The sequence below is a fragment of the Leguminivora glycinivorella genome, chromosome Z (genome assembly GCF_023078275.1).
Source record: "Leguminivora glycinivorella isolate SPB_JAAS2020 chromosome Z, LegGlyc_1.1, whole genome shotgun sequence".
NCBI lineage: Eukaryota > Metazoa > Arthropoda > Insecta > Lepidoptera > Tortricidae > Leguminivora > Leguminivora glycinivorella.
In genome coordinates, this window is record NC_062998.1 from 10,607,918 (window position 1) to 10,896,275 (window position 288,358).

General features: G+C 37.5%; 4 protein-coding genes across 18 annotated transcripts; 2 read left to right on the top strand and 2 right to left on the bottom strand.

Annotated features, from left to right (window-relative positions):
- Positions 1–14,300: 14,300 nt before the first annotated feature.
- LOC125241687 (protein PRRC2A-like) lies at positions 14,301–60,353 on the bottom strand. 6 transcript variants are annotated; one of them, XM_048150270.1, is made up of 15 exons: positions 60,205–60,353; positions 59,552–59,714; positions 57,848–57,993; positions 57,500–57,560; positions 40,384–40,555; positions 39,834–39,961; positions 37,483–37,745; positions 36,407–37,357; positions 24,038–27,320; positions 23,808–23,949; positions 21,873–22,162; positions 20,710–20,880; positions 18,926–19,120; positions 17,698–17,920; positions 14,301–16,859 (listed from the first exon to the last, which is right to left on the bottom strand). In XM_048150270.1, the coding sequence occupies exons 2-15, from the start codon at positions 59,663–59,665 to the stop codon at positions 16,747–16,749; spliced, it is 6,252 nt and encodes a 2,083-aa protein (XP_048006227.1). In that variant the 5' UTR covers positions 59,666–59,714; positions 60,205–60,353; the 3' UTR covers positions 14,301–16,746. The 6 variants fall into 6 exon arrangements, with proteins under 6 accessions (XP_048006227.1, XP_048006228.1, XP_048006225.1 ...); XM_048150271.1 differs by having other exon boundaries at positions 17,731–17,920; positions 20,710–20,883; XM_048150268.1 differs by having other exon boundaries at positions 20,710–20,883.
- A 3,927-nt stretch (positions 60,354–64,280) lies between these two features.
- LOC125240600 (dynamin) lies at positions 64,281–112,380 on the top strand. 9 transcript variants are annotated; one of them, XR_007178645.1, is made up of 18 exons: positions 65,159–65,644; positions 69,844–69,917; positions 76,817–76,966; positions 83,982–84,185; positions 85,366–85,558; positions 90,199–90,408; positions 90,712–90,919; positions 91,590–91,727; positions 92,175–92,332; positions 94,527–94,633; positions 95,249–95,436; positions 96,071–96,190; positions 98,062–98,097; positions 100,265–100,474; positions 100,778–101,012; positions 101,479–101,632; positions 105,299–105,368; positions 111,966–112,380. XR_007178645.1 is itself a non-coding variant. In XM_048148554.1 (17 exons), exons 1-17 carry the CDS (start codon positions 64,340–64,342, stop codon positions 107,227–107,229), a joined length of 2,721 nt encoding a protein of 906 aa, XP_048004511.1. In that variant the 5' UTR covers positions 64,281–64,339; the 3' UTR covers positions 107,230–108,594. The 9 variants fall into 9 exon arrangements, 8 of the variants coding, with proteins under 8 accessions (XP_048004511.1, XP_048004513.1, XP_048004516.1 ...); XM_048148554.1 differs by lacking the exons at positions 65,159–65,644; positions 105,299–105,368; positions 111,966–112,380 and adding exons at positions 64,281–64,503; positions 107,058–108,594; XM_048148556.1 differs by lacking the exons at positions 65,159–65,644; positions 98,062–98,097; positions 105,299–105,368; positions 111,966–112,380 and adding exons at positions 64,282–64,503; positions 96,430–96,444; positions 107,058–108,594.
- Positions 112,381–131,251: 18,871 nt separating this feature from the next.
- LOC125241392 lies at positions 131,252–140,849 on the bottom strand. 2 transcript variants are annotated; one of them, XM_048149855.1, is made up of 5 exons: positions 140,774–140,849; positions 136,052–136,245; positions 134,452–134,632; positions 132,336–132,510; positions 131,258–131,828 (listed from the first exon to the last, which is right to left on the bottom strand). In XM_048149855.1, exons 1-5 carry the CDS (start codon positions 140,796–140,798, stop codon positions 131,810–131,812), a joined length of 594 nt encoding a protein of 197 aa, XP_048005812.1. In that variant the 5' UTR covers positions 140,799–140,849; the 3' UTR covers positions 131,258–131,809. The 2 variants fall into 2 exon arrangements, with proteins under 2 accessions (XP_048005813.1, XP_048005812.1); XM_048149856.1 differs by lacking the exons at positions 136,052–136,245; positions 140,774–140,849 and adding an exon at positions 135,692–135,896 and having other exon boundaries at positions 131,252–131,828.
- A 62,941-nt stretch (positions 140,850–203,790) lies between these two features.
- LOC125241156 (homeobox protein B-H1-like) lies at positions 203,791–235,068 on the top strand. Its single transcript, XM_048149497.1, has 4 exons — positions 203,791–204,284; positions 220,726–220,954; positions 232,847–233,062; positions 233,964–235,068. The coding sequence occupies exons 1-4, from the start codon at positions 204,146–204,148 to the stop codon at positions 234,208–234,210; spliced, it is 831 nt and encodes a 276-aa protein (XP_048005454.1). The 5' UTR covers positions 203,791–204,145; the 3' UTR covers positions 234,211–235,068.
- The last annotated feature ends 53,290 nt before the right edge of the window (positions 235,069–288,358 follow it).

Here is a 288,358-nt window from a genome sequence, read left to right on the forward strand (position 1 = left end):
ACAAGGCAAAATAAAAGAAAGACTTACAATTATATTGATTTTCTTTTGTTTTCAAATGTTATAGACGAAATTAACAAAAATCTCAAGTGACCTAAAGTGAGTAAACAATTCTAAATTTCATTAGGCGCTCGGTTCTCCCGGGCCGCATTAATATAGTTATTTGTTATACAAGGGGGCAAAGTTGTATTTTAACGCCGAGTGTGGAATTGAAAAACGAGCAAGTGAAAGGATTCTATAGTTGAACCACGAGCAAAGCGAGTGGTTCGAGAATAGAATCCTGAACTTGCGAGTTTTTTAACACACGAGAAGTAAAATACATTTGCACCCGAGTGTAACACAAAACTTTTCCCCTCACTACAGCGAGGAAACTACAACGCAAAAAATGCGTTTATTACTGCTTCCAGTAGTTCCACAGGTGGATAAATCATCTTTATTACTAGATTCACCTACTTTTATCAATTTTAAAGCAGTTAATTTTACTTTATTCAAGGTCAAATTACTTTACCCACTAGTGGATAAAATGCGTTTTTACCCGCTGGTATTAAAGGACAAAACACGTGTTTCCGAGCTAGTGAGGGGAAAACATATTTATTAACTGCATGGTTGACTCGGTCACACAAGCCGTTTTCAAAAAATTTACACACTTAAATACTCAACAACACATTTCGTGTGACTTCAATCAACATGGTGTCAACATCGATCTAAACTACGGAAGGGAAGTTTAAATCGATGGGTGTCAATCATTGCCACTAAGTAATAACGATAGCACCCCCCCCACACTCCAGCTCCCAGGGTTTGACCTTCCCCGAAAACTATGGTGCCGTCTTAACAGAATCAGAACGGGCCATGGTCGTTGCAATTATACCTTGCACAAGTGGGGTTGGAAGGATTCAGCCTTGTGCGAATGCGGCGCGATCCAAACCATGGACCACATCATCGAACGCTGCCCTCTGCACTCATACACCGGGGCTAGAGAAGACCTACTGCAACTCACACCAGACGCTGCCGAGTGGCTCAATTGTCTAAATGTTGACCTATAGCTTTTATATTTGTATTCTTTTTGACTGGTTTTATTGTATAAAACTTGTTATTTGCCTATTTTCATGCCATACGATTAAATAAATAACTAAGTAATGATCTAACTTCAATTGGGTTACCTACGCCATTTCGAAAGATGTTTTGCCGATTATTGTTTCGCCGAAAACGTTTTGTCGAATCTACTTTTAAACGAAAGCTTGATCAATCGAAGTTACAATTCATCGAAACATTATTTCATCGAAATAACGTTTTGTCGAAAGCTTATAACATCGAATATTCATTTTTTCGAAACATTTGACTGATCGTACATATGATGACATGTTAATAATACCAGCCATCGAGTAGTAACCATAGCCGTATTTGTTTAATCGAATATGGTCAAGTCTTATAACAAAAGGCCGCACAGCACCGCGACCTTGGATTTTTTCACGAAAGTGAGAGCGAGAAACAAAAAACACTGATTTGCAGTGTGCAAATAGCTACTTTGCTCACTGATTTTAAGCAGCAAAGTAGGCTCTTAGCAGCTGCTGAGGTGAAATAGTTTTTTTCACGCGTGTCACATTTTGAACTTTTACTAAATGTTTTGAATCCTGCTGAGGTGAAAAGTTGTATGTGCGACATAAGACCAAAGTTATTTACATTTTGTGACTTTTGAATCCCTCACTAAATTAGAATTATGAGCGCCCCGCCAGGTGTATTTATGTGCACTGAGCAAATAGCTACATTGCTCACTTAATTTACTTATAAGCAGCAAAGTAGGCTCTCTCTAGCTGCTGAGGTAATACGAGTTTATTATTAGACTTGACCAAATCAGTGAGCAAAGTAGTTTTTTGCTCACTGTACATAACCAAATAGTGACATCCCCCCGCCCGCACTGCAACTATGGTTTTTTTTCACAAAAGTGAGAGCGAGAAACAAAAAAAAAACTCTTATTACCTCAGCAGCTAGAGAGAGCCAACTTTGCTGCTTAAATTAAGTGAGCAAAGTAGCTATTTGCTCACTGCACATAAATACACCCGGCGGGGCTCTCATGATTCTAATTTAGTGAGGGATTCAAAAGTCACGAAATGTAAATAACTTTGGTCTCATGTCGCACATACAACTTTTCACCTCAGCAGGATTCAAAAACATTTAGTAAAAGTCCAAAATGTGACACGCATAAAAATAACTATTTCACCTCAGCAGCTGCTAAGAGCCTACTTTGCTGCTTAAAATCAGTGAGCAAAGTAGCTATTTGCACACTGCAAATCAGTGAGCAAAGTAGCATTTTTTCACTGTACATAACTAAATAGTGGCATTATCCCGTCTGGCGCCTCGGACGCCTCTATATAATTATGTGCAGTGAGCAAATAGCTACTTTGCTCACTGATTTTAAGCAGCAAATAGGCTCTTTCCACCTGCTGAGGTGAAGAGTTTTTTTTCTCTCTCTCACTTTCGTGAAAAAATCCAAGGTTGCGGTGCTGTGCGGCCTTTTGTTATTAGACTTGACCATATTCGATTAAACAAATACGGCTATGGTTACTACTCGATGTCTGGTATTATTAATATGTCATAATGTACAGTCGAGGTCAAAAATACCTTTACAGTTGAGTGTTACAAAAATACCTTTACATTTAAATAATTTTACACACTACATGACATAAATATGCTTCCAACACACATGACAGATTCATCTTTTCACTTATCGCACCAAAGTTCAGTTTACAATCTGTCTTCCATAGAAACATTGTCACAAATTGTGCCATAATAGGTTTACATTGCATATTACAGAATAAGATTTCCTGTGCATGTGCCGTAAATATGTTTACATTTGCAGTAACATTATAAACTTTACGTTCAAGTTTACTTTTCGTTTACTTACACCTATTGCTACATAAACATCTTTACAGATTTGATTGGTCTGTTCATAATTTGAATAATGACATATCGTCATAAATATCAATATCGGCTTTATAATCGACTCCAAAAAGGTCTTATTCTTATAGGTTTGACGTGTCTGTGGTATTAATTGTCCCTTCGGCCGCTTTCTAATCGAGAAAAAATATTCTGTTTTGTAAACTGGTTTCCAATGCAGAAAAGTGTTTTTTTTTTTAACTCATTCATATGGATATAAACATAGCTGGGCATTAACTCGTTAATCCGTTAATCGTTAATTAACGAAGTTAACATTTCGATTAACGGATTAACTTTTAAGTTAACTTTAAAAAATGTTAACGGATTCGTTAACTTCCGTTAAATTTCATAGAGTCCGTTAATCGTTAATCCAGCACCCCAAGCAGCTCGCCGCGCCGCAAAAACCACGTTCTTACTGCTACTGTAAAAGCCCGTAGTACGGCAAAACCTAGGTTTTATCGGTAAAAGCAGATCCGTCGGTTATAAACAGTCTAAAGACCAATTGGCGACTTTGGATCACTTATTCGAAATCTTCTAAATCTTATTAGGCGTGCTAGATCGATCACTAACCTGGGAATAGAGTGCAATCATCAGGCATGACAGACAAATCGCGCAACCGACGCATCGAGTCCGGCGCGAGCCTTAGATTACTCTACCAAGTTATCGTGGCCCACAGCATCGAGTTCATCGAGCCATCTCAAATCTCAATCTGAAGAACCGACCGCATGAATGACCCAATAATTACCAATCCGAAGTAAAATCTAGGATGTAGCAAACCAACGGCGGTAAAAGCCCGAAGAGACCGTAATTATTACATTTCGGTTTTTTACCGATTGGCGTCACAGGTTTTAATGGTTTTTGGTGGATACTTAGTAAATAGAAATACATAATACCTACAGTGGAGTCCTATTTTTATGACGTGTTAACGGATTATCGATTAACTTTAACTTCCGTTAAATCTACCGAAATGTATCGCTTTAACGATTAACGAAGTTAACTTTTTAAGTAACGGATTAACGATTATCGAAGTTAACTATTTGATTAACGGTGCCCAGCTATGGATATAAAAGACATGAATTAAAAACTATTTGTTATAGTTTTCACATTCAAGGTCACAAGAAATAAGAACCTCACATACGTCAGATAGCTAACAACTGTGCGTGGCATTATTAAATCCTGGATCTTAGAAATTTCTCCGACCTTACAGTGCGATTAAAATCAGTTAACTATCCGGCTTTTCCCCCTTTCTCGCACGCTCTTATCGAGATAACATAAGTGCGAGCTAGATAGATGTACAATCCGAATCGTATAGGTATGGAAAACGTAAATCCATTGAAGAGAGCAATAGTGGAAGAAAATAAATGTCCCTTTAACGGGTGCTATGAAGTGAATCTCTATCGGCCGTCAGATTTCCATAAGGCGATGTTGCTGTGCAAATTTAATTTGTATTTACCCCCTCACACGAAATTGTGCCTCCGTCACATGGACACCGAAGAATGGAGTGATGTTATTACAACCGCTGTTTTTGACGACGAACGTACCCACGATATAGTTAATACATTCAAAAGTGTATTACAACACGTTCAACTTACTGTTTCTTCTGCATTACTGTAGCTATAAAATAAAAACTCAGATATTAATAATTACTTATTTTATTTAAAATTTGCCTACCTATGTTATTCACATATTTACAAAAAAATATATGTAGTAACTTACTAGTAGTTTCTTTTTCATTTATGTAAATTACAATTTCTACGTGTCAATCAATATCAAAAATATGACTACATAAAAGCTAATGCCAAAGACAGATTAATCCATCACAGACCAGTGACAGTCAGCAATGTCAAATTCCAGATTGGTCATTAATTTTGGAATCAGCACCCAAAAAACTTATCTGACGACACCCATGACGACTTTTGCGTCAAAGTGACAGTCAGCAATGTCAGATTCCAGATTGGTAATTAATTTTGGAATCAGCACCCCCGAGAACCTATTTGACGAGACCCATGACGACTTTTGTGTTAAAGTGACAGTCAGCAATCTCACATTTCTGATTAGTCGTTAATTTTGGAATCAGCACCCCCGAGAACCTATTTGACGACACCCATGACGACTTTTGCTTTAAAGTGACAGTCAGCAATGTCAGATTCCAGATTGGTCATTAATTTTGGAATCAGCACCTCAAAAACCTATTTGACGACACCCATGACGACTTTTGCGTCAAAGTGACAGGCAACAATGTCAGATTATTGATTGGTCATTAATTTTGGAATCAGCACCCCTGAAAACCTATTTGACGACACCCCTGACGACTTTTGAGTCAAAGTGACAGTCAGCAACGTCAGATTGCAGTTTGGTCATTAATTTTGAAATCAGCTCACTCAAAAACCTATTTGACGACACCCATGACGACTTTTGCTTTTAAGTGACAGTCAGCAATGTCAGATTCCAGATTGGTCATTAATTTTGGAATCAGCACCTCAAAAACCTATTTGACGACACCCATGACGACTTTTGCGTCAAAGTGACAGGCAACAATGTCAGATTATTGATTGGTCATTAATTTTGGAATCAGCCCCCCGAAAACCTATTTGACGACACCGCTGACGACTTTTGAGTCAAAGTGACAGTCGGCAACGTCAGATTGCAGTTTGGTCATTAATTTTGAAATCAGCACACTCAAAAACCTGTTTGACGACACCCATGACGACTTTTGTGTCAAAGTGACAGTCAGCAATATCAGGTTCCAAATTGGTCATTAATTTTGAAATCAGCACCCCCGAAAACCTATACTCGTGGTATGTGCACTTCGCGCATACAGTAAAGAGTGACAGAGATAACACTATCGTTATTGAAATTCGTGGTAGTAAGAGTGAGGAGACACCTCACTATGTATCGCTACCGCGCGGTCGCCGCCGTCTACGCAAGACACCTCGTGTTAATAACCGTTCAGGTCCGTAGCTACTTGAAACGGTCAACATAAGCGGTTTGTTTAATCGCCCGTATTAGATTTACATCCTGTAAGTATATGAAATATTAAAGGCCATGCCTGGATCAGAGATAGGTATTAATCGATTTACTTTTTATTCGACTAGTTAGTCGATTAAAAAAATCGATGGTCAAAATTAGTCGACGATTAATTTATACGCGATTAACGTTAATCGAAGATCTTCGATTACAACTAATTAATCGTCCTTTCCAATCGATTAAAACTAATTAATCGTCTTATTTTAATCGTTCATCGTTAGTCGATTACTTTTTGCCCAACTCTGCTACTTCCAATGGTACCAAGGTTATGACGCTGACTGTACAGGCTTTTATTGCAAACTGTACTTTTTTGCACAATTATCAATAACTCATCGAGAGGATAATAACTAGGCCAAACACGACGAATGAAAGAGATAGGTTATTTGACAGTATGGTACTGTTTTCGGTGATTGTCATTATTCAAATTAAGAATCAAATCCTAATGAAATCTATAAAGATATTTATGTAGCAATAGGTGTAAGTAAACGAAAAGTAAGCAAAAACGTAAAGTTAATAATGTTACTGCAAATGTAAACATATTTACGGCACATTCACAGGAAATCTTATTCTGTAACATGCAATGTAAACCTATTATGTCACAATTTGTGACAATGTTTCTATGGAAGACAGATTGTAAACTGAACTTTGGTGCGATAAGTGAAAAGATGAATCTGTCATGTGTGTTGGAAGCATATTTTTGTCATGCAGTGTGTAAAATTATATAAATGTAAAGGTATTTTTGTAACATTCAACTGTAAAGGTATTTTTGACCTCGACTGTACGATCAGTCAAATGTTTCGAAAAAATGAATATTCGATGTTATAAGCTTTCGACAAAACGTTATTTCGATGAATTGTAACTTCGATTGATCAAGCTTTCGTTTAAAAGAAGATTCGACAAAACGTTTTCGGCGAAACAATAATCGGCAAAACATCTTTCGAAATGGCGTAGGTAACCCCAGGTATTTAGCTAATTAAAAAAAACTATAAGGGGCTTTATAGACGTGCCGACTGCAAGTGGTACGGGCCCTAGACAATATTTGATTATGGGTGCGTTTTCATACAAAAAAAAATCGTTTTTTTTTAACTTTTTGTTTTTTTATAAGCGTATACAGGGTGTCAAAGGGGAACGAAAATTCGATTATTTTTGCGCTACGACGCACCGTTTAGGAGATACAGCCATCCAAAGTTACTATTTTCAGTAGACTTTATTTATTTCATACCATGTTTGAGAAAAGCACTATACATACCTCGGCGGGAAATGAGGTTGCCCGCCTCAGACCTATCCGTCTGAGGCGGGCAACCTCATTGTAATCAAAAAACCTCATTATAAATCAAATTGATATGAGTAGGTGAATCTAGTAATAAAGATGATTTACCACCTGTGGAACTACTGGAAGCAGTGATAAGTGCGCTTTTTGCGTTGTACTTTCCTCGCTATAGTGAGGGGAAAAGTTTTGTGTTACACTCGGGTGCAAATGTATTTTACTTCTCGTGTGTTAAAAAACAACTTTTCACCCTTGTATAACAAATAACTATTATTTTAAGTATAGGAAACTAGCCTATTGTACACAAAAAATAGGTACTTCCCGGCTGGCTTACACTTACCAAAATTTTGCAAGGTGCCTACTATCAATTCTATCTAATCTAGACTTGTTTTGTATGCGGCGTAGTGCTGTTATTAAATACTAATAAGTACTTGATTTAATAATATTCCATTCCCCCAAAAAGTATTTACCTCGAACAGGAAATACATCACATTAAATATGTAAATTTTATAGGCTATAGTTATCCCTGTTAGGTCTAGATAGTTAATATCCCGTCCGGGTTTAAAGGTCAATCCAGGGGCGGCTCACTCCGCGATTCTATCGCCGCGCTACAAGTAATGCCGATGGCCGCGAGTTCGCGGCCCATTCACTGGTGACGACTTTTGCACGGCACAATATAATTCAAAGTCGGCTACTCGCGTGCGGAACCTTTGTTAATGTAGGTAAGAATTTAGAATGGCGGCATTTTGTGAACATCAAAGGAGTGAGCCTTCTGTAGGTACTTGTACTAAACATTATATATTATGTGGTGTGGTCAAACCGCATTTTGATATAGTGTCTACGAACTTTTTCACGATGGGGTTCCCACATGGCAGCTACAACAGGAGAAATGGGGAGCAGGAAAACCCTTCGGCTTAATTATGTGATTGGTGTTTTTCAGGATAGGCATTTGACTGAGTAGGTACTTAGGTAGACATATTAAAATATGTAAAATACGGTAGGTTAAAAAGTAGGAAATTGTTAAAATTTTATTGACATAGTCTGAGGCGCCGTCTCGACGGGAGGCTACCCCTGACCACGGGAACTCTGGGGTGTCGAAAAATGGCTCGGCGCCAAACACAGCGCTCTACATGCTTGTTTTCGCTTTGGCTTGCGAAAGTAAATAATACGTATATGATATGCGTAAGCATTGTTTAAAGAGGAACTAAAAGCGATAATAATGTTTAGTGAGCCAACTATTCTAATCGTTGGCTTAACTACCAAGGGAAACATTAAGGTGGTAGTTTATTAGTTTTTAGATAAAGTAGAGATAAGTACAAAGGCGACAGACGAAGTTAAAATAATAAATAAATATTACACGTTAGGTATACTTATTAAATTTTTATCCCCTACTAGGTACATTTTCCATTTCCTGCACGTTGTTTGGTCACCTCCCGCCTCCATAATTAGATCAGTTCGATGGTACCTAATCCTACCTTTAATAGTGCATTGTCAATGTGACTTAAGTATTTAGGTAATTTTTATGTAGGTACCTACATATATTCATAACATAATAATTAAATCTACGTGCAAATATCCGAAAGGAGACTAATGAGGATAACGGGTGGGCATTTTCGCGAGAACAATCACCAATTTTTAAGGTTCCGTAGTCAACTAGGAACCCTTATAGTTTCGCCATGTCTGTCTGTCCGTCCGTCCGTCCGCGGATAATCTCAGTAACCGTTAGCACTAGAAAGCTGAAATTTGGTACCAATATGTATATATTGTATATTGAAAATTTGAAAATCTCGGCAAAATTGTTAGTGTGTTTGCCTTGATTTTTTATTAAGGCGCTGCGATAATTATTTGTTATAAAAGATTTGTGACATCGTATTTTCCTACAAGCAAAATAAAAGTAGGGATTTTGTAAGCTAGGCCAATATAGAATTGTTATAGAATTATTTGAAGCCATATACGTGCCTGTACCATATGCAGTAATTGATATTTTATGGTGGCGCTGCTGTGGAGTATGGAGTATGCTCTACAGCAGCGCCACAATGTATAAGAGCTCACGACGAAACTAGAAACATAGATATTTTTTTAACTAGTCTAGAATTTTATAGACTTTATATAGATATTTTCCCATATGTTTATGTTCATCAAAGCTAAGGTGGCGCTGCCGTGGAGCATGACGTCTATGCAGGGCTCATCATCGCGACCGAAAGGTCGTAAGCGCCGAGTAAAATCGAAGCGCTTGCGACGTTACGGAAGCAGGCCATTGGTTCACACCCCGCCCCCTCGCCCCGCCTTCAGCTTACAGGCTGTGACACGTTCGTTGTTTGCTATAGCTCCTCTATACGAAGTAATAATTACTCAATGACGTGAATGCGTAGGAAAAACACAGACTGTTCTAGAAACAGACTGTGAGATGGGTAAATAGTAATGTAAAATACCCTATAATAGACGGTGATGCCATTATGGGCAAAGTAAACACAAATCCTTAAAAATAAGTATCTAAAATTAGTTTCTAAAAACTGACGGCATTATACCATAAACAAGAGTCATAGAGCTGATTAATTTTGAAGTTTCATTTAAGTCGGTTATTTTTGAAGGATTTGGCGGCAAGATAAAAGTCATCAACTGATCAGTTTACTGAAAAAAATATCGCGACGAATTCTTAGTAATGTTGCTAAGGGCCACTTGCACCAATGAAAATGGAGAGTTAACCCGAGGGTTAACCCACCATTTTATATGGATTTTGACAGTTGACAGCCCACTAACCCTGAGTTAAGTGGTTGGTGCAAGTGGGCCTAAGAGAGTTGAGTTCATGTATAAAATAATAAAAAAATATTACTCGGTGTAAACTTGAATGAGTTTTACTTACTGCATTAACCATGAGGTAAGGTGTAAAACATACTAGTTTGTTACTCCAAAGATATAAAGAAATAGTGTTATTTTGAGTGTCCATAACTGGAACCGGAAAACTGCCTACCTCATATGGTGGACAAGGAACAATTTACGAAACCAAAATTTACAAGAAACAATCCTATGTTAAAATAACCAAAACCTTTTTTTATTTAGGGTATATAAAATTGACTAATTAAGTATCAGTTGGTTTTAAAAGTAAAATTTTAAACTTATTTCACTGTCCATAATGGGGGATCCATTACTGGAGAACTGCCGTCCATGATAGTAGAAAAAGCACCTCATTTTAATTTGTTAACTATGAAGAACCCAATAGGAGTATCTATTCTGCAATATGCTTAAAATGTAAAAGAAGGATAAGACAATTAGCGGTAAAATTTATACATGTATCAGTAAAATATCAAAAAAAGGCAACATTTTATCTTTAACTGTCCATGATTGGGTCCGTTACCTTATAGGATTGATAAATAAAAACTGTAAATCGATCATAATATTTTTATTCGCATACAATAATTGATTATGATACATTGAGCGCAAAACGCGCGTCGCTAGCGGCCGTCGGGCGAGCAAAGGCTCGCTCGTCTTTCGCTTCAAATTACATTACAATATTCATTTATATCGCAGCTTTCATGTTGCAATAACCGTCGCTACATATTCACTAGTGAGAAGTCTAGAGGCAGCATCTGTCAGTACGTGTCGGCGCGGGCGCCTTCGCACGGGGCCGCTAACCGTTCGCGTATATACTTAAATATAGCAGTCCAATAGACTATCCCTTGTCTCTTCATCAAATATATTTACATACAGACAAACGGCGCGGGGGCGCGCCGGCGCTGAGCCCGGCCGCGCGACTCCGGGCGGCAGGCGGGCTCGCCACACACTTCCAAAGTACTCTAACAGATCGTTTTCTTGCAAGCCTCAATGCCCTTACACGGCTCAAATATAAATATACTTAGTTATTTGCAAGAAAGAAGGTACATAACGGTGTTTGTTTATAATAAGAACCTTCGGTATCCTACAACTGGATTGATGTAATATTAGTGTAATATTCGTATTAACTATCATGCGATACATTCAACATTATATTACACATGCAACAGGTAAGCGTAAACTAAGTCACTGACAGTTTATAAAAGGAGATCAGGAGTAAATGGGAGTCCCGAGCGCAACGTCTCGCTCCTCACATTAATTAGAATTAGCACAGAGATTGATTCGTCTCATTAGTCCGTAACACAATCGCAGACAACCTCTGGATTTAATCTAAGGCAGTATCATAACGTGTAGTAAGATGTACACAACAATGGAAGAAAACGGCTGTAATTATTACACGACTATCTAAATTCTAAACAACACCGTTGCCCGGACCGGACGCATATTGTAAGCTCGGTTGGCTTAGTAATCGTGTCCATACCACACAGCTTTCTACAAGTCTTGATATATTTTATCAAGCCGCCACGCATGCAGATATGTTACACTAGAATAAACATGCCAAATAATTGTGATCATGATCGATTTCTCCAAGTATAATAATTATTAACATTAATAGTTCATAGTTCCGCCACCCATGCAAAAGTGAGAGGTCTTATAAATTTACCCTATATGTAAGCCCTCGCCCTTCTACGGTAGTGGTAGCGCTAATTGATTAAATATATATACCTCACGTCAGTCTTTTCTAGTGTCCACATAATACACAATAATGGCATAAATTATTTTCAACTGTGTAACCAAAAATGTGTCAAAACTTGTAAAAAACGTACCGACAACCACTTATTAGAACCAAGACCATCTCCCACCTCCTGCAATGCTAGCCGCTTGCACAGTCTCGGCCGCGGCGCGCAGGCCGCAGCTCAAATATACGGCATTCAGCGCCCAGAATCACGCACGCGAACGTCTCTAATTCTAATCACCACTTTTACTCAGAATTCGCTGCTTTATACGATGGAGGTTTATATTAGTAGCATCCAGTTGCAGTAAGTATGCATTAAACCAATATTATTTATCTAAGTCTTATTCGATTCTAACTCCTCTACTCTATTATATCAAAAGGACTGTATTAGTTATATGTAAGGAAGTTGAAACTAAACAACTAAGGGTATGTAAATAACACAGGTGTCTTAAACAGATTCAAATAGCTCTGAGTGTCGAATAGTTGTTATTAATTATTATAGAGTTGACGTCGTTTTGGAGTCGTGCCTGTCACTCAGAGATGGGCAAAATGTAATCGACTAACGATTAACGATTAAAATTACAAGATTTAATTGCGACTGACGATTGAAAACCACGAATGATCAATCTTAGTTGTATAGAGCGCGACTAATTTAGTTGCAACTAAATTAGTTGCCGATTGATTTCGGACAACTAAATTTTGTAATCGACTAATTAGTTAGACTTATTTCTCGCAACTAATGTTGACAGACTGATTAGGACATCTTAACGAATGTTTAAACATATCATCATGTATTACCTACTTAAGATATTTTAACCATTTCTAAGGAGTTAGATCGGTGTTCTAACTATTATTTTGCTACTACAATCACTTTGAAATTGGATTAAATTTCTCTATCTAAGGGTAAATAAAAAATGGGTACTTTGTTTGTGCATTAGTAAAATAACATTAAAAAAACACAATAAAAGTACCCGGTTGACTGGTATACATTTCCAAAAAAAAAATTGTTTGATTTATTTTTTGAATAATTCTACAACCGTAAGAGTTAAGTCGCTAGTTTTTTAGAGCAATTCATTGTATTTGACCTAAGGAACCTTCCCTTAAAATTAACGGAATTCAATAAAAACATCGTGAAATTCGTTGTTGCCATTATATAAATTTTAATGTAGAATGCTGCAAGGAAGATGAACAATAATTAACGCTGAGAGTTCTTTATATTACAAAGAGGTTTAAATATTTTAATGACAACAAAATAGTGCGCGTAGATAATAGATAAACAATATGCAGATGTTTGATTCAATAGAACGTCTTATTTTTAGAAGATGCGTCGGCCCTTGCACCAAAATGAAATTATTTCCAGGTAAGTAGGATTAGTCATTTAGCCCAATGTTTTGTCACCACGTGCCACTAAAAAGAGTTTTACTATCGACAGAGACAGCAAAATACTGGTAATTTCTATGTCTAAGATTTACTCAGTATCGTATAATTCAAAGTATTAACATTGCAATAACATACTTAATTGTTTTGTTTGCTACTTGTGAACACTGCAGTTTTTCGCTATTTTTCGTTACCGATATATCGTTATAATATTGCATTGTCATTCAAGCATTACAAATTAAACGTGTATACGTAATTTTAGCTCAATCGGTCGAATGTATCTACTTCAAAATAATCCACAAAATTCCACCCAAACGTCCCAAACCCAAACCAACATAGTTACAACATACGAGTACCTCCAATGTTATATACATACCTACTTCATCATCCTCCATACGTTATCCCGGCATTTGCCACGGCTCATGGGAGCCTGGGGTCCGCTTTGACAACTAATCCCAAGATTTGGCGTAGGCACTAGTTTTTACGAAAGCGACTGCCATCTGACCTTCCAACCCGAAGGGTAAACTAGGCCTTATTGGAATTAGTCCGGTTTCCTCACGATGTTTTCCTTCACCGAAAAGCGATATATACATATATACATACCTACTTGTAGTTACAAATAAGATATAAATGCAAAAACGGTCGACTGTGTAGTTTTAACCATTTATTCGTGGAATTTAGTCGATTGAAACTAAAACTAATTTAGTTGTTAGTCGAACATTCCCACAACTAATTTAATCGCAACTAAATCAATCGCGATTGAATAATGACGATTGATATTTTTAGTCGATTGATTAGTTAACTAAAAAATCAATCGATTGATGCCCATCTCTGCTGTCACTGTGCAGGGTGAAGTGGGGCCGTGTAAGTAATTATGTAGACATAAAACAATAACATAGGATACCGTTATTCCGTTTAATTATTTCTAAAGTCGTAGTCGTAAACATTAAGTGACTGTGTACAGAGACAATCCACACACAACGCATTTTCTTTTCAAAAATAGAAATATTACTAAAAGCTGTAAGTAATCAAAAACCTAACGTTTTTGACCCCACTACGCCACCACTCAGCAACTATGAGAACCAAAATATATGACAAGCTTTTAAACATTATAATAAAAACGCAAACGAGCCGTTTTTAATTTCGTATAATAAGCTAAATTCATAAAATGTAGTGCCAAGTTTTTACCACATACAATGAAATTAAGGGCCTCTACTATTTACATTATTTAGGTATTTGCCAAGATACTGCTAATACATGCTGGATAAAAGTGTATTTAGAAATTAACCTAGTTTATGCACAGGCACTTTGAGGATTGCTTTCTGATGTTTGTAAAAATCATTGTAGTGTATTGCTTTTTAGTACAAAATAAAATTGGCAAACAGTCGACCGCATTAGTACGGATTCCCGGAACTACCATCTGTTGTTTTTATCTTAACGGTATCGGTGTACGCCTGATATGCCATAAGCTACCAACTAAATAGTTACATAAAGTGTGCGATGTAGGTGTAAACTGAGGGGGCAGCACTAAAGGTGAGGTGCGTAATGTGCGTATTCGACAAGTCTATTTATGTGCCGTTTTCAATCAATAGGGTACTTACTGTCGTGACTTAATTGATACTAACCTTAATAATAATGATTAACGTTTACATCCCTTGTTTGAAAACGCCAGCAATATTTTGAGCTTGTGATAAACTGAGAGGATATTCAAATTACGCGATGGATATTCATTTTAATGGATGCGTTTTGCTCAATTATAGGCAAAAGGCATCCATTAGCCCCCCGTTGGCCCCCTACAGATACACCACACTTTGATATATCAAAAAATAAAAAATACGTAACTCGCACGATGTTTTCTTGGCGTCTTTTAGAAATGCCTCTGTCTTATATCAAAGATTGCAGCGAACTGATGATTTTACCTAATGATGTAAAGAAGTAAAAGAGTTGAGAATGATAAAGAGAGAATGAGTCCGCATAAAAATAATTGGCTACTTAGTACAATTTCGTTTTATGGAGCGACCCCATTGAGGTATTTTTAACAAGTCATGGCTGTCTAGTAGTAACTACACCTTCATGGCAACCATTTGACTTGAGGTAAATTTTAGAAACTATTCAAATCATAATTATCAGAAGTAAATTTAGTGTCATATAATAATCATTACATAATTTAATAAATAAATTACTATTAAGCATTATTGCTATTTCATAATTCAATTTAGAGTTAATATAAATTTTAAACATACAATTCGAATTTTAAGCAGTCTGTATCAAATACAATGAAAGCCGCCAAAATGTTCAGAGCCGTCGGGCATAGCAACTGGCCTCAACGCACAGCACAGCATCGACGATCCGAAGTATTTCAACAGTTTGACTGCCTCCTACTTTGCGGCAGGCGCCCACTAGCGCCAGATGATACTTTTTGGAGACAAACAGTAATGAAAATTAATATTATTAAGACATTCGTGGCCGCTATGCCATACACAATAGAATGACGTCTATAAGACGCCTTGTCACCAAACGTTGTAAAATAGCAATTCTAATGACTATAAAATATTTAAAGCGACAAGCGATATTCGCATTAAAAATACGATACAGCTATACTACACTAAGTTTCGTTACTGTTTGTATCATGAGCCCCAGCCGTTACTGTTCAACAGTCTATAAATTGTTCATTTAAGACATCATACAATAATATTTACGTACATTTTGTATGGAGATCAGTGCTTGCTACGTTACCTACGTAAGACCTAACGAAAACTCTAAAAATAATAATAATAGGTATTGCACAGATATAGATATCATAAAATGAGCGAGTATTTGTATGGTTTACGAAATGACAAGATCATAATAATGGATTAGATGTTATGGAATTTAGCGCGAATATACGTAAGTTATCGTGTAAATAAATAGATCATGATTGTTGAATGTTATGCTGTAACCGCTAGTCATCTTTGACATCAGACAGAGCGTGCGGTTGGTTGAGTTATAAATATATAGACACAGTTTGATGATAAATTGAATAGCTGCATTTTGGGGATTTTGATACAGATAGTTTAAGTAACTAATATTACACGTTAAAAGCACTTTGAAGTTCATGCTTGTAATTAAAACCATAGCATCTAGTTTTGCTATAAATCATAATAACACTATATTTAATATATATTTTGAAATAAATCAATTAAAGGTAGTAATTCTAGAAACTAGTTTGCGATCAATCATTACAATTATTAATCATAATATCCAGTTCACAGGAAACTCATTATAAAGTGTGAACAATCTACGAGCAGCGAACTCAGTATTATGTCGTAAAGTAATACTTGTCGTCTCGGCCTTTTTCAGCCGGACTGAACAATGCAATAAATTCAATAAATTCAATAAAATACAATAATGTCAATAATTCAAATAATAACATTGTATGCATAAGTGCATTGAGATTTGTATGAAAAAAAAAATCGTCTGCCAGTGTTTGCACCTCACATAATCTTAATCTTCGATAATTTACGTTTAACTTATAATACCGAAAGTCGTCGGTCGGCGTGTTGGTTGCGGGAGGCTCGGCGGGCGGGGCGCCGCGGGCTCACTCGGCCTTCACCTCGGCGGGCGGCGCCTCCGCCGGTGGCGCGTCCGCCTCCTCGGGCGCCGCGGCCGGCGACCCGGCCTCCGCGGGCCGCTCCATCACGCCGCCGCCATCTGTACCCACATTATACTATGTATAATACACATAAGCTGCCTACTTTCACCTTCATTCAAGTTTCGCACAACCTATGTTTTTACAGGTCAATGTGAAGTATGTTTTAAGTGAGCAAAGATTTTTTTAGTAAACAAATATTTGGAAAGTTAACGCAAAGGAATCAAGAATTCTTCCCCTGTCCCAGAATGCGTGAAAACTTTGTACATTAATTTATAATATTTCAAGTTTCTGGCTAAAAAAGAGTTTCAGGCTTTAAAAATGTTAACATACAATATGAACCGAAACCGAAACATTGCAATAGTCCACACAGAGCGTGGCATGTCGCGAGACAACGTGCTCACATGGCAAACGTCCAATCTCAGATATCTCGGAAGGGCAGGCCGCACAGCTGCGTTCGTGGCCCACAAACTAGTCTCGCCGGAATATCAGCGCTGACCCCTAGAGGTCAGCATTTACGCTGAGGCGGGACCATTTCGTGGTAAACCTGACATATTTTAGTTTCTTATCTTATTTTTTTTTTTGTAATTATGAATTACGTATGTAAATAATTTATGTGTTTACCATGAATTAACTGAATCTGAATCTGAATCAATGTAGACGTGCCTCGCTCTGTGTCGGATCGGAAAGATTTTTTGTAAATTGGAAAAATATAAATCGTATTTCTGGAAATATAGTTGCCGAACGTGTTAAGATTCCATCCTATATACAAACAGTTTCCTCTATCGGCGAATTATCAAAACCAACGCAATTTAGTTTAACCACTTGTAATGATAAGTAGTAGGAAGGAATATTGACACGTTTAGAGGGCACCGAAGTTGTGAGCACTATTCAGCGTACATATGTATGCGTGTTGTTGCAGTGGATACTGACTGCGCTGGTGGTGGTGGTAGTAGAGGTTGTGGCGGGGCGGCGCGTGGTGCGGGCGCGCGGGCGCGGGCGGCGCGCGGTACAGCGGCATGGCGGGCGCGTGGGGCCGCTGGATGGGCGCGGGGTAGCGCGGCGCCGACAGCCCGCCGCGCGGCATGCCGCCGCCGCACCGCCCGTTGTTGCCACCGCCCATCTGGAACAAAACCAACGTGGGAATCAGCTACAACTTACTGTAACCGACACTACCATATTATAGAGTCTACACAATATCTTTTCCCCTCACTAGCTCGGAAACACGTGTTTTGTCCTTTAATACCAGCGGGTAAAAACGCATTTTATCCACTAGTAGGTAAAGTAATTTGACCTTGAATAAAGTCAAATTAACTGCTTTAAAATTGATAAAAGTAGGTGAATCTAGTAATAAAGATGATTTACCACCTGCGGAAGTACTGAAAGCAGTGATAAACGCATTTTTTTCGTTGTAGTTTCCTCGCTATAGTGAGGGGAAAAGTTTTGTGTTACACTCGGGTGCAAATGTATTTTACTTCTCGTGTGTTAAAAAACTCGCAAGTTCAGGATTCTATTCTCGAACCACTCGCTTCGCTCGTGGTTCAACTATAGAGTCCTTTCACTTGCTCATTTTTCAATTCCACACTCGGCGTTAAAATACAACTTTGCCCCCTTGTATAACAAATAACTATTGTCACTCACCATAACGAAGATTGCTTATATTTTTATCCAAAAGAGCATTTTAAGCATCACTATTATAGTGATAGTAACTATAAAAGGATGCTCGAAACGAGTGACGATAAAAAACGATTGAAGAGAGTTTCAAGATAGCATCATAAAATACCACTTCTCGCACTAGTGCGATAAAGTAGCACAATACACACACTGAATCATATACACATACATACATACATATAATCACGCCTGTATCCCATAAAGGGGTAGACAGAGCACATGAAACTACTAAAGCTTCAGGGCCACTCTTGGCAAATAAGTGGTTAAAAGAAAACCAAACTGTGGCATTGCAGTGACAGGTTGCCAGCCTCTCGCCTACACCACAATTTAACCCATATCCCATAGTCGCCTTCTACGACACCCACGGGAAGAAAGGGGGTGGTGAAATTCTTAACCCGTTACCACACAGGCTCATCATATCATCATCAAATCATATAATAACATAGAATCCAACCTGCTGCTGATGTTGCTGATGCTGTTGGTGCTGCGGGTGCTGCTGGTGCTGCGGGTGCTGCTGGTGCTGCGGATGCTGCGGGTGCTGCGGGTGCTGCGCGTGCGGGTGGTGCTGGTGCGGCGTGTGCGCGGGCGGCGGGTGCGGCGGCGGCGCGTGGTACTTGTGCTGCGGCGGGGAATGCGGCGGCTTTTGCACCTGCACAACCAGAACAACATGATAAGCTACTTTCCTCCTAGTCAAATCAGCTTCTTTTTAAGAACTGTCATAACGATTTTGAACGACTTGCTAATATGGAATTAATATGAAATCGAATTGAGTGACGTCACGGTCAACTGATTTACTTTATATATTTCTAAGATCTGATTTATCCATACTAATATTTTAAATGGGAAAGTGTGTGTGTCTGTTTGTTTGTCCGTCTTTCACGGCAAAATGGAGCGATGCATTGACGCGATTTTTTAAGTGGAGATAGTTGAAGGGATGGAGAGTGACATAGTCTACTTTTTGTCTCTTTCTAACGCGAGCGAAGCTGCGGGCAAAAGCTAGTAAGATATAAATTGAAGTTAAAAATAATTTCTCTCCTTGGTTTTCTTATAATTATCTGATGCTTTATTTCGTGCATGTTATAAAATATTTTATTTTAAGTACAGTCAAGTTGTCTATACTTGGGCAGTAGGGGCAATTATGGTGTGGATAGTGCTTGATACATTATAAATAAATCATAGGTTATTAGTAGAATTTAAAACTACACTGCTTGCGATTCTCAAGGGGTTCCTAAATGTCTGACATGTCAAAACATGTTGCAATGCCTGAGAGCGGTCGAGGGAGGCATTTTCAAGCACACATTTTTTGTATGGTCTCATTTTACGAGTTAGCATGCGTGACACAATTCGGGCCAAAGAACCTAGAAATTTATTTTTTACCGTGCGGCTGCGAAGTTAAACGTAAGCCATTTTTTTGTATATTTGGCACTATTACAACAGCCATCCTAGTCTATTTCCTGTTCATTAGACAACTACAGTGGTTTTTGCTTAAAGCTTAAATGCAGCTAGCTTCAAAACATCCTGTATAATTGTGACACATTAAGTTTACACACTATTGAACACAAAAGTCGCAAGTGCACGTACGTCATTTTAAAACAAAGAGTAGGTACAATAGACGCCCCACTTAAACACACAGTTAGGTAGTGGCACAGATACCAATAATACGACACCTGTTTGCTGGCTTTCGTTCTGTTACTATCGAAGGCAAATAATATTATGTTATCAACATTGTTTCCCTAAAAAACGTAATTGTAAATAAATAATTACCAAGACAATTTATCAACACTGAAGTTACGGGGCACCTTGTTACTGGTCTATAACTTGAGACTTCAGTAGAGTTAAGATAGAACAGTTTTTCCGTAAATAGGCGCGCCCTGAGGTGTGCATATATTAACACTTTCGCTACCAAGAACCCGACTGTCGGGCACACCGCTCGTAGAAGCGTAGCCGATTACATGGGTTTCCCCGTATGTAGCGAAAATGTCGTAGCGCCGCGTAGAGCCCGGTTTCGAAAGTGTTAAGGAACGAACAGAAAAAATCGTACGCTTGTGGTAGACTTCCGTAGCTCAAGAATCACAAAATGGATAAGAGCGACAACTGGACCGGTGTACCAAGAGGTTTTTTCATTTGTCAGGTCATTTCATAATAAGCTTTGCTTAGTTTGTGTAAGGTGTCCCGTCCGACAATATTTATTTATTTATCTTTTATATAAAAATGTCTAGTGTAGGGTTGTTGACTTACGTTGGGCTTGGCCTGCTTGCCCTGCGGCGTGGGCGAGGCGGGCTCGCAGAGCGGCGCGAAGCCGTTGGCGTGCTCGTGCAGCGGGCTCTTGAGCTGCTGCGGCGGCGGGCGCGGCTGCGTAGGCGCCGGCGGCGGCGCGAATTGCTGCTGCAGCGGCGCTCGGAACTGTTGCTGCTGTTCATATATTTGTTTTTTTATCATTTCGTTCAGTCAATAGCCCGGTCCACACAGAGTGAGGCATGATGTAAGGCATTTTCTTCGCGCGGTAAACGTACTATGTAGTGGGCCGAGGCAGATTCTCGCGTTTTGCGCGGCCGAGCTCGGCACGACCTTGCGTGCCTCGCTCTGTGCGGACCCGGCTAATGCTATTCACAAGTTCGAGCTTCGCCAGACACAAGAGAAGAAACAGTAGAATAGTACATTACGATACAAGTGCGTAAAAAAGGAAGTTCGAAACGAGTGGCGATAAATTAAAACACGACCGAAGGGAGTGTTTTAAATCGACACGAGTTACGAATTTCCTTTTCGCACGTGTATCGTACGACGTTTTTCAGTACAGATGAGCCTCCGAAGTTTCGACCTGGCATATAAGGCACTGGTCCCACCGCGAGCTAGTAAGCTATGAGCTATCGGCTATAAAAACGAACAAAAGATAATCACTTCCGTGCAAATAAAAGAGACACGGCGATATTGATAGCTCACCGCTGGGCGAGTAACTATAAACATCGCCGTGTCTCTTTTATTTGCACGGGAGTGATTATCTTTTGTTCGTTTTTATAGCCGATAGTTCGTAGTTTACTAGCTCGCGGTGGGACCAGTGCCTAATGAACCACTTCTCGCACTAGTGCGTAAAAAAAACGCCATCTGTACTGAAAAGAATTTTATAGACTTTTTACGCGCCCCAATGTATTACTTTTGTTTGACTTTTCAAAAACATACAAGACGCATTGTTGTGTTTTGCGATATATTTGGCGACTCTAGCTAGCACCCAAAGGGATAATTATAATTTTATATGAGAAACCTATAGTACAGGTTTTTTCATTTGTTTGGTAAAGCAAATTTTTTAAAATCGTAAATGAGAACAAGATGAAAATGACAAAAAGGCAGTCCTATAACAAAATGCTAGAGCATGTATTTTATTGTATGCTAGTTGCAGACGTTACCTGCATCTGCTGGACGGCCGCTGCGACCTGCAGCTGGTTGGAGAGGAACTGCGAGCTGAACGCGCCCGACTGCGCGGGTTGCGTGAACTGAAGCGGGTAGGTGGGCGCGGGCGCGGCGGGCGGCTGGTACGGCGAGTAGTACGAGCTGGCGGGCGGCGCGGGCCGCGGCATCAGCCCCTGCAGCGAGTACGGCGCGTCGCCGACCGGCCCCGAGTACCCCAGGTATTGCTGCTGGTAGGTGTTCACGCCGCCAACGCCGCCGACGCCACCGACGCCGCCACCTTTGCTGCCTGCAAAGGTGCGTCTATGTAATGCGGTGCCAAACTGAACACATCCACTGCAACGAACCCGCTTCGTAGGCGCTCTTGAACTTTACTCAGACAACCCGCTAGGTGGTCGCTATACTCGATAACGGTTACAGGTATTTATCGGTTTCTGGAGTAGTGTGCCATTTTTAGATTGGCAGTCAAGTGAATGTGTTATATTGTTGCAGATTGAAAATAAAAATTGAATCAACATCTAATTCTCAAAGTAATTTATTGTTTTTCATCACATTTGCTGTTTAAAGGTCTCATTGCGTCTACGTGTACTGAATAATAATAATAATATACTATTTTATTCCCAAGGGAATAATGGATTTAGTTTTAAAAATTAATACAATCCGTACACGGTACAATACTTCAGGCAAAGGATGTTTCAATCAGCCAAGGATTTTTTTTGCACAACTAAAATTAGACTATTATTATTAAGCTATAAGCAGGGAGCGTACTTTTCATGCCGATGACATTAATCTGACGTCACGCTCCGTATAGGGTGATCCCAAATAGTTTTATTGTAAATTATTAATCATTAGTCGTCAATCATTTTAATCGTGTACAAATTACTTCAAATACAGTAGTCCATTTACATGTGGCATAAATAATACCTACCTACTTGAAATGTGAAACGTGAATATATATTTTTATACACAAATTTAATTAAATAGTATTGTTAACACATTACAATAAATACGTAGAAAAGAGAATTCATCTCTAACGTAAAGCACACCATCCTTCTTGCATTCATTACCATGCAAATAAATTCATAACTTAAAATGATTAATGACTAATGATTAACAATTTACAATAAAACAATTTGTGATCAGTGATCACCCTATATGGAGCATGACGTCAAATTGATGTCATCGGCACGAAAAGTACGCTCCCTGGCTATAAGAAATATTACACGGTGTGAAAAATGCATTTTATTTATGTTTTACAATTATTTCAGTGTGTTTTACATTTATTTTGTAAATTTCACCTAAACGTTATAATTTGCAATCTGGCAGGAAATTGTGATGGGCATCTCGATTTCAGCTTGACCGCGTTGCCATAGCAACGAGCAGTACAACACCGCCATTCATTGAAGATTTTGCCTTATGATTTTTTTTCTCTGTGTTTTCCTCTCAATTGTGATAAAAATTTTGTGTGTAACTCAGGAGGTAAGGATTTTGGAAACACGAGTATTTTAACTCTCTCCAGCCTGCGGCTGTCGAGAGTTAAAATACTCGTTGACAAAATCCCCCTTGCCTCCCTTGTTGCACAATATACTATTATAATAAGTCAAAGCAATTTATTGTTTTATATGTAAAACATAACCGGTGCTGATTCTAGTGTTCCACTTCCGCACCAAAAATGTAAAAAGGAAGCCGACGGTTTACATTACGTTCAGTCAAGTGCAAAAATACGTATCGATTTTATCCGCTCAAAAATATGTACCGAGACCTTATTCCGCCGACATAGTGCTATGGGACATATTTTTGATAAGTTGTACGCACCCATATTTTTACACTTGACTGTTTAGATGTTTTTATTTTAAATCAATAATTAATGTTAAAAACCATTTTAAATTAAAAATAACTAGTTTATACAAATGGCTTAATCATACCGAACATACCTATGGCGCCGATCTGCTGCGTGGAGGGTTTGACGGAGGCGGACATGAGCGAGTTGGAAGTGCTGGAGATGAGCACCGTGCTGGGGCTGTTGCCGAGTTGGCCCGATTGCCCGAACGCCGCGCCGCCGCCTGCTGCTGCCGCCTAAACACAAACATTGTCTTAAATATCATATTCACACGTATTAAAGCAAGCTAAGTTTTAGCAACTGAACTCAACATTTTCAACTTACCATGCGGTATTGATTAGGAAGGCTCTGGAACATATCAGGCGGAGGCTGATAGTTGTAGGGTGCCGCAGAGCCGGCGCCGTACGGCGCGCCAGGGAAGCCTCCGAACTGGCCCCGACTCTGGTCGAGGAAGGCGCCGTAGAGGCCGCCTTGCTGCTGCAGCTGCTGTGACGAGCCCAGCAGCTGCTGCGACGAGTTGAACAGCACCGCGGGCGGTGACGGCACCGACAGCCCGCCGTAGCCGCCTTGGTATCCCATGTGGTTGTAGTGCTGCGGCGGCGGTGACTGCAGCTGCTGCGTCGGTTTAACCTTGCACACGTTCGGAGGAGCACCCGTCTCCGTGTTGCCCTCCTCGAAACCGGCAAACTGCAATTCTTCGCTCCCTTCGGCAACCGCAGACATCTCCCATACTTTTTTGACGCTGGCGATTTTTAAATTGAGATCCGCAGCCAACGGTGAAATGGTGTTTGAAGTGCTCATGTGTGTTCCGCGCGGCAAGCCTAACGCAGATTTAGCCGACTTATCCTCAGTTAATTGACCGAGATCCGAATCGAACGCGAAATCTAATTTCATATCGGACGAATCCTCGGCCTTCTGAGTCGTGTCGAACGACATAGGTAAGCCCAATGTGGTCTCCCCATCTGTTACCGGTCTATCTGATATTAATTCTTGAATAGAACGCGGCGGCGGTCTCACGTCTCCATTGAATGAGAGCGCTCGGGCGTCAACTTCCGTAGGAATTTCTTCACCTTGAGGTTGCGGCTTGGCAGTGTTTGCACTAGGCTGATATTTCTGTTTTAGAGCCTCGGCGGGTGGAGCAGTCTTGTAGTTAGTATTTTCAAATATAATAGTTTCCACAGGCGGCGTGGTCCCGTCTAGAACCCCAGTCTTATCAGTGGCGAGGGACGGAGTGACAGCAGGCCCCACGGCCGCGGGCTTGCTCTCGGCGGGAGCATCGCCTGGGGTGCTACGCTGACTCGGCGGGCCAGACTTATTTTCAATCGGTTCGGAGGGCTCTTCAACATTACCCCGCAGAGTTTGCGAAATAGGTTTATCCCAAGCGTTAACTGCGGGCGGTGGAGGGGCCGCACCCGTGTCCGGGCCGAATGCAGTCACCAAGCCCATTTGCTGCTTCTGTCTTTGCTTCACAAAACGCGGTGCCAAGTTAGCTTGTCGCGTGCGATCATACTGTGGCCCCGCCTTACCAGACACGGGAGCGGAACCTCTTGTGTTAGACTTGTCATTATTATTTCTAGTAGTCGATCCATTTCGACCACCGCCTTGGTTTGAGTGAGATCTAGGCTGTTTGGCAATGTTCTGAGTTTCTTCTTTTACAGGGCCTCTGGTGTCCTTTGAATTTTTCTTATTACGCACCTCTTGGAAACCGTCGTCCGCGACATCATCTTCTTTCTTAGCAACAGTTATCTTAAGATCAGTCATAGCCTCCGTAATATCACCAGTTTTATTATCTACTAGAGCATCTTTTTTGCTCGGTTGTGAGTTGCGGCCGTTGTTTTGGCGGTTTCCGGAGGCCTGGTTGCGGCCTTGCCCTTTGAGGGACTGGCTCGACATTCGACCGCCGACGGACCTTCGACGGCCACTGGATCCTCCACCTTCGGAATGTTCAGACGTCGTTTCCCAATTTTCATCTTCTCCGCTAAGCGGACCGGGACCGGTTCCCTTCGGACGGCGGTCCCGGCCTCTGCCCAGAGACGACCCGGTGCGAGGCTTGTTGCCAGGTTTACCCTTATCGTCCAGCGGCGCATTGTCTTTTAGTTCATCCATATCTTTAACGGCCCGATTCGCCTGACTAAACGGACTCTTTGTGTTCGGCGGCCCATAGCCGGTAACCCGTTTAGCGGGCGCCGGCGGCCGCGTCGTACCCTGGAAGCCGCCCCGCCCTCGCCGAGAAGGCTGGCCTCGAGGCGCAAAAGGCTCACGGTTTTCCATATTATCCATGGGAGGAGGTTGGTCAGCATGTAGAGGGCGATTAGGATCGTCGATTCTGTCAGGTTTCTTCATGCCTCGCGGGCTGCGCGGGGCGCGGCGCCGCTCCTTGCGGTCGGCGTTGGGCGCGCCATCAGTGGAGCCGTCCGACTCGCTGGCTCGGTTGTTGGAGTGCGAGCTGCGGTGCGAGCGTCTGCCGCGTGACTCTCGCTGCCCCCAGCCTCGGTAGACGCCGCACCCGACGCCACCGAAACCTCTTCCTTTCTTTTCCGAACCGGAACCGCTAGATTTTCTTTCAATAGGTTCTTTATTAGGAATTTTGTTAAACGCCTCAGTAAACCTTTCGTGTCTTTTGTCATCAACATTGCGTTTTTGGGAGTCGCTGTGAAGAGATTCTACGGAGTGCGCTTCGTTAGACTTGGGCACCGTGGGAGCCGCAGGATCCGTACTGGACTTGGAACAGATCGATTCAGATTCCGAGAGTTCCTTCTCCGACTTTTGAGCCGTAAATATTGGTTTCACGTTCGTCGCCATTTGATCAGATGTGGGAGGATTTTGTAAATGCGGGTTGCTTATAGGTTCTAGAAGAGCTTTACTTACCGATACATTCGAACTTTTAGAATCCGTAAAAGACTGAGAATGACTTAGAGAGGTGGCAGGTTGGTTTTGGGGTTGGGCATTTGTAAAAGAATTCGCTTGGGACGGCTGATTATGAGAGAAGTTTTGTCCCGCAATGCCGTGGTTCTTGTTTTGACCTTGAGCGGAGAATGGAGCCATGTTTGTTTGAGCTGTTGTCTGTTGTGGAGGTCCTGCGCTCGGCGGTAGAGATTGGCGCTTGAGTTCCTCCTCTTTAAGAGCAGGATCCTTAAGTTTTTGTTCGTTCTCACTCGACTGCCCAATTTTTTCCGCGGAAGATTTTGATGAAAAGCTGGCATGATCGTCTTGCGAGACTTCGGCCCAGGACGTTTTACCAAAATCCCTTTCGGATGATTCGCGTTGAGAATTGGACGCAGGCGAATTACGTACATCATTCGCAGGCACGTGGGAAGACGAGTCAGATGAAAATGTTTCCGTTATTCCGATGCTCTTTCGCTCAAACACTTCTGACAGTTTGTCAGCGGCGGAAGGCTTGCTGATTTGTTCCGTCGATCGTTCTAGCGATTTCCGATCGGAATCGCTTCTCCTGTCTTTATGATCGTAGTCCTTATAGGACTCCTTGGAGTTAGATCTGTCCAGTTCGCGTCCCACTTTCTCATAATCCTGCATTTCAGATCGCCAGTGCTGTCCAGATCCATCTTTACTGTCCCTTCGGAACTCATCTTCACGGTCCGAGTAATCCCTGTAATACAAGACAAACATAATTATGATTAACTTTCAACAGCGTTTGTTAATTTACCTAGATGTCTAAAGAGCTCTCAAAAATTACCCCACGAATATTGTGCCACGGTAGGTGGGGTCTCAATATTGTGCCACGGAGCAATTCAGTGCGCTAATGGCGGCCAGTCGGAACAGTTGTAGTCCGGCGTATTTAGGATATATGTTTACCAAAAGAATATGCCATACTGTTCTGTAATAACATGTGCGAGTTGTTCCAACAAATACGGAGAAAAATATGGGATTAAGTTTCATGTGTAATTTGGCTAGGATCATAATTATTTCGTTTTATTATATACGAGTTATTTTTGAACGGGGATGATGTTATGCAATGCAATCAACGAACTCAAATAAGCATGGATGTCGCCTTTAAGAACATTACCGTTCAAATTCTCGGCACCGTTTAGCACACATACACAATTACGCCTACATTTACACAAGACAATACGTTTACAGGCCCTGTAATCAAAACTGGTAAACAAAACAATAGTCGTCTCTTTTATACTAATGCATACAGATAAGTGTAGCTGAAAGGCATATAATGGCACTAACTACCAATAAGCGATTTTATTCGGCTAATAACCTTCTTGCTGTACGTACTGGCAGCTAAGAATTCGTGGTCCATATTTGACTAAAATTTGACATGAAAAGGGATGGGTTTATGTCAGACATTAAAGAACCAAGCAAATAATAATTTTAATTATATGCATATTAAAAAATAACTACATAATTAAATTTGTTATGATATAACAACCTACACATGAAAATATTAATTATGGCAATTTATATATGTATATCAATGCATAGTCACGTTCAGATTGTTGTCAGTTTCCATCTATTGTTAACAAATATTTAAAATTGCAAACGGGACTTAATCGCGTATTTACTATGTTTTAAACACTAACCTCCGACGTTTCAAGGACGGCATTGTCGGCAAGGACCGGGTGCGGGTAGTTCGAAAAACTCGTACAGCTAGGAGATGTTGATGTCAACTTCAGCCAGTCTGCTCCGAGACCACGGGGACAATGCCGTCCTTGAAACGTCGGAGGTTAGTGTTTAAAACATAGTGTTTAAAACATAGTAAATACGCGATTAAGTCCCGTTTGCAATTTTAAATATGTGTAAAAATCGTGAAAGTTTGAATCAGTGTATTGTTAACAAGTGTTAAACGCAGGGTTCCCCCTGTTTACGCATAATTTTTTTTTGAATAATTCTAAATTGCATACCCAGTATTGTCATAATTGCAGATATGCAGAAACTGTTCTTGCATAATTTTATTTCCCAGAATTTAATCACGCATATCTTAACTAAGCCGAATAGTTAGTACGCATAATTTTGAAAGACCGAATGGTGTTAAGGCAGAAAATTATTTATGCATAAACTGTTTAAGCATAAAGTTACTATCGCATAACATAAAATCGCAGAATTTAATGATTGAAAAAAAAATTCAATGATTGAAATTCAGAAGCTCAGTATAGGCGCCCCACCACCATCAAAAAAGAAACGCGTTCTAGACAGAGCCCACAAGTCTGATTACACTAAAGTTGGATTTTTAAAGGCAATTGCGGCTAATTTAAAATTAGTGTAGCATTTCACATGAAACTGCAACAAAATCAATGTAATAAATAAATAAAGCATGATTATAAAATTCCCGTCTTTTTTTATTGTACCACCTATACAATTATACAACGTGTTTTTTTGTTTTCCGTAAAATTTAAAGGAAAGGGGACTTCTATTAATGAGCCCAACGATGTGTCGAATTTCACGGAAATCAATAAAAACACCACCCTCACAATATTTAGTTAAATTTTTATCTACATTGCAGTGTACATACAGTGTAAAATGCAAAATGATTAACTACGTTATCTTATTTTTTATTTCATTAACACGTTAAACGCCATGGTGGACACCATGTGTCCGGCACTTCGTGTATCAGTTAGGCCATATGAAATTTTATATTTTTACCATTTTTTACATGATGATTTTTTGTCAAATTCTCAAAATAAACTTCACATTATTAACGCAACACATGAAATAAACTATTAATTTACAAAATTAGTCGTAAATATCAGTGCCGGTCACCGGTGGCCTTCATGGCCTGCGGGGAAACAAATCTGTGATTCCTTCGCGTAGGGCCGTGGGGGGCCACAGTGCCGCCCACAGCGGCACATCTGTTTGTATTGTATGTATTGCAACACTACGCCTTTCCCCAATTAAACTTTATAAATGAATTTTATTTGCTTCTTTTGTTTCTTTTCTAACACCTGTGTATTTGTGTAAATACATTTTTTTATTGCCACGCGGTGTACCTTTGATTATGCCGACGCTTTTGTGCTATTTTTGCAACGACATATGTTTGGAATTACATTTTTGGGAAGTACATCAGCGTTTATCTTTTATTACTGCTCTTATTTTTTACACTCGTAAACGTTTTTCAATTGAATATTTTGTATTTATATTCCCTACAAAACTGTGTAAGTCAGTTAGTCTTGGACTTTCTTGTAGAAAAGATGACACCTCAATCATCTGACCATATCATTTTGTGACTGTGTTTAGTACATATGATTTAGATATAATAGTGTTATGGTGATAATATGAATAATAAAATGGACTTTGAAGAATTTGAATTGACTAACGAGGACCTTTCACAAATTGCGAACATTGAAATTTCTTTTCTGGACAACAGTGTTAATATTCCATCGGAATCTGAAGATGAGTGTAATTTTCAAACAACGGGTAGGAAACGACGACGTATTTTAATCGAATCTGATAGTGAATCTAGTGATTTCTATAATGGGGAAAACTCACCAAGTGCTTCAGGGTGCGTCCCATCATCGTCCAACTGGTTCGAGCCTCGAGGTAACCAACGTACCATTATTCCGTTTACTGAGTTCCCTGGGCTACCCACACATCTAATGGTAACTATGGTAAACAAATCTCCGGCTGATTTTTACGCTCTATTGGTACCTGACGAAATTTTTGAACAAATTACGGATGATACAAATATTTTTGCTATAAATAAAATAACTAGCAACGAAAATGCTTCACATTCAGCACGCATTCGCAACTGGATTCCGACATCAACGGAAGAAATAAAAAAGTTTTTCGGTTTAATAATTTTCTTGGGATTAGTAAAACTACCCAAAATAGCCGACTATTGGTCTAAAGATGACATTATGGGACAGAATTTTCCAAAACAGATTATGAGTCGCAACCGATTTGAACTGTTGCTACAGATGCTGCATTTCTCACAACAGGATAAAGAGAATAGATCGAATAGATTACATAGAGTCCAAAAATTACTCGATACGATAAATGAGAACTTTCAGAAGAATTATACACCTGCAAGAGATCTGTGCATAGATGAAAGTGTTGTCCCTTTCCGTGGGCGAATAATTTTTCGTCAATATAACAAACAAAAAAGGCACAAGTACGGTATTAAGGAATTCAAACTCTGCACAATTCCAGGATATACGTACAAAATCAATGTATATGCAGGAAAAAATAACGACCAAGTAAATACCACACCTGTTAATGTCGTCATGTCTCTCTGTAACGGCCTGCTGAATAAAGGACATACACTTTATACTGATAACTGGTATACAAGTGTGGATCTTGCGAGACAACTTCTAAATGCCGAAACCCACCTTGTGGGTACAATTCGCAAGAATAGAAAGCATCTTCCCAAGGAAGTCATTACTGCGAAGCTGAAACGAGGCGAGTATGCAGCTAAGGAAAGCTCAGATGGAATAACGGTCATGAAATGGAAGGACAAAAGAGAAGTTTTCCTGCTATCTACAAAACATTCTCACCAATTTCAGGGTGTCAGAAAACGCAGCAGGGTCATCATGAAGCCTAAAATAGTTATTGACTATAACAAAGCAAAAGGCGCAGTAGATCTTTCAGATCAGATGGCAGCATATTCCTCACCCCTACGTAAATCAGTGAAATGGTACAAGAAATTAGCTATTAACCTGCTACTAAATACAGCCATGGTGAATGCTTTGATCTTGTACCAAACTGCTAAAAGCCAAAAAATACCAATCACACAATTCAGGAAAGAGATTTTGAAATATTTGTGTGGACGGCATACAACAATACAGCCTCCTCATGCTAGTCCTGCTCCAAGAGCTAGAAGAGTAGCTCATAGATTGGCTAAAAAAGAAGGTCCGGCTAGGGCAAGCAGACGCATATGTGTCCAGTGCTACCGGGTAAATGTTGCTGCCCTTGGGAGATCCTATGCTAAGAATAAGACCAAAAAAGTGAGCACTTATTGTGAGGACTGTCCAGAAAAGCCTATTTTATGTATTCCGTGTTTTAACATAGTTCATCGTTAATTGTGTATTTTGACTTCGTTTTAAATTTATTTAAATAAATCGTTTTCCCATATAATAGTGTCCAGGAAGGCAGGCGGATTTGCCTCTATTCTTTTGACAGGCGCTACATACTTCAACGCCACGGCTGGGCTCACAACTTTAAATTCCATCATAACTTTTTTCTGGTACGCCAAAAAAATTTGAAAAAAATATATTGACAGGTACCAAATAGGTAGTAAATATTGACTAAGATATCAATTAGTAGTGTTGTCTAGAACTATGTAAACCAAAAATGGTCCAGACATCCTGACGTCAGAATGTCTGGCCACTTTATTCGCTCGATTTTTCGATATCAGTGGAGGTACCAAATATATGTACTCAGGTACCAAATAGTATCAAATAGGTACTAAATTTTAGTATGTACTAAACATCAAATATCTGTAGTGGTCCAGGGGTCCTGACGCTCACTATTATTTCATTAGATTTATGCCTTTCCATTGATAACTAAAAAATAATAAAAAAAAACGTAAATTGTTGTTTCGGACATACATTCGGACATGATTTCGGCCTTTTAAAAGTCTGCTAAAGTAGGAATATGCTACACAACAGTATGCATGTTAAAATTCGGCCATGTCAACATTATGCTAATACTATTTTCGGGTAAGGAACTATTCGGCTAAATACTAATTATGCTGAAAGAAAATTCGGCAAGATCAACATTCGTCGTAAAAAAAATATGCGAAACCTGGTATGCGTAATACGTTTCGGACAAAACAAAGTATGCCAGATAGATGGCACCCAACGTAGAACACTATGTATGAAAAGTGGTGCCAAACGTCTATTTCTACTCTACAACCTTCTAAATTAACACGTTCAGGCAGGCAATTATGCTCGCGCGATAAATGATAAAACAGCAGGCCGTCCCTATCGCACTATTTGTAAGTGCGATAGGGACGGCCCGATGTTTTATCATCTATCGCGCGACCATGATTGCACTACACTGTAGGGCCTACAGGGATGCTTAGTGACGTCATCTATCATAGACCAAAGAAAACAAATGACTACGCGTATACTATAGCATACGTGTCCACGAATGTGTTCATATTGGCCATTTAAACCACTATGCCGGTGACACAAGGTCTGTGATCAAAATAATCGAACTCCTATGCCACTGACACGTATGTGTGTTTAAACAAGTTTACCGGCCTATGTCGGCCACACAGCAGGTAGGCAAGAATGGTCGCGCGATAAATGATAAAACATCTGGCCTACATATTCAGGGCGAACGGTCAGATGTTTTATCATTTATCGCCGGACCACACTTGCTTGGCAGATGTGTTTAAAAACTTCATAACCCTTAAACCGGCGCATAGGAATAAAAAATTGACTTATGCCAGTGGCATAGGAATGAGAATTTAGTAATTTATACCGGCATAGTGTAGGCATTTAAGTAGTAAAACAGTGCCGGGGACGAACGCTTCGAATAAAATTATACAAAAATGAAAGTTTTTAAATATCAATGGCTATTAAAAATATTGCATAACATCATCCCCATACAAAAATAGCTCGTACAAAATAAAACGAAATAATTATGATCCTAGCCAAATTACACATGAAACTTAATCCCATATTTTTCTCCGTATTTGTTGGAACGACTAGCACATGATATTACAAAACAGTATGGCATATTCTTTTTGTAAACATATATTCTAAATATGCCGTACTACAACTGTTCCGACTGGCCGCCATTAGCGCACTGACAAGCTCCGTGGCACAATATTGAGGCCCCGCCTAACGTGGCACAATATTCGTGGGGTCATTTTTGAGAGCTCTTTAGACATCTAGGTATATTAACAATCGCTGAATGCAATATTTTTAACAGCCATTGATATTTCAAAACTTTCATTTTTGTATAATTTTTTTCGAAGCGTTTGTCCCCGACACTGTTTTACTAAATGCCTACACTATGCCGGTAAAAATTACTAAATTGTCATTCCTATGCCACTGGCATAAGCCATTTTTTTATTCCTATGCCAGCGGTATAGAGATATGAACTTTTTAAATACATCTGCTGTTTGGCTGACATATCGGCGGTAAATTTGTTTAAACACACATACGTGTCAGTGGCATAGGAGTTTGATTGTTTTGATCACAAACCTTGTGTCACCAGCATAGTGGTTTAAATGACCAATCTTAATTTGGAAAAAGGTTGTAGAATAGAACTAGACGTAAACTGTAGTTGGTCCGGTGTCAGTACGGCGTATTTTATGATTTTGGAACCACTTTTAGGCTGACATTTTGATTGAAAGTAGTGTTCTAGGTTATTATCATTCGGTGGCGACATACAATAAATACAATACAAATATTCTTTATTGCTCACCAAAATAACAAGATGACATCAAAAAAATTAAGCACAAAACTTTAACTATGGTAAACAACAGGCGCTCTTATCATCGCTAAAGAGCGATCTCTTCCAGAAACCTTTGACATCGCATTATTTAAAAAGATAAAATTAGTGCCTGTGTTTAACACTTCTTAACAATAGATGGTATACTCGATCTGTACCTGAACGTGACTATACATTGATATACATATTGATAAATTGAATTTATACTGCTGCTGAATACGTTTACGCCATAATTAATATTTCGTTATGTGGGGTTAGTTTGTTATTTCTTAACAAATTAACTATGTAGTTATTTTTTAATATGCATAAAATTCAAATTATTATTTGCTTGGTACTTTAATGTATAACACTGGTATAACATAAACCCATCCCTTTTCATGTCAAATTTTAGTCAAATATGAACCGCGAATTCTTAGCTGCCAGTACATACGCTGAATTTGTAAAAAGATAAATCAAAAGATACAGCCATTAACATGTGCTCACTCAGTTCTCACAAACTACCAACGAAAACAGTGAATATATTCATTTAACATATAATATTTATATACTAACATTTAGTAAAAAATAGGCCAACCTACCTCTATAAATATTAGATCACCTAGTGACGTATTTAATTTTTTACAAATAGTTTCTTATGCTCACTCAATCCACACACTTTTGAAAAGCCAAATTTTGATGAAAAACATAAGATTTAGACCGCTATTATATGTGTATAGTTTAGTAAAAGTGAAATGGGAATTTGTAAAATACAAAACGAACCACTAACGTGTCAGGTTTTTTTATAATAAATTTTTGTAAGTGCTCACTCAGTCCACACGTTTTGAGAAAGTTAAAAATGTAAATATCTTACGATTTGTAGCACCTAAGACACTCGAAAGTACTTCAACATTTAGTAAAAATTTTTACTAAATATCCACCATCTAATATTTTATATTCGTTGTCTGGTTTTAAAGATATTCAGACATAACTTTTCTCATACAAATGTATCAAGTAGGGTGACCACACTATGTCGGCTCCTGATTTTCCCCACCTTCCCATTGTCATATTGAGATTGGGGAGTTTCGTTCAATTTTGATAATAGTTTACCGGATTTGGAAGTGGGAGCGAGAAAAGAATAACTATTTCTCGCTCCCACTTACAAATCCGGTACGCTCATCTGTTAGCGCGATTAGATTACCAGGTTCTGGTTTCTTACTAGTGAAGTATTATATTCTTTGTTTCTTACCAATTATTATTCATGTCCTTTTTAATGCATGCATGTCGATATGGTTATTATCCTGACGTCGATAAAAATTACACAATACACATCATCACTAGGCCAATAACATAACCTAAAAACAGTTTGCAGATGGAGAATTAATATGGTATTAGTTTAATATTATCAAAATTGAACGAACGAAACTCCCCAATCTCAATATGACAATGGGAAGGTGGGGAAAATCAGGAGCCGACATAGTGTGGTCACCCTACTTGATACATTTGTATGAGAAAAGTTATGTCTGAATATCTTTAAAACCAGACAACGAATATAAAATATTAGATGGTGGATATTTAGTAAAAATTTTTACTAAATGTTGAAGTACTTTCGAGTGTCTTAGGTGCTACAAATCGTAAGATATTTACATTTTTAACTTTCTCAAAACGTGTGGACTGAGTGAGCACTTACAAAAATTTATTATAAAAAACCTGACACGTTAGTGGTTCGTTTTGTATTTTACAAATTCCCATTTCACTTTTACTAAACTATACACATATAATAGCGGTCTAAATCTTATGTTTTTCATCAAAATTTGGCTTTTCAAAAGTGTGTGGATTGAGTGAGCATAAGAAACTATTTGTAAAAAATTAAATACGTCACTAGGTGATCTAATATTTATAGAGGTAGGTTGGCCTATTTTTTACTAAATGTTAGTATATAAATATTATATGTTAAATGAATATATTCAACGTACATACGTACATCAAGAAGGTTATTAGCCGAATAAAATCGCTGATTGGTAGTTACTGACATTATATGCATTTCAGCTACACTTATCTGTGCACATTAGTCTAAAAGAGATGACTATTATTTTGTTTACCAGTTTTGATTACAAGGTCTATAAACGTATTGTCTTGTGTAAATGTAGGCGTAATTGTGTATGTGTGTAAAACGGTGCCGAGAATTTGAACGGTAATGTTCTTAAAAGCGACTTCCATGCTTATATGAGTTCGTTGTCTTTCAAACTTAAATATTGCTTATCTAATTAGTACGAAATTACTGCAGGTATAGTATCATAGAAAATCATCTTAATTGACTCCATTATGCTATGGTGTATTTATTTTGCGTACCTGGAATAGGAGCGGCGGCCGTTGTGCGGCGCGTGGCGGGGAGCGTTGTAGGGAGGCGGTTCCTGGCGGCGCGGCGCCTGCTTGCCGGAGAACGCCCAGCCCTTGTGCTGCTCGTCTTGCTGCCTGTTTTGTTGTTGTTTCAAGAATCGAGGCGGAATATTTTGTTGAAAAGTCTTAGAAAACGCGGGATTGTTTTGGTCATGTTGGCGGCCGTAGTCCCTGTCGCGGAAGTCCCGGTCGCGATCTCTTTCCCGGTCTCCTCGGTCGCGGTCGCCGCGCTCGCGGTCCCTGTTGTCTGTGCGCTCCCGCTCCCGGTCAAACCGGTCGCGATCTGAGCGCTCTCTGTTATCGTTTCGGTCCCTCTCACGGTTGTCCGTTCTCTCCTTCTCGCCATCTTGGCGCTCTCTGTTATCCATGCGACCTCTATTGTCTCGGTTCTCTCCGCGCTCCCGAGTGTCCATACGCTCGCGATCGCGGTCCCGGTCCCTGTTGTCGAACCGTTCTCTGTTATCCATGCGATCTCTGTCTCGGTTGTCGACACGCTCCTTGTCGCGGGTGTCGCGAACTTCATTATTAACTTTATCTCTATTATCTACGCGGTCCCTGTTGTCGGCCCGCTCCCTGTCCCGGTTATCAGTCCTTTCTTTGTCCCTAGTGTCGGGTTCGCGGTCCCTGCCATCCTTGGTGGGCGGGGGCGGCGCGCCCGAGTCGGACATCTGCCGCCGCTGCTCCTCGGCCTTGCGCTGCCGCGCCCGCGCCACCGCCTGAGCGATCTCGTTGCTTTGCTTCTGTCGCCGCTCGGCCCACAATTGCTCCTCGTCGCCCACTTCCTGTATTTTCGAATCTCCTACCCGATCCATGTCAATAGCCGCTCTGTTGTGATTGTTTTTGTGACTCCCCTTACCCGCGGAAGGCATCGAGGATTCTCCGTCAGAAAAGTCCAATTTTTGACTGAAAGAAAACATAATAATAAAAAAATATGGAATTCGATTACTAATAGAAATGACATGACAAGTAGTGTAAGGATGAACAAAGTGTCCAGGTCGCATTCCGTTAGCGCCAGGTTAAAAACGTACTCATAATCAATGTCATCATGTTGCGCCCATCCGGCGTCGCGCGAGATGTCGTCGAGCGAGGATATCTGCTCCTCGCGCAGGATGGGGCGCGCAGTGAGCACCTCGACGGCGCGGGGCGTGGCGGGCGGGCGAGGGGCGGGCCGCGGCGCGCCGCCGCCGCCGCCGCGGCTGTCGCGGAGCGCGCCCAGTGACCCCAACCCTAGCCCGCTGCCGCTGCTACCTTTTATCAGCTGCGGCGATAATGGAGAATTGGTACAATCCAACTATCAGACAATAGAAAAATACATACTGTAGTTTGACCATTAGTAATTAGGACGTCACAAACATATAACATGGAGATACCCACTTAGAACTTGAAATGTACTGTAAGTGGATGTAGATGTGGTGACAAAGATTGAGATGGGTATGTTAAGGTGGTTCGGGCATGTAGAGAGGATGGATGAGAGGAGAGTAACGAAGAAAGTATATGCAAAAAGAGTGGAAGGGTCAGTTGGAAGTGGAAGACCTAGGCGAACTTTTCTTGTTCAAATCGGGGAAATATTGCAAAAAGGCCAGGTCAGAAGTACTCGAAACCGACGAGCGTGTATGAGAAACGTTATGAAAGTGTGTGAAGCGAAAGTGATTTGTCAGGATCGTAGTAAATGGAAATCCGTGATCTCTGCCTATCCCTCTGGGAAACAGGCGTGATTGTATGCAGCGCCGGCCCGTGCACTCGATCAGGGTAGAGCGAGTTTGAATTTCGGCGCCCTTGGGGAGAAGTTTTACGACGTAGATAAAAAACTGGCCAAGAGCGTGTCGGGCCACGCTCAGTGTAGGGTTCCGTAGTTTTCCGTATTTTTCTCAAAAACTACTGAGCCTATCAAGTTCGAAACAATTTTCCTAGAAAGTGTTTATAAAGTTCCAATTTTCCTAGAAAGTGTTTATAAAGTTCCACTTTTTGTGATTTTTTTCATATAGAATTTTTAAACATATGTTGCCCATATTATTACCTAACCTAGGCAAATAAAATTATCAAATGAAAGTGGGGGTAGTTCAAAAGTTAGAGGGGGACACACTTTTTTTTCCTTTAGGAGCGATTATTTCCGAAAATATTAATATTATCAAAAAACGATTTTAGGAAACCCTTATTCATTTTTAAAGACCTATCCAACAATATATCACACGTTGGGGTTGGAATGGAAAAAAAAATCAGTCCCCACTTTACGTGTAGGGGGGGTACCCTAAAAAAACATTTTTTTCCACTTTTTATTTTGCCACTTTGTCGGGTTGTGATTGATATACATATTGGTACCAAATTTCAGCTATCTAGTGCTAACGGTCACTGAGATTATCCGCGGACGGACAGACAGACATGGCGAAACTATAAGGGTTCCTAGTTGACTACGGAACCCTAAAAATCGCGAGCGTAGCGAGCGCGAAATTTTTTTCATAGTAATGCCGTAATGCTGCGGTCTTTGGCATATTTTGGGGTATTTTAACTTCACAGGGCGCCTATGTTCCCGACTTTTAGGCCTTATATTTCGCCATCACTATTATTTTTATAAAACTACGAGTTATAATTAAGACATTACTGCGAATTCGGTCGTCACCGTCAGGATGCCTATTTCGGTATTTTGCCACTAAGTGCCCTTCGGGATCTTAGTCCTTTGAAGTTCGCTCATCTCCTGTGACTCACAAAATTGCGCCTCTCTGAGACTTTTCCCGCCTTTGGCTTTATGAGGCACTCCGCTTTGGACTATCGGATAGACTCATATTTTTGCATTTGGATAACGACGTAGCTTTGTCTTTGGGCCGCAAAACAATGTGGTTCGTCAAGGGCTAGAATCCTCCTTTTACGGCGCCCTTATGAATGTTGGTATATGTTGGCTATGTGGTACAACTTTCCACTTAATCCGAATTACAAATCTAGATTTTCAATAGTTGTATTAATTCCCGACTCCTCTCGCCATTTTGTGATATATGCGCGCCCACGCAATGTATAATTTTTTTATATGGATTTTTCCACATTCTCGATTTTGGCGCCCCCTTACCATGTGGCGCCTAGAGCGGCCGCTCCACTCGCTCTACCCTTAATCCGGCCCTGATTGTATGTATGTAAGTATGTATGTACTGTAAGTGTGTGTTTAATTCAGCTATGATTTTGTAAATACCTAAAATTTTACGATTTCAAAAACACGTATAAAAAAAACTTTGTTAAAAGAAAATAAGTTTTTTTTTAAAAGAAGAAGCAACTGAGCAGAGTAATTATGTGAACGCTGTCTGTTATCTGTATAATGCATTCATCATATCAAATATAACTAAGGGAAAACCATAAAAGCGTGGGCACTCCAACAAGATAGGGAGATACGTACGAATGACGGCAGAATGGCACGGTAGTGGGGCGGCTGCGCGGCCGCGTTGGGCGCGGGGGCGGCGGGCGCGGGCGACGCGCCCTCGGGCCTCACGCCGGCGGTGCCACCGCACGTCCAGCTGCCTTCCGCTGCAACAAAGACAATAGGATCGCGTTAAACACACCCGCGGACCACGGGCCCATCCAACGCTAACGCCGACCCTGTCATACATTTGTTTAACCAAGGACGTATAATACCGCGACAGACAACAAAGCCCCTACAAATCATGATATCACGTCAATACACATTTTGAAACAAAGAAATTTCATCAGTGTAGTTATGATATGATAGTATTTAATAGGTGGCGCTAAAAAATTGAGGCACGATTCTTAGTATGAAGATTGTCAATCCTATACAAATCATCCTTGTCACTAATGACTCCGTCACTAATGATAGGTGAAGATAATTCAATTTAAACAATTATCTTAAGACTCATACAGGAATTCTGTTATTCTACTATTGTAAATACGTGTAATTATTATGTATGCTGCAAGCTGCAAATAGTTCTTACTTTGTGGTCTGAGTTGCGGCTGCGGTGCCGCGTGTTCTGCGGAGCGGTGCGAGGGCTGGGCAGCGGCCTCGAGCGAGGGGAACTCTGTGCGCGAGTACGGCGCCGAGGGCGGCGGCAGCGGCACCCAGCCGCCGGGGGCGCCCGCAGCCGCACCGCTGGGAGGAGCGACAGTCTGCGGTACAACGAAAACGGTCTGTCGATAATGCCTACAGGATACAGTTTTATCGCTGACTGTACTTTCATAAGGTATCAAACGCCGAATGATGGCGCGTCCGACAGTTACTTCAACTCGTTATTGAATAGGGTTAAATTAAAACAATTGACCGGTCTGGCGTAGTAGTCTGCAGTGAACCTGCCTGCTACGCCGCGGTCCTGGGTTCGAATCCCGGTAAGGGCATTTATACAATACAATACAATACAAATATTCTTTATTGTTCACCAATATAACAAGATTACATCACATAACTTTAATTAACTATGGTAGACAACAGGCGGTCTTATCGCTAAAGAGCGATCTCTTCCAGACAACCTTTGGGTAGTGGAGACAAGACACAAAAAACAACTGATTTGAGTAGGTGATGCAAAACGAGTGATAGAAAACGTCAAATAATCATAATACTAATAAACATACATAAATAGGAATTAAAATAAACCTAAATATACCGTACATATATAAATACTATAACAACACAGCTACGAATGTACATAGATCAAAAACAATGCGGCCAATAGCGATAAAGGAAAATGAAACAGGACCATCAATAAATATTGTATTATGGAATAGATAAATAATGCTCTTTTACTTGACTTTTAAAAATGTGAAGAGACTTAGCATGCCTTATGTCAATAGGTAATGAGTTCCACAACCGAACTGCCTGGAAAGTAAAGGAATCGTTGAAGAATTTAGAAGAAGATGACGGGACTTTAAGAAGATAATTTCGGGAAGATCTGATAGATTGAACAAAACTAAAGCGGTCTTTGAGATAGCGAGGAGTTGAAGGGTTAAACAGTATATTATAAAGGAGAGAAAGTATATGAAGGTTACGTCTGCGACGAATGGGGAGCCACTTCAGCTGCGATCGAAAGCTAGACATATGATCGAATTTGCGCAAACCAAAAATGAAACGTATACAGACGTTCTGAATACGATCCAGCTTATTGAGTTGCTCTTCGGATAGATCAAGATAGGAAACATCAGCGTAATCCAAGATTGGAAGGAGCAACGCCTGAGTAAGCGCAATTTTTGTGGGGATAGGAAGAAAGTTGCGAAGTCGCCTCAGAGAAGCCACTGATCCAAACACCTTCCTGCTAATTTCACTAAGCTGGGGTACCCAGGAAAATGTACTGTCCATAATAATGCCTAGATTTTTCACGTGACCAGAGAAAGGAATTAAAACTCCGTTGAAGATTAGTGGTGGCAAAGTACCAAGGTCCAGTCGCGATATCAGCTTAGAGCTCCCAATAACGATGGCTTGAGTTTTACTAGGATTAACATTCAGTCCGTAACTGTTACTCCATTCACAAATTCGTTCTAAATCCTTATTTGTCGATGAAATAACTGTTGGTAGATCGTTTAGTGAACCCTGAGAATATATTTATTTGTGTTAGAGATGGGCCGAATATTCGGTATTCGGCATATTCGGCAAGTTTTTCAATGTTCGTATTCGGCCGAATAGTTCGGTTATATTGCCGAATATTTACCGAATAAACAAAGTAAATGAATAGCGTAAGTTGTTTCGTTTTTCATCGCATAATGACATCCTATTTCAGCATTCTACTCTACCAACCACCAAAGGGAGATAAAATGCGTTAAAATATAAGTAAGTACCTACAATAACTATGTAAAAAAATAAAAATAACGTAGCTTAAGAAACAAAAACCAAAATTTTCTTATGCACCAAATTACAGGAACATTAAGAGCCTTTAACAATTCATTGAAAAGTTTTGAACTCTAAGCCAGGATCTAAAATATGGCGGAACCGAATATTCGGCCGAATGTTCGGTTCGGTAACAGCTGAACCGAATGTTCGGCCGAATATTCGTATTCGGCCCATCTCTAATTTGTGTGATGAACACAGATATTTGTTCCTGAGTCATAGATGTGGTCTATGTACATATAAGTATGTATTTATCTATAGGTATATAAGTATGTATATCGTCGCCTAGCATCCATAGCACAAGCTTTGATTAGTTTGGGGTTAGGTTGATATGTGTAAGGTGTCCTCCAATATTTATTTAATTGAATAAATATCTTTTTACAGTATTTATTTTACTCAAACGTTACATAATTGCTAAGTGCTTCCAAAACATGTCTGCCACTACCACTACTACCACGCCATCATTGATCGTGACGGGTATAATTTTCTCAAACGCAAGCACGATGACGTCGCATTGGGATGTTCATAATTCCTATAACCACGTCCAGTATCCATCATCCGATCAGCATGGTTACGTCATGATATGCCTTAGAGCCCATTTAGACGGTACGAGTACTCGCATACGGGTTTTATTACATTGCGGTATAAATCAATCCTTACAATGGAGGTGTGTGAAGTAGGAACACAATGAGCAAGAAATTGGTAGAATTGATCTCGCAAGATTTGATTAGGACCACACAGACAGACGAAGGTAAAATAAAATCTTGTAAAATACCTTGAAGTTAAATTATAACCCGCATCAAAAGCGGTTTCGATATCGTAATCGATACAGCAAAACCGACGACCGGACTGGCTCAGTCGGTAGTGACCCTGCCTGCTAAGTCGCAGTCCTGAGTTCGAATCGGCATTTATTTGTGTGATGAGCACAGATATTTGTTCCTGAGTCATGGATTTTTTCTATGTATATAAGTATGTATTTATCTATTTGAGTATGTACTAGCCCCGATGCATATGTTTTCGTCTAGTCAGACCATTTTTTGAGGTTCTCCTTCTGTGTCTTAGTTCTAAAACCATTCATGTTTAATACTAATACTAATCTAGTTTATTTTTTATGGCAGTGTTGTACAATAACTAAATCTAAATACAAGAAATATCATTGATACTGAAAGGAAGAAAATGACGATTTTTATTTTATCTTTTATCGATGGGTATTATAATACATGACATGACTGATGTAAGGCGGCCCAAGGAAAGTAACAAGTTCTGCTAATAAACAAAAACAAATCTTAAAGCCTATGCATGCAGAACTGCTATAGGAGAGGAGAACGTGATTAAGACAACATTTTTTTAAGAGGGCTTTCGTGTTAAAAATAGTGAAATCGCAACCGAGCGCTTGATCATACCATGTGTGGTATCAAATTAAAGGGCTTTGCGAGTAGTTTATAAATATATATCACATTATAGGACTTTTTCTACTTGATCTAACAAAATATGAGAAAATGTCCAAAAGTGGTAATAATTGTACCGGTGAAGGCTCGTTTTCAAAAAATTAGCAAAAATCAATAATAGCAATTTATAATCACTAAGGCATAACAGCAATTTAAGTAAACGTTGCAGATTAATTTAGTACAAAACTTACTTCGATGTGATGTAGATTTTCAAAGAAATTGTCACTTAATTTTAGGTAATTTCTGAAAAAAATTGAATTCGCCTTAGGCTAGTTTACTCTTTTTCAAAAACTTAAAATAAAAATCTAGTCTGAAATGATTGTGGTACAGGATATACGAATTATAAATTTACCCGTTTTAATATTCAAAATTGTCCAAATTTTACAAATAAGATCGACTGATTCAGCTCTATACGTGCGTTTTTCTAAACGTGCATTAGAGAAAAATTCATAATTAATTTAGTGAGTTAGTTTTCAAAAATCCAGTCTTATAAAAATCAAGATAATAAGATGCTCTAACTGGAACTTGAATTAAATAAATCTATTGGATAACGGAAAGTGTAGTATTTCACCGACTAAAACTATCAATTTTACATTCTTTTGACGTTTTTTTTTTGAAAGCAGCCTTAAAGGTCTTTTTTTTAATAATATAAGTCACATGCAACTTTATTTTACAATCAAAATAAACTATATTAGAGTACTTTTTACAATTCTCACTACTGGGTCGTGATATACTCACTCAAATACTCATACTCATTTATTTGTAAAGCCGTTTTACACGTCAAGATTTGGTTTAAAAAATAATGTTCATATAACAATAATACTTAAGAAAATAAATAGACAGAAGATTGAGATTACAAAAAGTTAGACAATATTCACATTAGAATATACCTACATGTGTAAACGTTATTAGAATAAACAAAATATTTCTGTATTACTAGACGAACTTTTCTGCATCGGGGCTAGTATATCGTCGCTTAGCACCCACAGTACAAGCTTTGCTTAGTTTGGGGCTAAGTTGATCTGTGTAAGGTGTCCCCAATATTTATTATTATTTATTAAAATCGGAAACCTTCGCAAGCATGTTTGCCTAATAGATACTGGCTAGCCAAAGATTATTAGGGCATCAACTTCTGCGCAAAAAAATATTAGCTTTATCTTTGCTTCATTATTAATAGGTTAAGACGGTCAAGCACGAAAAAGGTGGTCAATTTGAAAAATGTAGGGCTCACCGGCCAATTGTCTTCATAAAGTGCGTGCCCTACAAAAATATTTAAAATCGAAGGTTAGATTGAAAGTGAAATTTGAATTTTCGTGCCCTTTTTAGTGACAAGGTTAGCTTGACCGTCTATATATCCCAGTCAGAAATTTCCCCGTACAGCAGCGCAGTCTGTGACAATGTGACCCGCCTAATAATCATTGATATTTTACTGGAACTCAATTGTATGCATTATAAATTGCTACTGGAGTTCGTTTTATTCATATCCAAGCTGAATTCATATAACAGAAAGACAACAATTGTATGACTCATACTTATAAAACTGTTGTTAAACATTCGCGCCGGTTTATTCAATACTCATCATCAGCTACATCATATGCAATACAATAATGGTATGGCAAATTTCGATGCACGTAAATATTTTTCCTTCTTCAAGTTTTTTATTTTTATAAATGGGCTTACCCTTGGCCACTGACTAGCCGAAGGCAAAGACGTGGCCTACGATGGAGTGAGCTCGCCCAGAAGATGCCTGTTCACCCTTGATTTGAAGGTTGCCGGGTTATATGAGCACGGAAATATAGCCGCCGGCAAGGAATTCCACTCCTTGGCAGTGTCATCACTCATCAAAATATGATGTACCTAACTGTGAAATACTTACGTTTTGGCCTCGAACGTAACGGAACGGCTGTGCGCCGTAATTAGTAGATCATGCTCGACGTGGCTAAAGCGTACATTTTCCTGGGCGCAAGTATTCATGGCCAAGTGATATTATGAAATTGTTTACTGTAATACTTTATTCTACTAAGACTGCGGGTTGGTTTCTTTAACACGTTCGACGCCGGCAGCGTTTCACTAAGCCCTTTAGCTATGCCGGGCGTAATTATCGTAGTCACATATTTGTGTTACTGGCATAGGAATAACATGGTCACAAGGTATGTGTCAACTGGCATAGTTCAGAGGTAAATTACTAAAATGCGATTATTTTGATTTCGCGGCGTCAGTCATCTCTCTGACGTGCTGTGGGATGGTGCTAATGCTCGAAAAAGACGGAAAAATAGTTTAAAACTCACAAAATGGAAGAAAACCGTAAGTAATTACTTTATCACTCAGTGTTTCTCAAACTTTAGCACTAATGAACTCAACATAAATTATTATACACATAGATACTTAGGAGGCGGCCGAAAATGTCCATTTCTATAATAGGGAATAATACTGCTATTATAATTTAAGTTATTAACATTTGTCAAAATTTCTCATATTTACTGCCTTTTAGACAAGTTCAGTACCCCAAGTATAGGGTTTGCAATATCCGCCGATTTTTCGGATCTTAAAATTTGCCGGATCCGGATATTCGGATATTTAGGATAAAACGGATCCGTGTTGAAATGGTCACTTTTTATAGGGGTTTCGTCAAATCTAAGCTGCTGTTACTGAAATAAAATGATTTAAACTCACAAAACGATATAATAAATATACGGACTTTTAACACAATTGTGTCGCTTAACTTCAACTCGGATAAATCGATTCGGTTTTAAGGATGATTACAAAAAAAAGCAGAATGGATTTACTAGTTTGAAGTTACAAATTCACAATGAATGTCACTCCCATTCTACATCATATAACATTAAACAGTGGGCCAATATTTTTTGTTTAACATACATAAGCTAATGCAGGGTAATTTAGTGTTGTTCTAGTGAACCTGTTCTAGTACCTCCGTTTTCCTGGGGCGTCAAATATCCGTAACCACAGCCTATAATGATATCCATGCAAAATTGCAGATGTAGGAAAAAAAGTTAAAATAATATAATTTTATTGCGTTGGACCCGGGAGTGTCAATATGTATGTATCTAATTATCTACACAAAAAGTATTATGGAGGTGCACTCCAATCCTTCTGGTGTAGGGTTGTAAACAGAAAAAAAACCAAATGTTTTTTTTCAGAATTATGAAAAAAAAACATGAAAAAAAAACCGAGCACCATGGTTTTTTTTCTAAATGTGTTTTTTTTTTCAGATGAACAAATAATACGACAATAACGGTTTTTCGTGAGTTGTAACGTGTTTCAATAACAATAACGTACATTTTAATTCAATTAACATTCAGTATACAAACGTTTATTGGGGAATCTCCGATGTTGCGTGTAGCGTGGAGAGGCGGTGGTGTTGCCAACAGTAAATGGTGATAACTATCAACTACAGATTTCGTAAATGTAACTTTTATAAGACCAGAAATTAAAGGATTTGATTAAATTCGTTTAATAGTTAACATTAAGTCTAAAAAACCGTATAAAAGAATTAACTATTTTGCAAATATTGAGATATCGTACTTTAGAAAAAAAAAACATACTCCAGAAAAAAAACTGTTTTTTTTTCACGGTTTTTTTAATGTTTTTTTCAAGCCAGAAAAAAAAACCGTTTTTTTGCAACCCTATTCTGGTGGTTTGGGTGTGCTAGTTTGCCTCCCATCTCATTAAATACAAAAAAAATTGGATCTGAAATGAGCTAATAAAATGATTACGTATGTAATTACATAATTACCTCCATGATCTTTAATTAATCACTAAGCTAAAGAACATCCATGGCAACCGTTTCTGCTTTATAGAAAATTAATAATTTATCGTTATTCCTGCGGGATACATCCAGTTAGTAACGAAAACAGTTTTAAAAACTATGGTTTACAGGGTTTACTGTTCATTTTATTTAGTTTGTTAACATTAATACATATAGTTTTATGGATTAATTGCATGGCGTAATGTACCGAACCTAACCTAGCTTGATATTCTATAGTATTTGAATTAAACAAATGTGAATAAACATTTTACGCGACAAAATACAGGGAATAATTCATAAATTTCATTCGAAAATTCTTTCTGGCGTGGATCGATGCCCATGTTTAACGGATCCGTATTATCCGTTTTATCCGGATCCGATGAGACCTCGGATCCTGATCTCAAATTCAACGGATATCCGGATAATTCGGATATCCGGATCTCAAACCCTATCCAAGTACTAAGAAAATTTATTACCTAAATTGGAAATTAATTGTGATAAAAAAGTTCCATAAGTTTAGTCAGTAAAACTGGCCTAAACACGGTTTATTAAAATCTTAATTATGTTACAATCGTACGAAATACTATTAATATCGTACGAAATACTATTAATACAAAATTAGTACTAAATTGTTAACTTATTTCATATTGGCTGTGCAATCTATAGTAAGTTCCAATAAAAATTTTGAGAACCGCTGAAATCTGTCTTAAAAATGACACATATTTGTGCCACCCGGCACTGTATAAAGGTAATCTTGTGCAATATCAAAAACTTACAAATTTTGAAACCAAAGCGTATTTAGATTTAATTTTGAATAACATAACTGTATGTTCAATCATTTTTTATTTAATTTGAGGCAACAAAAAGGCTCATAAATTAAAACACACTTATGTGTCACTGGCATAGGAGTAAGGATTTTTTGATCACAGACGCTGTGTCACCGGCCTCGAACGTGTTAAATATTTTTTATCTTTGTCATGTTTGGCTATTTATAGTCTTATACATATGTATCAGTTGCCTAACTACCTAAGTTCTTGACCTCCAGTTCCTAGGAGTTATTATTGCTAACCAGAAAAGGATCTGCAGGAGGTATTAATGGTAGTTCCTGAGCCAAATCCGTCAATCTGCTTTAAATAACAGGCGGAATGTATTCTATGATGTCAATATGTAATCAGTTTTGTCCAGTAAAAGCTGTGTTATGAAATTTTCATTGAGAGCTCTCATCAACCACGATTGAAGGCCCTGACATTATTTCGGTATGATATGCCTACGATTTCCGACATACACCTATGTCACCTATAAGGGATATCGGAAACAGCTCAAACGTATTTCGACGAAATTAGCTCGCATTTTTTTAGTTTTTATATATATTCTGAGCAAACTAGTCAAAATATCTTCAAACAAAAATAATACTAAATCCAATTTCATGGTTGTTAATGTTGTTATTAGATCCTCGGTGGTCATAAGGCCTGATTCGTAACGGATTTGTCAAATTCAGAGTGCTTTTTCTTGTATAATTTCTAGCTTACTTTATATATACATTACACCATTCAAATTGCCAGATTCACAAAATTATTATGTTAGAATCATGTTTAAAAGCAATTCTCAACTAACTAGATAGATAAAATTAAAGTGATCGCTGAAAATAATTCGGCGACAAATTGCTGTCAAAAACTTGATTCCTGTTGACGAAACTTGCATTTAAATCATTTTCAACACTACCAGGCAACCAACATTATACCTTATCTGAAAGGCAATTTCTTTACGATTCCTATGAAACAATGATAATGTAGATGAGTCTCCAAATATCCACTTTACTAGGAATTCAGTCGATGCAGTGTCCGTTACTAAGCATTTAAAGCAAAGTAACCACTTTTCGATAAAAAATCTACAACAAAAACTGCTGAACGAAGCTGTTCGCAGATTTTATTTAATAATATGATCTTTCAACTTTATTCTGACAATAGCTGGATATCATCCACCACAGTTATGAAGCCAGCAGCTTGCTAAAGCCAACGCTCTTCAAATCGGGTAAAAAACTTAATTTAACGAAGTCTCATAGTATTCACCTATTAATCGGAATAGGATGGAGTGTCTAAGAAATTCATTCATTTAAATGACACCAACCATAAGCCACCAAAATATTTAAAAAAAGATAGTCCTTGATAGGACTAAAACTAAGAATGTGTCGAAAAACACTGTCGGATGTACGATGGAGGGCATACAACAAAACTTACAACATGAGCGAGGAGAAATGGAGAATGATGAATTTACTAATAAATAATAAATTTTAAATACATTTTAAACACATTATAGAAAAACATACTTTGATTCGGCCGGCTCTGGTACCGTTAAAACAGTTTTGAATTTGACAAATCCGTTACGAGTCAGGCCTTAATAGCACAGTTTGTTAGAAGAAATGTAATACTACTTTCTACTATGTATTGCTATTGGTTGCCCAGAAATAGATATTGGCTGTCTGTCGTAAAAGGAAAAGTTTTGTCATTATAAAGGCCATACATACACAAACGCTATCTCAGGCGACTGATCATAACCATGCCAACAAGTGAAAATAAAAATTGATTACTTCGTTTCCTTATTACCATGTTTAAAGTAAAGTAGAAGTTTTACGGTCGTTCTCGATCGATAACAACTCTGTCGATAAAAATTGCAAATACATACGAGTACATAATTCACGGAGATGAGGTGAACAATAGATGGACTATACACTGTGAATATACATAAAATCTTTTTGGTTTAAAATATTTTTTAGACATAACATTGACATTCAACATAAAAAAAACTATAAGTAGTCATGCTTTCACAAACAAGTAACGCAGTGGCAGTAAAATTATCTTGTTCCTTTATTAGCTGGATAACCAAATGAATACTATGATAAACGTGACTTCTAGTACATCGATAATAAGATAGGTCAGTCAACTTTTTGTTGTTACTCGTAGCACTTGTTTCCTGCGTCAGTCTTAGAAAGCAACGATTTTATAAATACTTTATACTTGCCTTGTTTTAGTAAATATTGATTACTTGATTAAGTGTTTCTAAGCTAAGTTGAGAGCGATATTGAATTATTTCAATATTACGGCAATGGGAAATCGTTGTATTTCTTTTCAGTAAAATAGGTCAGGACAACATTCAAAATCCATGTCATCTCAATTGGTATCGAATTTAAAGGTAAATTGTTGGCAAAAAATAGGCGAGTTTCCTACTAGTCAAAGCAGCTTCTTTTTAAGAACTGTCAAAACGATTTGCTAATATTTACTATACTCAGTTCAACCATACTTGTCCAATCATGTATACAAACACTGCTGGAAAACATTATCTCACTTTTCTCTGGAATTGCACATTAACCATCACTAAAAATGTTATTATACACTTAAAGAAACTCACAAAGTATTGAAATCAATCAAAAAAACCACTGAAAAATATCATTTCTATAACGATTTTCATCAATAATTGTAATAACGAACGGATGACATCAAAAACTCCTGACATTACGAAGTCTAGATTGTCTATGACTCGTAATGTTGAGATGACAACTTATCGTTATGAACGATCGATATTAACGTTTGAGTTTGTATAGCTTGGAAAAAATGTGTTGATATTAATTACAATAATTTATCAGATTTATTAACCGACTTTTTTTAAGTTTTTATTACCTCTTTACAATAAATATTATATCAGTATATTTTTTGTTGTATTAGTGTTAATGTTAGGTACTAGCCTTTACTGGTACTGTATTAGCCTTTTCCATAGGATTGTTGCAAAGGCGACGAAACCTAATTAAATTTTGGTTTTTACATAGATATTGTGTGACGTAAAATTGAAAATCCTCTGATGACGTTAGCAGCGTTTATTTACAAATTATCGTTAATACATCATTTTATCGACATTTCCAATCACTAGTAATTGTCTTTGATCATATTTGACGTTTCGTTTGTTTACATGATAGGACAAGTAAAGATGAACCGACTGTATGAAATACTGAGTGACGTCACGGTCAATTCATTTACTTTTATATCTTTCTCTTTGACTTATTAAATAGAAATTATGTTTAAACATAACTACTGTCCATATTTTTCTTCTAATTATGTGGTGATTTATTTCGTGCACTGCATAAAATATTTTGTTTTAAGGATAGGAAACTAGCCTATTGACAATGAAAATTGATTGTTGAAACAACTGTTAGGGGTACTCTATCATCTCTTGTCTTTTAAACGCTTCAAAAACCTAAGGAAAGTACGTAATAATATTAAAAAGATATTAAATAGTAAATATCTACTAGCTGTAGGTATTTAAAAAAACTTTAGAAACATAAAATTACATTGTAGTATTTACGGTCAAAAGTGAACGACCTGGGGCCCGTTTCTGGACCTTGTACCTTTCGAGAAACGGGCCCCTGACAATGACTTGTGGACGATTTGTGACATACAAAGACAAAGTAAATATGTATTTTTTACTGTATATTTATTCATATGATCATTATTTAAAATGCCATAACTGGATAGTATCCAGTTAATAGATTTTTTAGGCCGGAACATAGCGTTGTACAAATAGCAGCCGGTGTCACATATGGAACATTCAAAACAGACAAATCGGGTATTTTTCGATAAATAACGTTTGAGTAAAAGGCTTGTTGCAGTTTTCGTGTGTGATGTAGAGTATCCGTCAAAGTCCAGCGAAGCGCATGCAGCAACCGGCGCGGCACTGCACCGCGCCTGCACTAACTGCGCACCTCGCAATAACATTCCAATACATGTCGGCATTGCCGACCAACATCGCACATAGATAGCGAAGTCAAGTGAAAGTAATAGTAATAGTCAACAACCATGCGCTCTAATATAACACCAAAAAACATCAAGTACAGCAGAGACTGATTAATTAGGTTAGGTCAGTTATTCAACGCAGCTCACACGGCGAGACATTCAGAAACGAATTCAAATCTACCTAGTCACGATGACCACTCCTGTAGGTCGAGGGCGGGCATCGAAAAACGTGGGGAAAGCTGACAGTAGCTACCAAGATACTTTGTTAGAAAATAAGATAGAATACTCAAAGAGAAAAAAGATAGTCACGATCGATAACTTTGTGCATGCGCATAGCGGCGTCGCTGGAGAGCGTGCGCGCCGCTCCGGCCGCCCATTGGACCACTCAAATTATATCAACATTCGCGCGCTAAAGCAATAATAAAAACATTCGCAAAGCTGGAAACTTCATGAAATTCAAAACGACTCAAGTAGTCTGCCACGTGTTCTCTTAAATAGATCGTGTGCAACATGATTCTAAATATCTTATGCTTGAATATGTTTCACTGTTCTGAAATATGAGGGTTTTAATGCATTCAATTATATATCATGTAGGTAGTACCTATTTAGAAACTGAAATGAATCATATTTATAATTCAAATGTAATAGAGTTGACAGCAGATTGTAAGTTGTGATTTGGCGGCCATTGGGCGCAGGCGGGCAAGGATGCCGAGTAATCGGCTGCAATTATCCAACCGCCTGTAATCAACCAGTTCCCGTTAACTACGGTAGAAGCCAACTCGATGGAGTTTACTCTTCCATTTTATATGATTTTGTACTAACGCCATTTATCAAATAGTGTGCCTTTGCCTTTCCATTACAGTGTGTCTTTGTTTCAAATCAGTATATTGTGTAGATGTCGTAATTTAATAAAATCACAATGTTCAATATCTCGGTTAAGGCTATAATAATGAAGTTTTATATGTATAACGAGTAAAAAGTCGCATTGCATGACTTTATTCAAATAATATTAGCAATATTTTCTATTTCTAGTTAATGAAAAATTGAAAATATGTACCTACAAATAAAAATTATACTAGGAAATATTGTTTTAGGCTTTAGATTTTCTAATGTTAGACTGTAACTCAACTGAAACTTGTATGGAAACTGTACGCCCACGTTTCAATTGAGATGCAGACGGCGCGCAGTTAGCATACAAGGTGCAGTATGCCATTATCAGACTGGTGTATATTAAAAAAGGTACAGTCGAGTTCAGAAATATGTGTACATTTTTTCACCTTATTGCAACAAATTAAAGTGAAGAAATGTACACATATTTATGAACTCGATTGTAGTTACATTCATCTATCAAAATATATGCAGACTAGAGATGGGCCGAATACGGACTTTGCCGAATACGAATATTCGGCCGAACCACAGAACTTTATTTATATAGAAGAAACAAGTTCATCTATTTGTATAGGGGCCGAGCGTGTCAAATTTTGTACTGAAGTTGTGTCTTGCCTGTAATTTTAAATATGTCTCAGGCTCTTGATTGTTCATAATTTTTGTGTTGTTGCAATTGAATATCACGTAACGAGGCATTTTTTATGTTTTGATTGACTTCAACTTACAAAAATTGACGCCCGAAAGCTGCAAGCTGCGATTAAAGACGGACAACTCAGTGGATTTCACTGAGTTCATTTGACACGCTAAGTAGATACGTTTGCTTGATCTATGGTATATTATGACATCTGTGGGCCGAACATTCGGTTCAGCTGTTACCAAACCAAACATTCGGCCGAATATTCGGTTCCGCCATATTTTAAATCCTGGATTAGATTTAAAAACTTCTCAATGATTGGTAAGTAAAGGGTACTAAGGCTCTTAATATTCCTATAATTTAGTGCATAAGAAAATTTTGGTTTTGTATCTTAAGCTACGTTATTTTAATTTCTAGCATAATTAATTAATTATTGTAGGTAGTTATATTTTAACGCATTTTTAACTCCCTTTGGTGATTTCTTAGAATGCTGAAATAGGATGTCATTATCCGATGAATTACAAAAAAACTTACGCTATTTATTTACTTTGTTTATTCTGTAAATATTCGGCAATATAACCGAACTATTCGGCCGAATACGAACATTGAAAAACTTGCCGAATATACCGAATACCAAATATTTACCGAATATTCGGCCCATCTCTGCAGACTTAGCAAAAAAGATATGATTCCACGACTTTCACTGAACATTGCATCATAGCTTTGTACCTACTAACGTGGCAGCCTATACATTACTTTAATCTAACAAAGTTTAAATAAGGCAACGATATCAGCTTTCTCCGCGCTACCAAGTTAACAAGCGATCAGTTCATACCTAAGTAGTAAATATTATAGACACAACGATACATCAAAAAATGTCTAGGTGTCTCCTCTTCTGTCAGTTGGTAACATGACTTTGTTGTTTTCCCATTCGTTGCCTACGTTTGCATCCCCTATAGTCGAGTACCATATAGTGGGGCTGTAAGCACTGAATGTTATACTGGTGCTGTGTGTGCAGTGTGCAAGCGTCAGCGTCCCACGGTCGCCGGCGTTAAATTTGTCCCCGCAAGTGCAATATGACACAGCACTTCATGTATTTGGACTTAGTAGCCACATATTACACACTTTATGATACGTTTACAAAGAGAGTGAGGTTACAACATACAATTGCAATTTTACATGTGGAATTCCACACAGCGTGCTGTATTTCAAAGTTGGATACTACGCCCTGTTTTGGCATTACAGCCCATGTCGATTCTTATATCTATACGTATATACGTAGTTATTGTTAATTTACTTGAGTAACTCCTGCAGTCATGTACAGGCTGTAAAAGTAGACAAAATTAAGCAGACGAGTTCCCATACGTAAATATTATGCATGCTGTGGTTGATCGCGAATAATTATTAAGCCCCGTTCAATGTTTGAGGAGATTTTACTGTGAAATAGAATACAATTTAATAGGCAAGGGATTAATTTGATGTTGTAGGCTTTTTTGTATATACATTGCTTAATTGTTGCTTTATACATTGATTTTCAAGTTGGTATGGTCAATTTCAAGAAGTTGGATACCAATGTCACTTGATAGGATAACTGTAGTCATAAAAACTGTACTAATGTAATTTAGGATGGATTTCTTATAGCAGCTTACAGTACTTTACGAGAATGACGTAAGGTTTCTATACATAACAGTAGAATTTATAAACTAACCCGCTAGAAGTTATAAATGCTGTTATGATTCCATGCTGCAAAAGGGATTTAGGAAACAAGCTATTTTGAGAATATGGGATCATCATCCTCTTGCGTTTTCCCGGTATTTACCACGGCTCATGGGAGCCTGAGGTCGGTTTAGACAAAAGTAATATAAACAATTTAAATATAGTTTCATTAAGTTTCTAAGAAAAGCTGGTAAAATACTGATACAAAGGAATGCTAAAGGAACCTGAAACTTGTTCCTCTTAATTTATGGAAGTTAATGAACTTTAAAGTTCAAGGTTCATACTTAAAAGTTCATTTCTGGGGGTCAATGAACTTTAAGTGTAAGGTCAAACCCAGTGTAGCTATCTTCGACAGTGTCAGTGTTCAAATAACTGCAACACCCATGTGAATGGCACACACATTGGAAATTGGAACCAATCAGGAAGAATTGTCACATCTGATCTTTCAAAAGCCTTTGATTGTGTGGATCATGGAACGCTCATTTTGAAATTAGAACACTATGGTTTGTCTATAAATGCCCTAAACTTTATGTCTTCTTACCTTAGCAATAGAACACAAACAGTAGTTGTTAACAAAACTCGCTCTAGCGGGACTGTAGTCCAATTAGGAGTGCCACAAGGCTCAATTTTAGGTCCATTCCTGTTTTTGGTTTATATAAATGATTTGCCATGTATAGTGAAAAACTTTTGTGAAATAGTACTTTTTGCTGATGATACATCACTGCTTTTTAATGTTGACCGAAAATCTACGGATTACAATGTAATTAATAGCACGTTAGCTGATGTACTGCAGTGGTTTACTGTCAACAATTTACTTCTTAATTCTAAGAAAACCAAATGTATTCGATTTTCTCTGCCGAATGTTAAACCAATCGATACAAAAATACTTTTGAATGATGAATGCTTAGAGATGGTAGATACAACACTGTTTCTTGGTTTAACATTGGACAAAAATCTACAATGGAGTCCTCATATAAAGAAACTAGCAAGCAAATTAAGTTCAGCCGCATACGCCGTTAGGAGAATCAGGCAACTGACTAATGTTGAGACAGCTCGCCTAGTGTATCATAGTTATTTTCACAGTGTAATGTCATACGGTATTCTGGTTTGGGGCAAAGCAGCTGACATACAGACTATCTTTGTATTACAAAAGAGAGCCATTCGTTCTATTTACAACTTAGGAACACGTGAATCAGTAAGAGAACTCTTCAAAGAAATTAATATCTTAACTGTAGCTTCCCAATACATTTATGATAGTATAATTTATGTTGTTAAGAATTTAGACTGTTTCACTAAGAATTCTGATATCCATAATTATAACACTAGAAACAAAAATAAGCTTGCCATAAAGAAGTTTCGTGTCCGTAAAGTACAGAAGTCATTTGTTGGGCAATGCATTCATTTTTATAATAAGTTACCTGACACTGCTTTGAGATTACCCCTCCCAGCTCTTAAGAACTACTTAAAAAAATCATTGATGTTAAAGGCTTATTACAGAGTCGAGGACTATTTGACAGACAAACATGCATGGCCCGAACCAGAAACTACAAAAAAACGAATAGCAATTAAAATAATTGTATTATGTATAGAGGACACAGTTCAGATAAGAAAGCACATCAAATATTTTATATTTTATGTTGTGTAGGTAAATTACATATTTAATGATATTGAGATTCATATTATCTTTTTCTTCTATGACAATTTGATATGTTTTCTCTGAAGAAGAACGACGTATTATTAAGCAATAATATAATTTATTATTGAAATTGATATAGAGTACCTAGTCTGTTCATATTCTTTGATGAATACTTTTGCATGTTAAACTGTATGTTGTTATTTAATGCATGTTAATTATAAGATGTAATGTTTTGAAAAGAAGTTGCCCGCCGAGTTTCTTGCCGGTCCCATAGTGGATACCCCCTCCCAACTGAGGGGGACTGAAATCTTCTCGAGGCTCGTAGGGTTCCTCCTGCCAAGTCATTGATGAAATAATCAAATTTTCTTACCGTAGTCTGAGTAGTGCATGTTGCTGGTGCAGGGGCAGTTGTGGCAGCAGTAGAGACAGCGCTGAAAAAAATGCTCATATTAAAATAGTAGAATACCTGAGAGTTGAGAGTTTATTATATACATATATTCAATAATATTTTTTTACCAAGATTTCAAAGTCATTGCACAAGCTTAAGATATCAAATTAGAATGCAGAAATTGTAAAGAACTATGGCTAAAATGTACAAAAATTACCCGGACATTGGAAGGTAAGTATGTGCAGAGAATGTAATTGCATTAATCAGTCAGCTAATGGTGGATGTTTTATGTAACGGGACGGGATCTAATAAAATAGTAGTTATGCTTACTTAGTGTTAGGATCTTGTCCAGTTTCAGTTTTCAAAGAAGGCAAGTTGGCAGGTGGACGTCGGGCTGAGGGTACTTTTCCAAGACTTTGCATTCCATGTTTACGGCTTAGTTGAGATTTCACAGACGATGGTTCAGAGCTCTCGTTCTGGAAGAGATGGAAAATATTCATGTATTTTATACAAATATCTGGGCAACCGAGCTTCGCTCGGTTCTGTTCGTATCCTTGACATGTGTCGCCATCTAGTTCAAAAATGAATAGTACCTACATCGAGCGAAAGAATTCTCAGCCTTAACAACACAACTACTCCACACGAGATGGCGCGCATTTCGCCACAAAAACTCAAATAGTGTATTTTTCTATTCGTTTTAGCCTTGACCTGTGTCGCCATCTAGTGTTTGCAATAAATAGTACTTACATCGACCGAAAGAATTCTGTCTTAACAGTACAACTACTGCACACGAGATGGCACGCGAAGAAAACGCATGAAAACTCGAAGATTCGCGTTTTCCGGGACCTAAGGATAAGTTAGACCGATTTTTCACCCCCAAAAACCCCCATATAACAAATTTCTGCGAAATCGTTAGAGCGGTTTCCGAGATCGTCAGTGTAAATAAATATATAAATAAATAAATATACAAGAATTGCTCGTTTAAAAGTATAAGATATAGGAACCATAATTATTGAATCATGTGAACTTTTGTTGCTGAAAAATATTTGCCACATTGATTAATTTTTTTTAGAAATATGAAATTCGTCTTTTACTAATCTACTTAAATATAAGATATAGATTTACAATTAAAAATTAAAATGGACTGAAAACAGTGACACTTGAGATTTCTTTGACTGCCACTAAGTTCCAATAAAAAATAACTGCAGTAACTACTTGTTACTTAGCTGAAGGTTATTTTTTACAGTTTAGAAAGATTCTGTTCCTCTCTATTGCACAATTTGTATTGAAAGTAGGAAATGGCCTCTAAACTGAGACCTCAATTAGACATGAATGGCAGCTGGACTGTCATCTCTTGATAAGTATAAAATTATACTTTAAAATTCAATTGACTTCTTATCTGAATTTGTATGTTAAAAGTGCCATTTGGGAGGAGCATCTATACTATTTCAAGTGGTACTTCAGGTGTCATAAACAGACTACATCCTATAATCTCTTGGCTAAAGACTTAATTCTATAATATGTACTGTTGAGTAACAAATATTAAACATAATAATTGCAATGAGTAACAAGTTTACATTTTGTTGAGCAACATACTGTATCAATTCTATGTGGAACAATGAGAACAGTGCTTCTTGCTTACACAGGTAAAATTAACAACCAAAAGAAATCTGCATCTTGTAAACTGAATACAGCATCAAGATGAAACTTACTAACTAGAACCTCAGACCAGATATTATATTTAATTCAAAGAAAAGATAGGAATAAAAATCCCTGGTCTAACTTTTAACTGTTTGTCAGGTGATTTTTTAGTATGTGACTATGTATTTTAAGCATTTCATTGTTACTTCCAAACAGTAACATCAATCACACAGCTGTCTGGTTTAGCTGTGTGATTATTGATGTTACTGTTTGGAAGTAACAATGAAATGCTTAAAATACATAGTCACATATATCAAAACATAATTACTCATTACAAAATAGCAGAGTTAAGTATGTATGAAAAAGCTGATGCACAAAAGTAGTATCACTTACTTTGTTGGTACAGTACAAGCTATTGATGTCCAACTTCTGATACTTTTGCTTGCCGGACGTCGGCTTGCTCTGCGCCGAAGTGCCTCCGCCGCCCGGCGTCGAGAGTGCAGACATGCTGCGATATACACACCATCAGGAGGTCACCCTCGCAACTGACCACCAACTGCAACCAACGCAACTCAACACTTTACACCAAATTAGTTAATCACTCGCATAACAGTAAACCAAATTCCGCTAAGCTAAGGTCGTGATACAATTCTAACTACAAGTTACAATAGTCGGGGTTTTGTAGTTGTAATACGCTGTAACGAATAACTGTTAACTAAGTAGACACCGTATAATAGACGCCACAGATCACAGGAACAGAAATCACTTTCACAGCACTGATAGGACAATAAATTGGAGCCCTGCCCTTCGAGGTCTTTATTGACGTGTTACATCCGTACAACGAATGCTGGATCGATCACTTTTAGTTTTTATAGCATTAAATTTTAAACACAATCTTGCCAATAAGTTTAGAAATAATTTCTATTGCGGATATGAAGAATCTAGCTCGTAATAACGGTACTAGACAGGACTGAAGCAGAAGAACGGTAAATAACAAACTAATTTCAAAAAATTCATGTAATAACAAAAGCAAAATAGAAATGTACCTTGGTCCGTTATACCTGATATCACAATATTAATAATATCTAAGCTCGATTACTAATGTCTTATAGGAGATTACTTTGGATTTTTAATATAATCTATCCTACCGAAACTTATATCACTTTATTTTTAAGATGGCGTCTCTAAAAGACGATCTCCTTTCAATCAATAGAGTGACGTCACAAAGACGCAGCGAAGCGAACTCTGGTGGAAAGATTGACAACTAAGTTATTTTTTAATTCATTTGGATACTAGGCTGGCTGAATCATGGAAGCGGGATGAAACAGCAGTTTTATAATTAACTTAATAAAAAGCATGGAAATAAAAATTGTTACATCGTATGAAACAATGTAACTGTGATTTTTTGAATGCTAAGTGGCTTTTATAAACTGTCTTCAGAAGATATTGATAAAGAATTAATAAAGCTACTTGGCTAAAATGTTTGAATCCAGTGTTCCTCCTGAATTGCCAGCACCAAAAATTTGATTTCCCCAAAATGTACGAGAAAATTATACGCTACCTTTAAACCTAGTTCACACATTCGAACCGTGTGCGGTTGAATCAAGGTTGAATGCTCACCAGGCGGCACTACTCATGCGCGATTGTAACTTTACGCAATAATATTAATGTTGTAGGGAGCGAAACCAAAATAGTTATTTGTTTTACAAGGAGCAAAGTTTTTGACGTGATAACGTCTAATAACTCGTTACTACGGGCAGCATGCACGAAAAAGATGACGTCATTGTCTCGTTTCCCAATATAGCTTAAGCGCCATCTATTGGCGCGCGTTGGAACTAAGCGGCTGATCGATGCGCTCGGTATGGTTGTAGCGTGTGGCCTGAGTGCACCACAGCTGCGACAGATGGCGCGCCCGTGTTTATTATTTTTAAGTGTTTGTAATTTAAAAACATGAAAGATTGCATTAAAATAAGCATCTTTTATAGAATGAAGTTGTTTGAAAAACCTACTTATTTAGGAGTTAGAGCAGTACGAAGTTGCGAATTTTCCCATAGTATTTACTAAGGCGCCAGAGACTTAATAAATTTACGATGATTTTTTTATCAATATAACCTATGTTAATATTGATAAATCATATAGAACACGTTTAAATAAGGATGTTTTGTTATATAAACTTTTTCTTTTCCATTAATATTTAATGAGATATTAGGGTTCTAAGATTAGTAAATGGCACTAGCACTTTAATAAAATTAACGCGTGTCTCGTAAAACGGTTTAGGATACAAAATGACGACTTTTATATAGGTATAGGTTAGGTTCGTTAGGTATCTTCAAACGGCCGAAGGCTCCTATTCTGTGCAGTTTCTGTAATAAGCGGGGCTCCGTCGATATCGCTTTCTGTCTCTGGCGCCTTAGTAATGCTACGGGAAAATTTTGCAACTTTGCACCACTCTAACTCCTAAACTAGTAGGTTTTAAAAAAACTTTAATTTATAAAAGATGCTTATTTTAATGCATTCTTTCTAATAAGAACAAAACACTATGCTAGAAAGAGTGCAGAGGAAGTTCTGTAGGCACATTTACAAACGACTGTACGGATATTACCCATATATGTATCCATCTCTATTCGTAACAGGAATGGTTGCCTGGTTGGTCTTCAAACTCTAGAAACCAGACGGAAACTGCTGCATATTATGCATTACCGCCAACTGTTTCACCATAGAGTAGATGACGCATCCGTACTTGAGAGAATGGGGCTGCAAGTGCCAAGAGCGAATGTGGTGGTTGGCATGCCGGGCGCGGTGCCGGCGCGGAGGCGGCGGCGCCTGTTCGCGGCGGCCGGCGCACCGCTCGAGCCCGAGCTGCTCTTAACCGCATCATGTTGGAGACAGACGATATTGACATATTTGCTGATAGTGTTGGTGTGTTTTACAGAAAACTCTTAAGGTTCATAGACTCTACACTCCTTAGGTGATTAATTTAATAACCATAGTTTAACTTTTAAGTGTGTTTGCTTTTATTTATGTCAATTTAACATGTACATAATTATATTACCACATAAGTGCTTTGGTGAAATACTGTTAACTTTTGTGTATTTTTAATAAATAAATAAATAAAAAAAAAAACGTGAAAAAAGTCCCAGAATCGAGCCCCTTTTGCTATACTCTGACCGCCCCTGTCTATACTACTGTAATGTTTGACGTTATCACGTTAAACTACCGTCCGTAAACCGACTTTACAGACAACCAATTTTTTAGGGTTCCGTAGTCAACTAGGAACCCTTATAGTTTCGCCATGTCTGTCTGTCCGTCCGTCCGTCCGTCCGTCCGTCCGTCCGTCCGCGGATAATCTCAGTAACCGTTAGCACTAGAAAGCTGAAATTTGGTACCAATATGTATATCAATCACGCCAACAAAGTGTAAAAATAAAAAATGGAAAAAAAAAAAATGTTTAATTAGGGTACCCCCCCTACATGTAAAGTGGGGGCTGATTTTTTTTTTCATTCCAACCCCAACATGTGATATATTGTTGGATAGGTATTTAAAAATGAATAAGGGTTTACTAAGATCGTTTTTTGAAAATAATCGCTCCTAAAGGAAAAAAAAGTGCGTCCCCCCCCCTCTAACTTTTGAACCATATGTTTAAAAAATATGAAAAAAATTACAAAAGTAGAACTTTATAAAGACTTTCTAGGAAAATTGTTTTGAACTTGATAGGTTCAGTAGTTTTTGAGAAAAATACGGAAAACTACGGAACCCTACACTGAGCGTGGCCCGACACGCTCTTGGCCGGTTTTTGTTTAATAGTGTGCCAATTTTGATACTCGAGAAAGCGAAAGATTTAATGTACAACCACGAGCGTAGCTAGTGGTTCGAGAAGCGGAATCTTGAGCATTGAGAATGTTTGAAGGAATTCAAATTTGTCCTCCGAGTGATACATTTCTTCATCATATTTATATATAGCTTCGCTTATAAAATTGATGAATTTGACTTAATGAGGGTTTATAGTTCGTATGTTCCTGTTTCAAAATCGTCACTAATTATTAATTACACGTCAATTCTTCCAATGCAACCAGACTAGGATATCAAGTTAAAATTTGTATGAAATTTACTTTGCACTCTTCTAGATAAAATGCACTTTTCTGGACCGCTTTCGAATAATCAATACACCAGTCGTTGGGGTAAAAACATACCTAATTGATTTATATGCTCTATTTAAACAACATTCATGCATTGCAATAATTTGTAAGGATAGATTTATTGTGGTGTAATTATAGGTATATTAGGCATCAATCTTATGTTATTGCTAGAAGACACATGCTTAAAATTAAAAAATAATATCAGCGACAGAAAAGTAATGAATTTTATTCATATGGAAAGGCCCTAAGTTAATGGTATTGCTAATTAACTGGCCAAATAAAATTTAAATCTACATATTTGGTCAAACGTCCGGAATAGAACGAGTTAAATCGGTAATTCTTGAGGTCTCTTACGATTGGCCTTAGCTTAGTTGTAATTATTTAGAGGGATCAAGCCATGAGGGGTTAAGGGGTTACTCTGTTTATACCTGCTGTTTCATAATGAAATTGAGGTATTTTTCGTATTTAATAGAATTGTACCACAAAAACCTATGAATTTTTAGAAGGTACTGATTACAGCATTTACATGAATTATACAAAAATCTAACAAAGAGCAGAAATTATAACAAAATGAAAGTATTATTATGCATTAGAATAGACGTATTGTTACTAAGTACCTACTATCTATAGTAGGCTAGACGACAGCAGCCAGAAAACTTAAAGGTCAACCTATATAAGCAGTATCTTCTTATAATTTGTCTTGCGCATTAAGGAGTGTCTAATATACTCCTACTCTGATATATTTTGATGGCATCCTATTTAAGCGTAATTGCTTGTATATGAGAGAAAAATTGCAACAGGTAATTTGAAGGCCTAAAGTTGTTAAATTAATAACTCTACAGTAGTATTCTACATATGTCTAAGTTTGTTCTAGTTCCTGTAATGTTCAGTTCTTTTTTTAACGCAGAGACAGCAATATCTGTTTCTCTTCTCTCATACGCTTGCGCATTAGAAGCCTGGCACTATATTGATGAACGAAAAATCAGTAAGCGAAGATCTGCGGAGTAGCTCATAAAACAAGGAGTGTTTGGTAAAACCGGCAGCCATGTCGGGGAATATGGGAATGGAGCAGTTGATCCCCATCGTCAACAAGCTACAAGATGCCTTCACCCAGCTCGGTGTGCATATGCAACTTGATCTACCACAAATTGCGGTGGTAGGAGGACAATCTGCTGGAAAGAGTTCAGTTTTGGAAAACTTCGTTGGAAGGTAAGACTATATTACGAATTTTACTTGATTACTAGGACTTTATGTACAAACATTAATAATCAGTTAAAACAGAAGTAGTTTTATCGAACAAAAATAAAACCCTATCCTATGTTGAACTTGCATTCTGAGTGCAAAACGATCTATTTTAATTTCAATAAGTCACGTAAAATAGAAACGGTATCTAAAATTTTTATTAAGTCGTACTTAATCATATTTTTCTGACTAAGTTATGGAAATAGCGACTAGAAAAATGTTTTGGATGTTTCAGTTACATTTATTAAAGCATTCAATTTGTTCAACAAATAAGTAAGTTTTGAATATCATGTCAAATTACATTCAATCTTATTGCACAGAAATAATCATAATTGATAGTGTAATATAGGCCTTATATGCTTTGAAGGTTGGCCTAGATTTGATGCGCATGACAAGTATTATTGATTTTACGCAACTCTTCTGCCATTGGTTTTTCATATTTTAAGATTATTAATATTCATTTATGTCATTCGATCATATGATATTGACTTTATACAATTTTATTGACAATGGAAATGTTTTTGAAAAAACACCTCCACGAAATATAATTAATGATCTCATATGGCAACCTTTATTTTTGTGAGAACGAGACAGATCGAAATGTTTTGAAGTTTGAGTTGGGATGCCGCTACGCAGCGCATTGTTCGTGCACCGACACCGATGTCTGTCGAAACATCAGTTTGTGTTCCAGCTATTGTATACTGAACACTGTGCCACTTTATGACAGCTCAATCACCAATGACGTACTTTGATACAAACATAGGCTACGCGTTCATTGGTAACACATCTGTCATTTGAGCACTGTGCTCCATTCACAGTCGAGGTTAAAATACTTCTAACAACGTAACCACCCACCATATTGAAAAAGTAGTTTATCGGTGAATGATGATCAAGACGTTAAAGTAGTGAATTCGGATCTTAAAGTTTAATGTATTTACAACAAAATGTCGGGGAATTTCGGAATGCAGCAGTTAATCCCCATTGTAAACAAACTACAAGATGCATTTGTGCAAATGGGCGTGCACATGTCTTTAGATCTCCCACAAATTGCAGTTGTGGGTGGCCAGTCCGCTGGAAAGAGTTCAGTGTTAGAAAACTTCGTCGGCAGGTGAGTCTCCGAATATCCTAGACTTATGCGATATCCATTATTCAATAGTAAATAAGGAAATATTACCTGACTTCACAACTATGAATCAGCTGTCTTTATTTGTTAGTTTAGGTAACTGAACGTACTGTCTTTGTACTGTATCATGCATTAGTAGGTAATGTAATTAAACCTTATTTAGATTGGTGTAAGAAGTTTTAGTAGACTTTTGATATCTTAAAGTCTGACTCATAAAAGTGATAAAAGTCTATAGAATATGGCTATTTGTGCCATAGTAATCTGAGTTTTTAAATCAAGTAGCAATTGTCTCTAATGTCACTGAAACTAGTAAGTTCTATACACTTTTTAAAGGTTTAATTTCTTAATACAACAATAAAATGGAGAAGATAAGTGCCATTGTATGATACTTTATCACCAGCAAATGCATGGCCTGAATTGCTATCACACAATTGTTATCAGTTGCTGGGATTGGTTCTGCTAAATTTATTGTTTTCAGTAAACTTCATATAAACTATCTCCTTTTATAAAAGCTGTAATTATTTCCCACATTGTTTTTCCTTATTTACAAATCCAATTGATTATTACATATTCATTAGGTACTTGAAAATACTGAAACTAGAGTAGTGCAGTGGTGCCCCATTGCTTACAGCATAGTCATGTCTACATTTGCTTACATTTTTCTTTCTGTGGGATATGCTTTTACAACAATGAGACTTCATACCTCAATTATCAGTAGCTTATGGTTCAGAGGACTTATAATTTCATAATAATTATGATAATAATGGAATCATAAAAGATTAGTATTCATTTGATACCTGTCTTAAGTAGGACATCAAAATTGGTTCTAGTTTTTCATTATCTTTCTTATGTCATTATATTCTGCTATCTTAGATTCACATTGTTATTCTTCATGCATATCTTGCTAAAGCTTATCATGAACAATAGTGCCCTGGCATTATAACACCACCGTCTTGTGTTGTTGTTAGCAAATAATTAAATAATTGTGTTTATTCTAAAAGGGGCTGTTTCTTCTACCATTGTTCCTAAAGCCTTGCCTCAATTATGAATATGTGATAGTTATTTGTTTTCTAAACTAAGCAAAGGCAAACCAAAGTTTCATAAATATATTGAGATCCATGCAAAATTTATAAGTACATTCCTAAGGCTTGCTTTCATGGCATAAGATTTTATATAATACTGCAGAGTTGGCTAAAATTCATGCTCTTGAGGATAAAATAAATTAGTGCTTATACAACAGAGCCTTTTACTTATGTGATCCTGAGTTTGTACCATAATAGGTTTAGTATAATTTCTAGTTACATTCATTCACTAGTAAGTCTAGTAACTGTCTAAAACAAAAGTTGTTGTCTATTGCATTTAGGTTCTCAATATCATTCTTTTTCAATACATAGATAATCAACAATCAACAACTAACGACGACCGGTCTGGCCTAGCACGTAGTGACCCTGCCTGCTAAGCTGCGGTCCCGGGTTTGAATCCCAGTAAGGGCATTTATTAGTGTGATGAGCACAGATATTTGTTCCTGAGTCATGGATGTTTTCTATGTATTGGGTTGGTAAGAAAGTAATGAGCAATCGATTGAATTCCACATAAAATTTTTGAGAGAGTTCTAGAATCTTCTATGGTCGAAGTATATAAAGGGCGAGTCGCACAGTTTCTCGTCAGTCATTCACTAGCTGTCGCCGAGCTAATATAAGGAAGAAAATGGACGAATTAAAAGTGCATGTAAGGCATTGCTTACTATATGAATTTCAGTCTGGCCATTCAGCCGCCGAAGCAGTGCGTAATATATGTCAGCGTGTTGCTCCTGAAGTTGTGTCTGAGGCCACGGCGAAACGATGGTTCCAGCGGTTTCGTAGTGGCGACTTTTCATTATCAGATCAACCTAAGTCTGGTCGACCGGTGAAGATTGATGTAGCCAAATTAAAAACCTTAATTGAAGGAGATCCGAGGCTAACGAGTCGTACTCTTGCTACCGAGTTAGGCTGCTCTCATGTCACCATAGAAACACATTTACACGAGTTGGGAAAAAACTACAAATACAGTGTTTGGATACCGCACGAACTTGATAGAGATTAACTAAACCGCCGTGCCGATATCTGCATACAACTTCTGTCTTTTCGCCGCACATTCAACTGGTTGGACCATCTTATCACTGGAGATGAAAAATGGGTCTTATATATAAATCACACACGCAAACGTCAGTGGCTAGCTCCAAACGAAAAAGGAATAGAGGCACCAAAAACAGAGCCTCACCCGAAAAAAGTTATGCTGTCCGTTTGGTGGGATATTCATGGTATTATTCACTGGGAACTCCTACCAAGTGGAATGACTGTTACCGCATCAGTATACTGTAATCAGCTTGAAAATTTAAACCAAAAAATCTGTCAGAATCGTCCACAGCATGCTAAAGTTTTTTCTTACACGACAATGCTCGCCCACACATTGCAAAAGTGACTCGGCTAAAGCTATTGGAGCTAGGTTGGAAAGTGATACCTCATCCACCGTACTCTCCAGACTTGGCACCTACGGATTACGCATTGTTCAAATCGCTAAGCAATGCCTTGAATGAAAAAAAGTTCGATGATCAAGCCCATCTACGACAGTACATAGCTGAGTTTTTTGAATCTAAACCTAAGAACTTCTTCGCCGATGCTATTCATTCTTTACCAGAACGATGGAGACAAGTAGTAGATAACGAAGGCCGTTATATTTTTGATAAATGATTAAAATAATAAATTAAATAAAAATTACAATATTGGTTATGATTCGCTCATTACTTTCTTACCAACCCAATATATAAGTATGTATTTATAATGTAAGTATATCGTCGCCTAGCACCCATAGTACAAGCTTTGCTTAGTTTGGGGCTAGGTTGATCTGTGTAAGGTGTCCCACAATATTTATTTTATTTTATTTTATAATTAAATTTTTTTTGAGAAGGTTAATCTTTAAATAATCAAGTTCTGCACCTTTAATACTAGTTATTCAGGTTTATCCACACCACATTGACAGTATGACTTACACTACATCCCTTTTCCTATTCTTATTTAGATTTAAAAAGCTGAAGTCTACCTTAAGAGTTTTGAATGATTCACGGTTATTTTCATTAGATATATCTCGGTCAATATAAGTCTAAAGTCTACCTTAAGTCAATATTAGAGTCAAGTTTAGGCGAAGTAGCAGACCAAGCTGATATTTATTCCTATTAGTGACCGGCCACACCAGATCGTCGCGTGTCTCGGGGCGCGCAACGGGCGTCCGCGCCACGCCGCTTCAGTGTAATTCAAAAAACGTCTCCTCAGTACATTTTGTATAGGAAAGACGTAAGACGCGCCCCAGGTGGCGTGGCGGCGGCGGGGCGCGCGCCGCGCCGCTTGGCGGCGCGCCTTACGTCCTTCCTATACAAAATGTACTGAGGAGACGCTTTTTGAATTACACTCAGGTGGCGTGGCGCGGACGCCCTTTGCGCGCCCCGAGACACGCGACGCATAAGTGGGAACGCTGCCTTAGTCCTATAGAAATCAATAAGTTTTATAAATGGCTTTCTAGTGCACAGTTCTCGACTATAGCATTATAATTATAACTATTATAAGTGCTAAAGACAGTGGTAAGACCACTAAGAACGGAACATAGTTCTCTTCTTTTTTAAATTACAGTATATCTCTTAGTTCTGTTGCTTGGCAAAGCCCTACTCTAGCTCTTTCCATTGGAGTCTGTCACTCTTCTCCAGTTTGTAACATCAAAAGCTAAATTCTGAAAAATAAACTTAATTTCAATATTTATTTAGCAGATAAGCCACAAGGGCACTTTTACCCATCACGGTGCTATTTACATATAATAAAACTGAAACATCAACAATTTTACAAAGTACAAATAGTAATTATTAATTTCATAAAATATGAATTACTGTAAATCATTTGCAGTGCATCATAAACTTGTAGAAATTATAAAGGGCCAATATTTTAGTGTCATCTTTTTTTCCAAAAATATGAATTTGACAGTCGATACTGCAGCTACAGTGTTGCAACATGTTATTTTCACAATTTCTTGTTGGACTTTAAAAATATTATAGTTAAAAAAAAAGCATGAACAAAGAAGTATTAAAAAAGAAACAAAAAATGAGTTATTTATGTATTTCGTTAAGTCAATCAGGCTGTAATATTTTTTTATTGTTACAGGGATTTTCTGCCCCGTGGCTCCGGTATTGTGACTCGTCGCCCTTTGATTCTACAGCTCATACATGGAAACGCAGGTACGTTTTAGTCGTAGCATATACATCCTGAATAAGGTATTTTTATACATTCATGGTTGAGAACCTTACAGTCGTGTTCATTATGTGTCGAAAGTGGGGCGCTTGGTGCTGAATATGTTAAAGGGCGGATATTTACTGACGCCTTTCGTTACTTATCTATCTATACAGAAAGTCTCTCTAAAAAGCCTGTCTTTGTAAAATAACCGTGTTTTCTTAAATACAAAAATACTCCTATATACACTTATATGCATAAAAATGTGTAACAAATACAACAAACTACTTAAAATGTTACATGTATGGAACTACTCTTTATGGCATAAATATAAATTGTATATTCGCTTCCACATTCCAACAAACGTAGGTACCATAATTGGTTACCTCTTGTGTTTGATCAGAATCAGAATCAGAAATGTTTTTATTGCAAGATTATGGTATTTACAATAATAGTAAAGGTGTAAGGTACATTTCTTGAGTAACACATAATCTATCCATCAAGAGCATGCAATATTTTCATTATAATTTTCTCACAATTTTTAGGCTTATTATATAATTATTACTAACATACTATGGATTAATTGACATATATTTGGAATTTATTTGTTATACAATACTTCATCGAAATTAAAATCAAAATATTCTGTTAGATTATAGAAACTTGTTTTAATTAGAATTTTCTTTAGCGTTTCTTTAAACTTTTGATGTTGTTTGGCAAATGGTTGTATATCTTAATACTAGAATAATACATCCCCTTACGTAACATTGCCAATTTTATGGCCGGTACTTGTAAGTTAAGTATATACTTATTTCTAACAGGTCTGTTTGTTTGCATGACATGAAATTCCGAGGGATTGTTTTTGATGAAAGTACAACATTGCAAGATGTAAATTCCTGTAAGTGTCAGCAAACCTTGGGACATGAATATATTCCGACATGACTCATCATCTCTCAATCCAAACATAATTTTTAGTGTGTGTGTGGATTGAGTGAGCACCTTCCGAAAATAAAAAAAAATATGCTGATCATTTAGTAAAAGTTCTAAAACAATTGTAAAACGAATCTCTGAATTTGTAAAAAGATAAATCAAAAGATACAGCCATTAACATGTGCTCACTCAGTTCTCACAAACCACCAATGAAAACAGTGAATATATTCATTTAACATATAATATTTATATACTAACATTTAGTAAAAAATAGGCCAACCTACCTCTATAAATATTAGATCACCTAGTGACGTATTAAATTTTTTACAAATAGTTTCTTATGCTCACTCAATCCACACACTTTTGAAAAGCCGAATTTTGATGAAAAACATAAGATTTAGACCGCTATTATATGTGTATAGTTTAGTAAAAGTGAAATGGGAATTTGTAAAATACAAAACGAACCACTAACGTGTCAAGTTTTTTTATAATAAATTTTTGTAAGTGCTCACTCAGTCCACACGTTTTGAGAAAGTTAAAAATGTAAATATCTTACGATTTGTAGCACCTAAGACACTCGAAAGTACTTCAACATTTAGTAAAAATTTTTACTAAATATCCACCATCTAATATTTTATATTCGTTGTCTGGTTTTAAAGATATTCAGACATAACTTTTCTCATACAAATGTATCAAGTAGGGTGACCACACTATGTCGGCTCCTGATTTTCCCCACCTTCCCATTGTCATATTGAGATTGGGGAGTTTCGTTCAATTTTGATAATAGTTTACCGGATTTGTAAGTGGGAGCGAGAAAAGAATAACTATTTCTCGCTCCCACTTACAAATCCGGTACGCTCATCTGTTAGCGCGATTAGATTACCAGGTTCTGGTTTCTTACTAGTGAAGTATTATATTCTTTGTTTCTTACCAATTATCATTCATGTCCTTTTTAATGCATGCATGTCGATATGGTTATTATCTTGACGTCGATAAAAATTACACAATACACATCATCACTAGGCCAAGAACATAACCTAAAAACAGTTTGCAGATGGAGAATTAATATGGTATTAGTTTAATATTATCAAAATTGAACGAAGGAAACTCCCCAATCTCAATATGACAATGGGAAGGTGGGGAAAATCAGGAGCCGACATAGTGTGGTTACCCTACTTGATACATTTGTATGAGAAAAGTTATGTCTGAATATCTTTAAAACCAGACAACGAATATAAAATATTAGATGGTGGATATTTAGTAAAAATTTTTACTAAATGTTGAAGTACTTTCGAGTGTCTTAGGTGCTACAAATCGTAAGATATTTACATTTTTAACTTTCTCAAAACGTGTGGACTGAGTGAGCACTTACAAAAATTTATTATAAAAAAACCTGACACGTTAGTGGTTCGTTTTGTATTTTACAAATTCCCATTTCACTTTTACTAAACTATACACATATAATAGCGGTCTAAATCTTATGTTTTTCATCAAAATTCGGCTTTTCAAAAGTGTGTGGATTGAGTGAGCATAAGAAACTATTTGTAAAAAATTTAATACGTCACTAGGTGATCTAATATTTATAGAGGTAGGTTGGCCTATTTTTTACTAAATGTTAGTATATAAATATTATATGTTAAATGAATATATTCACTGTTTTCATTGGTGGTTTGTGAGAACTGAGTGAGCACATGTTAATGGCTGTATCTTTTGATTTATCTTTTTACAAATTCAGAGATTCGTTTTACAATTGTTTTAGAACTTTTACTAAATGATCAGCATATTTTTTTTTATTTTCGGAAGGTGCTCACTCAATCCACACACACACAATTTTTATACATCTCTTTTGTAGGATGAATGTTGATGGGGCATTTACAGAGTTTCCCCAGTAAATAATACCATAACTTAAAATAGAATAAATATAACCATAGTATGCCAATATTGCAGTTTTTGTGGAGGCTACATTTACAAGTACTTGCAATCCGTAACAGAATTTCCTAATTTTACTATTGACAGTCTCAATGTGTTGTTTCCAATTCAGATGACTATCAATTACGACTCCAAGGAATTTACATGCTGGAACTTCTTCAATTTTGGTGCCTTCGTAATTGATATTCAGCTGGATTGGTTTAGCTTGTTGAGGTCTAAATTGTATATATTTCGTTTTATTTAGATTTATTTTAAGATTAAGAGTTGATAGCCAATGTATAATTATTTCTAGGGTCTTGTTTATCGTCGCCTCATATTCAGATCTACTCTGTCCCCTCCCTAAGATGAGTATAGAAGCATCATCTGCATAAAGTGTGCTGAGATGGGGGTTTATTCTAGAGAATTGGTAATTATAAATGAGGAACAACAATGGTCCCAGGATGCTACCCTGAGGCACTCCAATTTTATTTTCCATAAACGTGGATAATTTTGGCTGGTAGCAGTTTTCTTTTTTATCGTAATATGTTATTTTGGTTGCTTGTTGACGGTTCAGTAAGTATGACTTTATAAGCTTGTGTGCAACTCCTCTTATACCCACCTTTTCAAGTATATTAAGTAATATTGATATGTTACATACTTACATAACTTTAATATATGACTTTCCATGATTTAAGGGTTCAAGTGTAATAAGGTCCTTACTATCTGAAATTCTAATAGGAAATCTATTGAAATGCTCCTTATTCCATTTGAATGAAGCACGACATAGAGGGATCCTATAGGTTATCATTATTTAACGTGACAAATCTCATTTTGGATATTGAATGTTGGTATCAATATAGATAATCTGTGTTTGAGTTGAGTCTCGGGAGAGGAGGTTAGCTTGTCCATGAGTTGGAGTTACGATTTTGAAATTCTCCAGAAAAACAAAACCGATCGCCAACGACTCCAGTTTTTTCTAGGTGGAGTTATTTAAGTTAAATTTGTGTACGTCTTCTCTCCATCCATGTATGAATAATGCAGAGGTGTAGTTTTCGCGTTATGTGCACAAATCGTTGCTCATTAACCTTCGGCGCTCCGACGAATGTTAAAACCAACTAATTGGCTTATTGCGTCTGCGAATTGCGAGCATGCATGGATGGAACTTAAGTATCTTACTCTTTTATGTAACAAGACCGTTTTTCTTTTGATTGACTGATCTGTTACTATGTATACTACTTGTATACTACTAACTAATCATTAACTATCTAGGTTAATTGTTCGTTCATGTCATTTTTTTACATATCCTAGTGCAAAGGTATTCCCTTTCTTCCGCCATTCATCACGGTTTGTCGTTCATATTTTGTGACTTCGTTCGATTTGAACAAAAGAAAGTGACAAGATTGACGAAATTGATGAATGGTATAAAAAAGGAAACACTTTGAAATAACGTCAGCAAACGACCTCACGGATTTTATATCGTTAAAGGTTGCAACGATACCTGACGTAACCCTGTAACTACCTATAGGCTTCCTCAAACGATACTTCATTCGATTCGCGTTGGATGATTGTTTATGGGGCTGACTTTTCCTCATTATCATTATCGCATATCAATGTACAATGTACATACGTTGGTACATTCATGCCTACGAATGCATAAGACTTACTCGTTTTAAATATTTCGGTCCTACTAATAAAAATTGCCGTCCAGCTAATTAATTTTTGTTTAATCATTTGCTCCCGTTGCGTTACAAGCCACATCCTGTGCATATGTGAATGACAGACTGCATGAGGAAGCGGCTATTTAACTATATCGTTAATAGTTATTATAGAGCAGTGCAGTAGTTATGCGTAAAGCTACGAACGTACCATCGTCCACCAATCTTATTGCAATAATTTGAACCTTACTGCAAATATTTAAAGCCCAGCGATACTACAGACCTTTTAAAAACCTTATGACGGAAAGATAAGGTCTACAACTGGTGTATTGGTGTTAGTATCTCTGTAGGCAGGATGCAGCTTCCGTATCCGATTTTTACCCAGTTCGGTGCCGAGACTTGCACGCGATAAAATATACGACGACCGGTTTTACGAACTACGGACGAACAACCATTGTAAAAAAGTCTAAGATAGAGAACGTGGTGTAGTGTAAATAGTCTTAACACACCGATCGGACTTAAAATAAGTAAAGTATCCTTAAAGACTAGTATATATATAATCTCGCATGTATCTTTGGTTGATGAAAACCGCGTCCATTAGGTGTTTTCTCTATTTATTTGTTATTTCTAGAAATATAATATAAAACAAAACCTTTGTTCACGCTATCCAAACTAGAAACGCGTGAAATGACACAGCAGATGGAAAAAATATTATATTTGTGTTATAGTGTTACAAACTAACTCTACTAGCAAAGTCGGTTCGACGGTGTACTTACCTGCAACAGGTGGGCGATGTTGTAAACTAAGAGCGTTTTTTTTGGGTACTTTTTTCTCACAAAGTTACGATGTGACGACAAATTGAATTTCAAGAATCATAAACACGAGAGTGCCTAACATATCCATATTTCTAATGCAAATACGTCGAATATTCTTCGAGTTTTGGCAGCACACAACGTATTGTTACAAGACTATCGCTCTTGACCTTGGCGTTTTTTAGTAACCTACGTAAAACTACTTCCAGAATTCTATGTGGGTTTTACTGGCATTATCTATTGTGTTCAAAAGTAGAAATACTTTTTGTGACTACCCCGTCTCTTTACCACCTAGTGTAGACAGCCTTGGTGATAGTTGGGAGTTGCCGTACGTGTACCTATGACTGACATAACGCCCGTGATTGTAAATGAGTTCCACGATTTTTGTTGTGTATATAATATCGTTTGTTATTTCGTACTATCCATATAAATATTTTATTGAATCTATCATACAATTTAATCTTATAATGACGCATATTTATAGACATAGCGTAGCATTACGTCTTGAGGCCTGGAAAAATATTGTTACGTGGCATGGTGGTACGGTTAAACTCAATCTATTATAGTTTGCCGCGTACCATCACAGAGGCATTCTTCATATTATTATGGAACTTGCCTATTACTGAGTTCTAGTTAGTTTTCTTATATACCGAGCCATCTAATTATAATGAGTTATACTTATTATTATTTAAATAATCGAATAAGAAATATATTTAATAGCTTTTTTGAAACCTTGTGCAGAATAGTCTAGATATAAAGGAAAAAAAAAATAATGTCTTAGCCCTTGTACGTATGGAAATTGTGATAGTACAATATACAAGTCAAATCATATTTTTTTCTGAAGGGCTAGGTTTAAAATTGGTATGAAACACTAAATGACGTCACGGTCTAGTTATACTTGTATTAGGTAACTGTACAGTACATTCAGTGATATCATTATGATGACATATAGTCTTTTAAGTGACTAAAACCCTCAAGATCGGTTCTGTGCATCGCTGCAAATATGACTGGGAAATTTGGACCCATACTCGTTATGTCTGGATTTTTCTGGGAAAGTCTTTGAAATATGCCCAGGAAGGTTCAATTTGAACTCATTCAGTTTAATTGGACTTTTTAGTCAATGACCCCCGGGTGGCGAGGCATTAGCACGTTGACTGCATCGTTCAATTTGTTCCAATCAACTGTTACAAATTAGATAGACACTAGTTTTGATTGTAGGTCTGATCAAAAAGGAACTAAAGTTTATTGTTTAACATTTTTCCGGGTTGTAAACTGCGTACAGCTCGTTAAATATTATTGTAATTCTAAGTCGAATATGCCACCGATTGTTCTGTACAGTACAGTGTTACAACTACGGGTCATGTACATCAATAATATACAAAAGTCACATGCAATAATATACAAACTACGAAGCCCCCTAAAATATCTGACACATATTTTTACGGTAGCCGAATAGCACATTATTGCAGGTGACGTGACAAAATAATGAACGCATTTAAAATAATTATTTTTTTCTCGTCAGTTTTCTACGTGTCCATACAAGGTTGTTGTTATGTCGTTGTAAAAGGCTGAAGTGAAGGTTAAACCCGTTTCCTCCAACAGAATATGCGGAGTTCCTCCACTGCAAGGGCAGAAAGTTCGTGGACTTCAATGAGGTGCGAGGGGAGATCGAGGCGGAGACGGACCGCATCACGGGCTCCAACAAGGGCATTTCGCCCGTGCCTATCAACCTCCGCGTCTACTCGCCCAACGGTAAGTCTACTTGCCTTTATGTTGAAACTAGCGACCCGCCCCGGCTTCGCACGGGTACTATACCTACATGTAAACCTTCATCTAGAATCACTCTATCTATTAAAAAAAACCGCATCAAAATCCGTTGCGTAGTTTTAAAGATTTAAGCATACCTACATAGGGACATAGGGACAGAGAAAGCGACTTTGTTTTATACTATGTAGTGAATGTAGTGATGTTCAAATGTTCTCTCTGACTGCTAGGAGAGCTGGTCGTAATGACGCAACAGGGTAAGATAAAATGTGAGTTTCAGCTTTCTTCAAGTACCTAGACTGAACGACTAGTCGAAAGTTGCCTTTTGCAGAAGGCTCGACGCAACGCATGAATTAATAATATCTGTGAAATCACAACAAAAAGTATTTTAGTAACGTGTCTTAAAGATATCCTTAGAGTCGTTTATTATAAATACTTAACTAAGTACTTATACTTAAGTAAATATGCGAAAACTAGAACTCATTAACCATGTTCACTCTTAAAGGTGACATTTACTTATGTGGTATTGTTGGTCAAAAGTCAATAGCCTTAATTATGTAAATATTTGGAGAATTCTATATGCACTGAAGTATTAAAATTGTATTTCGACAGTTGTCTAATGTAAATTTCAGCTTGGAAAAACAATAATGAAACTGCCACGGTGACCGTTAGGACGGCCACGGTCGAGTAAAAAAGCAATTCATTAGGTCCGATTCTGTACCGATTTACTTGACAAAGTAAAGAATCCAACTAAGCCGGTAGTCGCGTAGACGTCTTGATCCGACCATAAACGTAACTGGATGCAAGTAAACAGTCAACAAAGAACATCGCGCACATAATGATCCTGGACTACAATTCCTGACGCTTGCATAACACCTCACTTGTGTAAACATGATCTTAAACGACGTGTTTGTTATGGGTTTAGTTAGGCTGGTTTGGTTGAGGCGCGCGTCGGACGAGTACAATGATGGGTTAGAAGTATGCGTGACGCGTTTTTGCGCCGTCTAACCAGGCGGGCCCTCGCTTGCCGGCCTCCGGGCCGTGACGTCACAGCCCAATCGTTCACCTCTGACAAGCTGCTTCGATCTACCTAATCAATGCCGCTCCTCGCTCGTCCTCCTTTCTTGACCTAATTCTGTCTCAATTATTTTATTTACGGCTCTTTTTGAGCTTAAATATGCTCAAATGTATGAGTATCATCATCTGTAATTATGTTAACAACAAAGGCCGCAAAAATATCAGACATGACCTTATTGTAAACTCATAAGAGTGTCACATATTTTTGCGATCTTTGACGTATAATACTATTGTTGAGATAACATACATTGCTTGGGAATAACACAAAAAAACGTGCAAAATAACGATGAATAATTATGGCCTTCCGCAGTAAATTTTCGTGAGTCAATCGTCGATTGTCATTGAAGTGTCTTGAATTGCTGCAGTGGAGCTGTGGAGGCAACCAAGCATTATGATGACTCACATTTAATCTAAGTACTTAAGATAGAGCCACTGCAAGTTAATTGGATACTGAGGTAACAAGATTGATTCACGTCCATATATGTATTTATAATATACATGCACGAATATGCAAAAGAGTGGTTGGTGCTCACGGCGGTTATAAAATCGTCAACAACAAAATATAGAATTTCTTGATATAATGTAAAGGCGATACTCTTATTTGATGGTAGTACTTAAAATTCAATGTAAATTTCTATTATAGCCTGGGGTTGTTCAATGCAATTAACAGAACACGTAGGTAATCTAAATTATCATCATCTGATAGTATGTTGCTTGTAGTCTTATCGGTCATCTGCATTCGCAGGGCTGCGATATACAAATTTATACTAAGATCGTAAAAGCGAATACATTACCTACAATTGTATGATATGTTACATTATAACAATTGAGATGTAAAAACTATTACACTCAGATTTGAGTCAGATTACCATTTCACCTGAGGATATCGACCTGTCAGTTGTTCCGCGTTGTTACCTTTTGCTTTTACTAATCTCCAATTACGTTATCACAATAAGTGGTGAGTGGTGAGTTTGTTTCATTTACTTAATTCAGTAATATCTCATAACAGCCACTATAATGTAACATATAGGAATGATCTTATAGGAACGCTGCAAATGCCGGTCAAATACGATGCTTTATCTAATCGGCCTTATCTGCGTGTGATTCAGAGTTGTGTACATTAGATTTTCTCAGACTTTATAAATCTATCATCCGTGTTAGGAGTTGGCACTACAGGAGATGAAAATGATTTCATTGTGTGGCTTGAGGATTAGAATTTAAATGCACTGAAGGTTATGGAAGCTTACCGCGATTGTTTTTGTGAAGATCTCATGTCTCGTGTCCTTTAAGGCTGCAAAAAAGTTACAATTACATCATGAAAACATGTGGACTTTAAAATCGATATTGCTCGATTAAGTCGATCCATCCAAACATTGTGGTTATTACGAATCACCTACGAAGCATGCGTAGGATGTCACTGACACCTCTGTCTATATTCGCTACATAAGTATATTGATTACTCCGGGGTGACGGTCGAGTTTTTATCGCCCGACAATCGACTTGCTCCAGACAAGAGCCACTGCCATGGTCGTCACAGTAAATTAAGTATTCGTATGCATTGTTGCAACGATACAAGGTTCATAATGGAGAGTATTAAAGTACGTCGCTGTTGGTACCGTGGCTTCAAACTACTTCATAAAGTGGCGAAATAAATAATAAGCGCCTGGGCGCCTAAAAGCGTTGTTACATTGCTCGAATGTTAGGATGTGTATTTATTTATTTATTCATTTGGTAAATCGTTGTTAACAGTTCTAAAAAAATATAAATATCTCATGAATATAAATCGATATCGGAAAGGCGTTAAGAATCATTTTAGGTTATGTTGGAGTGCCCCGTCATCAGCTGTCGAACCGATAATATTTGTTTGTGTGCCTAGTAGGCGTAACGTTTGTTGAACAGTACGTGGCCACGAAAAGGCGGCCATCTTATTTGGCAGTAGGATCCTACAACCGATATCGGATCGGACTATGTGAAAACGCTCTAAGGCCCCGATCAATAACCTTCCAGCAGATTTATTTGACACGGGCGGCATGACGCAGCGTCTGTTCATGTTCATTTTGGACATCGTTATGGGGAAGAATGCATTTAATTAAGACATTACGCTTTCTTAATAAATATGTAGTACGTGCGGCCATGATGCATAATAGGGTGGAGCGAAAAAACACTTTTCTGGAATTAGCAAACCTAATAGTTATCAATCAATGCCCCTTAGTCTATGAAGCCTTAGTGCAAATTTTCAGCTTTTTAAATCAACATCTTCTGCCTCCGCATTAGGTTTGAAATTTTGAAAATCTCATACAAACCTGAAAATTCAACTTTTAGATAAAAAATGTTTTTCGGCAGTATTATGTCCAGTATACATAATTGATACATATTATTACAAGAAACTACCAAAAATTTCGAAAATAGCGTTAAAAATCGCCAATTTTCAGTATTTTAGCGGCTATTTTGGTGAATGTACTGAAACTAGACAAACTTTGGCGATTCTTGACGCTATTTTCGCAACTTTTTGTAGTTTCTCATAATGATATGTATCAATAACATATACTAAACATAATACTGCCGAAATTTTTTTTTTATGTGAAAGTTGATTTTCAAAATTTCAACCCCAATGCGGAGGCAGAAGATGTTGATTTAAAAAGCTGAAAATTTGCACAAAGGCTTCATAGACTAAGGGGCATTGATTGATAACTATTGGGTTTGCTAATTCCAGAAAAGTGTTTTTTCGCTCCACCCTAATGCATAATTCATAACTTTTTCTTATGACCGGACCCATGCCCTTTCCCTATTACTTGCCGCATTGCCAAGGACACTTTAGCTTTAATGAATGTAAATATATTGTTAAATCCTATCTATGTAATTGTTTATTTTTAGTATTTTAGGTACTGATGTTTAAAATAAGTAGAAATAAATTAAGAAATTCCGTAGGTAAAGGGTTACTTATGCTCATTTTATGCATCAGATCTTTTAGGTATGGAACACCAGATATTGGTCTGGTAACTTACACACACGAATTAGTTTGTGTAAAGTGAATTTTAACGAATACCTACGATGTCGATGATCGATCTTGTATAGTATTGGGACCGTGCGCGACGACAACGCCACGTGACAGTGACAATATTGTAGCCGCTGCCAAGCGAGAAGTAAGTAAACATTGTGAAAAAAATAATGAAATCTTGTGTTATTTTACTACATTAGACAATTTTGGACGATGGTGGTTACAACATTATCGCCAATAACATTAAAATCGTTGTTTTCAGTGAGAAATTAACAAACTGGTGACTAAAACGGGGTTTCGTGCCATCGCTCACGAAATCATTTTCCAACCTGAGACGATGAATAAAGGCAATAAATTGGTGCTAGCTGGGCATTTTCTACAGATTAAAGACATTATTCAACCATTTATACCTATGTGCAATAAAGTATAAATAAATCATTGGCTTTTGAAATAGTTGATCAGTTCACTGCTATCCTGTCATTTTCATAGGCTAACTATCGATGTATTATAAGTATCATTGCAGGGTACAGGGTTTATTGTAAAAAATAACAAACTAGCTAAAATAACGTTTAATTATAATATACATTACAAAAACTTGTTTCATTTACTTGAAAATATTAGAGGTTTACCAGATATCACATCAAATACAATCATGAATGCGATGAAATAAGTTCTCAGGAATTTTATTTAAAATGTGATAAGCCTTCAGTGGATGGACTGCTTCTGCTTCTATTGTTCTCGTGCTCCTTCTTCCCATTGAAACCTCGATATTTACGCATTTTCGTCAATCCGTTTCGATTTGTAAACAGGAGCACAGATGAGGAAACAAATGATTTTCGAACATAACTGGGATTGGCTTCCACGTCTTCTTTTCTACCTCCAATAAAATTTGCACTATAAATTCACCGTAAATTCAATTCAATACTTGTGTCAAATGATTACGCACTTTAAGTAAAACTTCAGAGATTGGACGACACTTTTCTTCTTACGGCAACTATTCACTTAAACGGTGGTTTCGTTTCCACCAGTCTTGGAAATAGCTAGAATTTAGTCGCTACTTTTCTTGGAGTTATTACAATCGCCATAACAAATTTTACTGGGCCCGTATTAAATTTATCTCAAAGACGACAGGAAAATGTTTACTGCAATATGGATTTGACAGCGCAAGTCAGCGACTAAGATGTCAATTTTGGCCGTAGTGAGCGCTGTGATCGTTTTAGCTACCCCCTCCACCCACTTTGCACTCTGCCAGTACGCAAACTGTCAAAGTATAAAATGTGTAATCATGGTGCATAGACTGCCATCTCTCGACACAAGCTTAAAAGTCTTGACAATTTGGCCCATATTGTTAGCTTGATATGTGTTAAAATGTCAAATATTAATATTAGCGCCATCTAGCCGAGCGTTCCCCAAAAGTGTAACGCCATCTAGGCCACCGTACCTTTTTCTCTAGGGCGGCTTTGAGGTACGTTTTTTTCTTAGACTTTATCCGTCTATACGGAGTTACATATGTCTTTGGTATACGGCAGGCCACTTGAGGCGCCACTTCTAGTTAGTGTAGTGCCTTTTGTTTTTAAACATTTTATTATTTTGTTTGTGTACGTTACGGGCCTCGCAGCTCCCTATATCAAGTTCCTGAGCACTGGCATGAATCACTGCTTATTCACTAATTTCACTATGTATAAAACAATGAATAAATAAAAAGCACTTACAACTGACTAACGCTGAAATTGTCCTTTCCCTTTCTAGTTTCTTTTTGCTGAAACAGGCTACGTTCATTGTCAGACACACTATAAAGTATTCAACTTGTATTAACTTTACAACAGTATCTTGGTATTAAAGCTCTCTTCCTGGAAGATAATTTTGAAATATGACTATTAATTAATGCTTTTTTCTCTATACATTGACGCATCGTTTCAGTACCTTATTTAATGATTTCGAACGAAGAATATTGCAATAGTAATTTTTAATACTATTTGAATGACAGTCATTTTCACTATATGACATGACTTATGACTTTAAAACTACGCAACGGATTTAGATCGAGAGAAGGGTTATATGCATAATATCTACGCGTGCGTATATATATATATATATACATGCTTTGAGTAATGAACCTTTCTTCCTTTGGGCATTATCAAAAAAAAAACTTTCATCGTTACTGAAATTAGCCAAATTTAAATCAATTTCAGTTAAGATTATATAATAATATTTTGAAATAGTAGGGAATATAATACACTGTAGTTATTGTTAGTCATGGGCTTTACCTAACCAATGATTTTATATGCCGAGCCATCTCTTATCTTATCTCTGATGACGGAGTCGTGACGATCAGCGGTTATTATTGTAATGACAACATGTATCGTAAACTCGGATAAATCAAACTGTTAGGTTTTTGATTTTAGCATTAGGTATAATAGTATGTATGTATTCCAATGTATGAGAAGGTCAAACCGATCCACCGGGGAGTCTGTAGATAAGCGATACATATTGGGATGAATCAGAATTTCAAGGCTAGTAATACCATGCTCTAATTAGAATGACTTTTATATTAGAGTTAAGTCTTCCAAGAACTTCAATAGACGATGTCTAATAGAAATGAGTCTGACATTCTTATCAGATCAGAAATAATGATAAGAATGTTCCTATAAGTTCTAAACTTTAAATTTCAGCTTCCTGCGTGCGGTATACTAGTATTCCGAGTAGCTACATAACTTTGCAATGCAACATATTTAGTACCAGTTACACCAACCATACTTGACGCTCTGATCAACGGTAATCAACAGTGAACTATGAAATTTCTCATATTATAAAATGTATCAAACGTATTGACGATTGATGACTGACTGTCAGATATCCGACCCATAGATATTCATCAGTTGTAGATTAATAATGTGACTCTATTTAACCCATACTTCCACTTTCCAGTACTTAACCTGACGCTGATCGACTTGCCCGGCCTGACGAAGGTTCCCATTGGCGACCAGCCGGTCGACATCGAAGCCCAGATCAAGGGCATGATCTTCCAGTTCATCCGGCGGGAGTCGTGCTTGATCCTCGCCGTCACTCCGGCCAACACCGATCTGGCGAACAGCGATGCTCTCAAACTTGCCAAAGAAGTTGACCCGCAAGGCATGGCTTTCTTCTTTTGTTTATCAGTTTACATTTAAGGCTACCGTGTGTACAGGTGCCATCAGATATATCGAAGCTGACAAAGCTGTCACAAATATCGAAACACGCACTCTAACGTCTTGACAACAGAGGCGTACATATTCCGATATCTGTGAGAGCTTTGACAGCTCCGGTATATTTGATGGCGACTGTACAGTATAGAATTGTATGGAATTATTAGGGTGCACTGATTTGCATTGTATTACGTTTGCTTTGAAAGGAATCCTTAATCAACGCAGAAAAAAAATGAACAATTAAATATGTCTGTATTGGACACGGTCTTATATTTCTTTTATGCTGTATTTAACATTGCCTCATAATTGTAGTTTCCATAATTGAATTAGATATTACGACCATGATGTCTAATATATGTATGTAACCTGGCCATAACATGCATAAGTAGTATTAGTACAGCGCGGCTTTTACCTTTGAAGGGAACTGAAGCGTAGCCGCGGAACCGCCACGCCTCGCGACCTGCGGCACCGGTTCTATGCAGTCAATGAAGATGGTAGCCCTCAGCGGCATATATTACATAAGATAGACCATTGTGGGTCACCCACTTCAAAGTCCTTCCGACTGACCTACATAGAATGTGTTTGAAATGTCTTAGCGGCTCCACACGCTTGGTGTTTGTCAATGAAGGTGTTAATCCTCAGCGGCATATATTATAAGTACATAAGACAGACCAAAATGCGAGTCACCTACTTGAAAGCCCCTCCGACTGACCTAAATAGAATGCGTGCAGGGTGCCACAAACAACAAACTTAGTCATGAAGATGGCAGCTGAGTGACATAATATCATGTTTTAATGTTTATTTGGGCACAAACGGTACATGTTTCTTATAGCTAAGTTAAATACATAATTTATGAACCAATACAGTTGCCACCACTTAATATATCATTAAAGACTAACTAATACGGAATAACTAAATCATGTACAATACCAATATTTAGGGCTTCTCACTGGAAAGAGTCCAACTGTTCAGGAACAGGGAATGAGCTCGAACTGTAAAGGCGAGCGCTGATTATCAGTTCGCCGGATGTTGCCTTCCGATTAACTGAATCATAGGTCTCAATTTTTAACTTATAGAACCCTTTCAACGCCCAAGTAAGCTTAACTAAACTGTCCACCATCCTACAGGTCTGCGCACGATCGGCGTGATCACCAAGCTGGATCTGATGGACGAAGGCACCGACGCGCGTGACGTACTCGAGAACAAGCTGCTGCCGCTACGTCGCGGCTACATCGGCGTCGTCAACCGCTCGCAGAAAGACATCGACGGCCGCAAGGACATCGCCGCCGCGCTCGCTGCTGAGAGGAAGTTCTTCCTCAGGTATGTGGGGAAATCCTGGGCCACTATGGTGGTAAGGCCTCGGTCGTTCTGTGGGCTATTACACCAGAGTGATATTGACACTTGACACTGACAATTCTGTGCCTATTTCTGGGTGGTGTCTGTATGCAGATAGATGTGCAAGAGTGGTCGTCCTTGCTAGCCGTGTACCCGATGCTGATGAAAACGACCACTCCCAAACATTTTCAAACATAGCATACAGATCGGAACGACCGAGACTTAGTTACAATTAGATAGCCAGTCTTTATTAGCAGCCTTTTTCTAGAGATCTTCATGGATCTAAGAACTTTTGGACAAGCGTACTTCGACTTCTTTGTGTGTACTATTCATTCACTGTAATGAAGTTCACCAGAGTAGTTCAAAGGGAAAACTTAACTACAACGACATCATTTACCTGTCAAAATCAGTACTTTAGTATATACATATATATACACTACCGTCAAAAAGTTTAAGACCAAACACGATATATGCAAATAATCAACATTTCATGAAGTTCCTATGATAATATTACTTTTCAGTACCTACAACCGACAAAATAAAGCGTATAACAATTTTTAAAAAGGGATCATAATAAGAAATAAAAGCTAAACGTTTTTCTCATCGAAAAATCCTCCTCGACGCTTTTTCACTTCCGAGCAGATTCTTGGCATTCTTGCTATAAGTTTGTGTAGCGTTTCTTGGCTAATGGATTTCCACTCGTATTGCAGTATCTCCCGTAGAGCTGTTGCAGATGTCGGACATTGTCTTCGGACTCTACGGTGTAGTTCATCCCATAAAAGTTCGATCGGGTTAAGGTCTGGGGATTGCGGTGGCCAAATCATATTTTTTAACACACCTTGGCGTTCTTTATTGACTGTGTAGCTTCTACAGATCTTTGCTGAGTGTTTGGGATCGTTGTCTTCTTGCAGAACAAATGAGTTGCCGATCAATATAATAAGATTACGTTGTTTTCTATTGATTACAAATTTAGTTTGATGATTTTTAGAAGGGTTTATAACAATGACACTGAACATTGTGTTTGGTCTTAAACTTTTTGACGGTAGTGTATATATATGTAAGAAGAAGTTTTTATTTATTTATTTTGTGCTAAGCGAATTGATATGTACCGTTAATGCAATAAGTGCTTTGCGAATATATCTGGTTTAAACCTGGTGAGCTGGAGAGTGAGCTTTGGTACTAAATGTATAGGTATAAAATCTTCTACGTATATTATAACCCCCTTATTCTTAAAACTTACAGGCCTTAATTAGTAAAATAATATTCCTTTGCCACAAATATATAAGTCAATGTTATAAATAAATGAATACAAACGATTATTAGCTATTTCTGGCTTGTAAAGAATTTAAGAACCAATTCTTTTTCTAATTTTATTTTGTACACATATGAGTTATTCGAGACTTTTTAATTTTTTACCGCTATTTTATGTTTATGTTGATATTATTTAGGTATGTGTAGTCGTTAAATTTCCGTGAGTCATATTTTAAATATTGAAAAACACGGTTTTACGTTTATTATATCGCTATTGGCGACATTTAAAATATAAAAAACACGGTTTCGAAAAATCCATGTTTTTTATATTTAAATAGCTGCGCTTTCTATGTTTTTATTTGTAATTTGTTGTTGGCATGCCGCTGAGATTTAATCCAGTGAACAGTGTACATAATATATGTTTTAACGGAAACCTAAGGTATGATATAAAATCGTAATGATCCATAGCAGTTTTATTGTATGAGAACTTTTTTCTGAACTAAAGCCTGACAAGATTTTATTTGACCCTAAAAGAGCGTCGCTACAAACCGCTTTCATATGGCAATAATGCCGACGTCATATGTAATGGAGACAGCGTGTACTACTGGTTACCCGTTATATTTGTAGAAAATTAAAACAGATTTAGATAATCAAAATTTAATAAGCAAGGTTTTAATGAACTCGCTACTTCTTTCCGCACAGCCTAAAATCCACGAATGTTGTGCCTTAATCGAAGCCATCGATGTTTATTTTATTTTTGCGTGGGACCTTTTTTGTACTGGTGGCAACTATGGAACGGCCTCCTAATTTCTAGCTACAGACACCCTAAATAAGGATTAAAAAAATATTAGGCTAAATCAAAACCAACTAATCAGTACAAGAGAACCGCACTATAAACTGTCAGTACCGGACATGTCAACAACCGATTTCAGAATATTGTTATCGAAATGCTGTGAAATCCTTCATCATTTTGTGTTGTAAGTAATTTATCACGTTCAGTGTAATTATTTTCACTTTTATTTAATATTATTTTGGGCAAAATTGCCATGAAACCGTTAAAAATTTTAACATATTTACTTTTTGTTTACATCACTGACATTCGATGACTTTCGACGACGGGTGTCAAATAGTAATCCTTGCCAGTAAAAGAAATTAGTTCAGCTCTTAATCCGCAACGTGGCGAGAGTCAAATAAAAACTTGTCAGGCTAAAAATACTATCAATGGGGAATATTATTCAAAAATCTTCACAAAGGGCGCTTCTTGCACAAACTCATGGCTTCCTGCAAAACACGTATAAAATAAATCCGAAATTCGTTACCTACCTCATTATCTACTTTTGCATATTCAAGTCATAGTCAAGTCAAGTCATAGAAAGGCATATATCGAAATTTTGATATTTGCGTTTTGAGGGAGACTATCTATGTATAAATAAAAAAGTCGCCATGAACGATCTTAGTGAAAACTTGTTTCAAGCATAGTGTTCACCTATATGGTTCACAATGTTATTGTATTAATACTCCCATTTAGTATATTTGTAACAAATTAAGTAATTCACATCGTAATTAGTAATTTTCGTGACGAAACATCAAACATACCCTCTGTCATTGTCTGTTAGTATTGTGACGTGCACTAACCATCAGTTAAAATACTCGTTCATAGCTTGTCAAGTAAACCATTTTCCACTTAAACCATAACTGCTCTGAAATTAAGTTGAAACTTGTCGCGGCCATAGATACAACATGTGACACATTTCTCCCGTCTTGTTTTATTGACGTCATACTGCCAAGCTACATGCATAATACAGGAAATACTAATGACTGTCTTGGTATCGATTTTTGGCACGACTTATCAAGTTGTATGTGGGTTTAACGGTACCTGAACAATACTTCGACAATTTGAGAAAAAAAGCAAAGATGAGCAAACGAGAAAACTATGTTACCTACTAGCCCTTTTGCGTTTGCTTGATATTGTGTACACTTAGTACTGGTACCTGCATCGGAGACTAGTTACTGTTCTTTGACTTTAATCGCTTTATTTTTTTGACCCCCGACGCAAAAACGACGGAGTGTTATAAGATTGACGTGTCTGTTTGTCTGTCTGTCTGTCTGTGTGTGTGTCTGTCTGTGTCATCGTAGCTCCCGAATGGATGAACCGATTTAGGTTTAGTTTTTTTGTTTGAAAGCTGAGTTAACCAATTAAGAGGCAACGAGTTTTTCTACAGCTTACTTTTAAAATGAGATTTCCTAAGCGACAGTCACGTGCACCTGTACGTAGACACATTTGTATGGCCTGAGAACGATAAATAATTTTAGAACAGAAATATGACAGGACAGAACTATGACTCTAGTTAAACCAGCAAAGCGTGTGACCTTGGCTACCACTTGATTGATTTCTAGTGGATCAAGGCACAACGCGATGTATCTTGAATATATCAATTACACGCTTCTAGGAAATTGGCGTTGATTTACGGTTCACTTTACATCGGTCAGCTCTTTGCTTAGGGATGTAGGTTTAAATAAAATTACAAGACTTACATTCTTAGATTGTACATAGTCACACGTCTATACTTATTATGAGTAGAATTACTCGTTATTTATTAAATACTCCAATAAATGCCACGCAATGCTGTCTATATCACGCTTCTCGCGATTTTTTAAAACACTGTATTTAAAACATATATTATCCCTTCTAATCAGATAAATATTATAGTTTCCGTTGAATTACGCTTGTCTTTGAATGATATACTTAATAAGGTACATACGGTTTGTTGAGAAAACCAAAAATTACTAAAGTTGTATTCAGTTTTTGAAAAATAGTCACTTCTTATAAAAAGCTTGATCCGCTAGAGGACAGTTTACCCTATTCTGCAGTCATTAATATATAATGCGGTAATCAATAATAAAAGGTTGTTATGCTAGTTATCGATAAGCTGAGCAAAGCTACACTTTCTTCCTGCTTATCGTTGGAATTGTGTAAGAAAAAGTGCATCTAAAACAGTCACAACTGTATGTGAAAATAGCGCTTTGTACATTTTGTGACGAAGGTCGTCGATTAAATTCCGTCTTTTAATGACTATTTTAAATTTTGACAAAGAAATTTACTAAATTAATATCTTTCTTAAAAATTTCGTTTGGTTCGGCCAGTAAAAAGTAATCATCGAAATACAGAAAATAGCCGCGTCCAAACAGACCGACTCACGACGCGACGCAATTTCCTCGACGTGTGCCGCTCGAGCTCATTGCCTCGCGACGTGCCTATGCTCTATGTAGACCCGGCTAATCACCACCTACAAGTACATCGTTTACTGAAGCGCACTATTGAATTGCTGTATTGAATATCAGGCTTTGTAATTCGAACCCCTTATTTTCTCCAGCCACCCTTCATACCGGCACATCGCGGACCGGCTCGGGACCCCGTACCTGCAGCGCGTGCTCAACCAGCAGCTCACCAACCACATCCGCGACACCCTTCCCGGCCTGCGCGACAAGCTGCAGAAGCAGCTGCTCACGCTGGAGAAGGATGTCGACCAGTACAAGCACTTCCGCCCCGACGACCCCTCCATCAAGACCAAGGCCATGCTGCAGTGAGTATACTCTACGGTGGAACCAATTTTGCTGTCATTTTTTTGTGTCCATATTATAAACACTTCGACAAATATTATTAGTACTTATTAAACGTCATGTGCTACTGATAAAGTCGCGGTAAGTGTAATAATATACTTTAGAATGTTTATTCAACCTTGTTAAATATTCCTCCTTCTCAAGATTATTACCTTGCATATGAGTTCGATTATCTCCTTCTTTCTCTTACGCGTTACAACTCAAGAATGAACTTAATAGTATACAGTGTTCTCGAATACTGATATATTCGTCTTATTTCTCTCTAGAATGATTCAAACACTGCAAACCGACTTCGAGCGCACCATCGAAGGTTCTGGCTCCGCGCAGATCAACACCAATGAGCTGTCGGGCGGTGCCAAGATCAACCGGCTCTTCCACGAGCGGTTCCCCTTCGAGATCGTCAAGATGGAGTTCGATGAAAAGGAGCTTCGACGCGAGATCGCCTTCGCTATCAGGAATATCCACGGTATTAGGGTACGTACCCATTGAATCATTGAAAGCCACGCCCAAGCTCACTGGCGTGCACAATAGTTGATATTTGGAGTACCATCGAGGGCTACTGGCTCTGCGGAAGTCAACACCAATGAGCTGTTAGTCGGTGCCAAGATCAACCGGCTCTTCTACGAGCGGTTCCCCTTCGAGATTGTCAAGATGGAATTCGATGAGTGAGAAGGAGCTTCGACGCGATATCACCTTCGCTATCAGGAATATTCACGGTATCAGGGTACGTTCACATTAAACCTATCGTGCGAGATTCTATCTGTTGTCTGTTGACGCCTTTGGCAGTCAACGAGTAGTGTGCGACGCCAACAAACCTTTATAAACCATTGCATGACCCTTGTTGTCATTTCAACAGTGTAAAGCTAGGAACATACTACGCGGACGTCCGTCGTAAATCGACCGCGACCGCGACCGATCAGTGTGCACGGAACAAAACATCCAGCGAGCCAGATTTCGATCGGACGTCCATGCGCTCAAGGCTACGTCCACGTCCGTCGACCGATAGTTTGCACGGTCATGTGTATTTCCATTGTCCAGATTCCCGTCCGCGGTCGATTCACGACGGACGTCCGCGTAGTGTGTTCCTAGCTTTAATAGTGTCCAATCTGTGTTCTAGTAAGCTTACATAACATTTGTGTTACAGGTTGGTTTGTTCACGCCCGACATGGCGTTTGAGGCCATCGTGAAGAAACAGATCGGGCGGCTGAAGGAGCCGTGCCTCAAATGTGTGGACCTCGTCGTGCAGGAGCTCTCCAACGTCGTTCGCATTTGTACTGAAAGGGTAAACTTATAATATAATTTTTCGCGCTAAACTTCATTTACACTCCAAGTCATCTACTTCGTTCATGCAGGATAACATAAATTGACTTTGACTTAGTGTAAAGTCTGAGTGCACGCTTATATTGGGCGGGCAGTGGGGCGGGGCGTGTGACGTGCATGTCAAACAATTGAAGCTCATAAAAGTGTTCTGAGCCGACGCTGCATAGTATGTACGCGGGGGAGCTCGCCCCGCTGCTCGCGTTGCCGAACCGAACGCTCCGAGCGCCAACTCAGTACACTAAAAACCATAATTTCTTTCCGGACTAATGAATGTCTTGATACGTTAATCAGGAAATACCCCAGTTTTATCGAAAGTTATCATCCACGTGCGCGCGCAATTTCACTCGCTTTAGATAATTTCCCGCATACTAGAAAAGTGTACAGAATACAATACTTACTCCGTCTGCAGATGTCTCGTTACCCGCGCCTGCGCGAGGAGACGGAGCGCATCATCATGTCGCACGTGCGCTCGCGCGAGAACCAGTGCAAGGACCAGCTCGTGCTGCTCATCGACTGCGAGCTCGCCTACATGAACACCAACCACGAGGACTTCATCGGATTCGCCAAGTATGACCGCTGGACCAACTATCCCCAATATACTTGTTACTAAGGCTGGTTTTAGTGTCACGTGGACCGACCGCGCGGAGCGATTCGCACCGGACTAATATGTGTTAAGTTCAGGGAGCGTTTTGAGTGGCGCGGACAAGTCTGCGCGGACGACAGTATCAACTTCATACAAACTGGTCGCGCGGATCGCTTTGCGTGGTCCGTCCACGTGACACTAAAACCAGCCTTAAAGCTCTAAGATCTGTTTCAAAGCAACATTGACACTTGACATTGACTGTTCCTATTTCTGGGTTGTGTAACATTGGCATTTAACCTTTCGAATTATGCCAAAATTAATTAATGTGTCATTTCATTTTTTAAGTTGGCTCCCTGGGGAGCCTGCGGGGCTTGAAAGGTTAACCTCAATATTTTATGTAGACCTGGATTTAATGGCGAAGTGTCACTGTTGGCGACGTGTCGCTATTGCCACTGTCGTGGTGAAACAGGCTACTGAGCTCTATAAGTAGGGCACACTTAAATTAAATTGAAAACTTGGACCACTTGTAACGTAATCCTTCTTTATATTTTTTAGGACTCTAAGGGAGCAATAAGACTGGAATTGTTGTAGTTTCTGTTTGAATGTGATGGCCAGTATTTCATATGAATAATTTCTATGAACTGTGATTTTAATAATATTATAGCATTAGCGAATTCTAGATGACGCAGAGTTGGAAATAGGTATTATTTAAAATACTTAATGATTATTTTATTCAAATAGCGTGGTTATAGGCTCCAAGTACGCTATACAATTTCGATTTTAAAGGAAAATAACCATAAAAAACAACGTATGTATGTACTCATAATATTCACTTTCTGAAATTTATGCGACAATCACATCATCCACCTTTTATCTAATTCGTAATCAGGTAAAAGAGAGCCAGTCAAAAACAATATTGGAAACTCTCGTATAAGTTTCACACAAACCCAAATAAACACTAACAAAATCACTTTTTATTGAAACTTATGGGACTGACTTTCTTTCCACGTTTTTTGACATAAGGCTTCTTTTTGACTTTTTCCAACGTTCACTTTTACAATCATGCGTATGTAGCCTTTCCACAAAGCTATCTACGTTCGTTTCACATCAAACGCATCATCATATTCTATCACGCAAAACCTTCGAGCAACATCGACTTCCGACACATCAGAAGGGAAGGCGAAACGTGAACACAATCGCATTTCTCACTCGCTACATACAAAACGCTATCTCTTATAGCGACACACATAAAAAAAAAACACACGTTTAAGACAATTCTTGCATGCCTCTCTATGATTTTTGTGTATGGCCAAGTCAAACAAGCATTTCCAATTGGGCATAGTACTTTAGCAGAGTAGTATGCAATGCAAGTGCCCTCGCTTCCCGATGTTGCTCGAATGGTAGAACAAGCCTAAAACAAGCCTTAAACAAGCAGAAATACAAAAGTACAATTTTAAACGGTTTCTATGTTATATGACTCATTTGTAGACAGCACCCGCTAGACTGACCAACGTTTCAGTGTGACTTTTACCTTTTCTGTAATAAGGTTCAAAGATAATCGAATTCACAGGTCTCACGCTAGATCTGGTCTGAACGCTGAACAAGTCTCCTCTAGGTTAGTAATGGAGACCAATCAAATGGAGTCCGTGGTACATTGACTAGTCTAAAGTTTTGATTCATATTTCGTGGGATGCGTTCAGTTGTTTATGAACTCATTGGCCATTAAATCGCGTGGTAATAGGTTTATGAATTCCCAACACATTGTGATACAGGTGATACTTGGATGTATCAAGGCACACGAATATACGCAACTAGCTATTTACAGTGCGTGAGCTTTCAAAAAAGGCTTTCGAAACGATAATACGGTAATTTCACCCGATTACCTCCCGATTACCCGAAAACCGAAGGCCCTTTTAAATTCTCATGGACTGTACTAGGATTTAACGATCGCAGGTTCAAAATTTGATATTTTCATTTATGTTTTTCTTGGGTTATTTGTTCGTCTAAACATATTATTTTACTGATTTTAAAATTTCTGAACACATCCCAATTTCTCTTTTTCACTTTATTAATATTTGACCTGAATACCGCCAGGGACGTATATTTACTTGGGCTCCGTATAATGCCAACTATTTATGGAATAGCATCAATATTAACATGTGTTCGTCTCCCTTCCAGTGCTCAGAACCAATCGGAGAACTCGGCCAAGTCGGGGCACCGCGCGCTCGGTAACCAGGTTATCAGGAAAGGTTACATGTGCATACACAACCTGGGCATCATGAAAGGTATATCACACGACCAGTTGGCTGGAATGTGCGCGCTATAGCTACGGATTGGCGCTTTTTACTAACTTTCTTTTGAATGGTGTTATTAATTTGGAGCGTTTTATAAAATACTGGGGTTGATTTGGAAGTTTTACCCGAATGTGCACTGTTTTTTTTAATGTGGGGGCATGTAAATATAGAAGCTTTTATGAATTAAGTGCGTGTGGAAAAGTCTCAAGTAGAAGGAGTGATTTCGTTGACTCCAGTTCAACTTAGGCCCACTTGCACCAATCACTTAACTCAGGGTTAGTGGGCTGTCATCTGTCAAATTCCATATAAAATGGTGGGTCAACCCTCGGGTTAACCCTCCATTTTCGTTGGTGCAAGTGGCTCTTATTGGGTCAAATTAATTCTGTGCTTGACAATTATTCTCTCTTTTCCGTCTAGTTATTAAAAAACTCGATACGTTTTATTCATTTAATCGATAAGACTACTACCATAAAGATTTAACGCTATCTACAATTCAACTTTTTGGCCTAAAACTGCATCACAGCCACAGTTTTCCTTTGCACAGCCGGGCGCTTTACTCAGCTAGCCATATTGCTATGGACGAATGTTAGTTGTTTTCTGCCCTAGGAGGTTCCCGCGATTACTGGTTCGTGCTCACATCGGAGAGCATCTCGTGGTACAAGGACGAGGAGGAGCGCGAGAAGAAGTACATGCTGCCGCTGGACGGGCTGAAGCTGCGCGACCTGGAGCAAGGGTTCATGTCGCGTCGGCACATGTTCGCGCTCTTCAACCCTGAGGGCAGGAATGTCTACAAGGTATGAGACCAAGCTCATTTTGATAGGACCACACTACGTCTTGATGTGTTAAATGACCCTTGCACAATCCTTCCTCCTACCTCACAGACCAGCTAAACTACTAGACAGATCATTCAAGTCAAATCAAAGTCGGTACAACAGTGTCTTCCTTTTTCATTCTCCTCTATATTTTCTCATTTCAACTCTCACTCTTTTTTCTCTTATCCTCTATCACACAGTCCATCCATTGATGCACTATTTGTGGTATCAAAATCTTTGTCAACGTAGTGTATAAACTGTTTTGGCTAATGTGTTAACATATCTTTGTAGACTATAAGAAATTAAGTATGCTGTCTGTTTTAAAAAAAATAACGTTATTTAGTTTAATCAAAAATGTATCCAGTTTTAACACTCCGTTAATTTTAAGGGTGCATCTCTGACCTTAAATTAAGATGCTGGTAGTCTAATTAACTCCATTTTGTGGATTATCAGTGGTTATTGAAAAATTCTTAAAGCTTTACTTAGTCATATCCCGAAGTTGGATCATATCCCGGAGTAAAAAACACATTGCATGTTTTTGACTGTAGATATAATGGTGTCTATTATATTAACCTGCAAATCTCGATCAGTATCTGAACCTGTTGTACTTGTGCAGGATTACAAGCAGCTGGAGTTGTCGTGCGAGACCCAGGACGACGTGGACTCGTGGAAGGCGTCCTTCCTGCGTGCCGGAGTCTACCCTGAGAAGACCTCCGAGGCAGCCAACGGTGAAGAGGTCAGTCCCACCACCATAGCACATAGCTCTACCTGTCTTACTCTTACTAATATTTTATTTTATCAGCCCTCAAGTGTACCCTGATCCTAACTTTTTAAGTACCTTATCTGAGTGTATTGTTGCTTTATAACCATTTATAATAACATATTTTGAACGTATTGTCATGTATTTACTTGATATTACAGCATATATGTCCGTTTTATTTTTAACTTTGATGTATGTTTTGCCATGCTATTCAGGGTGAAGGAACAGAGGTTTGTTTACACGAATACGCTCCATGTACCTCATGCTAAACCGACACGTTATTTTAAATGTTAAAGTAGTGGAAAAAACCGATTAACCATATTATTTATTTGGTTTTTTAGAATACTAGTGATGTCTTGTGCTTTCCTGAATGCACTTTGTTGGGGTCTAGGTGACTTCTCGAAATATTTACATAGTAAAAGCATGGTCTTATGAGTGTTCACTTTTTGTATTACTTCTTTTGAAATTCCTATATTTCCATCACATCATTTGGGGTCGTTGTATTAACTACTGGGATGAAATCATTAAATTCAAAAATTAATAGTCCGAAAAGGGAAATACTCTATAGGTCCAAAAACTTGACTTGAAGTAGGGTTATCTTCAAAAATATATGATATTCGGCAATATTTATGATGGGTACCTATATTTATTTATTAATAGTATATTATTTTCTTATCTAATGAGTGAGTATAACTAACAACAGCCCTTTATTTTAAAATTTTAGCTAATATTATAGTTTGTACTTTTGGCTGTTGGAAAAGTGTAAACAAACCGGAGTTGTCAAATTTGACAGATCCAGGGGTAGTGAACCTTTAAAGGCCAGATTGAAGAACAAAATTATAGGTGGCTACTTACTTGGTACTCTTCATTTATGGTGAGCCAATTTTAATGATTATAAATGCACAAATGGTAAGTAAGGTGAAAGTAACAATGCGGTACCTTGTGTTTTTAGGTATTTAAAAAACTGTGAACAAGCCGTGAAAGGAGTTGTCTATAAGGTAACGTTTGGTTACTGTTCAATTTTTCGTATTTAAAAATAATTGAGCTTTCTACTATAGACCGTCCCATTCCAAAAACATATACTTTCGCCTAATTTTACCAAATACACAACAAAAGGAGTGTAGGTACAAGTCTCTAATGGGTTGGTACCTATTAAATATTTTGGTGTGGTACCTATTAAATATTACTGCTTCAACTAAACTAGCATTAAATATAAAAATACATAAATATAACAATCACCATCTCATACGGAGAAACGGAAGCTCGGAAACACACATATCGAACTCGTAACAGATGATGATGATGATTGATACCAAGCATCAAACAGATAAAATTAAAATTCGCTTAAGGGATTTTAGTAGTGTTACACCCAGATTAAAATGCAACCATGAGTTTTAAACCTCTGCAACATTGGGTTCTTTTTGGTAGATGATTCCCTGAAGAAAAGAATAATATTGATTAAATGTAATGAAGATATTTTCGTAATCGTGAGGGTGTATTGTATATGTTTCTTCAAATTAAACGAAATTACATATTAGTGGAATGAAATGGAAAATAGTAATGAGCTCAATTATTTTTAAATAAGGAAAAAAAAATCAGAAACCAAATGTGATCTAATAAACAACCCTCAAATTTGACAGCTTGGGTTTGTTTACACTTTTTTCAACAGCCAAAAGTACAACGTATAGATTCGGCTTCAAAAGATCGTATTGCTCGGGACTGCTATTGCGATCTATTTGCGTTTTCATTCAGTGTTTCTAGTTTGTATAAATATTGGTTTGCATTTTTATTTACTTACATGATTTTCTGTTTGTTTCGTTTGATTTATGTTTCTGTTTTATTTTTAGTTATTTCCTTTCTCTGGTTTGTCGGGGGGTCGGAAAGTGAGTATATTTTGATGACATTGAGTCTGGTGTGTGAGTTCGCCAAAGTGCTGGAATGAGATACGATTTCAGTTTTTTATGACTTGAAAAAACCATTTCATTGTATATACTAATTTCTATTCATAAGTACGTGATACACTATGTGTACCGAAAAGTACGTAGCTGTTTCGTACGAGGATAGAATGATTTTCAGTTCGATTATGCTTATTTGGCGCCCTGGGTTAGATATTTATTATATTATAATATATGCCATGATATGGCTAGGACACTCATGATCTGGCAAATATTAAGGTTGGCCGACGATATATCCACTATCCGCTGCTATTGACGGGTTCTCTATATTATCTATATGTATAATGCTTGCTGCCTAGCTTTTTCGTATTAACATGTTTATCTTCGATACTGTTCGAAAAAGGGGTGATTTGAATAACAACGATGGAAATAAGTTACATTTTTAAAGCATGAGGCGTATACAATCGTTGCTTTTAGGAAATGGCATGAATTTGGTGAGGAACAATTGGAGTGTCGAACAAAATTTTACTTAGTATATATTTAACCTTATTTCCCATAATTACATTTCTTTATGATTTATAAAATTAGGCAGTTTATCAATACGGGTACAAAATTTTTGAGCGTGGTACCATTTATAGAGGAATAAAAACCATGGCCATAAAATTCATACATTAGTTTGAACTATTATATCCAGTCGACGGTTATAAAGAAACATTCTTGATCATGGATCACCAATATCATCATAACAATTCTTTTGATTTTGTCTTCATTTTACTTCGCTGCACTATTCAAAGTGTTTAAAAGTTGTTTTTTATTATGGTCTTGGTATAACTTGTGTGACTTAAAGCTGTAACAGATGAGCGTACCGTACCGCGACCTACCGACCGAGGTACCGAGACCAGTTTCATCGATAATAGGGTACTTGAGGATACAGCTATGACTGAGAGCTAGAAAGCGTCACGGTGCCTGCTCCAAGGTAGCCGCCCGGTACGACTGTTTGTTACAGTTTTTAGATTCGGATATGCTGAGTGGTAAGTAAGAGTATGATGCATCCCTGCCAGTGAGTGTGTAGTCATTGTACCTTTAAGCTTACTGATTCTACCTACATGCTTACTCACTGCCATGGCCAGCATACTTTAAACAGGAGAAATTGGAGTTTATGCTTGACTGCAAATAAGGGGGTTGCATACTATTTCACGGAAAAGAATCACAAATGATTATTCGGATTGTTTTCATCGTGGTTTTGTTGGTTAAAGGAACACACTCACAATTTGCTTGTAGTGCTCTGCTTTCGACTCTTATTTACTCAATAGCATTTTTAACCGACTTCAAAAAAAGGAGGAGGTTCTCAATTCGACTGAATGTTTTTTTTTTACAACTTACGTCCCTAAATGTTCGAATTAGATCAAAATACACCATTAGAACTGGCATCATATAATATATATAGATCATAATTACATAACTATCTTTAGGTTTGATTTATCAGATAGTTGAAATGAAATTGCATTGAAACTTGTCAACTTGAAACTATAGGCACAGTTATACAATTTAGCATTTTGGTGCAACAGATTTCCAATCTATAAATGCTTATAAGAAAATTAAACATAGGCAGCACTATCACGCAATCTACACTGGAATGACCAATACCAAATGTTGGGAAATGTCGTTTAAACGATTCTGTTCCATTGCTTATCTCCAATTTCATAGAAAGCAAACACAAACTTCAACACACTTAACAAACCGATGCGTTAAAAAGTTTACGCATAGTGCTATAATAATGTAATTTAAAGGTCTTTTAAAATTCAGAAATGTTAAGATGAGATGTGGCCTTCAGGGCCCGAGTCAGTGATTATTGTCGTGAAATTTTAATGATATATACATAGTTAGTACCTAGTGTCGTTTTTCAAAACTCAGCTAACAAGCGAAGCTGGCCATTTATTCAGGGTCAAGCCCCAGATGCTTAGCCCATCCTTGCTTCTCCTCAACCTTGCAGTATTTTATATGAGTATTATCGATCCAACGATATTTTCGTGTGACCCTTATCCTTTTCATGAGTTGATTGCACTATGCGTAAGCTTCATTATTCTTAACTGTAAATACGCACTACTCCACCCAAGTCAGAACCTTATCTCACTTGTCACATCATCCTTTCCAGAGCTCAGATACCGGCGGCTCGAGCAGCATGGACCCGCAGCTGGAGCGGCAGGTGGAGACCATTCGCAACCTGGTAGACTCGTACATGCGCATCGTGACCAAGACCACGCGCGACCTGGTGCCCAAGACGATCATGATGATGATCATCAACAACGCCAAAGATTTCATCAACGGGGAGCTGCTGGCGCATCTGTACGCGTCCGGTGATCAGGTATGAGTTCATTACGTGTTCCTTGAGCGGCAGGTGGAGAGAATGAATGTTTTGGTCCCCAAATATCCGAAAATGTTTTCGCAACATTTAAATGTAAGGCTGAAATTAGGTCAGCAGTTAAATGTTGCTATTCAGACTTATCAAAACAGCATCAGACTGTATCTTAACCTTCTCAAGGTCAAGAATACCTAAAGTCTCATTATCTACTTAATATACGCTGTAACCTTGAGATTTACATTCAAATAAGGTTTATATTATCTCGCTTTAAAACTTTCAAAGGGTTAATGATCCTGTGTTTTACAGTCGCAAATGATGGAAGAATCCCCGGAGGAAGCGCTGAAGCGCGAGGAGATGCTCCGCATGTACCACGCGTGCAAGGAAGCGTTGCACATCATCGGCGACGTTTCCATGGCGACCGTCAGCACGCCCGTGCCGCCGCCCGTTAAGAACGACTGGCTCGAGAGCCGGCTCGACTCCAACCCGCGCCTGTCGCCGCCCTCGCCTGGAGGACCGAGGCGCGCTGCGCCCGCTCAGCAAGGTAAGAGGGTGGACTACAAGCTGCACATTATTGGCGATGTTTCCATGGTTACCGTGAGCACGCCCGTCAAGAATGACGGGCTACAAATACCGACTAACCCGCGTCTGTCGCCGCCCTTGCCTGGGGGACCGAGGCGCGCTGCGCCCGCTGAGCAAGGTAAGAGGGTGTACCACAAGGAGGCGCTGCACATCATCGGCGATGTTTCCATGGCTACCGTGAGCACAGCGATGGGATTTCATTCGCACGTATACCTGCCTAACTCGCGCCTGTCGCTCGCCTGGAGGACCGAAACGCGCTGCGCCCGCTCAGCAATGTAAGAGGGTGTACCGTACCACAAGGAGGTCCTAGGTGAACATGCCCTCTATATATAAAGTACCTAAGAAGATTTGTAGGATATAATGAATTAATGATGTATCAGTTTGCACTTTGAGAGTATGAGAAATGAAAAATGCATCTCCATTTCCAGGTTCAATGGGACAACGTGGTGCTCCGCCCCCACCCGGCGCAGGCACCGGCCGGCCGGCGCCCCCGCTGCCGTCGCGGCCCGGCGGCGCGGCGCCCCCGCCCCCCGGCGGCCGCCCGCAGCCCGGTGGAGGCCTGCCTGCCCCGCTCATACCGACGTGAGTACACTAGCTTTACTATTGACGCTCCTTTCTCATCTCGGAAGAATTAGGATACACAGTTCTAATTTCACATACCCAATAATATATCACGTGATTTTTTGTATGGATACGTATAAAATTTAAGCGACGTTTTTTGTAGATTACATTTTTTTTTTCATTTTATTGCTGAATAGGCTACTGGCTCATATTAAATCTGGCACAATAAATGATTGTTTTCTATAGAATTTGAATTTAGAAACCAATATTTATAGGTTTAAAGCCGTACCCCGTTGGCAGCCGTAAATCTATGTCACTAGATGTCACTAAGAGTGTCATTTAAATAAAAATGTCGTTTTTTTTTTAAATACGCACGCGGTAGTTCAACGGCATTACAAGTGATACAGTGAAAAGTATATAGATGACGCTAGGGGCCCGTGTCATGTTTCAGTCCCTGTTTACAACGCAAGCCATCGTTCTTATTTTGAATTATGACAATCATGCAAAAGAGTACCATACTGTCAAATTTTCTATCTCTTTCATTTTGAGCGTGACGTCAATGATTAGTAATATTACTTTCAATATATTTAAAATTTAGATTTTAATGAGGCCATTTCGAACGGTGTTTATGATAGATATCATGTTGACAATCAATCTCCTGGCCGTCTCGCTCACACCAATCCTATCCTATATGTGAACGAGTGCGACCGAAACAGTTGAGTATTATTGAAGATTTTTGAATGTCTAAAATCTTATTGGTAGTTGTCGAAAACCCGCTTTTTCCATAAAGTGTTGGCGCGACGTCAAGTGGGTGATAGGCGTACGAGCAAGTACGCGTTGGATGGTCGACTACTATGCGCTACTGCGTTTCGATCGGCGTTTAGCGACAATGATTATCAGCTTGGCTTCATGGCTTTACGAACCTTAGCTCGGACCATCGAATATGAAACTTATAAACTTCTTTATACACAAGGGTATAAAGAAGTTTATAACCAGGTGCTCCATGACACCATTGCACCAATCTGTCGCCAGCACCGCTACACTTCAACGGCCAAGTCACACAACATCTATCCATACTAATATTATAAATGAGAAAGTGTGTGTGTCTGTTTGTTTGTCCATCTTTCACGGCAAAACGGAGCGACGTATTGATTGATGTGATTTTTTAAGTGGAGATAGTTGAAGGGATGGAAAGTGACATAGGCTACTTTTTGTCTCTTTTTATATCCCCCCACTTCCTTAGAATGGAGGATGGAAGTTTGTGGAGAGATTTTCGAATTTAACGCGAGCGAAGCCGCGGGCAAAGGCTAGTTAACTATAATAATAAAGAAATCGCAGTAAGGAACTTTATGTAGATTTCATTACTTTTTAGAGATAAACAAGCAGCTCCATCGAGACGGCTATTTTTTACAGAATGTTTTTGGTGGGATATACATAGGCATAGATATATAACACTAACAAGGTATCTATTGTCTTAGTCCGTTTTCACATTATCCGATCCGATATCGGATGTCGGAAGGATTTAAATGGAAAAAATCCAAGATAGCGCCTGTAATGTATGGGGTATCAGTCCTACTTACATCCGATATCGGATCGGATAATGTGAAAACGCATTTAGTCTCATTAATTATTACTTATGTCAGAGTTTCACTAATTATTTCCTTTTATTCATTTATTATCTCAGTTTAGGTTTATACGAGTACCAAACGAGTAGTATACGAGTAGAAAATATATTACCAAAACAATACAAACTATCATTAATTTATTATAAAAACGTAATCCAAAGTGCCACACCTGGCGGCCTAACTATCCGCGTTGTGTCCAAGACGAAGCCTGACCGACGAAGCTAGCAAGTCTCTCTACATGTTAGCTGAAATACTGTCAAACCATTCACTGTGATTACTCAGATTATTATAAGCAAAATGATCTTCGAATGAACTTTCTGGACAATTGAGATGCATGGGCGCAGTCGAAACCAGCTCGCCCCTTCAGCCGTGTCCCGTTGAAAATCGGAAAGATTCTTTTCCTTAGCACATTTAATGTTTACAAATTGGATTCGCCTTCTGTCACCTAAACTGGTAATTTTATGTATGAGGTCATTGGTCATACAATTATTAATTTATACAGTTATTAATTCTGTATCTCTACTCGCATTGCTGCTGCGATTCTAAAATGTTTAATATCCATATATTATGAATATTCAATAAATCATACAATGAGATTTGTGATGTGACATGGATGTCAGATGTCACATCTGTTGGCACAATGATTGCGTTTTGTTGGGTTTAAAGTTTAAAGTCAATAAAGGTGCATGATTTTACTACGTTTTTTTGACTAAAAATGATTACATACTTTTTTTATTTTGGATGTACTGACGTGTCCTATGACGCCGACATAGGATTTCAACCTAACTCTATGTTGAATTATAAATAACATTTGTGCCTTATATTTAAATATCAAAAAATGTTGTTTTTTTAATAATCTATAGACTAACATGGCTGATGTTGTTTTTGCCTTATTAAATAAAAGTATACTGGCAATTTTTTTTCGGTTAATAATATAAGAGAGATTTAAAAAAAGGGTCAAGTAGCCTATTGTTAAAATTATTTTCACAGGTTAATAGCTTAGCCTCAGTCTCATGATATTAAATACATACTTATGAATGAAAAACATAAATAAAAGTGTAGTAATTAAATCATTTTACCAGCGCGTTTTTCTTGACCTCTTTCCGTCCATTATCAGCGTAATACGAAAAAAAAACATGTGATATATTATTGATCGGTACTGTAGGCCAAACAAATTCATTTTTTCGAAAAAATCACTCATGGCAAGACATACAGTTGTGATATACGCCAGTGTCCTTGGGCACGGTATGGCTTCTTCGTTTGTAATTACAATACCTGAGGCTACTGCCGACTTCATCGCGTCACCTAGTATGACGTCGAACTGTGCGATGCTTTCAAAATATACATTTTATTGGTCAGTGTGGCTCTCCCACATTATTGTCTTGTGAAATAGAGGTGTCATTATTACCGAGAATGTTATTTTTTAAACATAACTGAACTTATTGGTGAAGGTGCATTTGCATTTGAGATTTGCCTGGGATTTAGAACTTATACGATCTTAATTAATAAGCTACCAAGAATGAGTAGTTAACTGATTTGAATAATCTAAAATTTGATTTTATTTACGTAAAAGAAATTTGCTTGATTGTATGGTAGTAGGTAAACTCCCTTAATATGGGTTTAACATATATTCGTATAAGTAAAAGTCACGCAAAGTTAGTTTGGCGAGAGTATTTCTCGCACAAATTTTATGAGCTTCGCTTTTTTGAGGCATTTGGATGGGTGATGTAACAGCCATAATATGCATAAATAGGTGTATCTAGTATATTTTGTATACCAATATCAGCTTGTCGTGTCCGTATATGTAATTTTATAATGTATTATGTTTAAATTTATATCAAAGCTTCATTTGTGCAATGTAATTGGTTTTGAAAATAGTTTGTGCTTTGGTGCATATTTGATTAAGACTACCCATCATAGTAAAATTAAATAATAAAAATAGATATAACATTTTAAAATCAAATAAAAACGAATATCTTACTAAATTCGAAGGTCGATCAAGTATGTTCTTCAAATAGAGCGCAAACATTTTAAGAAGTTGAGTGTGTGGTTGTTTTCGCAGGCGGCGCTAAGCGAGCCAGCCCGTCGTCTGCCCACTAACTAACTAACTTAAGTTACGTACGAACCTAAAGGTACTAACTCTGACGCGATTGTTAACTTAGTACACTTCTATTACTTTCTAAAACGAATCACTCACATCTTTACGAACCAAGAGGACGCTAGCGCACTTCGCTATGTAACTTATACGGTTGATCTCGACGGAATGTATAAACAGTATTAAAGCCCAAGTATTTAAGCGACGAAACGCACAAGCTAAGGTTTTGTTTATTAAAACGGATTTTAAAACACTGACCCCCTTCTTCATAAACGTTCACTAAAGTTAAGCCGATAAAAATCGTTTGTCCCTTTCCATCACACCAATAGGTCGAAAAGAGACAAACTATTTTTATCGGCTTGATAACTTTAGTGGACGTTTATGAATTAGGGGGTGGGCCTGCCTATATCTGCGCAAACGCTAGCGTCCTGCTGGCTCTGGCCATGCACTAATAATTTAATTATTAATATTTAAATAACCTTACCATTTTATGTTAAAATAGTCATGAGTTAAGACTTAACATTGTTAAACAATTTATCTATTGTGAGTTGTCATAGCAAGCAGTAAAGTTATACATCGCAATAAATGTAGTAAGTTAACAACTGCCAGGAAACCTAGAAAATAAATATACATATGTTATATACATTATTTATTAGTTATAATACGATCTATACTTATGATACGTCTGAAAAATATTGCTTCCAAAGATTATTAAATGAATAGTGAATTTATCATGTACTCAAATATATATATATACATATATAAAAATACTTACATATATATGTTTGCTTTCAAGTTCTCCTTCGGGCAGCCACATTACTCTTGGCTCCGTTTTTATTCCACCGAATAGTAGTGACAAGACAATATTAATAAATGAATACGACTGTATTGTTCGGTCACCGAGAGGTTGTGTGCACAACGATGGTTCACGTTCAAACGGGCTGCCTTCAGAGAGATTACTAGATTATAACCTATTGTGACATGTTCGGAGTCATGAAAACTTTATCTATACACTGTTCTCTTATATTTCGCGGAGAACACAAGGAAACAAGGAGAGATTGCATTATGTTTTTTTTTAGCATTTTATGATACTTTATTTTGATCATGTTACAAAAGTATTGTTAGAAAAGTATTTTTCTTGAAGTCGCTTTTGGATTATTATCATATATTATGTGATATCACTGCATGTATTTTTTGCACATTGATTTGTGTGTGGTCTTCAAAACTTCTTCTGTCTTTCATTAAGTTTAAGGTCATTTCAAATAATATAATTTCCCCGCCGAATTGGCGGACGCGACGCCAGTTCAAAGTAGAACCCTATTAAAGTACTCGTAGAGGTAGCACTAAAAATCCGCTTTAGCAGTAGTTTATATTCCTGAATGTTGTAGAACGTCTCGCGTATAGTGAAAATATTATTACTGTATTCACAGTTGCCCTGTAAGAATAATACTTACTTTGAACTTTCGTATCATTAATAAATGTTGTTCAAATTATGGCGGTTACATTACTCTGAAAATGTCTTACAGAGAAGCTGTGAGAATCATTGTTTACATTTATAAATCAGGGGCCAACAAGTTTTGAATGTTTAGTATATGTCGTGAGTATGGAAAACGTCCGATTTTTTGTGCGATTCGTCGAGGTCTATTTAGGCGCGTGAGGGAAAAGTCAGTATGTAAATAGATTAGGTTTTGAGGTATATGTGGGTATTGATGTGGGTTGGGTGCAGGCGGCCGGGCGCGGGCGGCGCGGCGGGCGCGATGCAGGCGGCGGGCGCGGCCAACGCGGCCATGAACCAGCTGCCGCCGCACATGCGCCAGCAGATCAACCAGGCCGTGGGCCAGGCCGTCACTAACGCCGCCATGAACGAGCTCAGCTCCGCCTTCGCCAGATTCAAGTAAAGCGGGCCGCGACCGCGCTCACGGGCGCCCCGGCGCCTCTGGGCGCGGCGCCGACTTTCACTAACCCAACGCACAACTCGTACCCGCACGCGTTGTCGTCTCACCGCATTGTGCGACGTGTCGTGCCGATCCCGCTCCGACATCGCCAACTCTATTTGTATAGATTTGTCGGTCCGTTTCTCATGTATATCGAAATATTAATTTCTATACAAATATTTGATACAGTAATAACATCACAGTGTTATATATGACACGAAGTAGCATAAGCATTGTTGACGAAAATTACCAATCTGTCCACCCATTTGTTACGCTTACTGGTGTTGTCCGAGATCGAGATTTTATGTAGTGTGTGCGCGACACTAACAGTCAAGCTTTTGTTGTTCGTGAACAGTTGCTTCTGGACGGTACCCGAGTGTAGCAATGTATTGTACAGTGCCTGACTAACACGACTGTTGTGCACATATTAACAGTTAGATCACTAGTGCCACGTTATCAATGTTACCATTTTATGATAACGTCGCTAAGATTATGCCTTTGCCCTGACCTACTAAACTCAAATTAAATATAATTCACAGTATGCCTAAGAAAACTTGCTCAATCAGAAGTGACCAGACGATGAGGTTTTCTGAAGATCGCACACGATTTCAGTTATTTAAGAATTCGTTGTACCGGTATACATTCGTAAAAGCAATAAGATCTTTTAAAATTTAGTACTTAACGTGTATAAAATCGAACCAAATTCGTGTTAAGTAAAAAATTCTCAATATGGCAATGGATGAATTCAGTATTAAATTTGATGAAATTATTGTTGAAGAGTGCTATTTATGATTAGCTGTACGGATAAATATTCCACGATACGGATGGCGTATGTAATCTTTATTATTATAAATATGAATGAATATGTAATTACCTTTATTTAATGTAATTAATTGTAAATGTTACATTGAAGGCTTATGATAAGTGTATAATGAATTATGTAGATGAGCCGTACGAAGGGCCGTTTGCTGCGACAGCGTGTTCCGAGCCGCTCGGGCCCGCCGGGCACGCCTGGGTATCGGTGGGCCGCCTGCCGCGAGTGTACAGGCTGCGCGCCGATACCCGGGCGACCCGAGGGCCCGCGCCGCCGGCCCGCCCGTCCTCGCAAGCCGCTCTGTGCCGCGCTAGGGGACTATCGAGCATATCATATTGTTTTGTATATGTGCTAGAAATGTATGAACGCATTATATTAAGACGAGTGTTTATTTATCGTTGGTGCACTCGACACTATGTTCGCGTAGAGCTAGCTGCATAGATGCAGTTGTTGCAACTCGTTCTCACCTCAGCGTCTAGGTGTTTCGTAGCATTGAACTTGACCAGACGAGTCTCACGTTAAGCCGCGTATCGACTGCGCGCGGCAAATCATCGAACATTGGCTCGCGCGGCGGCCGCGCAATATGGGGACGGGTCTGCCGCGCGCGGCAGCTTGAACATTGGCGCGCTCGAACGTGCCGCGCGGCGAACCAGTTCGTGTCGGTTTTTGGTGGCGCGGCAAAGGAGCGTCAGTGTGTTGTGCGTGCGCAATTGGGACGGACCTAAATGAATGTTTGGTCACGGATCGCCTGCCGCGCGCCGCTGCCGCGCTATATGAAAATGTTGAGCTTTAAATTGGCTCGCGCACCAAAACGCAGGTTTGGCGCGGTCGAACATGGCTCGCGCGGCAGCCGCCCGCAGTCGATACGCGGCTTTACTCTTCCGTCTCTAGTAGTGACGCAACGTGTCTATTTATGCATTTAATATACGACGTGTACCCCAGCTTGGTTAATAATATCTAATCATGTTCGATTCACAATATTTGTAGTACTTAGGAAAATCTGTGGCGCTTACCGTGACACTATAACTCGATGAAGATTATGATCATACATCGGTAACAAAAATAGGCCTGCGGGCACGGCGTAGAGTACGGAAGTCATAACTATCTTACGAGTAGTCGTCACAAGTACGTGGTATTGTATACGGTTATGTGACACATGCATTATACACTCATCAAATACCATCTGGGGCCCATTTCCCAAAACTGAAAGTTACAAATGGAAGTCTCTTTCCAACTTGTCATATTAGACTTTGACTATCACTTGAAAATTGTGACTTGTAGCTTCGAGAAACGGGCCCCTGGTACTGGAATTATTACTTGTAACAAGTGCTCATAAGATATGTGTACTCTTTACCCAATGACGAACCCACAACATTAGTGTATATTGCTATGTATTGATGGTAGCGATATGTACCCGCGATGGCACCTACCGACACCACGTATCTATCTTCTATTATTGCTGATAGCAATATCTTTGGTCAATTATTAGAATGTTTTATCACGTGATACAATATGAATTCGTTATCAAATGTAACATTTAAAGTTTATGGGCATTTGAATTTAAATATTAACATGCATCATATTTAAGTAAGCGTTGCATCGTCCGCTTGCGCCCACGTTCATCATGAAGGCGGCCGCGCGCCGCGCGCCGTGCGCAGCGCGAGCCGCGCCACAGAACCGAGTTCCTACATCACAAGTGTTTAGCGCTGTAGCCATGCCATTGCTCTATCGATATTAAATAGACGAATATGATACAATAGTTGTAATAAATCATCTAACGTTTTGCTCTCTCTCTATTGTTAATAGCGTTAGCGTACCATCGAATAAAGGTATAGGCAGTGATTGTTGGATTTGATATAGTTTATGAATATTGTTAATCTTATGCTGTATAAATAGAGTAATTAAACGCTATATGTGTACCAGAGATGTTTGATTTATTCCAGTAGTTCGCATACAAAGTAATATCAATTGGCTTTATATTTATAAGTTTTTGGATGCAATATTCTACCGGAAGTTTAGGTAAGCTTACTTTTAATTACGATAAAATAAGATATAGAGTAGTGCAACGAAATAGGCATGTATTGTTTTTCCAAGCTATGTTAAGAGGTGTTTAAAGAGTTATTTTATGTAATAGTTGAAAGAATTATAATAACTATGCTTGGTTAAATATACATTACATTAGTCGGCAAGTGAAGGTGCATGTCTAGTAAAAAAACTTTCCCGTAGGTTAGTCGACAATAAAATCGGAAATACCTTATAATGGGAAAGTTTTTTCTCACTATATCTGGTTATAGTAAATGAGCTTCTCTGAGATGTGATTTAAGATTTACTGAAATACACTATTAAACAGTATAAAATGTACGCAAAGTTTTTGGTGAAGGAGTTAAAGCCATTTGTTACATAATATATGTAGAAGAGTAGCTCATTTACTTCAAAATATAGATAGGCATAGGCACGTAATTGGGTTCAGACGTCTGGGCTGTCACTGCTTCCCTAGAATGTACGGGCGAGAACGACGCATGCGATAGGCGTATTATTGCTACAATACAAACCATATGCACGCGGGTATAGGTCACGGCGTAGAACTTTACTTGCATGAGACTAGTATATGTGCAATTCCCGTTAAGTTTGTACATTTGGATCACGTCTCCGATTTTGATAATAATTGGTAGGCTGATAGAGTCCATGATGCTGAGCAAGATCCACTAGGTTTCCCAAAATGTCCTGTGTAGTTTGTATGAAATCTTCCTTTTTTGTTACCAGATTTCTATACATTTTCGGTATACGTGATTCAAATGTACAAACTTAACGAGAATTGCTCATATTACGATGTACTAAATAAGGAGCATGTTAGGAACTATATTCTATATTTATTTAAATAGCTCTGAAGTTATTACTGAATGTGAGCACGTAGTTTGTATTTACCAAGTGTTTTGCATTCTAACTATACCTAGATATTTTTCTGCCACGAACGAAGTTATACTAGTGACTTCCTTTCGATATTTAGTTCATTGATAACTTACATTATAATATGTCATTAATTATTGCCGTGGTACTGAATCTTGAGTAGTTTTATGTGATCTGCCTACCCCGTTTAGGTAATATGTGTATATAACATTTATGTTTTATACAAATGTCACATGTTTGAAAATAAATGGACAATAATAATAAAACGAACCATATTGTAATAGTTTTATATAATTTCTTACACGATTGATTATTAAAGATTTTAGAGATTATTATTAGGGTAAATTAATAACCTTATGTAAGGCTATTTACCGATAAAAGGATTGTCGATGTTTTTATTTTGTCAAGCACTAACAACTTGACGTTCGTGCCCGAATATCTAGGTATTACATCTGCTTGCTTAGCTTACAGCTGTGTGTTAGGTTGTACACAAATGTTCTATAAATTGTTTCTGTCGAATGGTACAGAGGTTGACATCCTTTGATGTCAGAAACATATATTATGTTGTTTTTAATCATAATCTGAAACTGAAAAGATGCCCACCACTGTACTGATCTGTCCCGTTTACTAGTGATATTATCCATGTGTCCCAAAAATAATGGCCTGGGTGGCTAATCATTACTAATATTTCTTACTTGCACGACTTTAACTTTTGAAGTAAAACTTGCTGTATTGAAAATGTTTGCCTTTAGCTTTGTTAAAGTTATCGACAAAAAGACAATAAAAAGTTTGTCCACGTATTTTTGGGGCATTCTGTACAAATTCATTGTATATATTAAGTATGTATTACATGTAACAAAGATGTTTTATCTTACAAAAGTCTGTGAAGAAGTAGTGATATCCAGCTTTTATGAGATAAAACAAACCTGTTATTGTAAAACGTCGAAGAATATTGTATTAATGTTGTTTTTTTGTGTAGCCGACCTGTCCCGAACGTGCCGCCGAAGTTGCCCGAGCGACCACAGAACGGGCGACCATTTTGAACTCTTTCGCCGCCATCTTGTGATACGCAGCATTGTAAATATATAATATCCTATTTCTCTGTATATTGCTTTAATTCTATTTATTTAAGCGTTATTACGTTGCGGTCTGTAAGTTATAAATAAATGTAGCATAGTTTAGGATCGTTGAATTGAAATTAGTATTACCTATATGAAAGTCAGAAGGTGTGATTGTGTCTTATAAATTTGCGAGTATGTGATAAGATGTTACTGAATCCTTTATTATATATTATGAATTTAACGTGGTGTAATCAACGGAGAATACTTAAACGTTGCAAGCAAGACTAATTGAAGAGCGATGTCTTATGAATATAATCAATATTTTATATGTGACAATAATGATAGGTCTATCTACCCGCTATACTTCAAGTAATCCAGAATGATTATTTTTATATTGAAGGAAAAAATTGAAAAATTTACGCTTACGGCGGGACTTGAACCCGCATCCTTTTTGCAATCCGTGCAATGCTCTCCAATTGAGCTACGGAAGCCACGCCGGACTTCGCAAATCTTTCATGCCTTTCCTATTTGTACACACGTCTTGGGGTGACGTCGATTTTTTCCATTTTTTCCTTCAATATAAAAATGTTTAGAATCGTTAGCAGACGTATCTGCTTAATCTTATACTTTTAAACGAGCAATTCTTGTATATTTATTTATTTATTTATTTATATATTTATTTACACTGACGATCTCGCAAACCGCTCTAACGATTTCGCTGAAATTTGTTATGTGGGGGTTTTTGGGGGTGAAAAATCGGTCTAACTTATCCTTAAATCCCGGAAAACGCGAATTTTCGAGTTTTCATGCGTTTTTCTTCGCGCGCCATCTCGTGTGCAGTAGTTGTACTGTTAAGACAGAATTCTTTCGGTTGGTGTAAGTACTATTTATTGCAAACACTAGATGGCGACACAGGTCAAGGCTGAAACGAATAGAAAAATACACTATTTGAGTTTTTGTGGCGAAATGCGCGCCATCTCGTGTGGAGTAGTTGTGTTGTTAAGGCTGAGAATTCTTTCGCTCGATGTAGGTACTATTCATTTTTGAACTAGATGGCGACACATGTCAAGGATACGAAACAGAACCGAGCGAAGCTCGGTCGCCCAGATATTAAAAATTAATTTATGATTATTTTTGTCTAGCGAAGCGCTTTTTTAACTTATCACTGTGGATTCCTAAGTGTTGTACTACTCTTATATGAAGATATTTATCACATTCACTGCCAGCGTCCCGCGCGGCGAGTTTTCGGTTCGTAAGCAGTCATTCTGTGTCGGAGCGTTTTCACATTATTTTATTCGATATCGGATGTAGGAAGGACGTTAAGGGCAAATGTCAAAGAAGGCACCTTTAATATATAGGATATCGTTCCTATCCTACATCCGATATCGGGTCGGATAATGTGAAAACGGACTTAGCAGCACTATTTAGCGCTTAGGTATCGCAGGCTATGAATGGGACAACAAATACGATATAGAAAATTTTTAGACTTGTTCCTAGTGTCTTACAATTATATAAACTCAATGAACTCGTGCGATATTATTTTATGTCAGAAATGTGTATTTAAAATTCATATCGTACTAGGACATTTTGATTTAAGTATTTCCTAGAATATATATTGAAGTCGTTTTGAAAAGTATTGGCTGTTTGTGATTATTGACTGTTGTGTCGAAAATAATGCACTCGTTATTGACTATGTATCGTTTAAAAATTCATCGAAGCATGGCTTTGTTAAAATTATACTATTGAAATTATAATGTATTAAAAATTACACATTTATAATAATTATAATATTACATTCATCTCGTTGACATTGTAATTTATCAATACTTTGTTATTAGAGCCACATTAAATTTGCATGGACGCTTGGTGCGTTTATAATTTTAATTTCTATCTTCCTTTAATCTCCAATGGTCTAAAATATCATTCGTACACAAATATATTTATTACTTAAAAGTAATGCATATTAATTTTGAACGCCATAAACAAAAACACTAATGATACGCCACTAAGGTCCTGGGACCAAACGAGCTAAATGAAATCTTTTCGTAAAAGCGTAAACGTGAATTCTTGTAAATTGCGGCAGCAATTACAAAAATGGTACATATACAACGTAACTACTTTTTTTTTAAACTAGATAGGCCCTGAAGAAATAGTATCTAGCAATTACGAAAATAATGAATTAAACCAATGATTACGACGTTATTACCCGTATAAATTTAGTTAATTTGAAGTTCTTGAAAAACCTGAACATCAAAACAGTTCTATTGTGTAGTTGTGAAAGATTTTTTCTAAGTAAATACCTATTAACAATGTTTTGTATAAATTAACCTCCTAAGAATCACCGTCATAATTATCCAAGTATGTAGTCGCCAGTTGGCGTCATCTGAAGTCACGTTGAAATTATGAATTGAATTCTTATGTAAAGTTGAAAAAAAAATGTTCATGTATAATATTTTTATAATCAGCTTAAAATTTGGCGTTTAAAGCAATAATTAAACTTTAGATATTTGCGTGGTATATAAAAGGATCAATTTATAACTGTTAAATATGTGGACTTAGAAGTTACACTAAGGTACAGCGGGGCAAATCTCGACTGGGGGACAATTGTAACTGATCCATTTTTTTTTCCATTATTACACTATGACGTTGAGTTCTACACGTATCCACTGAACACGCCTACCATATATAACCGGTGGACACTCTATTTATTAATGCAGACATAGTAAAACATGGAAAAATGGACCAGTTACATTACACAGCTACATTTACATTTGCCCCCCGGTCGAGATTTGCAAATGTTGATTCTGTGAATGGTATGAGTTGTGAAACTTTATTCTTTAATTTCATGCCTTGCGTCAGACAGTAGACAGTGCTAAGGAAAAATAGTAGATGGCTACTCTGCAGCAGCTCTATAGCAGCTGCATTAAATAACTATAATGGTGGTCCTACACTGGCAGTTTCATAAAGGTTATGTAACATTGTGTGACAGAGTCAACAAAATAAGTCATACCTCTCACACGATGATAATGTTCTATAGGAGCCAGTATGTACTATACAAAAAAAAAATGTGACTTATAATATATCCACATCTAGGCAATCTGCATTTTTTGTACTGTTACTTTTTTTATGTAATATGTATTTAACTTTAAGAGACTGAGAACTGGTTCCGAAAAACGAAACGCAAACATCGGAAACGAAAACATAATGAAACGGTTGGATGTACAATAAATTAGCTTTTGATAATATACCAACAACTGAACTTTACAACCTTCGTCATATTAGTGATACTGGAAGCTCTACCGATGATCGGCCTCCAGACGCCAGGATCAAATTGCGGTCATTGTAATATATCCGTTTTAGGCGCTAGTTCTCCGTCTGTATATTCTATCGCGGGTTTTATAGAAAATCGAAGATTTTCAGTCAATGAAAAACAAATTAACCTTCTAATTGGCCGCGCACTAGAGCAATACGACCGGCACCCGCCGCCGCCATCGTCATCCGAAACAGATTTATTCAAGTCTATACATTTTAATCGATTCCCACGCACTTACGCTCGCGTTGACTCGCGAGCGATTACTGAAGAATTCAATGAATCTGTTCTAGCGGACAGCGGTGGCGGATACAAGCGCTGAATACGCTCAGTGTGTGGCCTGAAACATGTAAGGTTTCTAGGCTTCTACAATTAAACGAAGAAGCATCGGCTTCCCGAGGCACTTAAGGATGTTCGAAGGTAGGCGGCATTTAGTGGCATTGCTTTCCAGGCCCGTGAACAATGCTTGTACATCACACGAAAAGAGATTTGAAGGCTAGTCAACTTTTATACACCTTATCTTGCTTTAATTTTATACGTTTAATTTATTACTGCCACTAAGGAAACGAGTATGAACCCTTTGAAGTCAGCTCGCCTATTTAAGATCGTACAATAGTATTTTCATTTAACATCTATCTATTTAAATACATTTTATACATAAATATTTCATTGAACTTTTTGAATTTTGTTGTATGACAACCCAATTTTGATTATGTACAAACTAATGGTTCAGTATTATATAATTAATACTTACAAAGACACCACACAAATAGCAAATTGTGACCTACCAAACAAACATTTATATGTGTAGTTTTAACTTGTCTCTTAATATTCTTATCTTTTGTAGAATATATTTTTACTGTTGACAGATAGATGGAGTTGTATATAAATAAGCCTCGTGTTCGTCCTGCAGTTTATCTTAAATACATTCCCCAAATGTGTATTGTTCACGCGCCAGGAAATATTTTGTATATAATTATTATATAAATTAATGTAAAATGGACTTGTTTATATGTCGCGTACTGTTGTACGCATTTGTAATAAATGTGTATAATAAAAATAAAAATCAAAAATAAGCTTTTGTTTGTATGATCAAACCTTAACTGTTATGTGGGTGAATCAACTCTATTCGAACACGATTCTGACGTTCCAGAATACGGTCTCGGAAAATGACATTCATTGTGTTGAGAAAGTGAACAGTGTGCGTAGCCGAATGTCTAGAATTGTTAAGAGAAACGTAACAATATAATAAAATTAAAGCATCAAGAAACAAAAAATTGATTCACCCATGTAACCCTTTCCATTATAAAATTTGGCTACGAAAGATAAAACACAGTAGGTATGTCAACTATATAATATATATTGGAGGTTGATACCTAGTCTACGTATATTATACACCGTGTTGTTTTTGTTTTCCGTTAAATTCGACATGTAGCTAGGTTAATTATCAGGAACCACCCTGTATATCACTTTTAGTAAAATTCGCAAAAAAATTTTTTTATCATTTTCATACATAAAAAAGGAATCTATTAGTGTGAGAGGCCCTTAAGAATAACATTCAAGTTAGTGTCAAGTGATTGACGGCACATGTCAAAACAAATAACATTAGGAATTGGTAAAGGTTGTCACACACATGTTCAGTAATTATCTTTATTTTTTTAATAACTCGATAACCGTAAGAGTTAAGACGCTAGTTTCTTAGAGAAATTAATTGTATTTGATATAAAGAACCTTCCCTTAAAGTTAACGGAATTAAATAAAAACGGGTTGTATATGCAGAGATCTTACCTTTTTATTGGAATGATACGAAATAACGAGACTTCAGCAAGATTGAGGAAAAATTATCAGTAACGAATGTCTATATTATAACGCACCTTTAGCACGAGACCGACTTGATCGTGATATTATAGTTACAGCGTTAGGGGAAGGTTGCTATCATTAGACCACTTAACTTCGCTGCTATTCATAGAGTTGTCAAAAAATAAAACTAGTTTGAGAAGTTTTAATTCTTGACATATATTTATGAATTAACTTATTCACAATAATAAACTTTTTAACAAAAAATAAAACCGCCTTCAAAAATAAGCGCGTTACAAAACAGGGAGAAACTAAAAAGCCAAAAATAATAAACCTTTCAATTCAGATTTCTTATCGTATTGCAATAAGCTAAACATCCAAATTATAAACAAATCAATTATTTTTGTAGTCGGTACCAGACCTGTTCGTCGCCTTGCTATTGCCTGTTTGCCCCACCCAACCATACACAGGCTGGTACCGACTCCAAAAATAATTGATTTGTTTATAATTTGGATGTTTAGCTTATTGCAATACGATAAGAAATCTGAATTGAAAGGTTTATTATTTTTGGCTTTTTAGTTTCTCCCTGTTTTGTAACGCGCTTATTTTTGAAGGCGGTTTTATTTTTTGTTAAAAAGTTTATTTATTTGTTGATTTTTAGTGGTTCCTAGTGATATTATATGTATCAGTCCGAATACATGTACAGTAGTGAAAGAATTATCCTTTAACTCCTAACCATTGAGGAGTTGACCTTCCATCATCAGCTCAGTTGATTTTTAGTGGTTCCTAGTGATATTATATGTGTCAGTCCGAATACATGTACAGTAGTGAAAGAATTATCCTTTAACTCCTAACCATTGAGGAGTTGACCTTCCATCATCAGCTCAGCCACATAAAATTATTACCATCAGACGTAAATACTGGTGTACCTTTGAAAAATAGACTAAAAACATTACATGTGCCTATAACATTTGAAGAGTTCCCTCGATTTCTCCAGGATCCCATCATCAGACCCTGACTTGGTGCCAATGGGACCATCTCGGGGTTATACCGGTTCGATCAAAAAAAAAAATTTTGAAAATCGGTCCACGATTCTCGGAGATATCGAGTAACATACATACTAAAAAAAAAAGAGTTAATTCGTGAAAAGGTTTTCATAAGCTGTTGCCTTCTTTGGACCAGAGTCGTCTTCATTAAGACCACAAAGTCGCCACCAATGGACTTAGGAAATTTAGACCAATGGTCCAATCAAGGAAACTTATGGAAATCGACAATTTTTTTTTAATTAAATATTTTGTATACAAATTTATATATATATTCTTTTCATATGTACTAGTTTTTCTTACATATTGTCTATTTGCGCACGGGTGAATAATATGTACTAAAAAAAGTTGCCATGATTGGACCGGTCCGATGATAGAACCCACAGGTGGTCCATTGATAGCAACTAGGTGTCACATCACAAATAAAAATATTAAAAAATAGAGAAAACAAATGCCTGGAAACTGTTGTTTTAAATTTGCTAATTGTTTTAAATATTTATTAATTTAAGCATTATACGTCAACACACAAATTCACTTGTCAATGTATTTATACTTTCGTGATTTTATTCCTTCGCGTAATTTAACTTCAACAGCGCTCGAAACACACTTGGACGCGTCATTCTTTTCCGGGAAGCGAGTGAGGTTACGGGGTGGCCCAAGGTGAGGCCTAAGGTCACCTTGTACCTTACTGGATTCCATCTAGCACGATTAGATTTTGAAATATTGAAGTGGTCCAATCAAAGCGCTGGTCCAATGATCGCAACCTTCCCCTAAATAGGTTCCAAGGGTACGACTGACTATTGATGCGACACAAAATAAAATTTTAATTAATAAATTTTGCCCCATCACAAATTGCATAACAAGCCCACGCCCACAAAGATTCGCGAGGAACCTGAAATATTTTATGTTTAGGTAAGTAGGTAAGTAGAAAAAAACTTATGCCCAGTTCAAAGGTTGGCAACAAAATTAGATTTCTTCAGGCATCCATGGGTGATGGATACGCCAACCATCAGGCTATTGATCTGCCCGTTTGCCTTCTATAACACACCAGTCTAAAAGGTAAACAAACCTACGTTTAATTTCTCCTTTCCCCTCCTAATCATTGCTAATTGCCAAATCGCATGATGCGGAGCGCGGTTTAACTATGTGAAAACGTTTCCGAAAACAAGCACGCGCACTTATGGCGTATTACTCGCTTTGAATATTAATATATCTTACTATTAACGTGCCATTTAGTGAGTTCTTCAAGCTCGGCCACACATGTGCGTTTTGAGAGCGTAGGCAGAGCGTTAGCGGAGCGTCAGCGGAGCGCAATGATAGCGGTGCGCCGGACGAACGCTGGCGTTGTGCCCAGGGGACGCCGGCGGGAACTAACGAGCGCGGATTGCGAGCGGAATGCGCGCGGATTGCGAGCGGAATGCGCGTGGATTGCGAGCGGAATGCGCGTGGATTGCGAGCGGAACGCCAGCGTTCGTCCGGCGCACCGCTATCATTACGCTCCGCTAAGGCCGTTTTCACATTATCCGATCCGATATCGGATGTAGGAAGGATGTAAAATGTAAGATTTATGCGCTTCCAGGTCTTCATTTATGTATTTATAATACATCATTATTACTAAAAATCGATATAAAACGCAAAAATTGCGGATTTAATGCCGATGGCACTCTCCTACAACAGTTTTTGTCCGAGGCACCATGGAACTGCCGATATCGGCAGGACGCTTCCGACATTTTTTGGCATGCCGGACCCCCCGCCAGTTGTCGGCCGATAATATTTGTTTGTGTGCATATATAATGTATATATACGTTTGTAGTAGTGTGCGTGACAAAAATGGCGTCTATTAAACAGCTGCTAATGATCGAAATTCAAATTAGTTGAAAATTCCCATTGAAAAAAAAAGGTTGTAATGCATCGGTCCGAATTGCGGATACTAGTTTTTTCATCTTTTAGTAGATATAGTTAAATGTAAAATTATTTATTTTGCCTGACACTCTGAGTATTTTTTATGCTCGTTATCTTAATTTTATTTACAATATAATATTTAGGATATAGTGCTTATAATTATTAAATATAAACCATTTTTTAAATATTTTTTGATACAAATCATACTTCATTGATTTGGAACAATGCGTTTTATCGGACCGACATCCGACACTATCGGAAGCGTTTATCGGATGTAGGATGTCGGTCCGACATCCGATATCGGATCGGATAATGTGAAAACGGCCTAACGCTACGCTATCAAAACGCTTTGTGTGGCGGAGGCTTTAGGCAAAATGGGATTATGACTAATTTTCATATTTCATAAAAATCAGTATAGTTTACAGTAGGACGTTTAAATATTGTCTAACTCTCTACCCTCATATTGTTGACTCGTTTCAACATACCTAGGTGCGTCTAGGGACTCTTTACTTTACAAAACTATGGAGGCAATTATAAATCCTAATAGTCATTACATGAGGGCTTTTATTACTAAAACTTGTAAGTTGCTTGAAGGTATGGCTAGTTTGTCTCTAATTATATCTTAAATCTATGGAACATGTGTGACGGTCTTTGGCTTTTGTATACAAACTAGGATTCTTGCGGACAAATTTACTGGCTTCTAGAATATATAAACTGGTCAAAGTTAAAACTTTAAGGCTTTGAAAGAGAGGTCTACATGTTTCTGTATTTTTACTATTCGTAAGGATTCTAATGCATTTTTTCTGTGCTATGAATAATTGCAATATGTCTGTGCTATTGAGAGAATGGAGAGATGACGCCCCATTGAGAGAAAACGAGATATGGAAGATAGCCATGCTGCGATATTTCCTAAAATGGTTCTTTTTGTCAGTTCCGTTTAATGCAGGTACAGTGGCATTTGTGTATCGAATAGTAGGTATTCTACCCACAATTGCATTAAATAAGATTAATGTAGTTAATGAAATTCGACATAATACATAATCTCTGACAAGTTATGCCGCGGTAATCTACAGTAGGTTCTTACGCCCTGTACACCGCGCCATGACAAAAACACCTTCCATCATTACGATTTAATGAAGAGAGAAAACCATTAGGAACTTGCCTTGATTAAATCGTCGGCGAGCAATTGTCGACTCAGATGGCGCCCTGCCTCGCTACTCACAAAATACTGGGTCATTTCACACGATCGTTCCCTTTACTGTCCCTGTCTGACCTTTACAAATATTGATATGTTGGACAAGGATATGTATACAAAGCCGACCGGCGTCTGTCGCGGCAAGGCCCTCGAATAATAGCCACAGTATGGTCTCTAATCGCACCGACACGATTCTGATTACGTGTGATTGTCATATCAATCATTTCCCCTATCAAATTATTCAGTGGCCAGTAATTCTATCGCCTTCGCCTGTCCGTGGTAATGGCCGAAGAGATGGCCCAAAACTGGCGGAGTGGTGATATTGTGATAGGTATAGATGCGTTGCGTGAAACAAGTGACTCTAAATGAAATAAATATTCGTACTTAATGTGTGGTTTGTTGACGCGTAGATATTAACACAACCTGTCTGAAATCGGGAGAGATTAAACAATTTATTCATTTACAGAAATATTAGTTTTCACCATTTCTTCTTTTAAAACACTAGGGGAACATTTTCATTGGTTTATTATTTGGGCCCGCAATGTTCAAAAGTCCACGTACCTCAGCCCTGAGTTTTCCTTTTAATACAAGAAACAGAAGGTCTACATACACCTAGATTTTCGCATCGTCCGATTCAAATTCGTACACAGTATTCCAATTTATAGAATACAGTCATATACTTTAAATCATTTTCGTTTGCTTGTATTTGAAGCCAAACTTTATATCGGCATGGTGTGTGCCGACTGCCGAGTCTACCCTTACACGGCATCGCGCGCCCAACGGAAACATTCGGTCGCACTTAGTCTCGCTTTGTTACTCGATGGATTGTAATTCATATGCTATAAGTGTGTGTAGGCACACAGTTAAAATGAAAATTAGTGAGAAAATTGCCTCCGCTGTGTGCTACATAAACCTAACTGTACCCTTTTGGTATTAAATTAGGTACCACGCTTATTTACCTGTTGGATAATTTAGAATTGATGAATGACGGTATTTTTATAATACTTAGATCGTATTATAAAAATATACAGTCAGTATATAGAAAAGCATGTCTAGTAAGCTATATTTTAGCGTCGCACCCTTTATTTCTTTTTTAAAAATTATTGGTACCTAATTAAGTTACGCATCTTTTAATTGTAATTAAAAACTTGTTTCTTATAAACCACGTAATAAGCATTGTAGCAAATAGGTGTAGGGTGTAACCTATCAAAAGATTATCTCTATGTACATACCTGAACTAATAATACCTCTGGTCGACGATAATTATAAGTATTGATATTGAAATCAATAAAAAAATATCCAGCTGCATTTAACGCTTTTCAATTGCCTCGCTTAGTGTAGGGGATGAGCAATTGAGCATACTGTTGGTGGATGATATGATTGATGAATTAAAATTAATCAGTAGGTATAATATGTGTATGTAACTAAGAAAGACACCTGCATTCAGTCTAGGTTATATTCAAAAAATCTGACATTATGGGGTCATCTACTAGGCTTTATACATACATATAAGTGATAGAAGCATCTCGAGTAGGTACCTACTTAGTTTTGAAGGTTACGCCATACCTAAGTATGAAAATTACCTTTCATAATAAATGTAACCTGCTTCGACGTTATCAGAAAAACAGCGACTTAAAGTAAAGCCCACTTGTGAATAAATAATTTATGAACAATATCAAAGTTAAGTACCTCATAACCAATTTTGCCTACGGAACGCCGGTACGAAAACACATGTACTTAATAATCTTAACAGGGCCTGTTAATCGGTTCGTTTATGGGTAATCAGTCATAGTGTTAGCCTTAGTGGGCTAAGTCACGATAGCCCTCGTGCGACCCGCGATTAGCTATGTAAATCGAACCAAATTACGTTGCCGGTTACTGAAACATGGTTGCGAAGCGCCCGATGCCGGCAGTTTAGAGGAATGCTATGTAAATGTGCCCATGTGTTAGTTGAGGGAAAAATGAAAAATGCGACGTTTATATTAACAATAACGTTTTTACGTTAGTAAGCTTGTGCAGGGTTTATTATTGGAATGAATATTCCCTTAAAACGTACCTTTCGTGTGAACGTATATCTTCGGGAGGCGAGCAACTCGAACTCTCAGTCAAGGGAAAATACCTAAGTAATTCAGTAAAACTAAGTGACAATAATTATATTCTTATGGCCGTGTTTAGTCAAAACTGGGCTCGTCATTATTAAGATTTATTCGTTGGTCAGTATTTAAACGTGGTTACAGACTCCCATTAAATTATTCACTAAATATAAGCTTAGGAAGGTGCTTATCGCTTTAGACAGGTAACCTGATTGGCCTATTATTTGCTGTTTATATTATGTACGTATGTACGTATTACTTAATTTTTATTATATTCTTCTTTCCTAATTATAGAAAATTAGTGAGATCCTTAAGAAAAAAGAATTTAAGTATAGGTGCCTAAGTAAAATCATTCCCCCAATTATTCTACTTGTAAAAAAAGCGTCAAAATGATTCAAATTAATTGCCCTAATTAAAGCAGTGCCGGTGACAGGTATCTGTTTTGTACGGTCTACGAATACTTTTGTTTTTATACGGTTACAACATTTGTTTACCCTTAAGTCGTAGCAGTAGATATAAATTTAGCTTGTAGCGATGCTATCTGTTGCGACTCACGCGTGGCCGGCGGTACAAAGCCCTCTGATAAACGGTGGTTATGTAATTAAACAGTTGTCTAATTTAATTGGCAATAGGCGAGTTTCCCACAAGTCAGAAAGTCACCCTCGCTCATTACACCGAAATATGGCGGTGTTATTATATGGCAGTAATTACAGGTGAGGCCGCGGCGCACGGTGGCGGTGCGCCGCCGGGACAGCTGCCCACAACATTGATTTATTAAACTGCAACATTCCAACATACTATGTACAGTTAATAATCTTACAATGTATCTGTATACCCCTTGCGAGACAAACGCCTTTCATAGTCGTTTATCGAATAGAATTTACCTAACTATAGGAAAAATTTTCTTTTTAGTGTTACAGGTATAATCAAGGGGTATCACATTCCTCAGTCTAAGATTTATGAAACCTTAACGCGCTCGACATCTAATCCGTATTTCATTTCGAATATAAATTTGTAATATCGATCCTATTTTTATTATGACTAGACATGAAAATGGCATAAACCGCTTTCAGATTTCAGAGAGCAACATGCAGTTTTGAACAGAAAGCTTTACTAAATCTCTTTTAGGAGATACCGGTTCGTGATGAATATCATGATAATAAGGAATCATGATACCTACCAACCCTAACCTAAAACGAGCACGGTTAACAACTTACACGCCAACGAAGAAAGATTCGGAAAAGTAAAACTGGCATTAATTTCTCATTTGGGCGCTTGAAATACGAAGTGACCCTGCGCTGCCTACTTTTAAGTAATTACAATTATTACTTTTATAAGTCGCGGTGTAATTACGTAGATTCCTCGTGTAATTGAAAAAGTTTTCCACCGGCGCGGGGAAACAGCCGAAAATTACGTTTGCTTTCATATTTCATCAGTGGCGAGATCATATCGGGTTGTTTAGCAGTTGTTATTGAACTTTAAATAATGCCCGTCGATGTGGGAATGCCGTGTTGATTCGGTGCCTAATAACTCCGATGTAACTACTTACAAAGTAATTACAGTAGGCGCTTAGTTTGATTCAGGTATGTAGGTAATGTAGGTAGGTATAGCATAACTTGTAAGCAGTGCAATAACCGCGTGTCTTTTATTCAATTAACTAACTAATAACTAATATGAATCTGCGATCCAAAGAGAATCTTGACCTCCAAAACGAGAGTACGCCAATAATCCCAAATATTTTATTCAATTAAGTTTAAGTTTATTTTTTCGTAACTTATGTAGAAGATACTAGACCAAATCTTCTAAAATGATATCACCAAATACTTAAAGCATATTAGGCATATTATAAATTATATTAAATAAATTAAATACCGACTCTTGAACTTTCTAACAAACTATCTCATCTCATGAATAAAAATACTTACTTACCAAAGTAATGAATATGTAGAAAATAATTTACTGAAAATAGGAAGAGTCACAAAGTCAGATCGGAATAGCGATTGTTCCTATAGATCAGTGTTAAGATTAGGTAACTACTGGTAGTAGGACTAGTAGGTGGATAAGTCTAGTCCAGTCAGATAAGTGTCACAGGTCTACTGGTAGGTATAATAGCGTAGATTAAGTATTGTAACCAGACATCGTAACTTTTCCAGCAATTTTGGTGCAGCATTGTCACCATAAAGGAATATATATAATTATATAGTTAATTAGAATAATTAGGATTAATAACTTAATAAATCATCTACCTACCTAGAAAACACATGTATTATGAATTCCTTTATTTCTACCATGCTGCATCGAAATTGCTGGAAAAGATGCGATGTCTGGTCCTATGTAATATATTTATTTATTTTCCTACGTTTAATATAAGTAATTATCTATAGCGCATGTCCTGCATTTGCTAGAAAGAATAATCTATGTATGTCATCAATGTCATCATCCTCCTTGCGCTATTCCGGCATTTGCCACGGCTCATGGGAGCCTGGGGTCCGCTCTGACAACTAATTCCAAGATTTGGCGTAGGCACTAGTTTTACGAAAGCGACTGCCATCTGACCTTCCAACCCGAAGGGTAACTAATAGGCCTTATTGGAATTAGTCCGGTTTCCTCACGATATTTTCCTTCACCGAAAAGCGACTGGCAAATAATCTATTCATTACAACTATTGCAGCATTCATTCAAAACAAGTAATAGCGTATTAAACAAAGAGCCCCGTCGATTAATAAGAGTCGGCACTCCAGTCGAGAGCGTTTTAACTTTTTGTAAAGTGCAACACTTTCCCAGCCCTCGCGAGTGCCCTTCAAAACGTTACTGCGATTAGAAATGAACAGCGGTGTTGCACCCTCCGCGGCACACGCCACCCGACAACGCTATACGTTCGCGTTCTGGAAGAGACTTCTTTGATGTCATTTTTATTTGGTAGTATCAAGAACGATTTAATACTGGACTGACAAAGCCCATACAAAAAAGCGTACCCCTGAAATGTATGGGCCCTTTAGGCTTAAGACTAGATGGCGCTGTTTCGCAGCCTGAAAGTGGCCAAAATCATATTTTCCCCAAATATTTTTGCGTGTTTTTATTTTTTATAAGACACAAATGACATATTTCTTTGTTGTATAATAATAAGCAATATAGTTTTAAGTATTTAGTTCATAAGTTCTCTCTTTTTCTCTCTTTTTTTAAAATGTATGTGATGCTGTATGATGGTTTCTGCAATAAACGTTTTTCTATTCTATTCTTTTCTATTTTAAAATCATGATATCACGTCAATAAACATTTTGAAAAATATAATTTTGTAGGCATCATCAGTGTAGTTATGATAATATATAATAGGTGGCGCTAAAAATCGAGGTACGATTCTTAGTATGTAGTATGTAAATCCAATATAAATAATCCTTGGTAGTATCAAAGATGATGAGGATCGTCAGTTTAGAGTTATTGTCAAAGTAAAATGTGTAATCACAGTGCATAGACTGCCACCTCTCGACACAAGCTTAAGACTTTTGAACCTCAGTTTTGACAATTTGGCCCATTTTCTTAGCTTGATATGTGTTAAAATGTCAAATATTAATATTAGCGCCATCTAGCCGAGCGTCCCCCAAAGGTGTATCACCATCTAGGTCATCATACCTTTTTCTGTATGGTTTTGAGGTACGTTTTTTTCTTAGACTTTATCTGTCTAATTATACGGAGTTATCTATGTCTTTGGTAGTATTAAATAAGTTTAAATTTCTTTAGATAGATGTCACTAGGGTTCCATTGATCCATATGGTGGTATGATTGGATGGCTAGGCGGAAATATTGACTTCAGAAATGGAATTTTTCTATTTACCATAATTTTATTTAAGAATTTGTGAGTAGATGAATTTCTGTTTCAGTCAGTACGTAGTTACGTACCTTACAATTATTTGTCCTATCCCATATGACCTTAACCCTTAAATGCATATTGTTGCCATTTGGCTACAATGTATGTATATTTTGTATATTTTGTATGTATGTATGTATATTTTGGCTAGTTTATAGCCAAAATATAAGCTGGACTTTTTTATTTATTTTTCTTAGATCCTACATCTCAATTACTAAATAAAAACATTATTTCCAACCATTTAAGAAAAAATGGCGGAAAAGTGTGAAAAAACTGGATGATGGTGATTTTTAGTACATGATTCAGGCAGATTTTTTCAGAGTTAGTAACTATTTTATGTTTAATCATTTTATCATAGGGGTTTCTCAAATAGTGTACCTTTTTAATAGTAGTAAAAGTTTTCTTATAAATTTTACTAGTAATTATATATTTATATAAGTAAGATTTAGCCTATTTTACTTGTAACACTGATTTAGTATTAAAATCGATGTTAAATATTTTTTTATTATTTTTCCTAGAGTCAGAAAACCATTGTCTATCACATTATTAATTTCTAGTTAAAAGAAAAAAATCATGCATTTAAGGGTTAATCTTTGTATCCTAAGTTCACGTTCTTATTTAACTACATAAATACTTATTTGATTCACTGGTATTGTAGCCGTTGTAGATGCTTGTCGATTCCAGAAATTCTTGGTGCGGGTGACACAATACGAACCACGCCACAAAATGGCGGATCCGTGGAATACAATAAATCAATTGGAGTGGGTGGTTGACTTTTCACTCAAATGTGTGGTTAATTGTAACCGAAAATGACTGTTGATCGAGCCACACTTAATTTGAGTGGTGCTTTAGTGTTATTTGTTGGGGTTGTGTTTTGTAGCTGGGGTGGAAAGTAATGGTTCGGCCGGTCTGATTATTTGATATTTGTATTAATTTTGTTAACCGGAACTGTGCGGCAATTAAGCATCTATTTAGATCGTTAAATGCTTTTCAATTAGAGAAACCGTTATTCTAGTTTATAGTTTGCAGATTTTTGTTTGTTTGGTGTCCCAAAAAATATTGCCTGTTATAAATTCAATCTATTCTCATATTTAAGTGTAAATACCTAAGTAAAATAAATTTTACATGTACACATTCTTACGAGACCAAATAATAAATCTTAACACGCTTTTATGCTCATTACAATATAGTCTTGTTCAGATTTTTGAGTAAAAGCTCGGCCACACATGCGCGTTTTGAGAGCGTAGGCGGAGCGCAATGATAGCGGTGCGCCGAACGAACGCTGGCGTTGCGCCCAGCAGGCGCCGCCGGCGGGAACTACCGAGTGCGGATTGCGGCGAGTGTGGCGAGGCCAAGAGCGTGTCGGGCCACGCTCAGTGTAGGGTTCCGTAGTTTTCCGTATTTTTCTCAAAAACTACTGAACCTATCAAGTTCAAAATAATTTTCCTAGAAAGTATTTATAAAGTTCTACTTTTGTGATTTTTTTCATATTTTTTAAACGTATAGTTCAAAAGTTAGAGGGGGGGGGGCGCACTTTTTTTCCTTTAGGAGCGATTATTTCCAAAAATATTAATATTATCAAAAAACGATCTTAGTAAACCCTTATTCATTTTTAAATACCTATCCAACAATATATCACACATTGGGGTTAGAATGAAAAAAAATTTCAGCCCCCACTTTACATGTAGGGGGGGGGGGGGGGGGGGGTACCCTAATAAAACATTTTTTCCATTTTTTATTTTTGCACTTTGTTGGCGTGATTCATATACATATTGGTACCAAATTTCAGCTTTCTAGTGCTAACGGTTACTGAGATTATCCGCGGACGGACGGACGGACGGACGGACGGACAGACAGACATGGCGAAACTATAAGGGTTCCTAGTTGACTACGGAACCCTAAAAATGGACATGAGCAGAGCGCGTCAACCAGTAGGTAACACATTGCTTATGTAAGCAATTCCCGAAAAGTTTGTACACTTGGATCACGATTTTGATAAAAATTGGTAGGCTGATAGAGTCCATGATGCTGAGCAAGATCCACTAGGTTTCCCAAAATGTCCTATGTAGTTTGTATGTATGAAACCTTCCTTTTTTGTTACCAGATTTCTATAGGTACATTTTCGGTAACAAAAAAGGAAAGTTTCATACAATCAACCTAGGACATTTTGGGAAACCTAGTGGATCTGCTCAGCATCATGGACTCTATCAGCCTACCAATTTTTATCCAAATCGGAGACGTGATCCAAATGTACAAACTTTTCGGGAAATGCTGACGTTATGACTTAATTGAAAACATGAGTAGCTTCGTTCTCTTCAGACATCTTTTGCCTGCGTTGTGCAATTGTTAGGTATTTGGCTAGGCTAGACCAATGCTAGTCAACGAAACCTAGGTTATCAAGTTGCTAATAGAGCACCTTTAGAGCACTGTCGATGGTAATTAGAATTATAACCTACTCGCCCATGCCTGTATTTACATCCACCGCACCCTTTCACGATAGCAAATGCAATGGGTAATTATATTACGTTTTATTTGAACGTCATCTGACTCTTAGAATATTTAATGTTAGCATTGCATTGTTTTACGAACTAAGAGCGCAGCGAGTAACTTTCAATTAGACTGCCGCTGGCCGCTGCCTAGTTAATTTATTGTTAATTGCATGTATATTCCATGTCCTTTACTCCTCGCTGATATATAGGCATTTCCGCAGTTTAAGCTTGCATTTAGCGACCAATAATTTTATGGCAATATGTGGGTTTCTATCACAGACGGGTCATTAATGGTACAAGTACAATAAGGTCTAATTCATCTACAATCCCAACAGAAATTCTTGCACATGAAGCACAAAGGCTATTATCTGGAAATAATATATCTTAAGCAAATGAAGAGTCTAACCGTTTATTTAAATATGGGCACGACCATTTAATAGATCCCATGAAAATGGTTTAACAACCTAAGTACATACAGTAGCGTTTACAATATGTATCGACATCAATAAGTCGAAAATTCTTAAAATTAGATTTATATCAAGTAAACAACTATTGGATCATCATTGCAAATATGTATTCAAATACTTACGAGTCTTAGGACCCACAGCACGTGGCCCTTGGGCAGCCACGAGAGCCTGATGCGGATTAGAAACTTAATTTACACACACCGATCGTGCATGTTACTAATATTGAACATCTTATTATTAAAACACCAAATAGCGAATCCTACTAACAATATAATACCGATGGATGGAATTATTAATCTTAGAAGTCGTTGGAATAAAAATTACACCACATCATTATTTTACTATATAAGGCCCGCAGCCGGCGTATCATGCTTCTAATTTTATCACTTATCCACGTGGATAAGACTTCTGTCACGCTTTGGCAAGTATGTCAGTGTGAGAGTGACAGATGTCTTATCCACATGGATAAGTGATAAAATTGGAAGCATGGTACGCCGCCAGCCGGCGTATCATGCTGCCAATTTTATCACTTATCCACGTGGATAAAGCATCCGTCACGCTTTAGCAAGTATGTCAGTGTGAAAGTGACAGATGTCTTATCCAAGTGGATAAGACGTCTGTCACGCTTTAGCAAGTATGTCAGTGTAAGAGTGACAGATGTCTTATCCACGTGGATAAGTGATAAAATTGGAAGCATGATACGCCGGCAGGGCTACCCTGCATAACTCGGGCACACGAATTGTTTTAAAAATGAACCTTAAGTTGCCTAAATAGTCTTTTTCATATGCACCTATATTGTAAATTTCATCGACATTGCAATAGCCGTTCTTTAAAAAAGAATGAAATAAGTATGCAAATGTGTCCGAAAAAATATGATTTGTACAGTCGCCATCAGATATATAAGAGCGCCTGAGGTACTCAAAAATATCTGAACACGCCTCTATTGCCTAGGCGTTAGAGGCGTGTTCAGATATTTTTGGGTACCTCGGGCGCTCTTATATATCTGATGGCGGCTGTACTTAGATTATTTTCCGCTACTGTACGATACGTTGTATTATTAAAACTATCTATAAAAATAACTATTTATTTCGATTTACATACATAAACATAATTCATCAGCCAGATAAGAAGGATCCCTGAAACAAAAAATCTTCTATTGGTGATTCTCGGATAAGGATTCAAGTACCTACTTAACATATAAAATGTATCCCACCAATACATTTCCATGTAAAATGTTGCCAAGATGAGACCGAGTGCGTTTTCACATGATCCGATCCGATATCGGATGTCGGAAGGATTTCAAAGATAAAAATCAAAGATTGCCGCTTAAATGTATGGGATATTGGCCCTACATCCGATATCGGATCAGGTAATGTAAATACGCACTGCGGGTCGCCTGTCAAAAAGCTATTAGATCTCATGTAGCGGCAAGCTTCTAACACAAGCCCTAACTTCACAAACTCTACCTTACTAAAAACCATTTCGTCGTATGTCGTAACTTAACATATTTCACGTAATGTCCAAGGTGCGGCGTTAGTCCACGCGGTGTGTCCTGCCAATGAGGAAGGCCACGTGGTCCAGACATATGCAACAGTAGGTACCTAGAGTTGGTTGATGGTGCACTCGCGATGTTCCCGACTTTTAGACCTTATATTTCGCCATCACCATTATTTTTATAATACTAAGAGTAAGTATTAAGACATTAACTGCGAACTCGATCGTCACCGTCGGGATGCCCATCTCGGTATTTTGCCACTATTAAGTGCCCTTCGGTATCTTAGTCCTTTGAAGTTCGCTCATCATCTCCTGTGACTCACAAAATTGCGCCTCACTGAGACGTTTTGCGCCTTTGGCTTTATGAGGAACTCCGCTTTGGACTATCGGATATACTCATATTTTTGCATTTGGATAGCGACGTAACTTTGTCGTTGGGCCGCACAACAATGTGGTTCGTCAAGGGCTAGAATCCTCCTTTTACGGCGCCCTTATGAATGTTAGTAACTTGGTATATGTTGGCAATGGAGATGGGCCGGACATTTGGCAAGGTACAAAGATAATAGGTGGACTGTTCTGGCAACCAAATGGAAAGGTCCTCTTGGAAAAAGAAACAGAGGGAAACAAAGAAAGGAGGCATCATCAGGCCAGAAGGCGTCGAGCAGCGCGCGCAGGCGATCGTCCACGCTGTGCGTGCGGCCCATCAGGAATGCCACGTGGTCCATACAGTCCAGCATGTGCAGGTAGCGGCCCTCCAGGAGCTTCAGACGCATCGGGTAACGGTGGAACTCGGCCAGGTCGAATTTGGCTGTGTATGCAAACAACCAAATTAGGTTTAGATTGTTATCTTAGAAATCCAAACTTTTATGAGATGAATGCATTTTATGTTGACCGTTTAAAACTCAGCCCTAATACCATCAGTAATATTTGCTTATTTAGATTCTTTGTTTCGGTTCCAAACTTAGAGGCTCGTTTTTAGGGTTCCGTAGTCAACTAGGAACCCTTATAGTTTCGCCATGTCTGTCCGTCCGTCCGTCCGCGGATAATCTCAGTAACCGTTAGCACTAGAAAGCTGAAATTTGGTACCAATATGTATATCAATCACGCCAACAAAGTGCAAAAATAAAAAATGGAAATTTTTTTTTATTAGGGTACCCCCCCTACATGTAAAGTGGGGGCTGATATTTTTTTTCATTCCAACCCCAACGTGTGATATATTGTTGGAAAGGTATTTAAAAAACCGGTCAAGTGCGAGTCGGACTCGCTCACCGAGGGTTCCGTACAAACTTTCAATAGTTGAATCATCAAAATGTTATTCATAGAACTCTACAGATTTGACTAAATCCCTCAAGACTCAATTTCCCACATAATAAGTAATATTTTAATATATGTACAATTTTATTGTTAGACAACGTCCAAATAAAATCAAGACTATTCGACTTCAATAGTTTACGACTTACGACATGTCGCAAGGACGCTCCTGAACCGACCTCATTATATCAGGAAAAACGCGATGTAGGAAATGAGCGTTCAACGTACAGCGACATTTATCGGCAAATTGAGTAAACTAATGCGCGCGAGCTAGTATGGAAGATGATTTTTATGGAATAATTGTTTATTGCGTGAACCGATTTTAACCATTTTGCCTCAATTTGAAAACAGGTAATTTCATTGTTATTTTGTTAAAAAATACAGGTACAATAAACACCCGCAAGGATGTTGAAATTGAAAATGTAAATCTGAAAGGTTTTTTATAAATAAAAAAAAAAGTTTTCAAGATACGTGTACGATTTTATTTTTCCTGTAAAATTCATTATAACAGCCATGTTTGGTGAAAATTTCATAAATTTAAGTTGGTAAACTTCGGAGATAAGGGGGGAGAACGGTATTTTTTTTTACATTTTCCTTCAAAAAAAATTTTTTTTCCATAACCAAAAAATTATAAAAAATAGTTTAATTATGTACAATTTGAATTCTTTCTAACGATACCCCACTTGACCTAGTTACTTGAAATTTTCAGTTTGCCCCCTTTTCATTTTGGCCATTTTCTATCATTTATATTAATTAATTAAAAAAATAATACTTTCAACTTGTAGAGGTTCACAATGTTTATAACTATTCCAAATTTCATATCGATAGCATAAGTAGTTCTCGAGATATTTAACAATGTGACAGACGGACAGACAGACGGACAGAGTCGCACCATAAGGGTTCCTGTTGTACCTTTTTGGTACGGAACCCTAAAAATGAATAAGGGTTTACTAAGATCGTTTTTTGATAATATTAATATTTTTGGAAATAATCGCTCCTAAAGGAAAAAAAAGTGCGTCCCCCCCTCTAACTTTTGAACTATATGTTTAAAAAATATGAAAAAATCACAAAAGTAGAACTTTAGTAGGAAAATGTTTTGAAATTGATAGGTTTAGTAGTTTTTGAGAAAAATACGGAAAACTACGGAACCCTACACTGAGCGTGGCCCGACACGCTCTTGGCCGGTTTTTTTTTCTTAAGACCGATTATTTGTGATTTTTAGTAGTTAATTCTAGTGGGTAGTTCCATAATATCGAAGAGTAAGGATATACCTACCGTTATTGGACGGCATCTGGAGAATCCGGTACGAGCCGTGGTCCTCCAGCCGCTCGAGGAAGTAGGTGGCCCGGCGGGTGGTGTTGGGGTTCGAGGTATTTGCATTTTGAGGGTTATGTTATGTTCCTTAAGGTCGAACAGTAGCTACCTATTAGCTACTTACCGTTATTGGCCGGCATCTGAAGAGTGCGGTACGAGCCGTGGTCCTCCAGCCGCTCGAGGAAGTAAGTGGCCCGGCGAGTGGCGTTGGACTGCGCGCAGGGTATCTGCATCTTGAGGGTTATGTTCTTCCACTCCAGGTTCTCCACGTATTGGGCGATCAGCTCTTTGAGGCCATTGCGTTCCTGGACATTTGGTACTATTTATCAAAAGATTTTAAAGATTGTTGCAAATCTTGGTGTTTTGAGTTAGTAGCTACATATTTATACTATAAATAGTTAGCATTATACTTATACATTCTATAACTAATACAAATATTTTATTATTTTCCATAGCATACACACCAAACCTACACGTGAATTCGTTATAGGTAATAAGGTCGATAAGTAGTCAATGTTCCAGGTAAACGACATTTCTATATTGCGAGTTCCGCGATAAAGAGGAAATACTTCATTTGGGAAACGTGTAAAACTGCCGTGAGACCAATGAAAAGGCAAGATTGTCCGTAATACACGTTTTCCTGCGCCGGTAGCGCGTGTGTAGATATTTATGTAATCCCTATCACACAAACATCACATTCAGTTACACACTTACACAAACAAAAATATTTGAACACACCTCTAGTACTAGTGTGTGTACAACTGAACGCGATTACTCATACGAAAATGATAGTAATGGACATAACTATACACGAAATTACGATTATTAATTTATTAGTCGGGTGATCTGGTTACGACTTAGAAATTAGTGTAATTAATTGAACGCTAGCAAAGTTACTTTACTTGTAGGTACCTAGTAGTCTAAGTGCCGACCGCGGTGTTTAACATTTATTGAGCACCCCGCGCTCATTCACTTCCCTTGTCCTTGCGAGGGCAAGGCTATCCACTAACCTCCTCTTTGACCAGTGAGAAGTTCACGCAGAGCGTGTTGTCCATGGCGTTTGTGGCCTCGGTCTTCATACGTAGCAGTTATCCAGGTGCCCAAGGCGGTCTTCAAAGCGCGCCCCTCGCCTTGGGTTGTGGCAGCTCCTGTGGTTCTTGTGAGACTTGTACAGAGAAACTAACCTCCTCATTGACGCGTGAAAAATCGACGCAGTGCGTGTTGTCCATGACGTTGGTGGCCTCGGTCTTCATACACGCAGCAGTATCCAGGTGCCCAAGGCGTATTGTTCTTCAAAGCGCGCCCCTCGCCTTGTGTCGTGGCAGCTCCTGTGGTTCTTGTGAGACTTGTACAGAGAAACTAACCTCCTCATTGACGCGTGAAAAGTCGACGCAGTGCGTGTTGTCCATGGCGTTGGTGGCCTCGGTCTTCATACACGCAGCAGTATCCAGGTGCCCAAGGCGTGTTGTTCTTCAAAGCGCGCCCCTCGCCTTGTGTCGTGGCAGCTCCTGTGGTTCTTGTGAGACTTGTACAGAGAAACTAACCTCCTCATTGACGCGTGTAAAGTCGACGCAGTGCGTGTTGTCCATGGCGTTGGTGGCCTCGGTCTTCATACACGCAGCAGTATCCAGGTGCCCAAGGCGTGTTGTTCTTCAAAGGGCGCCCCTCGCCTTGTATCGTGGCAGCTCCTGTGGTTCTTGTGAGACTTGTACAGAGAAACTAACCTCCTCATTGACGCGTGAGAAGTCGACGCAGTGCGTGTTGTCCATGGCGTTGGTGGCCTCGGTCTTCATACGCAGCAGTATCCAGGTGCCCAAGGCGTGTTGTTCTTCAAAACGCGCCCCGCGCCCTGTGTCGTGGCAGCTCCAGTGATTCTTGTGACCCTTGGGCGCGGCTACAGCCACACCTAGGGCCAACACTGAAAGAGAAAGAGAATCGAGTACATTGAGAATAATTATCAAAGTAAAAATTTGTGTCACAGTGTAGGTATAGAATGCCATCTCTCGATACAGGCTTAATAATATGGCCATTTAAAATTATCTAACAAGTGCGGTAATGTAGCGCCACATGTACCTACTGTATTTCCTTATGGTTCCTGAACCTGAACCCATCATAGAGCCCTTATATTATTTGGGTAGATAAAGTAGTGTATGCAACTATAACTACATAATTAGGCATTACAACACTCGTGTGATGCTATTACTTATGGCCGCTGCAGGACACCATCGCAAGCGCAGACTTCTGGCCGAAAGGTGTGGTTTTTCGGCGGTTCCGGGCCTGCCAAATCCCAAACGACGTAACGGAGCCACGCTGTGACGTCATCGCGCAAATCAATTGTTTAATTTTATTTTTATTAATTATATATATATTATATTTTATTAATTGTTCTGGTTTTTTTTTCTCTTTTTTGTAGATAACAAAGTTTCGTGAGCTATTGGTTATACTGTAATGTCATGTAAACATGATTTACTACGATACAGGAGGGGTCAATTCTCCATACAAGCGCTCTCGACTATATCCTCCCTGGTTTTTGAAGATAGAGCACTGATTTTTTTCATCTGTGTCGGACCGTTTTGATATTTTTGATATTCTTATTTTTAAAGACGCTAGAGATCCCATTTAAATTTTCCAAAAACGGCCTTCTTGATTATGGCGTAAAAAAGGTGTAGTACCTATTCAAAATTGGTAACAATTAGCCAAAAAACGAAACGGTCCGACACAGATAATTTCATAGTTCAGATTCTCAAATTTCGTTACGATTTATTAAGTTTTGAAGGAGGAAACAGTCGAGAGCGGAACCTCTATTTTAAATATTTTTTCGCAATATATTTTAACTGAGTTGTTCTGATCTGATTATTTTCGATAAATCTAGTTAATAACTAGTATATTTAACTAAAATTCCCAAATTGAAAGGGGGCTCATTTCCATTTTAGCTCCTGTAGCATCTTAAATGTAATCGGGACCCGATTCAGGAGTATCAGGACGCTGTTAAAATTATTCGGTTTCGCGCGCATCATGCAAGCGAAAAAGATACAAAGACACGAGCTGCAAATATATCTGCGATGCAATGGAAGAGGAAGAATTGAGATTTTAATAAAGCAATAAATGGATTTAGCTTGCGCATAAAGGTGATTTTCAAAACTCCGCTATTTTTACACTAAGTATTTCAGTGGAGTAAAATAATACGCCAATCCTATTATAATGAAAATGAAGTACAGAAAGTCAGAAATAACAAAAAGATATGGAGTTATTCATACATAGGTATAGTAGTTGAGTAAGTTCGTTTTCATATTATCCGATCCGATATCGGATGTCGGAAGGATTTCAATGGAAATGTATGGGATATCGGTCCGACATCCGATATAAATAGGATCGGATAATGTGAAAACGTTTTTTTATTAGTATTTAATTGCCTTTAGTTAGGAGCTAAATAACATAACGATAAGTAGGTAACATATCTACACATAAGTATGTTATTGTAAAATCCTGAAGTACGGTAAAACCTAGGATTTACTTACCGGTAGCATCAAAGTTTATCCATGTGGTTCAACATCGATAAACTGTACCTAAAAACCTAAAATGTTATGTAATTATTCTTCACTTCGGACTTTTACCAATATTGATTCGCTTTTTTAAATCGTTTTGCCATGCCACCGGTAAATTTTGGGTGCTATGCCCGTAGTACCTAAACGTACAATTAGAGTTTGCATTATCCGACGGGTTTTTAATATTCGAATAATTCGGATAATACAATTTTTATTATTCGAATATTCGAATAATTCGGATAATTTCGGATAATTTATTAAATGGAACAAAATTAATGTTCCAGGTGTGTATAAGCGTGGAATTAATAACGGCTGAGATAGATGAGCGCCATAATGCGAAATTTACCTACATATTTTATTTATTTTTAGTGTAAATCAGCAAACTGTAGAAATTAAAACACACCTAGCTCTCTATGACTAGAATCTTGCAATCAGATAGTGAGCTGTTGATATAAGACAGTAGTAGTGATTAGTTAGGTGTTATAGGTATAAGAAGTTTTTCTGACAACACCTTTACCTTGGAAATGGATGGTAGAGAGGATGGCTTGTGTAGAGTGGAACGTGAGACAACATCATTGGATATGATGATGGTTATAGGGCTATACAGCGTTGTCATATTATCCGATCCGATATCGGATGTAAGAAAGAGGTCAAAGGCAAAAATCAAAGATGGCGCCTCGAATGATTTCGAGAATGTATAGGAGTCGGTCCTTCGCTCGATCGGATCGGATACTCATCTTAAATCTGCGGGGGCCGCTTCCGGATACACTTCGACCCATCGGGATCTTTTGTGCAATTACCCCCTTCGATCCTAAGATCCTTCAGCTATTCAGAAGCTTCTCGACCATCTCCACGTAACGGATGATGGGGCTCATGGGTAGCTTTCTGATGTCCTTTGGTACTAGGTAGCATGCTCCAGAGTTCTTAATTCTTTGTCTGGCGATGGCGTGACATTCACACATTAGATGTCTGATGGTCTCTTTCTCTTCGCTGCACATGCGACAATCAGTGTAGTCAGCGTGTCCCATCTTGGCCAAAATTCCTTTGATCCCGTAATGGCCTGTGAACACCCCTGTTATAATTTGGAGTTGTCTTTTGCCTGGCTTTCCTAGCTTTTTGCTCCATCCAGAGTCTACCCTCCGCATAAAGAGCTTTGAATGCTTCAGACCTACCAGGGCATCCCACTCTTTTTGGTGATTAGCCTTTGTTTGGTCTTTCATAGCCGTTTTAATGGTTCCTTGTAAAAGGCCCACAAAAGGTTCCGGACCTAAGCAGTTGTCTTTAGATCTGGCCTTGGCAAGTTCATCAGCATTTTCATTGCCAATGAAGCCTTCGTGCCCCGGTACCCATACCTGTTGCACCTTGTTTTGCCTTCCAAGCTTATTAAGAGCTTGGATGCCGTTTAATATCAGTCTAGAGTAAACTCTGGGCGATGTGAAGGCTTTGAGTGCCGTCTGACTGTCGCTGAGTATATAGATATTCTTTCCTTGGGTTTGTCTAACTATATTCTTATGTACACAGGTAATTATTGCGCATTTCTCGGGCTCTCGCCTTGGAAGACAGTGGCATAATTGCCCATGCTGATACTACCACTGTAGTCACTAGTCATTTGCATTAAATGCCTACGCCCGTGCCAGATGCCATCTTGGACCGGATCAGATATTTAGTATAAAAAGTTGAAAACTCTTTTCGTAGGCTCTAAAGAAAAACGTCCTGGTTAGGGTCTTCGAACAGGAATGAGCAAAGATATAGGTACTCGTTCAAAACAGAATAACCAAAAAAAGAGAAGACCAATTAGTCGAAGACACTTCCTATCCAGGTGTGGATCATTTTAGACCTTAGTTTCAGAGTGGCTGGTACCAAAGTACCAATGGAAGGGGAGAGGTGATAAATAAGTAAGTAAGTAAATTTTTGATTGTACCACCAACATAAAATATACAAGACATCAAATTTAAAAGAATGAAGAAAGGAGGTACAAAGGCGAACTTATTTAAATATTCAAATCCAAAACGCCGCAAATTGCTCGGCAGCGATTTGATGGGTTTTACTTTCCAAGGTAATCAGTAGATCGACTAAGATTTCAAAGTATAAGTAGTAATTAGACCGATTTTTGTGTATGCGTGTAACTAAGGACTTAAAAGAAAAATACCTTATATTTCTTAGTGAAGTGGAGGGAATTCTGGCGTAAATTGCTATGGAACTGATAGCAGCTAAATTCGGAATGAGGCGCTTTTCAATTTCAAAAAAACAAGGGACCAGGAAATCTAGGTATAAATCTCCCTTATTAAGTTCGGTTTTACAGATAACTTCACTTTATCTATTAGCAGTAATAGTAGGTTGGGGTAACGTTTTCATATTAAAAAATAATAATTGAACCTTTTTCTGTTTTTAAATCATCCAATTAATAGAATATTCGATAATAACGGAGTGCGTGGAGTGAGGCATTCTGCTTACTTCTTGTCCACGCATGCTTTCTTTGTTTTGTAAATATTAGTTTGATTTTGAAGATAAATAGGTATTAACTTGTTAGCAATAAACATTATCCGTATTAAGAATTGATCGAAATTGGTTTCAGTGACGTCTATCTATTAAATATATTACTTATAAATAAAAAAATATCATTTATAGAAATTATCCGTTTATCCGGATAATTTCACTTGGATTATTCGAATATTTTCGGATAAAAATATTGGCGGATATTCGAATAATTCGGATACGTACAATATAAAACATTTTTTTTTATTTATTTAGGTAATTACAAACAAAAATCTCTAATTAATTACACAGTATCGTTAAACCAATAAGGTATGTCTCGATACCTAATACACAAACCGGTGATATCTTCTTGTTACACAAAATCAAACTATATTTAGAGAAGTTGTATAAAAAACCCATATCTACCCAAAACGGTGAGATGCGGAAACATGATGCTCACTGCTTCAGCCCAGACGAAGCAATGATGTTGACAGGACCGATCCGTGAGGAGTCACGGTATGAGCTTTCAAACATGGAGAAGGCAATTAACATTTGGAGGTATTTGATCAATATCACACTAGTCATCTTAACCGATTGGATACAGATACACTTTTTAAGATTACGATAATAATGTGATCACTTATTTTTTGGTGTCTGCTAAATTTGAAGTTAACACCTTCTTGCTGATGCACACAAAATTTCGTTGGAGTTTTTTTAAGTCCCATCATAATGATTCTACCACATAATAATTATTGGGTCTTGGGTCAATTTCTAGATCGGTCACCTAAAGCAATATTTAAGTTGCCAGATATTTATAAAGATTCAGATATATTGAAATATTTTTTTGCTAATGATCATAGAGCCCTTACCGGGAATACGAGTAGCTATCTATATCATTGCTAACCTTATTTTTGCGCGTAGTAAAAAAACCGGTCAAGTGCGAGTCGGACTCGCTCACCGTGGGTTCCGTACAAAATTTCAATGGTTGAATCATCAAAATGTTATTCATAGAAATCTACAGATTTGACTAAATCCCTCAAGACTCAATTTCCCACATAACAAGTAATATTTTAATATACAATTTTATTGTTAGACAACGTCCAAATAAAATCAAGACTATTCAACTTCAATAGTTTACGACTTACGACATGTCGCAAGGACGCTCCTGAACTGAACCGACCTCATTGTATCAGGAAAAACGCGATGTAGGAAATGAGCGTTCAACGTACAGCGACATCTATCGGCAAATTGAGTAAACTAATGCGCTCGAGCTAGTATGGAAGATGATTTTTATGGAATAATTGTTTATTGCGTGAACCGATTTTAACCATTTTGCCTCTATTTGAAAGCAGGTAATTTCATTGTTATTTTGTTAAAAAATACACGTACAATAAACACCGGCAAGGGTGTTGATATTGAAAATGTAAATCTGAAACGTTTTTTATAAATAAAAAAAAGTTTTCAAGATACGTGTACGATTTTATTTTTCCTGTAATATTCATTATAATAGCCATGTTTAATGAAAATTTCATAAATTTATGTTGGTAAACTTCGGAGATAAGGGGGGGGGGGGGGGGATATTTTTTTTTACATTTTCCTTCAAAAAACATTTTTTTCCACAACCAAAAAAAATGTTTTGATATGTACAATTTGAGCTCTTTCTTACGATAACCCACTAGACCTAGTTACTTGAAGTTTTCAGTTTGGCCATTTTCTATTATTTATATTAATTAATTAAAAAAAATACTTTCAACTTGTAGAGGTTTACAATGTTTATAACTATTCCAAATTTCATATCGATAGCATAAGTAGTTCTCGAGATATTTAACAATGTGACAGACAGACAGACAGACGGACAGAGTCGCACCATAAGGGTTCCTGTTGTAACTTTTTGGTGCGGATCCCTAAAAATGACTGATAAGTGATTCCTGAACTTGGACTTGTACACATCACCCGTTCTCTAATTACGTTTGTATCCGTGCTAGTACGTATCGGTATCTAAACCGGCGTTTACTTCAAAGAAACAAACCTAGTCGCGATAAGTTATTAAATGTTTAGGCTGCGTAGCGAGTAGCGATTAACAGGTTTGGTTAATTGCAAACATAAAGTTAATGTAGCGAAATAATACAAGACTAACTACTTATGCGCATTTATCTTCCTTAATCTGACACTTAAAATTTCATAACTTTAAGATCTGAGATGATAGAAATATCCTTGTACAAAGGAGTTTATTTATAAATAATATTTTTTTAGGCCTTTTTTACACAGAATGCCAAAGTCCTACAGTAAACTGAAGAAAGCTTGTGTTGTGAGTATTACTCAGACAACGATATCATTTATCGTTTGCTATAGACATTTTGTGTAATTTTCTTCCCAAAGGCTTTTTAAGTTCACCATCTGTGGTATCAGATGGACCTTTTAAATTTTAGGTAGGTAATTAAACCTTATCATAATTTTTATTTTTAATATTTTTTAATTTTTATTGACGATTTTTTAATGTTTAAATTCTGTGCTTTTATTGTAGTGTATGGGTCATTTGCCTGAAATAAAATTTTTGAATTGAATTTGAATTAAATAATACATTCGTCTATTTTTTTTCAGTTGCCAGCTCTGCAAAGAGTAGCTCGTTGTACCGCGTTGGCGAAGATGTCGAGCAAACTGGATAAACTGCCACATCCCGTCCTCAGCACAGACGGTTTAATTCCTGATGACTACTCATCTCACTGCAGGAATAATCTTACATGACAAAACAACTGATTGATCCGCGGTTGAGGCTGTACAGTCAGACCAAGGTAAGTTGGCAACAATTTTGTTAGCCGTCATAATTTACTTCAACGTCATAATTTCGTAGAAGTATGATGTAAATAAAAAATAAATAAATATTGGGGACACCTTACATAGATCAACTTAGTCCCAAACTAAGCATAGCTTGTACTATGGGTGCTAAGCGACGATATACATACTTAAATAGATAAATACATACTTATATACATAGAAAACATCCATGACTCAGGATCAAATATCTGTGCTCATCACACAAATAAATGCCCTTACCGGGATACCGGGAACCCAGGACCGCGGCTTAGCAGGCAGGGTCACTACCGACTGAGCCAGACCGGTCGTCAAACAAACAACAACAAAGAATAACATAACAAGAAAACACTAAGAATAACATTAAGAATAACATTTCCACCTGCGGGGCGGTCAAAATGCTGTCAATTTAGGTTGGTACTAGCTTTTGTCCGCGGCTTCACTCGCGTTAGAAAGAGACAAAAAGTAGCCTATGTCACTCTCCATCCCTTCAACTATCTCCACTTAAAAAATCACGTCAATCCGTCCATCCATTTTGCCGTGAAAGACGGACAAACAAACAGACACACACATTCCCATTTATAATATTAGTATTAGTATGGATTAGGTACATTGACACAGTGTACTTAGCATAGATGCATCAGATGGTTTAATTAATTCCTGGTGACTGCTCACTGCAACAAGTACTTTTACATGACATAAGTATTAACAACTGATTGATCCGCGGTTAAGAATGTATCTTAGTCAGCCAAGCTTAGTAAGCCTATTAAAAGGCAATTTTACTTGCAGTCTTAAATCTAAGCCTAAAATGATGATAGCAGATCTACGAAACAGTAGGTTGGTAGGTAATTATCCTAGTAAAAGCAAAATTAATTAATAATGATCCTCACCGTCTAAATTTAATTATTTGAAGTAAAACCAAGGACCCTATAATACGGGACAAACACAGCTCACACATCCCATACAAAAAAGCGTATACCTGAAACGTATGGGCCTTTTAGGCTTATTTTATTATCTTAAAACTAGATGGCGCTGTTCGCAGCCTGAAAGTGGCCAAAATCATATTGTGCCGAAATATTTTTGCGGGTATTTATTTTTTATAAGAACAATAATATCACGTAACTACACATTTTGAAAAATATGTACAATGTAGGCGTCATCAGTGTAGTTATGAAAGTATGCAATAGGTGGCGCTAAATAAAATGAGGTACGATTGTTAGTATGAAGACTGTAAATCCTATATAAATAATCCTTGGTAAAACTATTTGTTTCTTTTCGACAAATAAGCGTTCGAATAATAAACAATAGGTACAACTATTAATGTTATAACAATTAACGTTATCAAACTCTATTAAAGGGCTTTTAATTGAAAAATATCCGAACTTGATTTAAACTTCATACTTGAAGGTTAAATAATGAATAATATTTTATCTAATGTTTGTAACTGTTTCCTAGCTGTAAACAAGTACATATTTATATCAGAGACCATCAGACCAACAATACTTATGTTATAAATACTTAAGTTACGAAGTATTCGTACTATCCTAGGTAACCAGAATACTCGTACCTACCTATCCAACGTAAAGTGGGCTAGTTTCCTATACTTAAAATAGATATATTTTTAACATAATTTCTATTTAACCCGTGGAGCGTCCTATAGACATCGTGTGTCCATAACTTTTTTTGGCGGGTAGCGCCCTATAGACACACCGTGTCTATAAGGGTAGTGTTGCTCTTCTTTGACAGATTCGGTTGTGTTGTCGCTCCCGATTAGAAAGAAAGGTAGTCTGGCTCTTTCGCGCCGTGGTCGCGCCAATACGCAAGAGCGATAGAGATAGATATCTACTAGCGTTTCGTTTCGTGAGCGTTTGTGCCGTTCGGCTACGTACCCTGTTCAGAATCAGAACACTAAGTGAAAAGTAAGTATTGTTACAAGACCATAAGATGCTATCCTAGAAAACCAGAGCATAAGACGCGTAACATGACCGTTGGACCGCAGCTCTCGTCCTGTGCGGTTCGAACATGGGGCGCGTGTCCTTTGTTTTGCATTAAGCTTTTGCGACCGCGCAATTGTGGACGTCGCTTATGTATATAAAGCCTTAAGAGACAGACCATTCCTAAATCGTGCAAACTGTCATACCTAGGTAAATACCAATGAGTTTTCGGAACTTAGGTAGGTATGTGCGAAGTCTCATTTGTTATTTGCCAGTCGCTTTTCGGTGATGAAAACACCACCAAGAAACTTCGTCTTGGCAGGTCAAATGGCAGTCGCTTTCGTAACACTGGAGCCTACGTCAAATCTTAACATTCGTTGTCAAAGCGAACCTCAGGCTCCCATGAGCCGTGGCGAATACCGGGATAGCGCAAGGAGAACGATAATATCAATTCGATTGTAACATCAATTCGAGTTTATAGAGAGCTGTCAGCCTATTAAATGACATGAGTCATTGTTCTTCTGAAGCACAGCAGTTCCTAGGGTGCGGTGAAGTGGGCCTTTTAAAGCGCTGTTGTGCAGTTTCGGTTTCGGCCGGGACTTGCGGTCTGTGCGCACGCGCTTACTCCGATCCTTTGTTGCAAAACAAAGTGAACGCACCTGTCGCTCTTAAGAGCTTTTGGTCTTAAGCTTTGTCCAGTGAACAACCTATAGTTTTTAGGGTTCCGTACCAAAAAGGTACAAAAGGAGGGTTTATGGTGCCGCTCTGTCCGTCTGTCTGTCTGTCACATTCCTTAATATCTCAAGAACTACTTATGCTATCGATATGAAATTTGGAATAGCTATGAACATTGTTAACCTTTACAAATTGAAAGTATTATTTTTTTAAATTTATTATTTATTATAGAAAATGGCCAAAATAAAAGGGGGGCAAACTGTAAATGTCAAGTGACTAAGTCAAGTGAGAGCTCAAATTGTACATATCAAATATATTTTTTATATTTTTTTGTTGAGGAAAAAATTTGATTTTTTAAGGAAAATGTAAAAAAATACCGTTCCCCCCTTATCTCCCAAGTTTACCAACCAAAATTTATGATTTTTTTTAACATGGCTATTATGGTAAATATTAGAGGAAAAATAAAAACGTACAAGTATCTTGAAAACTTTTTTATTTATTTATAAAAAACCTATCAAATTTACATTTTCAATTTAACCACCGTTAGGTATTTATGGTACCTGTAATTTCTACAGAATAACAATGAAAATCCGCTTTCAAAAAAATAAAAATTGTTACAATCGGTTCACGAAATAAATAATTATCCCATAAAAATCATCTCACTTACTTAACATACTTAAAGCTCGCGCACATTAGTTTACTTAATTTTCCGATAGATGTCGCTGTACGTTGAACGCTCATTTCCTACATCGCATCTTTCCTGATATAATGGCGACGGGTCAGTAGCGTCCTTAATGTCGTAAACTATTGAATTTCTTTGGACGTTGTCTAATAATCCCCTCGGTGGGCGAGTCCGAATCGCACTTGGCCTGTTTTTAGGGTTCCGTACCAAAAAGGTACTACAGGAACCCTTATGGTGCGACTCTGTCCGTCTCTCACATTCCTAAATATCTCGAGAACTAATACTAATGCTATCAACTTGAAATTTGGAATAGTTGTAAACATTGTAAACCTCTACAAATAGAAAGTAGAGTTTTTTTTTTAATTTATTAATTTTAATTGCATAATAGTAAATGGCCAAAATGAAAGGGGGGCAAACTGTAAATTTCAATTTACTAGGTCAAGTGGGGTATCGTTAGAAAGAGCGCAAATTGAACGTAAATAAACTACTTATTGTTTGTATTTTTTTGTTGTGAAAAAAAATGTTGAAGGAAAATGTAAAGAAAAATACCGACCCCCCCTTATCTCCGAAGTTTATCAACGAAAAATTATGAAAATTTTAGGAAACATTTGTTTTATACTAAATATCACAGGAAATATATAATCGTGTTTGTATCTTGAAACTTTTTTTTAATTCACAAAACCCTTGCGGATATATACCGTACTTCAAATTAATACGAGATATTACGTAAACTATATTTTTTCAAATAAAGTAAAAACTGTTAAAATCGGTTAACGTTATAAATAATTATCCATGAAAAACTAACATACTATACAGGCAGGTAATTAGTTAGCGAATTCACCGAGAGATGGCGCAATACACAATAATGCTCTTTAGTACCTATACTTTTGTCTTCTAGTCAAGTCATTAGAGTTATATGAGAACCATGAGATTATTTTAACCAGGTAGTTTGAAAGAAAGTTTGTACGGAACCCTCGGTGGGCGAGTCCGACTCGCACTTGGCCGGTTTTTTTTTATTGTACGAACACAACACCTTATGCCACCAATGCATGAGTACCAACGGAACAAGCATGTTTGAAATAAACGGTTAAAATTCGAGTAGGAACGAGAAATAGATTTTAACTTAGGTAATATTAACTTCAAACATCTGTATTACGAATAGGTATAACAATCAACTGGTGACATCTCGCCTTTTTAGTTTAGTAGGTTTTTCTCTCTCTTTACTAAAAAAAAACAATATGTAAGCATTATTAGAATAAGAACATTTGCATTTCCCTTGAGATTGTAAATACCTACTCTGAGGCTGAGGTCCTAAAGGCATTAAGAAATTAAATATGAGTCTTGGCCGAGGAAAGCATTGCGTTGTTTATGGCATGTGTATAACGTGTCGAGGATATCGCAAGATTAGATTAGAGCGCGCCGTATCTCTGCACGATTTACGCCTACGGGTGACCCTCCGCGGGCCGTATGCTCCAGGCTGAGCACCATTATAATATGGAATAATCGTCGATACCTTATCGCGCCGACACCGATGCAGGTGTCAGTGTCACCTCTCGCGCAGAAGACTCTCCGCACCTGGAATTCGAATTAGCGAATTCATATATCATCGCGCGTCATTAGCGGCTGTTCTAATTGTTGTAGGTTCGCTTCGTCTTTTGTTCCGTCGGACTTCCCGGCGTGCTTTTAATTACCGCCGGCCGAATGCGTTAATGTAATCAAAGCTCGATACATCATACTCGCGCTATCTCCCCGCCTCGGCTTGATTAATAATTCTAATGAGCAGCGGTGCCTAAACGAGTTAATAAAACGTTCGTTTTTTACACCGCGGTGCCACTGGGAGCCGTAAACGGGCGCATCAATCACCGCTTTGTGCCTGCCGCCGAACTCCTAATGATTGAGACTGCATCAGGCTACCCGCTGCCGCTGCCGCGCCCGCTGCCCGCTGCCCGCTGCCGCTGACCAAGACACCGACACTTCAAATGGACGCACCTATATACCTCTACTGCTACGACCAAATTAATTATAATCTATCTCCTCTACCAAAGGAGGAAAATGTCATGTAGTACCAAAAACATCGTACGGTTAAAAACCATTAAACCGAACTGCTTAAAATAAACCAGTAGCTTAGCCCGCGGCAGATAACTGAATTTAATTATAGCTACAAATACCTTCTCAATGGATGGTTTAAGTATTAAATTGATGTTGAAATTCAAATCAAACTGGCATTATATTGCTGTAATACATTAGCGTAGCGAATATTTTTTTTAACAGTGGCTAAATATAAATAAAATGTCCAATATTACGTTTATTGAGAATGCTTTTGTAACTAAAGTATACAAACAAAATGAATTCCCTTAGACAAATCTCAAAGTTATGATCGGGACAACGGGCATCGTGACAAATGGCAAAGATTAGTGTGAATCACAACAGTTTATTCTGTAAAACTAGTGGGAACGGCTTCGTCAAACACTATCAATCACGCAGCACCCGCCGCGGGCAGAATTGCTTTAATTTGATAAAACGCAATTAGCTACCAAAAAGAAATCTAATCTGTAGACGGCTTACAGTTTTTTGGCCGGTGTAATTTTTGGGATGTGTTCCACTTGTAGCTTATAAACGTATTATATTAGAGGTATCATCGAGTGAGGCTATTATAAAACTATATATAGGCTTATTAGGGTTAATAGTAGCTAAATCTCTACATACATACATACATACATACATACAATCACGCCTGTATCCCATAAAGGGGTAGGCAGAACACATGAAACTACTAAAGCTTCAGTGCCACTCTTGGCAAATAAGGGGTTGAAAGAAAACGAAACTGTACATCTCTACATAAATTGATTTAATTGTTATACCTATTCGTAATACATAAGTAGTAGTAAATTATATCTAACGGTAATTGTAAAATAATTGTTTTAGCAATAACAACGACATTATATTATGTAATTTAGTATTGTAATGTGGAGTAGGTAATAATATTTACATATATGCATATTTTCGACGTCTTTATTCATGACAGGAAAAGATCCAAATAGTTTCACGAGCCGTCACCCTCGCCTCACGTATATCGCATGCAAGGTAGCGAGATTGGCAGCCCGAGCCAAGTGGAACGCCGCGGGGCTTAATGTGTAATTCTCCGCGCTACCAACAGGTGGCAGCAGTGCAGCCGCGGCGTTTCAAATCTGACAGACGCCATTGCCTTTACGTCAAAAAGCCGCGAATAAAATTAATGATGTTCGCGCCTTAATGACGTCTCACGACGCCGCTCCATTGTATCCGTAATACAACAATTATTAAGATCATTTATTAAGTTTATTGATCTTTTAACTTAATCTTTTATTTCGTAATTTAGTTCCATGTGAGCTGCGAAGTCTGAAAAAAATATCTCATATGCAGAGGCATTTTTTGGACTATTTTTGTCATTATACGGCGTGATGTGAGCGGGTCTTTGAATGTGGAAGCAATTACTGCCCCGCATGTGGTTTGATTATGTACGATGGTTCATTCCATCTAGCGGTGAGGCTATAAAACGCCGGTAAAAACATTACTAAAACCTTTGCCGTTGGTAGTTTTTAAGCTTCCGTTGCTAAATTGAAGTTGATATTAAGAGCTATTCTTACAATTTAGGTAGGTAGGTCGTTTCTTTTTTACTTTTCTTATGAACATTAAGAGAACAAAACGCTAAGTGTGCGGTTGGACCAAAACCAAATACTTCGATGTAAGGAGAGGTAGTTAAGGAACGGGCCGGGAAGGTTGATAAGTATCTAGTATAGTGCCTATACCTAAGCACTACTAGTCTGGCGCTGCTAATTACGAGTTAGTTGACAGTTAGCGTCCTTTGGCACCGAAACTTTGGCGTCTTATCTCTAATAGCGGCGCTTGTGATGTACCTAGGCAATATGTGATGTTTCCACATGTTTAAGGAGACACGTTATTTAGGTATCTACTGGCGGTTTCATATGTATAAGACTAGCTGGGATTATTGGTTATCAAAGTTGGTAGCTAATTGGATAGGTTTATACTGTGAACTACTTCTTTAAGATCACTGGAAAAGTCTGTACAAATTAAGAGCCTTAGCAATTAAAACTATACAAAGTGGTTCCAATAGATAAATTGTTCGTTAAACTACATTGGAATGTATCAAGCTAATACGTCTGCGATCAAACCTACACATTTTAACACAAAAGGTAAAAATCAGTTAAACATTTTTAGTATCGCTCGAATACGTTTCTTCAAATGTCTCTAACCTCCCAGCATGAACAGCAGCACTAACAGCTGAGACCATTCCAACATAACTAAGTGATTTCAGTACGTTTCTATTCTCACAGTTCAGATTGATAGCGATGCCGATGTTTCAAATGCCTATCAATAATAGTTTACGGTATGTAATGAAATGACAAAGAGGTATGAAACAGATGGACGACTAAATTGATTTAATGGCTGTTAAGCTTGTCGTCTTAAGCTTTTGTCGGTGATTGTATCTGGAAAAATATCCACTAAATAATTTTATAATACTTATAAATAGTTACATTGTTTGTGATAATTTAGCAATATTTGCTGCTTATACCTAACCCATTACAGAATAATGTTCATCGATCATAGACGAGCAAATCACGAACCGCACGCTCGTTGCAAACAAATTAAGACACGGAAAACACGTCCCGCAAAATTATATCTAACAACGGAAAATTAATACCGCAAAATAATTTTCACAACAAGGAATCGATTTCACAATAATTGTGAAGTTGTAATCTCAGGATCATAGACATATTCACCGGTAATTCCTCTCGGCTGGAAACCGGCGCAATTAGATGCAATCGTGTCGGAATTATTGTAATAACCGAAAAGGATCGATGGTCTAACGATCGCTGATGGCCGATCGGCTCTGGGATTGGCCGGCCGCACGCCAATGCGCGCGCGGCCCACTATCACGTAATTATACAACGCTCGCTCTGGCTATTCGCCTCTAGTTTCAGATTGATCTCAGGCTGAAGACGGAGCCTTCGGCTACACGACAGGGTGTGCTTAAGTGCCTCCGCTATTTCGCTTATTTATAAGTAATACGATAAATATTTATTATATTGAAACAGCAGCGTGTATTTTAATCAGGAAGAACAAGAAGTCAATGAGTGTTTTATGCATTAAATGTGCGTCCATAAGCTATTAAACCGTACCCAATTACAGCGTCAGCCAGTGCATGGTATAACATTCGTAATATTTTATTATTTACTATATATTTTAAACTAATAATTTTACACAGTATAGATCTTAGCCTATTACATACTGCATCTATGTGTATTTTCCAGTTAATGTTTTTATCTATAGTTAGACCTAGGTATTTAAACTTATCAACTACTTCTATAAATCTACATTTACAGTCACGTTTTTCGGTGTGCAAACAATCGTACGTATGACCAATAATTTGGATTGGCGCCTGACATTGTTTCGTAAATGGTGATTTTATAAGCAAAAATTTAGTTTTTTCGGTATTTAATATTAAACCATTATCGTGAGACCATTTTAATATGTTTTCAAAATCCTTTTGTATATAATTTTGTACTTTACTAAGGTCTTTATCAGCATATAGCAAGCAGGTGTCATCCGCATACATGTATGTTGAACAGTTCCGCACAACATTAGTTAGACTGTTTACGTGCATTATGTACCCAAGTGGGCCATACACCGAGCCGGTCGGCACCCCGGTCTGCACATCTGCCTCGTCGCCGCGCACACCGGCCACGGAGACGCGCAGAGTGCGTCTCGACAAGTATGTACGGAACCAGTCCAACACCGGACCACGAACCCCACACTCTTCCATGGCCTGCAGTAGTTGTTCGTGGTCCAGCGTATCGAAAGCTTTTTTAAAATCAATAAAAAGCACCCCTATGTACTTTTTATGATTTAAATGACTGTACACTTCATCCGTAAAACGCGCCAGGGCCGTAGAAGTACTTCTAGACTGCCTAAAACCATGCTGAGCATCCGTGATGATATTATATTTCTCAAGGAAAGTACTTATCTGGTTTACAATTACTTTTTCCATGATTTTATTAATTACAGGCAAAATGGCTATAGGCCTATAGTTTGAGTATTCTGAATGACTTCCCTGTTTATATATTGGCCTTATAATTGATTTTTTTATTTTGCTATTTAAAATAGGCATTTGACCAAGAGAATATTATTATTTGTGGTATGACGTGTGGAGCTGATATTGAAATATGTATTATGATATGAAATTAAATGACCAAAGGCAGAGTTTAAGCATAATATTGGGCTATAACAAGCATAAAGCGACATTTAGGTAAACTATAAAAGTCTGTCATATTCATACATTGCTTTCTATGTATAGCGCACAAAATAAAAACTACCTAATAACTATATAAGGTATTATTTCAATTAGGATGAGTTCTGTTACACTTAAAAAAAAATACGACTATAGAACTAACAGTTAGTCTTATTAGCAATACATATGTATGCAAGTATTTAAATAGATATAATTCGCGTCTAGCAATTACCCAGCCATCGGCGTTCGCCCACATGTTAGCCAAAAGCTGACACAACGATACCTAGAGTGTGTAATTGGCACAATTATCCGTAGAACGCAATGAAGGCATCGTGGTCACGTAGGATACGTCTATTACAGGTATTACAGCTACGTGCTTTTAAACTTCAGGCCTCGTGTTTCCATTGGACACCTAGCGTTCACCTAACATACCCAGCATACTGGGATCTCATCTATAATTGCTTTTACATAGGTATTATTATAATAGAAGCCAATTCCGAAAAACCTAAAATATCACTGTGACACATGTTATGGTCGTTAATCGTTGTCGATAAACCGATAATTTATACCTATCTTCATAAGTCCTGCAACTCCTGCAAGCATTTGTTTTGTTTTTGTATTTGGGACCTTTTGTTACTCAATAAAGTTCAAAATAAATTTTAGAATATGTACCAAGTATCATTACTCTCCTAAAAATAATTTTTCTACAGCAAATGAATTTAAGTGAATCACTTCATGTAATTGTGTACCTATCCTACACTACATACACTAAAAGTTAAAATCCGTCAACATATCGGTAACTTTTTTTGGAATATAGTTCAAAGAATAGACTACCGGTTCGTAGGTGTCGCCTGCGGTTGGAATAGCGTTTGAGCAAAACCTAGCATATTATAAATTGCGTGTGCATTGTGTATTGAATGAGGAGTTTTGTATAATGATATTGATGATGTTTGTAGCTAATAAGTATTCTAAGTAAGAACAGTAATAAATGACACGCCACATATTCCTTCTGGCTTTCCTTGTTGGTTATTCTTTATACTTGTAAAAATCCTTCTTATTGTTACATTTTGTATTTCGTTGGATTTAAAAATGTACGATTGAATTAAAATTCTCAAAAACTTACGCGTAAAATATAATAAATAATAATCATCTCCCTACGCGATGCTCTGTAGAGCTTAGTACGTTTTCACATTATCCGATCCGATATCGGATGTAGGACCGATATCCCATACATTACAGGCGCCATCTTGGATTTTTTCCATTGAAATCCTTCCGAACGCACTAACACACCGTACGTCTAATTATGGTACCTACTTAATTGTACACAAGAAATTATACTTGAAAATCGTAAAGCGTAGCTCAAGCCAACACAACAGTCGTAAATGCGTAGGCTGCCCGATTCAGCCGCAATGCCATTTCGTCTCTTTTCGCAATACCTATTATAATAATTGCTTGCGGTTTCCACCCCTAAATGCTTAACGATACCTACGTGCATTTTGTCACTGAGCGTTGCGAACTAACAAGGCCTATAATAATGTATAATTTATTTTATAATACTTGTCATTTAATTTTGAACTTCCTTGAATTAATGCGGTTTCCGTGACCCAAGGCATCAGGCGCGCGGGTAAAGGAAGCGACTGGCGCGGCGCGAGCGCCGGACCTGATACCACGTTCTCTGTCTATCGACCGCAAAAAAAGCTTCGCCAATTCCGTAGTGGCGAAGTTAGATCTTGGGTGACATTTAATTACTACGGATGTTAAGATCAGATTATTCTGGTTTACTTGAGGCGAACGATCGCTTGGTAAAAGGCTATGTGCAAGTCTGGCACAGCACAGCCGCGTGGGCGGCTACATGTACAAACCATTTGTTCCGATGACGACCGGCGCGGTTTATAATAAAATTCATTTATTGTATGCAACAACAAACTAAGACTGAGTCATGCGTCCATATCATCGTATCCTCAATGAAAAGGTGTCACGGAATAGCTTTTTTTATGTCTCCGTCGATTTCGAACATTTGTTATGATTTTTAAGAACCATATCCCATGCCACATGATCTTTCTTGCGTTATCCCGGCATTTCTCACGGCTCATGGGAGCCTGGGGTCCGGTTTGACAACTAATCCCAAGATTTGGCGTAGGCATTAGTTTTACGAAAGTGACTGCCACCTGACTGAAGGGTAAACTAGGCCTTATTGGAATTAGTCCGGTTTCCTCACCATGTTTTCCTTCACAGAAAAGCGACTGGCAAATATCAAAAGACATTTCACACATAAGTTCCGAAAACTCATTGGTACGAGCCGGGGTTCGAACCCGCGACCTTCCGGATCGAAAAAGTCGCACGCTCTTACCGCTAGGCCACCAGCGCTTCCCATATATGGGATATATCCTATGCCACAGTTAAAAAATAAAAACTGCACCACTTTACGTATTAGGCAAGGCTAACATTTCTTGGCAATTAAAGAAACGAGCCTCACTAAGTTTAAGGAAACTGTTGGAAGTCACCCTGAAAATAATATCAGATGTTATTTAAGACAGTGCATGAAGTAAAGCATGCTGAATATGTTCATACATGCACCTATTGTACGCATTGGACTGTCACCAGTATACAATGAGTAAATTCTTTGTTAAATCGCACTTTTTAAATAAAAAAGGATTACACAATTGAACGAGCACAAATTATAATTTTATCACAAGTACAGTCGAGTTCATAAATATGTGTACATTTTTTCACCTTATTTCAAAGAATTAAGGTGACGAAATGTACACATATTAATGAAGTCGACTGTACCTAACCTAACACATTTCTCAAAAAAATATTTGATTAATCAGTAAATGAGTTTCAGTATTTAGTTTTCTTCACTTTAAATACTCTTCAGTAGGTAGGTGACAACATTCCTGCGCAAGCACTACCTACAGTTTTAAGGGTTTTCAGAAGGATGGGATTTTACGTGTCTATTACTTATTTTTCGTGTTTCAGGGTCAATATGCGGTGAGATTCCAAGTCATGTTTTGGTTAAACAAAACCTTAGATCAGATTTAGCAAAATATTTATTTACTGGTATTGAATCTATTGGTAAATAGGTACAGAAATACAGGTGTTGCGAGTTAAATCGTTTTCTTGACCGTGCTCACCCACGGGAAATGAAATAGGCATTTGAAAAAATACAGGAAGTCATTAGTGGCAAAACGGGCGGCATCTATTTCACGAGCTCTTTGGACTGATTCCATGCCGGCCTCCGCTCACACCGCTCCGCGCCGCGGCGCGGTACCGCTCATTATTTCAGGGGGCTCATGTATTTATTCATTTACCCCTTTATTCATAAAAAAGTTACTAAACTAATTAGTTAATAGGACATTATGATACAAGTGCTGAAAAGAGGACGTACGAAACGAGTGGTGATAAATTAAAATATGACCGAAGTAATCGATCGACACGAGTTACGAATTTCCTTTTCGCACTTGTATCTGGTGTGTAAAAAACCACAATCTGTACTGAAATAGTTATTTGTTATACAAGGGGGCAAAGTTGTATTTTAACGCCGAGTGTGGAATTGAAAAACGAGCAAGTGAAAGGATTCTATAGTTGAACCACAAGCGAAGCGAGTCAAGCGAGTGGTTCGAGAATAGAATCCTGAACTTGCGAGTATTTTAAAACACGAGAAGTAAAATACATTTGCACCCGAGTGTAACACAAAACTTTTCCCCTCACTAAAGCGAGGAAACTACAACGCAAAAAATGCGTTTATCACTGCTTCCAGTAGTTCCACAGGTGGTAAATCATCTTTATTACTAGATTCACCTACATTTATCAATTTTAAAGCAGTTAATTTGACTTTATTCAAGGTCAAATTACTTTACCCACTAGTGGATAAAATGCTGGTATTAAAGGACAAAACACGTGTTTCCGAGCTAGTGAGGGGAAAAACATGTTTTGTCAACATGACACAAAATGACAAACGATTAGTATTAGCTAATTCAGGTATACATCGCAGAAAAGGCGAACTTAATACCATAACGCATTCTCTACCGGTCAAACTTTGGGCAAAGCAGAAATGTTGTGGGCTGTGCAAAGTTATAAACACAAAACAAATATAATTAATTGAATTAGGTTATTCGAAATGCTTAAAATGACGTTTCGTTTCGTGTTGAGTCTCCGTTGAAATGGGAAATATCCCAACTCCCCGAATAAGAATATTTGTAATCCATAGTTAGATAACAACCGAACCAGTCTTAGATTTCGTTGGTGCAGTGTTAGTTTAGACAAAATCTAGTTAGCACCCATTCAAAGGAACCCGACCCGATATGTGAGTACGGTGTGAGAGGTCGCCGGGACTATAGATAGTCGACGCTAATAAGCAATGCGTCCTCGCAATTTGACATTTCAGACATTTTAATTTACTTTTAATTCGCCTTATGAATAGCGCTTTTACGCGGTTTGTACATCATTTTGTGTTCATTAATATAAATTTAATGTCCCTCGTTATATGTGGGCAGTCAGTGAGAAGGCCGTTAGCGATCTATGACATCTATTGTTGGCTGTTTTTTGTTGTGCTTAGAGTGGATGTCGATAGACGCTAGCTGAATGAAGAGCATTTAGATATATCATTGTATAAATAATACAGTCATTTGTAGCGGTCACGGTGCCAAGCACGGAGGAACATTAACTTATTTAGTTCAGCGCTTATATTATCATAACGTTCTAAAAGCAATCAAATTCGTTTTACTTGTAAAATACCAAAACCAGTTGAGCGACTCAGGCGCGTGTAGACATTTGATAGTGGTCGCATTAAACATTGTTTATGCAACGGGTCCGTTACGTAGGAAGAGGTGCACAAACTGCGTCATAAATCGGGTATTTCTGAACGACACCCATAAAACCTTTATGATTAGTCAAACTGCTAGCGTGGACGATTCATTATAGGCCATTATACGTCGTGTTTATCGACTTACTCTCTACAAGCCAATAAAATAACGAACGACCGAGATAAGAGCCGGACAGTCCTCTAATCTCCGGAACAAGGGTCACTAATTCGATTGTGGTTTTGGTCGAGGCTTTTTTGGGGTTTACGACACAAATTGAAGTGTTAAAAAAACTACAAATTGGCTTTTTCGAGGACCATTCATTAGTCGAACGCTGAATGGCGATGGTTGTCTCGTTTTCGCTCAATTAGTTAAACGGGAACTCGGGCGGTCGCACACGGCGCGACGCGACGGCTCGTCACGATAATGCCGTGTCCTTATGTATTACCATCAATGTTAGATAGCGCCTTCAATCCTCGCCACTATCTCGACTCCGGACGTGCGTACAATAGGACAGCGCATTTGCTAAGTGGTTTATATTTTATGCGCCGGACCGTTCCGGGTGGTGTCGGCTGGGAACCAGCTGTTGTACCTAATGTAAGCCTCTATGGTCCTAGAAATTTTGCCATATTTAATTAGGTATAAAATATTGCGTAAGGTAACTGTACCATATTACGGGAACTTAAGACGTTTCCTACTTTGAGTGAGGATTGAAAAAAAAAATGCGAAGTTTCTAGTCGTGTTACCTAACTATTTTATTTTGAGGATAGGTCTTCTACGATCGATTTGAGACACTATTTTGCATCGTAAATTCTAATTTATAGAAATTACCGTTGTTTTACTAAACCCTTAGTTTGCCCATTATTCCGGGATACAATTTTGGTATGGCTTTAATTCCGGGAGTCGTTGTACATTAATACAGGATATCCTTAAAGTCCACTTTGTTGAAGCATAATGTAAAAAAACGAATTAAAAATATTGTTTACATAAATATATAATGCATATATCGTTTTGATAAATGCTTATACAGAGTGTATTTTTTATAATTGACAATGTTTTGGTGGGCTGGAATGGGATGGGGAAATATGATGTTGTACGGTATAACGACGCTATAACGATTGTATGATATAACGACAGGGTGTTATAAGTTTCACTGTCTGTCTGTTTAAGGCATCGCTTTTGAATGGATGAACCGATTTTGATTTTTTTCGTTTGAAAGAGCTGAATTAATCGAGAGTGTTCTTCTTAGCCATGTTTGATGAAATCGGTTTAAATAGGTACTATTTTATATTTATATATTCTATCCTATTATGTATTGTCCTCATGTAAATTTTAGCTTTCTAGTACTAATGATGATTGAGCTAAATCGTAGACGGACAGACTGACTGACGGACAGACCAATATGCGGTATAAAGATTTTTAGCTAACTAAGGAAGTTTGAAAACATAATGGCCGGGTCTCTGTACCTTACTTTATGAGTTTATATATTTTAATATACTTATATAAGTATACCGGAATAAGATACACTCATATAAAGTCGTGTACTTAATTACGGCAGTCAAAAAAAGCCTATATTAAAAGACAAACAAGATTTTTTTTTAAGTATATTGGAAGATTATACAGAGTGGGGCCTGTAACAAAGGCGAAGAATTGAACTGTAGGCTATTCTCCTTATACTGATCAACATTTGTTCAGTGACTTTTAAAAATTATGAAGTCTTTAAATTTTTAACTATTCATACAAAATAAATATTAGCTTCAATGTACGCCATTATTGTTGTCATTGACGTTATCTGTCACACTTTAGACTTAACAGAATTCGCAATACATTACCTCTTAGAAAAAACTTTCAAGGGTGATAAAAATCAAAATACAAGTTATTTTTAAAAGTCGCCGAACAAATGTTGATCAGTATAAGGAGAATAGCCTAGAGTTCAATTCTTCGCCTTTGTTACAGGCCCCACTCTGTATAACAATTATACTAAAAACATTGAAATAAATAAACTTGTGCTTTAATTTTATGAAGTAAAACAAATTTAATGTCGATGCCACAGTCCAATATTTTGCACGTATTACTCAATGAGTATACATTTCGTATTCAATTATGAGATTAAAATCTAAAAAAATATATGTACCGTAATTATGTCACTATAATCTGTAATCTTTACTTAGTGCATTTACATCAAATATATAAATATACTTAACCACAAATAGTAATAGAACATAAAAACATTACGGACTGTGTTTCCGTTATTCCGTGATACTCCCGCAATTATGTACACCGCGTCAAAATGGTGTACATAACTCCGGTAGCGGGTATTTTAATTAAAATATGTTTTAAATTAACTTGAAAAGATGATATAAATGTCTATTAATAACTATAAGACAATTATGATACAAATTTAATATCAATTAACTTACCATCATCACAGCAAACCCTTATGAAGTTCCGCTGCCGCGTTAAGCTCATCGTCAAACACGCCCATAGAAACCACTGCGTGTTTGCTACTGACGCGTTTGGAGGTACCTCATGGCTTCAAAAGATAAGATATATATCCGAAAATCGACTTTTTCGGTTCTATTTGATCTATAGTTAATTAAATACTGCATTAAATTAAGATTTTACTGATAGTTTCCTCATTTTGCGACAAAAACCAAAGTATCCCGGAATAATGTACCACATTTTACTATCCCGGAATAGTGTACAGATACCTTATCTAAAAAATGCATCAAAATTGATAATTATAATTCAATATCTGACACAAAACTACTTAGCTAAGGTAGGTACCTACTTTAATCACAAAATAAACAAATGGCATAGGTAAGTTAGCTGTTAAAAGTTCATTAGAAGTAAATTAAAAACAAACGAGAATACAATTTACATATAAACACTTCTCTGACTTCAATTATTACCTACCATAAGTTCGGTTGTTAACAGGGAAGTACATATTAAATATTCAGGTACATATGTGTTTCCTATAGTCCACCATATGCATAATGATTCATGTTAATATATTTAATAATTAAATAATACCTATACTTACATATTCTACTGGATGGTAATTGATGACATGTCAAGGATAAAAGTTTCACCTTCACATGCTTTCCTATACTTACATAAGTACATACTTAGTATATCGTTGTGCTCTAAATATAAAGACCAGAATAAATTATTGATTGTCTTACGTAGGGATAACACTTCGGCCGAATCGGCGTTAGTTTATAGTGTCTGACTTGTAAGGGCGATTAATTAAACCAGACATATAATTCAGTATTAGTGTTATCAACTTTTCATTATTTAAGGTTATGAGTTATTCTTAAATTTTAACCCCATTATAAATTTTTGAAAATTTTATCAGCAGTAATCCATATCCATACTTAAATACTAATATTATAAATGGGAAAGTGTGTGTGTCTGTTTGTTAGTCCGTCTTTCACGGCAAAACGGAGCGACGATGGAGAGTGACATAGGCTACTTTTTGTCTCTTTCTATCGCGAGCGAAGCCGCGGGAAAAAGCCAGTATATTGTAAACATGGTTGGGATGACAGTCAATGACAACGAACTGTCAACGAGCGTTTAACGCGAGTGTGTTTGCATTACATTTCGGGCCGAATTATTGTGTACGCATAGCTAGCCTGATGAAGTTTTGTTCATCGTCATAATTTTAATTTTTTGTTCCATTAAATATAATAATTATATTTATTGAATGAATAATTATTATTCATTCAATCATTCATCATCAATTAATTCACTAGCCAACGTACTATAAAGTAAAAATATTTAAATTTATTTCTGGCGTCAATGTAATACATAATTAAGTATATTAATAAGTACATTAATTTAATATTATACACGGTGCTCATGTCATGAGCAAACCGAATCATTTTAACAGCGTAATTTCTGATCCCATTTGACGACTAAAATATCCTACATTTTTCTGGATTTTGTTTTATTGTTATTACTAATTGAAAAAAAAAAGTCTTATTATAATTTATGTAAGGTAATGTGGGCGAAGATTGAAAGTTTTTACTAAGGGGTAAGATGAAATATGTTCCGTATAGTGAAGCCTTACGGGCGGATAAAAATCAGCCTTGAGAATTTAAGGAAAGTTAGTGGTTTAAAAAAAACCTTATAGCAAAGAAATGGCCGTCGGGCCGAACTAGCTGCTATTCAGACATTAAACGTCGATACGAACTCTACATTATCCCCAAGGTTCATCCTTGTTGACATTAGGAAGGTCTGGCGGCTCTCGACTCTTGCTCTACAACTAAAACTATCGACAGAAGTAATATTAAAATGTAAAGTAGCACGTGATCACTAATATTTAAATGAAGATGCAGATCATCGGTTATTATACTTGGAAGAGTTTTCAGTAGGGAATTGGTAGCTTTTTTATTATCTGCCATTGTTTCATTTTCTAACTAGGGCGTCAGTGGTTGCACTTTTGGCTACAAAGTGCAACCACTGACGCTCCGTGGTGAACGATATGCAACTACTTACCTTTACCTAGTCTATTTATTTCCTTTCTTTTTTATAATTTTATTTATTTTCACCACACCAACTAATAAAGGCATTCTTTGCTATTCGAAAACGGATAGCAATATTGCATTTTATCCACAAGAGTGCAAAGTAATTTCATACAAATTTTAACTTGATGTCTTAAGCGGGCAGGTAGATTTTACCTATAATTGATGATGTTGAATCATAAATATTGAATAAATTGATGGACTTGATTTAGTTTCATGTTTTATAGTCTGTATTTTGTTCGTGTTGGTGTGGTGAAAAATTTGTGTTTCACTCGGTGGCAAAGTTTGTTTAACCTTCGTGCCTTGAAACCCTCACAACGCTCAAGATTCCACTTTTTGAACCACTCGCTACGCTCGCGGTTCAATATTGGCATTTTTCGCTTGCTCGGGTATAGGGCTGCCATCCGTCCGGGTTTCCCCGGATTTGTCCTAGTTTGGAGGCCGTCCGGGGTCCGTCCGGGCGGGGTGTCAAGAAGTGTCCGGGGAAAACCCGGACACTTTTCATGTGAGGAAGCCTCATTGAATTTAAGTATAAATACTTAAATAAATTTATCAGTGAATTTAAGTTGACTGATTACATAATAAAAAACCGGCCAAGCGCGAATCGGACTCGCCCACCGAGGGTTCCGTAACCGTACAAACTATCGATGGTTAAAATAATCTCATCTCATATAACTCTAATGACTTGACTAGAAGTAAAAGTGTTAAATTAATGAGCATTATTGTGTACAGCAGTCGGGTATCAATATTGGCACGTGAGGTTAAACACCAACTTTGCCCCCTTGTAAAACAAATAACTATTATTCTATATAAAAATCTTATATACATCAGGCAGGCAAGTATGGTTGCGCGATAAATGATAAAACATCTGGCCGTCCCTATCGCACTTACAACGCGATCAACGCGTTACCTGCCTCGATAATCTCTATCACTCTTCCGTATTAATGCAACATCCAGTTGACTTTACACAAACCTGATAGGGTTTTTACGGCACTCTATTGTATGAAGGCACTCTAATTATTTATTAATTTGACTTGACCGTTATTCGAAGCTTATTAATTGAGAGAGGCACGTCGTTTCCCGCCATTTTATTGCTATCTCTTTCTAACTTATGACTTTATTTCACTCTTTTTTCCCCTACTATTCACCACCTGGCAGTAGGGATGAGTTTGATTTAAAACGAAATCCGAGAATAGTTCGTCATTGGCGTCTCGTTTCCCGCCGCGGTAGGTCGTGCTAACAAGAAGCACGACTCAGATAAGTCCATTAGTGTTTAAAATTGATCTTCTTGCAAACTCATTATAAGTTTAAAAATTTGTTAGTTAATCGATCAAATCGAATATCTAGTGAAAGGTTACCTATTGTGACAACTCATTCACGTAAGTAATCATCGAGTAACTATTTTGTTTTTTGTACGCTACACAAAGGGTTTCGAATCTACCCTCCAAAATTATTGGAAATATTTTAATTATTTAAACGGTTTTTGCCGTTCGATTTTGATTGTTGTTTTGTATTGTAGAATTATGGATGAGGTAGAAGGAAAGCCAGAGGACAAACCAGCCGAGAATGTCCCAAAAACAAGGCGTAAGCGTGTATCTAGTGCAAGTAGCAGTAATAGTACGGACTGCTCCAGTTCCTCGGGCTCGTCGAGATCAGATTCGAAACGCAAGTGCCGGTATCGCAGCAAGAAAAGGGGGGGCCGAAAAAAGTCCCGTCGCAGGCTCCATGAGTTAACTAAACAAGTAAACGAGCTGCGAGCACTTGTTAATCCTAATAACTATTACGCTCATGAGGAGGATTGTGATGCATATTCTGTGGTTTCAGACAATGTCAGTCGAGACCTTTATACCGAAGCGGAACCTCAGCCGGGCCCGGGCCCGTCGAAACCTTTTGTCTTAGGCCTAGGTACTAAATTAAAAGAACCAACAATACCTGAGGCAACGGAAGGGCAAATAAAACTTTTGTGTGAGGTACAACGCTTTGGTAGCAAGGGTTGGAATGACATTCGCTATGCCGAAACTCAGAAAATCTACAGTAGGTCCCCAGGTTACACGGATTTAGAAGTTAACGAAGAAGTTAAACCATATGACACATATCCACATTTGGTGCATTCTGACAAAGCGTATGGCGCCCTTACGTTTTGTTTGATAAAACAACAAGAAGCCCTGCACGCTGCAGTGGCAGAAATACTGGACTTTACTAGGTCAGGTGGCGAGTTTTCGTACGAAAGTTTTCGCGACAAGGTGAGTAGCGTCCTCTTGGCCGGTGACCTTTTCAAGGTATCCGAAGACATGTTACAACTTGTTTGTGGTCATAGAGCTGAGGTTATAAACATGAGGCGAAATGGTATCACGAAGCATATCAAGGAGCCCTTGCTTAAGGCGGCTATACGCAAGATACCTCCGTCCAGCTCGTCGCTGTTCGACTCCGAAGCCTTTTCAGCCAAGATTGAGCACCATGGTGGAGTTCGTAAGTGTTTCTGGCCAATAAAAAAGACCCCTGTTTCGCAAACAGACGAGGCTAAGGCCACGCCAGGCGCTCCCTCGCAGGGAGCATTGCCTCATAAAGCGCCCTCGCAGGGCTACTGCAATCACCCGCATTCAAGCAACACTCTTACGTGTAATTCTCATGCTTACCAAGAAAATGCTGCCGCGCAGCAATGTCATACCCAGCGGGGAAATTACGATCATAACTATCCTTCGCAAAGATGTAACACTGCATTTAAAAATGGGCCCAGCAGTTCATTTCGTGGACGACGATCGAGACAATATCAACAAAGGCCCCAGTATCAGCCCCGAGCTGCTCGAAAACGAGGTGCTTCCCCCGCGGGGTACAGATCCAACAAGCGAGGTAAATATTGACATAAGGTTCAGGGCAGGCCGGCTGGCACAGTTTTACAAAATATGGGAGAACATGAACGCACCGGACCACGTGTTGCGGATGTTAAAAGGGTATCGCATACCCTTCCTTCAAAAGCCACCCCTAGTTTATCCAAACCATTGTGGCGACAACCTCAAATGTCCGCAGTCAGACGACATGGATCAGATCATCGGCCAAATGAAAGATCAGGGTGTCCTAGAGGTAGTGGATCCGTCTCCCAGTTTTATATCAACCATGTTCCTAGTGCCCAAAAGCGACGGCTCGCCCCGGCCTATCTTCAATTTGAAGGCCTTAAACCGGTATGTAATGACCGAAAATTTTGGATTAATAAACGTGCACCGTGTGCCAAATTTCATCCAGCCGAACGACTGGCTGTGCAAGGTGGACTTGTCCCAGGCATACTTCCATCTGCCAATAAAGCCATCTCACAGGCGGTTTCTGCGCCTTATCTATGGCCAAGAGCTTATGCAGATGACTTGTCTTCCGTTCGGCCTCAGCACCGCGCCGAAAACCTTTGCGACATTCACCAACTGGACGGCGCAGATTCTAAGGGACATGAATATAAGGATAATAGTGTACCTCGACGATTTCCTTATTGCGCACCAAGAAAAGAATACTCTTGTCAGGAATGTCCAGACGGTAGTAAAGAAATTAGAGACACTAGGGTGGCTAATCAATTATCAAAAATCACAATTGATTCCTCAAAAAGCGCTGGTATACTTAGGCGTCTGGTGGGATGCATGGAGAAACCAGAAAAGGCTTCCGGACGAAAAGATTCCATCTTTGTTAGGCAAGATCCAAGAACTGCTTTCCTCTGCGAAAACCAATCGAAAGAACTTGGAAAGATTAGTGGGACTTTTAAACTTCGCAAGTTTCATGGTTCCAAAGGGAAGGCTAAACTACCGAGCCCTGCTAAACTTTCTGAACTCTGTGCCACGTTTTTCGAGTCAGACATATGCCATTCCGGACAGAGTAAAGGAGGACTTGACCTGGTGGTTGCATCATTGTCGCGCGGCTTCACCGATCCACCTACCTCCACCGTCGCACTTTTTAACAACAGATGCGTCAGATCTGGCCTGGGGTGCCCAATTAGACGATCAAGCTTTGACGGGATTTTGGACAAAGCCGGAACAAAGGTTGCATTGCAATCAGAAGGAGATGCTTGCCGTGAAAAGGGTTTTAGAAGGTCACTGTCAGTCCCTGAGCAACTCTACGGTACTTGTTCAATGCGACAGCAAAACCGTGTTAGCATATCTACGCAACCAGGGCGGCACAAAGTCGAATCCACTCCTAAAATTGACATTCCAGATATTTTGCATCCTAGAGCAATACCACATCAATCTGAGCCTAGTTCACATTCCGGGAAAATACAACAGCCATGCAGATCACCTGTCACGACTGCGCCAGGCCCCGGAGTGGCATCTGCTTCCGGGCGCTACGGAGAAGGTATTTTCAAAATGGGGTGTTCCCCAGATCGACCTATTTGCGTCTCACCAGGCGCATGTGGTAATAAATTACGCTTCACTGGACCAAAGCGACCCGAAGGCGTTATTTCACGACGCGTTTTCACAAGTGTGGAATTACAACCTTGCCTGGGTGTTTCCACCCCCCTATCTGGTCCCGAAAGTGCTAGCACATCTCAACCAAGCAATGGGCACATACCTGTTAGTAGTACCACGATGGGATCGCGTTTATTGGCGAGCGGACATCAGATCACGCGCTCTAGCAGCCCCCTTCACTCTGCGATCACTGGAGAGGTTCTTGATAGACGTCACGACGGGATTGCCTCCACCGAAAGTGCAGGAAATGGTCGTGGAAGTGTGGAAGTGTGGGGGTGGTCGGAAAACTTAACTGACTGGAATTCCGATCAATTGAAATTACTCAAGCGATCTTGGCGTACGTCCACCAGAAAAACCTACGACATAGCGTGGAAGAAATGGGTCCTTTGGGCCACTAGTCACAATGTAAACTTCAAGAAACCGTCTGGTTCGGACTTAGCGAAGTATTTATCTGATCTTCACTTAATACATAAACTTTCGTACAGAACTATATTGCTCTACAAATCAGTAGTCTCCACGTTATGTAATACAGAGGATTCTGGCCTACTGAGTTCGCACATTCTTGTTAAACATGTTCTAAAATCAATTGCATTGCAGAAGCCCATAGGTCAGAAGCCCCCTATTTGGAATATTGATTTTCTTCTTGATCATCTTAGCAAATGTAAAGTAAATTTGGAGAGTGCTTTCGAATCATGCAGACACACTGCAATGTTATTGCTGCTTTGCTCTGGCAGGCGAATCCATGATTTGACATTGTTAAAAATTGATTGTCAGCACTTTGTAAAATCTGATGATGCTATTGTATTTTGGCCGGCATTTGGATCAAAGACGGACTGCGCTGATTATAGGCAGTCGGGATGGAGATTGTTTCACAACTCTGAGTGTCAAAACTTGGACCCTGTATTTTGGGTAAATCATATAGTTTCTTTACTAAAATGTAGGCGTGATTTGGCCAATATATGTGATTTATTTGTTACTCTAAGAGGTGATGTCAAAAGTGCATCTCGAACGATTATTTCCGGTTGGATAAAGAGCTTGTTCAAGGAAGCAGGCATTACAGCGACGCCAGGCAGCATTCGCTCTGCTGTGGCATCAAAACATTGGGTAGACAATTTCCCTGTAGACGAAATTCTAGCGCGTGGTAATTGGCGCTCAGAAAATACTTTTTGTCGTCACTATAGGCGTGAAGTGATGCCTGTATCCTCTGTTGATTCTGTATCACACTTGTTTGAACCAATTAAATAGTTAACTATAATCTATTCTTAGAAATACTTTTAGATGATTCATGATTTCTTGCTAATACTTGCAATAAATGGTTGATTGGTGAATCTGAGGTCTTATACATTTCTATCCTAACAATCATCATGGTATTAATATGCGTTTTAATTATTCTATTTATTCTATATAAAAATCTTATATACAGATTTTTATATAGAAAAAAAAAGTACGATACGCTACTTAAGGCCAGTTGCATCAACCACATTCGACAGACACATCATCGTCACGCAGCTGACGACTATGGAACTTCTCATACGATAAAATTAAACGAACACTTTAACGGTGACAGACGGTTTTATGCAACCGGCCCTTAATGTCAATATAGTACTCTTGACTATGACCTAGGCATTTAGCTACTTAGGTATATACAATTTATGTAATTTAAAGCTTAAAAACCCATACTTAGCTAAGGGGTCAAACACATTTTTAGAAGAAAAGTGATTTACTTAGTGAGTCTCATAGTTAAAACTGTGAAAAATAAATAATTTTAGATGTCCTTAAATTTGCTTTGTATCCAGAAAAGACGCGAAACCGACGGACCGCGACCCAAATGAAACATATGGGAAACTAGCTTTTGCCAGCGACTTCGCTCGCGTTAAATTCGAAAATTGCGAAATGCTCCATACAAACGTACACCCCCCTATTTTAGGGAAGAGTGGGATAGAAAAAGACAAAGCAGCCTATGTCACTCGCCATCCTTTCAACTATCTTCACTTAAAAATCACGTAAATTCGTCGCTCCGTTTTGCCATGAAAGACGAACAAACAAATAGACATCATACACACTTTCTCATTTATAATATTAAGTAAGTATGGATTCACGCCGGCTGTATCGTAGGTGTACCTACTCGTACATTTTGGACGGTTTTAAAATGTAGGTAGGTACTGCTAATTTCGACCTATTTTAATCGAGTTGTCAAATAGATTAAAGCATTAACTATAGGGCATACATTAATCACGTCACGCGTCATACGTATTTGGCTTACTTGAGATAAATAAAACCATAACTAAATATAAATAAAAGTATATTTGTGTACCTAATACTTACTATAAAATTATACATTATTTATAGTAGGTAAGTACTTAAGTAATAATTCATTTACATAAATTGATTGTTCATTTACTCTCGCACTAGCCACAGGACAGATCCATTAATTTCCATTTAGAGCGGCACAATATGTTAAATTGAACACATTTGGCGTATCACGAGTATAGTTAAAAGCTGTATAATGGCGTTATCTCAGGGCCGGCACTAAATTGGGATGTCTCCGCGAGGTGTGGCGCTCTTATCAGTTTTGTCGTGTTCATCTTGAGTTGTGTTAGGCTTTAGCGGGCATATTTACGCGGAGCCGAGCGGGCCGGGCCGGCCGGCGGCCTACGCTACACGCGACAATGTCGAAACTTATGGCCTACGTGCGCCAACCCAGGAATGCTGCCCGCGAGCGCCGTGTTGCCCACAAAATCCTCAAATAGCGAAATTATTACGCCCCGACTACGCTGACACTGGAAAATCTGATATTTATTGTGGATCAGTGTTTGTTTATTTATGGAAGTAATGGAGTGGAAGGATAAACGGCGCGGCCGGCGATCGATCGCGCTAAGCGACAACCCTTGCCGGACGCATCGGATTGATAAAGCTTTTTTTTGATACTTTTTCTCGTTTTTTTACTGCTTATTGTCCGTGGTCCATTGATAAACCGGACAGGTATACGTACTCAGACCGGCGCCAACATTCCTCGCCCCGACCTCACACTTACTCGTGCTGTATAAAAAGGGGCACATTTTTTTATATTCCCTCTTTTATCCTTATTTGCCTCCCTTTGTGTCCGTCGTGCTTGTTTATTTTGGTTATTAGCGCGGCTGTAGGAAGTGGATGTGATAAACCTATTGGGCCTAAGCGTTTTATTGTACCAATTTTCGATGTCCGTTTTATTTGTACAATATTGTAGTGTCGCAAGAATGACGAGGCATTTATTAAATATTTGCTTAAAAAAGGCATCATCTCCATTAGTACCCCACTCAAATAGAATCATCTCGCACTGAGTTGTCATAAGCGTGATTTTAACCCCGACGCAAAAACGACGGGATGTTATAAGTTTGACGTGTCTGTCTGTCTGTTTGTCTGTCTGTCTGTCTGTCTGTATGTGTGCCTGCCTGTAGCATCGTAACTCCCGAACGGATGAACCGATTTAGATTTAGTTTTCTTTGTTTGAAAGCTGAACACTCCCGACTAGAGTGTTCTTAGCCATGTTTCATGAAAATCGGTCCACTATCAAAATTTTCATTTTGTGATTAGGTTATTGTTATTATACCTAAGTAGGTAGATCGTTTTACAATTTTAGTCAAACGACACACGAAAAATGTTTCACAATAGAACGGGTGCTAAGTACTTTCAACTCTTTTAAGTACCCAACTTTAATGTAGATCATTTTGTGCTAAGATAAGACGCATTTATTTACGCAATAATTTATTCATGATTTACTTAATAACCGCAAGAAGTAGGTAATAATCAATCAACTATGAATGAAATAGGTAAATACCTAATTATAATTAATTAATTACTAGTAGTTATATGAGATTGATGTTTATAACTAGTTTTTCTCAAACATGGTATGAAATATTGATGTATATGTGCCTTATAATTGGCAGCGAAGTATGACGTTGCAGGTGCGGCAGGACGATTGATAGATAATGGAATTTCATACAAACCTTGCAGGCCAAGGCCGGAAAAGTCCTCTTTTTTTATTTCCAAACACAGATAATTGTGACATAACATCCAGGTATTTAGCCAATTAAAAAAAAACTATAAGGGGCTTTCTAGACGTGCCGACTGCAACTGGTACGGGCCCTAGACAATATTTGATTTTGGGTGCGTTTTCATACAAAAAAAAAATTTTCTAGTTTTTTTTTGAATTTTTTTTAACTTTTTGTTTTTTTATAAGCGTATACGGGGTATCAAAGGGGAACGAAAATTCGATTATTTTTGCGCTACGACGCACCGTTTAGGAGATACAGCCATCCAAAGTTACTATTTTCAGTAGACTTTATTTATTTCATACCATGTTTGAGAAAAGCACTATACATACCTCAGACCTATCCGGCCTCGCTTCGCTCGGCCGTCTATATGTCTTCGGCCGGCAACCCCCTTTGTCCCGGCCTCTGTAGTAATGTACTATTATTGTGTTGTAAATATGTAGGTACTTAATTAGTTATGTCTTTTCAAGCTTAGCGTTTTTTAATTAAAAAATGAACATATTATATTGACTGCATAATATTATCCAGCATGTGGCATCAATGTTGAATAGGAAAAGGATAAAATGCTTATTCTTAAATGATATAGAATGTACTAGTACTAGTAATATGTAAATATGTCTATGTACCTATTTACACAGGATTCGGAGTCCGTCTATGCGGCATTATTAAGTACTATTTTGATAGTGATAGACAAATAGAGCATAGTTTTTAGTACAAGCCTAATTATTATATTTAATATTATAGATTATTTTACAGATTTACTGTCCTATAGAGCTTTGACGCGTTATTTCAGTTTTCATTTACTTTCTCGTTTCGTTTACAACCTTAAAAAAATTAAACCATAATTAACGTCCGGGAATAGTTTCATTCAGTAAAAACGGCACGGTTTTATGAATGGGAGCCTGCCCTTCGGACGAGAAGTGTGGCGGCTGCGGCTGGCAATGGCGGTAGGTCGCATTAGGAACGATTTAGCGAAGGCTGCACCGCCTCGGCCGGCCGTAATCACGCCGGTGCCTTTGCCACTCGCCCTAATAGCCACGTTTAGACCTAGTGCAATTTTGATTTATTTAACGAAAAGATCATTTCCGGTTCTAAATGACATATTAGCGTTCATTCACTCTTTTTTGCGGGATCCTGTCAGGATATCTTCCGAACGCGAGGGAAAAACGGTTTTTTGTGGTCACTTTGTAATGGTCAACGATCAATCAGTCAATAATGCTCGTAAATTTGAGCAAATTGGGTTTGTATGAGGAAATGAATAAACAAGCGTTGGGGAGCGTGGCGTAGGCGAATTAAAACACTGTACCTACAATTTATATATCTATAAAGGCAAAAATAATGTTTTTGACTAAAAAAAATATTTTTTCAGTGCACTAAAAGATTCCGTTATTTCATCACAAAGTTCCTATGGTCACCCCCATCATCATCATCATGGTGCCATAATATTATGTATATTATCTCCAACCTACATAGGTGTTTTTTTTTATTTGATTGTACCTGTTCGATATTAGGTAAATTAATGTTAATCTAAGATAGTGGATCTAAAATTTTCAAATAGCTTTCTTCTTCTTTAGTCGTTCCCTCAATGCTGAGGGTCGTGACATCATGTCATTCAGTTGAATACTAGGTCCCTCCATAGGCGTCTGTTGCTCGCCAAGCGCATGGCCTCGTGCAGTTTTAATCACCTGGGTGCAGTAATTAGAGCACACCAAGGTTAGCTGGAAGAGATCCCTTATTGGGATAAGCTCGCCTTTGTATCTCTATTCCTACAAATTGTATAAAAAACTGTTGTACACAATAAAGTGATTACTACTTAAGTAGTAGTAGTAGTATTAAATACTACTACTACTACTACTACTACACACCAGTCTAATCTTGGTCTGTTGCAGTATAGCACGGTCCTTCCAGATCTTATCAAGCCGAGCCATGGCACCCTTTGGATCCTCCGAATAATATCCGCGTCCCGCGTCACAGCTGTTTGTTGCTAGATATTAGCGAGCCGAGGTAGATAAAGGTGCTGACACAATCGAGATCTTTTAGTTCAAGGCTTCGCGGAGGTGGGTCTTTCCTGTAGGCCTAGCACATGATGGCCGCGAGAGTATGTCGCCGCGAGATAGACTACCCGTCCTTATGTCATTAATACAGTTAGAAGAAGACGTGTCATCTATCTCGTGGCGACATACTCTCGCCGCCATCATGTGCTAGGCCTACTGATGTATACAAACATTAGCTTGTTTAGCTTTAAAAATATGGTAAAAATTTGTAAAAATGAATGTAATGTACGTATGTAGGTAAATAGTAATGAGTTATGATCTAAGTGAAAATATTGATATTATAGGTAATTTTTGTAAACGCTATATGTATAACATAACCAATTATTTTAGTCAAATAGGTATTTTTTATTGTGAAATATCGATAGTGCCGTATTTCGACAATCTAATCGTTTTCAGCCGAGGTCGTGTTTGACGTTCATGAGATGTACGACAAACATTTGTTGAGGATTGTTTGGGCTGCCGATAATTCGGTAGGTCCTATTTGCCCTGCCCCGGATTCCTGCGCTTTGGCACGGCGTCGTAGTATTTCGAAACAAACTGTATAAAATGATATGTTTAATGTATTAGTAAATATTTGATGTGTGTTTTGTGCCGCGAAAGTAAACGCGTTGACGCCATCTAAGTTTTTTTGAAATTAGAGAACGATTTCTGTGAGACAGCGCAGTGAAAAAACCTCGCCAGTCGCCTCTCCTAATATTCCATTGCTGGCCACACGTAGGGCTTGTACATAGATATAGAAAGAAACATGTTTATTGCAAACATTATTGAAATTCTAAATAGACATCGAAAGCGTTAAAAACTACTCTAGCACCTCGTAACGCTGTTAACCCGACAGACAATGGTTTGAGCCATTAACTAAATACAAGTTTCACCAGACACCTCTGTGTCACCGAAAATATTTGATTTTGAATTATCCATATCTCCACTTAACAATGCTGTGTGCTTGTGATGTCATTCAGTTTCGAGCAGGTGTCATTAAGTACCTTCAGTCCGAAGTTTGTTTAATTCTAGTATTATCTGAGACAGAGTTCTTTAAGTTCTTCGATATACGGTCTGAATTAGACCAAGAGCTGTGTAGTTAAGTGCAAATGAATTATGTAAAGTCTTATCTGCGTCCCGTCTTGTGTAAGCTCGACCGGTCCCGCTTGGGTATACCTACATGTGTATGTTCTTTTCGTGTATCCAACTAGGAGACTTGTATCCACCAATTCTTACAGATACTGTGGATGTTGTTACAGTAAATATTACTTCGTTTAGGTTTTACTGTGTAAGGCATTTTAAAATCCAAGTTGTACCTATAAAAAGTACTACTTAAAAAGTTATAATCGTATTGCAGATACCCTTGCCAACTGTTTTAATTAATTAAAACAGGTTTACTATAATTAATTATTAATTAATACTTTATTATTAATTAATTATTTTAAACCAGTCAATAAATAGAATAAATAAGGTCCCGTAACTAACAGATAATGATAATTGTATGCGTAAATAGCTCATTGACTTGAATTACCATAAAATACTTATATATACCATTAAAAAAAGAGAAGTTAAAGGTTAATCATTGTCGATAAATTGGTGATAAACTAATAAACAATATGGTTTCCGTTACTACAACTAATTATTGATCGCAGTGTTTGAACAAGAACAAAATTAGTCGTAAGGCGCCAAACCGATTAGTCCCGGCGATCACTTTCTGATTAATTTGTTAAAAGGCCAATAACGACTTTAATTAACCAATTAGCATACCCAACTGTTGTCGACTAGCAGTATATCCGACAGAGATACGATAATCGATGGGAAATTACATATCGATACCAATTGAAACAAATATTTGCCGAGTATGAAAACGATCTCTGCTCACATACCATCACGCTTGCTGAATCAAAGATTCTCACAGAATCAAGCATTTAATTATACGAATGGCTATAATACGATTCAAACGATTTATTTCCCATGTAAGCACGTCACGTACCATCTAAATGATCGGTCATGGCCGAAAATACACCGCGATCGCCCCTATTAACCTACGATCGAATGAATTGATCCAAATCGTATGAATTCGATTCGTATCGTGGATAAACACTACAATCAAGGAGACTTGCATCTGTTAGATATGCAATCGGCGTCAGCCACTAAAATAATATGACACAGCCGTTTCTATATCTTTTCACATACCCAAAAAGAAACCCATTGATATAGCTATACAATTATCGTGCGGTACGGTCGGCAGAAAACCTGGGCCTTATTAAAAAAAATATTTATGAATAAATGTATGTAGGTAACTTCAATAATAACGATGTTGTTATGTACCGATTTCCATAATTCCATTCCGTGGTTTCTACAGGTATTATTAAACTGCAAAAAAAAAACCGACAAAATTATACCTACTTACATATTATAAGTCCCAATAAGGCCTAGTTACCCCTCGGGTTGGTAGGTAAAATGGCAGTCGCTTTCGTAAAACTAGTTCCTACGCCAAATCATAGAATTAGTTGTCAAACCCGACCGATAGGCTCCCGTGGCAAATGCCAGGATAACGAAAGGAGGATATGATGATGAAGACATATTATAAGTCGCTTGTAGCTAACCATGTTTCGATCCATTTCAAAGTCAATCATGAGTTTTTTCAGCAGCTACCCCGCAATAGTTATTTGTTATACAAGAGTGCAAAGTTGTATTTTAACGCCGAGTGTGGAATTGAAAAACGAGCTAGCGAAAGGATTCTATAGTTGAACCACGAGCGAAGCGAGTGATTCGAGAATAGAATCCTGAGCTTGCGAGTTTTTCAACACACGAGAAGTAAAATACATTTGCAAAATACATTTGCACTATAGCGTGTAGTACACAAAACGTTTTTCCTGCTTCACACAGGTGGTAAAACATCTTCATCACTAGATTAACCCACTTTTACCAATTTTAAAACAGAAAATTTGCCTCTATTCAAGGTCAAATTACTTTATCTACTAGTGGATAAAATGCGTTTTTATCCGCTGGTATTAAAGGACAAAACACGTGTTTCCGAGCTAGTGAGGGGAAAATGGTATATTTTGCAGAAAAGCTTCGTCTAGGTACTTTAGTATATAGGCGTTCGGAATGCAAAATACATATTGTGAACTGAAATTAGTGAAATTTCTCGTTGTCCAAATTACTCTGAACTTTTATTTTATTTATGGGTTAAACATATTTTTTTAGGTTGATTATGTTTCGTTAATAAATGTCCATGAGAGTTACACAAAATATAAACCTCAATTAAGACTTCTAATGGCTTGAAACAGGATTCGTACTTATAACTTACATGATCTTTCAAATAAGTAAATATGTTACAAAGTAGATTGTACAACAAGGGTATAAAGTGACCCATTTCTACCCGAGGCAAGTTTTGGCAAAATAGTAGACGAGGGTAAAAATTGACATTTATGCCCTTGTTTTGTTGTACATTCTGCTTTTCACTTCGATTGCGAGGAAATAGTACATTACGATACAAGTGCGTAAAAAAGGAAGTTCGAAACGAGTGGCGATAAATTAAAACATGACCGAAGAGAGTGTTTTAAATCGGCACGAGTTACGAATTTCCTTTTCGCACGTGTATCGTACATCGTACGACGTTTTTCAGTACAGATGGCCCTCCGAAGTTTCGACCTGGCACATAATGAACCACTTCTCGCACTAGTGCGTAAAAAAACACCATCTGTACTGAAAATTATATTTCACAATGTTGAGTGGGTTTAGAAGCATCAGCGCGGCTGCTGACGCTCCGCGCGGGATCAACGGCGGACATTGTGAGTGGTTACTCATGCTTTCAGAGCCTATAATTTGACAATATTTTGTGTCATTTGGGGTTTATTATTACTTACGGCATTACATGTCTGTGGATATAACCTTAATACCCGGACATCGTGCCGCGGGGCCGATTAAGGGCACTAACCACAGGGTCCCCTAATTCAAAATTAAAAGCATCCTACAGCCTGATCGGCAACTAATAATAGCCTAATTTGAAGAAATGTCCCTGAGAAAATATCGGAATGTCATCCTGTTTCTTAGGTTTTTTCATGTAGTTTAGTTTATAGGCAGGGAAATTATAGTTGTGGATTACGGGCATTTACAGCACGAATGGTCTATTAATGTGGGTATAATGTCCTCTAAATATAATGAATACATAATTAACATTGAATTTCGGTCATTATGGAACATGTGAATCGGGCCTTAGTGTGGTTTTCAAATACTGATGGATTGAAAAGTGAAACCGTAGCTGCAGATTTATGCGCAGTAAGTACCTGCGTATAATCATGATTTGGAATATGTGGTCAATGAATTTCTTTTTTCCGTGTTTTTTCCTAATTTTGATGCGTAGTCAATAAAATAATATATTTGGCGAATATTTGTATCTACATACAAATTGTCTGCTAAAACGAACAGCAACATTAGACGGTATTCAAATTGAAACGTTATTTATAGATATACTTACTCGTATTTGCAAAGATACAAGTTGATACACCAATATTGTCTTTAGTTAGCGCGAGTCTTATGAAATAAAACTATGGAAACTATGGTCAGTGGCCTCAAACGCTATAAAGGGTTCGAAACATCGGGATGTATTGAAAATTCATTATAGGTAAGTACGCGATATAAATAATCCGATTCCATAGTTTTATTTCTTGCTACACCAAAAAAATTGACAATTCTAGCAATAGCAACCTATCTCACGCGTTATTATGCTAAACTAAAATCAATATGATATCCTGCGTTCAAGAATAAGTGTCGGCTTGAATTTTTTAGAGGCACGTAACTCAATCTAAAGCGGGCGTCTGTACCCGTCGTGTCGTCGGCGTCGGCGGCGGGAGGCATCTGTAAATCGAACCGGCGTTTATGCAGCCCGGCGTAATGCAACAGGGCTCCGCCGGCCCGAGGGCCCAGCCCATGCATACTAACGCACTCTGTAATAAGTAGCCTGATTTCGTGTTGTGCTTCAATTTGGGTTCTAAGTCAAACAAGATCTAAGCTTTTGAGATGAGATTTAGATATGACACATAAAATATTTCGCTTCTTTCGTTCCACCACACTCTACCTTAAAGCTCAATCATAACTATGCCGTTGTAGAATTATTTTAAAAATAATATAAAAGATAATTATCTCATTGTAAGATCATTTAATACAGCAATTAGACCAAGTACAATTACTTCGTATCAATTAATAAAAAAATCATTAAATTAAGTGACGTTACTTATCAAGTTATCATAAGTAAGCTAACTACAGGTAAATAATAAAGCTGTTTTCGATTCTCATAGGCAAGACAAATAGAGACGTGACACACTATTTAGTTATTTATTATTGAATTTTTCTTCCTGAAATTATATATTGAGTAAGTATTAAGCACCATCTTATAGTTATTTTTTTGAAATAATGAGGTATTTATATAGTAATAAATATGGTGGAAGTGTAATCTGTAATCTAAAAAAATACACATGCACTTTTTTTGTTTTCCATTAAATGAACGTAAAAACATTAACATTAAATTAACAATCGTTAGGTTCATTATCATTTATCAGGAACCACCCGGTAAATCACTTATAGTTAAATTGTTAAAAAAATCATCATTTTCATAACATAACATGACAAATTAATTAATAAGTGTGGCAGACCCTTAAGAATTACAACGGGCTAGTGGACCAGGTCTCAAACGTTTTCTTACAAAGAATATGCTTTTATCTGATATGCTCCTAGCACGGTCATGGTATGGTACGGTGTAGTGGGCAAAGATTTTAGTATGTGCGTACGGGGTTCATACGGGTATGAGACGCCGTCGGCACGTTTCAGTGGGCAAGTTAGAGCGTATCGCGTAAAATTCCGTGCCGGATACGCTCCTAGCATGGTCATGGTATGTTACGGTCTAGTGGGCAAAGACCTTAAAGTTAGTGTCAAGTATCTGACGGCACACGTCATAATAAACAATATTAGCAAGATATAAAGGCCGTACTATGGCCGTACTACACTTATTGAGTCATTAAATTTTTTTGAATATCTCGATAACAGTAAGAGTTAAGACACTAGTTTCTTAGAGAAGTTAATGCCTATATGTATAGCTTTTATGTATTGAGAAGGTAATTTTGATCATCAGGACGCCACCCCATTGTTTGCTATTTAATCCAATAATAACCCATATAACCACAATCGGTCGTCGTTCCTACGCAAATCGTCCTATTTTGTGTACACACAGGTCTTCTCAATGCTTAGTCGCAGTACGGTCGACGTTTGTTCGAGGCGACCCAAATGGGGACGATTGGTAACAGGCACAAATGGTCACAGAAGTGTGCACTACGCGTGCACACATTGTTATCGTTTGACGACTACTTTCCCAAAATCATTCGTTCATTTCATTCTTTTCAAATGGCGACTGTCAGGACGTCAAAGTATAAACGAAATAAAATCATTTGACATTAAAATGTAATGGCGTAAGAATTTGTTAAAGATAAATATTGTTTGCATTTGTAATATAATGTGGGCTAATTACCATGGCCAATTAAATTGCTCGAGTGATTTCATAAAATAAGTCTAAATTTATCAACGCGCCATCAATTTACCTCAGTTTAACCAGCAATAATATTATTGACTACTCGGTGTTTGTGTATTTAACTATATTGATTGGTGAAGTTTTAGTGCTTCGGTGCATATACTATACTGAAATAAAAAAAGAATGGCCAGAAAACCAATAAAGTTGTTAAAATATGGATTAAGACTGGGTAATATTCTATGTAAAAAACAGTTGACAAACGGTCACCAAACGGTCAACAAACGGTCGCAAAATGGTCGTAATGTACACGCGTGACCGAAAGCAGTGAATATTTATTGGATTTACAAAATGGCTTCTTGTATTCATTTTTTCCAGGTATCCTCAAACTTTATAAACAATTAAATAAATATGCCGTCGTACTCAGTTGTCCTCACTGAAGAAGATTAAAAAAAATTGTAACGTGCGTACCGAGCTGCTGGGTTGTAAAGGATCGGGGATCATAATATTATGGTCTTCTATAGAGCAACTAGTATTTTGCGGCATTTCACAATTGACACTTGTTGAAGTAGTCGTCATTAACAACAACATTAATCATCATCATTAATCATCATCAACATTAATTTCAGCGATCTGAACTTCTTTTGTCAAGATTTTTGTAGAGATAAGTGTCCACAAATTTGTAATGTTACAGAGACATAAATAAAACGTAGTAGAGTAAATAATGTGTTTTTTTTTGTAACCCAAACTAAATACTTGTAGATACAAGTGCGGAAAAGAGGAAAAGCAAAACGAGTAGCGATAAATTAATACACGAACGAAGGGAGTGTTTTAAATCGACACGAGTTGCGAATGTCCTTTTCGCACGTGTATCGTACGACGATTTTCAGTACTTAAATCTAAGCTAAGAGTTACGACCAGACAAGAAAAGAATCATTGCTCGCACTACTGCGTTAAAAAAAAGCAGCATCTGTACTGAAAAAAATATGTATAGGAATTTACTCTAGCATGCACTTCACGAGACATCTATTAATATCACAGTAAATACTCTATTTCATTTGATACCTACTTTTATTGTGTAAAGCAATACTACACATCTTTTTTATCAATAAAAATTAAAAATTATATATCTAATACATAACTATAAAGTGCTTATTTACTTGTATTATCGTTCTGTACTTTTCTTAACTTTCCTACATTTCTATAAAATGTCGAAGAATGCTTAAAATTAAATGGTCGTCGTCGTTTATTATTATTTAATTCGCTCATATTTAAATGATTCAAAGCAACCAGTCCACAACTTCACAAGACAGTTTGAGAAACCTTCGTATTTCAGATTGTCATTTGCGGATACAGTGGTTTAGGAGCAGTTCGGTAATCAGACCTACACATGTGTGTACAAATTCTGTCAATGTCACTGTCAGAAACCGTTCTGACAGTGACAATGACAGCCACAAATTCGTCCACATGTTGTTACCGTTATGTGTGCATACGTCGACTAATAAAGTGTCGTTAAAAATCGTTCTGACAGTGACATTGACAGCCACAGATTCGTACACATTTTTAACCGACTTCAAAAAAGGAGGAGGTTCTCAATTCGACTGAATGTTTTTTTTTTTTTTTTTTTTTTTTGTATGTATGTTACTCGATATCTCCGAGTATCGTGGACCGATTTTCAAAATTTTTTTTTTGATCGAACGGGTATAACCCCGAGATGGTCCCATTGGCACCAAGTCAGGGTCTGATGATGGGATCTTGGAGAAATCGAGGGAACTCTTCAAATGTTATAGGCACATGTAATGTTTTTGGTGTATTTTTCAAAGGTACACCAGTATTTACGCCTGACGGTAGTAATTTTATGTGGCTGAGCTGATGATGGAAGGTCAACTCCTCAATGGTTAGGAGTTAAAGGATAATTCTTTCACTACTGTACATATATTCGGACTGATACATATAATATCACTAGGAACCACTAAAAATCAACAAATAAATTTACTTTTTAACAAAAAATAAAACCGCCTTCAAAAATAAGCGCGTTACAAAACACGGAGAAACTAAACAGCAAAAAATAATAAACCTTTGAATTCAGATTTCTTATCGTATTGCAATAATCTAAGCATCCAAATTATAAACAAATCAATTATTCGTAAACTAGAACTTTCCTTTGCTAATCCGCGAATAGATAACGTGCAAGTCAATCAGTGCTAACCTGTTATAATTACCTGCGTATTTTTTACATGCATTTAATTTTCCCACCCTCCCACCGCAAAAATAAATACGCAAATAAATATAAATACGCAAATAAATATAACAACCCACCACCAAAAATACAAAACTCGACACGTGTTTCGCCTCTCTACGAGGCATCCTCAGGAGCTGATGTTGACGGTCCGAAGTCCCGCAACTGACTGATCGTCCCCAGAATGGTCGGCCATATTTATGCCTCGTAGAGAGGCGAAACACGTGTCGAGTTTTGTATTTTTGGTGGTGGGTTGTTATATTTATTTGCGTATTTATTTTTATTTTTGCGGTGGGAGGGTGGGAAAATTAATTGCATGTAAAAAATACGCAGGTAATTATAACAGGGTGGCTAGCCGAATGGCACAATCGCTCACGAAACGCTCACGAAACGAAGCGCTAGTAGATATCTATCTCTATCGCGCTTGCGTATTGGCGCGACAGAGCCAGCGGCGTATCGCTTTCGTTTGGCGTCGGAGAAATGCCATTCGGCTACGGGGCCAGGTTAGCACTGATTGACTTGCACGTTATCTATTCGCGGATTAGCAAAGGAAAGTTCTAGTTTACGATTAACATGGATTTCCGCAAAGTAACGCCTGATTCCATCGATTAAATCAATTATTTTTGGAGTCGGTACCAGCCTGTGTATGGTTGGGTGGGGCAAACAGGCAATAGCAAGGCGACGAACAGGTCTGGTACCGACTACAAAAATAATTGATTTGTTTATAATTTGGATGTTTAGATTATTGCAATACGATAAGAAATCTGAATTCAAAGGTTTATTATTTTTTGCTTTTTAGTTTCTCCGTGTTTTGTAACGCGCTTATTTTTGAAGGCGGTTTTATTTTTTGTTAAAAAGTTAATTTATTTTGTTACACACGGCGGTTTTGTGCACACGGCGACTACATTTTGTTATTGTATCAATACGGTCGCATTGTTTGCACGACATTACCACGCGTTATGTCACATTTGACAGTTAGTTACTGATTTGAAGATTTTGCGACCGAAATGGTTGTATGGGAATTTTGACAAAAACTATACATAAATGACTCGGCTATTACGGCATTTGTTGGCTTTTTCTCAAATTAAACTCCCAAGGTTGTGCGTTTAAAATAATACTTAAGCATGCGAATTGCCACACAGTATCTGCCCGACAAAAGTATGCCCATAAAAGTATTCAATTAAAGTGCGCGTAAAACATTTTATAGCCGTTATATTGCATTTGACCGTTTGCAATTATTTAATATTTGTGATTATATTATAATGAAAATGCAAAGTTTTTATTATGTAATTATTCTTAATATGACTTATTTTTCTGGTGATGATAAGTATTGTAGATACGCCACGTTTTATCATAATAAATAACAGTAGACTCTGTTTTTATTGTAAAAAAATTTATAAAAATACCTCGTACTTACTAATAATAACATAATTTGACTATACTAGTAGGTAGGCTTCATATTTCAGCCACCGCCCGCCCCACTCGACATTTCATTTTCAGCACTTTCAGAAGACAATCCTCATCTATACGTTTCTCTAAAATAAATACATAATTCTTGTTTCGCAAAGCTAAACTATTGGCGTATTTCTGAACAGCTTGTTAATCTTCAAAACTTCAATAAGAGAGCGGTTTTGTCTTACCTAAGTAAAAGCCGGTACGTAACGCGCTAACAACTCCATACGGCATAGCTCATAGCATAGCCAAGATGACTATTGCTTGCGCTACGACATCGAAACGTTTTGTGTCACTCAGTATTCTTCCAGGTACCTATGTATAAAGTAACAATATTAATACATGTAGTATGTAGGTAGTAGGTATAAATACCAGGAAAACTTTACAATGGCACCCAAATTACTAAATTCAGGTAGGTACAGCATTAATTGCAAGGCGAATGATTATCTTCAATAGTCAGAGTCTAATGGAAAAATAAATGTCGTTATTAAAAAGCGTCACAAACGGCCGTAGATACCGAGTAATTTTTTGCCGATAAAATGACATTAGTGTTCGTTTGGTGCAGAACATTTTAGTGTCATGGCGAACCATTATTCTATTAATAGCATTATAAATGGAGGTGGATTGTTGTAGACGAGGGTAATGAGGAAGTTTTTGCCGTGTCCTTTGCCGCTGCCATTACCCCGCCCGCGCGCCACGCTCGAGCTCCGACCACCGCGCCACTACTCAATCACGAGGACCCATTTTCGGAGACAATTTTCCAAAATATACCTATTTTGATCGCTTTTTATTAGATAACGACCGTTGGACGAAACAGAGACCACTAATGAATGATACGTGGGGATGTAATAGCAGCCAATGATGCCTCATTTGGCCGCTACTTTCCAAGCATTACGTCAGTTGTTTTTGTGGGCGACACATTCGGTACTCCGTTGCGGTCCTAAATAAATGATCACATGAAACGACTGTTATTTTCAGTTATAAGCAAAGCGAGGTAAATACAATTGAAAGATTATTAATTATAAGCTTTTGTATATATCTGAGAGATTTGTTATTATAGGTACGAATCCAATGGTTCCTTATCATATTTTTACAAATTATCCTCTAAACTAGCCGATTGGGGCATAAGGTCTGAATCACCAGAAGCGATATCCAAATCACAAGTCAATAAGCACAGTAGGTGTGCAAACTATGTGAGGTGTGCAATAAAGGGTATTGTATTATGTGTAATATACTTCTCTGAAGACGACAATGTGGGTCTGTGGCCGGCGCCGGCGCACCGCGCAGCCGAGCGTGAACCCCGCGAGAGCGTTACTTAACAGATAATGAGAGCATCATCGTTTACAGAAGTAAGTTTAATTAACGTAAAAAAGCGCGTTTACTCTAACCACCGGCATATCGCGCCATCTCGCCACTTATAATGACTTTTGTTCATTATTTTGTTGCTGGCTCTAAGAGTCTGCCTCGTTTCCGGCGCAAGGTCTATAATGCAATTTTATGCTTATAAAAACATTGAAGATTAAGCTGAGAGTACCATGTGTTAGTACTATGGTGCAGATGCCATATCTAATAGATTTCTCATAGCCAAGTATTTAAGGATGGCTCCGACAGTTAAGTTTCCTATACACTGAGAGAAAATACAACCAGTTTTCATGTTCGTTCAACAAGTTTTTTGGTTAAAATAGCGCCTACGTGCTCTTTGCTATAAACAACAAGCTACTTGTCATTTGAATCGGCAATATATTTGAATCAACAAGTCGATTTTATAAAAACAACCTGACACATATTGTTTTAAACATACGTTTGGCTGATTCAAACGGATAAACCGCAACAAGCCGAACTTGTTAAATTCACAATGCAAATTTCTCTCAGTGTAGACAATCAAGATCATCAAGAATTGAGACACGAAGGCAAAGGAGGAGACCAAGGAGAGCGTATATTACCTATGACCCAAATAAAGGAAAGAATCAAAACGTCGTGTCGTATCAGGAAGTCAAAAGGAAGGTAGAAGTCCGGCACACATGGAAGTTACTCCACAGACAAGAGTCCATGAATGCTGATGAGTCAAGATCATCGCTCACTCGTGATACTTAGAAAACAAAGAATTGGAAGCCTACGGTCGGATCGGAATGTCCTAATCTTCAGTCTGGTTAGGGACAGGCATGTATGCAGTTGCTACATGTTATTTTACATACATATAACATACATACATATAATCACGCCTGTAGCCCATAAAGGGGTAGGCAGAGCACATGAACTACTAAGTTTCAGTGCCACTCTTGGCAAAAAGGGGTTGGGGTTGATGTTATTTAAATACTTAAATATGTGTCTCTTATTTAGTACAATTAAAAAACTACATGTATATTTATAAAGATAACACAAGAACAAGTAAAACAAAAAATCAAAATGGCTGGAGCACGATATGAGTCCATCTTATGCAAGGCTATTTTCGTCATCGTATCATACGGGAAACGCAGTAATTCCATACTCGTGAACACTGAATGTGTAGCCCCGCCTCCAAATGGTACAGCATGTAGCTTAACCATGTAAAGGAGCATTTAACTGCTGTTATGCACAATAAGCTAAATGAGAGCCTTCTTGAGAAAACTGAGGCGAAATGCGGTAAGCCAAGCTTAAATGGTTGCAGACCGCCTTCGATCACGACCACACCTAAGGGCTATGGATTCATTCCTCATCAATGCTTGTATGTAGGTTTGTAGGTTTATAGTAGTTTGCATAACATATAGAAGACATGCTTGCTCATTCAAAGTGACATGTGATCTCCGTTCCCCGTTAAGTACCTAAGTTTCAGTTTGTCAGTATTTTTTTATACACTAAAAAATCAATTGGTGGGGTAATGTGTAATCTTCCAAGTAGCAACATTTATTTATCATAACACATGTATGGCAAATGGTGTTATGTTAAAGCTTGACAAGCATTTATAAGCAATTGCACTGATGATAGCAAACATTACAAAAAAAAAAAATGAATTTATACTTCTTCAATGTTAAAGCATGTTTGTCCTATCGTTTAATATCTACTAGTACGTTTAAACTTAATTTAAAAGCAAATGTTCGTTTTATAGGAGATCGGTATAATATTGCTGTACTGAAAATTGGATAGGTACTAATTGTCAGGGCCAGAATGTTTACCGATCCACACCGAGCAAAGTGGCGTAGGCACCTACTCTTGTGTTGGAGGCTAGAACTCATTTTAGTTTATCGCTTATTTTACCTCTAGTATGTACTAATACAGAGTGGGGCCTGTAACAAAGGCGAATAATTGAACTGTAGGCTATTCTCCTTATACTGATCAACATTTGTTCAGTGACTTTTAAAAATTATGAAGTCTTTAAATTTTTAATTTTTCATACAAAATAACTATTAGCTTCAATGTACGCCATTATTGTTGTCATTGACGTTGTCTGTCACACTTTAGACTTAACAGAATTCGCAATACATTACCTCTTAGAAAAAACTTTCAAGGGTGATAAAAATCAAAATACAAGTTATTTTTAAAAGACGCCGAACTAATGTTGATCAGTATAAGGAGAATAGCCTAGAGTTCAATTATTCGCCTTTGTTACAGGCCCCACCCTGTATATGTTAAGTATTGTCAGGGCACCGACTGTACATGAAAACCATTTAGATAATTCTCATCCCATTTAAAGCCCACGGTGTATCTAATTCAAAAACACCAGGGTTAAATGAAAGCAATTACCACGCTCCGCGGCCTAGGTATGCACATTACACTACATGCCATTACGTTTTCATGCTTCAAGACATTTCGCCATTGCCCGACATGCGGCGTCTGTCTTCCTACCTTGATAATTACATCGTTTCCTTTGTTTGATGTTCTTTGAACAGTCGAAGATATGTATTTTTGCTTAGGCATTATGGTTTAGGGTGAACTGCATATAGAGATAATGTATTTGTACTAAATACATAGGTACGTACCTACAGTAAATTTAGGGTAGATATATATTTTATGTGACTTTTATATAAATGGTTGTTGTACTGTTGTAGACATTTGAATCATAATGTCTTAGTAAGTTTCGACTATCTCAATGGTAAACATTTAGTCTTATAGGTACAAACTGGCAATGTTGCATCCTTTCAAATCCTTACAGGAAGAATTTTCCAAAATACACAAATATTTTCACCACAATATGTATATTTTAACCCTACAAATTATTTCCGTTCAGTTCAATAACATAATTGGTTCATTGTATAATGTAGTTATCAATTATTATGTATTATTGTGATACACTTGCTAAGTGTAGATGGCAGTATACTAGCCTTAACGGCCATATAGATAATGTAACCCCATCGTTATGCATAACACTATATATGAATGAGTGCCTGTTCATACGTCGTAAAATTAATTTAAGTCTTTTTACTGTTCGTAAGAAATACATTGCATATAGGTATATGTTATGTTTAACTTTAGACAATATTATGTAGCGTAGCAATCTTACTCCCAGTGACTATTCATTTTATAGTTATTATCATTGTATTGTATAGTTATTCTCATACATATCAAACACACCTGTATATCATCATCATCATCATCTTGTATAGTTAAGTGAATTCATATGACTCGACTTTGCATCGCAGATAAATCTGTTAACTAAAGCAATGTAATATGAATTTGTTTAAAGGCCGAATAATTACATACCTGGAGCGTTAGTCCAAAATCGTTTATATTATACCTAAGGTAACGAACCCAATCATGGACAGTTTAAGAAAAAATTTCGTCTGTTTTTGATATTTCACTGATAAGTGTAAAAATTCTACCGCTAACCGTGTTTGTCTTGAATGTCCTATCCTTCTTTCACATTTCAAGCGTATTGCAGAATAGATTTTCCTATTGGTTTCTTCATAGTTAACAAATTAAAACTAGGTGTTTTTTCTCCAATTATGGACGGCAGTTCTCCAGTAATGGATCCCCCATTATGGACAGTGAAATAAGTTTAAAATTTTACTTTTAAAGCCAATTGATACTCAATGGGTCAATTTTATATAACATAAATAAGATTAGTTTGGGTTATTTTAACATAGGATTGTTTATTTTAAATTTTGGTTTTGTAAATTGTTCCTTGTCCATCATAGGAGGTACGCAGTTTTTCGGTTCCAGTAATGGACACTCGCAAAATAACGCTATTTCTTTATATCTTTGGAGCAACAAACAAGTATGTTTTATACCTTATCTCATGCTTAATGCAACAAGTAAAACTTATTCAAGTTTACACCAAGTATAATTTTTTTATTATTTTATACATGAACTCAACTCTCTTAGCAACATTACTAAGAATTATTCTTGATATTTTTTTCAGTAAACTGATGAATTTTATCTTGTCGGCAAATCCTTCAGAAATAACCGAATTAATTGAAACTTCAAAATGAAACAGCTCTACAGCTCTAGTTTATGGTACATAGCCGTCAGTTTTTAGAAACTAATTTTAGATACTTATTTTTAAGGATTTGTGTTTTTTTGTCCATAATGGCATCACCGTCCATTATGGGGTATTTCACCTTACATGTACATTAGGGTGGAGCGAATTTAAAAAATTTGGAAATATGCAATTGAATACCACTCAAAAAATGCGTAATTTTATGTAGATTATGAGAAAAATAATAAAAAAAATCTAGATATATACTTTTGGCCCTCTACCATTAATTTAGTAAAAAAATATTAATATTTTTTGCAAAATATTTTTTTTTTTTTTAATTTTACATATTTTTTTTACATTTATATATTAAACACCACCTTTGGTATCAGAAATGATTTTAATTTCAGTTTTTTTTTACGTTAAAACATTTTTTTTCTGAGACCTAAATTTACTATAAACTTGGAATTTTCCAAAAAATCCTATTTATATATAACTCGTGCTTAAAAAAATATTCTAAGCATGTGACAAAAAAGCTATCAATCGAAATAAACTCATAGCACATTGAACAACATATCAGTCCAACCAAAATTTTTGGTTATAACGCTTCAAAATATGCTTAAATTGCGCAATTAACGCCTAAAATGTCACTTTTGGTTATCATGTAAAAGTAGGAAAAATCAAGAAAAACGCAAAAACCCAAAGCAATTTATTTATATCTAAAGATGTCCTTTCATATAAAAGACAACCCAAAAAATAAATTGTACTTGTTACTTCGTTTATCGTATTTCGCATGATAACGTGATTATTGAGTTAAAAATGAAATATTGAAGTATCATTATTTACTATTATTTAATAAATTTAAACATTATTATGGTTAAATTCACTTAATAACAGGCTCTTTTATATCATAAATTAATAATAAAAAATAAAAATTGACATCAGACATATTTAATTTATTTGTTAATTTTACCTTATTTTTTTTGCTTTTACGGCTGGTAGAGGGCTAAAAGTAGTACCTAATTTTAAATTTGATACCAGAAATATAATCTACAATTTTTTCCACAACTTTCGATACCTATTCCGTTATGAATTTCTGATTTTTAATTTTCTCCATACAAGCACGCTCCACCCTAATGTACATGGCTGTGTGACTCAAACCCGTATAGGTAGTACATATAAATAAATGATCTTGGACTAACGCTCTCAATAATGCAATAAAGATATCAAAATAAACATGCTACTTACTCGTAGCTAAGTAGTTACCCTATGCCTACACTTCTAGGCGCAAATAAATAGGGAAACATCGCACAATAGTCGACCGACCAACAATAGTGGTTGATTTACAAAGATTGAACTAACCGAACAAGGAACAAACAATAACACATCAATAAGACATCAGTAAACTACGCTCGCTGAGATCAAATAGATGCCGCGGTTACCTAACCGGGCGCTATTTACCAGACAGTATGCATACAGTTCTACTGTAACTCTAATAGCAAGAAAATCAGATTAACACCGAACACGCGAGCATTCGCAATAAACACTATCTACCTGCCTCTATAAAGTTTTTACCCGCGTACGAGATCGCTTGCACAACGCGCGATCAAAATTATTGTGTGACGTGTACCCACGGTTGCGTCACGCCGGTAACAATCTAGGCAAAACAAAGAAAGAAGCAATTAACTAAGTATGTACTTGTTAAGCTGGGGCGAGTAAAAACGCTAGCTAAATTAATGTACGCGCAGCTTCCTGATAATGAGTAATTATTGCAATTACAGTACGGTCAGCGCGTAAGCTGTTATACTTAATTTGGACACGCTGTGTTTAATTAATTATTGCCGCCGCTACATGCAACACGGTGGATGTTACGTTAATTATTTTTATTGTTCTTCATAAATCTATTGCCCGATAAAAACTGTACTTGATGCTAAGGGTACACGAAAACATTATCTCGGCGAATTTATGATCATAAGGTAAACTGATAAATGAGACAGGCCGCTCACAATTATACTTTGGTAACTGTTAATTGAAAATTTTGCATAGTTTTCTAATTACATGTAATAGTTTAGAATGTTTAGATAGGTAGCTCATTCGGTCATTGCCTCGGAGTTCGTAGCCTCTGAAGCTCTTGCACAGTAACGGACTCAGCATTTCAAATTAATTCAGGACGGGCTATTAAGTTTATTTTTAGCTTTTTGCATGTAATGCGTTTACTTACGTAAGTGAGATAATTATAAACAGTGCTGACCATCATTTGCATAAAAAATGCTTTTAAGTGGACTTATAAAATAGCCACTAATTCTAAATAAGATTAAGACGGACTAAGCAAAGTAACGTAGTTTTCAATTTATTGTTTTATAATTCGATAAAGGTCTTCATTAGTCCCGAATAGTTTATGGCGTTATAAAGATTAGGAACGTCACAACAATTTAATCGAATCTAGGTATTTATGGCTCGTGTCATAATGTTGTATGCTAATATCACTAGTATATTATCTAAATTGCCACATTCAATTAATTAACCATTTAAATTTTTTAAATGGTTAATTAATTGAAAATATACAAATTGTCATGCCTATCATAGACATCTAATTTATTTACTCACCAAGTAATAATATGTATAATAAAATGTTAAGCTTATTTGCAGAGCGTTATTTTTTTGACAACCAGATTTTAGGTAGAACTAGTACTTATAGCTAATAATTATATTCGTTTTAGAATCAGCCCTAGAATACGTTTAAGCTTCAGACCAATATGTTGATGCAATAAAGCATAATGTAGAGGAGTTTGTTTGCTGGCGGTACGCCGGCAGGGCGCGCGCTCATTGTGTCACCCGCGCTCATCGATGGTGGGAACCCAGAACCTTACGTCTGCTAATCGCGCATACGTCTTCATTAAAATATCAACCTAGATTATGCCCTAGCTTATTAGTGAAAGTTCTTATGGCTGCGAGTGATATAATAATAACACCACAATGTACCTACAAGGTGCATGCTAATGCCGAACTAAATACCTAGAAACAGACTGCCCGTTTTGATAACGATTGGACCGGATGATACCATTATTTTTGCTGACTTCCGATATTTCGGCTTTATAATGACTGTTTTTCTGACACAATTAAGTTAACATGAAAGGGCCCAACCGCTGGGAAATGTACCTCGCGGAACTAAAATTAATTAAGAACAATTCCATGAAAAGCGATAGCAAAAAGTGCCGCGATAACGAGAAGCGAAACGCTCGATAAACGCTCTAGTTTGCCGAGTTACGTCCGGCTAAATATATTTGTAATGATTTAGAATTATCATATTTGTAGTATAAATGGCGAATAGTTCGCATAAAAGCGGGTATTATTAGAGTTTTTCAGTACTAAGTGGCCGCGAGAACCGTGAAATTACTGCGAGCGAACACGTAAACGTTGGCGTTTTTGCGCCGTCTATGGTCGCACCGTGGCTGACCGCCGCAACGCTAGCGAGCGGCACTCACCTTATGAGCTTCCATTGTTCTGATCGATCCCTTAAAGCATGACATGCATTCAAATATAAGATGCCTAATTGAATAGCTGCAATCCCACTACCTATTTAGGTACTCGGTACTCGTAACTGAAACTCGGTCGACCTAGCCAAAATGGCAATTGTTGATGTTAGCGCCGATCGAAACGCTGTCTGGCTCTGTCACGCCAATACGGAAGAGCGAAAAAACTTTATTCAGGACGCTTAAACGAATATAAATTACAAAAAGATGTCACAAAAATTGAAAGCAACGAAAACTATATCGTATGCGTTTATGCATTAGCTACGTACCCTAATACTCTGAGCAGTTTAGGTAGTCGAGTTCATAAACATGTGTAGGTACATTTCGTCATCTTAACTCGTTGAAATAAGGTGAAAAAGTGTACACATATTTATGAACTCGACTGTACTTACGTACAACGTGCACACGCTTGACACACTCAAATTTACGCGTCTCTCTAAGTTTTATTATGATTTTGTGTGTTCTATCTCCCACAGGTACAATACAACAGCATTCATTCGTAATACATTCAATGAACCGCTCGCAAAATTACACATCGCAACATTATTCTACGCGATTAAAGAGTCAACCGAGCGTGAAATGAAACTTCTACTCAGCTCATACGGAATAGCAGGATCAGGTTTTTTTCATCGAACCAGGCATTTATACAACATAATGGTTCTATTGACCTAAAAGTAAGTGTTTTTGCTTGTTTAATAATGAGCATTAAGGTAGTATTTCAACGTAATGAATGTTTGACAGACTTCTAGGGAGTTTTTCGATTGACATAGCAAATAAAACGTAATTGCTGCAATTAATTTCTTGTGTGACTTTAGACAATTTACACTTTCATAGATCCGTAAAAGGGCTTGGGTTGAAAATATAGTCGACTAACATGCCTTGATCAGTCAGAAATGAAATGATTAACAATAGAATGACAGTTTTACAATACTATTTATAGGTACAGGTTTTCATATAAGTAGTAGGCGTGACGTGAACAAGAGATTTCCTTTGGGTTGGTCCTTACTCCTTAGGACCCAAGGATGGATTTCAGAAGTAGAGCGACCAAAATAACATGACTTCAAAATTTCTAACACAAAAATATTACCAGCAATGTGCGCAGTCACTTGTCAAGTAAGGGGTAGGTAGTTAATTTTGTAGTTGATTTAAGCGATTATGATTTGCTGATATGCGCAAATGATTGCTATTGGATCATATTGTTATCAGTTTTAATAAACACGGAGTAACATGAGGGAACCGAAAGATTTTAACTAGGGATGTACCGACTATTGATTTGGCCGACTAGGCCGACTACCGACTAGTCGGCGCTTGAGTGGCCGATTAGTCGGCCGACTAGTCGGCTAGTCGGCCAAAACATAATTTTCGACTAAATTCACATTTTGAATGTAATTTTTGGTTCTACGTTCGCGCTTTTTATGACTTTTTATAGGTTCAAAGGTTCATGCTAATATTTATATACATTTTTCATTTTTAGCAAGCGGCTTGGCTTAGTGGGTAGTGATCCTGCCTATGAAATCTGTAATCCTAGGTATGAAATTTATTTCTGTGATGATTACAGAAATTTGTTGTTTTGACAAAGAAAGGAATTACGAATAGGTACATAATGCGACCATAATTTTCAGCTGATAATTTAGTTTGTACTGTTTTTCTATCAGTAATGAAGTGCCGATTAATCGGCCTTTTTTGCCGACTAGTCGCCGACTAATCGGTACATCCCTAATTTTAACTACCTACGCATTTCAGAAGGCAAAATAAAGATATTATAATAATATTACGTCAAGCCACTTTCGCCAAAAAAGTTTTTTTTGCGGTTTTTTTTTATATAGTGTGATAAAAAGTAAATGTTACTTATTCGTAAAGTGGCACTTAAAATAAAAATTTTCATTTTTTTCTAAAAAAATACTTTTTTGCAATGAGTTAGACGAAATTTTCTCGACCAAATCGGGAAAATATGTACCTATTGCAAAAAGGCCAGGTCAGAAGTACTCGATACCGACAAGCATGTATGAGAAACGTTATGAAAGTGTGTGAAGCGAAAGTGGTTGCTGAGGATCGTAGTAAATGGATATCCATGATCTCTGCCTACCCCTCTGGGAAACAGGCGTGATTGTATGTATGTATGTATGTAGTTACAAGTTATTTTTTGACATCTATCTACGAGGATAGATTATGATATGAACGATAATGGCATCATCACCATCAAAATAGTGTTTTGTTCTGAGAAATAATAAGTAATTGTTATTTTTTTTAATGTAACTCTGAAAGTAAGCGAAATTCAGAAAAAAAAATATGACATTTAACTCTTCTAATATGATGAGGATCACGCTGTTAAAATTATTCGATTTCCTCATGTTACACCGTGTAAATATATATATATATATATATATATATATATATATATATATATATATATATATACATACAATCACGCCTGTATCCCATAAAGGGGTAGGCAGAGCACATGAAACTACTAAAGCTTCAGGGCCACTCTTGGCAAATAAGGGGTTAAAAGAAAACGAAACTGTGGCATTGCAGTGACAGGTTGCCAGCCTCTCGCCTACACCACAATTTAACCCATATCCCATAGTCGCCTTCTACGACACCCACGGGAAGAAAGGGGGTGGTGAAATTCTTAACCCGTCACCACACGTTACATATACAGGGTGGGGCCTGTAACAAAGGCGAATAATTGAACTCTAGGCTATTCTCCTTATACTGATCAACATTTGTTCGGCGACTTTTAAAAATAACTTGTATTTTGATTTTTATCACCCTTGAAAGTTTTTTCTAAGAGGTAATGTATTGCGAATTCTGTTAAGTCTAAAGTGTGATAGACAACGTCAATGACAACAATAATGGCGTACATTGAAGCTAATATTTATTTTGTATGAAAAATGAAAAATTATATATATATGTAATGTATGTATTTATGTTCGTAATATATATGTATTTGACGAACGGTCTGGCGCAGTCGGTAGTGACCCTGCCTGCTACGCCGCGGTCCCGGGTTCGAATCCCGGCAAGGGCATTTATTTGTGTGATGAGCACAGATATATTTTGTTCCTGTCATGGATGTTTTCTATAAGTATTTATATATTATATATGTCGTTGTCTGAGTACCCACAACACAAGCCTTCTTGAGCTTACCGTGGGCCTCAGTCAATCTGTGTAAGAATCTCCTATAATATTTATTTGTATGTCTTTCCCATCACGGAACAATGGTGTTCCGGACCTTTGGGAGGCGTGCGCGGGGCCGAAGCCAACGCGTAGAGGCCCTTTCGACACTTTAATTAAATGTAAGGGGTACACCGAGCGGATGTTGCCCTTGCCCGTATCATGGGACACACGCAGAGGCAGCACCCGCCAGGGTGTAAGGACTATTCGAGAGTTAAAGGAATCTAAAATGAACTGGGCTATTTTGATGAAAGTGATGGACTAAATACTGGGCTATGGATAAAAAACCGGACGCCTGCCTAATAAAACGGTATCCAATTTTATTTCCGGCAGACGGTGACTCGTCCCCACAAGATGGGCCCCCACAAAAAGCGACATCCAAGATGGCTCAAGGGCAACACCGGTGTGAGAACTCAAGGGTGTCGAGAGGTGTACACCGCTTTCTGCCCAGTGGCTGTTAAGCCACTGTACCAACTCGCGTCTTATGCAAATTTTCACTTCCACCCCTGGGGCATGTAGCCCTAACGACTCCACTCTGGACGGCCAGCCAAGGCAAGCCAGAGGTAGAGAGTACTGTCCCACCCACCCGCCTTACGGGTAACAGAATTCCCCAGGAGCACTCGGGTACGTGGGGTCGCTGTTCCCCAACAGCTCGCCACAAGCTGCCCTGCGTTGACTGATTGCACTGGTAAAACCAGTGGGCGATGGGGTCGTCACATCCCTACGCCAAAATATTTATTATTATTATTTATTTATTTATATGTCCGCATGGTGTTAACTTACAGTAGAAATTGTATCTAAAAATAACTACTGCCTACAGTGCCAATATATTTTTCTATGAATATTTTGGTGCTTTATTTTATGCTTATGTAGTATGGAATAATTAAAATTATAAATGCACATAAATATCCCATTGTATGGAATAGGTAACGTTGATACACTCATCATTCACCTTGCGATATCTCGACATAAGCTACAGCTCATGTAAGAGCCTGGGGTCCGCTTTGACAATTTTAATCCCAAGATTTGGCGTAGACACTAGTTTTTACGAAACCGACTGCCATCTGCTCTTGCAACCGTACTTCACATTATTTATACATTTATTCTTTTTTTTTAATTCGTATAATAATAGCATTTATGTCAACGGATTTGCACAGGCGAGGCGCTAGCTATTCTCGAGGGTGGCATGTAAGTCGTCAAAGGGTGGCCGAAATAGGATTAATTATAACGAAATTCTGTTTTTAAACGCACACGGACTTACTCAACGAGTACAGTAGGTACCAGCAGCGGCTGATCCATACAAGCCGATTCCCACAGGCTTGCCTAAGTTGCCTATAATTGATTAGGTACTAGTAAAGCACCTAACCACTACCTAAGCAAAAAGAAACCGAATGGTAGGATTAGGTTTTTTTTGCTCAGTGTTGCCTAGCAGAAATTTTCACCAGCCGCCACTGGTAGGTACCTACAGTCGCCATCAGATATATCGCAGCGGCTATGGCGCTCACGAACACGCTATACTCGTCCTGTCCACCATATACAGTTCGAGTCAATGAAATGTACCTAAACTAAATGTCTTCATATTAGTAATTAGCAGGGCCCGTAACTTTCATGCCGATGACATCAATTTGACGTCACGCTGCATAATTCAAATAATTTTATTGTAATAATTAATCATTATTCATCAATCAATTTAATCATGTACAAATGACTTCAAAAGTGAGCTACTTATACGTGAAATAATTAATACCTACTTGATACGTGAAACGAAAAGGAAACAATTTTGTTTTGTTTTTATAATTTATTGAAATATGATAACAAAACTATTTAATTAAAGGTATGTATAAAAATAAACAAATAATTTAATTTACTATTCACGTATCAAGTAGGTATTAATTATTTTACGTATGAATAGATTAGTATAGAAGTCATGATTAAAATGATTGATGAATAATGATTAATTATTAAATAAAACTCTTGAATCATCCCTATATGCAGCGTGACGTCAAATTTATGTCATCGGCATGAAAGTTACGGGCCCTGGTAATTAGGGCAGATTCTTTTGACATTTTTTAGCATAACCTTAGCCTATCCAGGTTTTTAAATCACAACTTGCAAAAAATTGATTATGTGCTTGATTAAGTAATAGTAGTAAACACTTTATTGTACAGAACAAACAAATTGCATGTACAGTGAATATAACGGTTATGTACCAAGGCGAGCTTAAGCACATTGGACAGGACCTATAAGGCGTGAGAAAGCGTGTTCAGATATTTTTGACCACCTCAGACGCTCTTACATATCTGATGGTGACTGCAGTACTTAAGTAGATTAGTGTCTCCTGTCCCGTACGTTATTGTTCTCTTTCGGATGGATTTGGATGTGCAGATCATGTTTTTTTTTATAGAAAAAAATCGCTGAGACACTTAGAACTTTTTTGAAAAATGCAGAAATAACTACTTAAGTCCTACTGAAAATTTCTGTTCGTAGACCATCTCGATCAGTCATTTACACCCCACCCGCGCCCTCACGTCACATCGTTAACTGCTAAAGAATCAATTTCCTTGACATGCCTGTAGATTGCACAACTGGCATGCCAGGGTGCGTAGCCGAATGGCACAAACGCTCACGAAACGCTCATGAAACGAAACGCTAGTAGATATCTATCTCTATCGCTCGTGCGTATTGGCGCGACAGAGCCCGACTAACTGGCGCGGCGTTTCGTTTTCGTTTGGCGTCGGAGAAATGCCATTCGGCTACGCACGCAGGCATGTACAAAATACTTGCATGCCAGTCCATTTGCCAGTAATTTTGTACGCGGCTGGAATGCCAGTTGTGTGCATGTGTATCGCAAACCTTGTTTGAGTTCAACCCCGAAATCGCCAAAAAATAGGGTATTCTATATTTGTATTTCAGCTGTATGATCTTGACATTTTGTATAGTTATTAGGGTTCCGTACCAGAAAGGTACAAAAGGAACCGTTATGGTGCCGCTCTGTCCGTCTGTCTGTCTGTCACTGGTCACATTACTAAATATCTCGAAAACTACTTATGTTATCGCTTTGAAATTTTTAATATTTATGTACTTACATCGTAAACCTCTACAAATTGAAAGTATTTTTTTTTTAATTTAATAATGAAAGGGGGACAAACTGTAAATGTCAAGTTACTAGGTCAAGTGGGATATCGTTAGAAATCGATTTTTGAAGGAAAACGTAAAAAAATACCCTTCTCCCCCCCTCATCTTCGAAGATTACCAACGAAAATTTATGAAATTTTACCAAATATGGCTTCTTCTTCTTCTTCCTCCTACCCTTATCCCACGTTATGTAGGGTCGGTACAACACGTCTTCCTCTTCCATTCTCCTCTATCTTCAGTATATCAATACTTAAATATTACAGGAAAAATAAAACCGTACACGTATCTTGTAACTTTTTTTTTATTTGTAAAAACCTTTCAGATTTACATTTTCAATTTCACCACCCTTGCGGGTGTTTATTATAGGTACCTGTAATTTTTACAAAATAACAATAAAAGTACATGCTTTCAAATATAGGAGGAAAAATGGTTAAAATCGGTTCACGCAATAAGTATTCATTCACATTACTTTACTGAATTTGCCGATAGATGTCGCTGCACGTTGAACGCTCATTTCCTACATCGCGTTTTTCCTGATATAATGGGATCGGGGTCAGGATTCTCGTCCTGACGACAATGTTGTAACGTAAACTATTTAAGTCGAATTGTTTTGATTTGTATATTATATTACCTAGGTAGGTACTTGTTATTAATGTTACTCAGCAGTTAAATATTATAACCACATCCCAAATTATATAAATATGGAGGAAAAATATACCATGCAAAACAGTTGCAGTCATTCCTTACAGAATAAAAAACCGGTCAAGTGTGAGTCGGACTCGCCCACCGAGGGTTCCGTACAAATTTTCAAACTCCCCAGTTAAAATAATCTCATGTTTTCATATAACTCTAACGACTTGACTAGAAGACAAAAGTATAGGTACTAATGAGCATTATTGTGTATAGCGCCATCTCTCGGTGAATTCGCTAACTAATTTGCGCGACCATAGTATGTTGGTTTTTCAGGGATTATTCTTTATAATGTTAACCGATTTAAACAATTTTTACTTTATTGGAAAGAAGATGATTTACGTAACATCTCGTATTAATTTGAAGTACTATATACATCCGCAAAGGTGGGTAAATTAAAAGTAAAAATCTGAATTAAAGTTTTTTGTGAATAAAAAAAAAGTTTTCAAGATACAAACACTATTATATTTTTCCTGTAATATTTAGGATAAAACCAATGTTTCCTAAAATTTTCATAATTTTTCGTTGGTAAACTTCGAAGATAAGGATGGGGGGGGGACGGTATTTTTTTTTACATTTTCCTTCAAAATTCTTTTTTTTTCCACAACAAAAAAAATATAAAAAATAGTTTGTTTACGTTCAATTTGAGCTCTTTCTAACGATACCCCACTTGACCTAGTAACTTGAAATTTACAGTTTGCCCCCCTTTCATTTTGGCCATTTTCTACAATTAAAATTAATAAATTTAAAAAATTATAAATTATATTTGTAGAGGTTCACAATGTTCACAACTATTCCAAATTTCAAGTTGATAGCATTAGTAGTACTCGAGATATTTAGGAATGTGACAGACGGACAGACAGACGGACAGAGTCGCACCATAAGGGTTCCTGTTGTACCTTTTTGGTACGGAACCCTAAAAAGCTTATTAGGTACCTACTCAGTGACAGAATTTCTTGATCATAATTTTAAGTAGTTTGTAAATACCTGTTAGCTTTCAATATTAATATATTTATTTATTATAGGATTGCTTGCTAATAGTTATCTTATAGTATGTAAGTTTTGATATCCCTAACTAGTTTAAGAAAATGTTTGCAACACCCTACTAGGGTCCATGAGAAACTTTGTATGTTTTGTAACAACTTTTAAACCATGGTGCAATAAACGATATTATAATTATGATTATGTGAGAAATTGAGTCTTGACTTGAGGGATTTAGTAAAGTCTGTAGAGTTACATGAATAACATTTGATTATACATTATTGAAAGTTTGTACCGAACCCTCGGTGGGCGAGTCCGACTCGCACTTGGCCGGTTTATTTGTTGTTTTCAGTGCATGGTCTTCATGTTTTTTGTAACCATTTAGCGTTTGATAATGTGCGATTGTCATGTTGGTGAGGCTCCCCGTTACATCCAATCGCCACCGCTTCTGTCGTAGATATATCGATCCCTATACTTTTTCTTGATTATAACGATTTTTTACTCATTGTTCTCAACTAGAAAGTGACGAGGGACTTAACCGTGTGTAAAAAGCTGAAAATTATTTGGTGATTCAAAAAAAAGTAGCAAAAGTTATGAAACAATATATACGTATAGATATACAGGGTGGGCCAGTGATAAATTCACTTTTGTCTCGACCTTCTTTGTCAAAATTACAAAACATTGGCATATAATAAGTGTCATTTAAAAGAAAACAAAGTAAATTTTTATTCAAAATGGTGTCTTACACGGGAGAACAGCGAGCGTTTTGCATTCAAGCTTTTTATGAAAACAATCGATCTTAATGTGTCTGTTCGTCGGCGTTTTCGACTCGAGTTCGGATTCGGGGTGATATTGCTTGGCCTCCCAGGAGCCCTGACTTAACTCCAGCTGACTTTTTTTTATGGGGTTACTTGAAAAGTAAAGTGTACTCAAATAATCCGGCAACCACAGCAGAATTAAAGGAGAACATTCGCCAAGAAATCCAAGCAACATCTCCGCAACTTCTGACGAAAGTCTTTCAAAATTTACAAGCAAGGCTGGAGAGTGCCGCAACCGCCACGGACGACATCTTGATGATTTAATTTTTAAAACGTAAAATTTATTTATTTGACATACTTCTAAATATACTTATTATTTCAAAACCACAAAAAAATCCTATTATTTCAATTTTCAAAAATGCATTTATCATTGGCCCACCCTGTATAATGGGATGCAAAATTCTGAATTCAAACAAAATTCTGACAAGCAAAGACAAATGAGAAAAGCAGGATTATTTTCAAAGAGAAATCTGTAGTCACAGTGCATTTATTGTCATCTCTCATCACAGAGTAGTCAGAGTATTGATAGATTACAAAAAAATGTGAAAAAGTTGCATTTAATCCACAACAGTGCAAAGTAGTTTCATACAAATTTAAACTTGATGTCCTTGAAATCTTCGCAACGCTCTAGATTTCAATTTTCGGATATTTCGAACGTTGGAATCTTTCGCTAGCTCGGGTTTCAATATTAGCAGTAGCGGTTACTTAGAAACAAAAACTTAGTGAAACAAAATAACGATTTAACAAATCCGTCTTGACTTTTTCAAACATATCCATTACCTGATGATATGAGTGATATCTATGTCTTATAATTTTGAAATACGTACCTATATTTTCAGTGTCGCCATCTAATCGACTATCAACTAAAGATATGGTACCATCTGAACCACAGAATAGGCATATAATAGTACAAGTACAGAAGGCTCACTCCTTTGATATTCACAAAATGCCGCCATTCTAAATTCTTACCTACATTAACAAACAGACCGCACGCGAGCAGCCGACATTGAAATCTATTGCGCCGCGCGAAGGTCGTCACCATTGAATGGACCGCGAACTCGCGGCCCCCGGCACCTAGGAACTTATAGCGCTGCGACAGAATCGCGGACTGAGCCGCCCCTGTCTGAACGAGATTTTTCGTGACGTACCTAAGACGTTTTCGGTTCATTAGACTTTTTTAGGGTTCCGTAGTCAACTAGGAACCCTTATAGTTTCGCCATGTCTATCTGTCCGCCATGTCTGTCTGTCCGTCCGTCCGTCCGTCCGTCCGTCCGTCCGTCCGTCCGTCCGTCCGTCCGTCCGTCCGTCCGTCCGCGGATAATCTCAGTAACCGTTAGCACTAGAAAGCTGAAATTGGTACTAATATGTATATCAATCACGCCAACAAAGTGCAAAAATAAAAAATGGAAAAAAATGTTTTATTGGGGTACCCCCCTACATGTAAAGTGGGGGCTAATATTTTATTTAATTCCAACCCCAACGTGTGATATATTGTTGGATAGGTATTTAAAAATTAAAAGGGTTTACTAAGATCGTTTTTTGATAATATTAATATTTTCGGAAATAATCGCTCCTAAAGGAAAAAAAGTGCGTCCTCTAACTTTTGAACCATCTGTTTAAAAAATATGAAAAAATCACAAAAGTAGAACTTTATAAAGACTTTCTAGGAAAATTGTTTTGAAATTGATAGGTTTAGTAGTTTTTGAGAAAAATACGGAAAACTACGGAACCCTACACTGAGCGTGGCCCGACACGCTCTTGGCCGGTTTTATCTGATTCGTAGGTATAGGTATCTAAGGTAATTGTGGCGCGATATCGTTTTCCTGACAAGTACTTACCTACATAGGTATCAATTATGTGTAGGTAGACACATGAAAATTGTATCAAACTATGAGAGTTCGAAAATATTCTTAGATAGATAGGTAGGTACCAAATTAGTGAAACAGTGGAAGATACCTACTATTATAATAAATAAGTCGGTACCTATATGTGTCAGCTCTCAATAGAAGTCTGCTGAAATCACAGAATAGATTAGTTTTCCTTAAATGTTTGTTAATGAGCGAACTTTCTGTTTTTAGTTTCGACAAATATGTCAGCCGATTTTTGTAAAATTTCGATAATTTTGCTGTATCGATAGTTTTGGATTTTTTAATTTTTAATAATTATTAGTAATTGTTTGTTACTTTTTTTTAAATGGATCTCGCGAACCTCACGGATCTACGAAACGATCATCATCATCGTCATAATTTTCTAGCCCTCTTCCCATTATTTGGGGTCGGCGCAGCAGATCTTCCACCTCCATTCCTACGAAACGATATGATCCCTAAAGTGTTTTAAGATTAAGTATAGGTATTACCTACATATTTCTTTTTTCCTGACTGTTACCTACGTTACCAATTGTTACCTAAATCGCATGTTAAATTTCTGTATCATTACAAACTAAGTGCCTACGTGTCTGTGTTTTATGGTTAAGGTACTCTAATTAATATGTAAAATAATTAAACAATAAGTAGGTATCCTTATAAATTAAATATTTTAATTTACAACAAAGGCGGAAAATAAAATCTTTTATTAAATTAAACATCATCTTATTATTTTCGGACGCTTGAAATTAACGTACAAACACTCAATAGCGATAAATAAAGGTGGTGCCTACTCGTAAAAATACCATTTCAGTGCCTATATACCACACTGAGATAATTAAATTCAAAGTTAAATTAATATCAATAACTTGTGTTTTTGTGAAGGTAGAGTTAGAGTAAAAGTGTTAAAATTAGGTAGTACCTATCAGCATCTCCGTAAAAACTATTATTAGCTAAGTAATAAAGCTGTATTTTTACACTACACAAGATACTGAATTGTCTCATTTCAAAAAAAAATTGATATGGACCGATTTGATAGATACAAACTGTCCATGCAGCGCTACGCCATCCTCAATTTGGCGCGTGAACCAATTACGAGTTGACAGTGTCGCCAACTTTCAGTAAAACACCGCAATAAAGTGCGATATCCCGCTGCGAGAACGCTTTATTTTCCTATAAAAGCGTTTTATCCACGTATAAAAGCTTAAATCCGCGCGGAGCTTTCTCCGGGCAAAAAGAGTATTAGGGCGCTCGCGGCAACATGGCAGCGGCACGCCCACCGCGGGGCGAGGCGAGCCACGCGGCGCGCCATTGGCCGGCGCCGCCCCCGGGCCGGCCGCCGCGCCCGCGCCCGCGCCCGCGCCGCCGGCCGGCCGCCGCGCGCCCAGCTCGCAGTCACACCGACACGAGCCGCGCTACACGACGTGCAGCGTGCAGCGCCTCCGACTCTCCGCGCGACTCCCCGACTAACACTCCAACTAGTGAACTCTGACAGTGAAGTGATACCTACTAATATAAACAATAAGCGAGTGCGACCCATCACAGGCGACAAACTTTGAAAGTGCACCAGCGGGGCAGGCTCGATAGAGGCGCGTGCGGCGATGCGAGTGCGGAAGTGGCATTGTACTGTTTAGCATTCGTGCGCTAATATTGTGACTGTTCCCGAGCGATGTGGGTGCGGTGACGGGGCTGCAGCAGCTCGGTTGGTCGTGCGCTGGATGCGGTAAGGGGCGCGGCGGGCGACGCGAGCCCCGCCGGTGCCGGCGGCGCCGTGGCGATGACGGTGCAGCGCGACGAGCGCGAGGCGCGCGCGCCGCGCACCAGGTTCATGATCACGGACATCCTGGACGCGGCCCCGCGCGACCTCAGCGCGCACCGGGACTCCGACTCCGACCGATCCGCTACAGACTCTCCAGGTCAGTAACACTAACAACACACCTCATTCTCTTTACCTCTACAAACAACACCTCATACTTTTACCGAGCCAATCGTAGAGTACTTATTGGTACTCTATCAGATAAACGGACCCCCTAGGTGCACTCGTTAGCATTTCAAAATCCTCTACAATAAAACCAGAGACAACCAATAGGTTTACGAATACTAAAACTACGGCCTCAAAAATGCTTTAAAATTATAAACTTCACCCTAATTCTTAAGTTCGTAGACCCGGGCGTAGCTGTCGTAGCACTGAGCAAAAGAGTTCAACGGAACAATTAAATCATACACGTAATAAAAACTCGTAGGGATTTCCGGAAAGACGATATACTTCGATATCAAAAGGTTAAAACATTTATAACGACCAAAATTAGTGACAAATGTATACAACTTTATGCGTAATTAGGTAGGTAGGTATTAATTAACGAATGTTGAACAGGAAGAATTTTATATAGTTTTTCAGCTATGGACCGGAAGTTCGTAATCAATTGTGTGTGTAAAATGTAACAAGCTCTGCCTGCCATGCGAAGGGTCAATTTATATCTCTTATTCTTGTTACCCAGGGACGTATCTAAACAACGCTCTAATTAAGTTATTGATTTGTGTTTATGCAACAGTTTACTCCATTAGGGGTAGTGTTTGAGCTCGGCAGTTAGTTACCGGGCCCATTCGTCGTAACTGACTGCCGGCGCCGTCCCTGCGTGCCAAGAAGCTGTGTGTGTAACTTTCTGTCACTAACTTTGCCAGCTCTAGGTCCCACGAGAGGCGGCGGCCACGGCGATAGACAGGTGACCAAACATTACTTACAGATTACAGTTGTTGGATTTCATACTTCACTTACTATAATAACTTTGATCTACTTAGGATATCAACACGTAAATTAAATAGATAAATAATGAATAAATATGCTAATAACCCCTTGAAAATAAAATAACACTAGTTTTTTAAAACTATTTTGTACATTTCCCATAAGTCATATGACATTACGTCATATAACATACATACATACATTCAAAATTTCAAATATTTACATGAGTAAAGCCTGACAAGATTTTATTTGACCCTGAAGAAGTGTCGCTACAAAACGTTTTCATATGGCAATAAAGTGCGGACGTCATATATAATGGGGACAGTGTGTACTGGTCTCGCGTTAATATTTGTAGAAAACTAAAACGGTTTTAGAGAACAAAAATGTAATAAGCAAGGTTTGAATACTCGCTACTTGTATCCGCACAGCCTAAAATACACATGAATCTTGTGCCTGCATCGAAGCGTCAATGTTTATTTTCTTTTTGCGTGAGACCTTGTTTTGTACTGGTAGCAATGATGGAACAGCCTCCTTATTTCTATAAATATTTTTCACGGCAGAGCTACAGACACCTTAAATAAGAACAAAAAATATATTAAGCTTAATCGAAACCAACTAATCAATACAGGAGAACCGCACTATAAACCGTCAGTACCGGACATGTCAACAACCGATTTCGGAACATTATCATCGAAATGCTGTGAAATCCTTCATCCTTTTTTGTTGTAATTCATTTTTCACATTAAGTATAATTATTTTCACTTTTTCAATATTATTTTGGGCATATTTGCGATGAAACCGTTAGGAAAAAATTTAAAAGTGGAAAACGTCTGCCTTGGGTCTGTCTTGCAGACGTTTCTGCTAATCAGAAGTTAAAAATTTAGCATGGTTAGCGCATCGTAACTGGTGAATTTCCAATATGACTTGGAACTCCGGTTGCCGTTTAAGAAGTTTAACACTCTTACGGTAGATGTCGCTACGGGTCCCATTGACCTTAGTAGTGGAAAATTTCGCTGGTTTGGTTGAAGTCTTGGTGGCTCAGTTGGCAGAGCGCTGGAATATTGATCCAGAGGCCGTGAGTTCAAGTCTCACCCAAGGCAGACGTTTTCCACTTTTAAATTTATTCTAAGCCTAGTGGCATCGATTGCAGACGTTTCTGCTAATCAGAAGTTAAAAACCGTTAGGAAATTTAAAATCTTTTCTTCTTGTTTATATCACTGACATTCGATCGCTTTCGATGATGGGTGTCAAATAGTAATCCTTGCCAGTAAAAGAAATTAGTTCTGCTGAAAATCCGCAACGTGGCGAGGGTCAAATAAAAACCTACTAATTAATATGATTGTGACATTTACTTGGGGCAAGAGAAAAATGTTTGGTTTACTTATATGTTAATAAATAGTAAAATGTTCTAACTACATACATACATAGATAAATCCGACATATATGTTCAATTTACCTCAATAGTGAGGTCAGTTGAGCATGGGTATCGGGTAATTACAATATATTTTTCTACAAAGTTTTGTAAAGTTGTTTGAACCTTTCCGCAAATAAATAAATACATAAATAAATCACTGATTCCTAAAAATACTCCATAAGACATTTTTGGGTATTAGGCATCTATGTATATATACCATTAACAAAAAAAATGTGAGTCTCTTATATTCTCTTACTTATACATACCTACCTTATATTTTGTTCTAAATCTTTTCTCTCCTTTACTCAGATCGTTTAAAAAATAAGGATCGCTAAACAGTCACGTGCATCTTTAAACAATTATAATAATATATGTAAAGTGCCTAATTCTAATATCATGAGCCTTGTGTTCGTGTGGATCGAATCCGTGCACGAACGGAGGTACACACGTAAAAAACATTTATTAATTATTAACGTTTTTGGATCGTTTTGGTACATATTTATAATGTTAATTATGTTAAAATAATAGATTTACATAGTTAATGTTTTAATGACAATATTCCCTTTGAAATCAAATTATATAGCATTAGGGTCTAAGAGAAGGTGTCAAGAATCAAGTAGCACTATCTACGAGACAAATAGACATAATATTCTCGCCGTAACGTTTAAATTCAAACTGAAATGAAATGAAATGAAATATTTATTTTTCAAGTAGGCATATTACAATGCGCATATGAACGTCAAATAAAGCTACGCCGGCTCTAACCCTACGCCTCAGCCTCGAGAAGATTTCAGTCCCCCCTCAGTTGGGAGGGGGGTATCCACTATGGGACCGGCAAGAAACTCGGCGGGCAACTTCTTTTCAAAACATTACATCTTATAATTAACATGCATTAAATAACAAGATACAATTTAACATGCAAAAGTATTCATCAAAGAATATGAACAGACTAGGTACTCTATGGAAATTAATTTCAATAAATTATATTATTGCTTAATAATACGTCGTTCTTCTTCAGAGAAAACATATCAAATTGTCACAGAAGAAAAAAGATAATATGAATCTCAATATCATTAAATATGTAATTTACCTACACAACATAAAATATAAAATATTTGATGTGCTTTCTTATCTGAACTGTGTCCTCTATACATAATACAATTATTTTAATTGCTATTTGTTTTTTGTAGTTTCTGGTTCGGGCCATGCATGTTTGTCTGTCAAATAGTCCTCGACTCTGTAATAATCAATCAATCAATCAATCAAAATATTCTTTATTCAAATAGGCTTACAATAAGCACTTTTAAATTGTCAACAGTGTACAATATTCATCTTATTCTAAATATCAGAGCAATTTATTGGTGCAATAAACAATATTGTTTTAAAACTACATTGATTTAATAAAATGATATCAATCTAAATTGTATAAAAAAATACTAGTATAAAAACTTCTAGAATAAATTCTAAATGTCAAAAAAATTGTGTAAAAATACATTGAATTATCAATATCATCATTAATAAGCTATATAATTAATGGTTTTCAGCAATACTTGTATCCACAGTGTTTCATCATTCATGTAGTCTTGTGTGCTATAGTAGGCTTTAGAGATCAGTATACGCTTTACATAATGTTTAAATCGATTAAAAGACAGTTCAGTGATGGCATTAGGAAGTTTGTTATAAAATCTTACACAATTACCCATGAATGATTTTTTAATTTTATGGAGCCGAGTGAAGGGCACTGCAAGCTTATGCTTATTTCTAGTGTTTATATTATGTACATCACAGTTTTTCTTAAATTTACAAATGTTTTTATGTACATACATAATATTCTCATAAATATATTGACAATGCACTGTCATTATATTAATGTCCTTAAACTTATCTCTAAGTGAGTCTCTATGGTTCATTTTCAATAAGCCTTTAACATCAATGATTTTTTTAAGTAGTTCTTAAGAGCTGGGAGGGGTAATCTCAAAGCAGTGTCAGGTAACTTATTATAAAAATGAATGCATTGCCCAACAAATGACTTCTGTACTTTACGGACACGAAACTTCTTTATGGCAAGCTTATTTTTGTTTCTAATATTATAATTATGGATATCAGAATACTTAGTGAAACAGTCTAAATTCTTAACAACATAAATTATACTATCATAAATGTATTGGGAAGCTACAGTTAAGATATTAATTTCTTTGAAGAGTTCTCTTACTGATTCACGTGTTCCTAAGTTGTAAATAGAACGAATGGCTCTCTTTTGTAATACAAAGATAGTCTGTATGTCAGCTGCTTTGCCCCAAACCAGAATACCGTATGACATTACACTGTGAAAATAACTATGATACACTAGGCGAGCTGTCTCAGCATTAGTCAGTTGCCTGATTCTCCTAACGGCGTATGCGGCTGAACTTAATTTGCTTGCTAGTTTCCTTATATGAGGACTCCATTGTAGATTTTTGTCCAATGTTAAACCAAGATACAGTGTTGTATCTACCATCTCTAAGCATTCATCATTCAAAAGTATTTTTGTATCGATTGGTTTAACATTCGGCAGAGAAAATCGAATACATTTGGTTTTCTTAGAATTAAGAAGTAAATTGTTGACAGTAAACCACTGCAGTACATCAGCTAACGTGCTATTAATTACATTGTAATCCGTAGATTTTCGGTCAACATTAAAAAGCAGTGATGTATCATCAGCAAAAAGTACTATTTAACAAAAGTTTTTTAATATACATGGCAAATCATTTATATAAACCAAAAACAGGAATGGACCTAAAATTGAGCCTTGTGGCACTCCTAATTGGACTACAGTCCCGCTAGAGCGAGTTTTGTTAACAACTACTGTTTGTGTTCTATTGCTAAGGTAAGAAGACATAAAGTTTAGGGCATTTATAGACAAACCATAGTGTTCTAATTTCAAAATGAGCGTTCCATGATCCACACAATCAAAGGCTTTTGAAAGATCACAAAATATGCCAATTGCATCACAAGAATTTTCCCAAATATTATATATATGTTTAATGAGTACCGAAGCAACATCGGTCGTGGAACGGCCCCTTGTGAAACCGAACTGTTTGCTTGTAAGTAATCTATGTCTGTTGAAGTGTCCCAGTAGATCATTTAACATTAGCTTCTCAAAGACTTAATTATATTACAGTAATCAGCAAGTTCCATGCACATAGGCACAAGTGAATTCGGTAAAATTTTGTGGTTAAACCAAATTTTGTAACAAATGTAGGTATGTTAAAGGGATCAAATAAATGAAAGTACCTAATGTACCTAATTACCTATGTACCAAGCAATTTGAATCTTAGGCCACAGTAGAATCTTTTCAAAGTGAAGTGACTTCTAGTGCACGGAGTCAATAATACAGGGTTGTAGGTGGACTACGATTAAAATTAGTGGACTACCTACCTACCTGGACAAAAAGTTGACATCTGTGTCTAAACTCCTTAAGTTTCTAACTTGAGCTAAGAAATTGCATACATAATCATCCAACATAAAAGTGTACTAGGTAATAAATTAAAGTCACGCAAGTCGCTTATGGTCGTTCGAATTAAAGCTGTATCTCTCACGGCTATCTCGAGATAGTATCGCTGAGTGCATTTAAGCATCGACGAATTTAACAATTATTACATGGAACATTTACAAATGCCCGTGCAAGTTTTTTAATTTATGCCAACAATGTAAATATGAAATTCATGCACTTAGAAGCCTATTCTAGTTTTAATAAACGTCAACATAGCGATTTTGATACGATATTGATCAGATCGGTCATAGAATTACTTGCCGCCTTATACATAAATGTTCTCTAAACTTTACGACGTATTAGTGTGATAGAAAGGGACAAACGAGCTTTATCGGTTTGATAGCTTTACTTAGTGAACGTTTCTGAATAAGGGGGTTAGAGTTTAGGCTCGTATTTAAGACTCGTAAATGTATTTTAGTACTTTTAGGAAATAAAATCAGCATAAAAAAATATCTTATGTAGAAAATAATAAAGAGTATTTGCCAGTATCACTTGTAGGATTTGTATAAATCATTACATGCATTCGCATAATAAAATAATAAAATAAAAATGTTGGTATAACATACTTATTTAGAAAGAAAATAAACTACTAAGATAGTCAATTTTATGCACACAATAAATCATTCGCCTCGTTTACTTTGTCTTTTAATTTATTCATAAACCGTCATCGGTTACTAAACACGAGTTGTAAAACATAAAAAGTGCATTAAAGCCGAGTGCCTGGCCGGCGCGGCGGCGGCGGCGCGACCGCGAGAAGGATTTTGTCGCCCGGCCGGCCGCTTGACCGATCGTTGTCCAATCGTGCTATGACCATTTATACATCTATTAAAGCATGATATAGATCGAGTCATTCACTAAGACGCGTGCCAAATTGGCGTCATCGTGTTTATTTGTGTGGTTCAGTCACCAGAAATTACATGGTGCTCTTCGAGGGCCGCAAAAATATGTGACACAATTATGGCTCTACCTTCGTATTTGATCAAAATGCCAAAAAATGACGCGTCCTTGCGTTAATGTTTCAATATTTTGCAAGCGTTTCTAGCGTACCATAATTTAATACCCGTCATAAGTGCATATCTGATCAACTGCCCTATTTGGAACTAGTAGCTTAGGAAATGCATATTGGAGTGCCTGGCTTGCGCCGGTATCAAAATGCATGCACACCGCATTAAAACCTCCTGTATACCCATAAGTAGAAAAACTTTCTTTTATTACCTTCTATTATCTAAACTGCGCCATATAATATAAGCATCGTTATAGTTCCTCATTAAATTTAATTCGGTGAGCCCCGTACTAATTAGTCAGTAGATGTACAGTATAATGACTCGTTACCAGAATATATTAAAATGCAGTTTTTGTTGTTCAAGTGGTGAAACAACAGGTGGACGTTGATAAACGGTCACCGCGGCTCTTAGCATAAACAACGCATTCGTTCGCGGATACATTAAAAATGTTTAAATTAACGTTCGTGCCATTAGAAGTATTCAATAACTACCCAACCCTTCCAGGCAACCCGAAGAATACACGACCAAACTTCATTATAAGAGTCCTGAGTGATAAATTCTAAAAAAAATGCTCTTCGATCGTCGTAAAAGTGAATTAACAAATTTAGATAAGGCTTTACAAATGTTTGAGTTTCGATCGCATTACCCGTCGACGATTTAATAGACAAGCCGATAAAGCCGAGGCGTTAAATAAATTAAATAATAAAACGTATAATGGGCCCGATAAATACAACCCGTTCGTACCTCGCTCTCGAGATAAGTAAGCCCTTATAAAACGGACCAAATTAATCCCGGCTGAAAGGGCACTCCACGTCACAAGGGAACAGAAAAAAACTGACGTCATAATCAGCTTTTTGTCAAATGTCAAGCTACGATTGCTTTTTAAAATTTTAAATAGCTCCCCGAAATTCCAAATATCCGCACCATACAGGGCCTGGGCGACGTACAGTCGCGCACAGGAGGCGCCCGCCGCCGGCGCGGGTTCATACTCGTATTCATACTATACACGAAAGTCCACCTCGTACCTCGTAAGTTGTCTTGTGTTGAGCGAGGACACCCCAGCTATTATTTTCTTCACAATATACGTTATCTCATGAATTTACCTCCCAATTACTGCCTTTAACATCCGCTGGCGGCAATTAAACGTCTCATGCTACTGTAAAATTAAACAAAACTTCTCGCCGACGTAATTTAAAAAAAACCCACTTACCAAGAATGTGAAAAACACAACGTTTAGAGCAATTAGCGCTCATATAACTCCCGCTGACAATTTAACTAATTAATATATGGTTAATACTGGTGTCTACGGCCCGTCGGTTCCAATAAATATTGTGCCAGTTACCTACACGTTTAAAATAACCGCAAGGTTTGATTTATTGTACTTGTTCAAGCAGAAGTTCTTGTGGGACGAGTTTGGGTATAATTTGAATTTCAAAGTTGGCATATAATTTGAATTTCGAGATAGAAAGTTAGACAAAGACGTGTCATCTATACCTGGCTAGGTTGGTTATTCTTATATTAATTTTTTTTTTCTAGCCTGCGTTAGAGAGAGAGGGGAGGCCTTTGCCCAGCAGTGGGACACCACTGCTGGGCAAAGGCCTTCCCTCTCTTTCCTCCACTCGACCCTATCACTCGCATTATTAAATTAAATTCATCAATCATAACATAATCAGTAAAGCACAGTTTTGTAAAATTAATACTAGAAATTAATGTTGGCATCGAATGTACTTGTTTATCCTGCCCGTTACTTGAAATATCAAACCTAACCTCAAATGCACGTCAGCGCTTCGCTAAGCTGCTTAACCTACCCATTCGCTCGCACTACGAAAACAAACCTTACATCAATACATATTAATGTCAAATCAGTGCATGATCATTTCAAATGGTGACTTTTAGCATAATCGTAAAGGCGAGATGAAGGTAACGATTCTTTCATCGCTTTAAGTTGATAACATCAAAACTTTTTATTGTGACAATAAATAGATATCATTGATATACATAAATAGGGCCAGTTTGGATCCCCTTATAATACTGTTCGCGGCTTTACGTCGCGTTTGACAGGAGATGCGAGGTGTGAAATCGAGTCCGGTTTAAAATAAGTAGGTAGGCATAAAAGTCGTCTCGAGGTTTCTCGGGGAGCTTTTTTTCGTTGAGGATTATTTCCAGTTTGTTTAGTTGGACTAATGTTGGAACTGTCAACCGAATAAGCCGTTAATTTGATCCTAAACCGTATGGGAAACATTGAGTTAGTTTAACTTTTATTTCAAAATATTTATTCACGGACGTAATATTATTTTAATTACGTAAATATAAATTAATACTATGTACAATAGTATTAGTTTTAATTTTTATATTTTATTTGTTTAAGATTGTACATATTAGTAACTTTTTATTTATTGAATAACCAATTCTATTTTGTATTTCAATAAATTATATTGTAGTATCTAAAATTTACTTATGTAAACGTTATATAAAATAAAAATTAATACTATTGACCATACTTAAGTTTCACAGGCACCTACGTAAATGAAATAGCTTTGTACATAATTATTACGTTAATTTTACATGAGAGTTATGATCATTGATTTGAAACGCAAATAGATTTTTAAAACCGAAGATGAGTATTAATTACATCCTATTGAAAACAAGTTACCGGTTGTTATTTCCAATTATATGTATATTTATTGGCAACTTCAGTGGAAATGTCCATTCGCTTCGAAGTACCGGATAATGCATAATTTTTCATCCGATTTCACATCGATTTATATCAAAACATTCCGTAGCGATGTGTCCTTTGACGACAGTTTACTTTTCATTGCGCATATTTATTTCTATGAGACTGGTCATATGCTAAGTTAAGTATTATAAGTGCGTAAAGTTTTTATGTGAATCCATTTTTATCGTTTACCTTACTATTTACGGCATTTAAAATATTTAAATTAGGCTGAGAATCAATACATTGAAATTTAACATTCGGCAATTTACACCTTCGCTGTAAATTACATATATTTACAGTAAATGTATGTAATTAACGTAATTGTAACACAATCTACTGTCTGAAAATAAAGACTCAAAAAATAGTGTAACTATTGTTTTTACTGTTTTCTTTTACTTCCATATCTCGTTATCAGAAAGGTTAGCAGAAATATTCCTTCAATGTTATTATTTTTTATCTACTGAATAAACGTAACTAAATACCTAAAACCTAATTTATACAGGTTTCTGCTCCAGCAGCTCTAACTCTAGTAACATTATTTTACGACCACAAAGATTTTAAGAAAAACAAATTTGCACGTAGGTACGTATTTGTATTTGTACGCTAACAAAGTAACTTAAAAGAACGCAATTAAAAATAATGTTCCGGCAGGGGTACTCGAAATCATCGATGATTTGCAAGAGCTGAATTTCCATCACATGCCGACCACAAGCAAGCTTTCGCCTCAAACAAACCAGCAAAAGTGTTACATTTGACGGGATCCAACCAATAGTGGGACCTTTCGGAAACACAAAATATTAAAGCAAATTCATTGGAAACGAAACGATTCCGAATACGATAAGTATTAATATTAACGAATTAGTACGAAATAAGTATTAATATTAACACTAGGAACAGTGGTTGGACATTGTCCCGATAGGGCGATTCCGCTTTAGTTCGGCTTGCATTGATTAGTAGCAATTATTAGGGTTGTACACAACTTGACGTCTCTTCGCTTGCGATACCACAAATTAGATAATTACTTGATTCTTGACAACCCTAAATTGTTTGTCGAAAGGAATAGTGCCAGTGATAGGGACGGTACGATTCGACTGCCAACCACCACCACTGTCAAAGTTCAGTTTTGTAGGAAGTGACGTTTCTGTACAGTAAGATGATGATCCTATGAAATGTGCTAGGAGTTGGTAAGCGATGCGAGCGTGCGCCCGCGCCGCGATCACACGTACGCCATTATAGATCAATTAATTTCTTGCATCGTCGCTCTCACTAGCATTTGTGATTAGGCGAATTGTATAAACGATTACCTGAACTAGTAGTTGCCGGGTTAGGCGATTGCAATTAAATTAAACCTATTAAATGCAATTTTTTTTCTCTTGTTTCATAATATGAAAGTTTACAAACGTAGGTAGGTATGTAACATGAAAACTATGAAAAGTCTCTTTTTGCACTATGAATTTACAAATCACCGTAAAAAAAGAAATAGCATCACAATCAGCAACAGTTTGTTAAAAATACGCTTTACTGCTGTTTTGATTAAAGATAACGATCACATTTAATTTAAATTATGTGATTTATTAATAGGCAACCCATCTCCTTAATGTATGAATGTGCATAAATACTTAAATTGTAGGTATAACAGAGAGTTATATAAGTATAAGTAAACAATATATATTATATGTGTAGTAAGGTATACTACTTAGAAGAAAGAAATACATATATACTCACTTATCGGAAAATGTGTACCTATATGGCATATGCCTTATTTGAATAAATATAGAATACATATAACAGATATGTCTCCAACTAGTTATTATCTCCATAAAATATAAACGGTGTCCATAAAAGATACTGAATAATGCAAATCAGTAAGTATTTACGCATGCATTTGGATTATATAAATAACTAGCTAATAAACCTTCCTCTAGTAACTATGTATCCAAAAAAACCGCGTCAAAATCCAATGCGGAGTTTTAGCCTAAGCAATAGAGATAGACAGCGGGAAGTGACTATGTTTCAATACTATTTAGTGACGTCAGCAAGGCACATTTAAAGCCTGACCAGAAATATATGAGTGTTGTCAAGAGAGGGCGCTATTGCAGCGACTGTTCAGTATATGTAGTATGAAGAAATTAGTTCTAATGAAATTCCGCAACATGGCGCGTAGTCATATATTTCTGGTCAAGCTTTACTTCAGACAGTACGGCCTTCTTGAGCGCCTCGTCATAGTAAAGTTCCTTTCTCTTTCTAGCAGGAATGAACCTCGGCCTAATTAAAATGTAATTAGACCAGCCCACGCCCACATATAATTACAACCGATCAACTACGAATGTCCTTACCTTGTGCGTTTTGCTATTTCCTGCGCAGGTTTTGTACTTAGGTACATATACATGCACCTACTTTGATTGTCGGTTCAGGAATACGCATACAATTTCAACAGATCGTATACATATGTATCAGAAAAAATATAGAACACTTATTTTATTCTCAAACTGAAAATACCTAATATAAATTATTTAATAAAATGAGTAATACTTTTTTTAGTGGCTACAGCCTAAAACTACGTCATGGATTACGGTCAAAAACGAAAAATGAAAAATAAAATTGTAAATGTAAAAAGCACTAGTTCGGACAAACCAATACTAAAGCAAAATGAGCTGCATATAGAAAATAATTAATTATACATAGTATGTATGTAACATTCGAAGTTGTCAAGTTGGAATTACTTATCTCTATTTTATCAATGCATTTCTTTTTCCGCTCTGGTTAAACGCCTAGTTTTGGTCAGATTTTGTACAGTTTCAGATATATTTAGATGAGCAAGGTTTATCAGTTCCATCCTCTAGCGACCCACCATACAAAAAAATTGCCAAAAAAATTTGAATCAATGGTACAAGAAAACGGGCAGATTTTTTTAGGGTTCCGTAGTCAACTAGGAACCCTTATAGTTTCGCCATGTCTGTCTGTCCGTCCGTCCGTCCGTCCGTCCGTCCGTCCGTCCGTCCGTCCGTCCGTCCGTCCGTCCGTCCGTCCGTCCGTCCGTCCGTCCGTCCGTCCGTCCGTCCGTCCGTCCGTCCGTCCGTCCGTCCGTCCGTCCGCGGATAATCTCAGTAACCGTTAGCACTAGAAAGCTGAAATTGGTACCAATATGTATATCAATCACGCCAACAAAGTGCAAAAATAAAAAATGGAAAAAAATGTTTTATTAGGGTACCCCCCCTACATGTAAAGTGGGGGCTGATATTTTTTTTCATTCTAACACCAACGTGTGATATATTGTTGGATAGGTATTTAAAAATGAATAAGGGTTTACTAAGATCGTTTTTTGATAATATTAATATTTTCGGAAATAATCGCTCCTAAAGGAAAAAAAAGTGCGTCCCCCCCCCCTTAACTTTTGAACCATAAGTTTAAAAAATATGAAAAAAATCATAAAAGTAGAACTTTATAAAGACTTTCTAGGAAAATTGTTTTGAACTTGATAGGTTCAGTAGTTTTTGAGAAAAATACGGAAAACTACGGAACCCTACACTGAGCGTGGCCCGACACGCTCTTGGCCGGTTTTTTTAAATCGAACGAATCAAAACAAAATCAACTCAATTATGTTTAACGTAGATTCTTTGTCCTAGTATAGGACATTGAACCCCAGGAGGTTAAAACCAAACGATAAATAAATAATAGTTAGACGTACAAAAAATGTTTGACAGCCTGACTTGTGTGTCGATTTTATACATTCCAATAGTTAATCAGAGTAACAAAATGAGAAAAATTCAGTAACAATTTAACTAAACGTGTACAATTTGCATAACACATTCCACGAGCACGGTCGCATAGACAAGCGTAGGCTTTACCTCACTAGAGTGGGCATTCAATCAACAGGCCACTTCATGCAAATCGGTTAGGCTTGTCCTTTGGCAGACAGACACTCGCACAGACGGCCCTCTCGTACCCATTATTTTAATTATAAGTTATCGAGCCACGGTCATACACACATAGACGCGTTCACCTTATTGTCCTATAGCATGCTGTTTATAATACTTTTAACAAATCAAGGATTATTTATATAGGATTTACATACATCATACTAAGAATCGTACCTCGATTTTTTAACGCCACCTATTAAATTGATGATGCCTACAAATTTATTTTTTTCAAAATGTGTATTGACGTGATATCGTGATTTTAAAATAAAGAAATATGTCATTTGTTCTTATAAAAAATAAAAACACGCAAAAATATTGGGTAAAATATGATTTTGGCCACTTCCAGGCTACAAACAGCGCCATCTAGTTTTAATCCTAAAAGGCCCATACATTTCAGGGGTACACTTTTTTGTATGGGCTTTGTCAGTCCAGTATTATTAAATCGTTCTTGAACAAATATACGAAATTACTACTAGTTTAGATATTTCAATAGTTCTAATTTATTTTATAGTTCGTTCACGCGCTTTAAAAAACATTCTTCTTTGCTCGAACGTTCACGTACTCGTACCGAAAACAAATGCTATAAGTATTTTCATTTTTTTGCGGACACTCCACGCTCAGTAGTAATCGATACGGCGGCTGTTTAAACATTCGTTCCACGATCGCCAATCCGTGGAACGTAAAATCATAAGAGAACGTTTCCCTGTTCAAATCAAATATAAAATATAACAAAATTCAATCAATAGATTATTTTAATACTCGCGGCAACCCTGAGTAACAATAGGCTAGTTTCCTATACTTAAAATAAAATATTTTATGCGGTGCATTAAATAAAGGGCCACATAATTAGAAGAAATATATGGACAGTAGTAATGTTTAAACACATTTTTTATTTAATAAGTCAAAGAGAAAGGTATAAAGTATATGAATTGACCGTGACGTCACTCCTCAGTATTTCATAGAAATTCCATATTAGCAAATCGTTTTGACAGTTCTTAAAAAGAAGCTGATTTGACTAGTAGGAAACTAGCCTATTGTGAATATTTGAAACGAGCATAATATACATATAATTTATTTATATTTAAGTCCTTTCTGTTATCAATATGAGTAGTGGAGTAAATAATTGAAATTGAATACTAACGTAAATACTTTTTGTAATTTGTAATGTAGGTAGGTATGTACGGTCAGCCAAGAAAGTGGTTTACCATTTTTCGACTCTATTTTTTAGACACATAAGGTCGAAAAGTGGTAAACCACTTTTTTGGCTGACTGTACATCCATATTTACTTATCTAATTTTATAAAGGGGAAAGTGTGTGTATCTGTTGGTTTGTCTGTCTTTCACGGTAAAACGGAGCGACATTTCACGGTGAACCGGAGTTGACGTGATTTTTAAGTGGAGAGTTGAAGGGATAGAGAGTGACATAGGCTTTTGGCTCTTTCTAACGTCTACTTCCCTAAAATGGGGGGTGGAAGTTTGTATGGAGCATTCCGCAATTTTCGAATTTAACGCGAGCGAAGCCGCGGGCAAAAGCTAGTAGGTATTAAATAAATATTAGCAGTTAGTTTTATTAGAGCCAAGAAAATATTTGTTTATGTAAACCTACAGCAGTTTTCCCTTCATTTACTAACTTCGTTAAATCTGAATATTCTAGTAAGTACGTATATAAGTAATCGGAATTCCGAAAGTCCTTAGAACAAATTTTAAAAATCTTCCGCAGACCGCGCACGTTTTAAATCTTTGAATAGGATGGATATCGGTATGCGATGACAGCTGCCGTCACAACTCACATCGGACTGATAGCAGCTTTAGGGTCCATTTACACGGTACGAGAACTTGCATGCGAGTTTCATTACATTGCGGTATTTCATTTGTATGCTGTATATGCAACCCCTCCACAGTCCGCAATGTAACTAAAACCGCATGCGTTTTGATAAAATAAAACTCAAATGCGTAGCAAAGTTGTCCCTAGGTGGTAGGGTACGTACTTACATGTACATGGGTGGCAAACCACAACCGCCGCCACACTCGGCTGAGCTAATTCCTTACACATTACTCTTAATCCTTCGTCTCACCAACGATCTTGTACACAGATATTAAACTTCTAAATTGATTACTGGCTTCTTATGTTTAATTCTAAATAAATATCGAAAAAAGTTTAGGAAAATCACGACTACAGCTGCTAATAATGAGATCAATCATTCAGTACGTGTCATTGTTTAATTTTAAATTTGTAATTAGTCATTTAAAAATACAAATATTCGTTCACAGAACAAAACCTCATCAGAACAACCAAAAATAAATTACTAATGTCACAAGTTATTGTTATTCAATTTATCTAAGTATACATTACTAAACAAAATGCCTCGCAACAGTCGCAACGTATATCTGTGTTTGTTAGCGAATCCCGAAAAAACTCTGAACGGATTTTCATGCGGTTTTCACTTATACTTAAGTAGAGTCATGCTCGAGGAAGATTTATATGTATAATTACTGAAGGGTTGTTATAAAAAGTCTGTGAAGTAACAAAATTTTAAGAATTGTAAGTGTAGGCTTGTTTTGTATGCCGCTTCCAGAGACGAGTACGGAGCGTCGCAGAAGGAAGTGACTCGGTAACCGCAGGAAGCCCCGCAAGCACCGCGGCTTCGCGACCAGTTTCTTACACTTAATATCGACCAAATAAATCATGTTCGGTATTCACCAAACACGTATTTAAAAGATACCTACGAGTATTACCTATAGGGACACTAAAGAAAGCATGAAATACATTTAAAAAATGATATCTTCTGAATAGAATAGAATAGAAATACTAATATCTCCTAATTTAAACGAGACATAAACATGACGACAAAAAACCAAAAGATATGGATAAAAAATTCAATAGATTGTACTTTACTGATTTTAACAATAAAATATAACAGTTGAAAACCGTTATTAGGATTTATTAAAAAACGAATTACCATAAACCTACAACTAATGCATTATAGCGACACGTTAATTTTTTTAAACTAAGTCTCATTGGTTGCAGGAGTGAAGGATGACTCGGACGACATTTCAAGCAAGAGCTGCGGCGGGGACTCGTCGAGCCTGGCCAAGAAGCAGCGCAAGGCGCGCACGGCCTTCACGGACCACCAGCTCCAGACCCTCGAGAAGTCGTTCGAGCGGCAGAAGTACCTCAGCGTGCAGGACCGCATGGAGCTGGCCGCCAAACTGGGGTTGACCGACACGCAGGTCAAAACGTGGTACCAAAACCGACGGTGAGTTCTACCACTCCCAATTTTACAAGGCTTTAAGGCTCATTTAGACGCGCGAACTCGCATGCGATTTTAGTTACAGACTCTTGAGGCTACATACAATTCAGCACACCAACTCGCATGCGAGATCTCGCACCGTGTAAATCAGCCCTTAATCGTCACCTCAATTGCTATACTCGCGATTGACAAAGTCCAATGTAGGACTTCCGAGTTCAAATCCGGGAATATTGTTAGCATTGCTAATTTGTTATTTCGGTGTAATATATCTATCGCTCAGTAATATGACCGTACCGAGGTTACGTACTCGGCAATGTCGAGTGATTATGAACTAATACTTATTGAATGACAACCTATCGTCAGGAAAAGTAGGTAAGCGCTTTACATGACACTCGTGGAAAAGCTGCTTACCACGGTTACTTAGCTAACTCTTAGGGACTAATGGAATTAAAATTTGTTACGTTAGTAGATTTCAGCTGTACGGTCAATAGGGATAATTTCTTGCCTAGAACACCATATTTTTACCATTTACTTATCTATCACAACAACACAAACAGTTATTATACAATAGCCACTATATAATTCAATAACCGTAATATATCTCAAATATAATATTAATTTGTTAGAAATTAGAATTAACTTTACGATTGCGTGATAGCTATCGTTCGGTTTATTCGCATGGTTCTCATTTAAAATAGTTATTTGTTATACAAGGGGGCAAAGTTGTATTTTAACGCCGAGTGTAGAATTGAAAAACGAGCAAGTGAAAGGATTCTATAGTTGAACCACGAGCGAAGCGAGTGGTTCGAGAATAGAATCCTGAACTTGCGAGTTTTTTAACACACGAGAAGTAAAATACATTTGCACCCGAGTGTAACACAAAACTTTTCCCCTCACTATAGCGAGGAAACTACAACGCAAAAAATGCGTTTATCCCTGCTTTCAGTAGTTCCACAGGTGGTAAATCATCTTTATTACTAGATTCACCTACTTTTATCAATTTTAAAGCAGTTAATTCGATTTTATTCAAGGTCAAATTACTTTACCCACTAGTTGATAAAATGCGTTTTTGCCCGCTGGTATTAAAGGACAAAACACGTGTTTCCGAGCTAGTGAGGGGAAAAAATATTTGCATGTCTATAAAATAATCATAATGAAGTACATTAATAAACTAAAGTAATGTTACTACGTGCATGTACCTCCAAATTAACTAGGTAATAAATAATTAAATACATATGAACATTGATGACAATTATAGGCATACGCAACGGACGATTGTAGCATAGGTATATTACATCGATATACAGGACAGCATCAAAACATTTCGTGTAAATAAAACTTTTTTTCTAGCACTACTTTGGTTGCCACTGTCGTGCCACACAGCGCAACGGTGTGTACGTTGCCGTTTTAGGCGAATTTCGTGAGCAAGGCATTGAAATCCTGTGTTTCCCGACAGTGGCAATCAAGGGTCAGAGCCGTTTATTAGCTTCTCCAGCGCCGCCGTCCGCCGGCCGCGGAGCCCCCGTGAGAGAGTCGGCACCACAAAGCGGCGCTGACTCAGCACTATCGACGGACTATCGCTACTGGCGAACTATTTACTGTGTCAATCTTACTTAACCTCACTCTGCTTTGCGAATTTTAATTGATACTTACTGATAATTTGGATACATATTACGAGTATTATTTTGAAGTAAAACAATACACTCATTATTTTAATACAATTTCGTTTAATAATATATTCGGTTAATTAGCGGTCTCCGTACTCTTTTCGCAGAAAAATCATTAGTATTTATTTATTCCAAATTTCCAAAATGAACTCTCTTGTTATTATAAAACTAATTAAAAACTATGAAACACACGTAACGGTAACTATTTAGGACGGTCTATATTTACATTCGTAATTATGCTCCTAACGAAAAAAAAGTGGGAGCAGGCGTTTCGGCGGCGACTGTACCTGGCGGCCGTTTCAAAAACAAACGTTTATAATTAGGCCTTTGCGGCGCCGACGCCACCTTCCGGACAAAAGCTTCGGTAGCTAAAAAATAACTACACTAATTTTCTATTGCTTTATACCAATCTCGATCGATAGATGAGAGATATATTGTTTATTAATCGGTTCTGTGAGCCCTGTTACCTGAAGTCTATGTAGATAATGTTTTATGAACTGGTTTGAATTTGATACGGTCAAAGCGCAAGGTTTAAACTACAACAAGGTTTATAAAATGTATCTAATATGTACAAAATTTTACGTTTTCGACTAATACCTACGTAAAATTAGCAAAGTTTTGTTCAAGAGGAATGAGCGACGAGAAAGCGATGGGGTTCGTAAGCTCGTAAACGCAAACAAGTTTTCCAGGATATCACCTCGTCATCCATTTTCAGAACTAATTTGTGTGAGTGAAATTGATTTGAAGTGGAAGATTTAACAGACAATGGCCGGCCCCTCCCGCCGGTGGCGCCGCGCACGGCGGTCCGTCGCAACCCGGTCTCAGCACTTTTTGCCACACTTTTTGTTGGTTTCTATAATTTCGGTAAAGCTAATGTTTGGTCTTCGATTTTTCGGTTCGTGAAAGGGTGTGAAATCGGGCTTAATTGAAGAATTTAATGGCTTTTGTGTGCGGTCAATTTTTTACAATGACGCGGTACATAATGTACCTACACATGTTGAATATTAACTAGTTAAATTAAATATCAAGAGCAAATTACTGGTGTGTAGGTAACTAGGTACCAAATGAAAATTAAAAGACAATAATTTATTATTTATATTATGTGGGGGACCATGAGTACCATTTTCAGTGGAGGGATTTGTAATTTCAGTGAACTCAATTTCTCCAAATCTAACTAAAACAGTACAGTAATTAATAACGTTTTTTTACTCAAAGCAGCATAACTACTAGCAATATACAAAATAAAATAAACTGTATGACTAGCAAACCTATAGCAAATCTATAGTAATCTGTTATTATTATGTAGATAATTTGAATTACATTCTGTAATACTTGTATCAAAATATCTGTAGGTAAGTAGATTTTTTGTGAATTATTCACCACCTTATGGTATTTTCACGGTCCGATGATAATTAGAGTCAAATTTCTCTTTTGTCAGGTTTCTCATATTTGAGCGTTGTTAAGGAAATGGTTGTGCAGAATCTTGATAATATTTAATTATCTTTTAAATGTTAATGAGATGAATACTACATAGTTTGAGGGATGTTTGTAATTAGTCATCAACTTATCAGCTCATAATATCTTAAACTTTAAAATTCACTTTATCATAGGTGCGTACATTCGCACAATGACATAGGCACGTAGGTTTTTCAGGTTATCCTAAGTAGGAACATTTAACAATACCTATGTAGGTACTTCGGGTATGAAAATCACAAATCCGGTTGCTCTGATTCCTACACCATGCTCAGCATGTCTCGTATGTAGTTCAGACTCCAACGACAAAATATGTAAAATATGTACCAAATACAGATTTCATAGATATTAAGAAAGATGCACCGCGGTGGTGCACTTTCGCACTTAATGGGGATGACGACTACATAAAAAAATGGCATTCTGTTTAGTCCGACAGTTAGATCGTCCAAAAATACAAAACACATATTATTAGCTTATACAAAGATTTAGAGCATCAAAATTCCGGAGTGGGGGCTTGTGACGTCACTTCTAAGTAAAAATTGTACCTAGGCGTGACGTCACGCGAAACTTCAACGCACTGTACCGTCATCATTTTTCTGTTACGAGAAAAAAGAAAAAATACGTGTCTAAAATTCTTTGATAATCTAACTGACGGACTAATTAGTTTTTTTTAGTCGTCTCGCCTATTCCTATAATATACATTTTCGTACAATTTCGGTAAACGAAAACACATTGTGAGGAAATCGGGCTAATTCCCAATAAGGACTAGTTACCCTTCAGGTTGGAAGGTCAGAGGCAGTCGCTTGAAAACTAGTGCCTTTACCGATCTAGGGATTAGTTCTCAAAGCGGACCCAACGCTTTCATGAGCCGTGGCAAATGCCGGGATAACGCAAGGAGAATGATGATACATTTTCGTACAATCTAAAATAAATCTTTTTTGAACGTTTCTGTGTTATATACGGTTTCTAAATTCAAAAACAAAACAACTGGATAACCGAAGGCTATAGTAGAGTAATAGCCATTATTAAGTTTTTCATGTCAGCCTTTATATTATTACTAATTTTGCCCGCGGCTTCGCTCGCGTTAGAAAGAGACAAAAAGTCCGACATCGCGATAATCCGTCGCTCCGTTTTGTCGTGAAGGACGAACAAACAAACAGACACACACTTTCCCATTTATATTATTAGTATGGATTGAGTGAGAACGGAGGATGCAAGTCACGGGCGGCGCGGCGCCACCACTGGCTACTCATTACTACTCTTCCGCCGCCACTTTTGACACTATTATAGTTCTCAAGACGAGTGAATTAGTCATAACTATAATGATAAGGGTTAGGGGCAGCGGTCTCGTGAAATTCAATGACTGTTCAATATTCGTTTATGCACAGGTATTGAGTCACATTCATTTTGAATTACGCGATAAATATTCAGAGAGAGGTACATAAATCATCACGATAAAAATGTATAAAACAATACCTACTAAATTTAGCAGGCTATAAACATGGAAACCAATTTCAGTATTAAACGACTATTTCTGTTTTTCCACGTATCCGAATCGAGGATATTATAAGAAAAATAAGAACATGTTAAACAAAGGGCACAACTTTCTGCCTCCAAAAGGAAATGAAGCAATTACAAAGATTCTTACCGTGGGCCACTATTATTGCAAATTAGTCATGTTTTAATGGACCGCAACGACGGCGGGATCTGACAAAATCGTTAAGTATTAATTGCACACTGGCTAGAGACAGCTCTGGAAATTCCCTATAGTCCCACAAATGTGCTTAATTACAAGCCGGCCACCGACAGTCCGTCGAATATTATAGATTGCAGAAACCCCTAGATGACGGGTATGTGACTTCATCATGGCACCACTTTTGCATTACGACAATATGTATATGACTGATAGCCAGTCGCTAACCAAATATTCATATATTTTTATAAAGTTGGAGAGAACAACCGGTACAACGGTACTGATTGAAGATGAGGTATAGTGGTATATCTGTCTCTTTCAGTATACAGTATACTTCATGAGAATGTACAGGAGGGGAGGACTTAAAGGTTATTTAGATCCCGCGTCTCGGTCTATAGTTTCTGCTATGTGTATGGTCGAAATCGTTAAAAATATAAAAACATGGTGCGTCAGCGACTGTCTGTGCCTCGTAAATTTGTAATGGGCGCGTTTATCGGCGTTTAGCTGGCGACGGCGATTTGCAACGATTACGTGCCTAATGACGAACTGTAATGACATACGTGCGAGCCGGTGTTGCCAGTCGGCACTGGAATAACGCATCTAACTGATATTTAACGGAATAATGCTTTAAGTTTTCTACGAGCCTTTTAACACTTTCGCTACCAAGAACCCGACTGTCGGGCACACCGCTCGTAGAAGCGTAGCCGATTACATGGGTTTCCCCGTATGTAGCGAAAATGTCGTAGCGCCGCGTAGAGCCCGGTTTCGAAAGTGTTAATATTCGTTTTTCAAAGTATAGGTAATTCCACGGAGGTTGAAGTGAATGATAACACACACAGCTAAATGAAGATTAGTACTGATTGCAAAAAAATGAATGAATGAAATGAGTTAGTGAATGTAAAAAAAACCAATTAATATATTTGAAAAACATTATTATTTATTGATATACTTATCATTAATGGTATTAAAAGCAGTAATGGTATTATCCGGTGAACTTTATAGCTCATTATGAAATTTCACTTCCAAATAAGTATTCAGCTATCGATATATTTTATATCGGAAGGATGTCCCTATGTTAATTGACGTTATTGCTACCGCGACTTCTATGTCTGCTAATAAGTAATGAAAAAATAGGTAAACACCATTTTAACAGCTACGATGATAAAATAAGGCAATCTATTACATATTATCTTTGATTTCTACGATTAATGTTACAATCATAATCTGACAATTAATTAATCACATACGAGATATTTTATTTTCTGTTTTGTTTGAAAATTGTTCTATAGACGTAATTCTTAACAAAATAGTTAAGTAATAGAAACTTTTTGGTCTTTCTTGCAATTCACTGTTGAATCTGCAGTCGGTACACGGTAAGAACACTAATTTCAAAATCTCGTTGTCTTTACATGACAGTGTTATAGTGTGCGTGGCCTCAACTGAGTTGAAACTACCTATACGCTTACCCTTTCGCGAGTTCAAGCACGGACATACTTATAGAGACTTGGAATATTTTAGAGGTTTATTCAATTTACGAATCAAACTCATTAAATCAATAAAATAATCTAAGGTACAGCGGGCCAAATCTCGACTTTCCATGATTACACTATGATTTTGAGTTCACTGTATCACATGTATCCACTGAACACGCTTACCATTATATAACCGGTGGACACGCTGTTTAATAATGCAAACATTGTAAAACATGGAAAAAATGGACCAGTTACATTTGCCCCCCAGTCGAGATTTGCCCCGCTGTACCTTATGTCATTTGGTATGTAAATGGAAATAATTCGAGCAGAATATAGATAAATAAATTTTAACATTTTGCAGTCAATCGCTTGAAATAATAGATCACTAAATTACAATTAGTCTAATAAGTCTAAACAATGTTAGATTACATTACCCATAAGTATCCCAATACTGCAAAATATTGTCTCACTGCATATACATATCCAATAGGTATTTCTATCTACGAAAGTTCTCTAACTCTTAGATTGGCAACATCGAAGATTATATGCTGGGAGACCGCCTGCGTCCGCGTGACGCGTCTCGCTTACTTTGTTGTTCTGACTCATTTAAGGCGCTAAAAAACTGGATTCAACATTGTTATGTCACTCCTGTGATCATCGAATATTGCGTGGAATGTTTTCAAACAGAAAATAAAAATAAAGCTACAACATAGTCACTTTCGTATTACCTTTATACAAGATAGGTAGCATTGAAAATCTTAACAGAACAAATATGAAAATTCAGAATTCTGCTTTAATTTTAATTAAGGTATATTAAGAAAATCTCTGAAGAAGAACATGGTTGTAATAACGTTTTGCACAACATTTTGTGCTGTTTTAAATGGCATATTATAAACATTAATAGACTGTAGGTTTGTACAATCAATTGCAGTTAAATTTGACCCACTTATTTTAGTGTCTATAATTAGTTTCATTATGTAGCAGTCGTATACTACAATTAGTTTGCGACTCCTACTATTAGCTTTCTTTCGGGTTTTTAGTTATTTCTGCATTAAACAATTATAGATCTCTCTCAAGAGGTACTGAAAATGACCCATGTAATAAAGCGGCTAGACCACAAAATAGTTGAAGTTCTTTAAAATTCCTAAATACATTTGGACCAAACCCTACAGTAATAATGAAAACGAAATTAAAAAAGCATGTTAGCACTGCGAACCTAGGGGGATGTAGATGCATTGGTGCGTAAATTTGTATCATTTGGATAAGCGGGGAATCAACCCAACGATATAACAGCGCGCGGTGCACACCACACGGATTCAGAGCCGAGGAAATTGTTCGAACGAATTACGGTAATACCGTAGACTCGTGTTTCCTTAAATTTCCCTTAAAGTACGAGATATCTGGTAATTTCCAATGGATATGGGATATACGTCATATACGCAATGGTTATTTCCCACATTTTTTACAGAATACCTAATTCCTTAAAATAGTAAAGATTAATACCTAGTAAACTGTAATAGATACCTACATTTGTTAATTAATTTATCTAATCGTATGGTTGTTAATGATGTGACGTAGGTAACTCTAGTAGGCACAAATTGAATGCGCAGCTTAAGGGGCTCCACACGGTTTTCATTGATTTTTGACAAGGTTTGGGTCACCAACGGCCATCGGTTCTTCCATCTTTTATCTCTATTCGTAAGAGAAATATTTTGTAAAAAATTGTACTTATTTTTTTATGAATTTTATAAACATGGCCTAAAAAACACTTTTACTGAAATTTGATTTTACTGAAGGGTCTATACATGAAATCGACATGTTTGGTTACGTTAGACTTTTCTAAAAATTCAAGAGAAATTTTAATTTTAAAGTAATTAAAACAAAAGTTATGAACAAAAAACCAGTTTTTGACCATAAAATTGTTCAACTCTGATGCCAAATATCACAGTAACAATGAGATGTAAAGTATTTAGCGATAATATTTTGCTTAAAGACGATCCTGTTAATATGATAGGCTTTACAAACTACCATAATATCAATGGATTCATACCGAAGGTCATTGGGGCAGGGAAAGCCCTTAACTTCCAGTATCCGTGTAGACTGTACTGTACTTTTACTTATTGTAAAAAAATTGCGATTTCCACTCAATTCCAGGGTAACAGACAATAATAATGGTTCATCTAAAAGAGAATAAGTAATTAATAATATTATGTTATGAAGTAGATAATATGAAAAAAAGCAAATCGAGAGCCTAAATAAGAAATAACAACTCGATCCTAGTAGGCATATTATACAAATAGGTATATCGACTTCGTAAACCTCAGTGGAGCATTCAGGACCAGTCAGGTGATAGGTACCTCTGTGTAAGTCCTAGCCTACTTCATAAATTCTCTTAAAATCGCACACAAAGGCCTAAGACAAAACTCGGGACGTGTGCGCACACATCTCTAATGACATAATACCCCCTCACAGCTACCAAGAACGGCCTAATCGGTTATTGCGAACCCTCCAAATTACACCTCCAGAGACACGGGAATCGAACCAAGGTCGCTCAGGTCGCCGAGCTTATCATTTAACCACTAATCATAATACTGGAAATGCCATTTGAGCTCTGCTCGGGTTTTAATAAGCGGACAGAGGCCTGATTTCGTAGGTAGCCTGCAATTTAGACGGGCCACGGCTGAATCGTCATTTCGTGATGCGGATTTTATTTTAAAATATTAATTGAGTGCATGAGTGAGCAGTTCTAAGTAAATGCAAGGTTTGAGGACGGCTGCGGAGGTCAGGGGCACTGCTCCGCCGCCGTGTTTGCTTTGTGAAACGTTAAGGGACACAAGCAGGTAGTACCAATTATGTAGGTATTAAATCTTTGTGTTCCGCGACTTGACTAATAAAGTTATCTCAGTGTTTGTGGGTAAATTATCTGAGTCGCGGGCACCTGATAGGATCGGGCTCTGGCACAGAATAGGTTGGTCGCTTAATTCATGATATGCAGAGAGGTCATAATAACGCCAAGAGTTTGTGAATGCCAAATAACGTTCTACCTTTAAACTATACCGGCCGGAAATCCATAACAGAACTTGAATTAAATACTTATTATTAGGTTTTGTAAATTCTTAGGAGTGTTAAGTAGGTTCAGCACGTTTCTGGATTATTTGTAACATTAAAAAAGTTGAAAACTTTAAACAACATTTATTAGTCCTTCCGGATATTCGTTCAGTAATGTCGGTAAAGTTTCTAAGCAGCATATAAATAACGTTCGAAGTAAAGTCAAATTGTTCCTGGTGAGCCAGCGCGCTGAGTGCGGCGCGAGCCGCGCGAGCTCGCGGATCGATGAAATGCTCTTTGTCCGCCGGATATACAAGCTGAATTCGCATCACGTCGCCCTAAACCCAAATCGAGAGAAACGACTCCCTCCCGCTGAGAGGTCGTAAGCGGAATCGTTTTACCGGACGATTTTAGTCTTTAGCTTGAACGGTTAAGGCGCGTTTTTGGGTGCTCCTTCTCGAACAACAATTGAATCAGTTCACGCAGCATCAAATCACTAAACCGCTGGGCGGAGCCGTGCTCGGGCTCCGCTGGGGGCTGCGGGACAAAGACGGAGGAAGCCGCGGCCGCGGCGCTCTCTCGCGCCAGAGCGAGAGCAGCGTATGCGTCTGGTGAGAGGCTCCGAGATGACAGCCGAACTTGGGTGCGCCCGTGAAGCTTTTTGTTCATAGCCCGAGGCGGCAATAAAAGATAATAGTGTCACCGAGCAGATTGCCTCGTATTCAGCACTTGACAATTAAATAAGTGTTCTCGAATGGCGCTGCCCGAGAACATCGTGTCATAATATAATGATTAATGCGCATTACTACAGTGATGGGTAGCTGAATGCTAATTAGCTATATATTTAAACTTGCGCATTAAAACCAAAAAGAATTTGACGAATGATGTCAACTTATTATTAAACCTCGGACTTGCGGGTAATATATTATAGTTCCACTAACAAAACGAAAAACAACATGATAGATAGCGAGGCAATAAATTAAATGATAAAAAATTATGAAAAGATCGGCAACGAGCATCTGAACTCCCCCTCATTTACATTTAATGAAATTAAATGATCCATTTAGAGAAATTAATTAACGAGGTAGCCAGTGAAGCGGCGGCTAACCGCGGCCCGTACACAATGGGACATAATAATAGCACCGATGATAATGCGAATAGCAATAATAAATTACTCCCTTCGGATTAATAAAAACCTCACTTGATGACAATAACGGAACACTTCGGAACTAATCGCGGTTTTGAGAGCGAAATTAATTTTGTTTGGGATGGGGCGTTGTTAGTTCTCCTCTGCCGAATACAGTTCCTATTAGCCTATTGTTTGGGAGTTTGTAATGGGAAGTAAATTTTGTTTACTAGTTGGTATAACATTAATCCGTAGTGTCTATAATATCTATGGCTTGTCTATTCTGTTTGAAGTTTATTTCAAAACTGTTTTTTTTAAGGTTAGGTTTATTGTAGCACCAAAATATTTTCTACTTAGAGCTACATTGTTTCCATTAGTACCTATGTATCGTATATTGGCATCTAATTGTATACCGTTTTCTCTCCAAATAATTTAATAGCCTTGAATAAGATAAAAACAAACAAAACAAATACTTATGAAGACAACGTACTTTTGCCCTTTGTATACCTTTCCATCTTCTAGCAATTGGCGGTTTATCTTTAGAAAGTTTCCTTAGAATTGCTTTTTAGGATGTTCACATAAAGAAGTTTAAAAAATGCCATTTGTCCCCGGCGCAATAACGCGTTAATGTATAATATAGGAGCGCACCCTTTCCTACCGAATCAAATAAATCAAATTAAACTCGACCACGCTCCGGCGAGCGCATGAGTGCCCAAGACGTTTTGTCAAATTTATTATTTTATTTATATTTTTATTACTCATTCCATTGCGGCATCTTCATTGTGCTCTCGAGTGGCCTGTGACAAATTTGATGACGATTGGGGTCACAGCTAGGGTTAGTGATCTATCGCTTTAGGGGTTCGTATACGACAGTTTACTGAATTTTAGAGTCAATTTAAGTTCGTAATGTGGCATAAATCGTTTTTATGTAATTTCTTGTGGGATTCGCACGGCGTTCCGAATCGATTTATTTGAAATGTTAATGGACCGTGACTGTATTGTTGTAGATTGAAATGTTCAAATATCGGGACATAATTCTTTAACTTCTTAAAAAACTATAATATCCGATCTGATAAATAAATTATAATAGTTAACTGACGAACTACAAGAAAGGTTTCAAACATTTCATTGGCCGAGAACTAATTTGAACCTTTTATCTTCAGCTCCGATACTGGCTCATAAGGGCTTAGTATATTCAATCTGAACGAGGTCTATAAACTAAACTAACCACAAAATTAAAATTTTGAAAAATCCCCCGACATAGTAGACTGATTTTCATGAAACATGGCTAAGAACACTTCCGACTCAGCCTTCAAACAAAAAAAAACTAAATCTAAATCAGTTCATCCGTTCGGGAGCTGCGATGCCACAGACAGACAGATAAGATGAAATCTAACAACTGTTCTCTATTGTCCTCAGAACGAAATGGAAGCGTCAAACGGCGGTGGGACTCGAGCTGCTAGCAGAGGCGGGCAACTACGCGGCGTTCCAGCGTCTGTACGGCGGGTACTGGGGCGGCGTGCCCGCGTACCCCGCGCAGCCGGCGCCGGCCGCCGACCTGTACTACCGGCAGGCCGCCGCCACCGCCGCCGCCGCCGCCTCGGCCAACACGCTGCAGAAACCGCTGCCTTACCGGTAAACACTCTTTACTTCTTTCTAATCATCATTCGCCTGCCCTTATCCCAGTCATTTGGGGTCGGCGCAGCATGTTCTTCTTTTCCATACCTCTCTATATCACTCGTCATCTCATCATTCACTTGTTTCCGTTTCATATCATCTTTCACACAGTCCATCCACCTTTTCCTCGGTTTTCCTCACATGACTTTCATCCCTCCGCATCACATGCCCATACCGTGCTAGTCGATTTGCTGTTACTTTTTTTACTATAGGTAATCTTATCTTATCCATTCTAGTTACTCCACGCATCCATTTTAAATTTTAACATTCTCATCTCCGCTACATGCAATCTCTTTTCATCTATCCCCATTAGGGCCCGACACTCTGATACATACATGACGACAGGTCTGACGATGGATTTATAGATCTTACCCTTCAATCGAAGAGGCATCCGGGCGTCGCAAATGGTTTACTTCTTTAAATACTTCTATCAGATGTGAGGTTTGATACAAAGTGGACTATTGAGGTTTAGACTTACAGCAGACAGGAAACTTCCGACCATGAAACCATGACTTGGGATAAGCTAATACATACCGCCTACACTATGTTGTTGTGATGTGATTCAGGCCCCGTAGCCGAATGGCATTTCTACGTCGCGAAACGAAAACGAAACGCCGCGAAAGATAGTCTGGCTCTGTCGCACCAATACGCAAGAGCGATAGAGATAGATATCTACGAGCGTTTCGTTTCGTGAGCGTTTGTGCATTCGGCTACGCACGCTGATCAGAATACAACAAATTGCTTACTAACGTGTTTAGAACGTGTGATGTTAGTGGAAAAAGAGATATACAGGACCTGTTGGTATCTTGTGTTTAGTAAGTCAGGGTGTATATTGTATAATGTGTGCGTTTTGTGTCAGGTTATACCCGGGAACGCCGCTCGGGTCGGTGCCGCCGCTGGGGCTGGGGCTGCCGGGCCCGTCGGCGCACCTGGGCGCGCTGGGGGCGCCCGCGCTGGGCGCGCTCGGCTACTACGCGCAGGCGCGCCGCACGCCCTCGCCCGACGTCGACCCCGGCAGCCCCGCGCCGCCACCGCGCTCCTCCCGGGAGCCCTCGCTCGACCGCCGTACCGACGACGACGACGACGATGAACCTATACACGTGTAATTCCAGTGATTGTGATCTAAGGACCAGTTAAATTAAACAAAACTTGCGCGTCGGCAAAAGACAATTGCGAAACTTGTGAGACTGCGAAAGAGAAGACTTTACGTGCGGTATCGTGTTTTGGTATTCTATTTTGTTACCTAAATCCCAATTTCGATAGTATTAAATTATTGCTCCATTTAAATATGATGACGTTGATTTGACAAGTCTGTTACGCATTAGCTTTTCTACCGTTCTTAATATCGGGGAGTGATCGTGAAGTGTGGACGGCGGCAGTCCAAAACATGTGATATCTTAAACCCAGATTTGATATAAGAACTTTTAACTTAACGTGTACAATATTAATTGATGTCGTAGGTATAACTATTGATTAGTATTATAGAGTACACATGCTTGAAGAGGACAATGTGTCGGTCGGACTGGGAGACCATAGGTCCTAGGCGGCGGGTCTTTAACACGCTACACGTGAAAGATTATGAGTAAAGTTATATATATATACAGAAAAGTGGCTTTATCATCTCAGAAAGCTCGTTGGAAAATAATTGCTCAGTAGACCTGCTAAGCGTATAGATAAGTAAGTTCCACGTGGGTAAGCTAACTGCCTAAAAGCACGTTCGCATTCGCACGCTAGGCGTTTGCCGGATAATTCGCCGTTAACGTAGCATGAACAATTGCGCAAATCGCGTTCAGGCGGACAGAACAGTGGACACTGCTCTGCGGACGTGCTTCCTCGCCATCCTAACAATAAGCTACCTGTATCGAACACTCTGGTTATTGCAATAACCGAGTACTCTGGACTGGGTTCATGACCAGATTACAAACTTTCCTATTTCAAATTAGTTTTTGATCAATTACAAGATGTCGTTAAGCTCTGCAAAGGTAAAGCTTTTGACTGTGCTTATACATACATATACGATCAATGATACAAGAGTACCTAATTAATGTTTCCTATATATTGCAAAAAATGACTATTGTGCAGAATAGATATAATAAGATAGCGCGTAGAAGTTCATCTTCTTGCAGCAAAATGTGACAACATCGAACACTATTTCACTGTTTAGTTTGGATTTACTTACATAATAAATAATGTGGTAAATTTGGTTGTTACGAGTACTCCAATCTTTCACGAACACAGTCCAGATGTACTTAATATCCCATCCTAGTGATGGGAAATATTGAATAAGTTAGATATATAATAATAAATGTTTTCGAAACACGCAATATTCGAAATAGTGTTAAGTAAAGAATTGTGTGTAGTGATGCAACATTCCAAAAAATTGGAAACCATTTGCAAAATTGCAGAAACTGTATATTATATTATCTATATATAAATATAACTAATTATATTATGTATGTATTGTTAGTATTAAATACACAGCTAAAGTATTAAATGTATGTTGAGAAGTACCTTGTGCTTTCGGGTACAGCTATGGCGATGTACTTAAGCATTCCGACCGTGACATGCTATGTCCGATAGAACTTGTGGTGTTTTGTAATTAAAATGTTGTCAATTAAGATGACGCCTTTTGATTTATCCTCGTCAATTTACAATCCCGAATGTTGAAAATTCTAATTTAAGTCGACACTAATTAGTAATTAATATTTGTAATAATTTTTTTTACCTGTAATACATACATACTCTTTGTTTTCTAAAATTTGGTAGATTTTAATGCACCTACACGATAATTAAACTTATTTTAGAGTTCCAATAGAGGATAACCAATACTAAGAATTAAGAAATATTTATACTTTTCAAAAACAGGATGCCGCTTCCATAGTTTCCGGTGTTTAATAAAGCAAGATAGGTTTAATACCTATACAAAACAAAACGTTTACAGCCTATTAACCAAAATGTCTTAGTTAGGTACTCTCGCAAACAGATAAAATATATTGTTAAAAAAAGCTGCAATTTTTAACTAGTTATTTTGCCTGTCAATTAAATCGATTATATCACAAATCGACCTGGGTATATTTACTCCCGCATTGGTCACACAAGTGTAGGTAACTTTCAGCAAACTGCCACATACAACTGAGCCAGCTCAGAATCTATTGGTCGGAAGCACTGCACATTTATTGAACACAGTCGACAAGTGAGTTCTGCGGTAACAAAGCGTTCGTGCCGTCCGTGATTAGAGAACGTTTAAACGGTATAAATATTCATTTGGCATTTGGATCTAGCTGGCGTGTTCGGTTAATGTTTTACTTCTGTTCTATTGGCATGAATCAGTTTATGAGCATTGGTGACGCGAAATGTGCAAATATGCCTAAAAATGTAAAAGTAACCAGAATAGCAGAACAAAAGACGGTGTAGTTTGCATCGTGCGTCGATAGCGAGGTGAATGGAACACGCAATAGTTAGTAGAAGCGATTCTAGAAAACGGTCGTTTGTGATAAGGATCAGCGGTGCACAGGCGCGCCCCCTGGTGGCAGGGAAGAGGGGCTGCTAATTGCGCCGTTTTGTGAACACGGCCAGTGGCGTGCGCGCCGGGCAATCAGCGACCGCTGACTGATTGCCTTTTAAATAGGTTTTATACCCTCTAAAAATGTTCAAAAGAAAAGCTTCAGATTTCGTGAGGTTCGTGTAAAAGCAAGCGAGGACAAGTTGTTTCGTAAAACGCGAGCTGACGACCGTGACTTTTCAACGAACGTTGTCGCTCGGAGTCGGGGATGAATTATTCAACTTTGTAGGCTTTTACTTGCGTGGCTTTTGTTGAGGTTTGTTTGTACTGAATGTTAGCGAACAACGATGGGGAGCGTGATTAACTTTTACGTCGATGTCGCGATTGTGACTGATGACATCCGTCGTGACCGTTTGGAGCTAAAGCATTAGACGTAAATTGCGAGTAACTAAAAAGTAAAGATCTCTCTAGGTCTGCCGATATAACGTGTAAAATGAAGATAGTGCAGACAATTAAACAGGGAGCCATTAAGCGGGCAGGCGCGGTGCGTGACAGCGGGACGTTAGCGCGGCAAGCTCTCTGTTAAACTGCAACCGACACCGCCGCATCAGTCAGCGTCGCGAATGTGGGCAAACTTCACTCTGTAACAACAATATCTTCTCACACTAATTATACTTTTTCACCATTAATAGACTTCATTCTCTACCTAATTGTTTTAGTATGTAATAACCTACCCAACGCTACATAAAGTACAAATTGCAAATTAGTAATTAAGTGGAGATAATTGAAGGGATGGAGAGTGACATAGGCTACTTTTTGTATCTTTCTAACCCCCATTTTCCTAAAATGGGAGGTTGAAGTTTGTATGGAGCTTGCAAAAGCTAGTAATAAAATATTTCTTTCATATTTCTTGATGCAAATTGGTGGCGCAATTTTTATACTGTCCGAATACTTTAATTTTGTTTTACTAACACTAAGATAAACAATAAGAATCGATTGTCAACGTCCCTGCGAAACAATCAACTAATTGTTTCAATGGGCGTTAATTAAAAACCTCTTTCATCCTGGTTTATAAGTGGTCGCTTATTAGTGTTTTATTATTGTTAGTCACAACACCGTATCGGGGCTATTCTATATTAGTCCCATAGATTTAACAAACAGAGAGTCTATCCGTGAGGGATCAAACACACGCAATGCGCCGAAATTAAAAACAGTTTGGAACATTTCTGACAGCATTCCAAAAACAACCGACGTAATTTGGTCGAGTTCACTGTTGCCCAGCACCAAATTAAAAACCTAGGCAAATTAAAAACGTCACTTTGGAAGTTTCTGAAGAAAGCAGTAAGGAAAAGTAAAATAATGATGAGGACAAACATTTAAAGCGTTGTCTCTGCTACTCCTACCATTCCATAAGAGCAACTCGTTCAGCCATTTTCCCCACCCCCATTACACACACACTTAGACATATTATATCCTATACTAAGACCTGATTTAGACGGCGTGCGAACTCGCATGCGAGTTCAGTTACATTGCGGGCTGTTGAGGTTAGATTAATTTTGCACAGCCATCAAATACCGCAATATGATAAAACTCGTATGCGAGTTCTCGTACCGTCTAAATGGGGCCTAAGCAACGCATGGCATGACCATTTCGATCGACAGCCGCCGGCTGTGACTAAATCCTTTGTAATGAATAATCAACAGCGCCGCGAACGGAAGCAGATAGGATCTACTGGCACAACGCGAGCCTGTTGGCCATTGATTTACTAAGCGCCCGCTAAACTATCTACTTTTTAACCGCCTTCCAAATCTCAAGGGAAGGGGTTCTCAATTCGTCTGTTTTTTTTTTAATGTTTGTTGCTCGATATCTCCGTCGTTACTGGACCGATTTTGAAAATTTTTTTTTGATTGAATGTACATGCATACAGATTGGTCCCATTTTTCTCAGAACCCAGTTCTGATGATGGGATCCTGGAGAAATCGAGGGAACTTTTCAAATCTGAAAGGCATACATAATGGTGATTTTTGTGTTTTTAAAGGAACAGCATGCATTTACGTACGGAACAGCGACATTTGGTGCAGTGGAACTCCTGATGATGGTCAGAATGGAACTCCTCAAATCTGAACGGCACACTTATAGTGACTTTGGTATTTTTATAAGAACAGCATGCACTTACGTCCAGAATAGTGACATTTGGTGCAGTGGAACTGCTGATGAAGAGTGAGCCGCCCCTGGTTAGAGTTCCGTTCTGATAATCATTCTAATCTGTAAGTACTTCAGATTCATCCAAATTCCGCATCTTTATAACCAGGAATTCGACTCAACAGATCCTTTTAATGGCACTAAAAATAAATTTAAAAATGACGTATTAAATATATTATTATTGAAAAATAACAGATAAAAAAAAAATGTAATTCATTATAAAGTAAAAGGTAAAAGGTATTTTGTGTTTGGGCTTGGAAAGACGATATATCTTGGTATCTTATCACTTATAATATGGAAGGGTATATAAAAAAAAGTAGAACAATAGTCATTTCTTACAAGAGCTTAATCTGCGTAATATAGTGATCCTTGGGTATAAGCGTGAGTATAAGAATTATTTATAATCGCTAAATTCAAGTACCTATAAATATTATCATAGATTAAATAAAATATTATTAAGGTAGGGTAATATTTAACCTGCGTGTCGACCTCTAACTTCACTTTTCGTTGTATGTATTGTTTGCATCAGTTCACTGTTTTCTGTGTGGCTTGCACATTTTCACTGTAATTTTTTAAATATGTAACACAATTATTACTTTTTAGTAACATATTGTGTATAATACTTTTCACTCAACGGATAACTGTTATTGGCCTAAGACTATGTAAAAATACCTATGTAAGTTATATATTTACGGCTGTTGTTGTCCTAAATACCAATAAATAAAATAAAAAAAATAAAAAATAAATTTCAAAATTGGTTCAGAAAGGACGGAGATATCGAATAACAAACATTAAAAAATATACAGACGAATTGATAACATAATCAAACATTTGAAAGTATTTATCACCAGAGCCCCAAAGGAAGGCGGTTTTTTTTTCTTAAAAATTATTCTACGCGTACTTTGCATTGTCCATGTAATTTAGTCGTCATAGTCATTTCTTTAAGTTATCTTTTAAGGTTCTTTACCAAAAAGGTACAAAAAGAACCCTTATGGTGCGACTCTGTCTGTCTGTCTTTTTATGGGATAGGAGGCAAACGAGCAGACAGGTCGCCTGATGGTAAGAGATCACTGCCGCCCATGGACACCTGAAACACCAGAAGTGTTGGATTGTAGATATATTGTACCATGGAAATAGGACAAGGGATGTGACCCTCGGTCCGGATCGTACCTGGTCCAACAGATCTCATTGGCTATTCAGCGTGGTAACGCTGCTGGTGTGATGGGGACCGGTGTGGGGGATTGGGATTCGGGACGGTTTCATTTAGGTTAAAGTTATTATTTTATATATGACTAAGCCTGTTGCGGATATCATCATTGGTGTGTTTGACGAAGCATATTGTTGATTTGGATTTGTGGCCACCTGACGAAGCCTGCGTTGCGGATGAATTTTCACATGGGAGTAGTGTTAAGTACTGTTTTATTTTAAGGTTGGGAGTGTAATTTTTGTACATGTATTCTTATTTGACCATGGAAATTGATGATAGGTTTATGTTACATCTAGTGATTCGGCAATATATGGCAAAATGTAACTTAGAACTCCCAAAAGTTACCAGAACTCATGTGAATTGTGATATATATGCTCGGATTACATTACTCGTAATTTAAAACCATACAAAGGTATTAAAATGTTTTGCAGACCAATTTGAATCCTTATAAATAGGCCACTCTAGAACCCTGTCTCATTGACACTGTTACTTTATTTGAAATTATTTGCCATTATAATTCACTTTGTGCTTTACTGTAAAAAAGTTTTGCAGTGGCCTACGATTCAAAACGTTTGACTACCTAGCTACCTACTAAGTTCGATTAATTATGAAATAAACAATTATCTTTAAAACCAAAGTTATACAATTTCAAAACAATACAAATAATTCGCTTATCCAAAGGCATCGTTAAAAATGGACACGGTACGATCGCCCTTTACAGAGAAAATATGTATTAGCATATTAATTAGGTGGGCACGTAAACGCGCTAATGGCCCAATTAAAATACTTAATTGTTTGAACTGCCGCTGGGAGCCGAATGTGAAGTTGTAATAATATTAGATATGGGTGGTATCAGGATGGAAACACCAGTAGTTATATCTACAGGTTAACTCGTTATAACACTTATAACTTATAAGATAGGTAGCTACTAGCTACTAAATATTATATCAAATAAAAATCAATCTTCATTGAGGGGACGAGTTAAGATTTTTGTGTACTTACTCCGTAACCCGTGGGTGTAGCAGAAATCGACTGTTGGATCTGAGTTAAATGAAGGTTTTTTTCAGGAAAGTAAACTACACGACGTTATTGTAGACCCTGTAAAATGAGATAAGTAAAAAACAACGAATTTCGAAAATTATAGAATTTCACTGAAGTTGGTGTCAAATTGAAAGAAATTACTCAGATATTTTAACTTGTGACGCATAGTTATTAGTTATCATAACCAATAGTTTTATATTATCATTATCACCTATTTACTGTTTATAGAATAATTCTTAAGACAAAAAACCGCCGCCTTTGGGGTTCTGGTGAAAGGTACTTGCGAATGTTGGATTATATAGAAATGTGTAAGGTGACGAACCCAATCATGGACAGTTTAAGGAAAAAATTCGCCAGTTTTTGATATTTCACTGATAAATGTAAAAATTCTACCGCCAAGCGTGTTATATCTTGAATGTCCTGTCCTTCTTCTACATTTCAACGTATTGCAGAATAGATATTCCTATTGGTTTCTTCATAGTTAACAAATTAAAACTAGGTGTTTTTTCTCCAATTATGGACGGCAGTTCTCCAGTAATGGATCCCCCATTATGGACAGTGAAACAAGTTTAAAATTTTACTTTTAAAGCCAACTGATACGCAATGAGTCAATTTTATACACCATAAATACAATTAGTTTGGGTTATTTTAACATAGGATTGTTTCTTGTAAATTTTGGTTTTGTAAATTGTTCCTTGTCCATCATAGGAGGTAGGCAGTTTTTCGGGTCCAGTAATGGACACTTGCAAAATAACATCATTTCTTTATATCTTTGGAGCAACAAACTAGTATGTTTTATACCTTATCTCATGCTTAATGCAGTAAGTAAAACGCATTCAAGATTACACCGTGCGTTATTTTTTTATTATTTTATACATGAACTCATCTCTCTTAGCAACATTACTAAGAATTCGTCTTGATATTTTTTTCAGTAAACTGGTGAATTTTATCTTGTCTCCAAATCCTTCAGAAATAACCGAATTAATTGAAACTTCAAAATTAAACAGCTCTACAACTCTAGTTTATGGTACATAGCCGTCAGTTTTTAGAAACGTATTTTAGATACTTATTTTTAAGGATTTGTGTTTTTTTGTCCATAATGGCATCACCGTCCATTATGGGGTATTTTACCTTAGGTATTTTTTAAAACTGCTTTTAATGTAAATCTATACCGTTAAGGTTTGAGGAGTTTCCTCAATTCCTCATGAATCCGATATCCGATTATAAGAAATCGAGTTTAATCAACCTTGTCAAAATTTGACTTGAAAACTCAATATGCTTAACAAACATAACAAATAGAACAAATCTCCTAACAAATAAATGTCACTGTTCTGAACTTAAATGCATGATGTTCTTATAAAAATACCAAAGTCATTATAAACGTGCCGTTCAGATTTAAGGAGTTCCGTTCTAATCTTCATCAGCTGTTCCACTGCACCAAATGTCACTGTTTTGGACGTAAGCGCATGCTGTTCTTATAAAAATACCAAAGTCACTATAAGTGTGCTGTTATAATTTGAGGAGTTCCGTTCTGACCATCATCAGCAGTTCCACTGCACCAAATGTCACTGTTCCGTACGTAAATGAATGCTGTTCTTATAAAAACACAAAAATCGCCATATATGCCTTTCAGATTTGAGGAGTTCCCTCGATTTCTCTAGGATCCCATCATCAGAACTGGGTTCTGATAAAAATGGGACCAATCTGTAAGCATAGGTATACATTCAATCAAAAAAAAATCAATATTGGTATCGTAACGACGGAGATATCGTGGAACAAACATAAAAAAAACCGGCCAAGAGCGTGTCGGGCCACGCTCAGTGTAGGGTTCCGTAGTTTTCCGTATTTTTCTCAAAAACTACTGAACCTATCAAGTTCAAAACAATTTTCCTAGAAAGTCTTTATAAACTTCTACTTTTGTGATTTTTTTCATATTTTTTAAACATATGGTTCAAAAGTTAGAGGGGGGGGACGCACTTTTTTTTCCTTTAGGAGCGATTATTTCCGAAAATATTAATATTATCAAAAAATAATCTTAGTAAACCCTTATTCATTTTTAAATACCTATCCAACAATATATCACACGTTGGGGTTGGAATGAAAAAAAAAAATCAGCCCCCACTTTACATGTAGGGGGAGTACCCTAATAAAACATTTTTTTCCATTTTTTATTTTTGCACTTTGTTGGCATGATTGATATACATATTGGTACCAAATTTCAGCTTTCTAGTGCTAACGGTTACTGAGATTATCCGCGGACGGACGGACGGACGGACGGACGGACGGACGGACGGACAGACAGACATGGCGAAACTATAAGGGTTCCTAGTTGACTACGGAACCCTAAAAAGACATACAGACGAATTGAGAACCACCTTCCTTAACATTTGGGGCGGCGGTTAAAAATCTTAACACCTGCATAAAAACTTACTAAATTGCGCTAACTAAAATATAAATTACAATACTATAAGTAATTACGCAACACATGACGATTTCTTATGCTGCATAATAAAACCAATAAAAAAATGTCAACTGCCCCGTCTGCGAATCTTTACGAGGTTTAATTATTTGCTTTTAAAATTAATTTCATATTTATAAAATGTCGTGTACTTATTATGTGCATTACTGATTCGGTCAAGTTGTGTTCGAATGTATGGGAAATAAAAAATAAAAAATCCAGCAAAATTTTAATGTAGTATGGTATCTTGGGGTAAGGTGCTTTGCGCACACTAGCGTCTCCTACCGTCCCCCTGACGCAACGCAACACCCCCTTTTAGCACGAAATAGGTCACGTTTTATGGTTTTTCTTCATTTTTGAGAAAAGTATCAGAGTTAGGACAAAAGTTTCTATGAAAGAATTAATTCTTATTACATTTTAGACAAAAAAGGTTATATTTTTTTTTGTAGCACTTACCATATTCGAGCGTTAGCTTGTTGAAGTTCGATATAACTCAGCACTTACTGAAATAGTAGTAATGTGTAGTAGTGGTTTAATTTCAGAATTTTGACAAAGTTTATCAAGCTACTAGTTTTTGCCCTTCTGAAGTACCTTTTTACCAAGTTTCAAGCCTGTAGCTTGAAATAAAACTTATTCCCCATACAAAAATCAGCCAGCCTCATTTTAACTCTCTTAAAGGATAAAAATACAAAAACGCTGAAATTAGTTTCTTTCTATTTTAATTTTACCTTTATAGCCTTTATACGAAGTTTCAAGCTCAATTTCTCAAAATAAAGGTAGATCCACGAATTTTGGACACCCATTTCACCCCCTTAGGGGATGAATTTTGAAAATTCCTTCCTCAGCGGGTTCGTAGACCTTATAAGTAACCTACGTGTCAAATTTGGATTCTTTATTAGCATCAGCGGTTTGGGCTTTACCTTGATTTAAGTCAGTCAGTCACTCAGCACTTTTCCTTTTATATATATGTAGATAACATGAAAATAGTGCAAGATATCAAAAAATATTATATGACCTTTCTTCTTGGGAATTTTATGAGCATTATCTCTTTCATTGACAACTTTTTTCTAAAATGTATACTTTCCCCAAAAATAAAAATAAACTGAATTTTGGGACATATTTTAGGGTAAAAAGGGGGGTTGCGTCAGGTGGGGGGAGGGGACGCTAGTGTGCGCAAAGCACCTTATGCTAAAGGTATAAAACCGCATTTATTTTTATTTGGATTTAATTTTTTTTTTCAAACAACACAGTTTGACCGAATCATACGCATCGCAAAGTGGTTTCGATAGCGCATGATATAATTAAAGCCAATTTGTGATTAAAGAGGTTAATTTAGCTGTCAATTTAGCAAGCCAAACTAATCAATGCCTATTTATTTCTTTACCTACTTGTACAATGTACAGTCAAGTATAAAAATACAGGCAAGTATGTATTTATCGAAAACATCGCCTCATAAATATGGTACGCTCTATGGGACATATTTTTGAGTAAGATGTGTAGGGTAAAATCACCAAAAGATGAACAGTTAAGCGAATTTCCTAACTTTGGATTTTTTTTTGCTATATGATGTAACTCATTTTCAAGAATTTTTTTTTTTAATGTGATACTGCATTTAATTGAGTTTAGAATGAGCTATTTTTGAGCTTCGTATTTTGATTCAGTAATTTTATAATAATTATTATTAATTATATCTCAAAAGGGGTCAAAATTCCCAGTAGTTGAACAGAGTGCCCTATCCCTGAACGATTTATGAACGATGTAAGTCCAATAAATGAACAGGCGGGGACAAAAGTAGCATCAGTAGGAAACAGTTCAACTTTGCCCTTATTGTCAATGCATAGGTATCAATATAAAATGGTTTTACAATATTTAAAACAGCAATCGTTAAATAAAAAATAAAAATAAAATTATGAACCAGCGAAAGTGGTTTGTCAGGATCGTAGTAAATGGAAATCCGTGATCTCTGCCTACCCCTCTGGGAAACAGGCGTGATTGTATGTATGTATGTACATATGTATATATGAAAATTAAAGCGTTCTTTTTTGAAACCGCTACCTTAAACTTGAACGAATCAATTTAGTTGGTTCATGTTTTAGACACAACATTAATGAATTGAACGAACTAATTTGATACAAAATTCATTTATTGGAATCCAACCTAAAAGATGAACCAGTAAATTTTCCTAGTTCACGTTTTAGGTACAGGTTATTTAGTTGAACAATCCCGTTTCAATACAAATATAAACTTCAATAAATCTTTATTAGATGAAAAAAGCTCCGTTCAACTTTTGGTCAAACAAACAACTTTGGTTAATCAACATCAAACTAACAATCAATTTGATATAAAAATAGTACATCTATCTATTTTATTCGATTTTATAATAACATTTTAAAAAATGAGCCTTTGCCCATAAGTTGACCATCGTTCATCTTTTGGCGCGAACGTACAATATTGGAACCATAACTTGACCAGCAAATATCTCATAAAATAAGTAAAATAACGCAATTATTAATAATGTAAACAATAGAAGACATTAGTCAAGAATATATACGGAAGTAAACCGGGTCAATAAATGTAATATTAGATTTTTTACGAATTTAGCTTAGATTTTGAAGGCCTTTCCTTAATAAGAAATCCATATAAAATGCGGTTCTGACGTAAAGCGCAAACTTGACGACAGCTCACGGACGTGTGCGTGGCTCAATTGTCTGGGAATTCAAATTTTAGCTTCGGCGATGAGTTGCTGCCTTTAAGAAAAATACTCCCGGTGCGTAAAATAATTCGTGAATAAATTATTTAGATTTTCAGACCCATCGGTCGTCTTCTGGGTGTCGGTCATTTAATGGTGCAACTACCCCATTTTACACTTGACTGTAGTACTTCTGTACTTTAATCGTTAGAGTCAGAAAGTTTATTTTACGACTTTTAACATCATTCTGATAGATTTTTGAAGTTATTTATGTATAGGTAAATAAATAAAGAAATATTGGAGGGCTTCTCACACAAAACGATCTAGCCTCAAACTAAGCATAGGTATGTAGCTTATATTATGGATATTAATCAATGATACACAAGATATATACGAGTAGTTATTTCTGTATTTACAGAAAATAACCATAACCAGGAAAAAATGAATGATGAACATCAGTTTAACAGACAGGTCACTGTCAACTAAATATGCCAGACTGATGGTCGTCAGGTAGAATTAAAAAAATATATTATTATTGGTTATAACATATATTGTGATAGAATTACACAGTAACTGTTCTGCACTTCACATTATCCAGAATAAGGTAGTTGGTATAGGTTTCACAGGTCAGAAAACCTTTGCACCGCGAAAATTTACCAGCTTCATCAACCTCGTATCTCAGGTGTAATTGTGTTAGTATAAATATGATTCTTATTACCAACCCAAACAAGGTTAAAATTAGTAGTAAATTACAGTTTGAAACGTGAGTTGGGGAAATTATGTACAGCCGAACTAGCCCGTTATATGATAAGCATTGTAGTTAAGATTGTTAACCGTACAATTTGAATAGCAAAGCGCCGCAATTTTTATTAGCCACGAGCATGATGGTATCGCACTTAATTACCACATCGTTTAGTAGCACCAAAGACATATATAACTCCGTATAGACAGATAAAGTCTAAGAAAAAAACGTACTTCAGTACCATACAGAAAAAGGTACGTTGGCCTAGATGGCATTATACCTTTGGGTACGCTGAGCTAGATGTCGCTAATATTCATATTTGACACTTTAAAACATATCAAGCTAAGAATATGGGCCAAATTGTCAAAACTGAGGTTCAAAAGTTTCAGGCCTGTGTCAAGAGATGGCAGTCTATGCACTGTGATTACACATTTTACTTCGACAGTAACTCTCTCTAATACTCGATCTTCTTTGGTAGCATCAAAGACAATATAACTGCGTAAAAGACAAATAGGGTGTAAGAAATAACCACTATACAAAATTTTTATTTTGAAACCCCGACATAGTCTAAGAACACTCCCGACTAATTCAGCTTTCAAACAAAAAATACAGCATTTCTCAGACAGACAGACACGTAAAACGTATTGCCGATGCAATATTGTTATATTGGGTTAAAAACGTACCTACCTCGAAAATAGAACCTTCAACGAAAAATTTATAATTACTCGTTTAGAATGTGGCGGCACAGATTCGGTTGAAACTGGCATTAAAGGTACTCATAATTACCTACATATCAGGTAAAGGCATGGGTCAAATTATCACAACCGAGGTTGTAAATGTTTAACCTTGTGTCGAAAGATGGCAGCCTACTTTGAGCCTCTATATGCATTCTCTTTGGTCGCAGGAACCACTCGCACAGAACTTTAGACCGAGCGACTGAAGAAAACCAAGTCATGCATTATTATATTATATTATCTGTGGTCATGCTAAGATCGCTCTTTTTACATGTAATTTAATTAAATGGAATTTAATCATAGGGGTCACTTTTGGGGGTAAACTTGAAAATTAAAAATCAAAGTTATTAAAACTATATTGTGTTATATATCAAATGAAAGAGCATTTTATGAGCATTTGAAATATATTTTTTTTTTAATTTTTAATTTTGGTACTTTAGAAGTAATTTAAGAAAATAGACAAAAAATCACCATTCCCCCCCCTTATCTCCGAAACTACTTAGCGTAAAATTTTCAAAAAATACACGAGATAGCCCTCTACCTGTAGATTACAGGAAAACCTATTAGAAATCTACAGTCAAGCGTAAGTCGGACTTACGAGAAAAAAAACTCAAATTAAGATTTTCACTCACTGACGCTGCAAGCAGTACTAAACGTCTTAAAATTTTGTAAGCGTGATGGACAGGTAGAAAGAAATTCATTTCTGTCTTTTTCTTTTTAGAAATTGTTTAATTTTTTTTTCATTTGCCAAAATGACTTAAGTTTCTACTAAAAAGGAGGCGCTTAAGACCGTTTGTAAGTGGACTGAGCAAAATTTTGTTCAAATCGGTCCAAAAAAAGGTCTCTGTTGTCGAAAACATAGAATTTGTGCCAACGACAGCCCAAATCTGAAGTCCATTTTGCTCTATCTCTTATCGTTTCCGAGATATATACGTAAAGTCTTGAAAGTGCGAAAAGTTAACTTTGCCATCACAGTCGTTCAGGCGCTCATGAGTTCTTTGTATGGAAAAGTCGAAAACCGACTCGCACTTGACCAATGTTCATACTGTTCATAGAACGTGTTGTGGTTTTAATTACGCGGGTCCGCGACTGACGACGTTCGAATGTTTTGTTCGGAAATGTTTGAGGGTGGTTTCTTTGAAACGTCGCCGGCGGCGGGTGGTTCGACGGGCGAAGGTCACACGCCGCACGCGACGGTCTGTATTCGTTTTGTACAATAGCAACGGACGGCGGGTGGCGTCTTGATATGGAAAATGACTGACTTCACTAAAGATAATGATGAACTCATTGAGGTAATACTAGAGAGGACACTGCGAGCAAAACTTTTGCGCTACAAACATAAGTCCATTGGACTTATGTTTCTGCCTGCACACAAATAAAATGTAAAAATGCCTTCCTGCGCAACAAGATGCTGTTTAAGCCATACGAGAAAATTGAATAAAACTGACGTGTCACATTTCATCGGTTAGTATACACGCTATGTTAATCGAGCTTTATTTAAGTAATTATTTCAATGAAGGGACGCGCTCCTCAAACGCGAAGCTATCGCTGCCATTTTGTTGAACGAAATCATAGATTAATCGCATCATAATCGCACAGACTTGACATGTAGGTAATGAAGTATAGTAATTGTGATTATATTCTGTTTGTAATATATAAAAGAGAAATGTTAAATTTATTTCACGTTATACTTATGAATACTACACAGTTCTAACACGAGTTGTAATCGATATTTTCATACAATAATAACCTATGATTTTCTTCAAGGGCAATTATTTAGTAGGTATATGAAAAAAATCAATAATGTATTTTTGTTTCACTTAGTACAACTTAAACATAGCACAATGTATGATAGTGCTAAAATTAAACTACTTACCCCCTTATTCATAAACGTTCACTAAAGTTATCAAGCCGATAAAGTTCGTTTGTCCCTTTCTATCACACCAATACGCCGAAAAGGGACAAACGAACTTTATCGGCTTGATAACTTTAGTGTGCGTTTATGAATAAGGGGGTTAGTATTTTACAAAAAGTATAAAAAAAGGTCTACACTAAGAGTGTCGCGTCTAGGTGGTCATTGGTCAAGTCTTACTCTATGACACGGTACCTCCCCACGCATGCGCCGCGCGCTGCCGGCCGGAGCACAGACTTTGTTTGGGGTGTAATTTCTAGTATGTTAGTACATAGTAATTCAATGGATGAATTGTACTTCTGTGAACTATTTTCGATATACTTAATCGAATATATGATGTAATTTTTCTTTACTACAATGCAAGTGTTTGAGTACCAAGTTAAAAATTTCACTTTCTTTTTGCCGGTTTCATACAAAAATATCGTTTGACTGTCTCTTTTTTTGGAGTAATATCAATATTTATATGGACGGATTAAGTCGCGTATAATCTTCTTCCTCTAAGAATTACAATGTAAGTATTTTTGCATTCATTTTGATCAGAGCACAACACAACAGTTCAAAAATCAGTCTACCAGAGCTTCTGAGTTCCGTCGCCGACGACGGGTGACCAAGGGTCAGAAAACCCACGCACCCGCGACCGACAGCGTGTGGCACAGCGGCACATGCCATGCGGCTCACATCCAAACGCCGCCGGGCGCGTGTGACGGGCCGCGCCGCGCTACAAGTATATCCTGGCGGCCGCGAGCTGTGGCCGCGAGTTCGCGGCCTACTCAGGGGTGGCGCACATTCTCACGGAATGCACGTTTGCACTTTCTATTGTTACTTTACGTCGCGAGGTTTTTTAAGCGTTGTCCGCGGGTGGAATGGCTAATAATACTTAATTAAATAGACATATTGAATAAAATAAATACCAAAAGATATTCTTATACAGATCTACTGATTAAGTCCCACGGAAAAGTTCAATAAGGCTTGTGATGTTGGAACCTTGAACAAAAATATATAAATACAGCGTATATACCTAGAAAGTACTCAAGACTTGAATATAATAATATAACATTTAATGTGAGTATTAATTCGTTTGGATCCATTGGTAACCCTATCACCGGACGCCGCGCACGTGCGGCTCGTTTCTTTGTAAGAATGTTGTAGGTATTTAAAAAGGCGGCATTTCGGAAACATCAAAGCAGTGGGCCTTCTTTACTTGTGCTATTATATATTCTGTGGCGCCGCGCCGGTGTCCACGTGCGCTCTCTGCAGTGTGCGCTGCCGCTGCCACGAAACGTTTACCTACTCCGTGTAATACTGATAAAAGAAAGTATTGACGTGAATTCACACGTTTCGGAAATGACTGTAGGTATTTTAAATATTTTAGCACAATATGTTTTTTGCCTCTTATTGCCTATTATACAATATATACATACCTACTATGGCAACTCTATCACAGCGCAGAATATGCAGAAGCCACATGGTGGTCTGCGACAGAAACTCAATAGACATTTTTAAAGTTTTTAAAATAAGTACCTAAAATCATTAGATACTTATTGTGTAAACAATTTCCTTCGTTTTGCCACATATCAATAATTACCTAACTATATTAAATTCATTAATCCGTATACATTACATTTTTACAGTACGGTAGTACTCACCCCGTTATTCATAAACGTACACTAAGTTATCAAGCCGATAAAGTTCGGTTGTCCCTTTCCGACGTATTGGTGTGATAGAAAGGGACAAACGAACTTTATCGGCTGGATAACTTTAGTGTACGTTTATGAATAAAGGTGTTAAAATTTATAGCTACGAAATTTTACATAAAACACCTACTTTAAAATAAAATAAAAAATGTTGAATTTGGTTAACATTATAAGAGACCTCACGCAAGCTGTGCTAATTAGTTCGCGAATTCGTCGAGAGGTGGCGCTAAACACAATTATGCTCATTAGAGAACTTATACTTCTAGCCTAGCCCAGTCTTTAGACTTATGTGAGTAACGTAAAAGTACCTAATAGTTTTGTAGGTACGGAACCCTCGGTGGGCGAGTCCGACTCGCACTTGGCCGGTTTTTTAATTAAATAACTTGGTCAGTTTGTTATCCTAATCCTATCCTACATAATATTTGAATATACATAAACTGTTTGACACATGTGGCTGCTGTGGCTCCATGAGTCTTCGTGATAATCTAATAGAAAACGAAAAATTTACAAACGCTTTGTAATAATCAATGAACTTACGTTGGTCTTAAGCACCATAGGTGATATTGGCGTGTGAGTCTTTTATGATCAACAAAAATATAAAATGTGGTAAGGTCACGAGAATCGGTTGATATGTGCACCTTAAGTATGCAGAACATCCATTCAGACACAATGGAATTGCAAGATTCAGACCGTAGATCTAGGCTAACGCTTCGGTCAAATTAATGCTAATTTAAATTATACAGTTCAAATATAGGTACAGTGAACCAATTAGAATCCTAGGCCACTCTAGAACCCTGTTGTTTTTAATTTGCTATAGAAGTCAATTATAGTTTGACTTTTCCTGTGAAAGGGTTCTACAGTGTGCTAGGATTCAGATTAGTTGATTGTACCTATAAATAAAAAAAAACGAAATGAGAGTGTATTATAATGTTTTTATGGGTTCGCGTCGCAATGATAAAGTAAGCGCGATGTGTGTAAGGACGGCCAAACAGATCGTATCGCGCGGTAATTAGTCGTTACGTTTATCGCGACAGAGCGATACCTGCACAACTCTAACGCTTTTTAGGGTTCCGTAGTCAACTAGGAACCCTTATAGTTTCGCCATGTCTGTCTGTCCGTCCGTCCGTCCGTCCGCGGATAATCTCAGTAACCGTTAGCACTAGAAAGCTGAAATTTGGTACCAATATGTATATCAATCACGCCAACAAAGTGCAAAAATAAAAAATGGAAAAAAATGTTTTATTAGGGTACCCCCCCTACATGTAAAGTGGGGGCTGATATTTTTTTTCATTCCAACCCCAACATGTGATATATTGTTGGATAGGTATTTAAAAATGAATAAGGGTTTACTAAGATCGTTTTTTGATAATATTAATATTTTCAGAAATAATCGCTCCTAAAGGAAAAAAAAGTGCGTCCCCCCCCCCCCTCTAACTTTTGAACCACCCATATGTTTAAAAAATATGAAAAAAATCACAAAAGTAGAACTTTATAAAGACTTTCTAGGAAAATTGTTTTGAACTTGATAGGTTCAGTAGTTTTTGAGAAAAATACTGAAAACTACGGAACCCTACACTGAGCGTGGCCCGACACGCTCTTGACCGGTTTTTTACGAATCAATTCCGTTCTGTTGGCGTTGGCGATTATTTCTATTCTACCTACGTGTATAAGTATGTTTACGTTTAGTATAAATGTTACAGGTTAAAAAAGTGCGTTTTTAGGGTTCCGTAGTCAACTAGGAACCCTTATAGTTTCGCCATGTCTGTCTGTCCGTCCGTCCGTCCGTCCGTCCGTCCGTCCGCTGATAATCTCAGTAACCGTAAGCACTAGAAAGCTGAAATTTGGTACCAGTATGTATATCAATCACGCCAATAAAGTGCAAAAATAAAAAATGGAAAAAAATGTTTTATTAGGGTACCCCCCCTACATGTAAAGTGGGGGCTGATATTTTTTTTCATTCCAACCCCAACGTGTGATATATTGTTGGATAAGTATTTAAAAATGAAAAAGGGTTTACTAAGATCGTTTTTTGATAATATTAATAGTTTCGGAAATAATCGCTTCTAAAGGAAAAAAAAGTGCGTCCCCCCCCCTCTAACTTTTGAACCCTATGTTCAAAAAATATGAAAAAAATCACAATAGTAGAACTTTATAAAAACTTTCTAGGAAAATTATTTTGAACTTGATAGGTTCAGTAGTTTTTGAGAAAAATACGAAAAACTACGGAACCCTACACTGAGCGTGGCCCGACACGCTCTTGGCCGGTTTTACTTAATACATTTGTCAGCGTGATAGAATTGGTTTCCATAGAGGTCTGACGTGTATGACTGTTGTCATTGTTATGTGTACCGAATACGGAATATGCATGATTTTTTATACGATTCTACTTGTTATTAAATTAATATGATTAAATGTAACACATCCAAAATATAAAATAAGAAACAAAAAATAATAATGAAAACCTCTATGTATAATTTACGGGCCAATTAAAAACACGGCCATTTTGGCGTGCTAAATCGAGTGAAATCTGACGTCATACTCATACGTCTGGACATACACACGAGTGGAAGCGAGAAAAGAATAACTCTTTCTCGCTCCCACTTACAGACGTCAAGCGTAACATGACGTTGCGATTTGAGAATTTGCGCGGGAATTTAAAAAAAGACACTTTTAGAAAATTATATTTCACTATTTAATTACGATAAATATCAAAACTAATTTGTAAACGTACCTATGTTTTTTAGCAATAAAGATTAGAAATAAAAATATTTTGGCCGTTTTGGAGTTACGTGCATATTCGCTATTATTCCTCCTGCACTAAATACTATAGGTATATTGATTCTATTCCAACTATAGCACATGTTTTGTCGTGTCAAATTACTAGTAAACATGCTTTATTCAAAACAGCATTTACAGCAAGGTTTTACTTATTAGCCCGGTAAGCGAGCGACGCGATCGCGACTTTTTTGACAGTTAAATTGGATAATAGCGCAGTGCGCGCATTGTTCGCACGACACTCGATTGTCAGCGCTTTTGGATTTTAATCTGCCATTTTGTGAAATTATGGAAATGAAATGGACGTTTCGCGGTTAGCTGAGCCCAGATTTACACGAATTGTGTTGCACTATTGTGTAATTTTATTGTTCTGACATTGAATTAGACGTGCGTCACTGTGAGTCGCTGGAAGCGGTTGCTGCTATAATTTTTAGGTGATGTTGATTTTTGAAAATGGTTTTCCCCGTAAATGGCCATTACGCGGGCACGGGTCGTAATGAGCCCGCGATATCAGGCGTTTTGTAGCGCGTAATCGCGATGTTATCGCGGTACCCCGTCGCTCAGCCGCGGACCCCGGCGCGCACCCGAGCGTAGCCCCCTCCGGACACTCGGACCGACGCTCAACCGCTCATTCATTTTACACCGCTGTCCAAGCTTATGTCACCTTAGTCAATCCTACGTAAGCATTACTGACCAGCACATGTTATGTGGCTGCGACTTGCGAGATATATGCCTAAGAGTCGATGTTCGTCATTTAGAGCAATATATACAGAATTCCATTTCCCAGCGATAGTGTTCAACTGTCGCTTGAGCGTTTAGCCCGTTTATTAGCGAGCGCACACGGCGAGCAGCGGTTCGTCAGAACAATGGATTCCCCACGAATCATAGACGGCTTAATTATCATACAAACTGTTTTTTAGCTTTGAACGCATCAAAATTCTAAATTATGAATAATGAAGGTGGGTTTTAAGCTTCGTTACATCTTGTCAGTTAAGTCAGCTTTTATGACTAAAAACGTTTGTTAAAAGTGATCGCAATTACGATCTACGGAGAATAATAGAAGATCACGGTGTTACGTTACGCCAGGAGACACAATCAAATTGATATAAAGACAGATTATTTAATTATAAAATGGAGTAAATCATAATTGATAAAAAAATATCCATGGATCTGATTAAACTGTAGGTACCTAATGCGAATTCTTTATTGTACGAGTAGGTACCCATTACATATCCTATAAGCCTACCTATTAGCTATAAATACATACATAAATGCTAAAGGTAAAATGTTTCAAATGTTTTTTCTGATAATACTTACTAATAGATCATTGTCTAAAGTCAAAGTTATTTACTATATCATAACAGTCACTTTTCAAACTGAAATCCGAACCATATCGCATCTACACAAGTCTAGTATTAATGACTTTTTAAATTATAAATTTCAATCTAAATTTTAACTTAAATTTTTATGTGTATGACATTATTTTCGCATTTTTAATTATTAGTCCATATATATTCTTTTTTTATTGTTTTGTAATTTCTATGACATGTTTATCCCTAATTTGTTAATAATTTTGATGTATAATTGTATTATAGCCTCATATTGTAACATTTTATAATAAGTCTCGTTATATGTAAGTTTTCTGTAGTATGGTGAAACTCTATTACTATTAGTAGCGAGCCAAGCCAATATACAGTGCATGTACACCTGTATAGGTAGAATCTTGGAGATTCGAATATAAAATATTGTACCTAACACCTAATAATGTAAACCCAATATTCACATGCAAATAAATCATTCATTCATTCATTCATTCATTCATTCAAGTACACATATCTAATATTTAACGTATATTGAATTCGATTCGGATTGGGTTTTCTTCTTTAGCATATCGTAACTTGTCCCGTTGACATTCATATGAGAATTGAGAACCCTTGTGTATTTATTTTGTATGTGATAACTTCGACTTTATACGGTGCTCGTGAGCATAGGCTACTTGCCTCCTAGTCAAATCAGCTTCCTTTTAAGAACTGTCAAAACGAATTTTAACGACTTGATAATATGGAATAATATGAAATCGAATTGAGTGACGTCACGGTCAACTCTGTTTATTTCTATCTGACTTAATAAATAGACATTGGATTTAAAATTGACTTCTGTCCATGTTTTTTTTATAATTATCTGATGCTTTATTTCGTGCATTGTATAAAACATTTTATTTTAACTACAGTCAAGTTTCCTAAATTGCGAGTTGCTAGAGATTTTAACCACGCATTTCTGAGGCCAAAGAAAGAGGAAATACTGTCAAAAAAAATCTTTATTGTAGGTTTTTTTTACTATTCTCCATACATCAACGTTATTTTTTTTTCAATTGGTAACTCTGAAACTAGGCGAAATCCAGAAAAGTATAGTAAGGTGCATTAGGGTAATTCCGAAAGTCGTCTAATTACGAAAGTCGCATAAAAATCACCATTATTTCCATCATATCAAAATTCCCCCTTCAGAATTACCAGAGCATTTCTGTCATTCGGAATTACCTAATGCACCTTACATATGACTTTTAAGTCTTAAAATAGGATTAGGAATATGCTATTAAAATCTCTCGCTATGCTCACGAGCACCGTGTATACATAATGATGGTAGCTGGTAGCTAGTCCGTTAGCTTAAAGTACAGTCCCACCTGAAAGAACATGAAAAACCTGGAATACATGTAGATAATGTAAAAAAAAAGACGAGGAAAGACGTGACCACGTGGGTATTGAATAAAAGTGGGTAAGTATAAAGGAATTAAAAAGTTAGAGTATATACATTATAAGTAACTACAAACAAATTAATAAAGTCATGTTTTCTTCTGGCTGGGACTATAAATTTGCCAGGGAAATGAGGCGGATTCTATGCAGTTATATTTTACATTGATACCATATCGGTTGATGTAGAAAAATCGCTACATTAAGTCGATTTTTGATTGCTTTCAGTTCAACGGAAAATTTAAAAAGTATAATTAAAATCTGGAGTTTATTTATTAAGTATACGTAAGCAAGGATAACGATATATCGCTCTGACCACGCAGGCCTAGTCTAGGAGAGCTAGAGTAGAGTCCTGGGGGCCGATTTTTGAATGTCAGCCATTAGATTTCGTGAATTTCGTTGAATGAATCTTCACTACTAGCGATTTTTTAAATTCTACTAACAGAATTGAAAACGAGTGGTCATTACCGGTAGATTTCAAATTACTAACCCTCCTTTTTCAAAACATAGTATTCCTTCGTTTTCCAGAGACTTTCACAGATAGACAGGCTCCAAAACGACGAAATCGTGAGTTTGAAATTACAAAAATCGGTCCCCTGCGCGCGTTGTGCATTTCTCAATTTTTCATTTTAATTGAAAAATGTTGCAGCATCGGTCGCAGAAGTTTCCGCTTCATAAAAAAATTCGTATTGTGCTTGGTAATTATGCGATAAAACGAAAGAAAATATAGTTTATGGGTGGTCTGAAAGCTTTATAACGTACCGCGTAAAGTGGCGGTGTCTTTACGTCGGCTCCCACAATGGCCGGGCGTGTGTAAGCATGCTCGTAATTAATAATTATTCATTATTGAATAAATGCTAAATAAAATATGGTTATGCGAGAATTCAATCAAGCGGGCGTAAATCGCGATTTATTTGTTTTCATTTTAATGATATTACCAAGTTTTAGTGTCGAATATGTAGGTAACATGAGATTGTGTGAAGACTGAAGGTAGATAAATTATATGTTTCTCCGTAAATATATTTTTATTTAATCCTGGATGACGAGAAGGGTTTACAATAAAATGGTGAAGTAATTCGGCACCATATTATTTCAAAAATATTTTTTATAAAATAAAAGAAGAAAAAAATTGATCCGGGAAATATATCTCGTTCGTATTTGTTCGAAATACCGAATATTGGGTATTTTATTATATCATTTGGATTCGAAAACCACTGTTCGGTACATCCCTAGTTTCAAGTTGTGGGTTATTGGAATAATACAAAATATTTGTTTCTTATACTTAGTCGCAATTATTCCGTCATCAATTGGGTTTAATGGAACTTACAAAGTGTAACAAAATATAATGATTGAAATCGGGAAATTTGTAACTCCATTACATTTTTGGAAAGTCTATCACCATTTCACATTAAAGAGATTTATTGTTCCTTTAAAAATAAACCATACAATTATCACATTTCGCTTATTTTCTGAAAATATTGCAAGTGATACTAAATCAATATCAAAACCAGTTACACTTAACAAACAGGCCTCTAGATCAGAACGTTATCATGTGAAATGCATTTAGAGTGATATTCATTTGATTTGCATTAAGGCGTTTGCAAATTGTGACAGATTTGACGGTCGACCTCGGGCAGTGGTTGCGCGGTCACAAAGCCACCCTTGTGTGTGTTGTGTTGTGTTGTGTGTCACTAATTGCCACGTCCGCCGGAAGTGGCCGGTTCCGAGGCTGGTGTCAGGTGACGCTGCCCACCTGTGTGGGACGCACGCACACTGACGCAACGCGGTCTGATTCTGAACACTGTCTAACGATACTGCAGTGATGTTCACCAGTTGCGGACGGTTATATCTATTTATTAACTATATAAGAATGTATAATTAAAGCACGACCATAAATATATGACTATTGTCAAGAGGGTGCTGTTCAGTATAGTATGAAGAAAATAGGTCTTATGAAATTTCGCAACATATCTCTAGAGGGCTAGGCGAAAAATATGGAATGTAATGAACTTTTGAATAGCTATGACGTAACAATCATAACATACAACGGATGTTCAAAATAAATGAACATTATTAACCAATGTGCTGAAGTAGGTTAGAAAAACGTCAATATGGTGCATTCTGTACCTACTCTTGAATCTGGTTTGATTCTTATCGTGACTATACTTACCTATAAAAATATATACCAACAAATAAGTACAGTAAGGACAGTTTACATAACACTATAAGAATACCGCATAACGCTTGAATATTTGCCAAACTCCACCGGCCTTCTTACGTTCTTATTTGAAACCTTGTACTTACATATATCTTTTGCAGTTGTTGTCAGAATAGTGCCGCGCTTTGTGTAATTAGCAAGTCGCGCGTGTGTATATGTGTGACTGTGTGTGTAATTATCCGACGTGTGATCCGAGATAAGAACAATAATTAGCTCATATGAATTATTCTAATAGAAAATCTGTAGCCCGTTAGTAAATTGCTCAATTGGTTAAGCATACAATACACGTTTATATGGCTGCTAATGCTGCTATCAACTAGTTTTTTATTTGATAACTTGATGTGAGATTTTTTTTTAACTGCATGTGCACCATGATTATTATTAGGCAGTATTGTGTATACTTGTAATGATTATGAGTACCTAATCCATGTTTTATTATAAAATAGGTACTTACCTACGTAAAATATTAGTTGATACGATTTTCAACAGATATGTCAGTGTCAATCATTTTTAAGAAAAAAAAACCGGCCAAGAGCGTGTCGGGCCACGCTCAGTGTAGGGTTCCGTAGTTTTCCGTATTTTTCTCAAAAACTACTAAACCTATCAAGTTCAAAACAATTTTCCTAGAAAGTCTTTATAAAGTTCTACTTTTGTGATTTTTTTTCATATTTTTTAAACATATGGTTCAAAAGTTAGAGGGGGGGACGCACTTTTTTTTCCTTTAGGAGCGATTATTTCCGAAAATATTAATATTATCAAAAAACGATCTTTGTAAACCCTTATTCATTTTTAAATACCTATCCAACTGTATATCAGGCAAGCTCAGAGTAAACTCTCTTTTAAAAGCAAGTTGCGTAAGCACTTATTTGCAAACATTCGAAATTAAAGTCTACTTGATGTCTCGCACTAGGTACATTAATTATTTATGTATGTGTATTTTATTTATATATTTGTATTATACTAATATATATATAGGTTTATTTATTGTATTTGTGTATGTTTATTTTATAATAGTAGGTATCGACTTGTATTTAATCATTACAATCTCATACTGGCTCTATAATATTGTGCACCAAACTAACTATCTCTGTTTTTCCCAATGGTTGACTGGTAGAGAATGCCTTAAGGCGTTAAGTCCGCCATTTGTACTTTTTATTGATAATTTGTGCAATAAAGTTTAAATAAATAAATATCAGACGTTGGGGTTAGAATGAAAATAAATATCAGCCCCCACTTTACGTGTACGGGGGGTACCCTAATAAAACATTTTTCCCCTCACTAGCTCGGAAACACGTGTTTTGTCCTTTAATACCAGCGGGTAAAAACGTATTTTATCCACTAGTGGGTAAAGTAATTTGACCTTGAATAAAGTCAAATTAATTGCTTTAAAATTGATAAAAGTAGGTGAATCTAGTAATAAAGATGATTTACCACCTGTGGAACTACTGGAAGCAGTGATAAACGCATTTTTTGCGTTGTAGTTTCCTCGCTATAGTGAGGGGAAAAGTTTTGTGTTACACTCGGGTGCAAATGTATTTTACTTCTCGTGTGTTAAAAAACTCGCAAGTTCAGGATTCTATTCTCGAACCACTCGCTTCGCTCGTTCAACTATAGAATCCTTTCACTTGCTCGTTTTTCAATTCCACACTCGGCGTTAAAATACAACTTTGCCCCCTTGTATAACAAATAACTATTTTTCCATTTTTTATTTTTGCACTTTGTTGGCGTGGTTGATATACATATTGGTACCAAATTTCAGCTTTCTAGTGCTAACGGTTACTGAGATTATCCGCTGACGGACGGACGGACGGACGGACAGACAGACATGGCGAAACTATAAGGGTTCCTAGTTGACTACGGAACCCTAAAAACCGTCGCCTTTCGGGTTCTGGTGAAAGTTACTTGCGAATGTTGGATTATGTAGAAATGTGTAGGTATTTTTTAAAACTGCTTTCAATGCTTTAATTAGATGGTAACACAAATGAATATACGTATAACGTTAAGGTTTGAGGAGTTTCCTCAATTCCTCATGAATCCGATTATATTATAAGAAATCGAAGCTTGACAAAGTTTGACTTGAAAACTCAATATGCTTAACAAACATAACTAAATAAATGTCACTGTTCTGAACTTAAATGTATGCTTTTCTTACAAAAATACCAAAGTCACTTATGAGTGTGCCGTTCAGATTTGAGGAGTACGGTTCTGACTATCATCAGCAGTTCCACGTGTACTGCACCAAATGTCACTGTTCTGGACGTAAGTGCATGCTGTTCTTATAAAAATACCAAAGTCACTATAAGCGTGCCGTTCAGATTTGAGGAGTTCGGTTCTGACCATCATCAGCAATTCCACTGCACCAAATGTCACTGTTCTGGACGAAAGTGCATGCTGTTCTTATAAAAATACCAAAGTCACTATAAGCGTGCCGTTCAGATTTGAAGAGTTCCGTTCTGGCCATCATCAGCAGTTTCACTGCACCAAATGTCACTGTTCCGTACCTAAATGCATGCTGTTCCTTTAAAAACACAAAAATCACCATATGTATGCCTTTCAGATTCGAGGAGTTCTCTCGATTTCTCCAGGATCCCATCATCAGAACTGGGTTCTGAGAAAAATGGGACCAATCTGTATGCATATACATTCAATCAAAAAAAATTTATCAAAATCGGTCCAGTAACGACGGAGATATCGAGGAACAAATATAAAAAAAAAACATACAGACGACTTGATAACCGTCCTTCTTGAGAGATATGAGGCGACGGTTAAAAATGACGTATGTCAACATTATCTTAAAGTTTCTAATTTTGCCGATGGTCTACCTATATAATCTTCTGAATGTCCTCGTCTGAATATTGAAACCAAGCTTATGTAATGTTGGTTTTTTAAAGATATTTCAGATTTTACGGGTTACACACGTTTTTAAGTCCAAAATTTAGTAAGGAGATCGAGGAGTCCATCTGGGGCGCACGTTATACGACGGGAAAAAATATATAAGCAAATTTGCGACTCAAACGTGCCTACTGACCCGTTTTAATATACATATTATATTTAGGTCTGTCTCACTAAAGTTATTCAATTAGAAATTGGCGCCTTACTAAGCGCACCACTGCGGTCGGTTATGCGCGTCCCGCTCCCCCTAATTACGTAATTAGGGAATGAATTGGCGTTCGAGGGCCTTTGTCCTCGCCTGCTTTCGTTTAATTCCGCAACAGCTGTTGCCTGAGCAACTTTCGCTGAAGTCATGGTTAAACACGTAGTACTCGAATAATGGTTCACTTCCGTGCCCATGCCCCGGAACAGATGATGATGACGAATATTGTCCAGTAGACTACCTATCTATCTATTTAGCTCCTTTTTTCTGAATGAGTACATCTCTGAATTTAGTATGCCACTTGGCAAATGCCTCCTGTAACTCTTTCCATTGGAGACTGTCTTGGGCCACTCTTCTCCACTTCGGGCTTGCTGTGAGTTTGAGTTCATCCTCCCATCTTAACCCAGGTTTCTTCCACTGCCTACCTACTGATAAGATTCCGTCTTAAGCTGAATCTGCATTGTCTTGACGAGGGATAATATAAAAATATCCTTTAATGTTCAACTCAACCAAATACAAGATAAATAGATCAAAAGTCGGACCCTTGGAGGAGTTATTGATCTCTAAAGAAGCTACTGAAAAGAATCGTTCCGTCATTTCTTAAACGGAGCTTGGTCGACATGTGTATATTGCCAATCCTTACTTACAATGCTCAGACATGGTCACTTACCGAGATACCAAGAACCAAATTGAAGGTTTGCCAAAGAGCCATGGAGCGCAACATGCTTGGGGTGAAAATGATTGACTGGGACCGAAACTCTGAAACTTTGTCGCGTTAGGGTCGAAATCGCCAGGCACTGGGCCCGGTATGCAAACACAGCAACAAGGCAAAAGCCCTAAAGGACAGCCCAAGAGAACATCACAGGACGACCTATACGAATTTTTCAACAACAGAACAGATACTATTTTAATCGAGAAGATTGGTACACCTCACAAGTTATTAAAAAACCCTATTGTATATTTGATGAGCAAAAGTTGTATCAATTCGAACGTAGGTCACTTTTGCCTAGAAGTTTAAATTAAGTCAAAAATTGCAAGTCACGGCACTTTAAAAACGTTCCGTTAAACGTCATATGTTAGCACCGTGACAAATAGATGATTGTTTAACAAATAAACCGCCTGTCAACTAAGTATCCTACCCCAAATTATTCATTATTTCTACCTATCGAAAAATAATTGTCGAGTGACCCGAGATCAAAGGGGTAAAACTATGTAACGGTGTCGATTATCGAGCTCATTCGTGTTACGTGTAACAATAATCAATTTTTCATTAGAATAACCCTCTTTCGACTCAAAAACCGAATACGTTATAAAGCCAATTTAATTTAGACTCTAAGGACAGGTATCATATTGAAACGTTGATGGGTTTTTGTTTTTAGCCTTACTACGTTTTTGTTTTAAGGGAGTATGTTTGGGAAGTGAGTGAACCGTGCGCAATAGTTTCAATGGGCTGATTGGATACACTCTCGCCCAGAAGGGTTAGTTAGAGCCTTAATTTTCACAAAGTAACTTGACGTTGAAGGATGGATATAAAATTTGAACTTAACACCGTCGATTTAAAGTGGAAATTAAAAGTAAGTGGAAACACGTAATACTACTAAGCAAGTCTCGATAGGGAGCCGACATTTGGCGCTTGTGCTGCGGTCAGGCGCAATTTGCTCATACAATAATCGTTACATCATTTGTACATGTTTATATGTGGAGAAATAGATAGCTATAGTCAATCCTTTATTTCGTAGCGGCAACATAAGTACTTGCCATCATGATTAAGGGCATTTTCAGAATTTTTAACAAAAATTAACTCGCTGTCAGTTTTGTGACGACAATTAAGCATAAAATTTGTCTAAAAATGTACATTTTTCACATTCTGAATGTAGATTATCGCTTAAAGTTTATGTAATTAACACAAAAACAATATTTTTATAGAAATTTCATGCTTAATTATCGTCACGAAACTGACAGCGAGTTAATTTTTGTTAACAACTTACGCTAATTGGGGGGTCCCAGATTCTGAAAGTGCTGTTAAAATAAAAAAAGCATCGCTTTAAGAATAATTACCTAAGCGATTCAAAATTGAATGACTTGAAAGGAGACTTCAAATCAAGAGTGGCCTGGCATCTTCTGGGCGAGCTGACTCCATCGTAGGCCACGTCTTTGCCTTTGACTAGTATGTGGCGAAGAGTAAGCCCATTTATAATTAAAAAAAAGGAATGTCAAATCGTGAAAGGTTTAATAGCAATCCTAAGTATAATAGTGCCCATGCATGCACTGAACACTGAATAATTGATATATGATTAAATTGTGTACATATTTAAATATTATCCATATTGGAAAAAATATGGACTTATGAGCGTGAAAATGATCTTAAAATAATGTACAACATTTTTATAGGTATGTAATGTACCTATATTAATACGTTCACGGACGGCTAGTGACGTCATCTGTCTTAGGCCAAAGAAAACAAATGACTACGCGTATGCTATAGCATACGTCTCCACGATTGTATTAAGGTGCGATTGTAATATAATTTAAATAAAACATAATCTTTAACAGATTCTTCTTACAGATTTTTAAGGAACCGTTACTGAAGACACACATGTCAACTGCAGCCAGTCTAAAGATGTTAACAATAAATAAATCTTTGTAAAGCTCGGTCAGCGAGCAAACGCCCTAGTTTATATTAGATTTATAGCCGGCCTGGGATTATTCCTTTTCAATTAGCGCCCAATGAACACACACCGTGTTAAACTACTTCAAAAGTCGAGTCGAGCGAATATAGCTCTCAGTGCGCTCAGTTACAGTCGTCGCAAGTAATTGTGTTACATTTAACATACTAGAATCGAGTCGAGCGGTTACGATTAGCCACGCAATATCGACACAACCGATGGCTCCATTCATCATTATTATAAATGTGCCACACTCACTTATTTACGGAAATCGATATTTTTTTCGGTGTCGACTTTGAATGGTCGTTTTCGACACGTCGTCACGGCATTGTGCGGGATGACCCCAGCTTTGTAGTTAGTCGCCCGCTGCGTCCCGAGCACTCTCTAGTGGAGCGACCCGGTTAGTTCCGCTTCTACATAATATTATTTTGTAATTATTGATTATAGCAGGTCATGGTTGGTGAATGTCGTTTTAAAACAGACAGAGTTAATTAATGATCGCGCTTTGTGTCGATATGATTACTTTAATTATCATCTAATAACTAAAGCGACAAGTAACTGCGTCCAATCGAAGTTATTTGCTGTCCGCAGGGTTCCACTCTTATGATGTCGAAGACCATTTTTCATTGTTGCACAGGAACATTGGAAAGTTATTATACATGGATTATTATAATTGTATATTTATCAAAACATCTAATATAATAAAAGAAACACAAGATACCCAAACTGATACTACAATTTCGTGAATTGCAATAGCCAAGCCTACCACTTCCTACGCTCGACGTTTAGACTGAGCTATGTACCTAATAAGAATCCTAGAGTGAAATCTACTAATAAACAATCGATAAGCCGAAATTGTGTGCTCACAATTTATTAATGACCTACGACGGCTACACTATGATCGATATACTCAGGCTAGATTTCACAATTTGCAAGGTGTGATCTAAAATATAGTAAATTAATCAGTAAAAAGTTACGCGGGTAGAAGAAAAGCCTCCAAGAAGTTTGTCTGGTGGTAAAAGGTACTTGTTAACAATAGCACGCAAGCTCAGCATGTAAGTGCGATATTAATACTTGTACGACTGGCAACGCATAATGCAGCGCGCACGCACTGCCCTGCGCACGCATTGCGTCACACACGCGCAAATTTAGGAAGCGCGTTCATTGTTGCGTATCAATTAATTTTCCGTATGACGACGCAGATCCGTTTTCTCCTCAGATTTCATAACACAACTTTGGGAATGTATAATTTTTGTTGTTTACGAGGCTAGTTGACGGACGGGCGTGGCAATGCGGCCACAAGTTCATGTGACAAATTAACAGTCCATAATCCCCATAACGGAGAGTCTATAGCCGCTTGCATTTTCCCGCGGATAAGTTGGTATGGCTGTAATGCCGCCCAGCACGCACGGCGTAATACAACTTGTGACATGCGAATTACGAATGTTCACCATTTTGATTTGGGCTCATTATTTGCGGCAGATATTAGGCCCAAGATGGCGGTCATTTGTCATGCGTAAGAATATTAGCGTCACACGTCTTTTCCCCAATTTGCTGGTGGTTTGAACGCGACAGTTTGATTGCCTGGTCGCGACGCCGAATTAAGGTCTTTTTATTTACAGTTATCCACCTCAAATGCGAAAGAAAATTAGCTATAGAAAGTTTAGCCTTTTGGTTTACAGGCTGTGGTATCGTAGCTTTATAATTGTACGAGATGGCGTAGGATTCGATCTACGAAAGCTTCGGTCCCTCGTTGACATCAAAGATCTTAAAATACCTACATAGTAGAAAATGAGTGAAACAGTTTTTAATAACTTCACAATAACAATAGGTATATGTAGGTAATCTATTAATTCTATTTCATTTCTACGTCGATAATTCTATTTTTACTAAAATTTTATAGCATACATCCAGCTATCACCTCAATTGATAAAGGCTCGGCGGGCACATTTAACATAGTTACGCGCTATCGGCCCTTGGTCCACGCTCAACTTGCATGTAGGGTTACCATCAGCTTAGACACAACATTTTAAAACATTGACAAATATCCATGTAAAAAACCTAACCAATTAAAATCTTGGAAAACATAGGTATGTCATCTTTGAGTTCGTCATTTTTGGCAACGAATAGATTTATTAAATTAATTTACTGTCACTCGCATCCGACCCATATCGTATCTAGAGCTAAAATTTTACATATCTTAAAGTTCGAACTGTGCCGTGTAATCTAGAGCGTTTATCTCATATATTATGTTTACTAGAAATATTCATAAGATAAATTAGCATTTTTGAGAACACATGGAGCTAAGTGCAAACATGTCAGGATGGTTCCCGGAGTGAACCTACTCTCGCGATAGGTGCCCGCGCGGGCAGGGCTCGCAGATTGTGTTCTGCGGTAAAGCGATAATTCAGCTCAATCTATGTCGTGCGCGCTCTCGCTTTGTTTTATCCGCTGGCTTCTGTGCGCCTTTATTTAGAAAATTGATGAGAAATGGTTTCCATTACGATCCACCGCCTCAAAAGAGATATTGCCGAGCCGGATTCGGTACACGTTTGTTCCGAGAGGAAATGAAGGCAAATTTGTTTTCCTGATTGCTTTAGAACGTATATCGAATTGATATTGGTCCCATTTTCCTACGCAATCATAACTTCATTGGTGTGACCTCGTGAGAACCCATTCGAATGCTTTATCACGACCGCATCCTCGCTTACTACCAAATCGAAGTGTATGCTTGAACCTAATATAACTTTACTATAAGCCAGGACTTATCATCTAGTTGCATTGCGTCATCAGCTGAGGAAAACGTGTTGAAAAGCAGTTTCAATTTGTGAGATACCTTCATAGCGTGACTGGCTCTGATATGCGCTTTAATTAATCGACTTAATTGACAGCATAATTATTAGAAAAGTATATATTGTTTCCCATAATGTTTAAAACATAATGTATTGTCTGTCCCGATTTACTTATAGACATAATTTATTTTTACCACAGACGTGTTAATTTTGAGATTTGCCATTATACAAACCTAACCTATCTATGGACCCTAACGAAAATCCTGAAAAGTTAACACTTTCAGAATCATGACTAATGTTAAGCTGACAATAATTACTTTTTTAAAGCCATCACACCAAACTAACTAAAATTTGATACAGTTAATGTTACCAAACTTTTAAACTTACGATTGGTAAACAAGAAATCAAACAAATGTATTTAGATAGTGAAGTATGGACGATTAACATAGAAAACATAAGACTAGGCCGACTTATAAAGAGATCGGTGCTCTGATGAGAATTTACAGAATATAAAGTACCTCCAATTAGACTGACATGAGTTAATAAGAACAGTCAAGTAATATCTAGGGGTAACAAGTGGCTACCATGTATATGACGACCAAGTGCTATTGGCACCTTTTTGGGCTCAGAACTTACAAGTAGATAGATAGGCCCCGTAGTGTTCTCATAATTATTAAAGTAATTAAAATATGGTTTCCTGTAGCGATAAGTTATAAAGTGCCTACCAGAAAAAGCTCCTACTGGCCGACTGAAACCATAAAGAGATGGCGCGAAGCGTGCACTCCGTATATTCCCATATACGGGCAGTTCTTGGGGTAACCAGGGCATCGTGACCTAGACCACTTAGCAGTGCTCCAGTAGTATTATGGTTGTATAAGAATTTTATTTCGAATTTGACTTTTGTGGAATAAATGAGAGGCTAATTAATTTAAATACGGTTGTACTCACGTTATTATATCGCTATTGCTGCGACATGTTTCGGGCCAATTCGGAGGCCCCTCTTCAGGCATATAGGAGTTCACGCGACGGCTAAACTCCGCAGACTATATGCCTGAAGAGGGGCCTCCGAATTGGCCCGAAACATGTCGCAGCAATAGCGATATAATAACGTGAGTACAACCGTATTTAAATTAATTATTTGAATATGTCTCACGAAAGTTTAACGTGTATAAATGAGAGGCTATAAAATCATGTTGTGCGGCGTGCCCTTAAAGAGAGTTGAGAGGTTTAAATACCTGGGACATGTCATTACAGAGGACCTTAAGGATGACTTGGATCTGGAGAGGGAGAGAAGGGCGAAGGCGGTGCGTGGCAATATGCTTGCCCGCAGGTTTGCAAGGTGTAATGAGCAGGGGCCTTACCATGATCTCTTAACGCGATTCAGTTTAGGACCTAAACTGAACTGCGTCGCTATTTCCTACCACGACATTGTTATTGCGATCAAATTTCGACCGAGCGAGCAATAAGCGTCCCAGCCGTTTCATTCACTCATCTCAAGTGTATTTCGTACCATGACATGCCACTTGAGCCTAAACTGAATCGCAGGAATGTCAAATTTAGCGATTCATAAAAAGTTACTCACTTACCGCATTATTCTGAATCGCTTTGTTGTAACACTAGCGATACTAAATAGTTTTGTGTTTTTTATAAGGAGTAGGAGATGGAAAATATAACTAAAGCTAGTTTCATCACCTGATTAATTTATTATTTTGGTTTTTCGATCCTTACCGATTCGATAATAAAATATAAAGTTTTATGATTTTGTTTAGTAATATTTACGGACCAACTATTCCAACTAACTACACGTTTTTACATTTTTAGAGTGCCCTATGATCTCGCAACTTTCGCAAAAACGCAAATCAAAAAGAGCGCGAAAAAGTCTGATCCTTTTTTAGTCGATATGCAAGGAGTCATGTTAACACTTGCGACAAACTATGCCTAGAACTAGGATGGCTAAGGAATCAACTAGGTCTAGCATAACTTAGCGATATACATTAAATTTAGACACGAGTGAGCTACTTATAAATACTAATGACTTACGTATTTGTTAAAATATCATCCAAACACTGTGAGTTCTATAGCCGAGCACAGCACTTCAAATACATAAATAAAAACTTTATTATTAATTACCTTATAGGTGCCTTATAGTCAAGGGCGCGATGTTCTAAACATAAGCTTTAACGAACTGTCATTAATGTCATTATATATATTTTTATCATTTATTTATAGTTTTGTTCAAAAAGACACGATATTTTACACAAAATCATTGTAATTATTGTGAATTTTACATTTAAATGTTTCTTTTTCCAGTTTTAAGAATAAAATAAAATTAAAAATTAGTAATCGTTCCTGGTTTTCGAACGATCAAACGTCACAAGGGGAAAACGAGATAGATTTATACGATTCCTATAGCGTCATCCTTTTCTTGTCAAAACGATTCAGTTGCGAACCAGAGACAATATCGGTCTTTCATTCACTTGTACGCGGTTCAGTTTCGACTCTGAACATTGGAGGTCATGGTAGCAAATTGAGACGCTCAGTTTAGGCACCTAAACTGAACTGCTCTGCGTTTGAATCGTTTTTAAAAAGATCGTGGTAAGGCTGCAGGTCAAATTGACGCTTTTCAAAGCCTACTGTCAAACGTTTTACACCTGCAGCCTGCCAGCAACGCACTGAGAGTACAGTATAACAATATTCTGAGGATGCTCTTGCGACTGCCGAAGCATTGCAGTACGTCCGGCATGTTTGCCAAAGTGCGAACTGACGACTTTTTTCGCAATCAGACGCAAGCGTGTTGGATCGCTGCTCAGGCGAGTGCGTGGCAGCGGCAATGGCCTCCTCAGAGTATTGTCGGAGAGCTATGACTGCCCTATAATTAAATACTGGGTCGAAGTTGCCATCGGCAAGGCCAAGTAGGACTGTGTGTGTAATGTGTGTTTGTTTTCATGTGAGTGATAGTTATATATATTATACATAGTTTGTAAGTTTAAATTGTTACTAATATCCTATGGATCATTAGTCTGCAATAAATGATTTTTTTAAGTGTCGACCGAAGGTTCGGTTGCAGACCAGAAACTGCCGAACATTTCGTTCTTGACAGTTATATTTTAGTGTCTAGCCTAAATGTCGGTTTAGGCAAAAGATTTTGGTCAGACACTTAGATACTAATAATTAGATGACAGTCGAGGCAGTGCATGATTGGCAGTCTTCAACTGTGAGTTTCTCCAGAAATCATGTCTCACATAGCTAAACTTTGGGATGAATTGCCGCATGCAGTGTTTCTGTGCCGATACGACAACAAACCTTCAAGGAAAGAGCGTACTCTCATTTCAAAGGCTGATTAACACTCTCAGCTCTGGTGTTGTAAGTGTCTTTCTGTTTCAGTGTTGACTTTTCAGTGGCAAACGATAACAAAATTATCAGTGTTCCCTTTTGTGTGCTATGTGTAAGTACCTTCATCATGGAACACGTCTTCGAAGTCCAAAGCATAAAATATTTCCTCGTAGACCAAACCACATGCATGCAGAGATACCTATATGTATCAGTTGCATCACACATCATCTGCAGGCACTGAAAAGCCTATTGGTTATATCAACCAACCCTGAATGTTGTTATGGAGTACCTACAGATGGTGCTTAGCAATAATCGGACTAGAGGCCTTTTGTGCATGATTGATGAATAACCAAATCAAGCATGTCGCATAATGAGGTATACACCTCATAACACTCATATTCTTGCGAACTGTAACCTCCACTCCAAAGGCGACGGGAACAACACACGTATCGTCCAATTTGCGTGGGCCTCATCACGCACAATCGCTCGCAAATTGCCCGCCTCTGATTGCGCACGCCTATCGCCGCGATTATCAATTTTCAAGCGAGCTAAACTAAATTCAGTTGCGACCCAACGTTGCTTGATATCCAATAACGTCCCTATAATATTCTCCAGCTACATATCATGTGTCAACATTGAATACCGATCGACAATGTATATTGTCCTAAAGCGGCGAACACACAATCCGCCATTTGTACAATTTTATGTCGTGCAATAAAGTTTAAATAAATAAATAAATAAATCTTGTAGTTTCCATATAAATTACCTGCTCTTTACTGTCTGTTGTTTGTACTGGCTACAAGCTTAAAACCGTACCCCGTAATGAGCTTTTTTGTTTAATCGTTAAAAGAGAAACAGCGTACAGTCTAATGTATTGTATTTACTCCGAATAGAAAATGGATGAACTAGATAATTGGGAAGTATTTTCTTGATAATTTGCCCATGTCCGTGCTACTAATGTTTAGGGAATACTGTTGTTTCTATGTTTTAGTGAGAAACGGGCTACTTCAAAGCCTTGTAGTAGCATGAAGTCAATAATTAAACAAAATTAAAATTGTGAAAAAAAAACCGACATAGTGGACCGAATTTCATGAAACATGGCTAAGAGCAGTCCGAACTAATTCAGCTTTCAATAAAAAAAACGAAATCTGAATCGGTTCATCCGTTTAAAAGCTACGATGCCACAGACAGACACACACACAGACCAGACAGACAGTTTTTGCGTCGACGGTTAAAAAGTAAAGAAAACTGTGAACAGTGAAAGGTGCTGATTACTTTCGAGTACAGATACACGGCAAAGGACAGAGCCTCTATGGCCGCCATTACGAGCCATTAGGGCGGCAGCGGCAGGTGCAGCGTTAGCTACGCTTCTGTGACACGGCGGTTACTTTACACTTACTGTGAGCTTGCGCCGGTTTGGTTGACCGTTCTTAAACATAAACACAAAAATAAACCATAATTACTCAGTTTAACAACTACTTAAAAGATTTAAAAAAATTACAATGAATGGACATCAGCTGATTCGTGATAAAATCAAAATAGATAAATGTTTATATGACTTTCCATCTACTTAACGGAGTGGGAGCCCCATCGAGTCGATCCAAGACCTCGCCGGCGATGGCGGGATAACTTGGACTCCTTTTTGGCAGACTGGTTAGTCGTAGTTCAAGATCAAGAAAATGGAAGAAGAAGGGGGAGGCCTTTGCCCAGCAGGGACACAATGGGGCATAATAATTATAAAGGAGGTTGTGTCTACATATCTTTTTGTGTATAAAATCATGCCACAATAAATAAGCATCGTGTTAGTCTAATAAAAATGTTTTTCAATATTTACACAGCATCCTATAATGCTGAATCCTATAAGTATCTTTCTTCTAATAAGAAAATTGCCAGTAACACTAACGGAATAGATTAATAAAAATCCTACCTGGGTACGGAAAAGTTGAAAGTTCAAAACGTAAACGTCACTCTAACTTTACTTACTTTCAAAAAAATCACCTCATAAAGAGTTGAATGGACCATTAATTTTAACAGAGTATGATCCATACCTATTCATTTTACAGATAAATCAATACAGTAAATAAGACAATTAATTTTAAAAGAGTAGTATCCCTACAGAAGTCAATACAAATCATGTAGAGGTATTTATGATAAATTTGGTATTATTGTACATATTGATTTCTTTGGGTAATTTGAATTAAAAGCCTCGCCTTTGAATGTCATCCCCATTACAAAACAGATTCCTAAAGATAAATAGTAAGAGCATAACAGACAATAAAGGATAAATTAGCGTCGACCATTATAGTGCGTAAGAGGTAATAAAGTGTGGGGCTACCGCGGTAGCAACAGTTGTTAGGCGCGGCGCGTTAACATTTCTTCGTGAAAATGACGCGTGGATAACCGATGCGATACGAAGCGACAAATCAGGCAACACATAGAAATATTATACGAGTAGATGTGATATTATATTGTAGTGCTCTACTACGGATCACCAGCCTAGCCGAATTGACAATCATTGACGCTACGCGGCAATCGAAACGCAGTATGGCTCTGTCGCGCCTCTACAGAAGAGCAATACGGAGTTCTACCTACGTTACTCTCACATGTACAAATACATATATGTATAGGTATTTAGCAGTGATAACAATCCTCCACCAATTTCATATATGACTCTGTTTTGTATGTATGTGTAATAAAGTTTACTCAAATCATTGGTACCGGTACCACCGTCACTCTTTACTAACAATAAAGTTCATATCACCTAGGACAATAGGTACTGGCACTACTGGCATTACTATTATTAAGTAATCGGTTATTAATCACGATCAAATATCAGACGCACTAAGTTTTGTTGCCCCGTGTGGTGACGGGTTAAGAATTTCACCACCCCCTTTCTTCTCGTGGGTGTCGTAGAAGTCGACTGTGGGATATGGGTTAAAAAGTGGCGTAGGCTGGCAACCTGTCACTGCAATGTCACAATTTCGATTTCTTTAAACCCCTTTTTGCCAAGAGTGTCACTGAAACTTAAGTATGTGCTCTGCCTACCCCTTTACAGGATCCAAGCGTGATTATATGTATGTATGTATGCATGTATGTACTATGTTTATTATGTTATGTACAGGCAGGTGAATAGTTTCTATTCATACATTCCGGTATAGTATTTGTTGTATATGTACCCCTTATTCATAAACGTACACTAAAGTTATCAGGCCGAAAAAGTTCCTTTGTCCCTTTCTATCACACCAATACGTCGGAAAGGGACAAACGAACTTTATCGACTTGATAACTTTAGTGTACATTTACGAATAAGGGGAGTAGGATTTTTCTATTGTTCGTATGCCCGCATCTAACATTGACTTGTTCTAATAGGACCGGTTACGCGCTTAAAGCCCTGCGTAGGCAGGAAGCGAAGTAACTATGTGGCGGCCGCGCTCAAAAAGATGATACCTACGTGGTGAGAGGTCGTATATTATGGTTATGTACATGCCCTGTCGTTGTGTAATGATTGTAGGCGAGTACCAGTGGCTTGCTGGTACGGACAATACACTAAACACGGTGTGGTGTAGGTATACGTCATTGTGATTAGCATTTTATAAATATCTGAAGAAGATTTGATTATCTTAAGTAACGTTAAAGGCCTAAGAAGTGCGTAAGAAGGAGCGTAGCTAATTCCAGAAAATTAGAAGCTGCGCAACAAACGTCAAAATGCAGAACCTGTAGGGATAGGAATTACACGATACATCAGTTATATCAGTGACAAAAGGAATGTTTGTTCAACCAAAAACGTCGTTTTTGACACTAACAGTTCCAATCTATGTACATGTCCTATTGAGACTGCAATTTTGCACAGTTCGCACCGTTCGCAATAATAAAATTAGAATAGGCCTGAATACGAATATTATATGCAATTGCAACTTACATTTAAATTAAATTATGATTTTCTTTTCGACCGAATCAACTTTGAAACTTTCGAAGGGTCTTCGGTTTGCAACTATCCCTAATTTACAAATCAAATTATTTTTAGATTTGTTCTTTTTTCAAGTAGTCACACTACTATATATAAATTATAAATTGAAATAGATATCATACATGAAAGAAAAAACGGCAAGGCCCACTGGTGGCCGAGCCGGGAATCGAACCCGGGTCTTCAGCTTACGCGGCCATCATCTTTACCACTAGACCACAAGCCCGCCGTGGTGCCCGACGAAATTTCTCTAGTGTATGTTATCTCTGATAAGGCTAGGCGCCTTTTGACCAACTCTAAGGGCGAACAATTAGAGATTGCACCTCCTATATGAATCCTTTGCAGGATTACGATATAGCGAGAGAGATGTTGCTGCCATCTATACAACTAGGGAATAAATTTTTTTTTTTAATATTTGTGATTTGGTCTTCGGTTTGGTCAAAAAACTGCTAGTTTTATCTTTGAGTTATAGGCCCTCTGAAGTGTGTAAAAACGCGACTGCTGCTAGTAATTACCAGTAATTTGTAATGCCCGCGTTATCATCGGCGTATAACAATATAGCCGCGCTGTTCGTTTTGTCTGTCACACGAGTCAGGCCATCCATCATGGGCGCATGCTAATTGCCCGCTACCTTGCTTCTCTCCTTTTATATTATTCCTTTTCGGAGATCACTGACGCGTTGGATGATGCATGAACATTAGCTAAACAAGCACTAGTGTATCCAGTTATATTTTATGTTATAAATGTTATAATATAACGTTTTGCGCATTGACACTTTCAGTGCCAAGCACAGAACTTAATTTAGATAGAAGAAACAAATTCATATATTTGTATAGGGGCCGAGCGTGTCAAATTTTGTACTGAAGTTGATTCTTGTCTGTAATTTTAAATATGTCTCAGGCTCTTGATTGTTCATAATTTTTGTGTTGTTGCAATTGAATATCACGTAACGAGGCATTTTTTTATGTTTTGGTTGACTTCAACTTACAAAAATTGACGCCCGAAAGCTGCAAGCTGCGAGTAAAGACGGACAACTCAGTGGATTTCACTGAGTTCATTTGACACGCTAAGTAGATACGTTTGCTTGATCTATGGTATATATGTTATGGTATATATAGTTAATGCGTGTATTTTAAAATTTTATTTGTCCGTGTGTAAATAATCTTACAATAACTACCTGATCCAGCAACTATGTACATTAATTTTATAGGTACACCGTGCAATGAATATGTCATGTGGCATAAAGTGATTATAATTTCATTTTACTTCCTTACTAATAGGTTAAACAATTAAAAAGCTCGTACACGCTTCCAATAATGAAGAAGTTGCTTTTAGAGACACTGAAAATCATGAGTACATACGTGTCGGATGTTAAATATTGTTTCTGCATTGTAATAATCACATTACGGAATCTATGAGGGGTACTCATATTATTTGTACACCCGGCGGCAGAGATCACGCCCAACACGTATGACTTAACGTATTAACCAGATACTTATTGTCTTTACTGTACGCGTCATAATTACCTCGAAGATACTCTGCTTGATTGCATTTGGTCGCAAAAAGTGACTTGAATTTGAATAGCGATCATAAAAATATATATGTATATTTATACATACGTAAGCGGGACAGGTAGATATGACCTCATGCGTTTGATATGTACTAGTACTCTAGGTACCTAGACGCCGTTAAGTTCCAGAGTGCAACATCTATTTGACTTCTAGAATTTATATGTAGCTTTTAAAATATGTAGGTACAAGTACACGCCTAGTAAAGTTAGAACAATTTGCAAACGTATTGATAACGATATCGATTACTTAAGGACTTTTTGACATTTACTGAACTTACTTTACTCAAGCTTTTGTCGTTTATTGGAAACCCCCACAGGCAACTAATACTAATGGACACAAAACTACTAAATAGCACCATCTAACGTCCCAAACAGTAGTTGGAGTAAGTTGAAAAAAAAAGGAAAGATATAAAGTGTAGAAAATAATTTTAATTTCAAAATCTCCCAATTTTTTTATTTATATTTTACGTTATCGCTCAACGCAGCAGTGTGTGTCCGATATTTTTAAGTAATACGCGTCTTTTTATTAAACATAATGATTACAATATTTACTATACCTATACCGTGTTAACTGACGTTTCCCCATCGGCATTGTAATACATACCTACCCACAGTGTAATTTACTTAAAACGTACATGAAGCGAGGAAAAAGCGCGCCAAGCGAGCTTCCGAGAACCAATAATAACGCTGTTGGAACTAAACCTCGCCAGGGTTAATTTCACTTGTTAGTTTACGCTTCTAAGAACACCGTGTTAATTCTTAATTGAATCCAATCATTATAAAATCACTTCGGTAGCTTGTGGGGCCATCAATTCCTTTAAAGGATAACTTTATAAAGGCGACGGGACCTTAGAACTGGGAAACTGAATTAAGCGCACAAACTGGTTATATCAATCATAAACTTATTCGATTAATTACGTTTTGCGGAGTTAATAGCGACATCTAATATTGAGTGAAGAGAGGGGCGGCGGCCCGTGGTTGCGTTGTCGATAAACGTCGGCATATCGTTGTGCGTATGTTGAAAAGCTTAGCTACCTACCTAAACAGCACACAAGTCGAACGCTTTCCTTCGTTATGTTCTATTTTATGAACATATTAGATTTTACCCGCGGCTTCGCTCGCGTTAAATTCGAAAATTGCGGAATTCTCCATACAAACTTCTACCTCCCGTTCTAAGGAAGTGAGGGGTTAAAAAGAGACAAAAAGTAGCCTATGTCACTCTCCATCCCTTCAACTATCTCCACTTAAAAAATCACGCCAATTCGTTGCTCCGTTTTGCCGTGAAAGACGGACAAACAAACCCATTTATAATATTAGTATCCATCCCATTCCCCATTCCCATCCCATTTCCCATTTATAATATTAGTATAGTATTGATCATAGCTTACACTCGGTTATTAACTTCAGATCAAGATAATGTAATTATCTACAAAACGTAGGTATGTACATTAAATAATAATTAAGAGGTAGCCTTACCACTCTTACCAGTCACTGATACTGGCATAATCACTTACCTATGATCCGATAAGTTACCCAGACATAAGTGAGAATGTCAGTGCTAGTGACACTTCATGTCTAAATACTTAAATAGTTACTATAACCAAGAACGATTTAAATACTGGACTGACAAAGCCCATACAAAAAAGCGTACCCCTGAAATGTATGGGCCTTTTAGACTTGAAACTAGATGGCGCTGTTTCGCAGCCTGAAAGTGGCCAAAATACATATTGTCCCTAAATATTTTTGCGCGGTTTTTTATATTTTATAAGAACAAATGACATATATCTTTATTTTAAAATCATTATATCACGTCAATACACATTTTGAAAAAATAAATTTGTAGGCATCATCAGTGTAGTTATGATAGTACCTATTTAATAGGTGGCGCTAAAAACTATAGGTACGATTCTTTATATAGAGTATGTAAATCGACTATATAAAATAATCCTTGCTGTAACACAAACGTTAAGCGTAAAGCGGTAGACAATAATTCGATTAATTTATCGACAAATCGATATCGATATTGGACAGCGGCCCTCGCCTCGGCATTTCGGCGGTGTCATTAGGCGCCGCTAATGATTAATGCCACACGTCCCCTCGCCGTTGAATTCCCATCATTCGCTCAGTCCCAGCTGTCCAGTACTATTGTGCCTTTGAAACCCCGTGAACTGCACGTAGTGTGAGTCACGGTTAAACTGGTGTGTTCTAAACATGCTCGGTGTGACGCAGGACGAATAACCCTGCAAATAAAACTCGAGCCCACGCTTAATTCGAGCCTTGATGGAACGTTTTGCGACTCTGCTTCGGTAAGTACGGATATTATACTGACGTTAAAAGCAATGCGATTTTAAAAGAAATACCCAATTTAATTTTTCCAGGTTTTTATTCATATAACAGTACATAATTATAAAAACAAAAGAAATGAAATGAATAAAGAGAAAAACAATAAAATAGGCCCTTGAGGAATCGTACCAAGGATGCTGGCAACATTTTCTCGCTGCTTACCAACGCTGATACGTTGTGCAAGTCACCAGTTTTTCCAAACCAGACACTTTTTGATTTCCGTGAAAACTATCGAGACAGGTAGTGATAGAACACAAATAAAAAGATGTACACTTAGTGCACACATTCATGTCACCGCACACGCGAACAATTGACCATAATGTAGCGTTTAATTGTGTCAAAGTTTAGATTTCAAGCAATAGTTCAAAAATACCGTATTATCTAACTTCCGTAGTTACGATGTTTTAGTATTGCAAAGTAAGATTTGTTACTCTTCATAAATAAATTAGCTAAACGGAATGTTTCATGGTGATTCGTAATAAATTTAATCCAAAGTTAAGTGAAATCACATTGTAGACATAAAAATAGTCATATGGAAAATAAGCCCAGCTCTGCTTTCAGTTCATGAGTAATTTGAACATTCAAATAACACCATTTTTACACTACAATCACTTCTAATGTATAAAATGATTGAAATTATTCGCATAACCGCAGGAATGTAACCCGTTGGCAAAATTCCTCGATTCAATTGCATCTAGCAGTCGTGACCGCTGACGGCTTCGCAGCACAAACTTACATGTAATCGGTGGCGATAGTAAATTTTGCTTATTGATTTCTATTAAGGGTCCCGTAGGCTCACCTTTAACCGCATCATTTCATTTCTTCCACATAGGTATTATAATGTACATGGCCGTTTCTTCCTGCATGTTTTAAAGCTCGGTCGGTCTAGCCAAGTGACAAAAGCTATCACTTCGGCAACGGAACGCTTCGATTCTCTCTAATATCACTCTTTCATATTAGTGCGACAGTGACAGTTGCGTTTAGACACTTCTTACGATCGCTATGGAGGGTATGCTATTGTGACATATAGGCTAGGCATCCAGACAAGCTGGTTGACTATGTAGTTCTAAAGATACTACGTCACTGAAAGGAGCCTAAGGCTCTTTTATTTAGACGGGAGTGATTACCTTTTGTTCATTTTTATAGCCGATAGCTCAAAGTTTACTAGCTCGTGGTGGGACCAGTGCCTAAGACAAGGAATGGAAATAAGTACATTGACAAAACAAACTATGTACATTATTTAAGTTGCGAAATAAAACACTGGGTTTGGACAAAATAAACCTAGTTCGTCTAAATCTATCTCAAATGATAAACCCTACAGATGAGGCCCTAAACAAGTGTGCCAGATATTTATAAGGTTCTCTTCTCTGTCCAACCCTAAGCGGACATCTAAAAGTAATTTTCCCCGCATTAGGCACTCGCCTAAACAGATCCGTTCGTTTAACACGTTTGTGATCGACTTTCCCTGGCGGAGAGGCATGAAATTGCCGATGTAAAAATTGAAGGGGGGAGGGGGGGGGGCAACCCCCCGGTGGGGGGAGCTATTTGTAATATTTCACGAGCCAGTAGGCGCTTATTAACTAGGTGTGTAAAAAATCGACACCGGAGTCGTGCGAAACCTTTAGCTCTGTCTGTTGCTTATAAATGGGAGAGGGAATATTATTTCATAGATGTTGAAGGGAATTAGAATGGGCAACATATTTTTATCTGGTACAAGTTTTACAGTTGTATACAGAGCTTGTAAAATACCTAACTTAATAGGGAACTTGACTGTAGTTAAAAATAAAATATTGTATAAGTAGGTACCATCATGCACGAAATAAAGCATCAGATAATTATAAGAAAACTATGGACAGAAGTTATTTTTAAATCTAATTTCTATTTAATAAGCCAGGTAGAAATATATACAGTAACTAAGTTGACCGTGACGTCACTCAATTCGGTTTCATAATTATAAATTCCATATTCAAATTCGTTTTGACAGTTCTTAAAAAGAAGTTGATTTGACTAGGAGGCAAGTAGCCTATTACGAGTACTTATAGAGAAATGTACTATAACGTAAATATATCACACACCAAGGTATAGTCTAAATTTACGAGATTTTTGTCAAAACTATTTGCTACCTTATGTTAAACAATTTTAGCAAGATTTTTTTACTATTACTTCCTATTACTTCCTGCATATATATTTGTTGTAAACAACATGTTTGGTCATTGTACATAAAACTGGGTTTGAATAGGCAGTACTTTTGATTGAGTAATTTACGTATATACTGGTGTCAGAGTAATTTACTTAAAAATCTTGAGCGTATACCTAAAAAGTTCACTCATATTTAAAACTTTTAAAAGGGTCGAAACAAGGTAGGTATCCACCGAACAAGAAAACAGAAACGCCCTCATTATTAATAGGTAGAACCGTTTAAACTATACGTAGATGCATTAACCGTTTACTGCGACACGGTTCCACTCTACACAATACCTCAGCCTAAATAGTACCCTATTCTGGGCTATTAAGGTTGAAGGGACCGACAAGACGTGCCTAGTCTGGTTGAAGTGCGTAGGGCGGGCCGCCCAAACGTTTAGCGACCGTTTAGCGGCGCCGCGAGTTAGGGACACACCCACGTGAACAATCTCGGGGCACGTTCTAATATTTTTATAAGGAAGCTTGAAGGATTTGAGCTTTGGTTACTTTTCTCGGCTAATCAGAAACGGTCGAAATATCTACGAATAAATTTATATACCTCTTTATTTAAACGATTTTGCTCATTTTATTTTCTTATGGTTTGAAAGTTCTGTATATCAGACTAAAACACAGAAGGTCGTCAATTCAAAGCTCCTACGGGCTCGTGAATAGAAATTATTATTGTCGGGACAAACCAGATGCAACAAGATGGGTGTTTTGAACGTTGTCGAATAAGCTAGTTTCCTACTAGTCAAATAGGCTTCTTTTTAAGAACTGTCAAAACAATTTTGCTAATATGGAATTACTATGAAATACTGAGGAGTGACGTCACGATCAATTCATTTACTTTATATTTTCTCTTTGACTTATTAAATAGAAATTATGTTTTAAAATAACTACTGTCCATATTTTTCTTCTAATTATGTGGTGTTTTATTTCGTGCGCTGGACAAAATATTTTATTTTAAGTATAAAACAAGCCTAGTATCAAACTGAGTGAAGTGTACATGTCGATGTAGTGACAGTTAAGAAGTGGCACAGTCACGACAATTAACTGCGCTGCACGTATTCTTTAAAGACATACCACACAATGGTTCGATACCTATGCATTGGTTCATAATAGTTTTCATTGTTTACTACCACAGAATATATAATAGTACAAGTACAGAAGGCTCACTCCTTTGATGTTTACGAAATGCCGCCAATCTAAATTCTTACCTACATTAACAAACGGACCGCACGCAAGCAGCCGCCATTGAATTCTATTGCGCCGCGCGAAGGTCGTCACCACTAAATGGGCCGTGAACTCGCGGCCGCCGGCATGTACTTGTAGCGCGGCAATAGAATCGCGGAGTGAGCCGCCCCTGCTACTACAAAGTCTGGAACTTAGTCAAAACACTACTTTTGACGTTGCCTGCCGGTCTAGGCGAAGTGACAATCATGTGACAATCGTTGACGCTACGTGGCGATCGAAACGCAGTCTGGCTCTTTCGCGCAATTTCAGAAGAGTGACAGGGAGAGCTAGTAACGAAACGCTAACCAAACAGAATCCTAGTTCCAAAGCGTAAGCGATTGTGACGTTATATAGGTACCCTGTACGTGTATACGCTTAACTAGTTAGGAATACCATTGTATAATAAAGAGTACTATCGTACAGTATGGCCACTCTCGGTTACCTCACAGTTACCGCCTGTCGAGATCGCGACCAGTCGACCTGTCTTATCTCACTCATACAAGCATCGTACACGTTTGCCTACATGAGCTTATTAGACTCTGTGCGTAGGAATGCGCTTCTTTCTTATGTTTGATCGCCATCGCCATTGTCCGAGGTGTGGTTATTACCACACAGACCACCATACCATACCACCATAGCCACCACCATAGTATTACCATAGTATTCTATACGGTTCGAAGAAGCTTATTTGACGCCTGCTAAAGCAAACTTCGATTTATTCCCCTTTAACCAATCACCGAGCATGCGGATATAAGCGACCCCCACGCCGTTGTCGTTTGATATGTTAATTCCGATTCCTCGTAGCTACTGCTTTTCAAGTGCGACTTTTCTTTATATTTTTAGCGCAAATGGCTACAATTACCTAATTACCTACTTCGTCCTATAATTCCTATTCTTTGTTGATATACATAAGTTACACGATGTCGAATAATACTTTAATGAAAAGTACTTCTGTACCTGTGGTATGGATCTTATGTACACAGTTAACAATGAACAAACTTTACTTTACTTATTACATACTAGAGTGACTGAGCTTTTATACACAGATATTTAGGTAATCTTCTAAAGTTTTGATGCAACAAATATTTGTCGATTTCCTTCACAGAAGAGTCTTTATGTTTCATCAGGGGAGGTGGCAGGATTTCTAACAAAAAATCTCCAGTTTTGTAGAAAGGCATGGAATATAATGCGATTATGTATTTCTAACTACAAACTTGCGCTCTTAACTAATGTTAACTTGCTGTCTTCAACTGACCAAATTAAACGGAAATAAAGGTTCCCTTTTAGCGATCTACAAATTCTAAAAGAGTATAAGACAATATTGATATAAAAATGACAGAATCAACCCAACTCTCAAGATTTCGTGTCTTGAATACAAAATAATAAAGTAGCTACCAAAACGGTAATATCGCTCTTAACACCCTTTTAATGGAGTATTTCTGAATAAAATGGATCGCCCTGATTAAAGTGCAAATGAACTGGATTGATATTATGGAGCGGCTGCGATGAAATGAATGTTAAAATGTTAAGATGCGTTTTCAGGGTTCCGTGCCCGGAGTTCCAAACAGAGTCCTAGCATTCCTAGCTGTCCTGCTGTATGCCGTTCGTATGTCAGAGTGTTACCTTCACGAACCATAAGTAATAGTGTAGGTAAAATTCGGAAAAAAAATTATATAACTAGGTATCTAATATGACACAACTATAGTAGTATCGTATGACCATCTAAACAACAAAAAAGAGTCATTAAGATACACTACTCGTAATAAAAATATTTTGATCAGTGTCCTCTCCGAAGACACTTAACTTTTGAATACGAATGTTTATGTTCACGAAAACATTTTTATTGCAAAGTCTCGGCAGCATGATCAGATTATGAGTACATACTTAGAGATATATTTTACATAATAAGCATTTCTTTTGGAGTGAGTATCAAAGGGATTGGAGCGTGTTTTTATTGGTGCCGCCAAGTTTCTCGAAATCCGGCAAGAGTTCGTGTTACAAATCCCCAATTAGCGAGCATACAGCTCAGTTTATGCCGGCATTTAAATTCGTTAGGAGCGGGCGTGTTGTATTCGTTCAGCCCACGAGCAATGAGCGCGCGGCGTAGACGCGACATTCGATACCATTCTTCTAAGAGCCTGTTTCTAGATTGGGTTTGGCAAAGTATTCACAAGGATTAGCATTTTAACTATAAAACTCCCGTGAGACTCATACATATTTAAAAATATTTTAAGCGGGTTACTCACGTATTAAGTCGATATAGCGTTCGACATGTTTCGGTTCAATTTCGAGAACCTTTCTCAAGAGTAGAGACACCCCGCCTTTACATGTCGAGAGCGCGACGCATACTGCGGGCGCTTGCTACTCTTGAGAAAGGTTCTCGAAATTGAACCGAAACATGTCGAACGCTATATCGACTTAATACGTGAGTAACCCGCTTAAAATATTTTTAAATAGGATTAGCATTGTTACGAAACCCTCTAAACCAATATAAAAATACCTAATTCAAATTTTTGTTGTATAAGTAAACGTATTATCATGCAACCGAGATACTTGCGCGTATCATCATTCAAGTATCTCGGTTGCATGATAACTGACACCAACCAGAGAGAAGACGAAATCGACATCCGTATCCAGAATGCCCTAAGATGCTCACTTGCTCAGCAGCCCTTCACAAAATATTAACGTCCAAGCTCATCAGCAGAAGAACCAAGATCAGGATTTACAAGACCGTGATAAGGCCGATCTTGGTATATGGATGCGAAGCTTGGACGTTGACCCTGAAGGAGGAGAATAAGCTCTTAGTGGCAGAGCGGAAGATCTTCAGAAAGATTTTAGGCCCTACGAGACGAGAGGATGGCTCTTGGAGAGTCAGGAAGAACTTGGAGGTGGAAGAGCTAGTGGGCGAGCCCAACGTCATCGGCGAGAGTAAAGCTTCTCGTCTGCGATGGCTCGGCCATGTGGAGAGGATGGGAGAGGATCGTGCGGCCAAAAGAGCTCACTTGTGGCGATCTACTGAAAAACGGCCGGTCGGAAGGCCCAGGTACCGATGGATCGACGAGGTCCAGAAAGACCTGCGTGACCTTCAAGTGACTGAGTATCATCAGATCGCACAGGATAGGAGCGAATGGCGGAATCTAGTGTCGGAGGCCAAGATCCACTTCGGGTCGCTGAGCCATCGCAGTTAGTAAGTAAACGTATTAGATTCGACCAGCTTGTCATTTAATAAATTTAATCGCAATGTTAATACATTTTAGGAGGTTCCCTGCCTTCCCTGGTAAGACAAAATTAAAAAGTATAATTGAAACAAATCAGCAAATATGTTTTGACTGGCAGGATAATTACATTTCTAAATAAACGTATATCCACCCTGGACCATCGGCGACATGAACTAACCACTACATCCATCAGCTGCCCCTATTTATATCCTACACTACTCAGAATAAGATGTGTATGAATTTGACACGTGAATTATTATACGTCAGCCACTGTCCGCGTTTACTCTTTGCGGCGCCATCACTTGCGTATGTGCGCTGCGTAGCGCGCTAAGTGGATCTCCATTTTAACTCCTGAAACAAGCCGGTTGAGGCTTTCAGTCGGATCTCGGCATTTGCATGATTGGCATTACGCTGATTACTCCCCTCCCTCCTGTCTCGTCTCCATCTCGCCCCGCGGATCCCCACTCGAAAGTACTGCCGTTTATTAGCACAAACGTATGCAAATGGGCGTTTTGGAATTTTAGCGACGAGCGTCGGGAGCACATTTTTTAATTCGCCTTACATGTAATTTTGTGGATGTGCACTAAGGTACCATTAGAGAAACTTAGATAAATGATATACTTAAACAGATTTTGGGCCTAAGTACATACTTAAGATTGATTCACAAGCCATAATTTTTAATAACTGTTTCATCAGAATTATTTACCAATAAACCTATATAAAAATAAAGCACAGACACTATGAATAAAATAGACATTGTATTTTAGTATTTAAACATATTTTAGTAGGTAGGTAGGCCCACGAATATATCTAAACCAAAACAAAACCATCATCTGTTCCGAAAATGTTCTGACCTTTAACTCCAAATGGATTCCAATTGGAAATGAATTAACCCTATGTACAATATTCAGCGCCAAGTACAAATGTTAATAGCCACTCCCCCGCCTCCCTCTAAAAGTGCTTCAGAAAGTGTCGTTTATGTACTCAAAGCATATGCAAATAGATGTTTTAAAATTTTAGGGAGCGAACGCCACTTTAGTCCCTGAAACACTCGCGGATATCAAAATGTAAATTCACCCTTTTATGTTTACAAATCTTGTAAATGAACGCGTTCATTTTATTGACTGTAGCTCGGTAAACATTGATGACATTTTGCGTAATACATTATTGAGTTGAAAGCTGTATTCCACGCGTATCGTGGGTGTCACGCAACTATGGGGCGAAAAATTTAATGGCGTTTGAATTATTTAGTTTAAATTTAATGGATACATCTGTGTTGTGTTATATTTTGACACTCTCTTGCTTATTTCTTAGCCAAGAGGCGAATAATCATTTAGTTATCTCGCGGTAACAATTTAAGTCGCAGTAATTGGTACCGTGGTCAAAAATACATACTTACCTATGGTAGAATTTATATAACTGGTGTCGGATTCGGCGACCTGCTACTCTTGCTACGATACTCGTTATTCAGACATATGTACAAATGTCTATATTTGTGGAACTGACTAGACAATAGACATCTAATAAGATTTCAAATAAGTACGTCACATACAATGCAAGTTCTCTCTGGCCAATGATCACGATTTAGTCAATCTCCACTTACGTGAAGTAAAGTGAGAAGTAGGAAGACGGGTGTCGCTCGCTCCGGTGCGCGGGCGCCGCTCCCAGCGGATTGGGTTACCCGTACATAACTATGCCAACCATCCTTAATCGAGAATAGCAATTGCGGTGTGAGAAAACATGTCTGTTGAAAGTGTAAGTTTTAAACGGAATACGAGGATTTATAAAGGGGATTTTAATCTACAAGCAAGTAGCTGGCAAACATAAGACTCTAGTTACCTAATCTTTTATGGATACTTCAACCCATGGGACTTTTTAAACAATTAGTCCCTTTTTACAAGCTTTTATTCAACTTGCCTTGTTAGTAAATATGTTAGTGTGCGTGAAAACGTAGAAGCCAAATTTGACCCACTTCCGTTTCCGATTGATCTGAAATTTTGCACACATATGTAAATCACGTGCCAATGCAATATTATGGTATCATGGAGCTGATCTGATGATGGAGCAGAAAGGTGGTCATAGGAACTCTGTCATGAAACGTCGTATCCCCATCGAGCAAGGGGTTTTTAGAAACGTCTCGGAGAGCTGTAGATGACAGTTGAAAGAAAGGTACAGTCGGCAATAAAAGCTTGTGCCAAAAATGAAATTTTTGCAAGAAACTTATATACCCTTAAGATCTTCCAACTAAATAAGAGCTTTTTCGACCATCTAGATACATACCTGTGATGGGTGATGGGAGCTCATGGGTAGCGTTCTGAATTCCTGGTTAATCGAGTAACTTACATAAAACTTATTGCAGATTTGACCTAAATTTATGGCGGACTAAACGTCTTGATGGTCTGCAAACATTATTCGTCTTAAGCAATAATTCATTATGTGTTCATTATAAACGGTTGCAAAAAACTATCGTCAATCAAAACGTGACTCGTTTTCGTAGCAATCTCACATACTTATACATTTTCATTTCGATTGATATCCTTCCGAATTCTAATGAGAATAACTAGCTGTTGCAACATGACTCAACTCCGAAGCATCGATCGATGTGCGAGATAAAATATTAGTGTACTGGTAACCGCATCGCCAAGGTTACTAATGACATCAATACAATAAATATAGTTGGACAGACCAATGGGTGTCGGTTACCGAACGTCACATTTTTCGTTCGTTTAAACTCGGGCGCACCGAGGCGGGAAACGCGCGTTACGCCCCGTGGATATTTGTACCGATCACGTCACGTTGGACCGATCCGTTTATCCGTGCACTAGAGGATTAGTCTCGTTCGTTTTATTGATTTGATTTTATTGGCTTACTTAGCCGTAATTGTTTGGAAAATTAGTTTAATATGCAAGGTTTCCTTAACACATTCACCGCTGAGCTAC

Coding starts and splice junctions, on each gene's coding strand:
- LOC125240600 (XM_048148554.1), top strand. CDS start 64,340: ATGTCGGGGAATATGGGAATGGAGCAGTTGATCCCCATCGTCAACAAG. Junction 90,409..90,711: donor AAGACCAAGGCCATGCTGCA/GTGAGTATACTC, acceptor ATTTCTCTCTAG/AATGATTCAAACACTGCAAA. Junction 98,098..100,264: donor GTTTGTCGGGGGGTCGGAAA/GTGAGTATATTT, acceptor CATCCTTTCCAG/AGCTCAGATACCGGCGGCTC.
- LOC125241687 (XM_048150268.1), bottom strand. CDS start 59,665: ATGTCTGCACTCTCGACGCCGGGCGGCGGAGGCACTTCGGCGCAGAGC. Junction 37,746..39,833: donor GTGCCATTCTGCCGTCATTC/GTACGTATCTCC, acceptor ATTGTCTGATAG/TTGGATTGTACCAATTCTCC. Junction 22,163..23,807: donor GCAGCAGATCGGCGCCATAG/GTATGTTCGGTA, acceptor GCACCTTTGCAG/GCAGCAAAGGTGGCGGCGTC.
- LOC125241156 (XM_048149497.1), top strand. CDS start 204,146: ATGACGGTGCAGCGCGACGAGCGCGAGGCGCGCGCGCCGCGCACCAGG. Junction 220,955..232,846: donor ACGTGGTACCAAAACCGACG/GTGAGTTCTACC, acceptor TATTGTCCTCAG/AACGAAATGGAAGCGTCAAA. Junction 233,063..233,963: donor CAGAAACCGCTGCCTTACCG/GTAAACACTCTT, acceptor GTTTTGTGTCAG/GTTATACCCGGGAACGCCGC.
- LOC125241392 (XM_048149855.1), bottom strand. CDS start 140,798: ATGTTTCCGCATCTCACCGTTTTGG. Junction 136,246..140,773: donor TCCGCATCTCACCGTTTTGG/GTAGATATGGGT, acceptor TTTCTCTTTCAG/TGTTGGCCCTAGGTGTGGCT. Junction 132,511..134,451: donor TCAGATGCCGGCCAATAACG/GTAAGTAGCTAA, acceptor TTGCATACACAG/CCAAATTCGACCTGGCCGAG.